This window comes from Lethenteron reissneri, chromosome 7 (genome assembly GCF_015708825.2).
Source record: "Lethenteron reissneri isolate LAM-NWPU_2019-01 chromosome 7, ASM1570882v1, whole genome shotgun sequence".
Classification (NCBI taxonomy): Eukaryota; Metazoa; Chordata; class Hyperoartia; order Petromyzontiformes; family Petromyzontidae; genus Lethenteron; species Lethenteron reissneri.
The window spans coordinates 1320399-1593111 of NC_083785.1; the positions used below are offsets into that span (position 1 = coordinate 1320399).

General features: G+C 46.7%; 2 protein-coding genes across 2 annotated transcripts; both read left to right on the plus strand.

Moving 5' to 3' along the window:
- Window positions 1–75838: 75838 nt before the first annotated feature.
- Window positions 75839–227784, plus strand: LOC133358777 (tenascin-X-like). The gene is made up of 88 exons (XM_061577225.1): window positions 75839–75900; window positions 76312–76600; window positions 87107–87235; window positions 89150–89284; window positions 94736–94867; window positions 96773–96919; window positions 100972–101127; window positions 102328–102558; window positions 103520–103696; window positions 104662–104850; window positions 107705–107854; window positions 109321–109449; window positions 115906–116052; window positions 123706–123830; window positions 124914–125088; window positions 125855–126058; window positions 127862–127990; window positions 128893–128982; window positions 131423–131638; window positions 132677–132964; window positions 133942–134214; window positions 135054–135163; window positions 135207–135422; window positions 137391–137559; window positions 138066–138152; window positions 139728–139919; window positions 140746–141018; window positions 142816–142902; window positions 143533–143724; window positions 144499–144792; window positions 145046–145132; window positions 147715–147906; window positions 149453–149746; window positions 150689–150775; window positions 152289–152480; window positions 153591–153884; window positions 154110–154196; window positions 155283–155474; window positions 157994–158287; window positions 158523–158609; window positions 159702–159893; window positions 162415–162708; window positions 164120–164311; window positions 166841–167134; window positions 167370–167456; window positions 169399–169590; window positions 170649–170942; window positions 171177–171263; window positions 172358–172549; window positions 173375–173668; window positions 173924–174010; window positions 176528–176719; window positions 177539–177811; window positions 180099–180185; window positions 181456–181647; window positions 182756–183028; window positions 183241–183327; window positions 184636–184818; window positions 185971–186243; window positions 188297–188383; window positions 189567–189758; window positions 190796–191068; window positions 192417–192503; window positions 194375–194566; window positions 195809–196081; window positions 196616–196702; window positions 197525–197716; window positions 199013–199195; window positions 199972–200061; window positions 201498–201770; window positions 203563–203679; window positions 204873–205037; window positions 206368–206523; window positions 207633–207746; window positions 208250–208522; window positions 210000–210187; window positions 210537–210624; window positions 212510–212686; window positions 213959–214048; window positions 214955–215134; window positions 216832–216921; window positions 217797–218506; window positions 220875–221037; window positions 222283–222450; window positions 223800–223925; window positions 224716–224822; window positions 225339–225476; window positions 226964–227784. The coding sequence occupies exons 2-88, from the start codon at window positions 76435–76437 to the stop codon at window positions 226991–226993; spliced, it is 15588 nt and encodes a 5195-aa protein (XP_061433209.1). The 5' UTR covers window positions 75839–75900; window positions 76312–76434; the 3' UTR covers window positions 226994–227784.
- A 19930-nt stretch (window positions 227785–247714) lies between these two features.
- LOC133355721 (cytochrome c, somatic-like) lies at window positions 247715–255484 on the plus strand. Its single transcript, XM_061573052.1, has 3 exons — window positions 247715–247851; window positions 252645–252817; window positions 253063–255484. Exons 2-3 carry the CDS (start codon window positions 252649–252651, stop codon window positions 253209–253211), a joined length of 318 nt encoding a protein of 105 aa, XP_061429036.1. The 5' UTR covers window positions 247715–247851; window positions 252645–252648; the 3' UTR covers window positions 253212–255484.
- Window positions 255485–272713: the final 17229 nt, after the last annotated feature.

Consider the following 272713-nt stretch of genomic DNA (forward strand, 5'->3'; position numbering starts at 1 on the left):
CATTACACACTCATCCACTCACTCACCACACTGCAGGCCACAGTACACACCCATCCACTCACTCACCACACTGCAGGCCACATTACACACCCATTCACTCACTCACCACACTGCAGATCACATTACACACCCATCCACTCACTCACCACACTGCAAGTCACATTACACACCCATCCACTCACTCACCACACTGCAGACCACATTACACACCCATCCACTCACCACACTGCAGGTCACATTACACAACCATCCACTCACTCACCACACTGCAGATCACATTACACACCCATCCACTCACTCACCACACTGCAAGTCACATTATACACCCGTCCACTCACTCACCACACTGCAGGCCACATTACACACCCATCCACTCACCACACTGCAGGTCACATTACACACCCATCCACTCACTCACCACACTGCAGATCACATTACACACCCATCCACTCACTCACCACACTGCAGGCCACATTACACACCCATCCACTCACCACACTGCAGGTCACATTACACACCCATCCACTCACTCACCACACTGCAGATCACATTACACACCCACCCACTCACTCACCACACTGCAAGTCACATTATACACCCGTCCACTCACTCACCACACTGCAGGCCACATTACACACCCATCCACTCACCACACTGCAGGTCACAGTACACACTCATCCACTCACTCACCACACTGCAGATCACATTACACACCCATTCACTCACTCACCACACTGCAAGTCACATTACACACCCATCCACTCACTCACCACACTACAGGTCACATTACACACCAATCCACTCACTCACCACACTGCAGGCCACATTACACACTCATCCACTCACTCAGCACACTGCAGGCCACAGTACACACCCATCCACTCACCACACTGCAGGCCACATTACACACTCATCCACTCACTCACCACACTGCAGGCCACAGTACACACCCATCCACTCACTCACCACACTGCAGGCCACATTACACACCCATTCACTCACTCACCACACTGCAGATCACATTACACACCCATCCACTCACTCACCACACTGCAAGTCACATTACACACCCATCCACTCACTCACCACACTGCAGACCACATTACACACCCATCCACTCACCACACTGCAGGTCACATTACACAACCATCCACTCACTCACCACACTGCAGATCACATTACACACCCATCCACTCACTCACCACACTGCAAGTCACATTATACACCCGTCCACTCACTCACCACACTGCAGGCCACATTACACACCCATCCACTCACCACACTGCAGGTCACATTACACACCCATCCACTCACTCACCACACTGCAGATCACATTACACACCCATCCACTCACTCACCACACTGCAGGCCACATTACACACCCATCCACTCACCACACTGCAGGTCACATTACACACCCATCCACTCACTCACCACACTGCAGATCACATTACACACCCACCCACTCACTCACCACACTGCAAGTCACATTATACACCCGTCCACTCACTCACCACACTGCAGGCCACATTACACACCCATCCACTCACCACACTGCAGGTCACAGTACACACTCATCCACTCACTCACCACACTGCAGATCACATTACACACCCATCCACTCACTCACCACACTGCAAGTCACATTACACACCCATCCACTCACTCACCACACTGCAGATCACATTACACACCCATCCACTCACTCACCACACTGCAGATCACATTATACACCCGTCCACTCACTCACCACACTGCAAGTCACATTACACACGCATCCACTCACCACACTGCAGGTCACATTACACACCCGTCCACTCACCACACTGCAGTGTAAATCCCTCCCCCCGTCATCTCTCTTCCCAAGTTCTTAGAATAAATTTGCTCAATCCAAGAATCTTGTTCACTCAATTAATTCAGGATTTGTAACGCTCTTGTCTGTTACGTTGCTAGTGCTGTTCGTTCCCGGTCGCTTGACGTTTTGGACGTTTGGCCACTGTGATCAGCAAAGATGAGAATAAAAACATTCAGTGACATCGAATTGTCACGGTCTATCATCAGTTAACGTCACGGATTTCATCGAGGGGTTCATTAAGCCAGTTTGGCAACATCACGGCTGACATCGGTGGCGTTTGGGCCAGGCCCCAGGAGTAATACAAAAATAAACATCTGAAACAGTAGCGTACTTACCTGCTCATTATAAAGACAATACATTGCACACGCTTGTTACCATAGCGCCACTCAATGGATCTGCCACCGAGCAGGTGGGATTTCCCAGGAGCACTTCACCGGTGAGGTCGCTAAGCAGTCGAGCAAGCGGCTCACAGTCGGCAGGTTGAGGGTTCAAAACCTGGTTGCAGGTTGACTCGGCCCATCAGCCCTCCGAGGGCCTTTAAATAGGTACCACTCGGCTCTGCCATAGGGTTTGTAGACAGGGGATGAGCACCGTCTCAACGTTCATTTGAGAAAGGCATCATGGACTTTGATTTATTTAACACGATCATAGTAGCATCCCGAGGCAAGTTAGATCAGTCAATGTCCACTGTGAAAAAGATGGTGCGTATTTGTATTGGTATTACCCACGCGCACTATTAATCAGGGCAGCTGCTGCATTCGAACTGTGAACCTCTGTAACAAGCAGCAGACGCGCTACTACCAGGCCTCGCCTGCGTTTCAACGTGCCAGCGATAATTCTCGTGGTGTGATTACGCTGCGCGTCTGCCGGTCGATGAGAATAGCCGAACATGCCGACACGGGTGCACCGGTCTGTGGTGATGCTCCTCCTCGGGTCGTCCCGCGTTGTCTCACGAGCGTCGGCTGGAGCTGCCGCACGTCATCTGACGTCGCCCCACAATCCTTCTCATCGACGCAATGCCGAGCAACCGAACTCTCAACGTGCGCCCTGGCATTTCAAAGGGCCACGCAGGGAGGTTGAACAATGGGGGGCTCCCACTCGGGTCCACCCTGGCTCCGGCTTTATTTAAACTCAGTGGCATGTTGTTGACAAAGTCTTGCGAATATCAAATTCATGTGTGGACGACATTGTGACCGGAAATCCAAGCCTCTCTACATTCGAGGCAACAGAGAGAACGACTGTGGCACGTGAAGCCCGATGCAGGGAAGGTGTCTGTGGTCCCCTTCTATTCGAACAACGTCGAAAGCTCCGCCACACAAGGTCAAATTCCGTGACCCCCCCCCCCCCCACCTTCCCATGACCAAAAACCCCAATACCTTGGAATCACCCTTGACCAGACTCACACCTATGAAATCCAGGGTTAATGTCACCCAAAAAGTTGGCAGGCACTTCCTGGGGATGCGACACTGGGACCCTTCATACATTAACATAGGCCCGACGGCAGAATATTGTGCTATGCCTTGTCTGGTGCAACAGCTGTAGAAGCGGGTTCGTTGACAATAAAATCAACACTGTGGCTGCATGTGGCAAATGGCTTCCTGTAATCTATGCCACCGCAGTGGCTGCCAACATCCCATCATCGAACATCCGAAGGGATGTTGCAACAATTAGGATGTATACGATCTTGGAAAATCGAAATCTCCCTCTGTATATGAACATCAAATCTCCACCGTCCTCTTGTCCGAAATCGAGACATTCAAGTTGGATACATTCCTGGACTCAGTAAATATCCCCGCCACCCAATGGCAGGAGACGTGAGAAGCAATGCAGTCCCAAACAAGAACCTTGTTGAAGACCCGAGCAAGGGACAGCCCTGGTTTCTGTCTGCCCAAGGAATGGGGGGGGGGGGGGGCGCTCTAAACAGTGTCCCAATAACACGTCGAACAGTGTTGACATTTCCTCCATAAATGCAAGATCAAGGACTCACCAAACAGCGAGCACCAGGCATTTCACCGACGACTGTTCAACACACGCGTATTCCGGCGGGGCAAACGGTCTCTGTTCAGCTACCCTAAATGGCTTAGATAAAAAATACAAATTTAGCCTGTTGCTTTTTTTAAAATGCCATATGTAGAAAAAATAAGAATACACATAAATTATCATGCCATGATGGCAATGGTATAATTGATACTTTTTGACAATAATAAAAAAAAAATTGTATCATTAGGTGAGCTGAGCTCTTAAAATTAGGGGAGACGCATGAAGAACAAAGAGCCGGAACTACCAGACGGCCACCATTTAGAGTCATTCTTGATATCCATGGCTGTGTTTAAGATCTCTTTGATCTTTTTGAAGAAGTCTCAGTCTCTTGAGGCCAAATAGTTCTCACGAGCATGTAATTAAACCGCCTGGAGACTGGTGTTTTGCCAGGTCAAGGGTTAAAACGTTCAACAAAGCTGGTGCCAGCACCGAGCCTTGCTCGAGTCCATCTTTCTGGAATCACCAGGTGCTGGGTTTGTGACTCAGACTCACCTGAAACACCGCTGCCTCAGAGCATCAACTCAGCTATCGTTACAACCCATGTAGGAAGACATGCCGCACGCTGGAATTAGTTCAACTTAATGCTTTTGCCTCTTGCGTCCAGGGTGGTTTGTTTAATGATGGGGCCTAAGGGTGGAGTGGTAAGATGAGATGGCTTGTTTACCCTCCCATGTGGGTGCAATGGGACACTTCCTGGCTCCTTGACTGGTGTACCCCCTTTGAATGAAAGGGAGTGGCCCCTAAGGAGTCCTCTGCCGCTGCTGCTGCTGCTGCTGTTCCACGGGGGATGTGGCACGCGGGGGGCTTGGCCACACGATGTCAAGTTCGTCGCTCCCAACCCCGACGCGCTCCCTCACTTCACCGCGGACAGCAGGAGTTCTAGACGGTGACAAACCAAGGGGTTAAACGCACCGTAAAAGGATGAATGTTATATCCCTGTAGATGATCATGAATGAATAAATGACGCGTGCACATTCTAATGTATTAGAAGAGCTATAAAGCTGGAATTCGAAATGAATAGTCAAATCTATGATTTTAACAAAAACTTTTTAAACCAATATGTTTACATTTCCCCCATAATATCTACACCGTTTTTATGATTAATTTAATTTTGAGTTGGAACTAGTTGTCATCACAGCACTGTTTCCAATTGATTTTGTTAACTTGTAGTTTGCCGTATGTGTAGCATAAAAGGTTGCTACTCTCATAAAATATGGAACTCTTAACCTTTGTGAATGAGATGCTCCATCTTAAGGGATTTTCCAGTTAAATATTTTTTAATCACACTTCCAAAAAGTACCCAAAAATGTCCTCATTGAAAAACTTAAAGGAACTCACTTTCGTTGGCCTTGGTTAAACAATTTAAAGGTTCATAAATATTACCTCTCAAAACTGAAATGTGGCCAAAATGTAAAATTTGGCATGTTTAATCCAATATCATGTTTGGAGATTCAGCACCATCAGAAAGCTCCAGATACAGCTTCAAAACCAACAACCTCAAAAGTTTTAATGTTTAACTGTTTTGAATTGTGCAAAATTATGCCCAATATTAACCATGGCACCAACATTTTTCATGGAACAAACCTTAGAGGTGAAGCTAACATTAAAATATGTGTTAATGATTAGGCACAGCCAAATATTATAAGCAATTTCTATAAACTGTATATATAACAATTGTGTTTAAGGAGTATTCAAGCATTGCCACTTACCTGCTATTTTGTCCCATTGAGATTTTCACCACAAACAAAACGAGGATGATGCACATGCAGCCACAGAAGCTGGCAAGGATGAACTCCGTCATCCCTGTGATTGCACTGGGGGACAAATATCCCCTCTTGCAACCAGCGTCTGCATGCACAGACACGCAACCATCACTGAAATGAGTATCTGCACTGGCCGTTACCGCGACTAATTGTTAAGATCCTTGTGTAGTGGAAGGTTGCGTTACCCGCAGCATGTACCCATTGTTATAACCAGTATATTAATCTTCACCTAGCAGTCTTATTACATCTATGCGTGTGAAGACGGTCTTACTGATATAGTGCTGTATCACACGGCCAACAACTAAATGCGCAGTTGGCAGCGTGTAACTAATGATCATGCATCGTGACAACAAAGTTTGTATCCAAGAGATAGCGAAAACATGATTGCTTCCTGCTTTTGTCCAAACAGTTATACTATATAGGCCAATACATCGTCAATTACATACAAATAAACCAACAATCAAAATACCGTGGGATTTCTCCTATGGGAGAACTACGTGTTCATGCTCTTATCCGTGATAAAAACAGGACAAAAACTCTTCTCGACTAAATATGTATCCACAATATTGTACACAACAGAACTAATTTATCATTCACCTACTCTTCATTTGTAAGTAAAAAATGCAGATAACAGGAAGACCTCCCTGGTTATTCGCGTTTTTTCTCCAAAATTCTCCCTACAGAAAATTTAAAATGCTACGCATACATGTACAGCACATTATCGTGGCATTCGTGGCCATTGCCAAACATTTCATTTTTAAATAACAATTAAATTAGCATTATGTTTGCTTTAACACTACGGTAATATGACACTAAAACTGGACACAAATGTATTGTGTGCACTAAAGTTTACGATTGCTCAATAGTTTTTACCCACAACACTCCTGACAGCTCTACCAAGCACTCCGAGGGCAAGGCCCTGTTCCTGAGATGATCGGGATTTTGCGACTGTGCAGCTCCCAAGCTTTGCAACCCTTTGCCTTTTCTAATAAGACAGTCGTTACATATATTTAAGTGCGGTCCTGAAAACTCCCCTCTGTAAACTGACCTTAACCCCCTAGATCTGGCCGTTTGCCCTGCAGGTTCTGTTAATTTCCTGCTTCCCATACGTGGTGCGTTGGGATCTATGGATAAAATTACCTTTACAAATGTTAATTAATATTATTGTCTTCTCGGTAACCATTGAGCAGGTTGTTCATACGATTAGTGTCATTCACAAGCGTAGCCAATTGTCTACGCCTATTTCACTCAATGAAAACTATTTAAATTAAAACTATTTTTTTTATCTTAGCAGATAGGCCCCCTGAGCTATATAGCTCTTTTTCAGAAGCGACCTGGCCACAAATGATTGCTTAACGAAGTGGCTTATCACATGCAAATTTATAGCAGCTGAATAAATGTGGAAAGAAACACCGCAGGACCTGGAGAAAATTCCACGCGACCATGGGGAGAACATGCAAACTCCCAATATACAGGCGTTGGGGTCGGGATCGAACACACGACCTCCTGTATACCAGGTGAGGGAGTTAACATCTCGACACCATGAGCTAGCCCCACCTGCAAGCAAACTGGACTTGTTCATTGAATCAGTTTGTGTGAAGTCCAGTCAGTGCGTGTGATCGTGGCATTACATAACGCACGGCACATAAACTTCCCAAGATGTGTTCACAAGGACCTGTAACACTCAATGAAAACGCACCTTAATCTGAACACCCGTTATCGTCAGAATCTGGTGAATGAATACGATTCATTACCCGTGGAGAAGCAATAGACAAGAAAGATGTGTTTCATATTTTATTTGAGGGCTCCAATTGGGAACTTACTGTTCGACAGACCACAAACACTTTACCTTCATTGATTGGCGAACCAGAATGGGTTTTATTTCTCATTGCCATTTTCAACATTCCCTTCTGAATTCCTGCAAATGGAAATAAAAATATCCGTGATTGCGTTAACGTCGTTATTGTATTCTTTGAATGGGGGTTTTTTTTTTCTTGGAGTTATAGTGCTTCCAGACACGATGACTTAAATTGTTATAACATTGAATAATATTATGTAAACGGTTGATTGTATGAGTTAAACCATGATTTTACTCAATTCTATATACAGAGCAATCATCCCCCCCCCCTTTCGAAAACTTGACAGGACCGTCCTGAAAAGTCATGATACTTAGTAAGGCATTTCTGGATAAACCAGCACGGTAGTAATAATAAAGGAAATAAATAAAGTTGAGATATATCACCGAGGGGTTTACTTTAGTGAGTTTCCTTGAGCACTCAGAGGAAGAAATCAGTGGATTTCCGCGTGAGTTATACATCCAGTTTTTACTTATTTCTGAGACCAATGTATTCTCTGCGCCCACTGTCACTGCTATAAACTTGTATAGGCCTAGAAGGAGAACTTCTGGAACCCCACGCACGTAGACCTTGCGACTCCTGTAGGTTCAAGGGCTAGTGATGTCGGAGTTCCTGTGGACTCTGTGGGCTCGCTAGACCTCATGCTTCATGTGGACCACATCTGCTACGAACTCAGTAGTTCCTGTGGGCCTCATGGTCCATATGCCGTTTAGCCACTTATCCAGAACATTCTCCTTCCCCTGCACCTTCGATTAGCACGGTTGGCTACGTACGGTGTGAAAGAAGTTCAACATGCATATGTAGAACGCAAACAGTGTTCACTGCCTGTTAATCAAGCTAGGATAAGTTGAAGTAAAAAAAACCTCAATGTTTTCGTACACATTTGCAATAAGACTGAGACCATCAACTGATTACACTTGAGAACTGGTTGTATCATTGGTTTAATACGTAGACTTTCGCGACCAATCAATATATATAAAATCGCAAATCTGTCTGTCTGTGTGTGTGTCTGTGTATCGGACCATACGCAGTTTCATTGGACGAAATGTCAGGGATTTGCGAGACACGATTGGTCCGGCGGTTGCCCCTGGCAACGGGTAGCGACGCATTCGCCGCGGGGTGGACGCCATTTTTAATTCCCGTTAAAAATAGGCGCACGCATTAACACGCGACTCTGAGGTAAATTCATCAAAGTTTCACGTCCTCTTCACTCCCCCCCCCCCCCCACCACAATGTGTGCAATTACTATTATAGGCTCGGTAGATTATACAATTATAGCGATTAGACAGTATTATTGTAGCGCGGGGGGGGGGGGGGGAACGGCACCCGTACCCAGCCTCAGCCGGGTGGGCAATTTAGGCGAGGCCGGAGGCTCTGCACGGTACTAGGCCTCGACACCCACCACGCGACTCTGAGGTAAATTCATCAAAGTTTCACGTCCTCTTCACTCCCCCGCCACCCCAATGTGTGCAATTACTATTATAGGGTCGGTAGATAATAAAATTATAGCGATTACACAGTATTATTGTAGCGCTGCGGGGGGGGGGGGGGGGGGGGAACGGCCCCGGTACCCAGCCTCAGCCGGGGGGGCTATTTAGGCGAGGCCGGAGGCTCTGCACGCTACTAGGCCTCGACACCCCACCACACTATAGGCCGTACATACTACTGCACAGCGGCCGAGGAGATCGTGGCTGGGGGGGGGGGCAGGGGTAGCAGCCCATCTGTGTATATATGTAAGGTTATTAAGAAACATATTTTTCACCCGGGCAACGCCGGGTACTTATGCTAGTATTATTAATAATAATAAAGGTCTTTGGGTTAGATCGCGTAAGTATAAATGTGTCGTAACCCTCCACCACCCGAGACAGCCAGTCAGGTTTGTCACGCGAACAACGCGCCAATTAGATACTGCTTCAGCCCACCGGTGTGTTGGAGAGTAAATCCACAACATTTACAATGTAAGTACGATGTTTCGCTGGTAATTACGTTCAGCATCATCGGGCGATTTGCCAGAATAGTGAAGCCATCCACCTGCTTCCTGTCTTAAACAGAGCAGCAGCAGGACGACGTCATCACTGGACCCATCAGGTGCAGAGATCAGAAGCGGAGTAGGGGGGGTATTGTAATTATATGATAGATTAGTAATCAGTTACTTGGCACGTGTTTCCTCTATAAGGAATGCAGTTGTAAGATGTATTACTTCATAATACGCTTCTCGACACATTTATACTTACGTGATCTAACCCAAAAACCTTATTGTGCATCATTGGTATTGGGAACCTGGACGTGAACCCAACGTCTCAGCATTCATTTTCTCATCGCCGATGAAGTGGCATTACCCCCCTAAGCCATCCAGACACCTTGGTAACAATTAGATCCTTAACGACTCATTTCACAAATATTGTGGTTGATTTCATATATTTTATATAAATTCTATATTACCATCCGAATTAATAATTGTACAGAAATATCGACAAATAAGTTCCAGAGTTAAGAGCTATACTGTTACGTGTGTCATTAACTTCCATCGCATTACATAGACCAGTGCTTTTTTGATTCACTATTTCTCAAAGATTCTAGACTGACAATTAATCTCTTAAGAATATTTTCGCACGGTACGCGCAATTGGCTACGTACCGTGCGAAAATACGTTCAACATACTGTACTTAATCTTGATTTGAAGCTTTCGTGACTGCAGTAATCCATACTCTAGAGTATACTGTACTTACTGTTGTATATGTTGGTTATCAAAATTTGTTATGTTGTATGCGTGCGTGGGTGAAATTATGATGTTGTATATGTGGGTTATGAATATTCAGTGAAAATAATAATAATTAAATGAAATTTGGCCAAATGTGTAATTATCCGGAAATATGTTAATTTATGTAATTATGCACATTTTAATTATGCCAATTCGAGAGGTAATCGTATTAATTATGCGAGTGGGTGTAATTATGATAATGCCAGTCGTTATGATAACCAGACCCCGCCTCGGTGATGAGGGTGGGTTATCGATCGGAATAAGGCAATTAATCGTATGCAGTTATGCAGGTGTGGTGTAAGTATGCAAGATTGACTTAGATTAACTCGGCATCGTTGTCTAGGTTCGTCTCATTCTCGCTTTAACATTCCCAGAGTATGTGTTAGTGTGTTTATTAAGGTCACCAAGTTCAGATCTCAACGCAGAAGCAGATCTTATGCATAGATTTCAGGAAAGAATCACACAACCACTTCTGTATTGATCAATTTATTACTAATTCAACCTTAACTATGATATAGTATGCGAACTCTCAATCCCGGAACGTCAACACGGCATCAATACAGTATCATCAACGATTGTCTGATTTCACTTTGACAACGGCACATGGATCCCGCATAACGAGATGGTTGTTAGTGAGAGAGAGAGTCGTTAAAATATGCAAATACTATGCTAAGAAAACCTTAACGTTAATGAATGATTATACTCAATATTGTTCACGCAGTACCGCACTCCTTATTGATCATACGCAACCCTTATCACGTTGTTAGCACCTTGGGTCACGGGACAGTTGAATATTCTGTAGAGGATGCGAGTACGTGCGGCGATTATGACTGAAAGATACTTGAAAGATTATACGGCGATAAAAAAAACACAATCAAAAACAGTTATTATTCTTAAAGGCACCAATCTCAACAGATACATCGGCAGGTTATCTGACAACAGAACGGCTCGGAGTAAGGGCCTGCGACGGTGCTCCTTTTCCGAAGATCGTTATCTTATACCAAGTTTACTAATTGGGGACCAGATCACCTGATAAGGATCCGGTGGGCCACCACTCCCCACGTGAGCGTGGCTCGGCGGAAGGAGGTGCCAAGAATCAGTTCGTATTGATGGATCTGTTGGGAATTTATGCGATTAAGAGTACAGCCCACTAAATATTAAAGATAAAAATTACGAATACTTTTATAAACGACGGATGGCCATCACTCGGTCTCGTTGTGATGCCTTCCCAGCCACAGATGGCTTATGGGTTCGAGTGTGTTTGAGTGGTAAGAGTTGTCTTGAATAGTCAGTGTTCGGAGTCGATTCTTTAGGTCAAACAGACGCCTGGTGGTCGTGTGGTGAGGGGGCGGTGCGCGTCATACGTATCAGTCGCTCCCCTGTCACCGTGGTGAACTGGTTCGGATGCCCGTTGATACGCTGTCGCAGTTCGGAACCCGGTCGGTAGGTGGCGCCCACAACTCGCTCGCAGCGTGCAGTGTTGTCGTCGACTAGGGTGTGCACGGAGCCTCGTCGCCAAACCGCGACCCTCACCACTCCGGCGGCAGCAGAGACCTCCGACTCGGCAGAGGTTGACCCACGCAGGCCGAGTTGAGCTGTCAAGCGGGTCTTGCCCGCCTGCAGAGGAGATGGGGAGCCGCTTGAGTCGAGCCCCGAGAGCCGGCTTTGGTAAGCCGATCGAACTCGGCTGAGTCCCAGACGAGCTGAAGATGAGTCGAGCCGACCCGCTGGTCGCACTCGCTCCTGAGCCGACCCTCCCGGTCGGGCTCGCTCCTGAGTCGACCCGCTGGTCGCACTCCTGAGTCGACCCGCTGGTCGCACCCCCCCACGTGAGCCGACCCGCTGGTCGCACTAATTTCCAATGCTCAGGATCCTTTCCTTTATGCCGAAAAATCCCCCTGGATCCCGCCCACAAGGCGGGGCTTCTTTCGATTTTTGCTGTGTCAGGATCTGTCCGTAGGCAGGTGTGTCCATGTGTGTGTCCGTACGTCCGTATGTCCTTGTGTGCATCACTCACGGTATATTCCGTTGTCACCCTCCCTCCATAAAACCCACGAGCAAACAATCAGATGTTACAAATTGCCTCGAAGTCGTCTCTCTGTCTGGCCTTCTTCATGAACCCAAAACACAGACGTTACAAATCGTCTCATAGGCATCTTTGTTCGTGTTGCACAACCTGGAGGGAGGGGCAACACTCTCTCCGACCCGGCGCACAAAGAAATGGTTAAGAAGTTTTAAGTTAACATTTGTCCCTTACTATTTCACAGTTATGATTCTGTATGTAACCTAAGGTCTGTCGTTTCCCATCGTGGTGCTTGACTCAAGTGGAGGTGTTTCCCCGAGCGTATACACACTCCTATCCCGCGCTGCGGGGATACAAAGACGGCCGGGATCTCCCTTTCTCTTCGACCCTGGGTTTAACATCGTTTTTTTTATTATGTATTTATATTCGACCTGGTGGTGATTCATCCCGTTATCCTGGCTTTTCCATAAGTTTTACTTTTGTCTTTTCATGCATATGCTTATTACTATTAATTTATTTCCGATATCTTAGGTTAAGGGGTAAGTTTCTTGATCCTAAGAATTCGTATTCCTTGGTGTCTGCATGGTTATATAAGCGAATATAGTTTACGGTGAATAGCGTTAACATTGATGTTATGTACGATATTATGTATTGTGATGTCTTTAACTTAACTTGTTTGTCAGGGCTTTACTGACACGAAGTTGCATTCCATAGCCCCGCAGTCTTTGCCCCACCCTATCTCTGCTCGCCGTGGTTGTTGCTGTCCAGCTGACGCCGTTAACTCAAGGCCTCATTAATTTCCGTCACTCCTTGTGTGTGAGGGCGGTTGAACCTTGGAGTCAGTTCTGGTTTTTGTCTGCCTGCTTCTTCTTGTGTCCCCTGACCCCGGGAGTTATTATTTCTACTTTTATGGCCTGTCGAAGCCCGACTCGCTGTTGCTGGGCTGGTCGTTCCCGGCTTTTTGCTTACGTTTGCAGTTCGCCGTGCTCTTAATTTCCTTCCCTCTTCAACCTTATATCGACTATTCGCTCCTGTCTGGGTGTGATTCAATTTTAACTTAGGAAGGTTCTGATTGTCATATGCTTCGGGTTGAGTTGTATAGAAAGTATTAAAGTATGGAAATAACATTTCATATTGACTTAATGATGGTGATGGTTCAGTAGGCGTAACTTGTGGCCTGGTTTAATTGGAGTGGGTGTGAATATCAATAACTTTAGCCTACCCTGTTGTTAAATTCCGACTTTAACGTTACTTTAATAGCAATACAGAATAATTGAGCTTTTTGTCTTAACTAGGCGAACGCGAACTTCTGGTGACCCCCGCAGCCTTGTTGTTCAGCTGGGTCTGCCTCCTTGAGAGATATACAACACTCTTATTCTCCTCACTGTGGCCATCCAACCTTCTGCTCTGGGAGTGTTATTCTTAATTTCAGGTCAAAGGCCCCCTCACGTTCAGACGTGCAGGGTTGTTTAAATCAGCTCCCTCCCCTGTGCACACAGCCTTGAGCTGACCCACTTATTTTCGTTCCCTCAGCTGCAGGAGGACAAGGCGTACTTCTACCTCCCCCCTGTGTGCACGTGTTCTAACTAGCTCGGAATCCCTAAACACACAATCAGTGATGATTCCTGGCTTTCTGTGGTTGTGATTTAGACAAAGGCGCCTCTGCTTTCTTCCATTGCCTTTGAGTCGACACTGCCCTATTATTTGCCCATGTGCTGAGGTCATAGAATTCGTTTTGACTTCAGTAATATTAACATTCAGTATTGGATTAGCAAATGGCAATGGTTCATTGATGTAGCTCGCAGCCTGGTCTCCAATTTGAGCGAGCGCGAGGATCGATACTTTAGCCTACTCTGTTGTTGAATTTCGAATTTTGACGTTACTTTAAAACCATGCAGGATGGTTGGGCTTTTTGCCTTAACTATGTCTGGCTGACACTCCCACTGTCTCTGCCGCCTGCACGGGTGACATGTGCCCGTTCATCAGGCCTTATCTTTCCTTGAAGCAAGGTTGCAAATTCTGCCATCCTAGCCCTCCTCCAGTTCATTACTTAACAACACCTGGTGTTTTGCAGTTTGCTGCGCTTTGGTGTGTTTAAAAAAAAAACAAGTAAAAAGATAATATATAAAAATCATCAAATATTATTAATCTTAATTTTGGAAGAAGGGTTAGTATACAACATTACATACATACAAATAAATGTATGTAAATTGAGAATGCATGCCACATTAAGATATAATTACTGTACTGGTGCAGTAAATTCATTTTTTTCGTAATGAATCATACTTTCATTATTGAGTTTGATGAGCGCTTCTTGTATGGCCTTCAGTCGCCTGTTCATGACTTCCTCCTCTTTTCCGAGATGTTCCGGTGGTTCTGTATCAACATCAAGAATTGTTAGCTCGTTTTGTATGTATATAATCAGCTTTATTTGTAACATTAACCGGCGTGCATAGGCCCAAGGTCAAGGTGACCAAGGTCACTGTTGTGAGTGGAACTACTCCAGCATTATTTTTCTCGACAAGATGTCATAATTGTTGCCAAGGCTACACCCGACCTTCGTGGTCCACTCATTCTGCATTCCACCTCCTGACTTGCTCAGTGATCTCTGGGGGACTACTTCAATGCCAGCCTCAGCAATCTTCCCTCCTCGAGGGCGGTGGCAAGGTCCGGTCGCAGGAATTTCGCCGCTTGTAGCAGAGCTTCACGGTTCCAATGCAGCGGCCGCCCTGGTTATTATGACGATGGATGTAATGATCGTATAAATTCACAGTGGACGTTAAATATCCCCTCCACGCCATTCACACCAGGAGGTTATTGTGAGCTGGCATCAGGGTATCCAACTTTTAAAGTTACCCGTAAATTACTCAATTGGAATTGTACGCAGCAACCATTCATTGCCCCGTACTGGCAGACGAATTCCCATCGTCAATCCTGCAAATGTGATTATCCTGGTCTCTTGAGTATTCAACTTGTAAAATCAATAAACGTGAAACTCCTCCATCCTGCATGTGTCGTATATCGCCCCTCTTCCGGATGATATCCTCAATACTTAGAACTATACCATTTTGTATTGAACTTAAAAGATGATTACACACTTCTGCCCTGTAATGTACGTATATGTTCTTCTGTATGAGCATTTATTAAAAAAAAAGTATAACATGCCTCGGTAACTGTACTTATTTTTTAAACAGCTACAAGTCGTAATAACAAGACACTCACAAATGAGGCATGTAAAAAATGAACGTAAGCAAACACGGCCGAACCTGATGAGGCGTTGGGCATCTGAAGCAAATAAAAAATATTTCGTCGATCTAAAAAAGCCAGACATATAGCAACTGTCTGCTCACATCAGTGGCCAGCAATACCAACTCGCGCTGATCGAATCGGAGTGAATCGCGGTCAAAAACAGCCACAACAACGGCGGCCAGAGTGCCGGCATGGGTGGGGGGGAGGGTGGATAAGGCATTCACCTGTCGTGTGAATTGGCAACGCGCTGGGTCCCTCACCCTGAGGGAGCGGCAGGGCGAGGGCGCAGGGGGAGAGAACGAGAAGGAGGAGAGCGACGCCCACCAGCAGCAGCAGCAGCTGCGGCGGGGGGGTCATTGTGCCGCGGGGTGGAGCACGGGGCCACAGGGCGGCACGCGGTGCTGCTGCTGCTGCTGTAAGAGAGCGGCGATTACATCGGGCACCCGACAAAATCACCGAGCAGAAATTTGCCCCCCCCCCCCATATATGGTGATCGTGGATCGTTAATCGAGATAAATTGTATCGATTTCGCATCAGTCTATCCATAATAAACAAACTTCAAAACTACAGGGTCTCCTCTACTTACGAACAGTCGACTTACGAACTTTCAGAGATACGAACAAACCTGTCCGTATGTCGAGTTGCCTATTCGGACCGAGCGTCGTAAGCTCAGCCGCCGCGCAATAGATGGCAGTGGTGGCATCTACATCTGCAAAACGTGAAGAACCAGTGGCATCTACAGGAGAATATACAACTTTTAAGGCCATTTTCCGTGTTTAGTGTACATGCCGTACAACGTGTTTGAAATCGACAGGAGTAAAGTTGTACTCACCAACAAATCGACTTACGAACAGATCTTCTGGAACCTAACTCGTTCGTAAGTAGAGGAGTCTCCGTACCGGGTTAATGATAATTTGCGAGTTAATCACTGTGTCGATTCATTGCCAATCGGTGCATGGATCGAGTAATGACGTGACACGCGCCCATTCAATATCAGCACCATATCGGTTATGCCGTCGCAGTCCGCGTTCATTGTTACCGCAGCGCTGTGGCGGTGCCACAGAATGAGTCCGTGAAATGCGGTGGGATTAAGCAGGATCCTGATGAATGTAGCCAATGGGGACGAGTGCCACGCAATTGACAATGGGAAGCGTTGATTGCAGCATGGGGTCGAGCATGGGATGAGTTGTGAGTTTGAGAATGGGAGGACAGGTATGGGTGCCGAGGTTTCTTGGCCGCTTATTTATATTGAAAATTGAGTTGCGTTTACGCTTTGAAACACCACCGCGACCACACGAAACGTCGATCGTAGCGGCCTCTTGCGTCTGCAGGGGATGACGAGCAGTCAATACGACACGACACGCGAATCCCCACACAACGAGGCATGGCGAGTCGTGAGCTTAGTGATTGGTGATTAGGGGAGTGTCGGGATACGGCGGCCAGTGCAGTCCGATCCGCAAAAAATCGTAATATCTTGATGATTATCGTTGTTCATTCTATGTATGTCTTAATGTGAGAATTCCCGAACAATACCTAATAGAGGATGTTGGGTTAGATCGGGTAAACATGAATGTGTCGTTAAACCCGCCACCACCCGACAAAGCCAATTAGTAAGGTTTGTCACGTAAAAAGAACACGCAAATGAGTTACTAGTTCAGCACACCGGTGGTGTGTTGGAGAGTGAACAAATCTCTGGCTGTCACCTGATGATGCTGGGTGTTGTAATTACTGGAGAAACGCCACGGTACAGTACTCGCATTGCGAATGTCGTAGTGGATTTACTCTCCTACACACAAACACTTTGCTCAACTAGTGACGAATTGGCCACGTTCTGTTTGCGTGACAAACCTTACTAATTGGCTGTGTCGGGTGGTGGCGGGTTTAACGACACATTTATATATTTACGCGATCTAACCCGAAAGCCTCTACTATTAATAATATTGATCGCAAAAGCCTCCAACGCGTTAAATTGCCGAGCAATTTTTACGTAGCGTGAAGACCGTCGGTCATGTCGAACTCGATATGAATACGCTTCATGCAATAAATACATAAATGGTGTCAACGAAATTATTATTTTTTGGTACTGGCAAAGGAGGTCCAATGATGATGTTGTGTAAACGAGTCACAAAGTAAAACCTGAAGGTGTGCAACTGAGGCTTCTAATTGCCTCGCAGAATTACTAAGAGATGATTTGATGCTGCTGCTTGGTTGGCAGTGGGACACAAGAATAATGAACAACAGTCATGTGCTACGAAGATGGGCCATAGCCCGAAACGTCGGCGATTATATATATATTTATATTATGGCAGTTTTGTTTACGAGAATGAATACGATTATTTAAGAAATAACTTAAAATTGTATAACATCATTCTTGAATACTGCACACGCTACGAACAGTAATAGTTGAGCACTGTATACTACTTTGTATTGCTCTACAGTCCAGGGATGGCCAACCTGTAACAAACCGAGAGCCTAAAAGTCGCCGTGAGTACAGCGCAGAGCGAGGTGTATATTATGTATAAGTATAGTATATATCGACTGTTGTCGGCACAGCACGGGAGACGCTCATTGCTCTTTGCTACGACACTGATAGTTTGTTCCACGAAATTCCCCCGTATCCACGGATCGTCTGCAAACACAATTGTTAACAAAACTAAGAGGATGATAAAAGCTCAACACGTTCGTCAATAATCACTTAAAGAGAAAAATATGTACGGGTCATTACTTTACAGATAAGTCTCGGCATACAGCAATTGTTAGAAAATACGAATACAATGAAGTCGTCGATCTAAGCCTCGTGAAATATGAATTGGACACCACTTAAAGCGAGGTAAAGATGGGCTGAACAATATTGATTAATACATGATGCAATTGTTGTAGTAGTCTTAGTATACATCGTAATATTCAGCATAATTACAAACGCGACGTGAAATGTAACTCGGAACTCATCAAACCAAAGCTTAACCCGCAGGCCGAACCTGTTGAGCACGCCCGCTCTCAGCTCTGACCAGCTCCTAACTGACCCGTGCCACGTCCGTCACCTGTCAACTGTCACCTGTCAACTGTCACCTGTCAACTGCCACATGTCAACGGTCACATGTCAATTGTCACATGTCAATAGTCACATATCAACGGTCACCTGTCAACTGTCAGATGTCAACTGTCACATGTCAACTGTCATATGTCAACGGTCACATGTCAACTGTCACATGTCAACGGTCACCCGTCTACTGTCACATGTCAACGGTCACATGTCAACTGTCATATGTCAACGGCCACATGTCAACTGTCACATGTCAACAACCACATATCAACGGTCACATGTCAACGGCCACATATCAACGGTCACATGTCAACTGTCACCCGTCAACTGTCACCCGTCAACTGCACCCGTCAAATCTGACATCGCGCGAGCGCGTCACGTGACGCGTCCTCGCGCGTCCCCCCACCCCCTCTCTCCACCCCCCACGTCGCACCCGCGAGCCGTAGGGGCGGGGTCCCCTCCCCCGTCACCGCCCCCGCCCCTCCCCCCTCCATGCGGCTTCTCTCTGCCAGCAGATGGCGACATGCGACCGCGTTGACCGCGCTTGGAGGGGGCTCTGCCGTTCTTTATAAGACACATTGAGCTTTTGGTAATGCTGCGTTGGCGCACAAGAACAAAAAAACAACTACATCATCGACAGCATTTCGGGCAATGACGCCTTAATGACCCATCTTTTTTAAACCAAGGTCGTCCTTGAAAAAGAGAATCCAGGACTCAGTGGGATCTCAGGTGGGTATAAAGGCATATTCATAGGATCTGAAGGTCCATTGCTCGAAACTTCTCCGATTGTTGGTTTTTCTTCAAAGGCAGTTTGATTGACTAAGGTGAGGTTTTTTGCCATTGATTCGGGGCGCCTTGCTGGCGAGATGCGAACTCCCTCCTGATACATAGTCTGGAGACTCAGGGAGGCTTTCTTGTTTGGGCAAACAATAATAATATAAAGCGTTACTGCCGACGACTGTGAGGTGCTGATTCTAATTACGAGCCGAATAATCGGTTCCTATTAAATATACATCAATTCGATTCGTGCAAGTGTGCTGCCATCTGTAGGCTAATGCAGGGGTCGTCACCCGAAATAACAAGAAGAGCCTTTTGTTTCCAAATTCGGTAAATAGAATGCATAAGACGGACGATACAAACGAGGCAGTGCTCATGAGACAAAGTAAACATCAATACGGGATCCTGCTGCGGTGAAGTTGTTATACGCACACCGATCTTGCAACCCAGAGGCCGCGGTTTGATCTCCCGGGGTGGAAGTAGCACGTGTGGATGTTGGACTTCCTTCGCACCGTACCCAGCCAGCCGTGCCAATCGGAGGCTCGGGAAACAATGGGCGAGTTGGAAACAATGGGCGAGTCGGTAAAGTCACGTAGAAGGGAAGTAATAAAATAATAAAAATAAAACATAATAAAATAATTCTCACGACGTTTCGGCCACAACGCAAGCAGCCGTCCTCAGGTGAAAACCAGGTCTGTCGAGGCGACAGCGTCTGAATGAAACAGCACACGAGCTTGGAGCATATATATAAGCTGGGTTGGAAGGGGGGAAAGAGCGCCTTGACAAAAGAATATGCATATCAAGAGTAATTTAGCATATTTATGGGAAATGCAGGTATGTGATTAGTACTACTCATGCCCGTGCATTATGCAGGATTAGCAGCATCAAAGGGAAGGGATATGGGAAATGCAGGTATGTGATTAGTACTACTTATGCCCGTGCATAATGCAGGATTAGCAACATCAAAGGGAGGGGATATGGGAAATGCAGGTATATGAATAGTACTAGTTATGCCCGTGTATTATGCAGGATTAGCAGCATCAAAGGGAGGGGATAGGGGTAGCATTAATAATAGTATGTAGCTGCAGTAACTAAAACCACCACGTAAACAACTAAAGTATAAACTGCATAGTATCATCAGTATACTAAATATACTCTACAATAAGCTGAGTTACTAACAGTAAGTAATACATTACAATTCTACGTCGCAAAATATAATATACTTCCATCTAAACTTTATTCTCTTACATCACACGAGTCTACACCGTACTATATACTGCCATATACAAACTCAACATTAAATTACCTTATACATTGTAATATTACAATATGTATTATTCTACCCACCCTAATGTATATCACACTGCTGTATATTCACTATACAATTACGATATTATATATTACTTTGTAAATGCTTACCCCGAGCTCTCATACTCATATGGTGCATTGTCTTTGAGTTGTGCGCCTTTTGGCGTCATCTGGTCCAACCCATGTGAGATTGGGCTCTAAGGAAAGCTGTCTCGGGTGTGGACCAATCAACTTTAAGGACAGTGCATATATTACCAAAGTTATGTTTTTGTTTGCATTATGACTGCAGGTATTGTGGTCTATGCAAACATGACTCCTTGTAAAAAAGGTGTCAGTTTTGTTGCCAGATAGAAGGGTAAAAAAACAATTATCATCTCACAGGTGGTGATCCAAGTTGCAGTTTATTGGCGATAGCATGCCAGACCCTGGGGGCATTAATAGCAAAGGCCCTTCCTCCAGTATTTGTACGGCAATAAGGAATGTGAAGCTGGTAAATGAGCGAGGACCTTAGGTCACATTTATTCATCGTTCTCCCCCTCCGCTCTCCTGAGTTACTCTTTAGCAATACAGTTTGACTGTTGTACATGTTGTCACCAAGACATTCCACAGTGACTCCATTCCCCGCGATATTTAATCAATTATCTTAACGTTCAATTATGTTTAAGATTTAAATTTAAAATGTTCTTTAAAACGGCTGCCCGCAAGGGGGCAGCCAAAGAGCCGCGTTCTGGCTCTGGATCATTGCTTCTTAACCTTTACTGCAGCCTTGCACCCCCATGGGTCCCAATTGTTAAACAATGTATCATGTTATATTCGTTGGTTCTTTGGGTAAAGTCACGTAGATGTACGTGACCTTACCGAAATAACCAAAGAATATGAATTCCTGCAGTCACGAAAGTTTTCCGTCAAAATTTGAAACGTATAATGTTAACAAATACACAGGGCTTCATTACACAACGTAAGCTGTACTTACGTGCCCGCGCTTAATTTGTGTTGCCGATTGTTTACACTGTGGCCACGTCTCGCACCCTCTGATAGGGTATCTCGCAACCCCTACAGGGGGGTGCGTGCAGGTTAACAACCCACTGATCTCGGGCAATCTCGAGTAAGCCTCCTCTACTGGAGGCCCCGGTGAGTGCTGCACTGACGTTGAAATCCATTGACCCGAGTTTGATTCCAGGCCACGGCCAACATCAGCGGCGAGTGATATTCGAACCGGTCCTGGGTGCCCCATGCTCCCGCACTGACCGGCGTAGTGAAGTATGGTCAACCAGCCGCCAATCACTGAAACGGCGTTTGGGGGGCGACGAGGGGGGTGGGCGGTGGCTTTATCCAGACAGTGGATTGACAAAGACTTTAAACACCAGAGCAGATAAGAAGAGATGTGTTTATTCATTACAGCCTACATACACGGGCTCCGGTCTTGCGTCTTGCAGCTTTTCCATTGCTGGAATTTCCTGTGTTTTTGTACACAGATACATGTCACCACGTGCGCTTCCAAGTTGCCAGACATTACCGATTTGTCGGTCACAATTAGCATTACCCACAAATGAATCAGCACGGTTGGATACGGTGAGAAATCAGTTCAACATACATGCATTACGATGTCAACAAAGGGCCGAGTTCCGTGTAGGAGGCGCACATCGACAATCCGCTGTCCCCCCCCCCCACCCCGTATGCTCCACGAGCTATGTACTCTGTATGTAAAGAGGTGGTCTCGATGTCTTGTGACCCCCCCACCCCCCATTTAATTCATCGAAGCTGAATTTTTTTGTAAGGAAGATTTATTCAAAACATAAATGAATATGCAAAGGTTGAACAAGTGTTAGGGGTCAATTAATTGGGGGGGGGGGGGGTCACAAGACATCTGGACCACCCTGTGTTCTTCACTAATTATCAGAGGGGGGGACACTTTTTTCAGATAATACATCACTAGTGGGAGGGCCGCCACACATTTGAAACCCATTGTGGGTTTGACAGCAGCACGATGATGATGATGATGGGGGGTGTTGTTACGTGTTGTGTGTTTTGTCGGGGGCCGCACTAAAGGCCACCAGGGGACGCCAGTTGCCCGCGGGCCTTGCGATGAAGAACGCCGCTGTCGATTGCAAGGCAGTCGGTGCACGCATGTTCAGCTGTGCATCGTGATGCATGCAGCGTATTACATTGATACTCACAGGTGAAAAGTGACATCGCATTATAATAATAAATAATGAGTATTTTTTATCACAGCATTTATCCAGAAATGTATCTGGATAAATGGTCTCGAACTGTTACAGTCTCACGTCGGTTCTCTGCTGCCCCCCCCACCCCCTCAATGTGGAACTCTCGAATCTCTTTGCACATTCGCAGCATCGAATGCACGGAACATCTAAAGGCCTCTATCTGCTTTGGGTCAGGGCTTTCGAGCAGCCCTGAGCTTGACTCCACGCCTCGGAGTTGTTGACTCGTCTGCAAAATCTGCCACGTTCTAAATGTCATTATTATTATCATCTCAAGTCTCAAGACTCATGAAGGAGGGCCATGCATGGGTATATTAGACAGAATACGTTCCCATAGAAACGTGTTTTTGTGTGGAACACTGCAGGTCGACCACAGGTGGCTGGACACAGCCATTTGTTGTGCTGCCCTCTCCTGAAACCACGTGGTTTTGGAGTCTTACAATTCCACGTTGCCCACCGAAGCGTTGCATCGCGGATGGCACGTGATGTCACGCACGGTTGTAGAATCGGACCGTGCAGGTAGGCAAAGCTGCAATAGCCATTGACATTCCCTGTCAACCCATATGGTTTACCCGTATTCTTGGACAGGGAAATTGAGTTTTTAGGTCCATACGGCGTAAAACCGTTTCAATTACGGGCAAAAAAGTGTCTATATGTTTGTATTTCTCCCTTCTGATGGAGCTTCGTAGGATGAAGGTTGAGATTTATAAGGGCACGGGGTGACCAATCCGGTCTGAATTGGTCTGTAATAAGGTAGGCGCTGATAAGGGGTTGACAGGTATGCATTGACATGCCGACGTTGCCATCATCGAGAGTTGCAGAGTGGTGGCGAGCGCCACCATACGGTACCGTACAGTGGAACAATGCACGGTGCTCTCCGCTATTCACACAAACAAACCTCAACGCGTTCGTCGATGACAACTGACTTCGACGAACAAATTTATAACAGCCGACGTTTAGGGCGATGGCCCTTCTTTATAGTACACGAAGAAGGGCCATTGCCCAAAACGTGAGCTGGTATAAACTTGACTGGCATATTCTTGGTTCTTTCGGTAAAGTCACGTAGATAGAAAAAAAATAACAATAAAATAATACAAATAAAGTGAATAAAAAATAATAAAATATCACGACGTTTCGATCGCAACACAAGCGTTCGTCATCAGGAACAGGGAGGTTAGCCTCTGAGGTCAAGCTGTTTATGAAGGTTTCGAGATGGGCGGGGCAGCTAATGTTAATGTCGGAGAGGGCCCAGACACCGACAGTAGGTCTACACCTATCAACTGGACTGGCAAACACTGGTATATAACAGGACTGGCATAAATTGGTATATAAACCGGACTGGCATAAATTGGTATAAACTGGTATGAACTGGACAGCCAAAACTGGCGACATGTGGCAATGCGACAATGAGGTGACGATGTTCACGTGAACAAAGGGTGGCAAGGGCATTTGAAAGTAGAGTGTGTGATTGTCGGGACCTGGCACTGCATCGTGTATAATGTAGGAACAACCGGCACGTTGGGCTAAACACATTGATGCTACACTGCGATCTGGGAAGATTACAACGGTGGGAGAGTTGGAGTGATGCATTTGGAAGGGGGGGGGGGTGGCTCTCTTGTTACTTGCTTCTCAATATTCCAGCTGAACATGAGCCAGCCAGACTGCAGCCAAATTCCAAAAAGAAGACACATGGAATTTAATTCCCCCAGGCTCAGCCGCTCTGGCTCGATGTTTGCTGTTCCTGGCACAGAAGTGCTGTCGTCATGCTGAACGTAAACCCCTTACACTTTAGGAAATGTGTTTTCGCAATGCACTACAGTTCCACTTACTGTATTGAATAAAGTATTGTACAGTGTGGATGAGAGCAATTTAAGAAATGAAATCATGCAGTCTTTCTTTTGTAAGGCGCTTGATCAATAAATTGTGTTTGTAACCGTGCGTTGAGTCTGGTGGCGCAGTGGTTAGTGTGCTGCGCTACAAACTCGATTCACGCTCACGACCAGTAACAGTGCGAATATTCGAACCGGTCCTGGGCCTCCCCTAGATAGACTCAGCCTCAAATTAGTACCAAGTGCAGTGTGTAAACCACTTTGGATACAAAGTCGTTCGGGCGTGGTGCTGGCCACCTGCCCCCTCGTGTGCCGTGCCGGCTTTCATAGGTGGTGCTCACTAACAAACATTTGCCTCAAATCTGTTAAGGCTACACGGATGTTCTTTGTTTTTGACTTTGGAAATGCCATTTGGCGCTGTCACCTGATAGATAACATTGAACTTCCTGCAATAACATGGATTGGGCAATGATCAGTGGTGTGATTGATTGTACTGCAGTCACAAATACACATTACAGAGACAGAGAACCCCATAGACTTCACAAAGAGACCCACAGATTTATATATAGACATATACCGTATTTTCCCGCATATAACCCGCGGGGTATACCACTTTTTACCAACAAAACAAGACCCTGCGGGGAATATGGAGGTGAGGGCTATCCCACAAATATTCTCGTTTAATTTTTTCATGGTAGGACTATCCACTATGCAACACTTACCTTTGACTAAAGCACTGCTGAATAAACCACTCACACTAAAATTGCTCATGTTATCACGTTTTAAATTAATCCAATTGTTTGTACAATGAAACGACAATGTTTGAAGTGGGCGCACTTTGTTTACCGTAATACTTTCAGTGGCTGTAGGGGGGTGCGAAAGTTTCAGCTGAGGCTATGGATTGCACAATGGGAAGGGCCTTTAACAAGCGTCTACCAGAGGCGGAATCATAATTGCTGAGTCCCTTAGGCCGCTGCTATTGGCTGAGCACTATACAGTCGCGACCATGAGCTTTGTTTCAAACTTCCAATGGCTTTGTTGCCAGGAGGCAATGGCGTTACCGTAGTGCCGCTATTGTCATGCGCAGTGCGCAATCTACCAGCGCTAAAACTGTACAGGGGTAACTACCGGTCCAGTAGCTGTAATATGATGAGGTCGAATGCTGGTAAGCCTAACAGTACGCTTACTTACGGTACTTATTTACCAGTCATGTGCTACTTATTTATTGGATATTTACTTTTGTTACTAATTTACTGTTTGAAGTTCACTCGTTTCCGGTTAGTTTGTTTTCTTTGTGCACGTTATGATTAAAATGTTAACAATTGATAGTGGAATGTATTACAAATGTTAATTTTGTATTAATATGATGGAATTAAGCTGCGGTAATGACGTTAAAGATATGAATGTATGCGGGGTATATGGAGGTGTGGGCTATCTGAAATTTGCTTTACACAAAACGCTATTTTTGTGGGGTATATGCGTCTGCGGGTTATATGCGGGAAAATACGGTACTATACAAAAGTCAATGTGCTGTGAGTGATGGATTAATATTCACTAGTCACAATTAGACGTATGATAGATACTCACATAGAGACCCACAGACTCACATAAAGTCTCACAAAGAGACCCATACTGTACAACACAATGTGCTGTGATGGATTTCTCTTCACCCATCACAATAATTCTTCTTCTAATTGTGACCGGTGAATATCGATCAAGTACACTGATGATAGACATTCGCAGAGAGACCCACGGGCTCTCACGTACAGTCTCACAAAGAGACCCACAGGCTCACACAGAGACGCACACTGTCCAGCACAGCGTGGTGTGTGAGTGATGGACGGCACTTCACAACAGTCACAACTCAGATTTGGACTCCATAAATTCCCGGGCGTGGAGGAGGAGGAGGAGGCGGTGGTCGCACCTCCATGTCTCGATCTTACACCGCGGTTCGCTGCGCGAACTGAAAACAGCGAGAAGTCACGAAGCGCTGTCTATTGGATCTTCACGACATCATTGCAGAGTGACCACACGAAGAAGAAGAAGAAGCGTCACCAACATATGAAGAAGGATAACGATGGAATATTTTCTGATTATCTTGTGGAGAGGGTGCCAAATGCATCTTTTCTCGTTATGTAGTCAATTGTGTTGTTCAGGCACTTTCAAAGACAAAGATCCCCCTCCCCCTGTAGCCTTGAACAGACCTTCGGAGCAAGTGCCGTTAGCGAGTCGCATCTGTGAAGGCCGGGACGGCGCGTGAAGGGAGTGAGTGGACAGCAAATTCCCTCCTCTCGCGGCTCTGCTCTGCCTGAAGCAAGACAGGGGGGGGGGGGACCCGTCAGGCGCCGTCCATTTATTAGTCCGTATGTAACGACAGCACGGAGCGACAGCGGGGCAGTGTGGTCCCCCGGGACCACGGTCACCAGTGGACGTGCTCGCGATGATTGATGGGACAAACGTTGACAGGGCCACGTGAGGGGGAGCACGGGATCCAATGGCGAGGGAAGTGTAATTAGGGGCCTCCATAAATGACGTCACGCACCTGGGGGGGGGGGGGGTTGTCAGACATTTGTGACGATGTATGATGAGGAGGGGGTTGAGAAATGTGACGTCACATCAAAATGCGCAACTTTAAATAAATATAGACAACATTATGGGGACCTCATTTGCCAGTAAAAATATGATAATTGGTTCTTTACCCTTATATCTGGCAACAAAACTGACACCTTTTTGCAAGGAGTCATGTTTGCATAGACCGCAATACCTGCAGTCATAATACAAACAAAAGAACATAACTCTGATAATGTGCACTGTCCCTGAAGTTGATTGGTCCACACCCGCCAAAAGGCGTCATCTGGTCCAACCCATATGAGACTAGGCTCGAAGGAAAGCTGTCTCGGGTGTGGACCAATCAACTTCAGGGACAGTGCACATTATCAGAGTTATGTTCTTTTGTTTGTATTATGACTGCAGGTATTGCGGTCTATGCAAACATGACTCCTTGCAAAAAGGTGTCAGTTTTGTTGCCAGATATAAGGGTAAAGAACCAATTATCATATAGACAACATGTTTTGCTTAATTAAATAGACTTTTTAATACATGTTTTCTCCTACAACATCAATAGTTTAAAGCGATTTGAAGCATGTTTTATATTGGGGGGGGGGGCAGAGCTTTGTGACGTCATATTTGAGGGGGGGGTCTGACTTTTTGTAACGCCGTGTGACGATGGAGGGGGGGGGGGTCAAAAATCGTCTAATCGCGTGACGTCATTTATGGACGGCCCCTTAGGGCGGTGAGTGACAGCGGCAGGTGCGGCGAGGAGGATTCTAGAATCGGGGCGTGGCCGCACCGGGCGAGGCTTCGGAGCCGTCGCGAGCCGGAGCTGGGGGGCTGTTGGTGTGGGGGGGGGCTGTTGGTGTGGCGGGGGGCTGTTGGTGTGGGGGGGGGGCTGTTGGTGTGGGGGGGGCTGTTCGTGTGGGGGGGGGGTCCTGTTGGTGTGGGGGGGGCTGTTGGTGTGGGGGGGGGGGCTGTTGGTGTGGGGGGAGGGCTGTTGTGTGGGGGGGGGCTGTTGTGTGGGGGGCTGTTGGTGTGGGGGGGGGGCTGTTGGTGTGGGGGGGGCTGTTGGTGTGGGGGGAGGGCTGTTGGTGTGGGGGGGGGGATGTTGGTTTGGGGCTGTTGGTGTGGGGCTGTTGGTGTGGGGGGGGGGGATGTGGTGTGGGGGGGGCGGATGTTGGTGTGGGGGGGGGCTGTTGGTGTGGGGGGGGTGTTGATGGGGGGGCTGTTGGTGTGGGGGGAGGTGTTGGTGTGGGGGGGGGCTGTTGGTGGGGGGGGATGTTGGTGTGGGGGGGGGGCTGTTGGTGTGGGGGGGGGCTGTTGGTGTGGGGGGGGGGATGTTGGTGTGGGGGGCGGATGGTGTGGGGGGGGGGGCTGTTGGTGTGGGGGGGCTGTTGGTGTGGGGGGAGGATGTTGGTGTGAGGGGGGGCTGTTGGTGTGGGGGGGGGGTGTGGGTGGGAGGGGGATGTTGGTGTGGGGGGGGGCTGTTGGTGTGGGGGGGGATGTTGGTGTGGGAGGGGGCTGTTGGTGTGGGGGGGGGGCTGTTGGTGTGAGGGGGGGGTGTTGGTGTGGGGGGGGATGTTGGTGTGGGGGGGGGCATGTGGTTTGGATGTTGGTTTTGGAGGATTGTTGGGTGGGGGGGGCTGTTGTTGCTGGGGGGGGAGGCTGTTGGTTGTGGGGAGGGGGATGTTGGTGTGGGGGGGGGCTGTTGGTGTGGGGGGGATGTTGGTGGGGGGGCTGTTTGGTGTGGTGGGGCGGGGATGTTGGTGTGGGGGGGGATGGTTGGTGTGGGGGGGCGGCTGTTGGTGTGGGTGGGGGCTGTTGGTGTGGGAGGATGACTGTTTGGTGTGGGGGGGGCGGATTGCTGGTGTGGGGGGGGGCTGTTTGTGTGGGGGGGGCTGTTGATGTGGGGGGGCTGTCTGTGGTGGGGAGGGCTGTTGGTTGTGGGGGGGCTGTGGTGTGGGGGGGAGTGATGTTGGTGTGGGGGGGGCTGTTGGTGTGGGGGGGGGCTGTTGGTGTGGGGGGGGGGGGCATGTGGTGTGGGGGGGCTGTTGGTGTGGGAGGGGGGGGCTGTTGGTGTGGGGGGCGGCTGTGGTGTGGGGGGGGGGCTGTTGGTGTGGGGGGGGCTGTTGGTGTGGGGGGCGGCTGTTGGTGTGGGGGGGGCTGTTGGTGTGGGGGGGGCTGTTGGTGTGGGAGGGGGCTGTTGGTGTGGGGGGGGGCTGTTGGTGTGGGGGGGGGCTGTTGGTGTGGGAGGGGGGCTGTTGGTGTGGGGGGGGGCTGTTGGTGTGAGGGGGGGGCTGTTGGTGTGGGGGGCGGCTGTTGGTGTGGGGGGGGCTGTTGGTTTGGGGCTGTTGGTGTGGGGCTGTTGGTGTGGGGGGGGGTTGTTGGTGTGGGGGGGGCGGCTGTTGGTGTGGGGGGGGGGCTGTTGGTGTGGGGGGGGGGCTGTTGGTGTGGGGGGGCTGTTGGTGTGGGGGGGGAGGCTGTTGGTGTGGGGGGGGGGCTGTTGGTGTGGGGGGGCTGTTGGTGTGGGGGGGGGCTGTTGGTGTGGGGGGGGGCTGTTGGTGTGGGGGGGCTGTTGGTGTGGGGGGGGGGGCTGTTGGTGTGGGGGGGGGCTGTTGGTGTGGGGGGGGCTGTTGGTGTGGGGGGCGGCTGTTGGTGTGGGGGGGGGCTGTTGGTGTGGGGGGGGGCTGTTGGTGTGGGGGGCGGCTGTTGGTGTGGGGGGGGGCTGTTGGTGTGGGGGCGGCTGTTGGTGTGGGGGGGGGCTGTTGGTGTGGTGGGGGCTGTTGGTGTGGGGGGGGGGCTGTTGGTGTGGGGGCGGCTGTTGGTTTGGGGGCGGCTGTTGGTGTGGGGCTGTTGGTGTGGGGAGGGGCTGTTGGTGTGGGGGGGGGTCACCACCGTCGTCTTGCGTCGACTGCGAGTTGTCTTGAGACCAGAAGCTGTATTACTCGTTGAGTTGTCGGTGGACTTCATAATAAATATGCAGGAGACAAGACGATGTCTCTGAGAGCTACATTACACGCCTGCGTATGGGGAGGGGGGGGCTCTACTGACAATGTACGCATAGGAAACGGGGGTGGGGGTGAAGCCTCGATAATAATTTGTCTACATTGGCCTTCAAATGAGTTAGATAGTCCGGCGGTGGACTGTCTGTTTGCTTAAACACGTTAAAATTATTAATCCTTGATCGTTTCTGCGTGGATTAAATATCGGCCGTTCTATAGGATTGGGGGGGGGGTTGTAAAAAGTCCGCGTGCTACAGGGAGGGGGGGGGAGGGGTCAAACTTTGACAGATTTTTGCGTCCCGACTCAACTGAGTCTAGAGGCTCGGGGCCCTTGCGTGGTTTCGCTGGAAACGGCGTGATCTTCCCGAGGGAGATGTCTTCACGGAAGAGCCGCGCGAGACTCCAAATTAACTTTGACTGTAGGAGGGAAAAAACCCGCATTGGCACTTGCGTATTGTTGTATAACATTTCGCAGTGAAAATAGTGATACTTTTATATATATAAGCTATTGTAAACCTCGTGTTAGGTCTGGCAGAACGAAAGAACAGTTTGATATCCACGCTTTATATACATATTTGTACACGTAATTATTGTTTGCTCATCTTGCCGATCCACGCGACAGCTGCTGCTGCTGCTTCATCATCAGCAGCAGCAGCAAAGTTGGAGGAAGAGCCCTGGACCCCATCGCCAAGTCTGGGTACAGCCAGACTCGGTCAGCGCTGCGCTGCGAACCTGGCCACCCGAGTTCGATTCCCGCTCACGGCCAACATCAGTGACGATTGTCTGAACCTGTTCTGGCCTCCCCTGTGTCACCGTGTGGGTGTAGCCTGTCGCAGTGTGGGTGTGTCACAGGAGGAGTTAGAGATGCTTCTGCTGAAACTGGAATGTGCCACTAAGTGGTGGGGCCTTACCATCAGCCCTACCAAAACTAAGCATCTGCCTGGGGATTTTGTACCATTGGACACTCCACCCCCACAACTCCCAATCAGTGATGGGGCAATTGTGGAGAGAGCATACCTGGGCAGTGTGCTTTTGACTGGCTCCAGTTTAACAGCAGAGGTATCACTCCGAATCAGCTGAGCGGCAATATCTTTTCATCGGTTGCGTAACGCTGTGTGGAAGCTACCTGGACTGTCGCTTCGCACTAAGCTTCAGGTCTTCTCGGCCACAGTCATTCCCTCCCTTTTCTACGCTTGCGAAACGTGAACCCCCCTAATGGAGTATCTTCGCTGGTTGGAAACATTTAGGCTGGCCTGCCTACGATCCATCCTGGGATTAACCAGGCTGGATTGTGTGAGGAGCTCACAAATTCTTGAAAGATCTGGACAAGGTTCCATTGGTGAGTTCCTCCGGCAGTCAAGGCTGCGGTGGCTGGGTCATGTAGCCCGCATGCCCAGCCACCGCATGCCTAAACAGCTTTTGTTCGGCTGGATCGAGGGGGCTAAACGGGCGCGGCACGGGCTCGAGAAGAGATGGAGTGACGTGGTACAGGAGGACGTGGAGCTGAGTGGACTTGCCGATGACTGGTACCAGCGGTGTTAAGATCGGCCTCTTTGGAGGAGGCTCGTGAAGGACGCTACTGGGCAGTTGGAGGCAGTCGCCCTCCAACAACAACGGAGGGCGGAGGAGCGACGCTCACAACAACGATCGGAGCGCCGGGTGGCTAAAGTACAGCAGGTTGGCATAGTAGGGGGCACAGGTGGTGCATCAGCCACTCATCTCAGTCATCTCAGTCAGTCGACCCGTGGCACTTGGGTCTGCCCCGTGACCTGCCAGCGGGCGTTCGACATTTCACGTGGCCTCAAGGTGCACATGTCCTGGCACAAGCATCGTGGTGACGTCACCGCCACTTAGTGACGAATGGCGGTTGTTGCTGTGTAACCTGTCACAGTGTGGGTGTGTCACAGGTCTCACTCCGAATCAGTCGAGCGGCAATATATTTTTATCGGTTGCGTAATGCTGTGTGGAAGCTACCTGGTCTGTCGCTCTGCATGAAGATTCAGATCTTATCGGCTACAGTCATTCCCTCCCTTTACGCTTGTGAAACGTGGACCCCCCCTAATGGAGCATCTGCGCCGGTTAGAAACATTTAGGCTGGCCTGCCTACGATCCATCCTGGGTTTAACCAGGCTGGATTGTGTGAGGAGCTCACAAATCCTTGAAAGATCTGGGCAAAGTCCCATCGGTGAGCTCCTCCTGCAGGCAAGGCTGCGTTGGCTGGGTCATGTAGCTCGCATGCCCAGCCACCGCATGCCTTAACAGCTTTTGTTCGACCGGATCGAGGGGGCTAAACGGGCGCGGCACGGGCTAGAGAAGAGATGGAGTGATGTGGTACAGGAGGACGTGGAGCTGAGTGGACTTGCCGATGACTGGTACCAGCGGTGTCAAGATCGGTCTCTGTGGAGGAGGCTTGTGAAGGACGCTACTGGGCAGTTGGATGCAGTCGCCCTCCAACAACAACGGAGGGCGGAGGAGCGAGGCTCACAACAACGAGCGGAGCGCCGGGTGGCTAAAGCACAAGCTTGGCACAGTAGGGGGCACAGGTGGTGCATCAGCCAGTCATCTCGGTCATCTCGGTCAGTCGACCCGTAGGCACCTGGGTCTGCCCCGTGACCTCCTGCCAGCGGGCGTTCGACACTTCACGTGGCCTCAAGGTGTACATGGCCTGGCACAAGCGTCGTGGTGACGTCACCGCCACTTAGTGGTGAATAGCGGTTGTTGTGTCACGGTGTGGGTGTGTCACGGTGTGGGTGTGTCACACCGACGTGGTGATACCGGGTGGTGTCGAAGTCTGTGAAGTGGGTCAACGTTTACACAGATTGTGACGTCTCAGATATTGTTCACATCGTCACAATCAATTACAGTACATTAACATGGTGCCTTTGTATCAGCCGTTAGCAATATAAAGTGCTCTGCGAAGGCTGACATTTGTTGTTGACACCGTGCGTGTGCCTGCTTGTCGATGTCCCGTGCGTGTGTGTGAATTTGGCCGCGTGTGCACGAGTCACCGACGCATTCACCAACAATGTGCATGACAACATGTACGTAATTTGAACTTCCTTCGCACCGTACGTAGCCAACCGTGCAAATCGGAAGTGACATCGGAAGAAGAAAGAACGAAACACACAACGCTATTCTAAAGAAATGTTTCAATTTTTATTTGAAAGTGCATCGCTCCAGGGACTTCCTAATATGGGAAAGAAGAGCGTTCCAGACGGCCGCAAAAGCGCATCTGAAAGCGCGCGATGCAGTGGCCGTCTTTGTTCGGTGGCCAGCCAGAAGCCGCTGCTGCTGTGATGAGCGGAGTTCACGTGATGGTTTATGCTCCTTGACGAGATCAGCGAGGTGTTGCTGTTCATTTGTGGCGAGCACTTTGTGTGTATTGAGTGCAACCTCACAATGTGATCATTTGTTCGACCACTGGAAGCCAATGCAGCTCAGTGTGCACTGGACGGACATGGGGAGATACCAGAAAAGGAAACGCGAATTATTGACTGTGAATTAACTACTGCTACGTCCCAATCATATTTGATTCATGTCCTTAAGTTCTTTTTCCTTCGTACAAATGTAACACAACAATTGCTCACGTTACCCAGAGCGCACGCTGACTCTCTGTGATCAGCTTATCCACTTGGGCACACTGCTTCGATGAGTAAAATGGAAAGATTTGAGATATTCTTTACATATTTCATCAAAGTAACCTGAAATGTACAAGTACCACTCCTTGGTCAATCCACTGCCGAACGAAGGCCACCCCACGCCATGTGGCTCGTGGGAGCTGTCTGGTCATAACTTCACCACGCTGGTCAGTGCTGGTTGGTGCAGGCAAGGAGCATAGGGTTACAGTACAACAATGGGTGTTTTCTCCACTGCCACTTGCTGCCCACCCCGTAGCCGTGTATAACACAGCCTGTTGTGCATGCAGTGCCGGATGAAGCTAGTGCGGGGCCTGTAGCATAAGTTATAAAGGGGCCCTAAATAAAATAAAAACACGTAAATATTCAAACACAAATGTTTAACTTGCATAGTAAAGTAATTGTATCTTTTCATTTGCTATACAGCCAGATAATATGACAATTCGCTTACCTTAAACACGCAGTCGTTCATAAAAGTTGAAGGCGGTATAGTACTATAGTAATAGAGCAAGTGCAGAATCACTGAACCGGAATTGATAGCTTGAAATAATTTGGCGCAGAGCACTTAAAAGTGCGGGGCCCGTAGCTACTACATATATAACTACTTTTGCTCCTAGGATAATCCGGCACTGCGTGCATGTTGTGCTAACCAATTCGATAACTGTCCAGGATCAACCCTACAAAGCTTCCACGACCTTTGCAGGATCTTGCACACTACTGGGGGTTTGGCTAATAGGCCGTGTAACACATATTCGGATCGATGGACATATTAATATTATAACACCTAAGTAGAGGTCTGCTCATTGAAACACCCAGCAAAGGGCAGGATGCTCAAAAGAATCCCACGATCCGTAGTGTGTGCAGAGGCGTTCATACAGCAGTGGGTTGACAAAAAGGGTCGTACTGTGCACACGTGAAATAATACACAGTGACAATGGCCTTGTACGAAGCTAGGATACTCGCGTACTGAGTCTTTTAAGCTGAGATTGCTCCAATTGCTCCAACAATTCCATTTGCCTTATTTATGGAATCCACCGTGACCTCCAGCAAATCACATCCATTAACATCCGTGACTTCCTGTGGTGGGGCCTGTAATACTAGCTGAAACCATCTGCAGCGTATTAACAGTGAAGCCTAAATGACTGCCTTAAAAGGCAATAACCCTTATTTACGGAAATGGCATACCTCCAGAATTAAAGACCACATGCGTTGAAAAGAATAGGTCTTGTCTCTGGACACAGGGCTTCGGGTATAGTTCAGTGGCTCCCCTGCACAAATGCCTTTGGAATAGTTTTTTTTCTGTTCTTGGCATATTTGGCGCCTCTAAGCCAGTTGCAGAAATTCCGCATGGACTGAGCTGAGTTCACTCGGGAGGTTTTTAAATTCCACTCCATCTGCACACAGTCTTGCCTATTAAAAATGTAACGCTGTCTAGTTCATCTCATTACATCACATTAGCACGGTTGGCTATGTACGGGGCAAAAAATTTACATACATCAAATGTGCTGTGGTAATGACCAGCGGTAACCAGCATCCGAGCTACGAAGCTTCAGCCTCTTACTGTGTTATAAGCTTACGATACAAAATATTGATATCGCTTTATTTAGATGACCCCAAGCCTTCCGTAAATCGCGTGGCCACTCCCACTCTGAATTCCATCTCTCTCCCAGCCCGCTTCAGAAAACAGACGCTGCTCCATGCGGCAGTGTCAAGGCCTTGATGTCCTCAACTTTCCTCGCCCTTTGTTCCTCCTTTTCCATTCCGTTCCCATCCTTTTCTTCGTCTTATTTCCCGTTCTTTATATTCTCTCGAAACTTTTCCATTCCATGTTTTATTCTCCCGTGCAACATATCCTTGCCTCTACTCCCCTTTGCGTGGTGTGTGCCACGGGTACAACGTTGCTCGTCTCATACACATCAATCACGTTAAAATTTTCCAGCCGCTTGGAAATACGATAGCAAACGTTGCCAGGTCAAAATGTGCCACAACTGGAGCCGCCGCGGCTTTGCGAAACCCTCACGCGCCACTCACTTGCTCCGTTCTGCCCCTCGTCAGAGTTTACACGGGTTAGGGTTCTATTAGTTAAAGGTACCAGCTTGGTAAACGTGAGTGAGTGCTACGCTTTTGCGGTGCACGATTTCCGTAGCATTGGTTCTACGTTTAAAAAAAAAAACCCTCTGGAGCGATGTCTTATCAGCACGGCTGTGGGATCGCCGTTCGCAACAAGTCGGGCAGCACCCATGCAATGATGACTCACCCACCCACAACTCGCTTCAACGCTGCTCGCTCTCGTACGCCCTCCCCCAAACCCCTTGGTGGGATGAAACCTTTTAAGGGCATATGGGGCGACTCGACGACTGCGGTGTGGGTAGGTGGGGGAGTTGACAAGCGCGTTGCTCCGCATGATTGCATCGTCAGCGGGCAGGTTGGTGTCGGCTGCAGACAGCGACTGGCTGCTCACGCTGGAGACCACCGCACCACCTGGATCCCCCACGCTGACTCGTGATGAATGGCTCGCTGTATGGTGACTAATCATCGGCCTCTGGAGTCTCGGTTCATGGGGCCGCAGTGTCTGGGGCACCTGTGTGTGCCCAAACTCCGCTGTCTCTACAACTAATACCCGTCAGTCACCACTCACTAACATGCATTATTAATACATACTAAATAGTTTAAACGTTTATGTGTTGTCGATCTTATTTGCACCGTACGTAGGCAACCGTGCGAATACGATTTGATAACGATTATGTATTTAACCAGCTAAGGCCCACTGAACTATATCGCTGTTTCTCAGAAGCGACCTGGCAATCACAAATGATAGCCCAGCGAATAGGGTGATCATATGGAAATGTGGAGGGAATAACCGGAGGACCTGGAGAAAATTCCACGCGACCACGGGGAGAACATGCAAACTCCAAATATACAGCAGGCGTCAGGGTCGGGATCGAACCCACGACCTTCCTGTATACCAGGAGAGGTAGTTAACATCTCGTCACTGTGGCGCTTATTTTTCATAATCAGTTGCCTACGTTAATTGTAAAGCCCTGCACAGTATTAACTCACTCTCGAAGGCAGAGAATGACTCAGAGGCATGAGGAACCGCAGACCAGCGGGAAAGGCAGCCAGGCGGTGAGTCCTCCAAGCTCTGCAGTCCTCTATATATATTAAGATGCTATCAGCTTATGAATGCTCACACTGTGGGCGGGGGGGGGGGGGGGACTGGAGCACATGGGGGATATCCGTGTGTGTGAGGGGGCAACTCTATCTCTGTTCCTCCTTCTCCTTGTGCTCAATCCACGCTTTCTCTCTTCTCGCCCCCTTCACTGGAACAAATTGTCCTTCCACATTAAGCAGTCAACTTCGCTCGCTCGTTTCCGCTCCGCACTCAAAACTCACTTATAGTTCTCTAGCTCACCCCACGACCCCTTAACCCCCCCCCCCTCATAACCAGCACCGTTACTGTTCCCTCTTCATATTCCCATTATATTGTTTCCTCTCATCAATTGTATTCGCTTCATCACCATTATATTCACACGTGGGTGTCAATTTCGTTAAGACGAGATGAGCCTGAACTGGTGTCGTCGACATTCTCTGTACTGCCTTCTCCTGGCAAGCCGGGGGAGGTGGGCACATCGACGCACATGGGAAGGGACCGACACGACATCTCTACGTGATCCACCAATCCTCGCTGCTTCCACAGTGCTCGATCACGGGCGTGCACCGCCACCACTGCCGGATTCGCAATCAGCGCTCAGTTAACGCTCGTCAGTCCTGACCACGAGCACTCACACAGGCTCAAGCAACCAGGATGACAACCGAAGGTGTATCCCTGAGGATAGAAACCAAAAAACAGATCACGAGCCAGGGAATTCCTTTGCGCATCAAATAGCACCCAGCTCACACACAGACTAGCAGGTGTCTAATAGACAGACAATAGACACTGTCTCGTCATCTTGCAAAAGGCGTGAGTCACAGTCGCTCCTCTCCCCCCCCGCTGACTTGCATTGCCCCTTTCACTGTCTTGCTTTCCCCACTCCCTCTGCCCCCCACCCCCCTCTGTCTGCCCGTGTGTAGTGTGACATGAGCCGCTTGCACGAGCAGAGAGCGGTTCCCTGCCCGTGGCTCAGGTCCAGCTCGAGTGGCTGGACACAAGCTGCCCTTGGTGTGCTTAGTTCATGTATCTACCACGTGTTCAGCAGTCCGCTCCGACCGATATAAATAAAAAAACAAGACAAATATATTCGGCTAAATATTTGTTTCAGACGAATATATTTGTACGTACGTTTATTTTTCATGAGCATTACGTAACTAGTAAAAAATGCTGTGCTGTCATTGATTGCCACCTTGGAAGGTTCAATTCTGAGGCCAACTCACCTCCTCTGTACCCAACGACGCTGATGATCAGTTTGTGTTGTGTACTAAGAACTCCCACGTTTCAGATTGAACGCCTTTGAAACTTGGCATGATTGGAATGTATGTTTGAACAGAAGTGTTTTTTTATCAGATCCATTTTAATTGCATTAGAACATAATAGTTATAACTTCATTGTGGGAAATATAAATAACAAACCAGATTAGCAGTCACAACAAGTATTCATTACATATCCGTCTCTGCACATATAAAACAGTAAAGTACTTCTCACACAACTCATCAACACATGGCCCCCTGCGAGTTCATCACTTCAGCAGCATTGATTGAAGACGAGCCAAGCTTGGAGCAGCTTCGACACGCAGTGTCTCATTGGCAGGGTCAGGCTTGCCTCAAGCAATGCTGGTCAACTGCCACAATCTTAGAGGCAAGTGCCCTCTCAACTATATGGAACCTAGAGCTTGACGCAACATAAATTAGGATTCATACTCTTTGGGGTTTTTTCGGTAAAGTGACGTAGGTAAAACATTAAAATAAATTAAACCACGACGTTTCGGGCGCAATACAAGCGTCCTTCTTCAGGTGGAGCGAAAGCACACATACACAACTAAGCGGTTGTGCTTTCGCTAAGTTGTCCCCACCTGTAGAAGGACGCTTGTGTTGCGCCCGAAACGTCGTGGTTTAAATTATTTTAATTGTTTTACCTACGTGACTTTACCGAAAAAAACCCAAAGAGTATGAATCCTTGCAATCACGACAACTTCAAATCTAGAATAAATGAGGATGAGGTAGTCTAACCACTGAGCTACGGGAGCGATGTGTAACAGCTACTGATGAATAGAATCAGACCAATCCCATACTGAACCGATCACATACTCCAATTAAACGCAGGCTACAGATCGCCTCCTTTGTACCATATAAAGAGAACTTCTCTTGTCCACAAGTTCTGCCATTTGCAACGGAACCCTGTTCACACGAACAGCTGCTCCACAAGGGGATTGTAGCCGTCATGAGTCATGCAATCAGTGTACGACCACTCAACCGGACATCGGTGAAAAATAACTTTATAACTCATCAGATTCTGCCGGTATTAATTAATATTCTGATGCAATCGACCACTGTGTGACGGTCCTCAAACTCTGGTGGAAATTCCACATTCCTATGATAGAGATCAGTTTCTCTGGAAGACCACCACTTTGACGTCTCACAGGGTGGTATCTATTTTATCTACCCAAGAAGAGGATCGGCTGCATCAGTCCTTGGCCATGTTAAGATTTTAATGACGTGATTGTAAGTCAAACACTGTGATTTTTCATCGATCATTACAAAGTAGTTGCGGTGAAATTTTCGAAAAATATAGATCCCATTCCAAAAGTCAAAAGATCATCCATATACCCTTCAACCGACTGTTGGTGCAAGTGCTGTTAGCGAGCCCCTGTGAATGCAGGCACGGCACACTCAACCGTAGGTGGCCGGCACCACGCCCAGCTGACTTTGCCTCCGCAGTAGTGATGTTTAAACACCGCTCCAGGTACTCATCTGAGGCTGAGGCGACCTAGAGGATGCCCAGGACCGGTTCATATATTTGCCACAGTTATTTGTTGCTATAAGGGGTCATCCATTTAGTACGTACGCATGGAAGGGGAAGGGGGGGTTAACCCAAATGCGTACGCTTGCATATTGGGGGTCTACTGACAATGTACGCATAGGAAACGGGGTGGGGGAGTGAAGCCTCGATAATAAAACGGGGTGGGGGAGTGAAGCCTCGATAATAATTTGTCTACATTGCCCTTCAAATGAGTTAGATAGTCCGGCGGTGGACTATCTGTTTGCTTAAACACGTTAAAATTATGAATTGTTGATCGTTTCTGCGTGGATTAAATATCGGCCGTTCTATAGGATTCGGGGGTGGGGGTGCGTCAGGCGTACGTACGCAGGTGGGGGGGGGGGGTGTAAAAAGTCCGCGTGCGTACAGGGAGCGGGGAGAGGAGTCAAGTTGACAGATTTTTGCGTACCTACTAAAAACTAAATGGATGGCCCCTAACCACGACACTACCGTTCCCCATTACACACACACACTGCGCCATGGATGGAAACGGCATTCTTAAGCCGGCAGAGCACAGTGTCTCTTCTGCTTCTCCATATATGCCTACTCAGTGTCCACATCTTGAAGTGTTCCACATTTATGTATGGAGAATAAAAATGGACAACAGCAAGCTCTCTTCTTAGGAAATACACATTTCAATTTTTTTTGACTATTTTTACTTTACCAAGTAAAATACTAAACTATACAGTATAGCTCTTTTTTTGAGAAGCGACCTGGCCATCAAAAATGCTAGCTCGACGTCGTGGCTTATTGTGTGAAAATCTATTGCAGCCAAATAGTCTAAACGCATGTTGATTCTAAATGTGGAGGGGGAAAAAACCTGAGGACCCAGAGAAAAATCCACGCCACCACGGGGTGAACATGAAAACTTCAAATATACAGCAGCAGGCATCAGGGTCGGGATCGAACCCACGACCTCCTTGCATGCCAGGCGAGGAAGTTGACATCTCCTAGCCACCGTGGCCACCCTTTGCCCCGACTCCTCAGCGTGGTGCTACTGCGTTGAAACAGGAAGTTCAAGCCTGATAAACTCAAGGAAAAACCCCTGCGTATTTTCCCCTCCAGTTTGCCAAAGTATTTTCGAATTATCGAGGGAAGCAAATATTCCAAGAACGACGACAGCCGTTAGGCTCATCGAGACATATGCCCACGCGATGCTCATCTCCAAGCGAGAGGAGAGTTTTCTGGTGACTCATGAGCATATGCCGTAGCCATTGCAGTTTGCATTCTTCACAAGGGTTTCTACCCATACTGCCGTACACATGCAATTAAGTAAAATAATATAAATCCGTAGGCAATACGCCTACATCCGATATCTGTCCACCCACATTAAAATGTAACTTTTTTGTTACACAGCCCACCAGCCACACAGCCTTCTGGGAGTGCATAGTTTTAGCAGCGTCGATTGAACCACAAGTAAACTGGAACGGCTTCAACATTTAGTGGCTTATGGCATTCAGATGGGATGTGAAAAAAAAACTGCAAGTGTGTGTGTGTGTGGAGGAACAGAAATGGGAAGGTGAATTATCGGTGTATTTATTTTGTTGTGTTCCCCACGTACAATTCGTATTTGTTGTTTCAGCCAGCTACTGGGCCCATGTTTAATCGCTTGTACTGATTGTTGGTGTATCAACTAGGCTCCCTGTTTTCTGTGGTATTTGATTTGGAATTTTTTTTTAGAGTGTGATGTGCTGATGTTCGTGTTATCGTGGTTGCTACAGCAGCTGCTGTTTTGTGGTTTTCAAAAAGAATTGACGACGTGGGATTGTTTTTTGTTGGACTTCTAGCAGAGCCATATTGGGCAAACCGTAGCCTTCAACTGTAGTTCCTTCATTGGGTTTGTCATGTTGAGGGGGCCATCCCTCCCCTGGCCGTCGGGAATTGCGGCTGTGGCATCGGAGGGCCAAACAAGAAGCGGACGAGCGTCAAACTCCGAAAACACTTCGGCCACACATGGACGGCGTGCGGTTACTTTCGGCTTGAGAAGCGACGTTGGCTCCTGCACACATCCCACGAGACTCAACTCCTGGCCCCGTCTCGGTGGGAAAGATTACATCTCGCAGCGGGGTGACTGATGATCAGGCTCGCTCATGGTCGGGCACTCACCAATTGATTCCGGTCACTCGCTCACCGGCGGTCAGTCGCCTTCTTTTCGCACTTCTATCGCTGCTACGAATACCACGGTTACTATTCCCGTGAACTTAACTCATTGATTGCCTCCACCCTCGTTGAGGACTCGGTTGCACCTGACTGGCTGGTTACCATCGTATCCACACTGCATTCACACAACACACTGCGGGTTGCAACAACACACTCACCCACTCGATCACTCAACCACACGCTCAACCACCCACTCACGCACTCCTACTCACTTGCTCACTCACCACATTGCAGGTCACACCACTAAGTCTCTCTCTGTCTGTCTGCTTCTTGCCACGCACTGCTCCACTGTAGAATTCCCTCCCACCGTATATTTTTTAATCTCCCGAGCTCTTACAATAACAACCTTGCTCAATTCAAGAAACGTGTTTCACTCGTGTCTTGTTACAACGCTAACGGTGCTGCTCGTTGCTGGCCCCTTGACGTGTTTGGCCTTAGGCAGGCACCAAGTGCTCAGGCAACTGCGTTATTTTTTTTTCAAACCAGAGTAACGATCTCGTGAATGTCATGTGCCAATGCAGCGCCGTCGACTGGAAGTGGAAACCGTGGTACAAGGACCGTAGAATAGTAATACTACTACTACTGCTGCGTGCGGTGGCAGCACATTTGCGGTGGCGCTGCGCCATTGGCAGTGGTGCACAAGCACAACGAGCAAAACAGACTGATCGCATTCGGCAATAACAAAAAGAACAAAACATTGCAACATAATAGGCGACATTGCAGGCAATGCACACCGTGTCGAACCGTGCGGTTCACCCGTAGTCTTGTACGGGGAGATTTTCACGTCTGTACGGCGTACAGCAAAACAAATCCTAATTTTTGTCTATTTGTATTTTTCCCTTGTGATGGGACTTTGTAGGATGAACGTTGATATTTATAAGGGTCACGGGGTGACCAATAAGATCTGAATTGGTCTAATAAGGTAGGGCACTGATGAGGGGTTGACAGGTATGTAGTGGTGATTGTCCTAGTGGTGAATGTAGTGGTGAGCGTACTCGTGGTGAGTGTACAAGTGGTGACTGTCGTGGTAACTTTACTAGTGGTGAGTGTAGTGGTGGTGATTGTCTATTTGTTTGTGTTTCTCTCTTGTGATGGGACTTTGCAGGATGAACGTTGAGAGTTATAAGGGCACGGGGTGTCCAATACAATCTTAATTAGTCAGTAATAAGGTAGGGCACTGATAAGGGGTTGACAGGTATGGCAATGACCCCTTTTCATACCTATGGACCTTCATGTGCTTTGAAGAATGGCCGCTGTGCAAAACGTCACCTATAAACACACCATCATTGGCTGAAAACATCTTACGATATAGAGGACTGCAGAGCTTGGCCTATTGTTGGCACCAGCTCACCGCCTGGGTGCCTATCAGTTCAAAGCAACACTGTACCACCAGACACAGTAGCCCCGGATCGCGGTACAAATCAGTTCCTGCCACCTGAACACAGGTGCCAATTCCCGCATTGTCTGGGTCAAACTTGTCAAGCCCAGACAGATGTCAACCGTGGAAAATACTATATTGTTTAAGAAAGTAATGTACTATATGACATACGTCTGTGTTGACCCACGTCAACATATTGAATACATGAAACAAGGTCGAATGCATGGTGGAGAAGATCAATTCTAATTTGTGACAACATTAGTTCAAGGATACTATAGGACTGTATATTGATTATTTGTACAGTATTTCGTTTTTATGGAAAACCGACTTGTAACCGAAATGAATTCTGCCACCTACAATATTGTGGATAACATAACGCCTAGAATAAGAACTCCCGAATGAGCCACACCCTATGAATGTGCATTATCTTATTTGAAAAATGTCTCCAGTCGTACCCGAATAACGTTAGAATATCATCATCAAAGCTGCAGACACCTTAAACCTGCTTTAGATGAACCTCAAACGATGTTCCAACACCGCACGTGAATGTAGTAATTGGTCTGAGGCTTGCCGGAGCTTTACTTTGTGGTGGTTTGAGTGAAGGAGAGAGTGTGTGTGTGTGTTTCGTTGGACAGGTCCACCAGATGGTAACGCTTCACTGTAGGAGATATTAAGATGATTAGCTAATCCCACCCCACCCCTGCCCTATTTTTTGGTTATACTTCCCCTCCCCCGTCACCCCCCCTTTCCCCCGTTTAAATCCGCCCCCCACACACATTTTACCTCCACCTTGACATGGTCCAGTTGCATCGGGGAGATGTGACGACACCCGGTTTCGCGGCGAGCTCGCGTTTTTTTGTTACAATAGAAGACGAGGAAGAAAATTGCAGCCAATTTGAAAACAAACATCGCATCATCTAAACCACGAGGACACTGTGTCTCTGCCAGAAAGTCCAAAAGTGACCTTGCAATAGAGCGATAAACAAATGCTGTGGTGATGCTGCGTTGGCAGTGGTGGACACGAAGCATGAACAACGATCGCCCCCGACTCGTCCATCAATCACACTTTGGCCTTTGGTAGGGCAAACAGAGGGGTCTCACCGAAAATGCCAACAAAGTAACGTTGGATAGTTTTGCTGTTATTTGAGATATTGACATACATAAGCTTGTGAATTTTAGTTTGTAAAAAAAAAGTATGGTATTGATTAGATATATCGAAGTATTAATAAACTTCTACGAAAATGCCAACACTATAAGCAATCAAATTTGGCGTTCGGAACTCTGAGAAAACATGTTCCAACACAGCTGTAGGGTGGATGATCACACAGCAGCAGCAGCAGTATCAACAATACGATGTTTAAGTTGTTTAAGGTCCCTTGGTTTGATAGTGTAAGACTTAACTTTTTTTTTAACCAGAGATAAAAACAAATCTAATGGCGTTAAGTCGGGTGAGCGGGCAGACTTGTCATTATATCAGAAAGTGGGGTTTCTCCTGAAATAGAAATAACCAATTCAATCTTCACAACAAACAAAAACTTAAAAGTCCAATGCATATATTCATATCAAATTTATGTCAGTATCTCGAATAGCAATAAAATTATTCAACTTTATTTTTGGTGTATTCATTTTCGGACACACCTTGTACATAATAGACAACGTTTTGGGCAATGTCTTCTTCATAGCATGTGGATGGTTAAACAGAAGTACGTGTTTATCAAGATGAAGAGCTCAGTGTGTGTATAAGCAACCATTTGCTGCTGTCAATAAAAGGCCTTGAAGTCAGTAATATGTGCTGAAAGGTCTGATGCATATAATGCTCAATAAAGTTTCCTGTGGAACCCTGTTTTCACCATCCCCCAAAGGAGCAGGTTTTTTTTATTGTTATTCAGAAACGTTGAGCCTGCCAGTAATAACTAACATATGCCTCACTCGTGCATTCAGAACGTTACCAGCACGGACGCAGTAAAGTGGTAGAGGCCACTTTTAGGAAATCCATCATCTTGCAAACCATCCAGGTGGTGCTGCGATATGAGAAAGTTGGGAACGTCAACTTTTTTGGCCGGAGGTCGAGAAAACTCGTAACTACTGCCTTCACAAGAGTCAGCTGTGACCCTCTTGCGGGCAGACTCGTCCCTGTCCCAGCCGGATCCTCACGGCCGATGTCCCCGCGTTGCTATGGGGGTCAGCTAGCCGGGCCTCCCTCCTCATCCTCCACCCGGCTGTGGACGGCCGCCACCCCCTGGCGTGGTCACCTCAAGCCACTCGCACGTGTCTCCTGGTCGTGTTACCCTTCCATAGCATCTTCAACTTTCCTCTCTCTCTCTCCTTCCTGTAATCTTTGTTTTTTTATTTTGTTTTAAACTCCTCACAGTCTCCCCTTCGAATGTTGGTTATCGCTTCCCTTCTTTGCCCCCCCCCCATATACAAGCCCCCACTCTCTTCCCCACGACGTAAGCAACTCCACTTGGTCGGGGCATCGAGTCCACCTCAGTCTGGTTCTGAAGTCCCGATAGCACCAGCCCGCTCCATCTCCCGCGGGTTTGTTTCTGTTCTCCCCTCCAAGCGAGTGGTCTTCTGGATGTGTTGTTCACTTTTGTCTGTCATCAACTCCTCATCCGTGGGAAGTTGCTCTCTGCCATCTCAAGTAAATGTTCTCCTCCCTCTTCATCCACGTCCTTCTTTCCTCTACGGACCACGAGGAATCCTCGCTCTGTTTTTTTCTCTCCAAAATTCTCATTTAAGTCTGCCCCAAGAATCATTCCGTTATGATCTAGTATCAAAACAGATAAACGGACAACATGACTCCTTCGCGTATCTGTCCCTCTACATTAACAACGAAAAAGTTCGGCATTAATTTACACAACCATCAGCCCGACGGCCTTCTGGGTGTGCATCATTTTGAGCAGCGATGATTCTAAACCAGCATCATCACGCATTTCGAGTGTCTGGCTGCTGTACATTTGCACGTGATGAGCCACTTCGTCGAGCCAACAGTGGTGATGGCCAGGTCGCTTCTGAAAAATATCCACGAAGCTCAGTAGTGGGCCTGAGCTGGTAAAATAAAATACAATGTTTCGTTTATCGCGCCCCCCCCCCCTCACCCACTTACCACAGCCAGCCGGGGGATGTGGCTGCTCCGTCGCGTTATCGGGAATGCCCTCAGCTCGGTCGCGTTCAAGAGAGTCCCGACAAAACGATTTGGAGCGCAAGTTTTACCGCCAGATGCCCTTCCTGATTGCTAACCACCGATGTCCGCGGTGGTGGTGGTGGAACGAGCCTTTGATCCTCCAATGATCTGACTCACAAGGCAGCAGAGGTTTGTCTTTGAAGTTGTCCTTCTCATGGGCTGGCTGCTTGTCAAGAAATGCTGACGAGGACAGCCCACCCGGGTGTGAAATCGTAGTTTTCCTCCTAGACTAAAAAAAATAAACTCTATTTATTTCATCAGGTAAGGCCAACTGAGCTATACAGAATTTTTTTTTAGAAGCGATCTGTCCACGAATGATAGCTCAACGAAATGCATAGCAACCAAACACTCTAAACGTGTAATTCTAAATGTAGAGGTGGAAAAATGAAGGGCCCGGATCAAAATACATGCCACCACGGAGAGAGAGACATGCAAACTCCAAATATACAGGCGTGAGGGTCGGGATCGAACCCACTACATCCTGTATACCAGGCGACGTAGTTCACATCTCGCCACCGTGGGTTTGGAATCAGAGTTATTCCTCTCCTGGGGTCTATTGGTCCATGGCATCATCTTCCCTGTTATCCGGTACAACCTCCCATAATTAGCATCTCCCCCATCTGCTACCCAGGGGACACACTCAGACGCCGTAGATCCTCAACGCGAGATCCCTTGCCACAGTAATGTGTAATCTGAATGAATAGCTCAAAGGTCGTTTCGGTATTGGAGCACTTTTACATCTTTGACTTCGGTCATGTTGACAGACGACAGGAAAATTACGTCGGTCAGAAGGTGCAAGTGATGCAAGGGGAAGCAAAGAGATCAAGAGGGCAGAAGAAGAGGTGGGGCGATGTGGGGCGATGCGGTGCGATCGGACGTGGTGGCCCGAGTAGCGGAAAGAGAGATGGTGCAGGACAGGGCGGCAAGGGCAGCGGACATGAGTGGGACGAACGCGTGGAATAAGAAGACTTTGAAGCGTTTGCGTATTTCTACCGCCCCATCCCCAGCTCAGTTCGGCTCAGTCGTGGATTCGCACTCACGTCGCTGCATTGTCCCGTTGCAGACACACTGACAAGAGCTTCGCTTTCACCGCACGGAACCCTTGCCCAGGGCAGAGCAAAATAAGCCGCCAGTCTCAGTTGATTTAAATCTGCAACTAAGCACCAAACTCGCACGACATTTGCGACTGCTGCGGCTTGAGTAGATTCTATACGAACCCGCGGTTATTTATGCGTTTATTTAATTGACCGGGTGCGATTTTGACTGAATGAATACACACGGTGCACGTTATCGATGTAAAATGTTGGTACACAAGCGTCATCACGTGTTTGCATGTTTGTGTGTGTTAGTTGACACCACAACGAGATGTTCCAGGTGGGATATATTTTAAATTAATAAATTACTCGCATTTATTTTCTCGTGCACTCATCCCATACAACGAGAAAGAGAGAGAGCTGCTCCGGTTTGGAGAGACGCGAACCTCCGGCTCGGGTTTTCCCCACTCGCAGGTGACACGTGCAGATGGTTCACCTCACTCACTGCAATCCAACTGGCAGTGAATTCATCATCACTTCCTTCATCATCATCATTTCATTCATCATCATCATCATTTCATTCATTACTTTCTTCATCATAATTTCCTTCATCATTTTCTTAATCATAATTTCCTTCATCATCATTTCCTTCATCATCACTTCATTCATCATTATTTCCTTCAAATTGGGTCCGTACAGTCGTATGAATCTCTCCAGGTGAACCGGTTTGGTGAATCTCCCCAGGTGAACCGGTTGGGTGAATCTCCCCCAGGTGAACCAGTTGGATTAATCTCCCCAGGTGAACCAGTTGGGTGAATCTCTCCCAGGTGAACCGGTTTGGTGAATCTCCCCAGGTGAACCGGTTGGGTGAATCTCCCCAGGTGAACCAGTTGGATTAATCTCTCCAGGTGAACCGGTTGGGTGAATCTCCCCAGGTGAACCAGTTGGGTGAATCTCTCCCAGGTGAACCGGTTTGGTGAATCTCCCCAGGTGAACCAGTTGGATGAATCTCTTCAGGTGAACCAGTTGGGTGAATCTCCCCCAGGTGAACCGGTTTGGTGAATCTCCCCAGGTGAATCGGCCAGGTGAATCTCCCCAGGTGAATCGATTGGGTGAATCTCCCCCAGGTGAATCGGTCAGGTGAATCTCCCCAGGTGAATCGATTGGCTGAATCTCCCCCAGGTGAACCGGTTGAGTGAATCTCCCCAGGTGAATCAATTGGGTGAATCTCCCCAGATGCACCTGGGTGCATTATTATCGTCTGCTGACTTTACATTCCAACTGTCAATCCCCCCACACTTGCCCACCGGCTCATGAGAAACGCCGCAGAAATAAGTCTTCCCCCTCTCATCCTCCTCTCCTTAGTTGTCGTATACATTTGTAAAGCTCCCACAGGTATCAAAGCACAATACTGTAATGCATGATTAACCGGTCAGAGGTGGTATTCTTGGCAATAAACTCATAGGATTTAACCTTAGTTCTACTTCAGAACGTCTAAGACGTAACTTTATTGTTTAGTGCTTTCAATCAATCTTTATTTTACGTGCCAATATCGTCCTCAGTAAAGTAGTGGCATCATCACAGTGCACATTAAAACAGAACGGTACATGGAGGAGCGGGGGGGGGGGCATAGAGCAAGAGGAATTAAAACAGAAATCTGTCACGACCTCAGCAGCTGAGCAGAGTAAATTGCAACCACACGCAATGAATAGCATATGCACGGCTAGTAGTAATACAAATAAAATATATGAAAAGAAAAGAGACAGTTTTATTTTTAATTTTAGATTTTATGGGAAGGCAAGTAGCTACATCACTGTTATTCACTAATTTTCAGAGGGGTGGGGGGGGGGGGCACTTTCGCCGATAAGACAGCATCAGTGTGAGGGCCGCCACACATTCGAAACCATTGGGGGTTTGACAGCACGATGATGGGGTGGGGGGGGGGGGTCACGTGCTGTGTGTATTGTCGGGGGCCACACATTTAGTTTGACAGCGGCACAATGATGACGATGGGGTGGGGGGGTGTCACGTGCTGTGTGTATTGTCGGGGGCCGCACTACAGACCACCAGGGGCCGCCAGTGGGCTCCGGGCCTCGCAATGTTCATCTAGCCGGGCTAGATGAACTCTATCCATTTTTTGTTTGATTGTATTTATTTTTGTTTCACATATGTGTACTTCACATTCTATTTCTCAGATTTCTCTGCCTTGGGAACATAGGATTGTTAAGTTCCTGTTGTAGAGATGGTGGTAATTTAGTAATACTTTTCGATTTAAAGCTTTCGTGACTGCAGGGATTCATCTTCTTGGTTCTTTCGGTAAAGTCACGTAGAAGGGAAGTAATAAAATAATAAAAATAAAACATAATAAAACAATTCTCACGACGTTTCGGCCACAACGCAAGCAGCCGTCCTCAGGTGAAAACCAGGTCCGTCGAGGCGACAGAGTCTGAATGAAACAGCACACGAGCTTGGAGCATATATATAAGCTAGGCGCATTGACAAAGGAATTTGCATATCAAAAGGAATTTAGCATATTTATGGGAAATGCAGGAATGTGATTAGTACTGCATATGCATGTGCATTATGCAGGATTAACAGCATCAAAGGGAGCTGCAGTTACTGCTGCTGCTGCAGTTGCTGCTGCTGCAGTTTCTACTGCTGCTGCAGTTGCTGCTGCTGCTGCAGCAGCAGCAGCAATTGCAGCAGCAGCAGCAACTGCAGCAGCAGCAATTGCAGCAGCAGCAGCAACTGCAGCAGCAGCAGAAACTGCAGCAGCAGCAACTGCAGCAGCAGCAGTAACTGCAGCTCCCTTTGATGCTGTTAATCCTGCATAATGCACATGCAGGTCCCTGTTGTAAATTGCGATATCCATAAACTCGTGTCTCTCTGTGGCCTCTCATGTATGTGCTACGAAAAAGGATCATTGCCTGAAACGTCACCTATTACATGCATTTTGCTTTTAAGGCCACGGTGTCACTGATGATTGTGTTGAGTTTGTTTTTAAGACAACCTACGGTATTTACCTCTATCGTGGCACTCACTTAATTTCTAAAAGAATTTTTTTTTTTTGGTTTAGATCGCGTAAATATAAATGTGTCGTTAAACCTGCCACCACCCAACACAGCCAATTAGTAAGATTTGTCACGTAAATAAAACGTGCCAGTTAGTTGCTACTTCAGCACACCCGGTGTGTTGGAGAGTAAACACACAACATTTGAAATTCGAGTTTCACATTTTTGCTGGTGATTACAACCAGCTTCACCAGGCGATTAGCCAAATTTATGTCGGGTGGTGGTGGGTTTAACAATACATTTATATTTACGCGATGTACTAAAACAAAACATTTATTATAGATAATATTTGTCGCGTGTTAAACTCACTTCATTCCTGTTGTGATTTCCTTGGTACGTTATGTGCATTTCATGAAGCGAGGAAACCCTTTGTTCAAAACGAATTGAACACCGGCCCAATTTTCCTGAGCTTGGCTAACGTTGCCCAGGCATGCCTTTTTGTTTCCTGTGCGTCCCTGGGATTGTGAGGCGAGTGTTGCCGCAATGGGCATTTGCTTTTTTTGCGAACAGAAAAAGTGGCCATCTCACGTGACTCTCATTTCCAAATGTTTGTGCGCCCTTTTCATGATGTCCCTTCATAAGACACAACTTTTATCAGAATTACACAGTCAAATTTTGTTGACCAAAAATTATATTTTTCAAAGAAGCCCTCATTTATTGATGTCGTAAATGCATTTAAAGTTGTAATCACTGTGCAGAATATAACTGCATATGACCTAATACTTGAAACACATACAAGACCAATTACGTCTAGGACAATAGTACTTTATTATATTGTTGCATTTTCCCTGGTTTTACCGTAGTGTTTAAATGTCTCCCACTTAAAAAATATTTGTACGTATTTAAAATCTCACGGATTACCCTTGAGACGCATTGTTTCACGGCCATGCAATGTATTCTGATGTTGTTGTTCATCTGTCGCAAATAAATCACTCAGCCCTGTTTATTGGTTCAGGCCTCGTGTAGGAGGTCACCTCCAAAGGTGTTGTCTTTACAAACAGCCTTTCTATAGAAACAAACAGTAAACTAAGAACAACTAACCCAGGTTATTAGTATTATTTAGTTTACTATGGGGGTTTTCACTACACGTGGTGTGCATCAGCCTATTGCTGCTACGGAAACTAATTTTATATATGTGAGGTACATATACAGTAGACATACAGTAGACTCTAGATTATCCACACTAATGGAAAAATTTACAAGACCATCGTCCGACCGGTGGTACTCTATGAATCCGAGTGCTGGCCAGCCACAACTGTACACGAACAAGCTCTCCACACCATGGAGATGAGGATGCTCAGATGGAGCCTCGGACTCACTCGATGGGATCGTGTCATGAACGAAGACGTTCGGAAGCGACTTGGTGTGGTCCCCATTGCGGACAAGATGCTTGAGGCAAGGCTTCGGTGGTACGGCCACGTGATGCGAAGTGAAGAGTCATCAGTGGCCAAGACTGCCGTGCGTATTGAGCCAGAGGGCCGCCGTCCACGCGGACGTCCGAAGAAGCGATGGATGGATCAAATAAAGGAAGACATGAAGACGGTCAACGCATCCCCCGAAGATGCCCTGGACCGAGCCAAATGGAGAAGACAATGCCGAAAAGCGGACCCTGCGCCACAGCGGGAACAACGCTAGGAAGAAGAAGATCTTCTGTCAGCTCGCCGTGCAAACATGTTACGTCACTTTAACACGCAGGCTTTCGCGACCAATGTTGTTCATAATCAACGTTTTTGGGTTTAGATCGCGTTATTTATAAATGTGTCGTAACCCTCCACCACCCGACACGGCCAATCAGTGAACTATTTGTCTTTGTCAACGTGACACATTTTTACTGATTGGCCGTGTCGGGTGGTGGAGGGTTACGACACATTTATAAATAACGCGATCTAAACCCAAAAACGTTGATTATGAATGTTACGTCACTATTTGTATGTCGATTAAAAACAAAACTGGTCATCGAAAAAAATTATTGTTATCAGACTTCATGGCATGAAGTGCAGTTTCTAACTCGTATTATCCACTCTGACTCTGGCCTCCCACTATACATGCTATGAAGAAGGGCTATTGCCTGAAACGTCACCTATTTTAGTTTTTTTTCATTTATGGCCACAGTGTTATTATTGAAAAATGTTGGTATCCAAGGCACTGAAACATTACTCACTCCGCGCTGTGGGCAGTGGTGTCTGGACACTAATTACCGGACAATCCTCCCTCTTCCGGGCAGGCAGATAGCTTAAATTGCCGAAAGACAGACAGTGCTTTTCAGTGTTACAAATATGTGACAAGTTTACATGCTCAAAGAAAAGTAAGCATATCATGACCCCCATGGTCCATCACAGTTTCCAACAGAGACGACACATGACTCAACGTGTCTGGTGGTGGTAAAATTGACTTTGTTTTCTATCAAATGTTAGCCAACAATAAATAACCAACGTATTTGTCATTTGGAAACATTCACAAATGAGATCATCATAACAGCATGCTGCATGCCACGAGCCTATATATAAATGTCCATTTCATGTGACCTCCTTTGTCAGTACCAAAATATGAAAATAGGTTTTTCCCCTTTTTTCTGTTAGACTAGAGGACGCCTTTTGGCCTTTTGGCATCCTCTGGTCTAACACCGTTTTGAGACGAGGCTCAAAAGAAAGGTGTCTCTGGTGTGGACCAATCAGTTTCAAGGACAATGCATATATTATCAGAGTACGTGTTTTGTTTGCATTCTGAACACAAGCATTGTGGTTACTGCAGACATGATTCCTTGTAAAAGGTTTCAGTTTGGTGTTTAACATCTTAACACCTGTTTGTTGCCAGAAAAAAGGGGGAAAACCTACGATCATAATTGTCCATTTTCTGTCCACTGCTGGATGAAGGCTTCCTAATACGATGCCACGATCTATCTCACGCCTGCACCACGTAAGATCCATCTCCATTTTCAGGCGCGTCCCCTCCTTTGCCTGGCATCAGCATCCATGCACTCCGATCGTGTTGTTGTATTGTTTGTTGTTCTCACGTGCTCACCCACCCCTCCTGGACATTCTGTGAAAAAGAGCTTCATAGCTCATCGGATTTCTCCAGGATATTCATAATAGAGGTTTTTTGGGGGGCTAGACCGCGTAAGTATAAACGTGTCGTTAGCCCGCCACCACCCGATGTCGCCAATTAGTAAAGTGTGTCACGTAAACAAAACGTACCAATTAGGATATTTATGCCTCAAGGATACATAAATATTCTGATTCTGCTTCTGGTACGTGGGCCATCATCCCTTGTGGCCATAATGCGTTCGGTTGGGCTCACGCACATTGCTTGGCAGTCAATTTGGTGTCTCTTATTGGCGTGTGTTCTCGAATCCACACGTTCCTCTTCCTGTCTCTCAGTCTAATTCCAAGTGTGCATCTCGCCACGCTCCTTTGAGCGCTTTTCAGCATTTGTTCAATGGCCTTTTTTGCTGCCTATGGTTCTTAGCGACGGCGTTTCGTCTACAGCCGTTAAATACCTCGTCTGTTAGTTGTGCAATGTTTCTAAAGGACCCTGGACTATTTGTCTCTGCAATGTTGATGATGTTGTCTTTTGGTTTGTTGTTGCTGCTGCTGTAGCTCGCGCGGCACCACGGACCACACGTGTAAAATAGCCGGGCAACAGCCACAACGGGATCATCATCCGAGTAACAAATACACATGTACTCAATCTCTAATGCGTGCCAACCCAATTTTCAGATGTTAGGTGATTATTTTAACGTGAATGCGTGTGTGAATTCATCACCAGGCATTGCTCAATTCGCCCTCCTTCCACCCCGGTCTCCGTTATCCCCCCCCCCCCCCCACACACAGGCAAACGAACTAATCAGGGGTGGGAATGTAACAGGATGGGCAATGTTGATGTTGCCAGCGAGCACAGATGTGACGCTTACCGATCGCTACTCTGTACCAGCCGCTTGCTACGGACCAGGTTGGCTTGTGTAGCAGCAGCAGCAGCGAACTTGCAGCAGCAACAGTAGCAAACTTGCAGCAGAAGCAGCAGCAGCGAACTTGCAGCAGCGGCGCGCGTTAATTTTGTGGCTGCAGAACACGGGAAGCAGTTGCCACCGGCCTGGAGCATTCTCTCGCACGAGGGTCGCTGTTGGGGTTCCAAACCAGCCAGCCAATGGGCAGCGACAACACACAGGATCTCACAGGCATCTGTGCGAAGAGGCAAAGAGTTGGCCTGGTTTAAAGGCGGCTGCCCAGTAAAAATATGTTTTGTTGGCAATGAGGATAAAGGAAGCGCTCTCAGAAATGACAACCGCGCCAGCTGTCCATATACTGGCGGATCCCCTGAGCCAGCTGAGGTCCAGGCAGGTTTAAATCCTTCCTCTTCTTTGTTCATAACTTTCTCTGCAGTGACTTCTAAACTAAACTATGTTTGTTTTACCAGGTAAGGCCCACTGAGATATGTAGATATTTTTCAGAAGTGACCTGGCTATCGCACATGATAACTCAACGAAGCGACTCATCTTGCGGACACGTAGAGCAGCCAAATACTCTAAACGCGTGTTTATAAACCTGGAGGGGAAACCGGAGCACCCGGAGAAAAATCCGCTCGATCACGTGAAGAGAGACACGCCAACTCCAAATATACAGCAGCAGCAGGCGTCAGAGTCGGGATCGTACCCACGACCTCCTGTGTACCAGGCGAGGTAGTTAACATCTCCTAGTCACCGTGGTGCCCCCCATTAATTCTCACCTATCCTGTACATCAGCCCTCCTAGACCCCCATCCAACACCCTCCATTTCCTACCCTCCACGCCCAGAAACTCCCATTTTACTTTCATCAGAAAATATATCCCCTTATTCTCCAAAAACCTCACCGTTGGCAAGTCTCTTTTCCATGTACAGTCCATTCAGATACAGCTGCATTTGCTCATTACAAAAAATCGTAGTAGTATTTATAAAAGACTAAGATCCTGTATAGTATTTAAAAGACCGCTGGAGAACGTGTTATTAGCGAGCCCCTATTAAGGCCAGCATGGCGCATGACGGGCCTGGGTGCCCCCCCCCCCCCCGCCGCTGTCTTTGTTTACCCAGTGCTGATGTGCGTGCACGTCAGCACTGGGTTCTCATTTAAGGTTGAGTCGACCTAGGAGGGAGACCGGTTCAAATATTCACCACCGTTATTGGTCGTGAGCGGGAATCGAACTCGGTAATCGGGCTTTGTGGCATTACATTGCACTAACCACCGCAGGACACCCCATCCCATACACAGATACGCGCGTGCGCTCTGTGTTTTTGTTATAGTAGATATGAGAAGCCCAATCTTAAGGGAACTACTGGGTTTTCTTTGTCAGAAAGAAAAACAGCGTTCGGAATTGTCTACGCATGCCTAGACCTTGTACACTTGCAGGTTTCTTGAACATCTGCTTCCAATTTGAGTGAAAAAAAAGTAATGCGACGTTTTTCCACCCCCATCAATCGAGCACTTGCTGTAAAATGCGCCCCTGTCTGTAAAATGCGTGGGTTACGAGTGGGCTGACCTCCCACGTGGGGATGGAATCATGACAACTAACTTTGCATTGCACACGCATGTGATGTGGCCCACCTACGGCTACGGTTTCGGGGGGCGGGGGTAAGAAACTCCTCCTTGCAATTACTTTGAAAAGACCACCAGAGGAACAACACATTACAGTGCAGATGAATGTAGCTGAAGCCGATGACTTGCGTTTTGAATACGCGATTGTTGTGTTTTGTCGAACGAGGTACACGCTCGAAAGCCCCCCCCCCCCAAAAAAAAAAACAATTGTACAAACTTATTCTTGCTTCTTTCGGTAAAGTCACGTAGAAGGGAAACAATAAAATAATAAAAATGTAAAACAATACAAATTTTACAAACACTTGGATTAATTGAAATAATATTTTGAAGAGAAAAAAAACGCAATATGCTGACAACTCGATGGGTCCCACGTGGTGCCGTTTGCACACTGGTGGAACGGGCTGATCTCGGAGTGGATGTGCGTCGTGGCGACTAAAGTGGTTTCCCCGAAACGGGCATTGTTGTTGTTTTCTCGGTAGCAGGAGGACTGGGAAATTTAAAAGAAGTTTAGAATGTATCTGAACGTTAGTTGGAATTGGTAATTTCAGCAGTTTTATATACAGAATTGAGTGATATGCATCGACAGGAAATCAAAGCACGGTGTAAGTTTTAAAGTTATTTTTATTAGGTTTTTGTTTTCATTGCTCCATATTGTTGTTAGGAACTTGCTTCACGTGATATTAGCATGAATTGCGTGTCCTGATTAATGGAATGCAGTTATTGAACAAATGTTGCCATTGTGTTTACAATATGCTGGTACAGTAGGACCACATTCTAGTAACACAGGAGCGTGTTTAATGCTCGCGCTATATTTCTTTGGCGACAGAGTTCATCGGACATGGCTGGACCTCATACGCCGGTCAGTGGGTGTCATCGTGAGGCCAAATCAATCTCATTGGAGAAATTTATTGGTGTGCTGATAGACATCGACTCTTTAGTTGTATGCAACCCTTCTGTTAATCGCAACCATATCGGTGCGGTACAAAATTACGAGCGGGATTTTCCGCGTTGCTTCATCGGGTTTCGAAATCGATTCGCCGTCCAGTTATAGAATGTTTTAGAGCAGTGATTCTTCACCTTCACTGCAACCTTGCACCCCCTTGGTTCTCAATCCTTAAACAATGTACAATGTTAACAAATACACAGGGGTTTGATGAAACAAAGTAAGTTGTACTTGTGTTTTCGATGGTTCACCTTCTAAAAAAAGATCTGGCCACGTCTCGCAACCCCAGAAAGGGCATCTCGCACGCCCAGGGGGTGCAGGGTGCACCACAGGTTGAGAAGAAGCACTGGCGTAGAAGATGTCGTTACTAACTCAGGGACCCAATTCGTGTCGATATTTTGAACGTCATTCCACCACTTGTTTGACAGAACGATGGCCAATTTCGAACGAAATCGTAAACAAAAAAACCTTCGCCTCGTTTTGCAATTCATGTGCGGCCAATCGCTGAACGATGAATTGCGCTCCAATCAACGCGCTCCTCAAGGCGCAGTGGTGGCATGGGACCATAACGGGAGAGTTTTACGAACGGAGCCGGCAACAGCAAAAGGTTACGCAAATGTGTGTAACCTTTCGGCATTGTGCCGAATCGTGTCGTATGTACATACTGTATGTGTAGAACTTCTAAATATTTGAACCGGTCCAGGGTCTCCCTCCTAGGTCGACTCAACCATAAATGAATAGTCTTTGGTTCTTTCGGTAAAGTCACGTAGATAGAAAATAGATCAAGACGTTTCGATCGCAACACAAGTAGCCGTCATCAGGTGAGACAAACACAGCAGGAGAACTGCTGACGCAGGAGAAAGAGCTAAAGAGTATCGATTCCTGCAGTCACGAAAGCTTTAACACATACATTAATTAGCAGTGCGACGTTTGCGCACATCAGCACCGGGGAAACAAAAGCAGCGGGGGGGAGGGGGGGGATGTGGTGTTGGCCACCAACCCTCGTCATGCTGCCCTTAATAGGTGCTCGCTAATAACACGTTCCCCGACGGTTTGTTGAAGATGACACGGGGAGGGGGGATGGGGGCGATCTTTGTCCTATATAAAAAACTATTTTTTAAATGTCAAATGGAACCGTACGTAGCCAGCCACGCTAATCGCAGGTGCGGGAGAAGGACACACGAATGAAGCCTCGGCTGGTGTGGCTCGTGGTGTCGGGTGCGGCGACCAAGAGGGAAGAGAAGACCAAGAGCACGGGGCTGGGAGGCTGTCCGGCTGCGAGATGTTGGAGGTCGCCCCGCCGGTCTGCGCTGCAGTGCAGCTGCGGGACGCCGGCGGGTGGCAGAATGCGTTGGCTGGGAGGTGCCCTGGTGGTGGTGGTGGTGGTGGCATCAGTGGCTTTAGCCACGATGACGTCTCGATGTTGTGTAGGGAGCAGCAGCAGGGCAGGATGTGTGTTGGAGCGGGTGGGTGTGGGGGGGACACCGCACACATTCATGTGCGCCGTGTCTGGTGGTGCTCCATTGCGCACCGCCGCTTGAGATTTCCACGTAAAATTGAGAGCGGAATGTCACCTCGCTGTTGACTTTGCTGCGTGAAGGTGGCAGAGGTGGCAACACAAAGGGGATGCCGATGATGATAAAACAGAATTATGATCTTTTCACTAATGCTGATTAATAATGAGGTTATTTTAGGTTACATCGAGTGGGTAGAATGTAACTGTCTTCACTATAACCCTCTACTCCCCGACATAGTCAATCAAATGAAGGGCAAATACTGTGCCAATTGTTTCAGTTCATCAGCAAAACTGGAATGTCCAAAAGGAAAATGTTTCCTATTTTGAACGGCATTTGGCTGGATGTTACATCCAGAATAGTTATAGCAACATTAACTAACCCAAAAGAAACGACTTATTGATCGTATTGGTTGTGAGAACCTATGTATAGAATTATGGCTTATGCTGTAGGTTTGAATGATGATGATGAAGATTGTAATGATGATTATATTGACCATGATGACGCTGCTACTATGATTGTTTTTGCTGCTGTTTTTGATGACTAACGCGATACAGAAGAGGTTGGTGGTGTTCCAACATGGGAGGTGACCAAAGACGCATGTGTAAGCACTGCATTTAGAATATTAGGAACAATATACGGCATATAAACAAGTGTGCGAAAATTCATCGTCGTCATCATCTGTGAATGAACATCCGTGCTCCAAGCTGCTATCTATGACGGTGCTAGTGAATCCGGGTTAATGACTTACACATGTGTGTACAGTAGCCACTAACCACCCCGGATTGTTCAAGATTGGACTTCGCGCACAGCATCAAGCAAAGTGCTCAGTCCATTGGCAAGAATAGGTCACAGAACACGAAGCTCTGTTGTTGTGAAGGGTGGTAGGTCATTAACTTAACTAGCATCGAGACCACATTGCTACGTGAAGTGGAAACTTTTGATCAGCACGTCTTGTTATGCACGAGGCTTTGGCCTGTCTGTAATTCTTCCTGTAATTTGTGAACTGGTTTTCCTGTTAGTGCAAATTAGGAGATGAAGAGTAATTTGCCCACAGATATTTCTCCGATAACAGTCTCACCCCCCTGCAATCCACTCTCACCATACGTAGGCACCCGTGCTTATCGGAGTTTCCGGGGAAAGCCCACAGACTACACACAAAATGCAGTTCTAAAGAAATAATTTGTTCAATCTCGACCTAAAAGTGCGTAGTTCCAGTGGCTTCCTAATATCGGAAGGAAGAGCGTTCCAGACGGCCGCAGAAGCGCATCTGAAAGCGCGCGATGCAGTGGCCGTCTTTGCTCAATGGCCAGCCAGAAGCTGCTGCTGCTGCTGTGATGAGCGGAGTTCACGTGGCGATGGTTTATGCTCCTTGACGAGATCAGCGAGGTGTTGTGGTTCATTTGTGACGAGAACTTTGTGTGTAATGAGCGTGACCTCGTAATGTGTTCGTCTGGCAACCCTGAAGCCAATGCAGCTCGACGAACACCGGACGGACCTGGTCACGACACGTGCCAAATAATTGTGTACTCGCTGCATCACGAGGGAGTGTTGGATGTGCTATTGGCGTCTGATGGGGGGAAATATATATATATCCTCGTGATTGTAACACTGTATTGAGCAAACAATGCAATTTTTCGTACCAATTTCTTTTCCACAATTAGTAACATTGTATGCGGTAGTTACAGTGAGGGATAAAAGTATTTGATCCCCTGTTGATTTTGTACGTTTGCCCACTGACAAAGAAATGATCAGTCTATAATTCTAATGGTAGGTTTATTTGAACAGTGAGAGACAGAATAACAACAAAATCCAGAAAAACGCATGTCAAAAATGTTATAAATTGATTAGCATTTTAATGAGGGAAATAAGTATTTGACCCCCTCTCAATCAGAAAGATGTCTGGCTCCCAGGTGTCTTTTATACAGGTAACGAGCTGAGATTAGGAGCACACTCTTAAAGGGAGTGCTCCTAATCTCAGCTTGTTACTTATTTACCTCATTAAATGCAAATCAATTTATAACATTTTTGACATGCGTTTTTCTGGATTTTGTTGTTATTCTGTCTCTCACTGTTCAAATAAACCTACCATTAAAATTATAGACTGATCATTTCTTTGTCGGTGGGCAAACGTACAAAATCAGCAGGGGATCAAATACTTTTTCCCTCACTGTACGTGATATGGAGCAGTCAGGGTGACCCATCTCCGCACTCACCGATGCACTTCAAGTCACCTGCTCAGCTGCACCCAGTGCCGAGCCCGTGCTGCACCGAACGACGCATCGCTGACTCTGGCCGCCCTCCCCGCCGCTCACTCACCGCCGGTCAGTCACCTCCGTATGCCTCTTCTGTCGCTACTACCGTGGTTGCTGTGGCCGTGAGCTCCACTCGTTGATTCCCTCCACCACGTCGAGGACTCGGTTTGTCTCATCCAAATTGCGTCCAGCCAACACACAGCAGGTCACAGCAACATAAAGACAAAGATCCCCCGTATAGCCTGAAACTGACTGTAGGGGCAAGTGCTGTTAGCGAGCACCTATGAAGGCCGGCACGGCACACGAGGGAGTCGGTGGCCAACACCACGCCCGGCCGCCTTTGTCTCCCTAGTGGCGATGTTTACACACTGCACCAGGTACGCATTTGAGGCTGAGTCGACCTAGGGGAGGCCCAGGACCAGTTCAGACAATCGTCCTTGGTGTTGGTCGTGAGTGGGAATCGAACCTGGGTGGCCGGGTTCGCAGTGCAGCACGCGAACTGGTCACAACAACAACCGCCATTCGCCACTAAGTTGCGGTGACGTCACCACGACGCTTGTGCCAGGCCATGTGCACCTTGAGGCCACGTGAAGTGTCGAACGCCCGCTGGCAGGAGGTCACGGGGCAGACCCAGGTGCCACAGGTCGACTGACTAACTGCTCACTCTCACTCCCTCACCCTCACACTCACCCAGTCACACACTCACCCAGTCACAAACTCACCCAGTCACAAACTCACCCATCCACCCACTCACCCAATCACACACTCACCCATCCACCCACTCTTCCACACACTGCAGGCCACCTCGCTTCTTTTCCGCGTATTTCCTGGCACCACTCAACTTTAGAAAAACCCTCTCGCCGTCTTTATTCCAAAGTGCGTATCCATGAATGACCTTGCTCGATTCAAAAGCAGTATTAACTCTTATCAATGCCAACTTTGATACGTTGTAAATACGGAATCCTCCAGTATAAAAAAAATTCTGCTGATTCTGAAATGCTGTTCGTTTCCAGCCGTTTGGCATTTTTGGGCCTTTTGCAACCTGTCCTCAAGCAATCGTGATTTAAACAAACAAACAAACACAATTGGGAGGTCGCTAGTTCATTTGCCGGTCAGCCCATGACTCAGCCTATCATCCCTCGGGGTCAGTGCAATGAGTGCTGCCTTGTGAGAAGTCAGCAGTTGTCGTTGTTGTGGAATGGCAAGACTGGGCTCACACACACTCGAGTATAATCACCACTGGCTCAGGGCAGCGAATGACTGAGCATCACCACCACCCACACTCACTCGAGCTGGGAGAAGACTTCAGACACAATTCTGTTTGTTGGCAGAAAGGTCGAAACGCATTGCCTTGGTGATTTGATTGCATTTGTTTTTTTTTTGTTCAACGGAGACGTTCGCATATTTTCCGCCACAACGGGATGGAGAAAGAACATTCGCAGATGTGTAAATGTGACTCTTTGACTCCGGAGTCATCAATCAAACACTTGGACAACGCATCTCAAAGCTGGAGTCGAAAATAAAAAATAAAGATACCACTCTCAATGCAATGAAGGCGTAAGGTTTGCAGATGTTCCCCGAAAACATTTGCCCTCTACGTAAATCAAAATTGTTGCTGAAATAAAAGTGGATAATGCCGATTTTAAAGGAAAAAAGTGAAAGTGGTTGGGAAGAACATTCAAACAATTCACCCAAAAAAGAGGGGCAGTCCTTCCTGATGTAACAGCAGCACGGGACACACTGTTCCATTAGTTCCAGAGCACCCAACGAAACAGAGGAGACGAGTGAAATTGTGCAGACCAGTTGGCGTTGCGCATCGCCGCTCGACAAAGTCAAGAATGGCACACGAGTGTGCCGAATCCAGATGTGTGTGTGTTGTTGTTGTTTTTTGGTGCGAGTCTAAAACAAGTGACTGCATCATGTCGGTGTAAAACACTGCAAGTGGTAGTGTTGGTGGTGGGGGCAACGAATCAACGTGTGGATCATCACGTGGGCCCCCACCCTGCCCCCCTCCATGGGGGAAGTTATTGATCCAACGAGCGGCGACCGATTTCTGCGAGCTCCGACTCCACGAGGCCCACGGGGTCCCAGACACAGGCGGTCAACAGTGAGTCGACAGCGGGCGCGCTCGTGACACTCAGAACGAGGGTGACGTTAGGGTCCAGGGACACGTGGTTCAACCTGGTGTTTGAAAACGTTGCAAAAACCAATGTTCGTCAGCGGCAATTGATGGAACGTATGAAAGTAAGTATGCTTTTGTTTTTAAATCAAAAGCAGAGTTATAAATGAACTCGGCTTTCAAGTTTATTTTGTTTAACCGAGCGTGAACTCAAGAGACCAGCATAATTCTACTTTGCAAGAGTGACGTGGGCCACAACAATTGCACCTCCGATTCGCCACGGTTGGCTACGTACGGTGCGAAAGAAGTTCAACACACGTACAATAGTGAGTAGAGCTAATGAAGAAAAGAAATCGGAACAAACGTAAACACTGCAGTGCGCTCCTTACAGTGTATATTTGGAGTTTGCATGTCCCTCTCCCCGTGGTGGCGTGGATTTCTCCGGGTCTTCTCCGTTTCCCCCTCCACATTTAGAATCAACGTGCCCTTAAGAGTATTTAGCCGCTAAACATTTCCACGTGATAATCCACTTTCTTGAGCTCTCATTTGTGATGGGCAGGTCGCTTCTGAAAAAGAGCTACACAGCTCACTGGGCCTTACATCTGGTAAAATAAAAAATAAAAACTAGTTGTTTTAAATATGTATAGGTTGTTAAAGAGCCAACAAGGCACTCACAACCCGTCCACCGTCACGAATAAAGGCCAGAGCTGGCTCAGGAGCCATAACAGAGTTCAGTGAGGTATCACTTCCCTTCACATTCCTCGCCAGGCTGGTGTAGCCCCTGTCCCTCTCCTCCCGTCGCGAATACCTAACGGGGGGGACAGGTCGGCTAAATAGACGACACAACAACAACAATCACAAAGTTCGGAGACGACGAGTAGCTGTACTCCGCGTTGCGTTCTGTCCTCCGGAGAAGTAGGGCGACTCCACAACAGCTGAGCACCAGGGGGGTGTGGAAGGGCGAAACTTCATTTGGAAGTGTTCTTCCGAAGGGCATTTGCGTATCCTCCACGTTACAACATCGCAGTTCAATCTCTCAGCACGAATTCCGCCTAAATCTAAATTGGGGGCGCGTGCCCAGCACTCGACTGTGCACGCGGGGTTCGGAGTTCTATCTATCCCTCGTCGCCAATGCATTCGCTTAAATAATAATTTAAAAAAATATTACAAATGCACCCGGCTACCCGTAGCCATTAGCAGAGCGCACGATTACACGTGTGATTCATCACAGGTTGAGCTCACACCGGCTACGCAATGTCGGCTCATCTTGAGGTCGGGCTCTGGGCTAGGCACGGAATGGAATCGGGCTGCCAGTGGCGGTGGAAGCGTGCCGCATGACTCCACGTTGTGTTGTTCCATTCACAGAGTCGAAGGGAGCTGCCGTGGCGTTGTGCTGAAGCCCGCAGTGTAAACAATAGGAACTTTTTCTATTTGTGTAAAATCTCTCCTGCCTCTGCCCTCACAGCAGCAGAAATGGATACAACTGCAGTCAATCGATCGGCAGTTCGCATATGGTGGGATCAAGTGTGGAGTACTACCACCGCCCCTCTTTAACACGTCTGGCCAGCGTGGAAGAAGAGGCCAAATAACCTAATGGGAGTTCCTGAGCTTTCATTAGGGTAATATTATGTTTGTTTCACCCAGGAAAGTCGGAATATGTGATGTTGCTTCGTGTAATGCCAATTGAGTAATTTGCGGGTAAATTTTCAGCATGTTGATGTTTTGACCAATAGCAGTTACGTTTTATTTTGTTTGTTATAACTTTGAGAAGAAACCCGCGCAGAAGAGGAGACGAAAATAGAAACTCGACACAGAGAGATGCCCAAGTCGGGAATCAAACCCAGGTCTTCTTGCTGTGAGCTACTAGGAAGGGGGTAGTCCTGGAAAACTTCACATGAACATTCATTTGGCGGGGGCCAGAATAGTGATAGGTTTTTACCCTTTCAACTGGTACAAAAACTGACACCTTTATACAAGGCATCATGTTTGCAATAACCACAACACAAGCAGTCAAAATGCAAACAAAAAGAAACAACTCTGATAATGATAATGATATGCCAAGAGGCGTACGCCTTTTGGCGTCATCTGGTCCAACACCAATGGAGACTAGGCTCTAAGAAAAGCTGTCTCGGGTGTGGACCAATCAACTTCAAGGACAGTGCATATCATTATCAGAGTTGTTCCTTTTTGTTTGCATTTTGACTGCTTGTGTTGTGGTTATTGCAAACATGATGCCTTGTAGAAAGGTCTCAGTTTTTGTACCAGTTGAAAGGGTAAAAACCTATCACTATATTTTTACACTGGTAAAGGAGGTCTCATAGTGGGGGCCAGAATGTCTATAGTAGAACCATTTCCATCACAACTATTTTTTATCGAGCCAAAGGGATGATAGGCTGAGTGTAGCCCAGGCCATGATTTTAACTCGGTATCTTTCTGCTTGTGAATCGAATGCTCTGACCACCTTTGACCACCCAGCTCGCCCCTGCTCCATCACACTACGAGACAGCAGAATACCGACAGTTTCCCCGGTCGTGATATTGTCTCGGCCAAGCCTCATTCCGAAAGCATTCCTGGGCTAATTGTGGCAGCGAAGTAGTAACGAGTCTCCACTGCCCCTCTGCCTGGCTGGAGAAGTCTGTCTCGAGCGCGAGCACGTGGGGTCAGTCTCGAGACGACGTGGATGAGATAAGGATCCGATTGACTCGAGAGGACGTAAGCCACGTGGCCCGGTCTTCGCGCTCACACACACCGGGCAAATGGGCACACCTCCTCACCCTCGGTCCAAGTGTTTCTCCATCATTCAAAGTGGATATACTGAATGGGGCAATCTTTCCGTAGAATTTGTAAATTGCAGATGTTTCTTTTGTTTTATGTTGAGTAGTAATGTGACGGAGACTTGGACATTACAAAAGACTGACAGAGATACGATATTGCCACTCGAAATGTATTGCTACAGAAGGAAACTGCGTCTAAGCTGGACCCAAAGAGTGACCAACGTATAAATAAGAAGAAGTTTGCGCATAGAAGGCGACCTGGTGATGATGCAGGCAGTGGTGAGAAGGAAACTGGCACTGTTCGGACACATATGCAGAATGGGCAACAACAGGGAAATTAAAAGTGTGCTGTTCGGAAAAATGGAAGCAACCAAAGAGAGAGAGACCTCACGGAAAATGTCTTGACGCGACACGACTAATGTGGTGACGCTTTGAGTGGGAAATGTGTTCCAGACGCAAACGAAAACAAAATTTACTCGACTTGACCGCGGCACTAAATGAACACGAGTATTTTCTTACGCACAGCGGTAATGGTGCCACCAGCCATCAACGCCATCACCCCAACACACGTGCTTCTTCTTCCTCTTGACGATGGAAATTCGGGAGCTAAATGCCAATGTCGAGGTCTGTCCGCCACAATGAGAGAGCTTCCGGAGAGAGAGAGAGGGGGAGAGTTGTGTGGCTTTTGCACTCCCTGCCCGATGACGACGGAGCAAGTGGCCTTCTAAAACACACGAACGGCGAAGGCGAGAAAGTTCACCCAATGGTTCACCGCATGAACGGCAAAGGTTCACCACATGGACGGCGAAGGCGAGAAAGGTTCACCCAGTCCGACACATCTGGTGTTAATCTGCGTGTCACCGTCGCGGTTGCCAGGCGATTCGCCGTGTGCGGCGGGGTGGGGAACGAAGTCAAACACCGCGGCAGCGTGCTGCGAACGTGCGAGTTCACGTTTCCAATATTTGCGAGGACCCCCCCCCCCCCAAAAAATCCGGCATCCGCCTGAAAATAAAACTTGGCGCACGTCAGCGGAATGTGAGGCTGAAGCCTCAGATGAACGTGTCCCCCGATGGACGGCAGAAGCGACGCACCATCTCCGATGTTCATATTCCGCAGCGAAACGCAAATGCCGCGGCATCGTCGATGTGCGTGAAAGCCGCTCACCGTGGCCCGACCCGGCGCGGTACAAACGTAACGCGCACTCGGCCCTTCGAGTAAGCGTCATCGTCAGGCATGCTCTGTCCACTGCTGGATGAAGGATGCCCCACCTCGTCCTCGCCACCCGCCACCTTGTTTGCCCCTGCGATGCCACCCTCTCAAAACTGCTCCATTCCCTTGCACACCGCTCATCCTCGTGTTCACGTATTCCATCCTTTGGCTGCAATCCCACGACCAGTCTCAGCCCATTGACGTGTCGTGTCCCAGCTCCCGTATGCTCATTGCCGAACAGTCCCTGTGATGTCTCTGAGTTGTGATTGTTCCCTTGTCCACGTGTTTCTCTCTGCCTCTCAGCGTAATTACAAGCGTACAATTTTCAAGGCTTCTACACATCACAAACGCACACGCGCACTATTTAATTATTCTTACATTTACTTTGCACTAACAAATAAGAATCAGAAAATTTATTGATAATGGAGGAATCCGATGAGCTCTAAAGCTTTTTTTTCACATATGTCCAGTAGGGACAGGTTTCAAAACGTTACAACAATAAACAGTACAAAAACACGATGCATGTGCAAAGTATAGGAAAGATAAACAAATCCCTTTTTTATAATACGCGAATAAAGGTAAAAAAAAATGTTATCTCACCAAGTTATTTGAAAAATATGTTGTCAATTAACAATGATGGTGCTCCAGGCGTCTCGCACGCACATTCGTCACCACTGCCCAGCTCTTCCGAGTTATCTATTAAAGAGCCCGTCCCATGGTTTTGCGCTGATAACTCGAGATCTGTGACGTCTCGAATTCGAGACGTGACTTCCGTGGCTTGTCTGCGGTGAGACATACTTATCTGGCCTTTTTTTTCCTTTTCCAGAGACGACACGGGCTAACAATGCACAGGACAGACGTATTCTCCCCATAGGCCATGGATGACAAGCACAACAAAACTCGCCGTGTGCTGAAGACGTTACGTATACTCTGTGGCTTCCTGCGCGTTTCGCAGGTATTCCTTTGTCAGGAGACACGTTGCGTCCTCAACTGGCCCTATGCTTGTGATGGAAATGGTTCCGATCCTCTGCATATTAACATCCTTGCGGCCATATCCGTGCATTCCCGTAACGCGTTTCTGATGCGAGTAGAGAGACACCCGATTTAAGCTGAAAATAACGAGCATTCTTCGATGTTTAACTGTTCTACGGTATCGTATTAATTAGTATAGAAAAAAATCTCACGCACTTCGCGTGGTGATATGGATTACACTAACATTCACTTTAATCTGCCGGTAAATTGAATTGTTTTTCGGACATTTCTGAAATAGTCAATCGGCATTCTAGAGATGTGCAGAAATGACTCATTTGTGTGACAATTGTTAGAGATGGTGGCAGCTCAGAGAAACTGCTGATTTGGAGATGTTCCCCATATCAAAGCCTTAACAGACTGTTGGGGCAAGTGAAAACTCTAAAATCAATGCCCCCCCCCACCCGCTCTCGTATTGGGGGCCACGGTGGCGAGATGTTCACCACCTCGCCTGGTGTGCAGGAGGTCGTGGCTTCGATCCCGACCTGTTGTCTATTTGGAGTTTGCGGTGTCTCTCTCCCCGTGGTCGCGTGGAGTTTTCTCCGACTCCTCCGGGTTTTTCCCCTCCACATTTAGAATCAACATCACGCGTTTAGAGTATTTGGCTGCTATACATTTCCACGTGATAAGCCACTTCGTTAAGGTATCATCTGTGGACAGGTCGCTTCTGAAAAATAACTATATAGTTCAGTGGCCCTTACCTGGTAAAAAATAAAAAATAAATGTGTTTAGTTTAATAGTACTATTGCATTTTACAGACGCGCGTAGCATCCACACGGTGTTATACACAAGATACAGCCTTTGTTCGGATGCAGCCCTCCCCGTGCCGTGTCGGTCTTGGGGATTATTGGGCCATACTTCCCTTGTCAGTGCGGGTTAGTTGGAATCCGGTAAGGGAGGGGAGCGGCCAGGATTATCAATGCTCTCAGTTGATCAATAAGTCAACTTGGACAACCGCCAATTAGGCGATAATTGTAACGGTGCTACGACAACACTGAACAATGAATCCGATCGATTGCATGTACTGTGTGTGTGTTGAACTTCTTTCACAACGCAACCGCGCTCATCGGAGATGCGTGGGAAGGACAACAAAATAAACACAAAAACAGTTCTAAAGAAATCAGTTGATTACATCTTGCCAATAAAGAGCACTTTACAATTTCCGAGTGGCTTAATACAGTAGTTTAATATTCTTTGGGTCTTTCGGCAAAGCCACGTAGATGGAAAAATAATAGATATATTGTAATAACATTTTTTCTTTTGTTCTATCTACGTGGCTTTACCGAAAGACCCAAATATTATGCATTCCTGCAGTCACGAAAGCTTTAAGTCTAGTTTCATATTACACAGTAAACGCGTTAATGGTAAATACGTATGGCAATGTTCAAGGAAGACAGATTCTGTACAAAGAATATCTATCTGATTTAACATAACAAATACCGTCTACAAACTATTTGCTAATGATGCTGCATTGGTATTCGTGCACAAGCACAAAACAACAAAAACACTGAACACATTCGTTAATAACACCATGGCCTTCAAATGTCAAATATATAATGGGCGACGTTTCGGGCAATTATCCGTCTTCATGGCATGTAGATAGAGACCAGAGAGAGAATGGATAATTTGAGTTTGAGACTGCACTTTACACCATGGGGCCTGATAAAATGTTTCCTAATAAACAGTTTTATGAACGAAGACTTCTTCACAAATCTGGCAAATCGCCTGATGAAGGTGGTTGTAATCACCAGCAAAACGTCGTACTTGAATTGTACATGTTGTGGGTTTGCTCTCCAACACACTGGTGGCTCGTGTTATTGTTTACGTGACAAACCTTACTAATTTGTTGCGTCGGGTGGAGGTGGGCGTACGACACATTTACATGTAAGCGATCTAACCCAAAAAAAAACTTTATTATTAATTTGGAAAGTGAACAATTACCTATCATTAGATATTGAGTCACAACCCCATCAATAAGACGAAGAAAACGTATTACTACGTAGACTCATGTGTTTGAAATGTTACAGGCACGTTGAATTGTAGGTAGCGCTGTTGAACCGAGCTCTCATTGTCTCTTGAACACACAATACTCACGAACACGAGCGAATCATTAATCGAGCATGAAAATCACTATACATTGGAATAGACCATTACCTCCCTTGAAACACGCGCACCCCTGCTCTGTACCACCTACATGGTATGCTCCATAGTGTTCATGAGCCTCCCCTTGTGGGGTTGCAGTCCTGTTTGGAGAAGGTGGTGCTGAGTTGCGCTTCAAGTTTTACCGGTGGCTGAACGCGCCCGCTCGTGGCGAGGGTGTAGTTTTTGTAACCTCTCCACATCTCCTGTCGCTGAACACTGCATCATGTTCTGTACGGTGCGGTGGTGAAGATTGCAGTGATATATCTCCGCTACATCTTTCTGGCCTCTGTATGCTATGAAGAAGGGCCATTGCCCGAAACGTCGCCTTTCATATTTATTTTAAGGCCAACAGTGTGTGATGTATGAATGTGTTGAGTTGTTTTGTTGCTGATGGAAACGTTGACCTATTCTACAGGCTTACGCCGTGAGCTTTGTTTTATTTCTACATTACTGGTACCGGAGTATGCAGTTGAACTGTATGCCCGATAATAGCCGGGCTGCATTAACCCATGTTTACGCAGCGCGCCCTTAGGGGCCATCTATTTAGTAGGTTCGCAAAAATCCATCAAAACTTGACCCCCCCCTCTCTGTACAACGCGGACTTTTTACCCCCCCCCCCCCACCTGCGTACGTTCGCCTGACGCACCCCCCCCCCCCCGAATCCTATAGAACGGCCGATATTTAATCCACGCAGAAACGATCAAGGATGAATAATATTAACGTGTTTAAGCAAACAGTCCACCGCCGGACTATCTAAGTTGAAGGTCAATGTAGACGAATTATTATCGAGGCTTCACCCCCCCCCCCCCCCGGTTTCCTATGCGTACGTACATTGGGGCCAAGTGGTGTTAGCGAGCACCTATTAAGGACCGCAACGGCCCACGAGGCATTGGTGTGGACAAGCGCCACGCCCGGCCGCCTTTGTCTCCCCAGTGCTGAGAGTTACACACCGCACCAGGTACTGCTCCGTTAAGGCTGAGTCAACCCTGAGGACGCTCGGCACCGGTTCAGATGTCACTGAGCCGCTGATCGTGCATTGTTCATTGTGCCCATCGACAGCTCTGATCCGAGTTTTCTGTGTGGTAGAAGTTTGCCTGTTGACGTGGATGGGTGGTGGTGACCCCGCGGCCGCCCGGATACGCACAATAATCCCACCCGCTGGGTTAAAGAAAGAAATTAGTTCGAAAACTAATTTCTTTAAAACTGCTTTTTGTGTGCGTTTCGTTTGTTGTCCTTTCCCCCGCATCTCCGATTAGCACGGTTGGCTACGTACGGCGCGAAAGAAGTTCAACACACATGCTCGCATACAAAGGCCACCTACCGGGACGGCGTTGTGTGCGTGTGTCGCCCGGGCATTTAAATCGCACCGCATGTGGCCCCTATTCACGAAGGCCGCGTCGTCAGAGAGCGCGCTTTCCATGACAGAAGGGTCATTAAAGTTGGGGGATGTTGTTGGTGGTCGAAGAGACAACGGGGGGACACCGTGCAGCAGATGCAGTTGTACCTGCCATCTACGCTAATGGAGCCCGTGTTAGATTGTGAAACTGCTTCGGAGAATGATTTCACTTATCGTACAATCTCCGAGCCATCCGTAAGAGTGCCTCCCGTTCAGAGCCGCACCCATTCCCAACGGATCGCCGTGGGCAAGGAAGGGCTTCTTCTTCTTCTTCTCCTAATAAGCAGACGGAACTCGACACGACTGATAGGGGACAATTACGCAGTGACGCATCAGCCTTACCACCACCACCATCTTTCTCACCGGCCCTATAGAGCCTGGTTCTGTGCAGTAATATTACCATCGGCTATGATTAGAGGCCGTTCCCGGCCACCCCTAACATCATTTGCGAGTGATTTAGTGATATCTGAACCGGTTTTGCAACGCCTCCCCCCAACCCCCCCTGCCCTCCCCCCGCTTCACCAACTCGCACAGACCAGCGTGGTGAAGTATGGTCAAACAACCCCCATGATAGACGCATCGTGGGTAGACTTTCATCCAGCAGTCGATTGGCAAGGAGCTGTAACACAATATTCGATTCTAGAAGCTGCCATTCATCAGCCGAAGTTATATATTTTGTTTAACACAACTTAAGCCGCATTTCTATACACAGTACGAGCAGCCCGCGTGTCCTTTTGCACGTGACTGACCGTCCCGCCAGCCAACCAGCCAGCAAAACTTTGTTCGATTATCAGTGTTAATCGTTGTCATTGGCTGCGTTAGGTGATTGGTGCCTTCGTGGGACCTGGAAAAAACATTTGAAAATAGCTGCCTCTGTTTGGGCTTCGCGGAGCTTTTAGTATCGCCACGGCGTGACAACCCCAATGCTTTGATTATATCCGTGGCGTGGATTGTGGCAATAATCAATTAGCCGACAATGGGCAGGAAGCGGCGAGTCGGAACGCACGTGCCATCACAGAAGCACGCCACACATCCGCTCGTCTTTTACAGCTCTCAATCAATCAACTTCTGGATGAAGGTCTCAGTCTTGAGCCTTTCACTCATGGGTGGGGTGTGGGGGGGCTGTTTGACCATACTTCACTTCGCTGGTCACTCCGGGTTTGCGAAAGCGGAGCCCCATGGGGAATGGAGCCGCTGTTGGTGCGCGTTAATTAGCAAATCGTCGTGAACAACCATCAAACATTCAGGTGTGTGTGTATTGGACTTCTTTCGCACCGTACTAAGCCAACCGCGCTATAGCGGAGGTGCAGGGGGGGGGGGGCAACAAACTAAGCTACCAAGAGGCAGTTCTAAATAAATTACTTTTCAATCGAGATGATTTAAACGTGCATAGCTCCCAGTGGCTTCCTAATATCGGATGCAAGAGCGTTCCAGACGGCCGCAGAAGCGCGTCTGAAAGCGCGCCGCGTGTGTGTCCCTTTGGTATTTGTTGCGTCTAAGCAGTGTCTCGACTGCGTCTGAGATCGGCTCCGACGTAGTTTAAGAGGCACGCGTCTCCCCCCCCCTCACCTCGTCCACATCATCCAGCAGCGCGTACGGAGCTCCCAACAGCAGCGAGCCGCGCCGCCGCCTTTGTGTGTTGGGCTCGCGACAGAGACGTGATTTCATCCGGAAACCACCTCGGCATGATTTTTTTTTCTACACAAGTTGCTCTTTCCCCCCCCCACTCCACTCCACCCCCCATATTGCTCACCGCTCGCTAGACGTCGCGTCTGTACGAGGGGGCAGGGAAATTGAGGATGGAACGGGGCCAGGGGAGTGGGGGGGTTGGGGGGGTGGTGGTGGTGGTTGGGGTGGTGGTTGTTTGGGGGGTGGTTGGGGGTGGTGGTGGTGGTTGTTTGGGAGGTGGTGGTGGTTGGGGGGTGGTGGTGGTTTTGGGGGTGGTGGTGGTTTGGGGGGTGGTGGTGATTTGGGGGGTGGTGGTGGTGGTTGGGGTTGGTGGTGGTGGTGGTTGGGGGGTGATGGTGGTGGTTGGGGGGTGGTGGTGGTAGTTGGGGGGTGGTGGTGATTTGGGGGGTGGTGGTGGTGGTTTGGGGGGTGGTGGTGGTGGTTTGGGGGGTGGTGGTGGTGGTGGTTGGGGGGTGGTGGTGGTGGTTGGGGGGTGGTGGTGGTGGTTGGGGGGTGGTGGTGGTGGTTTGGGGGGTAGTGGTGGTGGTTGGGGGGGTGGTGGTGGTGGTTTGGGGGTGGTGGTGGTGGTTGGGGGGTGGTGGTGGTTGGGGGGTGGTGGTGGTGGTTTGGGGGGTGGTGGTGGTTTGGGGGGTGGTGGTGGTTGGGGGGGTGGTGGTGGTGGTTTGGGGGTGGTGGTGGTGGTGGTGGTTGGGGGGTGGTGATGGTTGGGGGGTGGTGGTGGTTTGGGGGGGGGGTGGTGGTGGTTGGTGGTTTGGGGGGGGTGGTGGTGGTGGTGGTTTGGGGGGTGGTGGTGATTTGGGGGGTGGTGGTGGTGGTGGTTGGGGTTGGTGGTGGTGGTGGTTGGGGGGTGGTGGTGGTGGTTGGGGGGTGGTGGTGGTTGGGGGAGCGATTTTTTTTCGCTGAGCTCCGAGTCTGGAGTGGATACGACGCTGTTTGGGGGAAGGGGGCTCTGGAAGCGAAAGGGTAAATTGGGGTATTTGGTGGTGGGGCGGCGGTGAGTAGTGAATGGGGGTGGGTGAGTAGGGGGTGGGTGAGTAGGGGGGGGGTGGGTGAGTAGGGGGGGGTGGGTGAGTAGGGGGTGTGGATGTGTAGGGGGTGGGTGAGTAGCGGGTGGGTGAGTAGCGGGTGGGTGAGTAGGGGGTGGGTGAGTAGCGGGTGGGTGAGTAGAGGGGGTGGGTGAGTAGCGGGTGGGTGAGTAGGGGGTGGGTGAGTAGGGGGTGGGTGAGTAGGGGGTGGGTGAGTAGGGGGGGTGGGTGAGTAGAGGGGGTGGGTGAGTAGGGGGTGGGTGAGTAGGGGGGGTGGATGTGTAGGGGGTGGGTGAGTAGGGGGGGTGGATGTGTAGGGGGTGGGTGAGTAGAGGTGGTGGGTGAGTAGAGGGGGTGGGTGAGTAGGGGTGGGTGAGTAGGGGGGGTGGATGTGTAGGGGGTGGGTGAGTAGGGGGGGTGGGTGAGTAGAGGGGGTGGGTGAGTAGGGGGTGGGTGAGTAGGGGGGGGGGATGTGTAGGGGGTGGGTGAGTAGGGGGGGTGGATGTGTAGGGGGTGGGTGAGTAGAGGTGGTGGGTGAGTAGAGGGGGTGGGTGAGTAGGGGGTGGGTGAGTAGGTGGGGTGGATGTGTAGGGGGTGGTGAGTAGGGGGGGTGGGTGAGTAGGGGGTGGGTGAGTAGGGGGGGTGGGTGAGTAGAGGGGGTGGGTGAGTAGGGGGTGGTGAGTAGGGGGGTGGATGTGTAGGGGGTGGGTGAGTAGGGGGGGTGGGTGAGTAGGGGGTGGTGAGTAGAGGGGGTGGGGTGAGTAGGGGTGGGTGAGTAGGGGGGTGGATGTGTAGGGGGTGGGTGAGTAGGGGGGGTGGATGTGTAGGGGGTGGGTGAGTAGAGGTGGTGGGTGAGTAGAGGGGGTGGGTGAGTAGGGGGTGGGTGAGTAGGGGGGGTGGATGTGTAGGGGGTGGGTGAGTAGGGGGGGTGGGTGAGTAGAGGGGGTGGGTGAGTAGGGGGTGGGTGAGTAGGGGGGGTGGATGTGTAGGGGGTGGGTGAGTAGGGGGGGTGGATGTGTAGGGGGTGGGTGAGTAGAGGTGGTGGGTGAGTAGAGGGGGTGGGTGAGTAGGGGGTGGGTGAGTAGGTGGGGTGGATGTGTAGGGGGTGGGTGAGTAGGGGGGGTGGGTGAGTAGGGGGTGGGTGAGTAGGGGGGGTGGGTGAGTAGAGGGGGTGGGTGAGTAGGGGGTGGGTGAGTAGGGGGGGGGGTGGGAGTTGGTAGGATTGGTGGTTGTGGAGCAGAGAGCGGACGAGCAGGAGGAGGTTGCTGGTGGTTGTGGAGGTGGTTGGTGGTGGCCGTGGTGGAGGAGGAGTAGAAGGTTGTGGAGGAGGAGTAGAAGGTTGTGTAGTAGGAGGAGTAATAAGGTTGTGGAGGAGGAGGCCCCTATATAACCACCGAGGCTCGCAGCCCGCCACCCGAGCGCTCTACGCAGTCACCGGCAGCAGCAGCGACCCCCCCCCCCCCGCGTTCGTCCGCCCCCCCCCCCCCAAGTCTTCCGCTATTACACAGCGGTCGTGGCAAAACGTAAGTGCGAAGAAAGACGGCAACCACCACCACCCCCCTTCTCGCCATCTCTCCCCATGTAATTTACGGCGCATTCTTGCGGCGCTCCGTGGACAAGAGGGGGGGGGGGGGTCCGTCTGTGCGGCGCGCACCACATGGCGCTTGTGGCGGCGGCGTCTTGGTGATGGGAGAGAGAGATAGTGAAGTTTGGTGCGAGTGAGCGACAGATGTTTGTGATGGATTCGCTGTCGAGGACGCCGGCGGTGGCACCGACGTCGCTTCCTTCGTAACTTGCGCTCAGCGCGGTTGGGCTCCGTGCGGGTGCAATAGAAGTACAACGCACATCGACACATTCCACGGTAACGCGGCGGTGTCTGTGACCACCACCCCCGTCCTCCTGCCTCCCTCCCTCCCTCCCTCTCCGCCTTTCAGAGCCGAGAGGCGGCGTGGGGTGGGGATCCCTCGACAAGGACGACTCCCGCGGTGGCTGTCGACTCGCCACGAGGGAGGACGAGCATCTTCTTCTAAGTTCGAGTCACCCACCCACGGAGGGGCATGGCAGCTCGCGGCGCGCCGATGGCGCTGCTCGCTCTGCTGCTGCTGCTGGTGGCCCGCGGGCTCCGGGCAGAGCCCCCCCCTCCACCGCCACATCAGCCGCAGGAGCAGCAACCGGGGGGGGGCTCCTCCACCCCCGTGCATAGCGGACCCTCCCTGGCGCAAGGTGAGAGAGCCTGTCCTGCCCTGTTGCTGCCTTATCATGCCATGCCACAATACCCCGTTCACTGCCCTTACATGCCTTGCCCTGCCTTGCCTTGCCCTGCCTTGTCCTGCTGCTGCTGCCCTGCCTTGCCCTGCCATGCCCTGCCATGCCCTGCTGCCCTGCCTTGCCCTGCCCTGCCTTGCCCTGCCCTGCCATGCCCCTGCACCGTAGCCCGAGTCGGCGCTGTGGCTCCCAGCTCGGCAAAAGTGGTGCCGCTAAGATCTACTTCTTTAGGCGCTACTTCTTTTTTCTGTTTTTGTTTTCCCGGCCGTCAATTTTATTTTGTCAAAATCGACTTTCGGGTGACGGAAGGCATACAAATACGAGACTTGTGATATGTATTTACCAGCGGTACGCTTCGTGTGTGCAGCGCTAAGTATCCCTTGTTTATCTGTTTTACCGTGCGTGGGTCCGTGTGGGGGAGCGGTGGTGCAGCGGTTAGCGCGCTGCGCTACGAACCCGAGTTCCATCCCCGCTCACGGCCAAACAACAGATAACAGTGATTAATATCTGAATCAGTCATGGTCCCCCTCTAGGTCGACTCGGCCTTTGTTCTCTGTGTTTTTGTTTCAAGTTATTTGTTTAACTTTAATTGTTCTGTACTTTGGGCCGCTATTGTGTTTATTGTATTGTAACTTTCTGACCTGCCCTTTGCTGGACATTTGTGAAACGGAGCATGAGAGCTCATCGTATTCCTCCAACAATAAATATTCTGATGTCTAAAATGAGAACCCGGTGTGGTGTGTAATCAACGCCACTAGGGAGACAAAGGCGGCCGGGCGTGGTGCTCCCCCCCCTCCCCTTCTTGTGCCGTCTTTATCGGTGCTGCTAGTCACTACTTTTTGGCAGCTCCCAACAAAGTTTCCATGACCTTATCGACCCCCCAACACCAGTTTCCTCTTATTTGTGTTGCCGGTAATTGTTTCGTTTGCCGTGTTTGGCTTTAAATCGTTTGTTACCACTTTGTTTTATTTGTGTATTTTAATTAATCGGAATTCAGTCGGGTTCCTAAGTTGGTGTCGGCGTTAATGCGTTGTGTTCTTGTTATCCACGAGATAAGTAGGAGTTTTGAGTTGTTACAAATCATCACTCGATCGCGTCCCCCCGGTCACAGACGTTCCGTGCTTGTGGGCCCCCATGAAGGTTCTTGGGGGGCCCCATGAAGGTTCTTGGAGGCACCTTGGGCAACTTCTGTTTCGTTCGGCTTTCGGTGATGACTTTATGCGGTCGGTCACTGCCTGTTGCCCCCCAAATGCGAATGACTAACTTACCGCCGCTGTCGCAAGCTAAAGCTGAGAGAGAAGCACCGACTCCGATCAACCATAGGGCAACAACGCCGCTTTGTCTTCTCTCGAGAATGAGGTTGTGTGTGGGGCGGGAACACCGTTTGAAGATGGAATTTGGTAAATTTGCTATGAAAAACAATATCGGAAAGTTCCTCTCCGGTGTTAATTTCTCTGGCCTTGTGCAAAAAAAAACCGATTGACACTGTCATGTCTGCCTCTTTGTATATCCACCGTGCTTATCCTTGCTATAGAAATATTTTTGTTCCTTTTCATTAAACAAACAAAAAACACATGGGTCAATTTTTTAGTATGCCTATTGGATCATTCGGCCCTCCTGGAGCCGCATGCAGTGGCTCTTTAAGGACTTCTGTGCTTCGTAACGTTATTTATAAAGGACTACCAGCGTCTCGTGTTCACATTGCATTGCAGTACTTGATATCTTGAGGGTTTTTTTTACCGAATTCGAAAAAAATGCCTCTTGTTTTTGGTTGCCGACCCCTGACTCCGATAATAGTAAATAACTTTTCCCACCAACATCTGGTTCACGTTAATTAACTGCTTCTGTGGCCATGGCAACGACTTCTGAACGACTCCTTCATGGACCCAACAATCACCAACGTGGCATCAACGCCACCCTCGTAATTAACGTCGTCATTACTCCTCCATCATCATCACATCATCATAGCCACCATCCGATTGGCGCGGTTGGCTTTGTACGGTGCGAAAGAAGTTCACCATACAGACGTGCCATCATTCAAATGATACTATCCTGGTCACTTGATTTCTTTCACCTTGTTAAACGAAATAAGCGTGCAACCTGAACTGCTACGGGCATAAACTATTTAAAAGATTTAAACTATTTTTTATTTTACCAGATAAGGTCCACTGAACTATAGATCTCTTTTTCAGAAGCGACCTGCCCACATGATAGCTCAACGAAGTGGCTCATGTAGAAATTTATAGCAGCCAAATACTCTAAACGCATGTTGATTCTAAAATGCAAACTCCAAATATACAGCAGCAGGCGTCAGGGTCGGGATCAAACTGACGACCTCCTGCATACCAGGCGAGGTAGCTGACATCTCGCTACCGTGGTATAGTGGGAGACTTTTTTTATACAGACGATTTGCACATTTTACACACGCTATCTGTCCCTCGCCGAGTTGCATGACAGAGATAAATGATGTTGATGCTGCTTCGTTGGCAGTGGTGCACAAGCACAATAAACAAAGCTTAACACATTCGGCATAGCCAAGGGTCTGCAACCAAAATAACAAGAGACATCTGTTTTCGAATTCGGTAAACAAAAAAACTTCTGTTTTAAGAGCTGCAATGCATGTTGATTACATACCTGTCAACCCATTATCAGTGCCTACCTTATTACAGACCAATTCAGACCTTGTTGGTCACCCCGTGCCCTTATAAATCTCAGCGTTCATCCTTCAAAGTCCCATCACAAGGGAGAAACACAAACAAATAGCCAAAACATTTTTTTGCTTGTATTGAGACGGCTTTACGATGTATGGACCTGAACTTATTTCCCTGTAGAAGAATACGGGTAAACCGTATGGGTTGACAGTTATGTGGTGGTCCATATAATAAATAAGCAGTGCTCCGGAGCGGCAGGTTGCTGACCCCTGGTCACAGCACAACATGAAGGCGGTGTTATTGAAGAAGGGCTATTACCCAAAACGTCACATGTTTTATATATATACAGATGTATGGTCTTTATTAATGATTGTGGGCTTTTTATTTTTATATGAATCAGATGTGCTTATTTTTGTGTCTAGACTTGTAAGTTCTATGTACATATTTGTCAATTTTGGATTCGTGAATGTCACTGTTTGTATGTGATTCGTGTATAGTTCTGTAGTGTGCGATACTTTGTAAGAATGGTTTATCGAGTAGTAAAAAAAAATGCACTTTCAAGTACCTTTGAAAGTACTGTTCTACGGCGTACAAGGTAGACATTGTAAGTTGCGATGATGCGGCCAATTGTCACGGAACTTGTGTGCAAGGGTGGGTGCTGCAGTCTGACGCTCTTGTGGAAGAATAATAATGGAGACGGGACGGATTGTGGGCTTGTGTTGCGCATTGACGCAACGCTGAAACGTTACTTTCTTTTTAGACCAGCGAATTTAATGCATGTATTACATTGAACGTTTTTCCCACCGTACGTAGCTAACCGTGCTAATCAGAGGTGCAGGGGAAGGGACAACAAACTAAACTCAAAACGCACTGGGTTGACTGGGAGTTGCTAGCTACCCCAAATTAAGCCTGGTTAGTACTTGGATGGGTGATCGCCAAGGCTTGTCAGAAGTTGTAGGTGTGGAGCGGATGGGGTTGGGGCAGGGGTCGGCGACCTGCGGCTCCGGAGCCGCATGCGGTGGCTCTTTCAGAACTGGCTTCGTGACGTTAGTTATCAAGGACCGCCGTCTCGTATTGACATGCATTAAAACGTGTCTCTTGTTATTTTGGTTTCTGACCCCCTGGGCAGGCTTAGACAGCTGTGTTGAGTGGTAACCCCCTTTGTTTGTGTGTGGGTATCACCCCGGATACACCAGTTTACTGCAACATGCCACACACGCACTCAATTATATTGGTCCAAACATGATGATATGGGACCCTTCTTGAAAGCCTTGAAAATCACCCAAGGCTTATCTTGGGCACATTCTGTTTCGATCGTTAGGTTTTGCGCAATGGTTATGATTTTAGTAGATGGAAACTTTCTTCCACGAATAAAAAAAACTCTTATTAAAGTATGAAAAATAAGAATAGGCTGTATTTACCCTTTATGGTAATAAAACAGGAGGTGTTAAGATGTTCAAACGCCAAATAGACACCTTTTGCAAGGAATCAAGTCAGCATTAACCACACGTACTTGTGGAAAACATGCAAACAACCATGCTCTGATAATATATGCATTCTTTGAAAATGATTGGCCTACACTACAGACAGGGTTATTTATGGCTTAGTCTCACCAGTGGTTAATGCAGACTTGATTCCTTGATAAAGGTATATCTATTTGATGTTTGAACATCCTAACACCTATTCTTAACATAACTCAATTTGCAAAAAACAACTTGATGTAGGCTATTAATACATTGTTTATAATCATTACATGTGAATGTAAAAACAAATAGTACTGCATGGTATCATATTACTATTTTGTACATTAATATAGTGCAGTAAAGTTAGGTTTACTTGTTTAGGTTGCAAATAAATAAATGCCTCTAAATTGGACAGTTTTTGCAGATCTACATTAGTAATCCGTCGGGATATTTTAGGCGCTCTAAATGGCAGAGGTGTAGTAACATACACAAATTATTAACTGGGTCATTCTACATTTAAACGGTCGACGATGTCTATCCAGCAACATTTGATATCAGAGTAAAATAGAGCTCCGATTTTGGCCTTGCCTGAGCTGACCGAGACAACTTAATGTGAACCTTCCAGTTCTGGTAGTGGATGTCAAGGCTCGATTTCTTCCATTTCGTCTCAAGCCTATTTTGCTCAGGCAGTGTGGGAAGTGTGCCTTTGGGCTGGGGAGGGTTAATAAGAGGTACACCGTCCTCGGAGGGGCAAGATATTTCACAATGGTAATTATTAGTCATTGTTATAATAATAGTCCCGAGAATGGGTAGGTAGTAAGTGCTCTCTTGAGGCTGCCCGATTAGTAGCTTGGATCATAAGTGGTGAGAGCCTGGTCCTTAACCTTGGGCAGGTGTCTCCACCCTCATGTTTTTGTAGCCTCCGCACTGCCCCCTCTCTAAGTTAGAGGAGATAATGACAGTACTGGAATGCAGCAGGAGTGTTGGTGAGGAGCTACCGACGAGCCTTTGGAGCTTGGTCGTCTGCGGCGTCAAGGCCTGCAGCCGCCAGCGTGAAACCTCCGCGAACGTGTGAAAACCCACGTAGTGACACGGTTTGGAGTGCAACAGCACCAGCAACGGCACTGGACCACCTCCCCCCCCCCCCCCTCCCAGCTCTCATGCTGTTTGTGGCCTCCGTGAAAGAATTCCACGATTTTATTCCACCACCTATGGCCTAATTCCGTACACGTGAAATTATGGCATCAAAGGTCGCCTTAACGAGCATCGGTGGTGTGTGAAGGATAATCTCGCTTCGTTGAGAAATGAGATCACTCCTGGGGCACCGATGAACGTTTCGCCTCCCCACGGTGTTCGCGCGATGCTGTGGCCGTGTTGACGGTCGCATGGGAAAAGAGGTTCACAAAGCCTGCCGTCCTGACAGGTCACAGCCACTGGCCTGTGGTCACGAGGCGTCAATGTGGTTTCCTGCTCAATCGAGAATATTTACTGTTCGAGCCAGTGGCTTCCCATATAGCTGCTGCTCGTTTTATTGACCCAGGAGAGACGTGAAGGGCCGAGACTACCCTTGGCTAGGATTTGAATCGGCCACCTTTCAATCGCGAGCTGCACACTCAGAATCATAACATTTGTTTATACTGGAAGAATCCGATGAGCTATAAAGCTCTTTCACAGATGGCTACTCGAACCACTACTGGCACTCACCTGGCTGGATTATAAATAGTAAAAAATACACGTCCCTGTTCGCATTTTTGCCCTTACTTTTGTTTAATTAAATCTTATTGACGTGCACGAATTTGTGCACGTGATATCTATTGTTTGTACCAAACTCTGCATATTTCACTGTAAATGTAAATTTTCACTGAAGCGTTACACCTCCTTGCCACAAAGCTGGCTCTAGAACTAGACAGGAATCAGAAAATATCCCCCAAGTTTTAGTTTTATAAAACAACAAAGCTGTTTTCAATAAATTTCTACCCCTTGTTTCAGGACGGCGAGCTGCCATTTTTGCAAGACTTTAGAAATGGCGTTAAACCCGTGTGACCTCGATGACTCGCTCATAACATCTGCAACATGTTCGCATGTATGCTTGATTGCTCTTTTTAGGTAGGGGTGGAACGATGCATAGATACATTTTAATTATTCTGCTCCTGATTAAGGTGCCCTGCAGGATGCATCTGGAAAGCAAAGTTTTGGTGTTCTTCCTCCCTCCCCTCCATTTGTTACTTTTTTGAGTAAAAGTCAACAGCTGGGACTCTCATTCTATTTGGTTCATATTTACAAATTGCTTAGGATCTTGTCCGATTCTTCTCTGCATCTGCCTCAATGACTCTGTATTTACTCTAATGCATTGTTCACCTCTGAGCAACCAGTATATGTTGATTGTCTTTAAACAGGCTGTGTTTCAGCGTAACAGGCAAATGAATAAAGCCAGGAGGCACGACCTGAGGCACGACCTTGAACACGACAAACTTGAGTGGCATCCTACGCCTGATTCGTGCATTAAATTGCGTGTAAGAATCTGTGTGGTTTTCATGATCAAGTTGTATATCATGGGTTTTCAGTACTCCTGCAGCCACTTGGGGGGCACTACAATTCACTGCAGAGAATTACAATGTTTCGCCCTTTGTCAATCCACGTCTGAACTGAAACCGTCTGATACTCGTCGCGGCTTCATCTATCATACTTTTGCAACGGTGGTCTTTTTATGCATGTATGTTGGACTTCTTTCGCCACCGTACACAGCCAACCAAGTTAATCGGAGCTGCTGTGAGAGGACAACAAACTAAAGAAAGTATTTTAAATTTAGTAGAGGTTCGTAGAGGTTGGTGAAGAGATGATGTCCAGAATTGTTTCAGATATCACTAGCCATGTTTGCTGGCTGTATGCGGGAACCGGACTCTGTTCGCCGGGTTTTTTGAGTCCAGTGTGTTAACCAGTGTGTCGCCACTCCATTGTTCTCAATTATACCATGGTATTGTAATTTTTGTTTACATTGGTACAGTGTTATTGTTTGTAATGCTGTAACGAGAGTATAGGTTAGCTGGTAACTTCTTGCAGTTATGAGATTGTTGTATGATATTCCAGCCTGGGTTGATCTCCTGTCTGGCTTATGAAAATTGAGTACCGATTGTTCCACTTTCTCACTGGTTGCCATTCTCGGAGATTGTTCCCCTTCCGCCAGAGTGGAAATGCGACGTTCTTCTAACTACGACGTAAATGCATTGTTAGGTTGTTTATTTTGCGTCGGCTTTATTAAAGTATAACTGTTATTGACAATTTCGGTATTCGGTATTTTCATAATTTCTCCTTTTGCCGAGTTGCTCATGCTCTAGCAAGCGGGTTTGCTGACTCCCCCCTCCACCCCCCCACTGAAATCACTTAAATTGAATTAGAATGGCATTTCCTTGCTTCCTTGCCTTGTATGGCTCGCGCGGGCTGGAAGGCCCTGGGTCTTGTGTCCTCACGCGTGACGGGGGAAAAAAGAGTATGGGGGCTGCATGGCGGTCGTAATGATTGCAGTTGATTGGTGCATTCTATACGAGTGAGTGTTTTAAGTGTTTCTAAAGCATGTACGTGGCCGAGCGGTGGCGCGTTCGCCCGCTTGTTGCAGGGGTTCATGGTTCGAATCTAGTGGTGCGGTTTTTACCGCACGAGTACCGTGAGGTCGTTTGCAAGGGTGGGCTGTTGCGGGCTGTTGTCATGGTCCAAGTTACAAAAAATAAATATTACTGCAAATTCATCGATTGAAATGTACAAAGCAATCACCGAGCCCTTACTGCAAAAAAAATTTTGGCAGGACCCTCCTAAAAGAATCTTGAGAGTCGGTGAGGCTTTTTTGGTTAAACAAACATATTGAATTAAACTATTTAGTCAATTGCTCTTAAGTTCTGTCTCCATGAAATTTGTGTAAAAGAAATAGTGTACATTGATTTATAAGGTCACATGCATTACACCAAACTGCTTGGCACAAATGAAGGGTAGTACCTTGCTGATTTCGTCAAGGAGCATAAACCATCACACGAACTCTGGTCATCCTCGTGGCAGTAGCAGCTTTTGGCTCGCCATCAAACAAAGACGGTCATCGCATTGCGCACTTTTCAAATGTGTCCGGAATGCTCTTTTGTCCGATATTAGGAAGCTATTAACTTTTGAATCATCTAGATTGAAAACTCATTTCTTTAGAACTGCTTTTTGTGTTTGGTTTAGTTTGGTGGCCTCCTCCCTCCCTTACCTTGCTCCAGAGGTGGGACAAAGTCATTGTTATGCAAGTCCAAGTCGAGTCTGAAGTCATCAAATTCATGACTCGAGTCTGACTCGAGTCCAAGTCACATGACTCGAGTCCACACCTCTGCCTTGCTCAGCTCCTCCCGCTCCTCGTTTATTTTCCAGTATCACGGTCAGGGTTTTCAGAGAAGTATATTTAACTTGAGTTTCACTCATTATACCGAATTTCTTGCCAGTCCTAATGTATTTTTCGATTTAAAGCTTTCGTGACTGCAGAGATTCATCTTCTTGGTTCTTTCGGTAAAGTCACGTAGAAGGGAAGTAATAAAATAATAAAAATAAAACATAATAAAATAATTCTCACGACGTTTCGGCCACAACGCAAGCAGCCGTCCTCAGGTGAAGACCAGGTCTGTCGAGGCGACAGCCTCGTGAGAATTATTTTATTATGTTTTATTTTTATTATTTTATTACTTTCCTTCTACGTGAATTTACCGAAAGAACCAAGAAGATGAGTCCTAATGTATGTTTACGTTAGACCTCCGATTTATCATGGTTGGCTACGTACGGTGCAAAAGAAGTTCAACATACATAAAATACTCTAACGGTAGGCGTACGCAGACGGTTGATAGGTGTGGTTGGGTCTGCACGACAAGCAATGAGTTTGGAGCCACTGCCACAAGTGGAAAACTCTCTGCTCGGGCCATTTTCCGGCACGCGACATACGAGGAAAAGTTTACAGTGCCCACGGCCTCGAGTTTCTTCTTTCCACGTCGGGTTCGTGGAAATTTGACGAGGATAGAAATCTGCTTTTTCTAGTGAACATCAAAGTAATGCATTTTGTGGTAAGAATGTTTGCTCCCTGGCTAGAGAGCGCGAGAGGGGTGGAGGGGAGGCTGGAAAATGACGCAGCCAATGCCTGTAACTCGCGTGGTGGGCCCGCAGAGTGGTAAATTGCGCTGGCCACGAGCTCAATAGAGGGGAATGTTCTCTTCTAAAGGGTCCCTGATAATGTCTCTAGCTTGTAATGAGGAATTGTAGCATGCATGTTGAACTTCTTTCGCACCGTACGCATCCAACCTGTGCTGTTAAAGCTGATGTGGGATTTTACGGATTTAGTCAATCAATTTGAACAATTTTAAGTTGAATAATTAATTCGGAGACACAGCTAGCGCCTCCGCATTCTGGCCATCACTGCAGGTGGTGGGCATGTCCCCCCTGGGTGAAGACTGCCCAGGGGGCCAGATGTTCAGGGCAGTGTAGGTGGAGTCAAACGCAATCAGTGGAGGGCTAAATCTTGTCAGAGGAATGCTAACTGTGGGTGAACATTTCAAAGCAGTGTTGGCACTTTTGGTGACAACTCGTTTCACCCATGTGATGGCATGAGGTGCCTTATCAGGGGTTTTGTCATGTGCAATTACGATGCACTGCAATGCGCTGTCTTTCAGATATTGATTAAGATCACCTATTGGATTGCACCTTAACTATTGTGCAACAACAGCTGTTGGTTTATTTACCCAATTTGAGGTCGACAAATATCGATAACTGTATATTAGTTGTGCTCTCACAATGTTAATTCAGTCATGTGCAATTGCCCTTGGTTTACTGGGCCTGCCTGTTGTCATAGATGGTGTGTTCCGTAGTGTAACATTTACATTATACGTTTTTAAATGGTACATAGTGTCATTCATGCAAATAAAATCTCACAATGTTGAGAAACCACATAATCTGTAAGATAGCCAGGCAGTTAGTCAGTGCCAACAATTGCCTAAGCTCTGTGATCCTTATATATTAAGATGTTTTCAGCCACTTAATGAGTGTTTTATATACATGGTGGTGGAGATTGGAGCACCTGGAGATTAGCTACACGTGTGAGGGGATACGTATATTCCATATAGAAGGAACGGATTACATTAACTAAGCCTGATTTTTGCTGTACCACATCCCCTGGCAAGCCAGGGTACGGTTCCTCAACGCCCATGAAAGGGACGTTCACAACATGTGTGTAATCCACCAACCCTCGTTTGTCTCCAGCGCTGGATTACCGATGTACATAGCCACGACCGCCCGCATGCTATGTGTTCTATATATTATACTGTACTCATTGTTGCGCGTGCGTGCAGGTGGATGTAACGTGAATGGGAAGATGTACTCTGTGGCCGAGCGTTGGGAGCGGGTCTACCTGGGCCGCATGCTCACCTGTACCTGCTTTGGCGGTGATCGTGGATGGACCTGTGAAGGCAAACCTGAACGTAATTATTCGCAATGCACCCAGTCGCCAAAGTCCTTTTCGTTGCGGCTGTTTGTCACAATTGAGTTGGCAGCTGAGATATTTGGTCTTCTAAACTTGGTTCCCACCGGTTGTGCAGGTTGTACCGCTTGTTGTTCGGCACGATGTCCGACGGTTTTTTTTTACACCACGTCCTGAATCGGGCACATGACCTCACAGAAAATTAAATGTCATTCCCGAAGAAGCTCTGTTGGCATCCGTCAGGCCTAACTCCGACACGCGGCATCGGATAACTTTTGTTTCCAGCCAACATGGAAAAACCAGGTTGTCATATCTAGCCTGTTCAATGGCCTTAACCACATTACTATTAAGAATACAATGTCACGGAAACTTTAAATTAAATGATTGTCTCACTTGAGCCTGGTTAATATGCACGGAGCAAACATTCTCCCCTCCCCCTTGTGCACAGATGCTGAGTTGCCAGGATAAACCGCAATAATTTATAGTACTATCCAGGTTTAAATCTTGTCAAAATCGGCATTGAACTTTGTGTACTCTGCGAGTAAACTTGCATTGTACGCGTTTCCTATTTTTATTCCTTTGGTTTTTTTCTGCATTACTCCAATGATGGATTTAGTAGGCACAATGAGTGCAACGAGTGAAAAATACATCCCTGCCAAAGCACCTGCCCTTGCGCATAAACCAATCCCACTGTGGACCTTATGCACACAATACTGAGTGCTACCAAGCGTGTTCTTAAGCTCAAGTGTGCCATTGCAGCCTTCGCATAACAGCCTTGACGTTTAATAATCCTTCCGCAGAAGTGTGCTGCCATAAATATCACTTGCAGAGGTGAAGGCTATTTAAAGAAGAACGTCTTATGATTACTCCGAAGGGAATTTTGTTTTGACTAATGTCTAAATTATGATTGTGGTGAATTATTTATATTCCGACACATTTATTTTGGGATGTCTTATTAATGTAATAACCATAAGCTGTACCATTCGCCTTGTTTTATTTTTCCTGGAATGCGTAAACCATGTGAGGACCCAAACCTTAGGAGGTTTAAGTAAAAACTGAGACCATTTCCAAACATGCAAAGACAAAGATCCCCCTTACAGCCTTAACAGACTGTTGGGACAAGTGCTGTTATTGAAAACCTATGAAGGCCAGCACTGCATATGAAAGGGTGGGTGGCCAGCACCACGCCCGGCTGCCTTTTGTCTCTCGAGCTGCGATGTTTACACATCACACAAGGTCCTCATTTAGACTCGGAATCAGAATATTTATTTTTACTGGGGGAATCCGTTGAGCTATGAAGCTCTTTCACAAATGCCCAGTCGGGGCGGGTCAGAACGTTACAACAATAGACAATACACAAACACCATAGGAGTGCAAAATATTAGAAAGGAAAACAAATCACTTGAAAGATGTATACAGATAAAACTGACCCATGGGAGGCCCATTACTGGTTGAGATATTCACCACTGTTACCCGTTATTGGTCGTCGGCGGGAATCGAACTCGGGACGCCAGGTTCGTAGCTCGGCGTGCTAACCGCTGCGCCACCACTCCCCAAACCAAGAAAAAGATCGGCCGTATAGCCTTAACAAACTGTTGGGGCAAGTGCTGTTAGCGAGCACCTAATGAAGGCCGGCAAAGCACACGCAGGGGTGGGTGGCCAGCACCACACCCGTCCGCCTTTGTCTCCCTTGTGGCGATGTTTAAACACCGCACTAGGTACTCATTCTATGGGAGGTGCACGATCGGTTCAGATAATCGTCCCTGAGCAGGAATTGAACTCGGGTCGCCGGGTTCATAGCGCAGCACGCTCACCACTGCACTACCGCTCCCCGCTAACCACTACACTACCGCTCCCCACACGCACGCACGGTTTTTGACACGACGCTTTTGTTGCTCGCTTGTGCCCTGGTTAGCCGAATCGTGCTTCGACCAGTACACGGGGGGACGCTACCGTGCCGGCGAGACGTGGGAGCGCCCCAAGGGGGGCCTCGTGTGGGACTGCACCTGCCTGGGCGCCAGCGTCAGCCGCATCAGCTGCACCACTGCCAGTGAGAGACCCCCCCCCCCCCTCGCCCCCCCACTGCACGGACGCACACGCCAGTCACCCCGCACGCGCTGTCCTGCGGAGCAATCCCAGTGGCACGCGAGCGGAGGGGAATTAGAAGGAGATGGGATGGGGAGAGTCTACAGAATGTTTTTTTTTCATGCTTGCCATGTTATTTTTAAAGTGTATTTACATATTTCCTAATGCATTTATCGTCAAACTCAATATAGGTGTGGAAACGTTGAAATGCCTCCTTCCTGCTTTGAAGCTTTGACCATTTAAATGTGTTGTGTGTTCGTTGTAGGTTTAATGGGGTATTTAATAGGATATTCAATCTGCAGTTGGAAGACTTGTGGTATTATTCGTGTTCACTCTGTTTCAGTCACTCGGCTCTGTGCATTTCACTTCACGGAACTGCGTATTTTGGCGAATGCGCGTAATGTGCACGGTGGGACAGCGATCCGTCAGCGTCTTTCAAAGCTCGCAGCATTTCAGTACAACAGGGCAACTGTGCTCGGCAAACATAGTTTCAAGTCCCTTGGGAAAGATAAGCTTTCAGTGCAAGACCACGCTCGAGAGCAAAAGAAGTTGCCAATGATAACACAGGTTTTATGGATTCAGATCGCCGAGTTGTGTTTCTAGTCGTGACTACAGTGTTTTTATTGTAAATATTTACGTAGTTTAGACATTTATTTAGGTAAAATTACCGCACCTTTACATTGTTCACAGTCTCGAGTGCAAGCTCGCTCGTACAAAGGAGGTCTGTGTCTCGTGTGGAGTTTTGTCTCCTGCCTCTGCGGCGGCCAAGTCTCTCCTCGCTGAGTTGACAATAGTTGAGTGTTTCGTGCCGTGCATGCTACAGCCGCCCAAATAGCCGAACATTGCAACACCTGAGACGGTCCTGACATGGTGAACTGCCGGGTTTTTTAAATCCATCCACAGCTACCCAATCAGACTTGACTTTCCCTCGCGCACAAACATTATATCGCAGGGATGGAAAAATGCGTTTAAAAACACCGACTAAACCCATTACCTCCGTCTTTCATGACAGATCTTTCACAAACTATGGTCTCGCAAATATACATTTATATTTTGCGATTAATGTTTGCGATAAAGCCCATTAGATTCGAGTAGAGGGCTGTGTCTGTAAAACTTCATGATCCTTATTCATATAGGAGGCTTTTTGAAGAGAGCTTTTAAGGATTGTATCATACGATATTCGAAAAAAAGTTTTGCTGGATGGATTCATGACCGCCTGGCCGGATTCCTGGCGTGCGATCACGCAAGGACCTGTGCGCGGTGGTGACGTCACCGCGCACCCCTGTGTGATGACTTCATGCGCATGCCAGTGTCGAGCCAGGTTCATGCGTCGTGCCGACGTCATGCCTCCCCCCCACCCCAACCACCTTCCACCCCGGTCGTGGATCTCGCGCACACGCAAATGTACGAGATAGGCTACCATCCTATCATATTGTACTAGATTAGAAAAAAGTTTGGCTCACTGGAGGGAGGGAGTGATGGTAGAACGGACAGACGGCCGTTCACATCCAAAGGATGTGTGGACTGCTGGTTTTTCCATCCAAATGCCTGGTTCTCAAAGCAAGTCGTGTAATCTGAGATGTATCTTAATCTGAGATGCAACCAATCTCGGACTTTACAAAATGAGGTGGAGCGGAGCAAGATGGAGTGCTGTTGAGAGTATTTAACGGATAACGATCAAGCAATGCGTGAATACTTCCCTGGTAAAGAAAATGAGCAGAATGTGGCTGAAAAGTGTTGAGAGAGGGCACATATTTGCAATTACACGGAGATGGGAAGATTATTATGATCAATTGCGCTTATTTTACTCGTTAAAGCCTCACCAATCCTGACATTTTTTTCAGGAGGCAATGATTGCCCTACATAGATTTAAATTGAGTCATTTCATGGGACAAATGCAATTTGAGGTAATTGGGGTGGACGGAGATGATTATAAATTATTCACTGTTGAGGAACGTAAAGCTGACTTGGATGGGGTATGTCGCTATGATATTAGAAAAAGGTTTTGCTGGATGGGTTCCTGACTGCCTGGCTGGATTCCTGGCGTGTGGCCACGTAAGCGCATGTGTGTGGCGGTGATGTCATGATGTCATCCGCATGCCACAGTGTCGAGCCGGGTTTGTGGGTCGTGATGATATCACGCCCCCCCCCCGGTCCCCAACCACCTACCACCCCGGTCGTGTTTCCCACGCAAATTCACGCGATACGCTACCATGCTATCGTTATACTATGTTATAAACAAGTTTTGCTGGCAGTTGAGGAACGTAAAATGGGCTTGGATGGTGGTACGTCGCTAACAAAGGGACGATAGTCGATGGGGGAGACTGGTGACAAAATGGCAGCATAAGGGAAAAAAAAAAGTCCGGGGGGACGATTGCCACAGAGATGGAGTGGTGAGAAGCTGCGTGCGCAGGGTAGCAGCGAGACGGAGGGTGCCATTGTGGGGCCACGTGGGGTGGCAATGGCGTCGGGGGTGGGAGACCCTTTGTCCAGTGGTGGATAGAACATGGCCGACGATTTTGATGCCTGTGTTGACCGGATGATACATAGGCTGTGCGTGTGTCTGTGTGTTGGGAAGAGGTTAACAAAATAAGCCGAGGGTAGTGTAGATTAGGGAGGCAAGTTGTTGAAAAGGAGTGGGGATGACCTGAGCAAGGAATTATTTGGTGCAGCTTTGGCATTGGTGCAAAAGCTCGTTGAACAAAAACAACTCGACATATTCACCAACAACCCTGCCTTGAAGAAGACTTCTAATAGAGGACAATGCAGGCACTGGCACTTCTTCTTGAGAACAAGGGGAGCGTTCCAATGTATTTTTCACTGGGTCCTCCGGTTTTTCCCTCCACATTTAGAAACATGCGTTTTAGAGTATTTGGCTGCTATACATTTCCAGGCGATGATAAGCCACTTGGTTGAGCTATCATTTGTGGCCAGGTAGCTTCTGAAAGTGCTATATAGCTCTATAAAATACAATAAAAATAAATGTCCAGTAGTGTGCATAGGCGTAGCACTCACGACTGTTAATTCAGCGGAGCCAGTACTGCTTTTTCGGCAAACGATAATTACGTGAATTTTCTACCCAAGGGGAATTGTGGGTAGCTGCAAAGTAATTATGGGTAATGAATTTTTCTGCCGCTGCTCGTTTTGCTTCCCATAGCGTTGGGGCACGTCTCTTGCCCCTAATCGCTGGTTTCCGGTTGGTGTTTGTTGAAGAGGCCACACCCTGCCCGTGAGACAAAATATATACGAAACAGCGATCATACGTTGATTCGGAAGGCCCCTGTGTTGGTTGACGTCATAAATGTGGGGCATGCATTAAGAGTATTTGGCTGTTATAAATGTCCACATGGTAAGCCACTTTGTTGAACTATTATTTGTGATAGCCAAGTAGCTTCTGAAAAAGAGCTATATCGCTTTATGTGCCTTACCTGGCAAAATAAAAAAATAGTTTAGTTTTTTTGGCCTCTTGATCAAAAATATAATCCTGTTACAATACCGAATACATTGAGACATTTACAATCATCCTCCTAACACATAGGCTTTCGCAAACAATATCATCCATTATAGAGGTTTTTGGGTTAGATCGCGTAAGTATATAAATGTGTCGTTAAAACCCGCCACCCCCCGACACAGCCAACTAGCAAGGGTTGTCACGTGGTGGGAGTAATGCACACATAAAACTGACACTGTTGATTAAAAATTGCTGTAAACTTCCAACTTGTGCTTCCATCATTATAATTGTTGCAAGAATATTTTTTAAATCCTAGAGAATATATAAAAAAAACCTCAATACATACTATCTTGGCATTATGTTATTATACAAAAAACAAATTACTTTTAGTGCTTTCGAGTAACAGGATTTTGAGAATAATAACAGCTGTCTATTTTTCTACACACTAATACCATAATATTGTTCGTTATCGTGGTGCTGGGATTGGCCACCGCTATGTTGACCAGTGTGAAGGATGGCCAATTAACCCCGATGACCCACACGGCGTGGGCAGGTCTTAATCCAGAAGGGGATTGCTTAGGAATGTTTGGCAAAATTATTGCGAAGTGGTTTGCGAGCGGATACCGAATGGCCTAGGCGAAAGAAAACCCTAACTCTTTGAGGGGTTTATGCCTTTAAAAGCCAATGCAGAAGCATGCTCCCCTCTCCAGGCCACTTCGGCCCAGTATGTGAAAAGTCTCATGCACACGATGAAATGTGTATTAACTACCAAACGCTGCCTCCAGGGCGTGGGATTACAGGCATGTGCCACCACCTCACTCCATGTGACTGCATTTTAAACATTTGACAAACTCGACTTCAGCACTTGCACTTCATTGAAAATGCAATTTGAGCTGCTGGACATTCCATAATGAACCAAATTTAGAATGATTTGTTAACGTTTCAGGGGTTATGGTACATTTCTATTGATAGGAATTGCCACTTGTGGTTATGTAATTATTCGTGTGAATTCCTGCCCATTGGTGTAAACACGGCCATGGGTGGACTGTGCGAAGGTAAACGGTCGGAAGCCTCAAATCCAGCCACGGTTTCCTCGCATACACACCAGCAGTGAATGGCATGGGACTTCCTCGTCTCGTCTCTATGCCAGGGTATGTCATAGAGACGAGACGAGCCCGAGAAGGGACATTCGCATCGGTGTCTGCATGCTGTAGACTGGTCATGTTTCTTTTTAGTTAGATATGTTCACAATACGGTTGAGGCAAGTTAAAGCATTTAACAAAATATGTGCATATATGTACACGTGAAAACGTGTTTCCTATCGTAACTTTCACTGAATCTGCTTTCACACAATTGGGCGTGACCTGTGTCTTTCATAAAGTGAAATTACATTTTTTAAATCAGTTATATTGATGTTTACGGCTCCTATATATATGCTTTGTATGCTGGGTAGTTGGTGGGGAGTGGCAGTGTGGTGGTTGGCACGCTGCGATGTGGACCCAGTGAAGCCCACATTCGATTCCCGCTCACAACCAATATCTGAACCAGTCCTGGTCCTCCCCTAGGGTGAGTCGGCCTTTAAAATGAGTATCGTGGGATGTTGCATCAACATCAACCCTGCAGGTGGGCGGGGGAGACACAAAGGTGGCTGGGCGGAATGAAAACCACCCCCCACCTCCCTTGTGTGTGCCGCATTAGCCTTCAGAGGCGCTTGCCAACAGCACTGGCACCCAACAGTCTGTTAAGGCCCTGAGGGGAGGGAGAGGTGAGGGTGGGTGGCCTTGGTTGTTGTGTATTTGACAAGTGCTCTACTATGTACGTATGTATGTTGAACATCTTCCGCACCATACGTAGCCAACTATGCTCGTGGTAGGTGCGGGGCGGAAGGCCCAACAAACTAAATGCAAAAAGCAGTTCTACAGAAATGAGCGTGAGAGTGATTGCTGGTGTGCGTGTGCCCCGTAGGTCGCTGCCACGAAGGCGGCAGCTCGTACAAGATCGGAGACAAGTGGCGGCGGGTGCACGAGTCGGGCGGCTACATGATGGATTGTGTGTGTCTGGGGAACGGCAAGGGGGAGTGGATTTGCAACCCAGTGTGTGAGTCTCGCCATCCCACCGCACCACCGGCACCGACACACTCGCCACCGCACTCGTGCCAGACTCGTGTTAAACTCGCGTTACACTCGCCCCCACACTCGCCCCCACACTCGCCCCCACTCTCGCCCCCACTCTCGCCCCCACACTCGCCCCCGCACTCGCCGCCACACTCGCCCCCGCACTCGCGCCACTCGTCACACTTGCCATACTCAACCCTGAGGGGCCACATTCAGGGCTGCCCATTTGTTACCCCAGCAAGCCCCCCCCCCCACCACATCTTGTATTTAACATTGTGTGACGAATTCCAAGTTAACGTGTCGCGCAGTGTGCTTGTTTGTTAAGGTTACGTTGTAGGCTGCCACGATTCTCTGGTGCAGTTGTGTTGCTGCAAAGGGTGGGTCTGGCAAGGAGGTTATATTGGCCCTGACGGCTCACAGTGGGGAGATGTTAACTACCTCACCAGGTATGCAGGAGGTCGTGTGTTCGATCCTGACGCCTGTGCATTTGGAGTTTGCATGTTTTCTCCATGGTCACATGGGATTTTTTCTGGGTCCTCTGGTTTTGTCCCTTCCACATTTAGAAACATGCCTTTAGAGTATTTGGCTACTATAAATTTCCAAATGATAAGCCACTTTTGTTGAGCTATCATTTGTGGCCGAGTCACTTCTGGAAAATAGCTGTACAGCTCAGTGGGGCTTTACCTGGTAAAATAAAAATAGTAGTAAAGTGAGTGGATATTGTCAGTTTTTTAAAGTTTTTTTCGCGATGGACCGTAGGATGTTTCCAAAACACTCCTCTGCCATTCCACCTCCCTCCTCCTCCCCCTTCACGTTTACCTTCCATCTTGTTCGATCTGTCCCCATCCCCCTATGCCTCAAGCTTCTTCCTGCGTGTCACAGCTCTTCCATTGTTAGCCGAGGTTCTTGTAGTTTCCACTGCAGAGAGAAGACATGAGGGCTTTGAAAGAACAATCCCGCTTGATTTGTTGACAACAATTTTAAATGGCGAATGGGGAATTGACAAACAATAGCTCGTCTCCTGAAAAATAACTAGGTTCAGTCCCTGATCCAGCTTTAATAGACAAGATCATGAACAACAATGCTGAAACCCTCACATTATGTACGTATGTTGAACTTCTTTCGCACCGTGCGTAGCCAACCATGCTAATCGGAGGTGTGGGATATAAATCCGGTTTTTTTTAATGCCATATAAATTGTTGTTAATTTATAGACTGCACATTAAATGTATATATATTTTTTGTCTACGCTGGAAAGAACACGGACAACATAACACGTTTTGGCACACTAGGGGGTGGAATGCTACATCAGGGCTTGATGGATAGTTGTGTTGAAGCCCATGAACACTTGCAGATGTGTATCGGTGAGTCATTCTTCGAGATTGAGTGCTAGTACCCCAATGCAGAGAGAATGTTTAAAACGTGCTGTGAAACCGATTCGCTTTCCCCAGGGAAAACAACGTGCGTGTGCATTATTATAATATCACTGTGTGTGATTTGTTTTCCATGTATTCACACGGTTGGTCTATATGGTGTTGTGCAAACGTATACACTCAGGTTGTCCTTTTTTAATGATTATTTTTTATTGTTGTTGAGTGTGCCCCTGACTGGACTTGCCAGTGGTCTCGGAGCTCTCACTCCATGTTGCAGGTGAAGCTGCTGTCTCCTGCCTCTGCAAGATTATCTGACGATAATAATAATATTCTAAACGAGCGGTTTGTGTGTGTGTGTTTATATATATATATATATCTAGCTTGGTGTGTCTTCATTTATTGTGATGGTATATGTTCACAAGGTACAAGATGTCATACAGGATGAGGCGAATGGCATCTTTCCAGTGCCATGTGTTTTGATGCCCGGTTGTAACTGATGATCGATGGGTTGTTTAGCCGGCTCTCAGGAGCGCTGCTACGACAACACGCTGGGCTCGGCGCACTTGGTGGGTGATACCTGGGAGCGGCCGTACCAGGGCTGGATGGTGGTGGACTGCACCTGCCTGGGAGAGGGCCAGGGTCGCATCGCCTGCACGTCCCGCAGTGAGTGTGGGCGCACCCCGCCACCCCCCACCCCCCACCCCCCACCCCCCACCCCCCTGCACTCGCCGATGGGAAGCCCCCATCGGCCGCTTCCATCGGCCCTCCCTCCAGCTCCGAGTTCAAATCGCTCCCAGCTCGGAACGCGGCGACGGCGGTGGACCCGTTTGACGTCGCTTTACCCCATCCCCTATCAACTGGTGAGGGCTGTCTTCGGAGAAAGCATTTTTTGCTGTCCTTCCACCACACCTCCGATTAGCATGGATGTTCATGTACGGTGCGGAGTAAGTTCAACATCCAGCCAGCCATGCTTTTCACCGCGGAGGGTTGCTTGTTCTATTCCTTTGATCGCGTTCCCTTCATCTTGCCTCGTGCTCACCTCCTCTCTGATCGTTCATCACCTCGCCCCCTTGGCTTTGGTGCAAGTGCGCCTGTTGTTTGTTATGTTAGTATTGTACAATTTTGTTCTACAATCACTACTGCTTGCCAGTGCCTCCTTGAAGCGCTCTGTTGCATTGTTGCCTGCCCCTCCTCCGTATGCGTCGCTCTGACGACGTTGTTGTCCTTGTTCTGTGCTGAAGCACCACGGATTTCTCTTGCACCACTGGCTGGGTGACTGACTACACGGGACTTTCCGTGGAACAAATTAACATTAATTTATTGCAATTACGATTACGCTCGTTTAGCCAGGAAAAATAAACCTCGCCCAGTCGGTCGCTCCAATGTGCCGGGAGCATCATTCCTGCCTGAAAATAGCGGTGTACAATCCGAGATCAAATCGACATAGCATAACCATGAATGGCCTCAACAGTAGAATAACATGTCGTGCTCGATGTAGTATGGATACCGTGTTACTGCGAATGCACAATTTTACAAACAAAAATCTCCGCAATAGATGGCTCTCACTCTCTCCTCGTGCACCGCTGGGAGTTTCGCTATGGTGTAGATGACGCTGTGGTGCGTACATTTCGCGTAAATATTTTTTTAAATGCTCGCCCTAGGGAGGAGAGGGATACGCATGGCGCAGTTGCGTAACACGTGTGCCCCGCAGCAAGAAGTTACCTGGGTTTGATCCCCGACTCGGGCGCCTTTCCGCGTGGAACTTTAAATGTTCTTTCCCTCGTTCGGTTTGGGGTTTCCTCCCGTAGCTGAAATTAAAATCTCGCACAAGATGTGACCTGGTTTTGAGCCAAACATCCCATCGCTGGGTAACTACAACTGCTAATCACTCGATTTGGATCGCACCGGGGTAGCAACGTCACCGCCACTCCCCCCCTGCCTACTGAGAACTTTGCAGGGAAGGCCCCTCCTGAAAGAGGTTGTTGAATTGGCGAGACGTTGTTGGTTAAACGAGCGCTCTAGAGCCCCCAGAGTGGTGGTGCGTGTTGAGAGACGCCACAATCTCCTTTCCCGTCGGGATGAGGACCTCGACAACTTTGCTCACCTCGTCGCTTTGTGCATCTTCCTTGCAACCTCAGTGGGCTTTGTCTGGTAGGATGGGGATAGTTTAGTTGTATTTGTATATGTTTGGGTGATTTGTTTACTTTGTACTTTGCACTACTGTCTTGTTTTTTTTTGTTTGCCGTTGTAACGTTCTTCCCCGACCCGATTGGACATCTGTGAAAAAAGCTTTAAAGCTCATCAGATTCCTCCAGTTTAAATATTCCGATTCTGATCTTTCTTGTACCTTCATGCAATGCCAACTTTTCTATTGGTGCTGCGGTTACACATAAAGGGGAGGGAGAATGTCCAACAGAAAGCACCACAGAGGGGTTGTAATTTCTTTTCATGACAATTTTTGTCTCACTTTCACGATTCTTTTTTTGGAAAAGCAATTAACCTGCAGAGGGATTGTGGCCAGTAAATTAATTATTTAAAAATACGTATAATTTGACAAAAAAAAAAGAATGATGTTTCAACCTGTGGGGTTTGGCATGTTCACTAAGAAACGTACTGTTCAGCTCAGGATTATTTGTGAAACGTGTATTTGAGTTTCCTAGCAACATAAAAATGTAGTTTGTGAAGAGGTGCACATTTTACTACTAGGGTTTTTCTCCTTTTTCTGGCATCAAACCTGACACCTTTTTTGCAAGGAATCATGTTAACATTAACCACAATACTTGCAGTCAAATGCAAACAAAAACAATACTCTGATAATATATGCATTCTCCTTGAAACTCATTGGTCCACACCAGACACAGCTTTTCTTAGAGCCTAGTCTCATATGGTGTTCGACCCAGATGACGCCAAAAGGCGCACCGTTCAAAGACAACGCACTATCAGAGTAATGAGAGCTCGGGGTAAGCATTTACACCATGAGGCCTCCTTTGCATACATTATCAGAGTATTGTTTTTTGTTTGCATTTGACTGCAAGTATTGTGGTTAATGTAAGCGTGATTCCTTGCAAAAGGTGTCAGTTTTGTTGCCAGAAAAAAGGGGAAAAACCCTATTAGTATATTTTGGTACTGGCAAAGGAGGCCTCATGAGGTGCACATTTTGCAATCTCCTGGTACTGTTGAAGTTACCGTGGAGGCCTTTACTTGGGAAAGACGACCTTGCTTTTTTTCTGGCCCTGTTTGTTTATTTTTAGTTTAAACTTGTCCACAAGGATGTTTACATTGAAGTTGGCAGTTAAATTTAATGAATTTCTATCGTAATTCTATTTAAAACTTGTGATCGATATCGGTCAAGTCGGTTTGTTTCGGGGAAGACCCATAGGGCTAAGGAGCTCGTTTTCAAAGGTGACCCTGGCCAAAACAGCTGAGCACTCTCCGTGGGAAGGGAGCACTTCTGGTAACAACATAATATTGTGGTGCGGTCATTTCCCATGACCTCAACCTACTTTAGATGGTGCAGAAGGCTCTTTTGTGTATGGGCATAAAAGGAAATGTGCGATGGTAAAGTAAAATCGCACCTACCCAGTATGGTTGGAGATGAAATACACAAATCTGAATAGCACGGACGGCAATGACGATTAAAGGCTCGCGCAGATTCTGTGTTTACAGTAGGGTTTGACTGTTGTTTCAGCAGAAGCCCCCCATATTTTCCACTGCTTTTTGCACGAAAAAAAATCTTCCAGGTCTATGGCAAGTATGGCAACTTGGCCACTTTTGTCAGTTATTTATGGGCAGTCTTTTAAGACATCAATTCGGCCCGGTGCCTTGATCTTTATTGTTTGGAGAATATCTAAACGTATAGATGAAACCGTACCTGCTGGAAGAGTAGGCCAAGTACGTTCCAGAGGGGGGGGGGCGCCATTGAGCTTCATCTAATGGGGGAGGCTCTTCTGCCATCAGTGGTATGAGCAAGCAGATGCGGAGCTGCACCTGTCGAAACGTTTATCTCAAAAGATTGTAGAAAATAAGCAAAGTATGAAAAGCATTGGATCGTGCTTTCCGCTCGTATATTTAATTTTGATTTGTTCACGTGACTTTTACAGCCACTGGAGGGGTGCCACATTCGCAGTGGTGTATGAAAAGAGAATCTTAAATTGAATTGACATCGACTCTTGACAATTCATCGTAATGGGAGGGAAGTAATTTTCAAATGCCCTCTTTTGTAGTTCTAGATTTGAAGTTTTCGTGACTGCAAGGATCCATACTCTTTGGTTCTTTCGTTAAAGTCACGTAGGTGAAAATAAAAATAAAATAAAATAAAAAAGTAAAAACAACTAAATTACCCTGCCAGGTGGCTCAGCGGCAGAGCGAGCGGCTCGCAATCAGAAGGCCGCGAGTTCAACTCCTGGTTGGGGTTGACTCCGCCCATCATCCCGCTGGGGGGGGGGGGGGGTCCATAAAATGAGGACCACTTTCTGGCGAATTCAACAGTGGTTGTCCGATGGATAGACTCGCCCCTCCCATAAGAATGTGGAATGCCCACCACTTGCTCTGGAGATGGGCATTGCCTCAATACTCATTCGAGCATTAAATTACAGTTCTGAGTCTAACTGGTGTGCTTAGCATCATATCAAAATAAATAAATATATAGTACATATAATTACTCTAAAGCTGCCCGATCGAACCGTCTGCCTTTCAACTCTGTTCAAAACCCCCAGACCGCTGCAACGACCAGGAGACGCGACGCTCGTACAAGGTTGGCGAGACGTGGTCCCGAACGGATGCGCGAGGGCAGCCCCTGCGGTGCGTCTGCATTGGCAACGGCAACGGGGAGTGGAAGTGCGACCGCCAGACCTCCAGCGTCACTGCCACGGGTACGCCGCCCTCGCTCCTTCACAAGGCTCCTCCGAGTCACCGCCGCCACTGCCCCCCACGTTTGTCTACGGCTGCCGTGCTCGCCTGGTGGCCTAGTGGCGTCACGGTGGCGAGATGTTAACTACCTCGCCTGGTATACAGGAGGTCATATATTTGGAGTTTGCGTGTCTATCCGTCTCCTCTCTCTCCCCCCATGGTTGTGTGGATTTTTCTCCAGGCTCTTCGGTTTTTCCCTCCACATTTAGAATCGATGTGCGTTGTTTAGAGTATATGGCTGCTATACATTTCCACATGAGAAACCACTTTGTTGAGCTGTCATTTGTGGCCAGGTCGCTTCTAAAAGAGCCATATAGCTCAGTGGGTCTTACCTGGTAAAATAAAAAAAAAATTATTGCGAGCATGTTAACTCCTAACAAAAAACAAAACCCAAGAAGGGCAATTTCCCTGAAACGTCACCTAATATATATGTTTTATATGTGTTTTCCTTTTAAGGTCACACAGTGGCTTTTATCGAGTCCTTGGATGTTACTTGTCCTTGTGCACCACTGCTAATGAAGAAGCATCACCAAATAATGTGTTTTTTAATGTTGACTACTGTGTTATCAAGGTTGCAAAGTTACAGCAAAGCTTTGGGGCTTAACCATGCCACAGTTGTGCCCTCACGCAAACACTACTGATGGTGGTGGCTATACACGTGGCCTGCAATCCAGCCCTGTGGAGGCAGCGAGGGTCGGAGGATCATACAAATGTTGTGGAACTCTCTTGCTGTGGGCATTGAGTAGCGATACCTTGACTTGCCAGGAAACGCAGTACAGCAAATATGTGGGCTTGGCCTCTTCCCTCTGTGTGAGATAGTGTTTGTCCCACATGTAAACACTCATTAATTGGCCGATAACATCTTCATATACAGAGGACCGCAGAGTTTGGGCAATTAATGGTGCCAGCTCGCTGCGCGGGCTGCTTCTTTCCCGCTTGTCTGTGCTGTCTCGTGCCTCTCGAGTCATTCTCTCTTCGAGAGTGAGGAGTGAATGCAGTGCAGCTGCAGCACGTTACAAGTTGCAATTAGTTCCCTCTTCCCGATTGAGTGCCACACATTCGACGAGCACAGTTGGCCACGCACAGCGTGAAAGAAGTTCAACGTGCGAACGATGGTTTGTCGGCGGCGTGCGCCCCCTCCCCCCCCCCCCCTCTATCTGTAGGCACAGGACAGCTGCACCAGGCAGGTGTGCAGGACTCGGCCACACACCAGAGCAGTGTGCAGCAAACGAGCGTGCACACGAGCGTGCACTCGTCGATGTACCGGCCCACGGTGCAGTGCGAGTCGGACGGGGGCGTGCTGTTCAGCACCGGCGAGCGCTGGGTCAAGTCGCAGGAAGGGGGACAGCTGCTGTGCACTTGTCAGCCCAGTGGAGTGAACTGCCAGACCATCAGTAAGCCCCCGTGGATACATTCACCTTGGAAGTTGTTGGGGATGTTTTTTTTGTTTATTGATGATTAGTAATTCTTTGTTTGGCACGGTAGATGCATTCCCGAAAGAAGGCCGCGTTAAGTGAGGAATATCCGTTGCCGAATTGCATTTGCACTGTAAAGTCTTTCCATGGCGGGACAAAAAAACTGAGATGAGGATACGCCACCGTGGTACTGTTCCGCGTACTGTATCGTGTACCGCTCAGGCACGCAGCTCAAGAAAGTGGTTTGTCCCATCGACCGCTCAGAAACTGCGTGTATAATGGTGCGCATTCTGCAGTATAACAGAGTGCACGTTCTGCGTAATAACGGGGTGCGTGTTTCGCATTATAATGGTTGCCGCGTTATAACGCTGCGCATTCCACGTAATAACGGTGTACGTTCCACCTAATAACGGTGTACGTTCCACGTTGTGCCACAAGTGTTCCTTCATAGCAGAACCGCGTTTGAGCAAAAACGCGTGATAGTGTGAACACGTTAAGTGAGGACTTGCGGTACGGCCGGAAAAAGTTAACGATTCATAAGATGTTTTTTATTTTTTGACCAAATGTCTGTTGTAAAACCCTCCGCCACCTGACATTGTCAAAGAAATGAAACTGCCGCGTGCATCGAGTGTTCAACACACCAACTGTTATTGTTTCGGCTTGCCGGCAAAACTAGTGTGTCATACCAACAAAGCCATGTACCCATAGGCAAAAAAAGTAACACAATTAACAAAAGCACATCAGTTTGTCTTTATGAATCTCAGCAAGTACCGTTAATGATAACCGACACTATATACGGTACATTCAAATCATTTATCGGCACTATACGCTACATCCAAATCGGTTATTGATGCTTAATATGGTACATACTAAATTGCCTAACAATGCGGCCACTCTTCTCTCCCCCCCCCCCCCCCCCTTGCTTTGCTCCGCGGCCCAGCCATAAAAACACACGGCGGCAACTCGGATGGGGCTCCGTGCGTGTTCCCCTTCACGCACGAGGGGCGCGTGCACAGCACGTGCACGGCGGAGGGGCGCGACGACGGCAAGCTGTGGTGCAGCACGACCGCCGACTACGCCCACGACAAGAAGTTCTCGCTGTGCAGCCAGGAAGAAGGTGACCCCCCCCCCCACCCACCCACCCCACTCGTTGCAACCACTTCGCTTTCCAAAAACGATAGCTTCATTTTGTTTAGTTTTTTCTGTTCTGAATCGCACGTGGTTTTAATTAAATTGTTATCCGTATATGGTAGCGTAACTAGTTTGGGGGGCAAAGGGAATGCCTTGCCCCCCCCCCTCAATGGTGGCCAAAGCTCCGAGTTGACAGCTACCATGAGATTTGTTTTCAACGACAGTGTAAAAGAACAAAACACTTATTTTACGACGTTGGAGCGCCCCAACAGCATTACGTGTTCGAGACCGTGAGCGTAACGACGATGTGATCAGGCACGAGGAGCCGCGATATATAATAGCCTAGGTGCTGACCGATTGCTGCACCCCTTGAGCTGATAATGTCGTTACTTCGCCATTGTCTGTATTGGAATACTTAGTTGGGCATCGGAAAGACGACTGAATGATTAGATTTTTTCCTCTCCGAAATGTTTCGATCCATTTCACTGTTAACTACGCTTGGCTTTGCCCGTTGGAAGTGGCAGCAGCAGTAGAGATGTGTTTATTAGGTTGTTTTTGTGTGTTCTAAGAGGGTAAGGGTTTCTGTATTTTAACCCTTTCCTGTTCCGAGACATTTGTAAGTTGCCAGGTGGGTCCCTTTCACCGCTGAGTCTTGGAACGTGCAAGCAGTTTAGCGGTGGAGAGGCATAGCACCGCTGTTTTTAAAGACATTGTACTCACCGCAGAGAACCGTAGAGACACAACTGAACTCTATGATAGCTGTCGCCAAACTGTGCCACACGTCCTCCTGCATGGCCTTGTAGGCGCCCCGGTACCGATAAAGTTATTTTATATTCCTTTTTATTCCAGTTGGTACGCGTGTACGTCATTGTAATGAAACCAGAAGTAAAAGTGATTACGTGTGCGTGTACGTCATCCGTTTTTATTCCGGTTACGGTCGTCATTGTACAGGAACAACGGTGACGCTGGTGACCACGAGGGGTGGGAACTCCAATGGAGCGCTGTGCCACTTCCCGTTCGTGTTCGGTGGCCGAGAGCACGTCGCCTGCACTTCGGAGGGTCGCGCCGACGGCATGAAGTGGTGCAGTACCACGGCCAACTTTGACACCGACCAACGCTACGGCTTCTGCCCCATGGCAGGTGTGTGTACGGCCGTGAGCCCCAAGGATGCTGGAGGTCTAGGTTGTTAAAAATAAAATAGAGTGAAAGTAGTTTTATTCTCACCGTATGTAGCCATACGTGCTAATCGCTATAATGTAACTCGGAGCAATGAAGCGTTGAGCTGATCTGCAACGAGTATTTCAGGTAATGGCTTATCATTGTCAGTTGCATCCTTGCCACGATGTTACTTGGGTGCAGGAATTAAATTTGCATGAAAAGCTCGGAGTATAAAATATTGAATGCACGTGTGTCTACCCTTCACATTCTGTGTTGTGCCAGGTTCATCGCATGAAAAAAAAAAGACGAAAGGAAAATGTTTCTCTTGTCGAGGGTGCACCCACAAAATTGTCGCCTTTCCCAGTTCAGATTTTACCCCTGAAACATCCAATACAAACCAATGAGAGACGCGTGCCTCATGTCTTATTGGTAGAATTGTCTGGAAGTTGGTTCCCCATCGACTTCTATTTAAACCTTTACGGCATGACGTCATTGTTTGTTAAGCCAAGGCTATGGCTTTGACGTGGTGGTACACTAAAAAGTAAAACAAATAATTCTATACTGTAGTCCAGCGCTTTGGAGGGCAAGGGTTGGTGGACCATGCAAACGTTGTGAAACTCCCTTCCCATGGGCAGTGAGGTTACCATACCCTGGTTTGCCAACAAAAACTGTGGCCTCCACGTGTTCCATTTGTGCAAGGTTAGTGTTGCCTCCCCACGTGTGTGGGATTTCTCCGGGTGTTCTGGTTTCCTCCTACATCACTGGAGTTGGACAAACATCCCAATGTAGGGCTACAGAGCTTGGGCAATTGTTGGTGCCGGTTCTGGCAGCCTTCCCCCGCTTGCTTGGTTTCCCACACTGTTGAATCTCCAGAAACTGTGTGCATTATACATGCAATATTCAGTGTGTGTTTCCTAACATTCTGAAGCCTTTTAAGGCCCGCCAGCCACTACTTTGCCACTGCATTTTTTTTTCTCGCCACAGCCCATTATCCACGTGGACCACCCTTACTAAAATTGCCCACTGGGGGACATGTCTAGCCTAGCAAGTCAGGAAGGAGTTGACCGGATAGCATGGTGCATTGAGGAGTGGTGGGGGAGCGGATGGGTACGCTACACATTGACGGGATTGGCTTATAGCCTGGCATGTTGGAGTGGATCTGTAAAGCAGTACGTTGAAATGGGGGGGCTGCTTGTGTGGTCATGTCAGTGTGCCACGGTGACGAGATGTAAACTACTGCGCCTGGTATACAGGTCGTGGGTTCAATCGCGTGGACAATGTGCTGACCGACACTCGATACAACTCGAACATATCGGGGAGCGAGGCAGACATGTTAACCACCTCGCCTGGTATACAGGAGGTCGTGGGTACTATCCCGACCCTTACTCCTGTATATTTGGAGTGTGCATGTTTTCCCCGCGATGGCATGGATTTTTCTCTGCTTCCTTCGTTTTTTCCCCTCCAAGTTTAGAATCAATGTGCATTTAGAGTATTTGGCTGCTATAAAAAAATACAGGCGGTAATTCACTTCATTGGACTATTATTTGTAGCCCAGGTAGCTTCTGAAAAAGAGAGGGGAGAGGGAGGCATGCAAACTAAACAATTTTTTTTATTTTACTAGGAAAAGGCCGACTGAACTGTATAGTTATTTTCCTGAAGCTACCGAGCCACCAGTAATAGCTGAACAAAGTGGCTTGTGTGGAACTTTATAGCAGGCAAACACTATAAACGCATGACGTTATTTTAAATGTGGAGGGAAAAACTAGAGGAACCCAGAGAAAAATCCACGCGACCACAGGGAGATAGACACGCATACTCCAAATATACAGCAGGCGTCAGGGTCGGGATCGAACGCACGACCTCCTGTATACCAAGCGAGGTAGTTAACATCTCACCACCGGGGCGCCCTGATGATGGGACCGCGGCCCAGAAGCGGAGTCTGAAACACGCCGAGCCGAAACGTTTTCGGGTGTTTCAGGGGCAGCCCCCCCCCCCCCCCCTGTCTTATTTGCGCTATCACTATTTACACACGTGCACTAGTTTAAACATTTCTGTTAATTATAATGATCAGTGTTCATAATGACATTGAAATCACAACACCATTATTAACCTCGAGATAAAATTGATATAAATCACACCCGATGTTTTAGCTTACTGTGGTAATTTTGTCCTGAATGAGGGTTCTTTTCGTAAGGGCAATTTATTTGGAGAAAATAGCATCGGAGATTTCTGCTGATGGCAGGGACTTTGAGGCTCCGTCAACTGCCGCTGAGCAAAGGGCTCCAGTGTCTGTGTACGGCCAACAAAACACATCTGTCGACAAAAAATAAACATTGCAAACGTTTGCAGAGGAACACGCATAATGTTTCTCCAGGGATGTAAACTACATAATAAACACCGTGTTGGTGTTTATTATGTTGTTTTCAGTGAAAATAGTGAACCAGAATTGGACGAGATTTTTTATACTTTCATTCAATTATTTAAATAGAAAATGCATCATGCAGCGAAGGGAATCCTTGTCCATAAATACAAATGGTTGGAGATAAAAATGGATTAATATACTTTTTAATAGGAAATGGTTAATGCTTCACAGATATGTAAGCTGTGATGAGTGTTTTTATCACAAACACATTGGGACTGTTATTGCCATCACTTAACTTCAGTTCCACTTGCTCTTGTAAACTGGTACAATATCCATGCACGCTGAATGATATCGTCACATCATGAGAGGTGTAACGTTAGCAACTCTTTATATTGTGTGTGGTGTGGAGTTTACAGAATTTGTCGAAAATAATTGTGGGTGGATGCTGCCCCCCCCCCCCCCCCCCCCGCTCAGCTCACGAGGACGTGTGCACGGCGGACGGCGTGCAGCACCGCGTGGGCGACCAGTGGGACCGGCCGCACGAGCTTGGCCACGCGATGCGCTGCACATGCATCGGCGGTGGCCGCGGCGACTGGACATGTGTGCCCTACACCAAGATCCTCGGTGGGCGCCCGTGCGCAGTCACGCCGGCGCGCGCTCGCACACCGCTCGCCAGTTTCTCTCCAGCTTGTTCACGCGACGTCGGAGTTATTATTTTTTTATTGCAAGAACAGCACGCCGCGTGACTTGCATGATCTGGTATCGCAATTCGCGGAGGGCGGTCCCGATGCAACTGAAGGAGTTATTATTTTTTTATTGCAAGAACAGCACGCCGCGTGACTTGCATGATCTGGTATCGCAATTCGCGGAGGGCGGTCCCGATGCAACTGAAGGAGTTATTATTTTTTTATTGCAAGAACAGCACGCCGCGTGACTTGCATGATCTGGTATCGCAATTCGCGGAGGGCGGTCCCGATGCAACTGAAGGAGTTATTATTTTTTTATTGCAAGAACAGCACGCCGCGTGACTTGCATGATCTGGTATCGCAATTCGCGGAGGGCGGTCCCGATGCAACTGAAGGAGTTATTATTTTTTTATTGCAAGAACAGCACGCCGCGTGACTTGCATGATCTGGTATCGCAATTCGCGGAGGGCGGTCCCGATGCAACTGAAGGAGTTATTATTTTTTATTGCAAGAACAGCACGCCGCGTGACTTGCATGATCTGGTATCGCAATTCGCGGAGGGCGGTCCCGATGCAACTGAAGGAGTTATTATTTTTTTATTGCAAGAACAGCACGCCGCGTGACTTGCATGATCTGGTATCGCAATTCGCGGAGGGCGGTCCCGATGCAACTGAAGGAGTTATTATTTTTTTATTGCAAGAACAGCACGCCGCGTGACTTGCATGATCTGGTATCGCAATTCGCGGAGGGCGGTCCCGATGCAACTGAAGGAGTTATTATTTTTTTATTGCAAGAACAGCACGCCGCGTGACTTGCATGATCTGGTATCGCAATTCGTGGAGGGCGGTCCCGATGCAACTGAAGGAGGGGAGGGAGCAAGTGAAGTGAGCTTTAATCGCAGAATGCACGGGGTGAAATGCTCATGCCGTTCGCCCGTTACCTGGCACGCCAAGTATTATGAAGTTCAACATGTGGGCTTTGTTTGTGGAGGCACGATGTGGATGACATCACACCACTTGTTTAACGCTCCAGACTGGGGAACATTCACAGTTCTGGCAATTGCCCGGTTGCCAGAACTGTGAAACGTGTTGTACTCTGTTGTTAAATGTGTGTGGATCGCTCTCCACCATTTAACTGGTGCTGCTTGAAGCAGGAAGAAAGTGACACGTTTGTTTCTCGCATGACAACTTTATTTCTTTGGCTGTGTCAGTTGGAGGAGGGTGGTACGACACACATTCGCATTTCACCCACGAGGCGATCTGACCGAAAAAATCAATCCTCAATTGTACTTGAAGTGTTAACGACGGGTAATTTCGCGACTAAACTTATAACAACGTGTGTGTGTGTGTGTGGTGTATGAAGTTTGCAGGCCATACCAATGCTCTTGTGTCGTGTGCATTGCAGACCAGTGCGTGATAGACGGGCGTACGTACAACGTGAACCAGACGTTCCTGAAGAGACACGACGAGGGCCACATGATGAACTGCACCTGCTTGGGACAGGGCCGTGGACGCTGGAAGTGCGATGCGATGGGTGAGTTATTCACATTGTTCAGCAATGTCCTTTGCCATTGTTATCGTCATTATTATCCATTGTCAAGCTTCATCTACTACTACTCTGTCAATCGTCCTCATCAATGCTAAGTTCACACATTTCAAATATAAAATGTCTTAAGCTGTACACCAGGTTCTTGAGGTGACATTTGCCACAGGCTCTCCATTTACCCAATCCGTGATACATGCAGTATAAAGATTTCGTCATATATATATATATATATAAAGCCGAGATATGTGTCTGTGCAAGAAAACTGTTCTGTTAAGTATATAAATCAGAATTGAGGACTCATTTTAAAATGAGAAAATATTATAGTTTGACATTTTTACAATCAAACACGCACTTGCCTCCTGTTTTTAACCCAAATCCAGGAGTGGAGGTTCCATTACGTGGCTGGACAGGCGAGTTAGTCCACACCGCAACCACTGTTGACCTTCAACAACGCGATGGTCATTTTTCATGAGCATTTTGTTTGGGTTAGATCGCGTAATTGTCAACGTATTGTAAACCCACCTTCACACAGCTAATTGGTGGGGGTTGACACGTAAACAATGCCAAATTGTCACGACTTCAGCACACCCACCGGTGTGTTTCAGAGCAAACCCACAACATGTACACTTTGAGTACACAAATTTGAGCGAGGTAGTAACAAATTGGAAGGTTACTAAATTGGCTGTGCCCGTTGGAGGTTGGTTCACTACACATTTACATTCACGCAATCTAAACCAAATGAACTTCATCATGTTTAACATTGGTCGCAAAAGCCGAAAGTGTCTTTTTTTAATTGGTGGTAATATTATTGACCTCTCCAAAGGAATTAAATGCCAAATCGCGGCCCAGCTGGATATTTTGCAGTCGCTTAAAAAAAACATTTGTCGTCCATCCAACTTGCAGGCATTAACTTTGAATGTTTTACTCCGCTTTTGCAAATTATGGCAACTTTGGATCCATTTCAAGTTCACCGAGTCCCAGCAGCTGATGGATACAATGATAAAAAAAAACTCATTCGTTAATAATGCTACCTTAAAAGGAAACGTTTTAAATAGGCTGCATTTCAAACAATGGCCCTTGTTTACAGCACATAGAGGCCTTTTTCTACGGTGACTTTTCGGGCAATGTTATTCACGAATGAGATTAAAAAAAAAGATTTTGTGTTGGTGCACCACTGCCAATGGATTAACATGGCCAAATTATTCGTTTAACACTGATTTGTTAGTCAGGAATAATCTCTGAACGATGTGTGGCTCCACAAATTAGTCTGAGTATATTCTCACAGAGACCTGCTTCGTAGCAGCAAGTTTTATTCTGTGCGATGTACACTTTATGTCATGCACAGTGACACTCGTTGATATTCACCCTGGAGGGACCTTTGGCCGAGTTGATGCCCAGATTAGGATTTAATTTCACAACTTGGCAAGTGTGAGTCGGCAGATCTAGGCACAATGTACCACCCTCTGCTGCCAAATGTATGATTGGGGTAAACAGATTTTAGTTGTTTTTTTGTGTTTGAGTTTTCAGCCAGAGTTCTCTTTTACGCTTTGCAACTGGCATTGAAAGCGTTTATGTATTAGTTCCAGTCCGTTCTTAAAGGGGGCATGATAACTCTTGCAAAAATGATCCAATATAAATTTAAATATATTTTTGTTGCTTTTTAAGGAATTGTCCAACATTAAAACTGGCAAATCAAAGCCCCGTTGTCTAGTCATGAGCTACTTGTCGTTTCCTGTACATATAGCACGAGCACTATCGTTGCCCCTTATTAAATACTTATGAGGACAAAGCATAATCCATGCATATGCATGGTTTTATTCCATATTCAATATATAGTTTGGTTTTCGATGTAAACCCAATTTTTTTTTTATATATATTGTTGTATTTTTATTTGGGCATTTTTGTTTTCAAAAATGTTGCTAATTTAGTACAAACTTACATTTTCAAGAACATTTTGTTGCTAACATTGGCTGCTGTAGGCTGAAAATGAAACGAAGCACCTACAAACCTGAGGTTTATTTTTGTTTGCTAAAATGAAAGCAGATATGGGATCGGTTGTTTATGGTGGCACAGCAAGGTTCCTGTTATTTATGTAACTACTCACACCGGCTCCCAGATATCCTCCACGCAGTTTATCATGAAAATCTCGAGCGATTCTTCTCAACATTTTCAGACGCATTTCCCCAAAACTCAATTTAGATCGTTAAGGCAAATGCTTGGCAAGTAATGACCTTTTATGGACATGCGTTTGCCAAATACTCCACTGGAAATAAAACATTAGACGTGTGCTGTAGATTACGTCCACCCTTTGGCTGCACTGGGGTAGCTTTCACCGCCACTTGTTAGTTACGCCAGAAGATAATTGTTCGCAAATGTGGAGTCTCCGGAGTTTGGCAAGTCCTTTCCTAAAAACAAACAATGAGTGCACGAATAATATAATGAAATAAAACCACTAAAACCCTGTGAACTTTCAAATAAACGCAATTCGATATCGAAATGCTCGATTGAGTATTTTGTTATTAACACGGTTTACTTGAAAAGCCCTTGCACTTGAGATTTTCAAATATATTTTTTTGGTCTTGTTAAACTTCATGAAGGTGTCCTCGTGTCATCGAACTCCAAAAGGCCTGGAGCGTGCTGAATTGTGCGAGTATTCGTCTCTCGTCCATGCGTAGAGTATACACAACATTTGGGCGGAATCGGCAAGCGTCGAGCTTGAGAAAGCACATTGGCTGCGACCGTTACAAAATATATTAAAAAAACCCCAACCATTAGGTGGAATATGCGCAGCCAGTACATATAATGGCAAAAAAGAACTTGTAATTCTTGTCCGGAAAAGTTTGGTATTTTTATGAATTGTTCACGTTGGTATTTATTTACAAAAGTTTGGTAGCAATCATTTTAATGGCCATATAGCTGCAGGGTAGAAACGTTGCCTCTTGTTAAACTGTGGCTTTGCAGAAGTCACAGCGTGGGCTGTTGCTGCTTGGCAGGTAATATTTAATCACCCTGACAACAAGAGTGCTTTGTTTTCTTGACCGGCCTAAGCGTGGACGTAACATTTAGCATTTAGTTTTTGCATTCTAAAGGCATATGCATCTCCAAGATGCGATTGTACAGTAAGTTGGGTATAGAAATGAATGGAATTTTACCAAATGGAGAGAGGGGTTGAGCAGCTTTCAGGAGCTTAAGTACGAGTTGTGAATCTCGCCGAGGCTATTCAGTGACACTGGAACATACTTTTCCGCAAATTAGATCGGATAAATAAAGGCATCAAGATAAATGGGCGAAAGTATAATTCGCCGGCGATAATCCTTACAACAACCACGTTGACGATGAACTCGTGGAACTGATTGAAACTTAGAACCAAGAAGGATGCAAAGTAGGCCTCAACGAGCCATCGGGCCTCTTCTCGATCAAATCATCCACGAATGGCAGCTTGCCATCATTTTTCACTTCCATGGTGAATTTGATGGATGGGTGTATGGAATTGATGTGTTTGAAAAGTTGGTTCAGTGCTGACTAGCCATGTTGCCAGATGACGAAAGTGTCATCTATGTATCTCTTCCACAGGGAAGGACGTTAGGTGGACGTCAGGATGGCATCTGTTTCAAATTTCTCCATGAAAACATTAGCTACCACTGGTTATAAGGGAGAACCCATAGGGGGGGTACCTTTATTTGTTTGTAGAATGTACTATTTCAGATTAAGTAAGTGTTGGTAAGGCAGTGCCTCACCAAAGTTGGTACATCAGGATTTGGTCCCTGTTGGACCAAGTCTTCAATTATTGCTATAGTGTGAGGTACAGGTACCTTGGTGAACAGAGACTACATCGAAGCTGACAAGCAAATCATTTGGAGACAGTGACATGTCCTTCATTAGAGAAACCAAGTGAGCTGAGTTAAGTACTGCTAAGGTGGTCTTGCCCATGAATGGAAGCAGGGTCTCCGGCAGAAATCGGGCCAGTTTGTAGGTAGGTGAGTTGATGTTAGAAACGATAGGATGGAGTGGAGTACCTCCTTTATGGATTTTTGGAAGGTCATAAAATCTGGGTGGTTTAGCAGCCAAAGGTTTCAGAGAGCTGCTTGGTCGGTTCGATAATTAGAGAAGTCGAATTGGTGATGATATTGTTGGTTTTTGTAGCCAGGCGGTTGGTAGGATCTTTGTTGATTTTGGTATAACTTAAGGTCCTGGATTTTGTTGTTGTATGTGGTTTTATCCATGATGACCGTGGCATTGCCCTTGTCGGCTGAAAGGATGACAATGTTATCTCTCTTTTTCAATTGAGCGAGTTCAGAGCGCACGTCCCTGCTGCTGTTACTAATGGGTTACTTCGAGTTTTTGAGAATGGCGGCGATTTCAGATCTTGCCACATCTGCTGGGATGTGACCCAAACCTTTGAGGGCTACGTCAGCCTGGGCAATGATATCATCCACTGGGATGTGTTTGGGGGGTGACTGCAAAGTACAGCCCTTTAACTAGTACCGATTTTAGGCTATCGGAAATTGGACTGTTAATCTGATTGACGACAATCTTGTTAACATCTAACTTTTTAAGGTGTGGATCTGGCTTCTTTTTTTTTGACAGGATGTTGAATTTAGCAATCAAGATAACTTTACATTTGCTTGACATTGTGGCAGCAGAAGAAACAGTCCTGTTATCTACAAGGTCCCAGTCAGATGTGGACATTTTATCAGTTCAGCAGTGCCACTGCTGGATTCCTTTTTCCGTCTGAGGACGACCACTTGTGTTGCGATCGAAACGTGATATATTTTTTCATGTTTTTTTTTTCTACCTACGTGACTTTACCAAAAGAACCGAAGAGTCTAAATTCTCCTGAACAAAAGGAAATAGCTGTTGGAGAAACAAAGCTGGAAAACACAACACAGTGCATTTTTGTATCTGGGCTAAGTATTAAAAGGGGGTGATTAATAATTGGTTTTATTTTACGTTCGATCGTGTAGGTTCACTGTCCAGTTTCTTTCAACAATATAACCCTCCACCACCTGACAGAGCCAATCAAATCGAGTTTCCACGTGCCACTAGAATCAATGTGGTGGAGGGTTATATAAAAATGAAATAACATTGTGCATACACAATGATCTAAACCCCAAAAAACTTAATCAGAATATTGTTTTATCAGCTAAAGCCCACTGAGCTAACAGCTTTTTCAGAAGTGACCTGGCCACAAATGAAAGCTCAACGAAATGGCTTATCGTGTGGAAACTTATAGCAGCCAAATACTCTAAATAATCTATGGTCCTAAATGAGTTTCCACCGGATGCATCTCCACCCACCTTGACAATTGGCGTTCAAACTTTGAAGACTCCGTGAAGATTTTGCTGTACTACAAAAATGTCCGGTGTCTTCATTCGAACGTGGCCAAAGCTGCCTATGCCTCGTCCCCTCCTTCTTGTCTAACGTGATTTGAAATTAACAAAACCACACAGCCATTATGAACGTTTACAAACATTCCCAGTGCCCCACCCATCCTTTCCAGGCAAATGCATTTATAACCTTCCCACGCTACCTCCACCCCCCCCATAGTATTCGCTAAGAGCGTCCCGTCGACCAACAATAGCCTTTTTTTTACCGAACCTGTTGGTGATTTCGCACGGCTGCAAAGTGCTAACATCACGCGGGCAAACTACACGGTCGCCTCGCGTTTTACGCGCGTTTACGTAACACGATTTTGAAATAGGTGGGTTAGATTAACTTACACTTGTTATGTGCGAACTTTTGTTGAAATAACGCACTCCAGCGTATTGGCCTTGGTGTACAGAACACGCTGCGAGCTCATCGTTAGTCGGGCAGCAAAGTTCAGCGGCGATGCTATCTGAGGTGAAGCACAACAACCACAAGCAAGGGCAGAAGCATCAACATCTCCTTTATCGCTCACCATATTGAAGATCTTGTCTGCGTGAACTTTGTGCACATTTGTATACCAATATGTCTGGTAAACGTCCGGCTACATCCAAGGATGCCTCCAAATCCTTCTTTAAATAGGCTGCTACTATCTTTAATACATGTATGGCAGTATTGTAAATATAATATGTACTGTAACCAATAAAATATTTGGTCATAAGAATGAGGTTCGATAGTGTGCTCTCCCTAACCCCAACCTTTCCGTTTATTTGTAAGCGATTTTTGAATTACGTGTCGTTTTGTCAAGAACACCCCTCCCCCCCCCCCCCCCCCCCCCGTAAAACGAGAAGTAGCCAAATTGCTCAATTATTTTGCATCAAAATTACGTGTATAATGTCACTGGGCTGAAGCGATACAACTTCCCACGTAACGTTATTTTACTCCAAAGGTGTGGCGAAGCTATAACAGCACGTGGCGTGGGGGACTCTACACCATTGACCCCCCCCCCCCCCATCACCGTTGACCACACCGTTTCTCAAATCCTGCTTTTGCGGTCGTATTGTTGTGTGTGGTCCACAGACCAGTGCCAGGACACGGACTCGAGGCAGTTCTACCAGATCGGAGAGACGTGGGTGCGGCTTGTGGAGGGCTCGCCGTACATGTGCATCTGCCTCGGCAAAGGCATTGGCGAATGGAGCTGCAATCCTCAGACGAATTTGAACGAAGGTACGAAGGGTTGTGCATTTCAAACGCATTTTTATCCTTGTGTTAAATAACGTTGGATTTATTGTAATAAATATATTCATATTGCCGGGTGGCTCCGTGGCAGAGCTGGCGGCTCGTAATGGGAAGGTCGCAAGTTCCAATCCTCGTTGGGGGATTGACTCTGCCCATAATTCCTCCTGGAAAAGTCAGCCACAGTTGTTGTGTCAAATGGTTAGACACTTCCCCTGCCATATGAATGAGGAATTTCCACCACTGGCTCAGCAGCGGTGAAAACAGACGAGCTCCAGCTGAAAGCTGATGTTGATCAGAGAGTCTCTTGAGTAGTGTGATTAACAATCAATCGCCCAGTGGTTTACTCTCTTCCACTATCTTAACCATCTTGATCATGGGGTGCTGCAGTTTCGAGGAGATGGCATCTCCATCACCTGGTACGCAGGAGGTCGTGGGTTCCATCCCAGATCCTGGGATGCCTGTCGTACATTTGGAGTTCGCGTAATTTCTCTCCCCTCGGTGATTGTCGATTTTTCTGTGGGTTTCTATGGGTTTTCCCTCCACATTTTAGAAACGTGCCTTTAGATTATATGGCTGCTACTATGAATTCCCACGTGATGATATAAGCCACTTCGATGGACTTGCATCATGTGTGGCCAGGTTGCCTCTGATAAGGAGCTAATTGCTGAATGGGCTTCATCTGGTAAATAAGTAAATAAATAAGGAAAACAGTAAATTGGGGTTAAATCAATATTATTTTTCTCCTGTCTGTGAAAGAGGCATTTTGTATATTTAATCTGTAATTTCGTGTTCATGTCACTGTATTAATATTCGCTGGAGCATTGTTCATATTTAATTAATTAATGCCTTTTTGGGTGGTGGGAAATATATTAAAGGCTCAGGAAAATAAACCGACACGAGTTTTCCAGTCGCCCCTAAATTCCACGTAATTTAGGGCCCATTAAACGAACGGCCAGTGGCACATGGCAGTAATCAGCATTCGGTTTTGAGGTATGCTCGTATTAGGCTTAATGTTGCACATGTGGCAGTGGTTTAGTCCTCTTTCTGATAAATGTGTCGTCGGTTACGTTTACCTCTCAAACTGTTATTTCTAGACCGCGTTTAATGCTTTTTGTTTTTGTAAAGGATGGAGAGAAAGGTCCATCGTGTCCTGTGTAGGTACAGTCGACTGGGCACTTTTCTTCAGCTCAATTTGTTGTCCTCTCCCTCCTTCGTAACTAAGTTACAATCGCTGCCGGTGAGAGGACAGCGATGATCGGATGTTCTGGCATGCTCGTGATTTGAACATCTTCGCCGGTTAGAAAAATTTAGGCTGGCCTGCCTATGATCCATCTTGGGTTTAACCAGGCTGGATTGTGTGAGGAGCTCACAAATCCTTAAGATGTGGACAAAGTCCCATCGGTGAGCTCCATCGGGAAGGCAAGGCTGTGTTGGCTGGGTCATGCAGCCCGCATGCCCAGCCACCGCATGCCTCAAACAGCTTTTGTTCAGCCGGCTAGAGGGGGCTAAACAGGCGCAGCACGGGCCAGAGAAGAGATGGAGTGATGTGGTACAGGAGGACGTGGAGCTGAGTGGACTTGCCGATGACTGGTACCAGTAGTGTCAAGATCGGCCTCTGTGGAGGAGGCTCGTGAAGGATGCTGCTGGGCAGTTGGAGGCAGTAGCCCTCCAACAACAACGGAGGGCAGAGGAGAGCGACGCTCACAACAACGAGCGACGCACCGGGTGGCTAAAGCGCAGCAATTTGGCACAGTAGGGGGCACAGTCATCTCAGTCAGTCGACCTGTGGCAACTGGGTCTGCTCCGTGACCTCCTGCCAGCGGGCGTTCGTCACTTCACGTGGCCTCAACGTCCACATAGCCTTGCACAAGCGCCGTGGTGATGTCACTGCCACTTAGTGGTGAATGGCTGTGGTTGCTGTTGTGATTGAGGAGTCTGGTAGCACTATCGTAGTCGTAGTGAGGGCCGGAGACTTTGCGATAACTCTTGGTGGAAGCCTGGAGGATTTATTAAACATTTCTAAATACGGTAGTTTACAACCGTGCTATTATTAAAAGCATGTGTGCAGCTTGACGTGATGAAGCTTTAATGGTGAGGGACCATTCCTACAATGTTGCCAGAGTCGAGTGATATACAACTGTATTCGTGACAGCATTGTGCTGTAATATAAATTCCTTCGTATATACACCGAAGATCCCCCTCATCGCCTCAACAGACTGTTGGGGCAAGTGCTGTCAGAGGGCACCTGAAGGCCAGCATGGCACCACATCCGGCTGCCTTTGTCTCCCTAGTGACGATGTTTACACACTGTACCAGTCGACCTCGGGGCAGCCTAGGACAGGTTCAGATGATCGTCACTGGTGTTGCCCATGAGCGGGAATCGACCTCGGGCCACCGGGTTCATAGCACAGTAGGCTAACCGCTAGAGAGAAAGATCCCCCGTTTAGCCTTGACAAACTGTTGGCACAAGTGTTGTTAGCGAGCACCTCTCTCGCACGCACAGCGGCATACTGTAAATGAGAACCAAAGTATCCACGTGGTCAAGTGAACCACGGGACTCTGTTTCCAACTTCCAAGGCACCCCTGCGCCGGTGGTGAGAACAGCCGCTGTTGACTTTTCGCACAGCGGGGTTCACATTGTCAACACCAGAAACCCGATGGGTCCGAGTCGACCACCAGCCAAGATTTGAGCCTACGAGACCACCTCCTCGTTCAGTCGAGTGGCTCTATCCCCACAGCACCAGATGGCCTGACGACACTTAAGTAGAACATTGTTCATGGCCAATGCTGTTGGTGCCACTGCACCTCGCTATTGCTTCTTTTCCACCACATCCCACAGTTTTCATTTTTATTCATTAGGTATAGCCCTGTGAGCCATGCGGCACTTGATTCGGGTGCAACCGCAACAAACAAAAACATGAACAAAGAACATCTTAAAGTGACGACGCGCAACAGAAACATACAGGAAAAAACAGCAAAGTCTTCCTTCCAGAAAAAACAGTGGGATGCAAGTCAAACAATAACAACCATAAGACAATTTAGATTAAAGTTATCAGGCTAACTCTGTACTTCAACAAACAAACATGGCTAAACCAAACGTTTTCTAAATCACCAAAATAAAGCTATAAAAACAATGTAACAGTGATCATAGGAACTGTGATTCAAATTTAACAAAAAACGATATACATAACATGTACGACAAAACTTTGCAGCCATAGCTGGCAGCATGAGTCACTCCATAACAGCAGGAGTATCAGTAGGAGTATGTATGAATGTTGAACTGTTTGACCATACTTCACTAGGCTGGTCACTGCGGGTTTGTGAAAGGGCAGCCAAGTTTACAGCGCAGTGCGCCAATCACCACTCGTCACTGCTGTTCGTGCGCGTTAATTAGCAAAGTGTGACGAACAGCATTCAACATTCGTATCCATGTATGGTGAACTTCTGTCGCACCGTACGTAGCCAACTGTGATAATCGGAGGTGCGGGGGAAGGTCAACAAACTAAACAAAAAAACAGTTCTAAGGGAATGAGTTTTCAATCTCGATGATTTAAAAGTGCATAGCTCCCAGCGGCTTCCTAATATTGGAAAGAAGAGCGTTCCAGACGGCTGCAGAAGCACGTCTGAAAGCGAAACGCAATGCGGTGACCAATATGGTGACCGTCTTTGCAGTGACAGCCACGGCACAGTCGAGGTTCGACTTTCAAACTCTGCGATTGAGGAGTTTATTCCTCCGATTAGCACGGTTGGCCACGTACGGTGCGAAGGAAGTTCAATGTACACACACAGAATACAGTAAAACCTCGTTATTTCGGTATTTGTTAATTCGCAATTGGGGATAATTCAGCACAGCTGCGCTTTCGGCATATATACGGTATATTACTAATTCGCCATGAGCCGAACTGCCGTACCGAATGGTCCAATTCCAGCATACACATGGAGCGACGCCACGACCAAAACAACGACTCAGTCTGGTGACGGCAAGCGTGGTGAGCGTCAGTGCAGACCCGTCGCTTTGGACTTTACCTTGTTTGTGCACTCTGTGTAAGCCAACCCTCTCATAAATGTCGTCTACACCCACATCAAGGAGTAATAGAAAGGGACTGAAGTATAAATCCCTTAGTCTGCGAGATAAATCTAATGTGTTGGATGTAATTGATGCATGTGTGTCAATGTGTATGGTGTGTGAAGAATTTTGAAAACAAATTTGGAAAAACAATTTTATTGGGGCAGGAGGCATTGTGGAGAGTACCACTGTACAAAATTCGGAATATTGGATAATTGGGCAAGGCCAGAGAGCCCCATGTGTCGAATTAACAATGGTTTACCGTTTCAGTTTAAAATCCTATTAACTTACAAAGTAGTGGATCCTCTTGCCCCAGCCTACATCATTGACCCATATGCCGCCCTCGAGGCCCCTAAGATGTGGAGATGCAGATCTTCTCTGCATTCCCAGGTCGAGGCTTGGGTCTACGGGTGAGCGAGGTTTTGTCCCCGTGTAGCCCCAAGGCTATGGAACGCTCTTCCACGAGATATCGGGGAACTCTCCGAGTCTGTGGACATTTAAATGCGTCTTAAAACCTATTTATATGCTTCCGCTTATTCATCTTTTAGTTCATTTCGTAAATGGATTCTTAGAATGTATTTCGAATATAATTATTTTTATGCTGAGTGCCTGCTGCTGCTGCTATGTCCTGTACAGCACTTTGAGGTCCTTGATGAAAAGCATGAAATAAATGGAATTGGAGTCGAACCCTCCTCTTAACGACGGTAATTGGTTCCATGAAACCGGTCGTGAAGTGATTTGGTCATGGAGTATAGGAAATGTGCTTTAAAGGCTTAATGCGTTCTGATAGCATCGAAAGTTACCCTTTTTTCACCCAAAAAACGTACTTTCTAATATTTAAACAATGGATATTAATGCATTAAAATACTAACACCAGTATAAACACATAACATTAAAAGGAACATGGTTAATCAATGCATTAATTCATTTACTGTACCGACAACAGCCTGTCGTTAAAAGGGGAATGGTCGGTAAGTGAACACATTGGGCTCTGTGGAGGCTCTTCACCGCTACACACTACACTATACACTACACTAGTCTACACTATACACTACACATTGGGCTCTATGGAGGCCCGTCGTTAAGCGATTATTCGTTAACAGGATTGGTCGTTAAGAGGGGTTATACTGAGAATGAAACAATCGTATTCATTTTTTTCAAAATGCAGCAAGTCCAACTGGTACCGTTGCTGATGCTGCAAGCCGTTGGGGGGGGGGGGGGGTTGCCTCGCCTCGCGCTCTTTTGGCACGCGGCTTAGTGGTGGGGCGGCAACTCTTCTGCTGCGCGAGGAGGGGGAGATCTTGCCCCTACATGGCGAAAAATGTCCGAACCGCTTCCCTTGAATTGTGCGAGCGGCTGCAGCCCAGAAGTGGAACGCCATACGATGACTGTGTGGTGTTTTTTTACTTTGAGGTGAACACGCGACGTGAAATGTGCCTCTGGGGGAGCGAGATTTGAACCTTTTCAGATTAAACAAATGAGGCATTAAACGGTACTCATGGGGCTTTAAAATGCATGCCGCTTGCTGCAGAAGTTGAGGCCTGCTTTGGATACCTGTTTGCCAATGTAATGCAAAGGTATTTTGCAAACATACTACGGTGATATTGTTACCATGTAGTAGTGAACGTTGAATATATAAATTAATATTTTATTACGTATTTTTTTAGATGCTCCCTTATACACATCTTGATTTGGTGTAAATATTTAACCACATGAATCCACTGCTGAACAATTGTGGCAGTTATATTCCATACTTTACCGCACTGATCACGACGGGATGATGGAAACGTGAAGTATAGATGTAGGGAGCATACCAGAACAGTACATTGCATTAAAGGGTCGTGCGCACTGCCCACCATGTACCTTTGCAGCCTATAACACTTCTTCTTGTTCCCTTCTACGTGACTTTACCGAAAGAAACAAGAAGATGAATCCCTGCAGTCACGAAAGCTTTAAATCGAAACCTATAACACTTGTTATGCATTGTGGTCATCCATACACGCAATGTCCAGGCTCAAACTTTCAAGATGCTAATGAGGTCCGTTGCATTCAGGGTGATTAAGTCCTGGGCCTGATTTTCCATATTATTAATAAAGCACATTAATATTTATACAATTGTTGTACGCTGCTGGGCATGTCTCAGTTGTGCGGTGGCCACAAAGCGATGCGCCGTGTGGGTTACTACACACACGCACATTCATCTACGTCTGCTCGTTTAGAGATGTGCGGGAAAAAAACGAAATGACAAACGACTCGGGCAGGCGTAGATTGAGGACTGGATTCACTCGCACGAAAGCAGCTGCGGTGTTTAGTAAACGTTTTGTGCAGATGTGGGGAGAGGAGGTCCTGGTCCGAAAGTGTATTTGTCATCAACTGGCACCATCTGTACTAACGTCTCGCTGTTTCGACTGGACCTCTGATGTGATGAGGCGGCCCGCATTGGCCGTAGGTTTTCCAGCCACAACAGGATGTGGCTGAGTGATTCTCGCGTGTGGCACGCTTGCTTTGACAGAGCAGCAGTGCGGTCACGCACCCAGAGGGGCCTGCGCCTCCCCCAGCTGAATATCAGTTTTTGTTTCTACTCTGTATTTGTCCTTAGGGTTGGGCCACTTTGGTAGTTTTCTGCCAACATTTTATTCACGAGCCCTCCACCACCTGACAAGATTGTCAGTCACGTCTACAAATTAATTAATTAATACGTGCCGATGTACTGATCGAGTTATAAACAACGTTCCTCCTCACCGGTGGCGGAAGGCTTTTGAATTTAACATCAACGCCTGTTGGCGTTTTTGTTCCAATCTCTTTGAGCTTCATCAGTTGGCAGTGAGCTCTATTTTGCTGAATTTTGTTTTTTTACGCCTTCCTGGGTAAAGAAAATCCTATTACCTCACTAACACCCAGGACACTGCCACTAACCGTAGATCAGCATGTGATATTATTGTCACCCAAAGTAAAAAAAAATCGGCAACTACAATGTGAAAAGTTTATATAATTGTCTATACATAACTGAAACCTTTTCTGTCTTTTAAGGCTGAAGGAAATAAACCGCGAGGTTCCAAGGCGGAATTTGGCATCCAGAGTCCTATTGTTTGACAGTTTCATAAATAAACAAGACCCATATCAGAATATGACTGCATAATGCTTCCCAGCGTGTGATCGTACACAACTACGCACTTCCGTAGCTTGATATAACTGCATCGAGCAACGGAGTTGTTTGATGGTCCGTACAACTGATGAATTGCCAATCTTTATGTTCATGCAACAACCCGGGGTGCAGTCGAGACCTTGGTGCGTAATGTTTGTATTCCTAGTATTTATAGTACGTTGCATTGTCTGTTTATATTTAAAGTAAATTGCTTTGTGTGTGTGTGTGTGTTTTATATTTATTTTTATAATATGAGTATATTGCTTCGTGCGAGGTTTGTATTAATGCTTTACTTGGTCTGTGTGTATAGTACATTTGCTTTGTCTGTGCGTGTTTGTATTTATTATACGTTTCCTCGTCCGTGTGTTCGTATTCAGAGAGTACGTTGCCCCCCCCCCCCCCCCCCCCCCCTGGTCTGTGTGTTGCGCAGTAAAAACCCCCATCCAAGTTTTCATCTCGGACGCGTCGAACCAGGCCACCAGCTCTCACCCGCGCATCGAGTGGGCCAACACCCAGCTGCCTCACGTCACGGGCTACTTGCTCCGCTGGAGACAGGTACCGCCCCCCCCCCCCAAGCATGAGCCCGGCGGCGTCTAAAACATTTTCACTAGCGGCATTTTCCTTTCGCTCATTAGCGTGCCTTTTGCTAACTATGTTTTAATGATCAGAATCAGAATATTTATTTATACTGGAGGAATCCGATGAGCTAGAAAGCTCTCTTTCACCCATGTTCCAATTGACTGCGAGCGCTTTTGGAATTATTTAGTGTTTGTAAGCAATTGGTGCAATAACAACAACCCAAAGTCTTCCACCCCTAAGAATATTTAACGATGCCAAGCAATTCTTGGTGCTCTTTGCACTCCTATCGTATTTTTTGTATTTGTTGTTGTAACGTTTTGATGCCGTGCCCCTACTGCACATTTGTTAAAAGAGCTTCATAGCTCATCAGATTCCTCCATTATAAATATTATGAATTCACGGTCTTCTCCGAGGCAATAGTTCTCACCTCCTTAGGTCTTGGCACAAACCTACCCCAATAAAAAAACACGTAAATATTGCCCAACCTATTTCCCTGTTTTCTCTTTGAGAAGTTTGTCAATGCAGGTTACCATTGACGCCTCATTGCAAACACTCGGAGTATCTTGAAAATAATTGAAACGCTTGTTTATCCAGTAGAGGCTAAATCATTTTCCCACCATCATTCGCACTCACTTGTGAAGCTATAAATGAAACGGCAGCTGGCATTCTGGGTAATGGCACCTAGCCAGAGCTAATAAAACAGACGGTAAGATTTTGAGTTTTTTGGGGGATGGCCAATCACAGCAAGGTGTCGTAAACACAAAAATATGGTTGGTAACAATTTTGTTATTTTTTTGTTGAGTATAGTGAAGTAAAAGTAATGCAAATGAAATGGGAATTAAATTCGGAAGAGAAGAAAAATCGCCGTAAAATCTGCAGGGCATTAATATCAGAGGCGTATTGCCAACTTTGCCCGCCGGGAGAACATGTGTGCAGTTTGTGCCTCTGCCACCGAAACCTCCTCAAGAATGCGTCGAGCGTGCCGTTGCGAATTCTGAAAGCACGCCCCGTTCTTCGACTTCCCATGTCACATGCTCCTTCAATGACTTCTGTTGGCAGAAAAACAGCCGTCTGTCCTGGCGGGAGGTGTCCGTGCCGGCACGCCTGAACTCGTACACCATCACTGGGCTGAAGCCGGGCCTGACGTACGAGGGGCAGCTCATCACTCTGCTGGTGTCCGGCCTGCGCGAAGTGACGCGCTTCGAGTTCACCACCTCGCTTGTCACGCACCACTGTAAGAGCTGCACGCCTGTTGGTGTGTGTGTGTGTCTGACCTGGCGCAGGTGCCATGGTGAAGTTACTGTCACTTAGTGGTGAATGGCTGGTGTTGTTGTTTTGTCGATGTCTTGAGCTCGGCAACCCGAGTTCGATTCCCGCTCACGGCCAACACAAGTGACGATTATCTGGACCGATCCTGGGCCTCCCCTAGGTCGACTCGGCCACAATTGCGTACCCACTGTGACACAAACGGCATTTTTCGATTAAAACGCCCGCAGTATTTGGGCAGCCTCTGGAATCGAACCGTGAACTACGACAGCAGGTGGCAGACGAGCTAGCACGAGGCCACGGAACCGCCTGATGTGGCTGGTTGTGATTACCGGAGAAATATCGTACGTGGATGGTAAATGTTGTGAGTTTATTCTCCAACACACTGGTGCGCTGAACTAATAACGAATTGCCATGTTTTGTTTACATGAACAACCTTACTAATTGGCTGTGTCCGGGTGACACATTTATGTTTTTGCGACCAACATTCACGACACATTTATACTTACGTGATCTAACCCAAAAACCTTCATTATGGACATTTATATTTATGCAATCTAACTAAAAAAACTCTTATGGATGTTGCAGAAGAGAGAGCACGCTTGGGATATTTGCGTTGTGACGTTCGTAACCTGCAGTATCGATTTAACATGAAAGAACACAGTCGTGAGCAAGATGTCAGCAAACGCTGACTTTACACTCGCTCCACTATCGCTCCCCCCCCCCCCCCCCAGTCACCCGAGGAAACGAGGGTGAGACGCGACAGAGCTCGTTCGTCGGGGGCACCGTGCCGCCCGTGCTCTCGGGCGCCTCCGAGACGATGACCGAGATCACCTCGAGCAGCTTCCTCGTCTCCTGGGTGTCCACCTCGTCGTCGGTGTCCGGCTTCCGCGTGGAGTATGAGCTGAGCGAGGACGGCGCCGTCACGCACCGACTAGGTGAGCCCCTGCGGCCGCCCGTTCCCTTGTTGCCGCCAGGCATACCGTGGGCACGCACGGTGCCACGGCGTTTGTGCGCGTGCCACAGGGGCGGCACGGTGGGTAGTGGGACCTGGGCGAGTGGCGCCAGCAGTTTTGTCAGAAAGTCCACTGCGCCTCGATCTATCCCCCTTGGAAATTGCAGCCCGTTGCAATTTAATTCAAAGTAATCCGAACCTCCGTTGGGAGGTTTTTGAAATATGGATTTGGTGGAGAGTTGTGAAAATATGCTGGGCGGAAAGAAAACAACGCAGATGGAGAGAGGGAGAGAGAGAGGTTCTCGTGTCAGGTGAGAGAAGAACGTGGATTCCTCCGATTAATCGGGGGGAAAGGAAGATGACCTGAATTATTGTGGGAGGTGGTAGTGAGAGGGAATGGCGTTGCTGGAGGAAGTGATTGAGCAAGTCGTAGTGGGATGGAAGAAGCTCATCAAAGGAAGGTTCTTTGGGAAAAGTCCAAATGGAAAGAGAAAGGTTGATCACTCTAGATCAGTGTTTTTCACTCATTTTCAGAGGGGGGCCGCTTTCATCGATAAGACATCAATATGAGGGCCTCCACACATTTGAACATTGGGTTTGACAGCACGGTAATGATGGAGTGTTTTCACATTTATGTTTTGTCGGCGGCCTCACTAAAGGCCACTAGGGGCCACCAGTAGCCCACAGTCCTTGCAATGAAGAACACTGCTCTGGATGTTTAACAAGGAAGGACATGCAAACAGATGAAGAGATCAGTGGAAGATGGAGTGACACTGAGGGGAGAATTGTGCCTCTGACGGTGCACGGAATTAATTAATTAAAGTGTCATATGCAGCCCAATATGAATCAGATTTAAACGTGCAGCCCGACGAGCGGTCAGTGCAAAACCTCCACCACCGTTCCCGGGAAACCTCACGTGAGGTGCAGGCATCACCTAGTGGCAGTGCAATGCCCCTGCCCCTCAATATTTCTCCATCCGCTGGCACCTGAGCGCGCGCACTTTGGCCAACTGTTTTACAGTGTTTATATAAAATCTACAGGCGAAAAAATATGCTAAAGTATATATCTGACAACATTTTAAATCTGAGATTACCCTTCCCTCACTTAAATTCGGTTTAGTCGAAAAGGTGTTTTATTCGGGATTTATTTCATCTGCTTCCCAACCGCTACAAAATTCCTGACTTCGCCTCGATTCCCGCACAATGAAGATCTGATGGATAGGAGGACAGAAAAAAGAGGTGTGGTGTGTGTGCAGAGAGAGACAAAGTCTTGGGTGGGGATGGAGGAGACGCGACGATAGATAACATCGGGCGGGATGAGTGTTGACATGGGTTGTAGGGGCAGTTTGGTCGTGGGGGTTTTTGCCACCAAGCTGGTTAGTGTAGGTTGGTTAAGGGCAGAGTGGGGGTGGGCCCAATCTAGATATGAGTAGCCACTGATGTTAGCCGTGACTGAGAATGAAACTCGGGATTCATACCGCAGTGTGGTAGCCACTGTGCCCGCTGGACTTTACCCTCTTGATACTATGTTGTTAAGAGGAAAAAACTAAAATGAAAAACTTTGAGGAGGGTAAGGTGTTATGCTTCCATATCCATAATTTTTCTTGAATTAATTTGAGCTGGGAACCAACGAGTCATTGTACTTGAAGTTCTTGAACTTAATGACCGACCACAATTATTTGAGGGTTTCATCAACGTCTTAAGAAAAGCGCTTTTTTACATACCGCAATCCTGCTGCTTCGTCCTGAACACGCCGGTGCGCTGCCTTTTCTCATATCGCCGATCAGACCTGCCGAACACGGCCAACTCCGTGTCACTGGAGAACCTGCTCCCCGGGAGGCGCTACCACGTGAAGGTGTACGAGGTGACGGAGGGACAGGACGACTCTCTCATCCTCATCACTACGCAGACCACCGGTAATGCCGCACGGCCCTCCGCACCGTCAATGCTCACTGAGTGTTACCTGAAGGCGATTGCCGGCCATTGAACGATTCGTCGTTAAAAATCTGTTTTGGCAGCAAGAAGCAGTGGGGGCGGGGGGGGGGGGGGTGGGGATGGTTTGATTTCTGGCTCGGGCATCTGTGTGTTCTTCTTCCCCTGTTGGTTTTGCCACGGGTTTTCTCCTGGTTCTCTGGTGTCCTCTCGTAGCTGGTATTGGTCAAACTTCCCGGTGCTGAAAAATTGCCTTGCAAACAATTGGGATTACACGCAGCAGCAGCAGCAGCAGCACCCCCTACTGCGAACACTTGGTGGGTGTCCTCCTGAAAAAATCTTGAGACAAAGTGAGGCTATCTTGCGTAGACAAGCTAAATAATAATTAAAAATTAGCATTCTCAGGGTGCGTGCATCGAATTGTCCGTCCAAGAATAATTTACTGTGTATGCATTCTTTGGGTCTTTTGGTAAAGCCACGTAAATAGAAAAAATATGTGGCTTACAGAAAGACTCAAAGAATATGAATTCCTGCAGTCAGGAAAGCTTTAAGTCAAGATGTATGTATGTATGTTGAACTTCTTTCACACTGTATGAAGCCAACCGTGCTAATAGGATTTATGCCGGTTATTTGCTGAAATACTGTTTGGCCAAAGGTGCTCGCTTAACAGCACTTGCTCCAACAGTCCATTAATGCTACACGAGGGATCTTTGTATTGGATATTGAGTATCGTAATAAACACAAGTAGCATATTAGTTTCTGGTGTCTTTTATTTGTAGGGATTAACAGGCATCTACATATCTCGATATAGTGGTGGTTTAAAATTATCTTTCAACTCATAAACATTTTGAGCAGCCATTTCAATGTGCTTGTGTTTTGTATGCAGCTCCGGATGCCCCTCAACAATATGAAGTGACAGAGGCTACGGACACATCCCTTGTAATCCGCTGGATCGCCCCAAAGGCTCCCATAAGAGGTAAGGTTGTACTGCATCATCGCTTGATATAATTGGAGTTGTAAAAAAGTCACGTGATTTCCTGCTCAAATGAGCATTGAGGTAGAAATTCCACATTTCTATGACGGGGGTGAGTTGTCCATTCATACGGCAACCACCGGTGACTTGCCCGCAAAGTTGTTCTCACTTTATCGTCTCCGAATGATTGGCAGTTAACTTCCCACCCGACAACCAGGATTTGAATTCACAATCTCAGAATCGGAATATTTATTTACACTTTGAGGAATCCAATGAGCTATAAAGCTCTTTTTCACAGATGTCCAGTAGGGAGCAGGTCAGAACGTTACAAACAACAAACAATACAAAATTACGATAGTATCGCAAAGTATAGGAAAGGTAAACAAATGACTGGGAAAAAATTTTATACAAATAAAACTCAACTATTTTTTATCTTACCAAGTTAACCTTCCCATTGTGTACCGCTCCCTCTACCGCTGAGCCTCCTGCCTTTATAAACAGGCTGCCGCAGCAGATTTCTCCCTCTTTTTAAATCCTTTATATTAAGTTCGCTTGCTTGCCTGCGCACTTACGACTGTGCAAATTTTTCGGTCGTTTTTTAACCCACCTCCCGTGATCCAATCGAGCTGACATTTTGCACACAGACTCGTGCATGACAATTTATTTTCGTGAAAATTTTTTTCCAAAATTTTCCACATTTTAGGGAAAAAAATGTTCATATTTAATTTTAAATACCAATGTGATAAAAATGAAACTCTTACTCAAGAAAAACAGAAATGAATAATAAAATAAAACCGATGCCACGCATATAAAGGATTTATAGTGAAAAACTTTGTTTTTACGGGTAAATTTTTTCACCTGAGGATGATTGCTTGTTGCGATCGAATCGTCGTGATATTGTTATTTTAAAAATTATGCATGTTATATTTGTTATTGTACATAGCAAGGCTAAGTTTTGTTTAACATGTAGGCTTTCGCGACCAATATTGTCCAAACAGGAAGACTTCTTCACATTCTGGCTGATTGCCTGATGAAGCTGGCTGTAATCACCAGCGAAACGTCATACTCGAATTTTAAATATGGGTTTCGTTCACTCTCCAACACACTGTGCTGAAATAGTAACTAATTAGCACGTTTTATTAATGTGACAACCTTACTGATCGGGTGGTGGCAGGTTTAACAACAGATTTATATTTTCAGGATCTAAACCAAAACAACAATTGTGGAACGCTAAGTATTATTGAATGAAAACTTAAACTAAAAAATATTATATTAAAACTATATATTCAAGTAAACTAAACTGCTTTTAAGCTAAAAGTAACTAAACATTGTGATAGAAATTTTGTTCAAATGAACCATTCATTTAAACGTGTCACTTTTTACAGCTTAAAATGTCACATTTAAACGTGTGTATTCCCCTCTTCATATGCACTTGATTATAGTTTTTACGCAACGAGTCCTGGAATATTTAACGATGATTTTATGATTCGTAGTTTTCACTCGCTCTCAGAGTGATTTAGATTCAACATGTGTGTGTAGGGAGGGAGGTGCAGTGGTTTGCGCGCTGCTTGACAAACGAGACAACCCGAGTTGGATTCGTGCTCATGACCAACACCAGTAACGATTTTCTGAACTGGTCCTGGGCTTCCTCTAGGTTGACTCTGCCTCAAATGAGTACCTGGTGTGGTATGTAAACATTGCCACTGGGGAGACAAAGGCGGTCGGGCATGGTGCTGGCCACTCACTCCCTTGTGTACCATTCTGGCCTTCATAGGTGCTTGGTAAAGCACTTGCCCTCAGTCTGTTAAGGGCTACATCGGGGATCGTTGTGATCCACGAACCCTTGTTGGCTTCCATAGTACTGCCTTACAGGCAGAGGTTGCAATCGGGTACCCGATACCCGTACTATTCCCAATACCCGGCCGGGTACGGGTAGCCGTTTGCGACCCTGGTGCGGACGGGTACGGGTAGGCTGTGAGTCACTGGTGAGTAACCGTTTGTCACTCATTTCCCAACATCTTGTCTCTTCTCACAATTCAAGTTCCTTGAATCAACCCACCCGCGCCTGCAACATGGCTTCATCCCAGAGGTCGCAATCGGGTACCCGATACCCGTACCCTACCCGATACCCGGCCGGGTACGGGTACCCGTTTGCGACCCTGGTGAGGCCGGGTACGGGTAAGGAATCAAAACCCGTTTGCGACCTCTGCTTACAGGCCATCTAATTGAAAACTAATTTCTTTAGAACTGCTTTTTGTCTTTAGTTTGTCCTTCCCCCGTGCCTCCCTCCGATTAGCACGGTGTTCTATGTACGGTGGTGCGTTGACAAGTTCAACATACACACACGCACGTACACGTGCCCCCCCATCCCTCCCACTACTGGTGGTTAGGCTACCCTGGCCCGTAGTGACAAGTGTGTGCTCGCGCGCTGCTTTCTGCACAGGCTACCGCATCGTGTTCACGCCCGTGGAGGAGGGCTCCCGGCCGGAGCTCGCCAGCACGGAGCTCACGCTGCCCAGCGAGTCCACCTCGGTGACACTCAGCGGCCTCGCCCCGGGAATCACGTACAACATCACGCTGACGGCCGTGGGGGAGACGCAGGACAGTGAACCCATTTTCATCCAGCAGTCCACGCTGCCTGGCACGGGCCAACACCGAGGTATAATGACATTTGCGGCCCCGCTTGCATTATCCGCCCAGTAAATACGTCTGTTTTTTTATTAATTCTTAGTTTTAGTATGCACTTTTGTATGTTTTGTTTGCATTTGATGTCCAAAATTCCTGCTTGGCATCATTCTTTTTATTTGCCCCCTTTTATTCACCTGGGAATGGTGATTACATAAACTTAGAAAGTTGTTTTTTGCTGTAAATAATATGATTCGGAATTAATCTTTGTGTTTGGCCACATAATGATCTGGCCAAGTTTCTTCAACTCACCGGTAAGTTCAAACAACAATAATAATGGGTTTGTTAAAAGCTTGTACACCACGTGACAATTGCATTTCAATGGCGATATCTGGTGGTGGCAAGTGTCACGACACACATTTGGCCAGATAACTACGAGGCAAAACCCAAGCGTATCAATTCTGAATCATGATTGTATAATTTAACCCTCAATTGGGATTTGAACTCGACCTGAACTCGACCTTCCAAATGACGGGCACTTTGCCACCATAGCACTACCCAAGGGAGAGTGCAGATGATCTGTGTAATGAATGGTTGGGGAGATGATGGTGCACTAATGTGGTAAAGGAATGCCCACCACTGGGGTAGAATTGTCTGGCGTCATGTGACGAAGGCATGTAATTCGGTGTAGTCGATGCTATTCAGTGATGGATATCATCGATTGCCAGGTGGCAAGGACTTCAAACCTCTAAATCTGCCAGTTCTATCCCGTCACCTCGTCGCAATATACCTTCTGCCATATCGCACATCCTTGTGTGTGCTACGTAGCCATGGAGTCTGATCATTTATTATCAACCTGTGTGATATGAATGAATTATCAGCAGATTATTATTTTTCAGGACAAATATCTAAGTGATGAACATTCATACTACTTTGTTTTTATCATTGGGTTACATTTAAAGCAAATAAACTGTTATCGGTGCTTTCGAAATCCTGCTGATTTATATTTGTGTGAGTGGGTAGTGTCCGTCTTGCGTCTGAAGCTCACGGTTTTGTTTTTTGTTCTTCGCAGAATTGATCCTGGCATCTCCGACGGACCTCCAGTTCGTCGCCGTGACCGAGACGAAGATCGTCCTCATGTGGAACCGGCCCGTTGCCCCCGACGATGCCGTGATGGGCTTCCGCATCGTCGTCACGCCGCTGGGGCGGGCGCAGGAGCCGTTCCGCGTGCCGTTCACGGAGCACACCTTCGCCGACATGGATGGCCTGCAGCCAGGCGTCACGTACCGCTTCGAGGTCTTCGCCGTGTACCACCAGGACGGCCAGGAGAGCCAGCCGCTCGTCGGCGAGCAAACAACACGTGCGTCCGCCCCCCTATCGCCCCCCCCCCCCTTCACTGCCCTGTGTGCGCTATACCCGCTCGGCGGAATTGGGTCCGCACGGAACCCAGGAAACAAATTTTCTCGTTTCGGTCCCTTTTTGACTGGCAAAGCCACAAATGCCACGTGGTAACGTCGTCACGCGTGGTGGTTTTTTTGTTACGCCATTTAAGGGTTAGTTGTATTTGTTGTTGTCTATTGTGTTTTTTTCCCCCCTTTCCTTCGGCAGCTCCCTAATCGAGAAGTTTAAAGGGATTGCGCTCAGGATGGTCTTGTAATGATAAAATAAATAACCATTTATAGCCTTTATTAAACAATGTAAGTCTTTAAATCTTGACTGAAAGCTTTCTTGACTGCAGGAATTAATATTCTTGGGTCTTTTGGTAAAGTCACGTAGATAGGTTCAAAGAAAATAATAAAAAATAACAAGCTAAACCACCCTTTTCCTGAAGACGACCACTTGCATTACGATCGAAACGTCATAGTTTTCTGTTATTTTTTATTATTTTCTTTGAACCTATCTACGCGACTTTACCGTAAGACCCAAGAATATGAAAAAGTCTTTGTTTACTACTTAGTGAGTAACAACAAGCACTACCTTTCAGTAACCATAACCATCTCTCTCTGTACCGTATCTCAACTGTCTAACTACCATGTGGTGGTTAAGCGCCACCCCCTGTTGACGTCACGCACAAGGTCATGTTTTCTACACTTGTAACACATTGTAGGCAATTTAGCATCTGAATTATTCTGAGGCAGATCATCGTGTGTAAGTTTATCTCTGCATGTAACTCGCCCCAATCTGACCAACTTATAGAGTGTAGTTTCTACTGTGCACAGTAAAATCTGTGCCTAGGCCATTGCCGTGCAGTTTATCCATGTGGCTGCCGACCCAAATCAAAATCTCATGTTATCCACGGGGCGACGTTGAATCCTCCTCCTTTCTGCCGGGCCGTAGTGGTCGACGCTCCGTCGGACATGCGCTTCGTGGAGATCACCGAGATGAGCGTCACCATCAACTGGACGGCACCACAGGCCGCACTCGACAGCTACCACCTGAGCTACGGCCCCACGCGCGCCGGCGCCGGGCGGCCAAAGTCGCTGGCCTTGTCGCCCGAGGCGCGGCACCACACGGAGCGCGGCCTGCGGCCCGCCACCGAGTACACCATCACGCTGCGCTCCGTCAAGAACGGGCAGCGCAGCGTGCCGCTCAGCGCCATTTTCACGACACGTACGTCTCCCTCCCTCCCCCCTGCCCCATGGCTCGCGTTTCCGTCGGGCGCAGGAGCATCATCATCGTTGCCGCTTTATCTTGTCTTAGCATAGTGTTTTTGCCTGTGTGTGTGGAACAAAAATCTTTGAAGAGCCACTTTTCTTTCTTCCAGTGGGGCTACATTTACATTGTCAAACATTTGAGCTTTGAGTACAGTGGTACCTCGGTATACGTCGTTAAATCGTTCTAGAAGGTAGGACTTATACCGAAAATAATGTATACCAAACTAATTTTTCCCATAAGAAATAAATGGAAAGGAAATGATCCGTTCCAGAGTATAAGAAATTATATTTTATATGGCATATTATGCATTACTAAAATGCATACATAAATTAAAATAAATGCATAAATAAATTAAGGGTTGTGCACGGGTTGTGCACTGAACGAGATCAACAGGCAGATTGAGGAGCGGTGCTTTGTTTTAGTCGTGAACGGGGTCTACATGGGTACGCGGCGACTCATCCCGACCCATACAAGTTCTAGCAAGCGCGTCGTATCCCAAGCAAGACGTCGTATCCCAAGACATTTTTTTCTCGTCAAAACACGACGTATACCAAATTCTACGTATTCCAAAGCGGTCGTATACCGAGGTACCACTGTATTTTGGTTTGTTGAATGTTTTACCTTGCTGCTGTTATGGCCTTTCTAGACTGATTGCAACGTCCCTTTTTTGCAGTGAAAGGAGGGACACTTAGATGCAGTGTGCACTGTTGAGCTGCTTGCGTACTCGTGACGGGCGTGTCTGTGTGTGTGTCTGTGTTGGTGTGTGTGCGCGTTCTCTTTGTTGCCTTTCCCAGTGGAAGCGGGCTCCCAAGTGGGCGTTCAGGCTTATCCTCATCCAGATACCCAGCCTGGCACTCCTTCTGACTTGCACCCACATCGGCAGCCAGGCGCTCATCCGCGTCAGGCCAGATACCCATCCACGTCAGCCAGATACCCATCCACGTCAGCCAGATACCCATCCACGTCAGCCAGATACCCATCCGCGCCAGCCAGACAGCCGTCCGCACCAGCCAGATACCCATCCGCGCCAGCCAGTTGTCGGCCCTTTTGACACGTCAGAACGGACAGGGCCTTTGCCCGGATCTCTGCCCGAGATCATCACGGAAATCACGGAAACGTCGCTGACTTTCAGGTGGAAACCCACGGCCAGCGTCTCGGTCCTGGTGAGTAAAAATTCCCTTTCCCGTGTTTTTTTAAAGTAAAAGTTGTGGTAGTAGTGACATTAGGAAAGGTATTTGGAGATCTATAGCCGCTGGACACTTCATGTGCCAGTGTGTGGGGTGATACTCAATTATATTGGTGGCCCTGAGCCAGCCTTGGAAAGTCCACATTCCTATGGCAGGGAGAAAATATCAATTTATTAAAGACAGTCACTGCATTGTGCGCTTTCGGATGTGCTTCTGCGGCCGTCTGGAATGCTCTTCCTTCCGATATTCGGAAGCCACTGCAGCTCTGCACTTTAAAATCATCTAGAGTCACAAACTAATTTCTTTAAAACTGCTTTTTGTATTTAGTTTGTTGTCCTTCCCCCCCCCCCCCCCCGCATATCCGATTAGCGCGGTTGGCTAAGTATGGTGCGAAAGAAGTTCAACATACATACAAACTAATTCATGTACCTTAACCCATTGATATCTCGTATTCATTTGACATGATGTATATATCCTGTTATGGTTTGCGAAGCTCTTGACATATGTACATTTACAAGTTTAAACTTTTTCTCCCATCTTTGTCAAGCATGGTCCCAAGGGAAGTGAAAAGGATTCATATTTACGCTTAAAGTATATAAATAACACATGTATTTAGGTGGGGCTCTTATGAGAAATTAATCGTGCCAAACTGGCAGTAGTGTTTTTAGTATACTCCAGGAGTGCAAAAAACGAATAATGTGTGGCGCACATGGTTGTGTGTTTTAGTAAACGTTAACTCTTAATTATGACTTGCGCTGTAGTTACCAGTTGTCAGTGTTAGTTCCTATCAAAAAAATAAAAGGGAAGTGTTCAAGCTGTCTCGGTTTACCGTCTGCCCAGCGGTGTTGGAGTGGGGCGGCTCGCACCGCGGAAGGTTGCGAGTCCCAATCCTGATTGGGGGTTTACGCAACCCATCGGCCCTCTGGAGTTGATACAATAACTACCACTTTGTGGCGGAAGTCGAGTGCTTGTCCTATGGATAGACTCACCCCATCATAGGAATGGGGAATTTCCATCACTGGCTCAAGGCTATAAACAGGCGATGAGCATGAATGCTTCTTCAATGCTCAATTGAGGAAGAATTCGCTTTGACTTCAAATAATGTCTTTTTTGTAAGGAAATTGAAAAGCAACTGATGAAACGTAATAACTTTGTCTCGTCTGGTATCAGGAGTTGCTTGATGTTAAGTGTTCATTTACCTCGCGCGTAAGAATATATAACAGGCAGCGGTGGGTTCTGCGTGCAACAGATTGCGCTTCACATTCTAAACTAAAACTCAACAATTTTTATTTTACCAGGAAAAGACCGACTGAACTATATATATTTTCTGAAGCCACCTGGCCACAAATAATAGCTCAACGAAGTAGCTTATCATGTGGAACTTTATATCAGGAAAATACTCTAAATGCACGTTAATTCTAAATGTGGAGGGAAAAACCAGAGGAAGCTGGAAAAAATCCACGTGACCACGGGGAGAGAGACATGCAAACTCCAAATATATAACTGGCGTCAGGGTCAGGAACCTCTGACCTCCTGTATACCAGGGGAGGGAGTTCCCATCACGCCACAATAGGGGAGTGACTCCGTCATTCTCCTTTGTGGAGGAGGTTGCCGCTCCCCCCCCCCAACCCCCCCACGCCCCCAGCCGTGTGCGTCGTTCCTAAACGCTATTTACGCGCAGCGCATTGCCCTCCTATGCGTAGCAAAAAGCAAGCCCCCACCACACCCCCCGTTGCCCGGGGCTGTCTCTTTATTAGCTTTTTTGTTGTTGTAACCGATTGAACAGCTGTAACGAGTAGAGCGCGCGTGTTACCGATTGAACGGCTGTAACGAGTAGAGCGCGCGTGTAACCGATTGAACGGCTGTAACGAGTAGAGCGCGCGTGTAACCGATTGAACGGCTGTAACGAGTAGAGCGCGCGTGTCCGCGCGTTACCACCCACAGGCATCGGTGCAGCTCCCCGAGCACGAGGCTCCCTTCAGGACGGAGACGTCGGAGTCGGGCAGCATCCTGATCGACGGCTTGACCCCCGGAGAGCAGTACATCGTGACCGTCTCCATCCTGTGGGATGGGCGGCAGATTGCTCGGCCCGCCACGAAAACCATCACCACACGTGCGCCACCGTTTCTCACCCCGTTGGTTTTTTGGGAATTTTTTAAATAATTGTTGTTGTCGTTATCGCCAACGGTGTAATTACTAGCTTAAGTTTAAGCCATTACCTCAATAGAATGTTACGTGGAACATAATATGCAGACTCTGGGCCAACTCGTCTGCTGCATGCGAGTCCATTTTCTGCCAACTATGTGACTGTGAGACACGTCGGCGTAACGTGCGAGGTCTCCTTTCTTTGTAAGTTTTAATAAGCATATTTATAGCAGCGTCATTATTGCAAACTGCATCTCACTCGCAAGGCTGCAAAATCCACAAACATGGGAGGCCCGTATATATTCTAAGATGTTTTCGGCCAATTCACGAGTGGTTATACATGTTGGAGGAAACTGGAGCACTCGGAGAAGACCCATTTCGTGCGATGGGGAAACGCAGCTCTCTAACGTTGGAGTATAATTTTAATTGCATAAATGCGTGTCAATTTTTTTACACTTTTCTGTGCATTTGCAGCCGTCGCTCAAATCCGGAACGTCAAGGTGGATGTGAACCCCATCACAAAGAAACTGACGCTGTCGTGGGAGAGATCCAGCATCCCGGGTATGGCCTCTTTACTACCTCGGTGTTGTTGTTCATCGTGACGATCGTTCACCCAGAAAAAGCCTCACGGAGTCACAAGTCTTTTTTTTTCAGGAGGGTCCTTCCAGATTTTCGCAGGAGGGGGGTGTCATCTTTAAAATGTATAATCAAAATCGAGTAACTTTCTGGTAACTTTTCAGCGCTGAGATGTTTGGTCAATACCTGTTACATTATTTTTGTATTTGTAGGTTTTTTTTTGCGCTCTTTTGTGTTTGTTTGTAAATTTCTTGAGGCTTTTTTTGCAGGGGATGCACGAATATATTTTCTGTAGTTATTTGTGTGATTCCTGTATAATTTAAATGTTATGTGTCCGGTGTGTTACATGTATCGTATCCAACCCCTTAATGATACACTCATTGATCATAGAAACCATAAAAAATATATATTATCTGATATTGTACATTAGCCCGAGCAGCAATTTTTGGCAAACCTTTCAAATCTTCTTCTCCGAGTGTTATAGCAAGTATGTGTAACTTGTACGTCCAGGCTTAAGTTTGTGGGCCTCGTGATAGTTTCGAAGAATAATGCAACCAACACTGTCCAGTTCGCCAGAAAGCGAGCATAATAGAATGCTTTTGTTTGCAATAAGGCCCAATGTTTATTAGATTTCATGTATGTGTAAACCCACCCAAACGATGAAACCTGACAATTTGTTGGTGTTACCTTTAAAGTGCCCCAGAGTCAGAGCTTACCATATTTCTCCTTGTGGTAGTTTTTTTTCCGGTTCCGTTCCGACGATGACATGCGTGTACGTTTACATAATCGGAATGGGAAAGGGTTAGTGGTGTGCATTGTAATAAAATGTATAAAATAACACGGTTATGTTAGATGATGATAATTTGTGTTCGATTTATGTCTTGTTGATAAGAAGGGGCTTTTCCTGGTGGAGCCTGAAGTATTTATATAGAAGGGAAACGTATTTAAACGAGTATTATAACCAGAATATGCTGTTTTCATAGTTGCTGAATTGAAAAAAAATAGTTTTTGGTTGCTTGGTAGAAATTGAAAATGTATTAAACATTCAATGTCAGTGGGAAACTTAAGAACATCTGTCTCTGTTAAGAGTTAAGAGAACATCAATTGCAAAGTGGCAATGATGGTCAATTTGTATTATTTAGCAGTGAAACTTATTATTTTGAGGCACGCGTATGCGTGTGTAAATAAGTTGGTTGTCAGCAGTTCAGTAGACTGTGTCATGTTCCCGTATAAAACGCGAACTCCAGTCATCCTCTCAACGGCTTTTGACAAGTCATCGAACAAAGATGGTCACTGCATTGCATGCTTTCAGGGTGCGCTTCTGCGGCCGTCTGGAACGTTCTTCTGATATTAGCAAGCCACTGGAGCTATGCACTTTTAAATCTAGATTTTAAACGAGTTTTTTAGGAACTGCTTTTTGTGTTTAGTTTGTTCCTACCCCCCGCACCTCCAATTAGCACGGTTGCCTACATACGGTGCCAAAGAAGTTCAACATACTTGCATACAAATCCTCATTGAACAACCTTTCACTGTCCATTTTCTAATGCCCACCCCCTCCAGGCCTGACCGGGTACCGCGTGCGTGGGGTGCCCCTCCACGGGCAGCGAGGCCACCTCCTGGATCAGCTGGTGAGACCCGAGGAGACGTCGCTGACTCTGGAGAGCCTCACTCCCGGAGTGAGGTACAACATCACCATCACGGCTCTCAAGGATGGCGTGGAGAGTGCCCCATTCTCCTCCAGTGCAACCGGTGGTAAGTGCCCGATGTTGTCGTGGTTCCTCACTTGTGTAGGTACATTCTACAGCAATGCCTCCATATACCAAGTCGGTACGTTCCTGGAGCTTTATTCGTATTTTGAAACTTCTTATGCTGAATAACTTATAACACGAGTTCTATGATGATGCATTTCCAGCCTTTGGAGCTTACCATGTCATACTATCAACAATACATAACTTAGTTCATATTGTAAGCAAAGACCATTTACATTGAAAATAATATATTTTATACTGTACAGTATTAAAAACTGATATAACTCAAGGAACATAGTGAAGAAACATTTGTTTGTATTTATAAAAAAACAGATCGATAAATATAGTATTTATTTAGTGATTTAAAGGTGTATGTTACTTTATTTTCACTGTAAAATAATGGTAATAAATCCAAAGTTTTTTTCTACCGAAATGTCATATTTCGAATATTCGCATGTCGTCATTTAACCGTACATAAATGGTACAGGTCTTATCCGAGCGGCAGTTGAAGGTCGGGCTGTGGCCTACCCTGCCGTCTATCGGTGCTTAATAAGAATCCTATTGTTGCAAGAAATAAGCAGCAACGTTGATAAAGAGTGTAATAGTTGGGCATTGAAACGTGTACTCTTGTTGAGACTGCAACCATACTGCATGTGGCACATTTGTGTTAATTACCCCTTGTTGTTCACTGCTCTGGCCTTTCACAAGATAAGCCACCAGTTAGAAATAGGATGTCTGCGACATGGCGTTTTACGTTTGCCGTGTAATCGCCGCGGTTCTCCTCGATGCCCCTCACTCTGTGCTTCCCCCTCCTCCTGGGTTCGCCACAGAAATCCCCCGACCCACGAACCTGGCGTTCACCAACGTGAGCGACACGTCGCTGGTGCTGCGCTGGACGCCTCTGCCTTTGCCCGGCGTGACGGGCTACCGCGTGACCGTGTCCTTGCCCGGAGATGCCTCGCTGCTCCTGGACGACACTGTAGGGCCCAGCATTGGGGCGTTCTCCATCGACGGGCTGGAGCCCGGCATCCTGTACGATTTCAGCGTGTCCACGCTCGTGGAGAATGGGGAGTCTGAAGCCGTACGTGGGACGCACAGCACTGGTGAGTGCAGATCTGTTGTTTTATAAGTTCAGAAAATGCGTACACGGTTTTTCTTGGGAAGCGTTGTCGATGTTGGCTAGGTTACGGTGCGAAAGAAGAAGTTCAACACGCTTGTCTTCAGCCATCCTCGATCCGAGGATTGGCCGCACTTTGGGCAATCCTTCGCCACAGACTTCTGTCTTATGCTATCCTCTGTCAAAAAAAAAGAGATTGTCCTTTTTAAAGTGAGACTTTTGCTGGAGCTAATATTTAAATGTAGAAAAATTGTCTTTGAAATATTTTATTCTGGCATAGGTACAACCTAATGGGTAGTAAATGTTTCTTTTTTATGGGGATCTGGTTACAGAAACCCAGTTTCAACAACAACAAAAATGGGTCTAAAACAACCCAACATAACTGTACACAGTCAAGTTTTGAATGTCAAGGCCATCATGCATCAACGTCGTGGTAGAATCGCCGCAAAGAATACAACAGGGCTGGGAGAACACATCGCATTAAATAAAAATTATATTCTTACTTTAGTCTGCAAAGCTTGCGCGATCAATCACACGTACATGTGATAGGAAATCTGAGGTCTAAAAGTGATTTTAAAGTGGGGGACAAGGATGGTGAGGTTTTTATCCCAAACATTTTTGCTCTGTTCCAGACATCAGGGGGCTGCCACATGCATGCAGTTTAAACCGTGTTTGGTTCTCCCATAGTGGGAGTGGTGTGGGAATTAGCAGGGAATTGTCTCTGTAAACTCGTGTTATATCTTACCTCCGATTTAGCAGGGTTGGCTATGTACTGTGCGAAAGAAGTTCAACATACATGCTATATAGACCCTAATTGCATTATAACTGTCACATGCTAGATTTGAAGCTTTCGTGACTGCAAGGATTCATACTCTTTGGTTTTTTCGGTAACGTCACCTAGGTAAAAAAAAAATGAAAACAACTAAATTAAATCACAACGTTTCGGGCGCAAAACAATCCATAATGCCCACTATGAAGAAGGACGCTTGTGTTGCGCCCGAAACGTCGTGATTTAATTTAGTTTTCATTTATTTTATTTTACCTACGTGACTTTACCGAAAAAAAACAAAGTCCCACATGCTTTCGTGACTGCAGGGATTCATCTTCTCGGTTTTTTCGCAGCCGAAACGTCGTGAGAATTATTTTATTATGTTTTATTTTTATTATTTTATTACTTCCCTTCTACGTGACTTTACCGAAAAAACCAAGAAGATGCCACATGCTGTTAACATTTGCATGTGGAATGCCTTTCACGGGCGTTTTGTGCAGCGCCTGGTTTTCCCACTTTGAAAAGGATTCCAATAGATGCTAATGCATGGCTCTTGAGCTGCAAGTGGCTTTTTAAGGACGCATTCGTGACGTTATTTATTTAGGACACATTCTCATATTCTCACATGCATTGCGGCTCTTCAATTATTGAGTTTTTTAGCACATTCGAAAAAAAATTGCTCTTTTGTTTTATGGTTGCCGACTCCTGCGCTAGAGATTCGGTCACAAGCGTGGTTTTTCACGGCTCCGTGGTGAGAGCTGTGCGCATTACAAATCACGTTGTGAGATGCATTTTGCAAAACCGACGCAAAATAGAAGAAAACATAATTTAAAGCTGAGAAAATTGCTGAGCATTGCATCATGGCACTGTTCGTGTTTTTATGAGTTCTAATAGATGTGTTGCATTTATCAATTTGGCTATGCTTTCGTGTGTCATTGTGTCATGGTGGATGAATATTAGAAAGAAATAGAAGCTTAATTATTACGCTTTAACCGCTTTCGTATCTCTTAACAGAAGTGGGACCGCCCAGGAACGTGCAGGTAGACGTCAACCCCGACAACGGAGAGCTGACCATCACCTGGCAGAGAATGACGGTTCCAGGTGTGTGTTGGAGATATGCACCGCTTGCCACAAATGAACCACAATACCGTGCTGATCTCGTCAAGGAGCATAAACCAGGATGCGAACTCCGATCGTTCTCGCAGCGGCTTTTGGCTGGCCATTGAACAAAGAAAGTTACCGCATCGCACGCTTTCAGATGCGCTTCTGCGGCCGTTTGAAATGATCTTCCGTTATTAGGAAGCCACTGGAGCTATGCACTTTTTAAATCAAATTTATGAACACTAATTACTTTAGAACTGCTTTTTGTATTTAGTTTGTCCTTCCCCCCCCCCCCCCCCCAACTCTGATTAGCACGGTTAGCTACATACGGTGCGAAATAAGTTTTACATACATACCACACAATGGCCCCATGTTTTTTGATTGGCATCACACGATCCATAATGCCCACTATGAAGCAGACGGCGCGTAGTATTTCACGGCGAACACAGGCGCGGTATTAGCCAGGGGCACACCCTCCCGGGTGCAAATCTCGAACCTCTGCAATGAGCGGCGCACGCGCTACCGCCGAGCCACGCGTCACCACACCAGAAAACACCGTGACCGCTCTTCTTACGATGATGTCGTTCAAACTGTGGTGCGCCCGAGTTCAACATTAAAATCACCGCGCAGGTCTGACGGGGTACCGCGTGCGCGGCACGCCCCTCCACGGGCAGCGGGGACAGCCTCTGGATGAGCTCGTGGGGCCGGACCGGACGTCCTTCACCTTGGTCCGGCTGACGCCCAACGTGGAGTACAACGTCACGATCACGGCCATCAAGGACGAAATGGAGAGCAAGCCCTTCTCAACCGTCATCTCAAACGGTGAGATATCCACACTGCCGTTGTCACTGCATAACAAATTAGACGTTTTGTAAGTGCAATTCTTTTTTTAGATGAAACTCAAATTTTGGTGAAGGAAATTTGGACATTGTAAATGTGTTTTTTTCTTTTCTGGTAAGCCTTTGTAAAAATAAACTCCTTTATGGATACCTAATGCCCCTGAATGTGACAGATGAACAAGTAAAAAAAATCGAATGACTGGAAAACTACATTTATCCGTTCCCTTCATCTTCATCAATTCCATAAATCACAGGGTCTACAGGATCTGGACATGAATGTTATTATAAATCTCCGTTCACAGTTCATTGGTTCAGGCTGCCGATACTGCGGTTAGGTCCATGAGAAGTACATTACTCGACTAGGGCAGTAGAGAGGGACCGCAGAACATGCAAAACCCGACTTGCTTCAGTTTGATAATGGATGGGAAAAGAAAACGTTTCACTGCAGCTCGACACGTTTTTATTTCAGTCGCCTCCTCCCGTAAGCAGATTTTCAATTGCGGTGTGGTTGTGAAAGAGAATTACAAACCCCTACATCGGCCCCAGAAATACAAACGTGGTGTTGATATTCTACTGCTATTCACCCTAATCTAAGATCTAATGCTTCCACACCCTAACATGCTTAGCTTAATGTGGAAGAAAGGCTGATGAGTGTGCTTTTATTTATTTAAGGAATGCTTGAACAATGCAATCTCAACCTTCAACTGCATCTGATTAAACCTTGCTCGCTAACCTCACTCTGCGCTTGGCATTGAAGCTGCCGACCGGCAGGTCGTAGTCACCCCTGAGCCGTCCGATCTCCGCTTCACCGACGTGAGCGACACCTCTCTGGTGCTGCGCTGGACCCCGCTGTCCCTGCCTGGCATCACGGGCTATCGCGTGACGGTGTCTCCGCCGGGCGACTCCTCGCCCCTCCTGGAGGCCGTCGTGGGGCCTCGCACGGGGGTCTATACCGTCGAAGGCCTCCGGCCCGGCGTGGTTTATGATATCGGGGTCTCCACGCTGGCGAAGGACGGGGAGAGTGAACCTGCACGGCGCTCGCAGACCACTGGTGAATTCCACAGCCATTTGTCTCGTCTGTCGTTGAGTTTAATATCACATTGGCCAGTTTATCTTCGTCTCGCACGACTGGGAGCCTCACTTTGCACCACCATTGCTCAACTTGAAGTCTGCGTTCAGAAGCGTTGGGAGGGTTATCTTTGAAACGTAACCAGCCTTGCTGTTATTCGCGTTACAAGTGTTAAGTTATTGTCACGCGAGTTCACAGATTTAAAGTCGTCTTCTCTCTCCTGTCTCCACTGCAGCACCGGGCTCCCCGCAAGACGTGCAAGTGAGCCTGAACTCGGATACCGGAGCGTTGACCATCACCTGGCAGAAGGTTCCCACTCCAGGTGCAGTGATATTTGATATCAATGTGGGGAGTACCTAACGTTTACAATGCATTCTTTGAGAGCTCCCTAATACTACACACGAGACACAAATATTAGTGACGTCTATTAAATGTAACTTGTAGGTTTTGTAGAAAATATGATTCATGTGGTAGAGGGTTCCTAATGACACGGATTTATTTGGATCAAGACATGGCCTAACCCAAACGTTGATCATAAATCACATGTGTTCTGTTTACCTTTTACTCGCTGAAGTATCAAATATACAGCAGGCAAGGCCTGCTGTATATTTGATATACAGCAGGCAAGGCCTGCTGTATATCAGTAGGAAGCCTTTTGGCACGTGGTGGTTTTTGCTTCCCAACTCTGGCAACGCCACCGTCCATCACCCACCAAGCTTTGTGAAGTCCACCATCGCCAATGTGTACCAGCCTCTGCCCCCCCCCCCCCCGTTCTGTGTACAAACTGCTCATTTGCTAGGCCCCAACCGGACCAGACCATACATTCATTGGGTTCCACGTTACGGATTTCAGAAGCCACCCACACACCATTGTAGGGTTATATGAAAACCCGACCAAAAATGGGGTTGATTTGCTGGGCATCCGGCATTGTCTGAAGACCGACACCCACTCTACGATGCCAGACAACGTGGTATGTTCCTTTTTTTTTTGCCCATGATAGGAATGGCTTTTCAATCGCCGTCAGAATGGACCCACTTCGGTCTACTTTTCCCACCAACCAGCACAGGGCCTGCGTGGTGCTCGCACATCAGTCTCCAATTCCTGCTAATCGGTGTCCTAGCCAAAAGTGCACTAGAACCTCCTGGAGGCCTATTTTGACAGCTCGTTTAAAGATCGGGTGAATTTGTGTCTTTTCCGTCACATAAAGTCAGAAAAAAACAACATGAATCAAAATTAACATGTATTTATACTAAAGTAATACAAACAGGACTACAAAATATTTAGAAGTGAGTAGTTTTTCGAGATTTACGATTATACTGTAAATCACTTTCACGAATCGGCCCCAAATGTAGTCTTCCATCATGTTCTCGTTATACTGTCCTTGGTAGCGGCGTTCAAAGTCCAGTATATCCTGGTGGAAGCGCTCGCCTTGCTCCTCCGAGTACGCTCCCATGTTCTCCTTGAATTGATCAAGGATATGGACTTTGAGGGACATCCTACAGCCCATTGTGCCATAGTTCTTTGCCAGAATCTCAACCAGCTCCACGTAGTTTTCGACCTCGTGATTGCCCAGGAAGCCACGAACCACTGCGACAAAGCTGTCCCAAGCCACTTTCTCCTTACTAGGGAGCTTCCTGGGGAATTAATTGCACTCCAGGATCTTTATCTGTGGTTCGACAAAGACACACCGGCTTTGACTTTTGCCTCGGACAGTTTAGGGAGGACGTCTTGAAGGTACTTGAAGGCTGCCGACTCCTTATTTACAGCTCTGACAAATTGTTTCATAAGGCCAAATTTGGTGTGCAGTGGTGGAATTGGCACCTTCCGGGGATCCACCAGTGGCTCCCACTTGACGTTGTTCCTCCCCACAGAACTCGGTCCGCTGTGGCCAGTCCCGCCTGTGGTAGTGCGCCTTGGTGTCTAAATCTTTACTAGTCATTTTTGTATTACTTTAGTATAAATACATGTAAATTTTGATTCGTATATTCTTTTTCCTGACTTTAAGTGAACGAAAAGACACACATTCACCCGTTTTCTCATTGAAAATAGGTAATTTCTCAATATCACTGTCCTGGTCACAAAAGCAAAGGTTTGTGGGGAATAATAGCCATTTTCTGTACTTTTGAGACAGCAATTAGGAAATAACACTTACTAACCAGGAACATTTTTTTTTGTTACACAGTGTAATTGTACCCGTGGTTAAATCATGAGCCTGTGTGCTAAAATTAGGTTTTAGAATTGCGTTAGTTACTTACTTACTTGCTTTCAGCTCTGTGCAGCGCCTTGCGACCTCTGGGTGAAACTTTCTTTATAAGTGTACATTTTTATTAATAAAGACGCACCTGGCTCTCTGTAGCATATGGGAACTTAAGAAACCATTTGGCACAGCTACACAGTGCACAATTATACACGTGGTTAATCACAGGTGAGCTCACACTGCCTACACATGGTATGCGCTGTGCCTGTAGACTACAATATTACATCGCAAAATAGTAAATATTTCACCGCGTACATTCCTGGTTAAAAAAAAAAATTCTCTAAATAATTTAAGAGGAAATATGTTACTGAATTCATCAATAACGTCTATGCGAAACAACGCAAAATATGACAACTTAACAGCGGGGGATTCCTGCAATGCAATTTGATATTTGAAAGGTTATTTTTTTTTTACATAGGTACATAGGAAGTACTCTTGACAACCATCACCGTAATATTTTCTGATAAAAAGGAACACTTTCAACAGTATACATAATTCTACTCAATTCCCCTGCCTAGTATTAGATTAATTAGAGTTAGCGCAGTTTAATAGTTGACGGGTTCTTTAGAGCTTTAAGCCGTGGGCCTAACGGGAGACTTGGCATATGGAGTATGTGTAATATCCACGTTGTGTTTGACACGGTGTAGGGGTGACGGGCTACCGAGTGCGTGGAACGCCGCTGCACGGCCAGCGCGGCCACTCGGTGGACGAGCTGGTGAGGCCTGATCAGACGTCGGTCACCGTGGAGGGGCTCACGCCCGGTGTTGAGTACAACATCACCGTCACGGCCGTCAAGAACGGTCAGGAGGGCAAACCTTCGTCCACCATCGTTTCAAATGGTGAGGCTCCTTGGCTTGGTAACGCACCTGAATGGTCTATCTGATGTTTCGCAATGAAAACAACAGACTAGCACAGCTTATGCGAGCCTTGTAAGGTACTTTGTATTTGACCAACCTGGTCTGTTTAAGTATGTGTAATATGGCTAATTTGGACTTTGACTGTTTTCTGAAAACACGCTATTTCGGTATTTGATCATTCGTAATTGGGGATAATTCGGCACGGCTGCGCTTTCTGCATATATAGGGTATATTAGTAAGGTACATTAGTAATTCACCGTGAGCCGAATTGCCATACCGAATGGTCCAATATTGGCATACACGTGGGGCGACGCCACGCGCCACGACCAAAACAACGACTCGGTCTGGTGGCGGCGTGCGTGGTGAGCGTCAGTGCAGACCCGTCGCTTTGGACTTGACTTTGTTTATGCACTCTGTGCAAGCCAACCCTCTCAGAAATGTTGTCTACACCCACATCAAGAATAGAAAGGGACTGAAGTAAAAATCGCTTGGTCTAAAGTTTTGGATATGATTGATGCAGGTGTGTTCATGCATATGGTGTGTGAAGGGTTTGGAAAATACATTTGGAAAAACAATTTTATTGGGGCAGGAGGCACTGGGGCAGTACCATTGTACATAATTCAGAATATTGGATAATTTGGCAAGGCCAGAGACCCATATGTGTTGAATTAACAAGGGTTTACTGTCTTGATCTTTAATCTTGCTGAAAACGTATTTTTGTTCTACTTCCAGCTGTTCAAATGATTAACGTTGTGGCAAATCACATTTTGCTATTGCCATCTACCGTAGTGGATTTATGATTTAATCTGTTCTGAAGCTTCAGTTGCTAATACACCACCAATGCAAATGTGTTACAATATGTGAACTGAAAGATACCGTTTTATGATTATTTTTTAAATAATGCTTGCTTGAATATTTTTAATATTAAAATGGCATTATACTCTTGTAGCTCGCAGTTAAAATGCCACACTGTTATATTCTTTAAGGTGAGCAAACGAGAGATGTTCACCATCAACAGATTTCCCAGGAAAGATATCTGAACTTCTTTATCAAACTCTCATTTTGATCAATGCTGACACTTTTAATCTGCCAATAAAATGTGTGGCTGCAGCGGCGCGTACGTGTGTATTTAATTCGCCTCTAAAATAAATCGGGAGTATAAATGTTTTGTGTTTGTGTGTGCGAGAGATGTGCGGTCACACACAGGCTATGGAATTACAACTGTGGTGTTGATATTCTAATACTATTCACCCTGATCCGATATTGAATGCTTATATGCCATGTATATATGTTGAACATCTTTCGCACCGTACGTAGCCAACCGTGCTAATCGGAGGTGCGGGGGAAGGACAACGAACTAAACACAAAGCAGTTCTAAAGAAAATAAAAAACGTAACATGCTATAAGTTAATGTGGCAAAAGCTGAATATGTGCATTGTATCATTTAATGGTGAAACAATACAATCAGGCTTGAAGTGCATCTGATTTAACCGTGCCCGCGAGCCTCACTCTCTGTTTCGTTTTGAAGCTGCCGGCCGGCTGGTCATAGTCACCCCTCGGCCGTCTGATCTCCACTTCACCGACGTGAGCGACACCTCTCTGGTGCTGCGCTGGACCCCGCTTTCCCTGCCTGGCATCACGGGCTATCGCGTGACGGTGTCTCTGCCGGGCGACTCCTCGCCCGTCCAGGAGGCCGTCGTGGGGCCTCGCACGGGGGTCTATACCGTTGAACGCCTCCGGCCCGGCGTGGTTTATGATTTTGGGGTCTCCACGCTGACGAAGGACGGGGAGAGTGAACCTGCACGGCGCTCGCAGACAACTGGTGAAATCCACAACCATTTGTCTCATCTGTCGTTCAGTTTAATGTAATTTTGGCCAGTTTAGCTTTATTTAACACGTAGGCTTTTGCAACCAATATTATTCATTATAAAGGTTTCTTTGGGTTAAATTACGTAAATATGAATGTGTCATGGGACCATTTTTGGCAGTATCAAAGTAAGAAAAATAAGACTAGGTTTTATTCTTTCTGGCAATATATAGCTGCTCACCCCAAGCTATAAATGCTCTAATACGTGCCTTGTCTTTGTACTGTTCACCTTTTGGCATTCTCTGGTCTGACACTGGTGAGATGAGACCCATGAAGAAGGCTGTCTCAAGTGTCGGCCAATCGGTTTCGAAGACAATGCTATTATTAATAGAGCATGTTTAGTTTGCATGTTCTCCACAAATATGTGGTGGTTAATGCAGACCTGATTCCTTGCAAAAGGTATCTATTTGGTGTTTAAGCATCTTAACACCTCCTGTTTTTTTTGCCAGAAAGGGTAAATACAGCCTATTCTTACTTTTCATAAATGTGTCGTATACCCACCACCATCCGACGCAGCCAATTAGCAAGGCTTGTCACGTGAACCTAACGTGCCAATTAATTTTTACGACATTGCCAGCAATAGCTAATTGGCATATTCTGTTCACGTGGAAAACCTTACTTATTGGCTGTGTCGGGTGGTGGTGGGTTAGAGAAACGTGTATTTATGCGAGCTAACCCACAAAATCTTTATTATGAAGAGTTTATCTTTACCTCGCACCACTCCTAGCCTCGCATTGCACCATCAGTGCTCAACTTTTTTTCTGCATTCATAAACGTTGGGGAGGGTTGGCCTTGAAACATAACCAGTGGTACTGTTATTCACATTACAAGTGTCAAGTCATCATCATGCGAGTTCACAGATTTAAAGTCGTCTTCTCTCCCCTCTCTCCGCTCCAGCACCGGGCTCCCCGCAGGACGTGCACGTGACCCTCAACTCTGACACCGGCGTTTTGACCATCAGCTGGCAGAAGGTTGCCACTCCAGGTGCAGTGATGTTTCATAACAGTGTTTGTGCGGGGGTACCCAATGTTCTAAACGCATCGTTTGTCAGCCGCCTAGTATTTATCGCATACACACATAGCAAAAGAGTGTAGCTGTGTATTACCAGCTCAATTAAAGGGGGAGGGTGTGGCTGGTGGCACCAAGCATTGTTAGCAATCGCATGCATATATATAAGCACACTTGAGAAAATACGTTGCGTAAATCTGTCTTGCGTGAAGCAAAGTTTACTCATCGGCAGTCCTGCTTGGAGCTTTCCTTGATGCTCCGTTTTAATTCGCAAGCGACGTGTGCTCGGTAGCTCGACAGGCTGGATTACACGAGCGGAGCACTCGGGGCTTGCCTGATGCAAAAGCTGTGTTGTGCATTCTGGGAAAACATCTTTGAGGGTTTCTCTACTTCGGACACTGCAAAATCTTGAGTTGGATAGTCATCCTTCGATCTGCCCTGGTCCTGAAACGAGGCCTTTCTGGTCATTTGCTGAATGAAAAAAGCACTCGGAAACTGAGCTAGAGGTGAACCCGCTGCACACGAAGTCGCCACATAATTACACTATTTTTTTTTTACCAGGTAAGGCCCACTGAGCTGCATATAGCTCTTTTTCAGATGCGATCTGACCATCACAAATGATCGCTCAACAAAGTAGCTTATCGTCATGTGGAAATGTATCGTGGCTATATACTCTAAACACACGTTGATTCTAAATGTGGAGGGAAAGCAAGAGAGGACCCGGAGAAAAATCCACGCAACCACGGGGAGAACTTGCAAACTCTAAATCTACAGGCATCAAGGTTGAGATCGAACCCACGACCCCCTGTATACACCCGGCAAGGTAGTTAACATCTCGCCACCGTGGCGCCCCATTTGGTTTTAAAGAGCAGATGCCACCAGACCTAATGGTCAATCGATTCCACAATAAACAAATGTGTGGTTACTTGGAGTTGACCTTCCATATGTCCCATCGTAACATAGGTATATTGCCAATACATTTGACAACTATCACAATATTATTTTCTGAAAAAAGCACATGTTCAACAGTCTACATTTTTTTCTCAAATGACCTGCCTTGTATTAGAGGAATTAAAGTTAGTGCATTTAGACAGTATATGGAGTGTTTAACACAGGCTTTCGCGACCAATATTATGTATAAGAGGTTTTTTTGGGTTTAATTGCGTAAATATTAATGTGTCGTTAAATCCACCACCCACAACATTTACAATTCGAATACGATGTTTTGCCGGTAATTACAACCAGCGTCATCAGAAGATTTGTGGTGAAACGTTGTACTCTAATTGTAAATGTTGTGGGTTTACTCTCCAACAAACCGGTATGCTGAACTAGTAACTATTTTGCATGTTTTGTTTTTGCGACAAACCTTACAAATTGACTGTCGGGTGGTGGCGGTTTTTAATGACACATTTACGCGATCTAACCCAAAAAATATCTTTGGAGCATATGGAGTATGTGTAATATCCATGTTGTGTTTCACACTGTGTAGAGTTGACGGGCTACCGAGTGCGTGGAACGCCCCTGCATGGCCAGCGCGGCCACTTGGTGGACGAGCTGGTGAGGCCTGATCAGACGTCGGTTAACGTGCAGAGACTCACGCCCGGTGTTGAGTACAACATCACCGTCACGGCCGTCAAGAACGGTCAGGAGGGCAAACCTTCGTCCACCATCATTTCCACTGGTGAGATTCCTTGGCTTGGTAACGCACATAAATGGTGCATCCGATGTTTAGCAATGAAGATGGCCTGGCACAACTTATGTGAGCCTTGTAAGATATTTAGAAATTGGCCGACCTGCTCCAGCCAAGGAAAATTTTGTAATAAAAAAATTTGCTTGGGTCTGGCTAGCTGGGCTTTGACTGGACATTGAAAACTAATTTTTGAACTTTACTCTGGCTGGAAACTTTTCTCTTATTTTTTGCTTTGGGTTGCTTTTGCCAATTTAAGTGACTTGGGTTTGTGGCAATCAGGATTTCACTATTTAGTAAATCCTGTACATCAAGACACACCAAAAAAAAAGCATGGAACTTAAAAGTATTATTACACATGACTTAAAAAAGACATTTCTGCCAACTGTCGTAGGAAATTTATAATTAAAATTTCCATAACATCAAATCTGTTACTACAAAGCTTAAGCTCGTTGACCGTAAACCAAAAGTGTAATTGTGCAATAGTATCTCCCCCAAAGCCTGCCCTCCCCATGTAACGAGCTCGATACTGTCTTATCAGCTGTGCTGTGCAGCCCCTGCAAAACCCTCCCATCCTATGTAATGTGCTCGTTGGTTTTGGCCTGGTCACCTTTGAAAAGAAGTTTCTTAGCTCAATGGGCCTGACATGTAGACAAACTGACTGGCTGATATGTAAAACAATACTTGAAAAAAAAATACGTTTTCAAAGAATACGTTGTTGAACAACTTGGAGTACTTAAATATTATAATGGAATATTAGTGAGTTGCATTTATTGTAGTGAGCAGTTAACATGCCGCAGTGTTGTATGAAAATTTCAGGCGAGCAAACTTGACAACCTTTCACATTATGTTCAATCTGAAGGGATTAGTTAACTTGGCAAACGTGTGTATTTCAGTTCCCTCAAAAAAATGTATAGTTCAAATATATTCTACTGCCATTCAACATGATCCAAGATCTAATGCTTAATGTCCTAACATGCGGAAGTTAATGTGGCAATGACTGAATATGTGCATTTATTAATTCATGTTGAACACTGCAACCAAGCTTGAACTGTATCTGATTTAACTGTGCTCACTAACCTCACTCTGCATTTGGCTTTGAAGCTGGTGACCGGGTGGTCGTAGTCACCCCACGGCCGTCTGATCTCAGCGTCACCGACGTGAGCGACACCTCTCTGGTGCTGCGCTGGACCCTGCTGTCTGTGCCTGGCATCGCGGGCTATCGCGTGACGGTGTCTCTGCCGGGCGACTCCGTGCCCCTCCTGGACGACACCGTGGGGCCTCAAACGGAGGTCTATGCCGTCGAAGGCCTCCGGCCCGGCGTGGTTTATGATATTGGGGTCTCCACGCTGACAGAGGACGGGGAGAGTGAACCTGCACGGCGCTCGCAGACCACTGGTGAATTCCACAACTATTTGTCTCATCTGTCGTTCAATTTAACATCATGTTGGCCAGTTCAGCTTCATCTCTCATTACTGGGAGCACCATCTCTGCTCAACTTGAGGTCTGAGTTCAGAAGTATTGGGAGAGTTAACCTGGAAATGTAACCCCGTCAAGTGTCAAGTTATTGTAATGCGAGTTCACAGATGTTAAGTCGTCTTCTCTCTCCTGTCTCCACCGCAGCACCGGGCTCCCCGCGTGACGTGCAAGTGAGCCTGAACTCGGATACCGGAGAGTTGACCATCACCTGGCAGAAGGTTCCTACTCCAGGTGCAGTGTTTCATAACATTGTGAAGAGTTACCTCGTGTTCAAGTTTTTCAGCTGCCTAATATTTCACGTGACAAAGTTGGAAAGTCGATTTAAGATTAACACGTGTATGATTCATGTGCATGGTGGTGGAAGGTTCAGACAGACTTTTAGTTTTATTAAATGATTACATGGCCTAACCCAAATAACAATCAAGTTTACCTTTTTAGTTACTGTGTCAGCTCAAGTAGTTGGAATGAGGCATTGGCTCATACTTGGTAGTAAAATTAAACCATGGTAAACAACACCCGCTGAGATTGGCAACATTTAACATAGAAATTTTGAGTAATATAATATAGATTCAAATTACAAATGAACCTTGTTTTGCCTAGTTTAGATGCAAATTACCAATTGCTTTGAGATGTGTTCTTTCGATACAGTTGAGCATTTATTGAGATCACGTATTTATATGGAATGTAAGTTAGACAATTCACAGTAAAGCTTTTTGGGTTGGATCGTGTAAATAATAAATGTGCCGTTAACCAAGAACCACCCGACACAGCCAATTAGTAAGGTTTGTCACGTGAACAAAATGTACTCATCAGTTACTACTTCAGCACACCGGTTTGTTGGAGAGTAAAACCCACACATTGTAAATATGTGCTGAAGTAGTAACTAATTGTCTACGTTTTGTTCACGTGACAAACCTTACTAATTGGCCATGTCGGGAGGTGGTGGCGGTGGGTTAACGACACATTTATATTTACGCGATCTATCCCAAAAACCTTTTATTGTGACTAACATTCTTCGTGTAAGCCCTACCACTACTGAGTGTTAAATCAAATTAGACAATGCCCACCTCGTTCTCACAAGGCACGGCCAGATGTGCGTGGGTGCTCAACATGCACTTGTGAATGTGTCTAAGTACTTGTGTGCAAGTACGTGTGCATGTCTACATCTTCATGCTTCAGTGATCTGCATAGTATTAGAGGATTTAAGTTCGGTTTAGTAGCTATTTGACGTGTACTTTTTAGTTAAGCCATAAGACTAATGGCAGACTTAGCATATGGATTATGTGTAAAATCCATGTTGTGTTTGACCCTGTGTAGGGGTGACGGGCTACCGAGTGCGTGGAACGCCCCTGCACGGCCAGCGCGGCCACTCGGTGGACGAGCTGGTGAGGCCTGATCAGACGTCGGTCACCGTGCAGAGACTCACGCCCGGTGTTGAGTACAACATCACCGTCACGGCCGTCAAGAACGGTCAGGAGGGCAAACCTTCGTCCACCATCATTTCAACTGGTGAGGGCTCCTTGGCTTGCCCATGAATGGTGCATCTGATGTTTCACAATTAAGATGGCCTGGCACAGCTTATAAGAGATTTTGAAATTGGCCGACCTAGTCCAGCCAAGTGAAATTTTGTAATACAAAAATTATCTGGGGTCTGGCTTTACTCTTGCGGCAAGCTTCTCTATTTGTATTGCTTCTGATTGCTTTTGTCAGTTAAAATTATTTGGGTTTGTGACGATTGGCATTTCACTATTTAGTAAAAACCTGTACATCGAGACACACTTAAAGTAAAGCGTGGAGCTTAAAAGTATTTTTTCACGTTACTGAAAATATAGATTTCTGCCAATGTTGTAGGAAATCTAAAATACATGAGCGGGAAGTACCGGGCATTGCCTTGGGGAAAAAATATTTAAAAACTTATACACAAGTACTAAGTTATTGTGAAAGCCCGGCGTTCCGTTTGTCTGTCCATTTGTCCATCAACACAATTATTCGAGGTTTGCAGAAGTCATAAAAGTTATAGCAAGTGGGGTGTAAATAGTTGATCTAAAATGTTTTCCGAAAATTGTCGATCCCCCCCCCCCTCAATTCTTTTTTTACTCCCACGTCAGCTATATACCTACACATCCTGCATACAATAGAGTGAGTAGTATCTACCGCCTCAATAGTAGTATCTGCCGCCTCCTATAGTAGTATCAACCAATTCTATAGTAGAAATACTGACTCTACAGTAGTATCTAATGGCTATAGTAGTATCTACATAATCTACAGTATCTATTGACTATATAGTAGTATCCACTGACTATAGTAGTAACTACTAACTCTATAGTAGTATCTGCAGTATCTACTGACTGCAGCAGTATATACTGACTATAGTGGTAGCTCCTGACTGTCGTATTATCTACTGACTCTATAGTAGTAACTACTGACTTGATAGTAGTATCCACTGACTTGATAGTAGTAACTAACTCTTTAGTAGTAACTTCTAACTATAGCAGTATCTGCAGACTCTTTAGTAGTATCTGCAGTATCTACTGACTTTACAGTAGCATCTACCGACTCTGCAGTAGTAGCTCCCGACTCTACAGTAGTATCTACCTACTCTATAGCCGTATATATACCGACTCTATAATAGTATTTATCGACACTATAGTACTAACTACTAACTTAACAGTGCCGTGGTGAGGCCTATTCCCGTGCAGAATCCCCGGCCTCGCCTAGTTTGCTCAGCTGGCCGAGGTGGCACCTTGGCAGGCTGGGGCTGGGCCGCTAACCCCACTCCCACCATCCCCCCCCGCCCACACTACAGTAGTATCTATGGACTATAGTCGTAGTATCTACCGACTCTATAGTAGTAACTGCACACATTGGGGTGGTGGGGGGAGAAGAGGACATTGGTGGGAAAACTTTTGCTCAGTCCTGTGTATTTTGTTGCATTTTGAACACGAATAAAAAAATTCCCCCCTCTCCCCACCGATCGTGTGTGTGTGTTGCTAGGGCAACCACGGGTCAACTTTCTCGCGCATGCGCAGACGCGTGCTTTGGCATGCGCTTAGCGTAGTAATATAATAATAAATAGTACTACATTGTTATTTTAGCTACTTTACAGTTGACGGATGGGAAATACGAATAGCGCTGGCTCACCTTATCATGCGGTATCTGGGTACTTTTTTAAAACCTAAACCCCACCGTTTGTGAGTTCAAACCGTTGCAAGTTGCATCCACAGACAGAGACAGACAGACAAAAAATACTTATTTAGGTAAGATTTTTCCGTAATATAAAATCTGTGATTTCAAAGCTTAAGCTAGTTGGCATTAAACCAACAGTGTAATCGTGTAACAGTATTCCTCCAAAGCCCACCCTTCACATGTAACACACTTACTACCGTTGCATTAGCCGTACTGTGCAGCCCCTCTAAACCCTCCCTTCCCATGGAACGTGCTTGCTATCTTCGTTACCAGCCATTCTCTGCAGCCCCTGTGAACCCTCCCATCCTATGTAATGTGCTCGGCTGTTTTGGCCTGGTCGCCTTTGAAAAGAAGCTTCTTAGCTTAATGGGCTTGACCCGGTACAAACTGGCTGATATGTCAAGGGAAAACAATATTTTTAAAACAGAAATAACATTTCCAAAGAATATGTTTTTGAACAACTTGGAGTACTTAAATATTACAATGGCATATTAGTGAGTTGCATTGGTTGTAGCAAGCAGTTAACATGCCGCAGTGTTGTATTAAAATTGCAGGTGAGCATACTTGACAACCTTTCAAACTATGTTCAATCTCAAGGAATAAGTCAGCTTGGCACATGTGTGTATTTCACTTGCCTTACATAAATGTGGAGTTCAAATATATTCTACTGTCATTCACCATGATCCAATATTTAATGCTTCCTGTCCTAACATGCGGATGTTGATGTGGCAACGACTGAATGTGTATTTATGAATTTAATGGGTTTTGAACACTGCAATCAAGCTTGAACTGCATCTGATTTAACTGTGCTCGCTAACCTTACTTTGCATTTTCCTTTGAAGCTGGTGACCGGGTGGTCGTAGTCACCCCACGGCCGTCTGATCTCAGCTTCACCGACGTGAGCGACACCTCTCTGGTGCTGCGCTGGACCCCGCTGACCGTGCCTGGCATCACGGGCTATCGCGTGACGGTGTCTCTGCCGGGCGACTCCGTGCCCCTCCTGGACGACACCGTGGGGCCTCAAACGGGGGTCTATGCCGTCGAAGGCCTCCGGTCCGGCGTGGTTTATGATATTGGGGTCTCCACGCTGACAGAGGACGGGGAGAGTGAACCTGCACGGCGCTCGCATACCACTGGTGAATTCCACAACCATTTGTCTCAGTTGTCGTTCAATTTAACATCATCTTGACCAGTTCAGCTTCATTTCGCATTACTGGAAGCCTCACTTTGCACCATATCTTCTCAACTTGAGATCTGAGTTCAGAAGTATGGGGAGAGTTAACCTTGAAATGTAACTACGTCAAGTGTCAAGTTATTGTAATGCGAGTTCACAGATGTTAAGTCGTCTTCTCTCTCCTGTCTCCACCGCAGCACCGGGCTCCCCGCGTGACGTGCAAGTGAGCCTGAACTCGGATACCGGAGAGCTGACCATCACCTGGCAGAAGGTTCCTACTCCAGGTGCAGTGTTTTATAACATTGTGGAGAGTTACCTCGTGTTCAAATGTCTAGTTTTTCAGCTGCCTAATATTTCACGTGACAAAGTTGGAAAGTCGATTTAAGATTAACACAGTATGATTCATGTGCATGGTGGTGGAAGGTTCAGACAGACTTTTAGTTTTATTAAATGATTACATGGCCTAACCCAAATAACAATCAAGTTTACCTTTTTAGTTACTGTGTCAGCTCAAGTAGTTGGAATGAGGCATTGGCTCATACTTGGTAGTAAAATGAAACCATGGTAAACAACACCCGCTGAGATTGGCAACATTTAACATAGAAATTTTGAGTAATATAATATAGATTCAAATTACAAATGAACCTTGTTTTGCCTAGTTTAGATGCAAATTACCAATTGCTTTGAGATGTGTTCTTTCGATACAGTTGAGCATTTATTGAGATCACGTATTTATATGGAATGTAAGTTAGACAATTCACAGTAAAGCTTTTTGGGTTGGATCGTGTAAATAATAAATGTGCCGTTAACCAAGAACCACCCGACACAGCCAATTAGTAAGGTTTGTCACGTGAACAAAATGTACTCATCAGTTACTACTTCAGCACACCGGTTTGTTGGAGAGTAAAACCCACACATTGTAAATATGTGCTGAAGTAGTAACTAATTGTCTACGTTTTGTTCACTTGACAAACCTTACTAATTGGCCATGTCGGGAGGTGGTGGCGGTGGGTTAACGACACATTTATATTTACGCGATCTATCCCAAAAACCTTTTATTGTGACTAACATTCTTCGTGTAAGCCCTACCACTACTGAGTGTTAAATCAAATTAGACAATGCCCACCTCGTTCTCACAAGGCACGGCCAGATGTGCGTGGGTGCTCAACATGCACTTGTGAATGTGTCTAAGTACTTGTGTGCAAGTACGTGTGCATGTCTACATCTTCATGCTTCAGTGATCTGCATAGTATTAGAGGATTTAAGTTCGGTTTAGTAGCTATTTGACGTGTACTTTTTAGTTAAGCCATAAGACTAATGGCAGACTTAGCATATGGATTATGTGTAAAATCCATGTTGTGTTTGACCCTGTGTAGGGGTGACGGGCTACCGAGTGCGTGGAACGCCCCTGCACGGCCAGCGCGGCCACTCGGTGGACGAGCTGGTGAGGCCTGATCAGACGTCGGTCACCGTGCAGAGACTCACGCCCGGTGTTGAGTACAACATCACCGTCACGGCCGTCAAGAACGGTCAGGAGGGCAAACCTTCGTCCACCATCATTTCAACTGGTGAGGGCTCCTTGGCTTGCCCATGAATGGTGCATCTGATGTTTCACAATTAAGATGGCCTGGCACAGCTTATAAGAGATTTTGAAATTGGCCGACCTAGTCCAGCCAAGTGAAATTTTGTAATACAAAAATTATCTGGGGTCTGGCTTTACTCTTGCGGCAAGCTTCTCTATTTGTATTGCTTCTGATTGCTTTTGTCAGTTAAAATTATTTGGGTTTGTGACGATTGGCATTTCACTATTTAGTAAAAACCTGTACATCGAGACACACTTAAAGTAAAGCGTGGAGCTTAAAAGTATTTTTTCACGTTACTGAAAATAGAGATTTCTGCCAATTGTTGTAGGAAATCTAAAATACATGAGCGGGAAGTACCGGGCATTGCCTTGGGGAAAAAATATTTAAAAACTTATACACAAGTACTAAGTTATTGTGAAAGCCCGGCGTTCCGTTTGTCTGTCCATTTGTCCATCAACACAATTATTCGAGGTTTGCAGAAGTCCTAAAAGTTATAGCAAGTGGGGTGTAAATAGTTGATCTAAAATGTTTTCCGAAAATTGTCGATCCCCCCCCCCCTCAATTCTTTTTTTACTCCCACGTCAGCTATATACCTACACATCCTGCATACAATAGAGTGAGTAGTATCTACCGCCTCAATAGTAGTATCTGCCGCCTCCTATAGTAGTATCAACCAATTCTATAGTAGAAATACTGACTCTACAGTAGTATCTAATGGCTATAGTAGTATCTACAGAATCTACAGTATCTATTGACTATATAGTAGTATCCACTGACTATAGTAGTAACTACTAACTCTATAGTAGTATCTGCAGTATCTACTGACTGCAGCAGTATATACTGACTATAGTGGTAGCTCCTGACTGTCGTATTATCTACTGACTCTATAGTAGTAACTACTGACTTGATAGTAGTATCCACTGACTTGATAGTAGTAACTAACTCTTTAGTAGTAACTTCTAATTATAGCAGTATCTGCAGACTCTTTAGTAGTATCTGCAGTATCTACTGACTTTACAGTAGCATCTACCGACTCTGCAGTAGTAGCTCCCGACTCTACAGTAGTATCTACCTACTCTATAGCCGTATATATACCGACTCTATAATAGTATTTATCGACACTATAGTACTAACTACTAACTTAACAGTGCCGTGGTGAGGCCTATTCCCGTGCAGAATCCCCGGCCTCGCCTAGTTTGCTCAGCTGGCCGAGGTGGCACCTTGGCAGGCTAAGGCTGGGCCGCTAACCCCACTCCCACCATCCCCCCCCGCCCACACTACAGTAGTATCTATGGACTATAGTCGTAGTATCTACCGACTCTATAGTAGTAACTGCACACATTGGGGTGGTGGGGGGAGAAGAGGACATTGGTGGGAAAACTTTTGCTCAGTCCTGTGTATTTTGTTGCATTTTGAACACGAATAAAAAATTCCCCCCTCCCCCCACCGATCGTGTGTGTGTGTGTTGCTAGGGCAACCACGGGTCAACTTTCTCGCGCATGCGCAGACGCGTGCTTTGGCATGCGCTTAGCGTAGTAATATAATAATAAATAGTACTAAATTGTTATTTTAGCTACTTTACAGTTGACGGATGGGAAATACGAATAGCGCTGGCTCACCTTATCATGCGGTATCTGGGTACTTTTTTAAAACCTAAACCCCACCGTTTGTGAGTTCAAACCGTTGCAAGTTGCATCCACAGACAGAGACAGACAGACAAAAAATACTTATTTAGGTAAGATTTTTCCGTAATATAAAATCTGTGATTTCAAAGCTTAAGCTAGTTGGCATTAAACCAACAGTGTAATCGTGTAACAGTATTCCTCCAAAGCCCACCCTTCACATGTAACACACTTACTACCGTTGCATTAGCCGTACTGTGCAGCCCCTCTAAACCCTCCCTTCCCATGGAACGTGCTTGCTATCTTCGTTACCAGCCATTCTCTGCAGCCCCTGTGAACCCTCCCATCCTATGTAATGTGCTCGGCTGTTTTGGCCTGGTCGCCTTTGAAAAGAAGCTTCTTAGCTTAATGGGCTTGACCCGGTACAAACTGGCTGATATGTCAAGGGAAAACAATATTTTTAAAACAGAAATAACATTTCCAAAGAATATGTTTTTGAACAACTTGGAGTACTTAAATATTACAATGGCATATTAGTGAGTTGCATTGGTTGTAGCAAGCAGTTAACATGCCGCAGTGTTGTATTAAAATTGCAGGTGAGCATACTTGACAACCTTTCAAACTATGTTCAATCTCAAGGAATAAGTCAGCTTGGCACATGTGTGTATTTCACTTGCCTTACATAAATGTGGAGTTCAAATATATTCTACTGTCATTCACCATGATCCAATATTTAATGCTTCCTGTCCTAACATGCGGATGTTGATGTGGCAACGACTGAATGTGTATTTATGAATTTAATGGGTTTTGAACACTGCAATCAAGCTTGAACTGCATCTGATTTAACTGTGCTCGCTAACCTTACTTTGCATTTTCCTTTGAAGCTGGTGACCGGGTGGTCGTAGTCACCCCACGGCCGTCTGATCTCAGCTTCACCGACGTGAGCGACACCTCTCTGGTGCTGCGCTGGACCCCGCTGACCGTGCCTGGCATCACGGGCTATCGCGTGACGGTGTCTCTGCCGGGCGACTCCGTGCCCCTCCTGGACGACACCGTGGGGCCTCAAACGGGGGTCTATGCCGTCGAAGGCCTCCGGTCCGGCGTGGTTTATGATATTGGGGTCTCCACGCTGACAGAGGACGGGGAGAGTGAACCTGCACGGCGCTCGCATACCACTGGTGAATTCCACAACCATTTGTCTCAGTTGTCGTTCAATTTAACATCATCTTGACCAGTTCAGCTTCATTTCGCATTACTGGAAGCCTCACTTTGCACCATATCTTCTCAACTTGAGATCTGAGTTCAGAAGTATGGGGAGAGTTAACCTTGAAATGTAACTACGTCAAGTGTCAAGTTATTGTAATGCGAGTTCACAGATGTTAAGTCGTCTTCTCTCTCCTGTCTCCACCGCAGCACCGGGCTCCCCGCGTGACGTGCAAGTGAGCCTGACTCGGATACCGGAGAGCTGACCATCACCTGGCAGAAGGTTCCTACTCCAGGTGCAGTGTTGTATAACATTGTGGAGAGTTACCTCGTGTTCAAATGTCTAGTTTTTCAGCTGCCTAATATTTCACGTGACAAAGTTGGAAAGTCGATTTAAGATTAACACATATGATTCATGTGCATGATGGTGGAGGGTTCAGAAAGACTTTTAGTTTTATTAAATGATTACATGGCCTAACCCAAACAACAATCAAGTTTACCTTTTTAGTTACTGTGTCAGCTCAAGTAGGTGGAATGAGGCATTGGCTCTTACTTGGTAGTAACATGAAACCATGGTAAACAACACCCGCTGAGATGGGCAACATTTAACATATAAATTTTGAGTAATTTCATATAGATACAAATTACAAATGAACCTTGTTTTGCCTAGTTTAGATGCAAATTACCAATTACTTTGAGATGTGTTCTTTCGATACAGTTGAGAATTTATTGAGATCACGTATTTATATGGGATGTAAGTTAGACAATTCACAGTAAAGGTTTTTGGGTTGGATCGTGTAAATAATAAATGTCCCATTAACCAACAACCACCCGACACAGCCAATTAGTAAGGTTTGTCACGTGAACAAAATGTGCTCATCAGTTACTACTTCAGCACACCGGTTTGTTGGAGAGTAAAACCCACACATTGTAAATATGTGCTGAAGTAGTAACTAATTGTCTACGTTTTGTTCACGTGACAAACCTTACTAATTGGCCATGTCGGGAGGTGGTGGCGGTGGGTTAACGACACATTTATATTTACGCGCTCTATCCCAAAAACGTTTTATTGTGACTAATATTCTTCGTGTAAGCCCTACCACTACTGAGTGTTAAATCAAATTCGACAATGCCCACCTCTTTCTCACAAGGCACGGCCAGATGTGCGTGGGTGCTAACATGCACTTGTGAATGTGTCTAAGTACTTGTGCGCAAGTACGTGTGCGCGTCTACAACTTCATGCTTCAGTGATCTGCATAGTATTAGAGGATTTAAGTTCGGATTAGTAGCTATTTGACAAGTACTTTTAAGTTAAGCCATTAGCCTAAAGGCAGACTTGGAATATGGAGTATGTGTAACATCCATGTTGTGTTTGATCCTGTGTAGGGGTGACGGGCTACCGAGTGCGTGGAACGCCCCTGCACGGCCAGCGCGGCCACTCGGTAGACGAGCTGGTGAGGCCTGATCAGACGTCGGTCACCGTGCAGAGACTCACGCCCGGTGTTGAGTACAACATCACCGTCACGGCCGTCAAGAACGGTCAGGAGGGCAAACCTTCGTCCACCATCATTTCAACTGGTGAGGGCTCCTTGGCTTGCACATGAATGGTGCATCTGATGTTTCACAATTAAGATGGCCTGGCACAGCTTGTAAGAGATTTTGAAATGGCTGACCTAATCCAGCCAAGTTAAATTTTGTAATACAAAAATTATCTGGGGTCTGGCTAGCTGCGCTTTGACTGAACACTGAAAACGATTTTATTTTTAGCTTTACTCTTGCGGCAAGCTTCTCTATTTTTAAATCCTTTATATTATGTTCGCTTGCTTGCTTGCTTGCTTACGACCGTGCACATTTTTCGGTCGTTTTTTAACCCACTTCCCGTGATCCAATCGAGCTGACATTTTGCATACAGACTCGTTGTGCGTGACAATGTATTTTCGTGAACATTTTTTTCCCAAAATGTTACACTTTTTAGGAAAAAATAAATTCTATTTAATTACCAATTGCTTAATGGTGGCAGCCATTCATCTGACCCATAGGTGGCAGCCATCTCAAGCCAGAGGACGAGAGGACTCTAGCCGCCACGCATATAAATAATATATAGTGAAAAACTTTGTTTTTACGGGTAAATTTTTTATTGCTTCGGGTTGCTTTTGTCAATTAAAATTATTTGGGTTTGTGGAAATTGGCATTTCACTATTTAGTAAAACCTGTACATCGAGACACACTAAAGTAAAGCGTGGAACTTAAAAGTGTTATTTCACGTTACTAAAATAGACATTTCTGTCCAACTGTTGTAGGAAATTTACAATACACGGGCGGGAAGTACCCGGCATTGCCTTGGGGGGAAAAAAATATTTAAAAACTTATACACAAGTACTAAGCTATTGTGAAAGCCTGGCATTCCGTTTGTCTGTCCATTTGTCCATCACAATTATTCGAGGTTTGCAGAAGTCCAAAAAGTTATATAGCAAGTGGTGGGTAAAATGGTTGATCTAAAATGTTTTCCGAAAATTGTCGACCCCCCCCCCCCCCTCAATATTTTTTTTACTCCCACGTCAGCTATATACCTACACACCCTGCATACAATAGAGCGAGTAGTATCTACCGATTCAATAGTAGTATCTGCCGCCTCCTATAGTAGTATCAACCAACTCTATAGTAGAAATACTGACTCTACAGTAGTTTCTAATGACTATAGTAGTATCTACAGAATCTACAGTCATATCTATTGACTATATAGTAGTATCCACTGACAATAGTAGTAACTACTAACTCTATAGTAGTAACTGACTCTTTAGTAGTAACTTCTAACTATAGCAGTATCTGCAGACTCTTTAGTAGTATCTGCAGATTGTATAGCAGTATCTACTGACTTTACAGTAGCATCTGCCGACTCTACAGTAGTATCTACCTACTCTATAGCCGTATATGCCGACTCTATAATAGTATCTATCGACACTATAGTACTAACTACTAACTTAACAGTGCCGTGGTGAGGCCTATTCCCGTGCAGAATCGCCGGCCTTGCCTAGTTTGCTCAGCTGGCCGAGGTGGCACCTTGGCAGGCTGGGGCTGGGCCGCTAACCCCACTCTCATCCATCCCCCCTGCCCGCACTACAGTAGTATCTACGGACTATAGTCGTAGTATCTACCGACTCTATAATTTTGCTACTTTACAGTTGACGGATGTTAAATACGAATCGCGCTGGCTCACCCCGGGGCTTATGTGGTATCTGGGTACTTGTTAAAATATCTAAACGCTACAGTTTGTGAGTTCAAACCGTTGCAAGTTGCATCCACAGACAGAGACAGACAGACAAAATTTGACTTATTTAGATTTTTCCATAATATAAAATCTGTTATTTCAAAGCTTAAGCTAGTTTGCATTAAACCAACAGTGTAATCGTGCAACAGTATTCCTCCAAAGCCCACCCTTCACATGTAACACGCTTGCTACCGTTGCATTAGCCGTACTGTGCAGCCCCCCTAAACCCACCCTTCCCACGTAACATGTTTCCTATCTTCGTACCAGCCATTCTCTGCAGCCCCTGTGAACCCTCCCATCCTATGTAACATGCTCAGCTGTTTTGGCCTGGTCACCATTGAAAAGAAGCTTCTTAGCTTAATGGGCTTGACCCTGGTACAAACTGGCTGATATGTCAAGGGAAAACAATATTTTTAAAACAGAAATTAAAATTTCAAAGAATACGTTTTTGAACAACTTTGAGTACTTAAATATTACAATGGCATATTAGTGAGTTGCATTGGTTGTAGCGAGCAGTTAACATGCCGCAGTGTTGTATTAAAATTGCAGGTGAGCAAACTTGACAACCTTTCAAACTATGTTCAATCTCAAGGAATAAGTCAACTTGGCACACGTGTATATTTCACTTGCCTTACATAAATGTGGAGTTCAAATATATTCTTACTGCCATTCACCATGATCCAAGAGCTAATGCTTTCATGTTCTAACATGCGGACGTTGATGTGGCAACGACTAAATATGTGCATTTATGAATTTAATGGGTTTTGAACACTGTAACCAAGCTTGAACTGCATCTGATTTAACTGTGCTCGCTAACCTAAATGCATTTGCCTTTGAAGCTGGTGACCGGGTGGTCGTAGTCACTCCACGGCCGTCTGATCTCCGCTTCACCGACGTGAGCGACACCTCTCTGGTGCTGCGCTGGACCCCGCTGACCGTGCCTGGCATCACGGGCTATCGCGTGACGGTGTCTCTGCCGGGCGACTCCTCGAACCTCCTGGAGGACACCGTGGGGCCTCGCACGGGGGTCTATGCCGTCGAAGGCCTCCGGCCCGGCGTGGTTTATGATATTGGGGTCTCCACGCTGACAGAGGACGGGGAGAGTGAACCTGCACGGCGCTCGCAGACCACTGGTGAATTCCACAGCCATTTGTCTCATCTGTCGTTCAATTTAACATCATGTTGGCCAGTTCAGCTTCATCTCGCATTACTGGGAGCCTCACTTTGCACCATCTCTGCTCAACTCGAGGTCTGAGTTCAGAAGTATGGGGAGAGTTAACCTTGAAATGTAACTACGTCAAGTGTCAAGTTATTGTAATGCGAGTTCACAGATGTTAAGTCGTCTTCTCTCTCCTGTCTCCACCGCAGCACCGGGCTCCCCGCGTGACGTGCAAGTGAGCCTGAACTCGGATACCGGAGAGTTGACCATCACCTGGCAGAAGGTTCCCACTCCAGGTGCAGTGTTTTATAACATTGTGGAGAGTTATCTCGTGTTCAAATGTCTAGTTTTTCAGCTGCCTAATATTTCACGTGACAAAGTTGGAAAGTCGATTTAAGATTAACACATATGATTCATGTGCATGATGGTGGAGGGTTCAGAAAGACTTTTAGTTTTATTAAATGATTACATGGCCTAACCCAAACAACAATCAAGTTTACCTTTTTAGTTACTGTCAGCTCAAGTAGGTGGAATGAGGCATTGGCTCTTACTTGGTAGTAACATGAAACCATGGTAAACAACACCCGCTGAGATGGGCAACATTTAACATAGAAATTTTTAGTAATTTAATATAGATACAAAGTAACCTTTTTTCGCCTTGTTTAGATGCAAATTACGAATTATATTTCTTTTACTTTTTGGTTCTTTCGGTAAATTCACGTAAAAAGAAAATAAATTAAATAATAGAATCCGTTTCGAGTGCAACACAAGCAATCATCATCAGGTACGAATTAATGAGAAAACAAACGTAGTAAACTTAGAGCTTTTCGATTTAAAGCTTTCGTGACTGCAGGGATTCATCTTCTTGGTTCTTTCGGTAAAGTCACCACGTAGAAGGGAAGTAATAAAATAATACAAATAAAACATAATAAAATAATTCTCACGACGTTTCGGCCACAACGCAAGCAGCCGTCCTCAGGTGAAACCAGGTCTGTCGAGGCGACAGCGTCTGAATGAAACAGCACACGTGCTTGGAGCATATATATAAGCTGGGTTGGAAGGGGGGGGGGGAAAGGGCGTCTTGACAAAATAATTTGCATATCAAGAGGAATTTAGCATATTTATGGGATGCTGCTAATCCTGCATAATGCACGGACATAAGTAGTACTAATCACATACCTGCATTTCCCATAAATATGCTAAATTCCTCTTGATATGCAAATTATTTTGTCAAGACGCCCTTCCCCCCCCCCCCTTCCAACCCAGCTTATATACATGCTCCAAGCGCGTGTGCTGTTACATTCAGACGCTGTCGCCTCGACAGACCTGGTTTCACCTGAGAACGGCTGCTTGCGTTGTGGCCGAAACGTCGTGAGAATTATTTTATTATGTTTTATTTTTATTATTGTATTACTTCCCTTCTACGTGACTTTACCGAAAGAACCAAGAAGATAAACTTAGAGCTATAACGCAATACAACACAGAGTGTCGGCTAACACAACAGAGTCAACACCCTACCTGGTTGATAACGTTCTTAGAAAACAAACCTAAATTTGAGAGAGAGACAAGACACAGACACGGAGACACAAAGACAAACACACAGAGAGACAACACAGAGACACACACATAGAGAGAAAACAAACTTAAATCTTCCCCGTAGAGGTGGTTCATTCATTTTTACCTGATGACGATTGTTTGTGTTGAAATCTAAATGTTGTATTCTATTCTTTAATTTATTTTCTTTCTATGTGACTTTACTGAAAGAACCAAAAAGTAATTCCTGTAGTCACGAAAGCTCCAAATCAAGTTTTTACCAATTATATTCTTTGGGTCTTTTGGTAATTGGCCGTGTCAGGAGGTGGTGGTGGGGGGTTAACGACACATTTATATTTACGCGATCTATCACAAAAACCTTTTATTGTGACTAATATTTGTCGTGTAAGCTCTACTACGACTGAGTGTTAAATCAAATTAGACAATGCCCACCTCTTTCTCACAAGACGTGGCCAGATGTGCGTGGGTGCTCAACATGCACTTGTGAATGTGTCTGTAAGTACTTGTGTGCAAGTACGTGTGCATGTCTACATCTTCATGCTTCAGTGATCTGCATAGTATTAGAGGATTTAAGTTTGGTTTAGTAGCTATTTGACGGGTACTTTTTAGTTAAGCCATAAGCCTAATGGCAGACTTAGCATATGGATTATGTGTAAAATCCATGTTGTGTTTGACCCTGTGTAGGGGTGACGGGCTACCGAGTGCGTGGAACGCCCCTGCACGGCCAGCGCGGCCACTCGGTGGACGAGCTGGTGAGGCCTGATCAGACGTCGGTCACCGTGCAGAGACTCGCGCCCGGTGTTGAGTACAACATCACCGTCACGGCCGTCAAGAACGGTCAGGAGGGCAAACCTTCGTCCACCATCATTTCAACTGGTGAGGGCTCCTTGGCTTGCCCATGAATGGTGCATCTGATGTTTCACAATTAAGATGGCCTGGCACAGCTTATAAGAGATTTTGAAATTGGCCGACCTAGTCCAGCCAAGTGAAATTTTGTAATACAAAAATTATCTGGGGTCTGGCTTTACTCTTGCGGCAAGCTTCTCTATTTTTATTGCTTCGGGTTTGTTTTGGTCAATAAAAATTATTTAGATTTGTGGTAATTGGCATTTCACTATTTAGTAAAACCTGTACATCGAGACACACTTAAAGTAAAGCGTGGAACTTAAAAATATTATTACACGTTACTAAAAATAGACATTTCTATCAACTGTTGGAGGAAATTATCAATACAAAAAATCCATAATATAAAATCTTATTTCAAATTTTAAGCTAGTTGGCATAAAACCTACAGTGTAATCGTGCAATAGTATTCCTCCAAAGCCCACCCTTCCCATGGAACGTGCTTGCTATCTTCGTACCAGCCATTCTCTGCAGCCCCTGTGAACCCTCCCATCCTATGAAACGTGCTCAGCTGTTTTGGCCTGGTCGCCTTTGAAAAGAAACTTCTTAGCTCAATGGGCTTGACCCGATACAAACTGACTGGCTGATATGTCAAGGTAAAACAATGTTTTTAAAACGGAAAAAAAATTTCAAAGCGTACTTTCTTGAACAACTTGGAGTACTTAAATATTACAATGGCATATTAGTGAGTTGCATTTATTGTAGCGAGCAGTTAACATGCCGCAGTGTTGTATTAAAATTTCAGGCGAGCAAACTTGACAACCTTTCACACTATGTTCAATCTGAAGGGATAAGTCAGCTTGGCACACGTGTGTATTTCAGTTCCCTCAAATAAATGTGGAGTTCAAATATATTCTAATGCCATTCACCGTAACCCAAGATCTAATGCTTTCATGTCCTAACATGCAGAAGTTAATGTGGCAATGACTGAATATGTGCATTTATTCATTAATGTTGAACACTGCAACCAAGCTTGAACTGTATCTGATTTAACTGTGCTCGCTAACCTCACTCTGCATTTGGCTTTGAAGCTGGTGACCGGGTGGTCGTAGTCACCCCACGGCCGTCTGATCTCAGCTTCACCGACGTGAGCGACACCTCTCTGGTGCTGCGCTGGACCCCGCTGACCGTGCCTGGCATCACGGGCTATCGCGTGACGGTGTCTCTGCCGGGCGACTCCGTGCCCCTCCTGGAGGACAGCGTGGGGCCTCAAACGGGGGTCTATGCCGTCGAAGGCCTCCGGCCCGGCGTGGTTTATGATATTGGGGTCTCAACGCTGACGGAGGACGGGGAGAGTGAACCTGCACGGCGCTCGCATACCACTGGTGAATTCCACAGTCATTTGTCTCATCTGTCGTTCAATTTAACATCATGTTGGCCAGTTCAGCTTCATCCCGCATTACTGGGAGCCTCACTTTGCACCATCTCTGCTCAACTTGAGGTCTGAGTTCAGAAGTATGGGGAGAGTTAACCTTGAAATGTAACTACGTTAAGTGTCAAGTTATTGTAATGCGAGTTCACAGATTTAAAGTCGTCTTTCTCTCCTGTCTCCACCACAGCACCGGGTTCCCCGCATGACGTGCAAGTGAGCCTGAACTCGGATACCGGAGCACTGACCATCACCTGGCAGAAGGTTCCCACTCCAGGTGCAGTGATGTTCTCTAGGCACAAATTACAAATGTATCGTTTGTCAGCTGCCTAGTATTTCACGTGACAAAGTAATTTTCAAAGAAGATCAACACGGATGATACATGTGCAGGGAGGTGAAAGGTTGAGTGACACTTTATTTTTCAAATGATTGTGGCCTAACCCAAACAACAATCAAGTTTACCTTTTTTGTTACTGTGTCAGCTCAAGTAGGTGGAATGAGGCATTCTCTTACTTGGTAGTAAAATGAAACCATGGTAAATAACACCTACAGAGATGGACAACATTTTACATATAAATTTTGAGTAATCTAATATAGACGAGTTACAAATTAACCTCGTTTCGCCTAGTTTAGATGCACATTACCAATTACTTTGAGGTGTGTTCTTTAGATGCAGTTTACAAAATAATTGAGATTATGTATTTCTATTGGATGTAAGTTAGATGACACTGGTCAACACACTTTTTCTGGCATAAGGTTTTAAGGGTGCTGATTTCAAATCTGGCATCAGTTTTTGCCTATCACATCAAGTTTTTGAGATATCAAATATTGCATTTTCAATAAAAACTGCAGAAGAAAAATATTAAATAAATGTGGATATCTACATAAAATGATATTTTAAACACACTATCCTAGAAATACAGCACCATATGTTTACACTAAAGCAGTCACTGACTTGCAACAACTTGCAATCATAAGTGACAGAGTTAATTTCGGGTAAAATCAATGAAAATAGGGTATGCCGATAGCATAAAATGAGATGTGATAGAGCAATTCTGAGATCAGATTTGGAATCGGCACCCTGAAATTAGTCTAAAACAGCTGCAAAAGTCCAGGCCAGAAAAAAGGTTTTTTTTGTTGACCTGTGTAATTCACAATTAAGGTTTTTGGGTTAGATTGTGTAAATAATAAATGTGCCAAGTTCGTGTGCGCATCTATAACTTCATGTTCCAGTGATCCACATTGTATTAGAGCATTCAAGTTCGAATTTGTAGCTATTTGAAGGGTACATTTTAGTTCAGCCATGGGCCTAATGGGAGATTTGGCATATGGAGTATGTGTAATATCCAAGTTGTGTTTGACCCTGTGTAGGGGTGACGGGCTACCGAGTGCGTGGAACGCCCCTGCACGGCCAGCGCGGCCACTCGGTCGACGAGCTGGTGAGGCCTGATCAGACGTCGGTCACCGTGGAGGGGCTCACGCCCGGTGTTGAGTACAACATCACCGTCACGGCCGTCAAGAACGGTCAGGAGGGCAAACCTTCGTCCACCATTGTTTCAACTGGTGAGGTTCCTTGGCTTAGCTGGATTTTGATTGTTTTCTGAAAACAATATTTTTTTTGCGTCCAATGTTGTTTTTCCTTCCAGCTGTTTTGCCAGTTTAAACTATTGTCTGGGGCATTGTGCATTGTGTGCGATTTCCAAATGTTATTACACATTGCAATTCGACTAAAAATAAATGTCTGCCATCTGCATTTGTAGATTTATTTGTATATTCTGACATTGAAAATACTCTTCATAAAACCAAAAATAGCAAAGCTTAAGTGGCTGGCGGTAAACCAACACTCTTCACGTGACAATGAATAAAAACACTATTAACATATATTTTTTATTATAATTGCTTTTATTAAAATGGGGTGATGTTAGTGAGTTGCACAGTTTATAACCAATTGTTTACATGCCCCAATGTCATATATTGAAAGTGAGCAAACTGGACACACTTACAAATGAGATATTCCTTGTCAAGAGATTATCATGAATTATATTTAAATTAATAAATAAGTCTGACTTTAATCTGGCAAGACAATTATTGACTGCAGCTGAGCATGCAAGTGTGTTTCAGTCACTTCTCAGTTAAAGGTTAATACCAATGTAATGTGAGAGAATTGCAATCCTGCATATATGCTACAGATATACAAACGTATTTATATTCTATGGTTATTCACCATAATCCAAAATCCTAATGCCTTTGTCCTAGCATGTGGAGGTTCATGTGGCTAAGGCTGAATGTGTTTTATTTTCTTTAAAGAATGTTGAACAATGCAATCAAGCTTAAAGTGCATCTGATTTAACCATGCTCGCTAACCTCACTCTTCGTTTGGATTTTAAGCTGCCGACCGGGTGGTCGTAGTCACCCCTCAGCCATCCGATCTCAGCTTCACCAACGTGAGCGACACCTCTCTGGTGCTGCGCTGGACCCCGCTCTCTCTGCCTGGCATCACGGGCTATCGCGTGACGGTGTCTCTGCCGGGCGACTCCTCGCCCCTCCTGGAGGACGTCGTGGGGCCTCGCACGGGGGTCTATGCCGTCGAAGGCCTCCGGCCCGGCGTGATTTATGATATCGGGGTCTCCACGCTGGCGAAGGACGGGGAGAGTGAACCTGCACGGCGCTCGCAGACCACCGGTGAATGCCACAACCATTTGCTTCATCTTTCGTTCAATTTGATATCACATTGTGCCAGTTTATCTTTGTCTTGCACCATTCCTAGCCTCGCATTGCACCATCATTGCTCAACTTTATTTCTGCATTAAGAACCGTTGGGAGTTGTTAACCTCGAAACGTAACCAGCCTTACTTTTATACGCGTTACAAGTGTCAAGTTATTGTCACGCGAGTTCACAGATTTAAAGTCGTCTTCTCTCTCCTGTCTCCACTGCAGCACCGGGCTCCCCGCAGGACGTGCACGTGAACCTGAACTCGGATACCGGAGCGTTGACCATCACCTGGCAGAAGGTTCCTACTCCAGGTGCAGTTTATATTTGACGTCGATGTGGAGAGTTGCCTTCTATTTAATTTCAGCGTTTGTCAGTTGCTGACTATTTCACGTGCCCGTATCAAGTATGTCCTTCTTTTATGTGTATTGGCAAAGTTGCTCAATTGGGATTGCATGCTGCAGTCATTGGCCCCCTACTGGCTGACTATGTTCTTGCAGACCAGCTGCTTGAGTCACCTTGTGCCGCATGGCGACTAGTTATGCACGTGTTATCATGAGGGCCTGCCAAGTGTTTTTCGAGTGCGGGGCGATAATTGCTTCATAGATTCAAAAAGAGTATTTTTTTGGGAGTAAATTTTAAAAATTCGGACCGTGATGCTGGGACCCAGAGGACATCTGTGAAAAAGATCTTCATAGCTCATTGGATTCCTCCGGCATAAATACAAATTCTCATTCTGCACTGTTTTCCGGATGGCCTCGCGTGAGCTTTAAAACGCCCACTGTGAAGCAGATGGAACGTTGTATTTTACGGTTAATACACCCGCAGTATTTATCGGAACGGCCGCTCAATTTGAAAATCTGATCCTATGACAAGTGGCGTACGCATAACTGCTCGGCCATGTCACTACCCCAGGTCGTTCCAGAGGGAGGTGACCTTTCAAATGTTCTAGATGAGATGTACGTTGCTTGTCGTGTGTAAAGCGAGATGCCCTGGCGTAAAAGAGGCACTCTTATCAAAAACAAATTGGTCATTCTATTCTTGATTGTGATATATCCGGAAGCTAAATGCCAACGTTGGGGGGTCTGCTGGCCACAATTAGAGGGCTTCAGGCGAGAGTTTTGTGTAGTGTTGTTGTTGTTGTTCCTCCTCCATTGAGGCAGCACAGATCGCCGTGGCTTCCTATACGGCCCATAGTTTGGGTTGCATGGCCACCACAACCGCACTGCTGTGGCTTTTCTTTAAATTTCCATTCATGACGGAAATGAGCACATAGTCGTGTTGTTGTTCTGATGCAGTTATTGGTTACACCGGTGTCTGCGAGGAGGAATGTCAGAGGCAGGAGGTGCGATGTTTTGTGGTCTCGATTGAGATGTAATTTTTTAAGTTACATTTTGGTACCCGTAAAGTCTGTGAAAGGAAGGAGGCTTGATGTGTCTCTTGATTTTAAGCGAGTTTCAGCGATGGTAAATAACATCCTTCACGAAGCCTGGCTACGGGTGTGGATATAGACACGGGCTTGTGTGCATGTGAGCATGTGTGTGTGTGTGTGCGTGTACATTTTGGGGAGCGGTGGCACAGTGGTTAGCACGCTGCGCTCTGAAACCGGTGACCCGGGTCCAATTTACGTTATGGCCAACACCAGTGGCTGATCTGAACCAGTCCTGGGTCTCCCCATAGGTCGACTTTGCCTTAAGTACCTGGTGCGGTGTGTAAACATCACGATTTGGGTAACAAAGGTAGCTGGGCATGGTGCTGGCCACCCTCCCCCTCGTCTGCCATGCTGGGCTTCATAGGGGCTCTCTTAACAACACTTGCCCCAACAGTCTGTTAAGGGGGTCTTTGTGCATCTGCATTTGCACATGTATGTCCGTTTGTGTGTGATGATGGGGCAGTGTCCCCATTGTTCTTTGTGTCTCTGAAACGTAGTTGAATTCATCCTTAAGAATGTAAGGAGAGTAATTTTACTTCAAATCAAAACCGTGGTCTCCCTGTGCCATGCTCGCCTCCTTCAGCAGTGGAGCAAACTCGTCATTGCTCTGGCAGGGGCCAGTCTCTTCAAATGATAACCTCTCCTTCCACAGTGATGCTCATTTTAACAAATCCTGAAGGATTGCAGAATTGATTCATGACACTTATTAGAATATTTAAACTTAAGATTGAGAGTTCAAGTGCACTGTCCAGCCAGATTAAAATATGTATATCTATGTGTCAAATATTTAATGTTACCGTAAAGTGCATTGTTTATATTTTTGGTTTTATTTTTCCATTTAATGCAATTATACCTTCACAATTTGTATTCATATCGCACTTTTATAAAAACCGCTTTCCCAAAACGTTCACGAATAACAACAACAATCGGGGAAATGAAAGAGAACCGTTTCAGTCCCTCACTAGAAATCGATTTCTACCTCCTTAATGTTATAAAACAGGTCCCCTTAACGATTTGTCTCTTTCGCATTTTCAGTTGTGCGGGAGACGAATTACCAACTTGGCTTATTTCGTAACTTTATATTCTCCGCAACGATGCAATTGATCATTGTCTTTGTGATTTCAATATCGAAGTGGGATCCATGTCCAACAGAGGGAGGGGGGGGGGGTCCTTGCCCATAGACATTGTGCAGTTCACGAGCATTGGTAGAGGCAACCCTAACTGCTGATGAGACGCTGAATGTTGAAACCCGTCCAGAGGTTTTTCTTGCGTTGAAGTGATGCTGCCGAAATGTTAGTGCAGTTTGATATTGGATATTTGACAGGTTATTTTTAGTTTTAAGCTGGGAGACGGCATATGGAGTATGTGTAATATCCACGTTGTGTTTGACCCTGTGTAGGGGTGACGGGCTACCGAGTGCGTGGAACGCCCCTGCACGGCCAGCGCGGCCACTTGGTGGACGAGCTGGTGAGGCCTGATCAGACGTCGGTCACCGTGGAGGGGCTCACGCCCGGTGTTGAGTACAACATCACCGTCACGGCCGTCAAGAACGGTCAGGAGGGCAAACCTTCGTCCACCATACATTCAACTGGTGAGGGCTCCTTGGCTTGGTAACGCACCTCAATGGTCTATCTGATGTTTTGCAATGAAAATTGCTTGGCACGGCTTATGCGAGCCTAGTAAGGCACTTTGAAATTGCTGACTGGTTTGCTGCGCGCTCTCTGACCCTGGCATCTTCTTATTCATGCAATGATGCACCCTCTTTGCCATGTGATGAATGTTCACAATTTGGCTCATGATTGGGTTAAGTGATTTAATCTTTTTCTCAATATTGCATACCTGCCAACCCATACGGTTTACCCGTATTCTTTCCATTGAAATTGAGTTTTCAGGTTCATACGGTGTACGGCCGTTTCAATAGGGCAAAAAATATATATTTGTTTGTGTTTCTCCCTTGTGATGGGACTTTGTAGGATGAATGTTCAGATTTATAAGGGCACGGGGTGACCATTAAGGTCTGAATTGGTCTGTAATAAGGTAGGCACTTATAAGGGGTTGACAGGTATGACATTGTGTTTAAATTTACTGCCTCTGGCAGCTGCAGGGTGTCGTATGCACTTGTTGTATAGAACATTGAGAAACAGTTGCATTTTGACCTGCAGATTATTTAAATATATTTTAAACTTTACAAGTAAGAACATGATCCAAAACGCTTATTTGAGCATGCTAGCCCGCAGCTCATTGTAAACTGCTGTGCTCTTGCAGCAGTAATCCATTATCATTAATGCTACGCTTATCTAATCGGCAAAACGTTGCTTGAAAGCTTTCTCAGCTGACTGCACTGAAGCCTACGCTTGCTGACAACTCTGTCCACTGTGCTTTCACGCTGCTGCCGGCCGGCTGGCCATAGCCGTCCCCCAGCCGTCCGATCTCAGCTTCGCCAACGTGAGCGACACCTCTCTGGTGCTGCGCTGGACCCCGCTGTCCCTGCCTGGCATCACGGGCTATCGCGTGACGGTGTCTCTGCCGGGCGACTCCTCGCCCCTCCTGGAGGCCGTCGTGGGGCCTCGCACGGGGGTCTATGCCGTCGAAGGCCTCCGGCCCGGCGTGGTTTATGATATTGGGGTCTCCACCCTCGTGGAGGACGGGGAGAGTGAACCTGCACGGAGCTCGCAGAGTACTGGTGAATGTCACAGCCATTTGTCCATACCTCCCGATTAGCACGGTTGGCTACGTACGGTGCGAAAGAAGTTCAACATACAGACATAATTATTCTTTGTTTTTTTCGGTAAAGTCACGTATAAAGATAAAATAATAAATTAAATAATAGCATACGACGTTTCGATTGCAACACAAGCAATCATCATCTGTCTATTTAAGGCCACCCCACAGAGACGATCACCCCTCTCTGTACCTGGGTTGCTCTCTCTATGTATCTTGGTGATATCTGTCTGCTTATATGTCTGTCAATAGTTTTCTGGTTAGATTCTATGTCGCTATTTCATTATACCTGATGATGATTGCTTGTGTTGCAATCGAAACGTCGTATGCTATTATTTAATTTATTATTTTATCTTTATACGTGACTTTACCGAAAAAACCAAAGAATAATTCCTGCAGTCACGAAAGCTCCAAAATTAAGATACAGACATAAGTTTAATCTTTTTTTTATGACTACTCTCGTTTACCAAGAAAACATTGCTGGATCTATTTCATGAGGGTGCTTCCAAGGTTGCATGTGGGAGTATTTTGTGCAAGTGAGCCTTTTTCATTGTGCATACGTTGGGGATCATTTGTCCCATAGATATAAATATATCTGCTCACCCGAGCTCTAAATTCCTCAATGTTTGCATTGCCTTCGTATTGTTTGCATTTTGGCATTCTCTGGTCTAACGCCGGTGAGACAGATCCATAAAGAAGGCTGTCCCTGGTGTCGGCCAATCAGTTTCAAAGACAATGCATACATTTTTCTTTGAGTCTTTCGGTAAAGCCACGTAGATAGAACAAACATGGGTGGCTTTCCTGTAGAGAGTGTCCCATTGAGCCATCGGGTTTCTTTTCGATTACAATATTACGACGTTTCGATCGCAACACAAGCAATCGTCATCAGGTGAAAAATATAGCAGGGAGAGCTGCTGAGAATATATGGTGGGAGCGCTGCTAAGGCGGGAAGTTTTAAAGGTTTGAGATGGGTGTAGCCCAAGGGTCAGTGGGCGGTGCTAGAGATGAAATTTGCATGTTAATGTAAGATCGGAGAAATGTTGACAAACGAAGCTGTGGGATGGTCATTGAATTGTTAGAGATTAACATGTCAATGTAAGAAATTTGCTTGTAAATGTAAGCTCGGAAAGAGCCATTGCAACATGTAACTCAGAGAGTCGAAAATAACTGCTCTGTTGCTCTGATTGATGACAATCTTGTCACCATCTAACTTTTTAATGTATGGATCCGGCTTCTTCTTTCCATCTCCGTGTTGCGATGGCTCTTTCCGAGCTCTCTCCGAGCTTACATTTACAAGCAAATGCCTTGACATGCTAATCTCTCACAATGCAATGGCCACCCCCAAAGCTTCGTTTGTCAAGACTTCTCTGATCTTACATTTACATGCAAAATTCATCTCTAGCCCTGCCCACTGACCCTTGGGCTACACCCATCTCAAACCTTTATAACTCCCTGCCTTAGCAGAGCTCCCACCATGATGTATTCTCAGCAGCTCTCCCGCTGTATTTTTCACCTGATGACGATTGCTTGTGTTGTGATCGAAACATCGTGATATTGTAATCGAAAAGAGACCTGATGGCTCAATGGGACACTGTCTACAGGAAAGCCACCCATATTTGTTCCATCTACGTGGCTTTACTGAAAGACCCAAAGAATATGAATTCCTGCAGTCACGAAAGATTTAAGTAAAGATTTAATGTATACATTACATCACATTTGTTTGCATGTTTAATGCAGACTTGATGACGCCTTGCAATGGGTGTCTATTTGGTGTTTGAACATCTTACCACTTTCTGTGTTATTGCCAGAAAGAGTAAAGCCTATTATTTTTCATCACCTACCCCGTGATCCAGTTATTTTGCAAAAGATTGCAAATAACAGAAATAATAGCACAACTTATCTGTTTTAAATGTGAATAATAGGAATAAAAGTAAAGTTTGTATTGCCTTTGCGCACTGTTTATACAGTGTTATAGTTATACGTGAATTTGCGCATGAGTGAGACCTGGTGTCTCAAGTTGAATCCTAGAACAGCTCGATCTCACGGCTAAGACAGGGCAAGCAACATTCACCAGTGGTGTTACCCGTCGCCCCTGTGGACTTCTCAATTATCTTGTGAACATGCTTGTACCGTACGTGTGCATATTTATAAAAATGGCATGCGAGTTTTTACGTCATGAACATGTTAGTACTTTACGTGTGTACGTTTTAAGAAATCGTAAAATGTGCGCACGGGTGTTTGCGTCACAGTTGTTGGACCGCCGAAGGATGTGCACGTGGACTTGAGCCCGGACTCCGGGGCGCTGACGATCACGTGGCAGCGAGTGACGGCTCCAGGTACTGCCTCGGGAGGAGAAGTCGGTTGTTGTGTTATCGAGTTCCTTTCCCAGATACCCACGTCTCCAATTAGCATAGTTTTGGCAACATAAGGTGCGAAAGAAGTTCAGCAGATACACTCGGGAGGGTGGAAAGCACAGATGACCAAATATACGATGAACAGTGGGGGGGGGGGGGGGGTATAAGTTTCGGAGGGCGTTGGGCACAGGCGCTGAAAGAGAGGCCTGCCAATAATTGCCCGGAATGAGCGTTTGCTCGCGGAGGAGGCCGCATTCATCCGAGCGGAGTCTGTGACACTGAGAGAGAAACGTTATATTAGCCATGTGAATGTGAATTACAATACCAGGGCAAGGCCTACTTAGCTCCATATCACTTTTAGATAGCTCAACGAAGTGGTCTATGTGGAAATTTCTAGCAACCAGACTGTCTAAATGCATGCAATGGCATCGTGTAAACTGATTCAAATGTCAACTGTCACCCCCTCCCTCTTTGTTTAATTATAATGTTTCACGATTCCCCCCTTGTCATCACACAAAAATAAAAACATACTCAAAACATACATGGTAAATAAATAGAAATTGGGACGTAACTAAAATCTTTTACACTTTTTTTAAATTGTATTTATCAATGAATAATGATGATGAAGAAGGTGAAGATGTTGGTGTGGTTGTTGGAAGGGGCTTCCGTGGTGTAGGACTGTGTACGAGATGCTGGTCACTCGTGGGGCTAGAGAGCACCGCGTGAGTGTTGGGGAGGGGAGATGGTGACGAGACATTCATCTACTGTACTGTACAGTAGAGTGGCCCATCCCCTACTTGTCGATGCGGAGTTGAGAATCTTAGCAACGTTCTTAAAAATAAGTAAACCGTTTGTAGCCGATAATAAAGGGGGAGGGTGGGTTTTTGTTAAAGTGCGTAAATATAAATGGGTCGTTAAACCCGCCACTACCTGACACAGCCAATTGGTAAGGTTTGTCACTTAAACAGGACGTGCCAGTTAGTTACTACTTCAGCACACCGGTGTGTGGGAGAGTAAACCCACGACATTTACAATTCGAGCGACGTTTTGCTGGTGATTACAACCAGCTTGGCAGAATTGTGATTAATTATAGATAATATTGGTCGCAAAATCCAACGTGTTTAAATGTGTATAGCCGAAAGACTCGTTCGATAAAACAGCGTTGGGCGAGGTGCGACCGACCGTCTTGCGAAATGCGCGGCATGGGGTGCGTGGATCGTTGGCCGTGTGTTATATTTTTTTCCGTCGCTAGGCCTGACCGGGTACCGCGTGCGCGGGACGCCACTCCACGGGCAGCGAGGCAACTCGGTGGATGAGCTCGTGGCGCCGGACCAGACTTCGTTTTCCCTGGACGCCCTCACGCCTGGCGTTTCGTACAACATCACCATCACCGCCGTCAGCAATGGCCGCGAGAGTACACCCTACTCCACCACAATCTCCACCGGTATTTTGCCCTCTTTTAACCCCCGTTCCCGTTCCATGACGTCTGAAGATGTGGGGTGGAACGGTGTCTTTCTACCGCTGAATCTCAGAACGAGCGAGCGGCTCGGCATGAATTTTGTTCAGAGAGGCACGTAGTGGCACCATTGTTTTTGAAAACCTTGTACTCGTCCGCAGAGAATCGTAGCGACACTGACCGCACTCTACAATAGTTGGTGCTACACTGTGCCACACGCCCTCCCGCATGGCCTTGTGGGAGCCTCGGTACCGATCAAGTTATTTTATTTTAGTTTTTCTTCCGGTTTAATTTTGATCTACACTTCCGTCATAACGGAATCGAAAGTAAAACTGATGATGTGCACATACCGTCATCCCGAATGGAAAAGGGTTAAAGTGCCCTCTCAGGCGCACAAATAATGTACATGACATGACGAGTTAACGTGGTGTGAAGGCAGCCATTACATGTACACAAATGTAATTACAAACACGTATCAGTTATTTGAATAATAATAAACGTAATTTAAATCGCGCACATCTTTTGCGAATCGGTTGCATTGTTCTAAATGGGTTAATGGTTACACTCAAGTTAATGTAGTGTTGTGCGCGAAGCTATAATTTCCCAAAATATTTCAAATTACCAACTTGCTACCTGGCCTCTTATGTTTTTTTCTCTCTGGATACTGTGGTGTGCTAGCACATGCAAAGTTGTTGAGGAATTGTTCTAAAGGTTTCATGCAGAACCCTTCTGAAAATGACATGGTGGGGATTTCCTAAATACATTTTCTGAAATGTTGATTTGAAGCCATGCGAGGTAGGTGAGAGATTAAATTCACTGTAGATTAAAATGTATGCACGTTGAACTTCTTTCGCACCGTACGTAGCCAACCATGTTAATCGGAGGTGCGGGGGAAGGACAACAAACTAAACACAAAAACACGTATAAAACACTTACATTTACAAAACATTGCTTGATTCTACGGATCTACAAATACTCAGCCTTTAATACTTTACATTAGTTCCTGAAATATTTATTATTTTATTTTGGAGATTGAATTCAAGTGGTCCTCTCAAGAATGTGACATATCCCCCGTTTTTCTTCTGTTTGGCTGTAGACATTCCCCAGCCGTCTGATCTCGGCTTCACCAACGTGAGCGACACCTCTCTGGTGCTGCGCTGGACCCCGCTCGCCCTGCCTGGCATCACGGGCTATCGCGTGACGGTGTCTCTGCCGGGCGACTCCTCGCCCCTCCTGGAGGACGTCGTGGGGCCTCGCACGGCGATCTACGCCATCGAAGGCCTCCAGCCTGGCGTGGTTTATGATATCAGCGTCTCCACTCTTGTGGAGGATGGGGAGAGTGAACCTGCACGGCGCTCGCAGACAACAAGTAAAGAATATAAATCCTTTCTCTCAATTCTTCTTCCTCGTGCCAATTTAATTTTTTCTAAAACTCACAAAGACATTGACGATCGGCGTACGATATTAGTGCGCACCTCCGATTTAGCACGGTTGGCTATGTACGGTGCGAAAGAAGTTCAACATTTTTTTAAATCAACAATATCAATGGATTTCTAACGAGCTGTCCGCATGTACTTGCAGTTCTCATGCCACCACAGGACGCGCAAGTGGATTTCAACTCTCCCAGTGGAGTTCTCACCATCTCCTGGCAGAGAGTCGCCGTGCCCGGTGAGCCTTTGAAACATCAACGTGTTTTATCGTTAAGGAAGCCAATCGGCCACGTCATCGTGCACCTAACCAGATCTCTTCCCCAGCCCTCCGCCGTGCTCCTCAATCAGCCCAACTATCCGGCCACCAGACCTCTTTCCCTACCATCCTTCACCTACCCTCATCCATGCCCAGCAACAGCGCCTATCTATCTTATCACTTCACGCATGTGCCCCGCTGTCTCATCCATTTTGCACCCATCTGTCACCCTCCTTCACCATCACACTCCACCTTATTCCTCCTTCCCTACCCTTACAAAATCAGGTCCATTCCCAGCCCCTGTCCCTCCGTCCGTTCCATCACCTCCCTCATTGACAGCCATTCCACCCCACGCGTTCATCCTCTTCTGCCCCGTTGTGTATCGCTGTTGGTTTGCTTTGTAAAGCGCCCTGGAAAGGGCGCTATATTAGTTCTAAATAGAATAGAATTGTTATTTACAGGAAATATGATGTCCATCTGTCTAAACACTTCACATGTTATCGCTGTGTGAGGCTATAGACCATGGCTTGCCAATTCATACCAATGCCTACATCCAGGTCCTATTTTTGGCGAGATGGACAATTGAAAATATGAATTCCCGCTGTTAAACCTATAGACACGAGAGCAAAGCAAGGAAACTCGCAACCCTGAAAGATAAAATGGTACAAAAGCTGAAAAGTACGCGAATAAATGTGGAGCTGTGCACGTTTAGAACAACAGAGAGAGCAACTCGTGCATTAAGAAGCTAATATAGAATGTAATTTTATATTTACACGGAGCCTTCCATCATGGGCTTAACATAGTTAAAAAAAAACCATGGCAGAATAGAATGATTTAGATGGCAGGGTTCATGCTACAAGGAATGAGGAATGAGTGACCGCTATGGAGGATACTTGGGGATCACGAAAGAGTTCGGGGAGGCACGGGAAAGTGGAGGGGCGAGGGAAGAGGACTAGAATGCACATTAGAGAAGATGTCATCTTCATACTAACTGAACAAACCTCATGCTATTTGTAAAAACAAAAAACCCATTGGTTAATGGGCTTGGACAAGACTGGAAGGGATGGATGAGAATGGTAGCCACGGGAGAGAGTGCACCTGAGATGAGCCATTCACCACGGAGAACGGAAGCCATTGGGCCATGTCGATACGCTTCAACTAAGAAAGTGGTGGTTTCACCGGTTCTCGTGCCGGCTGTACGTTCTGCGGCTCTGGGCGCGCGCCGTGCGCTATCCGCTGACCCTTTTGCCGGTTTCCCACCCCCCTCCCGCCGCTTGCAGGGCTGACGGGGATACCGGGTGCGCGGGGTCCCCCTGCGTGGGCAGCGTGGAAACTCACTCGACGAGCTACTGAGGCCCGACCAGACGTCCTTCGCGTTGGACGGCCTCACGCCCGGCGTGGAGTACAACATCACGGTCGCCACAGTCAAGGGCGTCCTGGAAAGCAAACCCTTCTCCACCACGCTCACCACCGGTAAAGTCCGCTCGCGAGCCAGCGTTCTGTTCAATTGTTTGTTTTCATCCGAGACGCTCGCGCTGAATTTTTTGCTGCCGCTGGAAGAGAGACACCAGGAAAAACGACCGTTCGCATTTTAAACACTTCACCGGGCGCCCAGATGAAGGGCGCAGCGTCACTGCTGTCCAGGGGTGCGCTCTGCGTGACGCTGCAGCGTAAAGCGTGAGCGAGCGACGGTTTGCTGCTTCGTTGCTGCCCTGCTTTTTCGGCGGCTTCAGCAGGCTGCTGGCGCTGCCGTTGCACCTAGCTGGCTCTGACGCAGCATTAACGACTCTGCGAATGGTGCTGCTCAACGCTGCTCTTGCAAATTCGTTTTTTGTTTAAACGCTTTTCTCTTCCATTGCTTCGTCTGTTGCCGGTTTTGTACGTTCATAATTTGAAAGTGTTGCGAATTCAAAGCTTTTGGAGCTTACGATATTTATCCTTGTATTCTGTACCAAAAAGATACTTGACCATGGGTACAGGTACTGTTAGCATCTAACAACCACCGCCAGAAGTGCGGAGGTGCAGTGAACTATAGGTCCATGCTGCACCCTAACTCCATGGGGGATGGGGTGCAGTGAAAAAAATCATTTAGCTCGATAAAGAACCCGGATAACTGGAAGAGCGATCTGTGATCTGCCAACCCCAGGTTAACCACACCACGGATAAACCATCCCCAGGATAACCAGACCACGGATAACTGGAGTTCTACTGTATATATGAATACGTATTTACATTTGTGCATAAAATCCACTACATTAGTGATCATTTGATAAAAATTAGTTTTGCATCCATTTAATTCCAAAAGCTTTGCATTACATTTTTTGGAGTCTCATTGAAAGCCCAAACGTCCTCCCCATTTAACATCACTATCGCAAGGCCTGTATTTACGTGTGGTGGTTAAAACAACCGTTGTTCTCAGTGAGTTTTATACTAAACCATTACCAACAAAACCACGTGTTGCTTCGAAATGCTTGACCAAATGATGCACGTTTGTTAATTGTCACCATCGGCTTTGCGCTTGGAAATAATGTTGCTGTCCTTCGCTCGTCTAACTCGGCTGCATTTAATCTGCGCTTGCTGATCCTTAATTTCGCTTTGCTGCTGCGGCCGGCTGGCTGGCCGTAGACCTGCCTGAGCCGTTCGATCTCAGCTTCGCCAACGTGAGCGACACCTCTCTGGTGCTGCGCTGGACCCCGCTCGCCCTGCCTGGCATCACGGGCTATCGCGTGACGGTGTCTCTGCCGGGCGACTCCTCGCCCCTCCTGGAGGCCGTCGTGGGGCCTCGCACGGGGGTCTACGCCGTCGAAGGCCTCCGGCCCGGCGTGGTTTATGATATTGGAGTCTCCACCCTGGTGGAGGACGGGGAGAGTGATCCTGCACGGCGCTCGCACACCACTGGTGATTGTGGACACTCTCAGATGGGGAAAACGCACCAATGGGGATTTTTTTCTATACAATCGCAGTGTTCTTGTAATGGTTCTGTAATGCACGTACAACAACCGCGGGGGTTACGTTCCTGAAAACCGCCGTGGTTGGTTCTACGAAGGCCTTGTGGGAAATGGGGGGTTAGGGGCAACCGCGTCCGTGGTGGTCACACTAGTAATGTTGCACGTTACGTCACTAAACACAAATAAAATAGACACCAACGTAATACAAAACAATAAATGTTCAAATAAAATGATTAAAAACAATACAATCATGTTATTTAACTTTTAAGACTAAGGGTTGAAGTCCATGTTGATGAATGTGATGAGGTAATGGGGTTGTTAGAAGGAAGAGGAGGAGGGGCTTTGCCCACCCTGCACCTGGTGGTGGTGGGAAGAGAGCTGTGGTGGGAGCTGGGAGATAGACGATGCACGGAGAGAACGTCAATGCGGGGTCATTTAAGATTGCAAGTGCCGGTTGCCGTGCTAAACCGCGGAGACGCAAAACTCCATACCGCGGTGAGAACATTGGTATGCCGAAGGAAAACCGTTGATGCGAAACTAAACAATTGAACTAAACTAAACAATTTTTATTTTACCAGATAAAGCTCACTGAGCTATGTAGCTCTTTTATAGAAGCAACCTGGCCACAAGCGATAACTCAACAAAGTGGCTTATGTGGAAATGTATAGCAGACAAATACTCTAAATGCATGTTAATAAATGCAGATGGTAAAACCGGAGGACCTATAGAAAAATCCACTCGACCACGGGGAGAACACGCACACTCCAAATATACAGCAGGCGTCGGGGTCGGGATCGAACCCGCGACCTCCTGTATGCCGGGCGAGGTAGTTAATATCTCGCCACCTCAGCTGTTGGTCAGGGATTGCTGTATTACATAGTACATATACAGGACCTCCTTTACCCATGTTTCCAACAAGAGGACTCTTCACCCTTCCGAGTCTGGCCCGTTGTGCGTGTGCCGAGGTCGCGTCTCTGGACGACGACGATGATGGGTGACCACCTGGCCTCTCCTCACCTGGCCCCGGGTTGTGGAATTCACTGTCACTGGACGCTCGATCTGCTGACCCCCCCCCCCCCTCCACATGTTTTTGGGGTTAGATTTTATTCGTGTAAGCCTGCACGTGTGTGTGTGCATGTTTTGTGCAGGGGAGCGGTAGTGTAGTGGTTAGCTCGCTGCGTTAGGAACCCACCAGTGACAGTTATCTGAACCGGTCCTGGGCCTCCCCTAGGTCGACTCGCCCTCAAATGATTTCCTGGCGTGGTGTGTAAATATCACCACTGGGGAGACGAAGGCGACTGGGCGTGGCGTTGGCCACCCACCCCCTCGTGTGCCGTTCCGGCCCTCGTAGGTGCTCGCTAACAGCACTTGCCCCAACAGTCTGTTCAGGCTTCACGGGGAAATCTTTGCCTTTGTGTGTACAGTGCCTTGTGACCTCCAGGTGAAAGGTGCTCGAGGAGTGTAAATTATTATTATTATTACTTTATTGGTTTAATATCAATCTTTCGGTAAAGTCACGTATTAATATATTGTAGACATAATTGTTCACACATTATTGTGGATGTTAAGGGATTCTGGCGCGGTGGTGTAACTGGAAATGCAATCCCCAGAGATCACCGCTTTGATTCGATCTCCCGGTGTGGCTATCAAAACAATGGACCCATCTCCTTAAATCCCGCCCTCTCATCTCTTGACTACCCAGTGGTGTAAATGGAGGTGGGGGGGATATCACGTGAGGTGGGGTAAAGTGTGAGTACCCCCACCTCTTGAAAGGCGTCTGGCTAGCGTGGAAGGGTAGACCCAAAAACCACCCTCCTTGAGCTCACGCGAGATGAGGTCATACGGTCATCGGGATCGTCGGCAAGCATTTCCAGGGCTCCACCCTTACCGCTCATTGTAAAGAAGCCAAAACGCTGCTGTGCTTTTATCGGGGCGCATGCCGCGGAGCACACGGGCAAAATGCTCTCGCGCCTTCATCCACGAACGTGTGCGTCTGTCAACAGAGCTGGGCCCTCCCAGGGATGTGAAGGTGGAATCGAACGATGAAACCGGCGAACTCACCATTACGTGGCAGAGAGTTTCATCGCCAGGTGAGAGTTTTAATAAAAAAAAGACTTATCTGCCATTTACATCCGGGCGCCTTTTTGAGTGCTGTGCATGCGATTAAACGGCTCGCGTCTCGTCTGAGACGTTTGAAATGAGGCTCCGCCAGCGGCAGCTGTTCCCGTGCGGCAAAACGTTGCTTAGTACAGAACCTGACCTGCAAGCGGGTGTTAGTCTGCCGGTAATGGACGGTGGGTGCCATTGGTTTCCTGATGGAGGAATTTGCAGGTAATTTTTCGAATTTGACAAATTTGGACCATGATGCAGCACACACCATATGCCTATTCTATTTGAACAACGCCACGTGATCTTTAACTGCAAAGCAGGTGGCGCATAGGTCCTTGGTTAATGCATCCACAGTATTAACAAACGGTGATCCTCTGCAACAAGTACCGAACGTGCTACTGCTAGGCCATGTCATGTGTGCACATCCTTTGGAATACGTAGCTCTCAATTGATTATCCAAATGGTCATGTCTTTGATGAATTCCCCAACTTTTGTAACTTATTTACATCTGAAATTGATGGAACTATATTAAAATGTAAACCAACATAAGGCTGTGCTTTTATTTAAATCAAACTTTCTTATCGATCTAATGAAGCACGTCTTCGCAAGTACATTCTGTCATCAAAGTGGGATATACTGATAGTAGTACCCTTAGCGAGAGACCGCTTGTGTCTCCCGAGTTGCGTGTCGTACAACCAGTGCACATCTTTCCAATCGATGAAACGATAACGATAGGTTTTACCATTTTCTGGATAGGAAAGCAGGTATTAAAATGTTCAAGCACCCGATACGTTTTGCAAGGAATAAAGTCTGCATTAACCACACATACTTGTGGTATGCAACACAAACGTGCTCTGATATCTGCATCGTCTTTGAAACTGTTTGGCCTACGCCAGAGAGACAGCCTTCTTTATGGGTCTTCTCTCGCCACCAGTGTCGGACCAGAGAACGCCAAAAGGTGAACAGTACATAGACAATGCACTATCAGAGCATTTACAACTCGGGATGAGCAGTTTATATCTATGGTGACATTTTTTTGCCAGTGTTTCACCTGTTTTATTGCCAGAAAGGGGGTAAAACCTATTCTTGCCGTGTGTCATCAATTTTATACTAGCAAAGAAAATATCCCACACGCGCCTTCCCTAATCATTTTTGTCTTTCCAGGCCTCACGGGGTACCGCGTACGCGGAGTGCCGCTCCACGGGCAGCAGGGCAACTGGCTGGACGAGCTGGTGAGGTACGACCAGACGTCGCTCGTGCTGGACAGCCTCACGCCCGGAGTACAGTACAACATCACCATCGCCTCCGTCAAGGACGACTTGGAGAGCAATCCCTTCTCAACAACTCTTACCGCAGGTATTTGCTATGGTGTTGTTGTTGTTTCATTATTATTATTGAGCAATGTAGTGGACGAACATGCCCTTGATCACTGTTTTTTGTGTCATAGCTTGCGGGAATGTTAGTTTATAAATTAAATGCGTATAATATATTACGATAGAATATAAATGTGTTGGCGACGCTGTGGTGGCAGTGGTGCACAAGCACTATTAAAACTAAAACTATAAAACTCAACTATTTTTTATATTACCAGGTAAGGCCCACCGAGCTGTATAGCTCTTTTTCAAAAGCGATCTGGCCACAAAATGATATCTCAACGAAGTGGCTTATCGCGTGCAAATTTATAGCAGCGAAATACTCAAAACGCATGTTCTGAACGTGGAGGGATAAACCGGAGGAACCAGATCAAAATCGATATGACCACGGGGTAAACATGCAAACTCCAAATATACAGGTGTCAGGGTTGGGATCAAACCCACGACCTTCTGTATACAAGGCGAGATAGTTAACATCTCGCCACCATGATGCCCATTTGCTAAAAATGTGATATGCTGTGAAGAACGGCCATTGCCCGAATGTCAACAGTTTTATATACATATTTTTTATTTTAAGGCAGTGTTGTTGATGAATGCGATTTTGATTTTAGTATTGCATGACAATGCAAACCTCGAGGCACATCAGTAAATGTTGAGATACATTAAGTAACCCAATCTGTACTAATGTTTTGTTATCATCATCACGATCCATGGGCGGATAGCCCGTAGATGTCCACTGCACATTTTGTCACTGGTTTCCACTTCCCTCTGTCTTGTGCAAATATGCTCAAGTAGTGCCACATCTTTCTGGCACCAATCTCTGATGATGTCATTGTTAAGCCATTCTCTGCGAGGTCTTCCTCTATTTTCGGTTCCTTGCATTTTTCCAAACAACACACTTTTACATTTTCCTGTTGCTCTCCATCCTACGCGTGTGTCCACGCATTGCCAGTTTTTGTACGCCGCATAAACGATGGTCACTCGGGATTCACGAGCGCTGCCACCCCTTGCTCTCCGCAGACGTCCCCAAGCCCCAGGACGTGCAGACCGAGGACACGAGCGAAACGTCCATCGTGCTGCGCTGGACCCCGCTGCACCGCGACGGCATCACGGGCTATCGCGTGTCCATCTCGCTGCCCGGCGAGTCCCAGGCCCTCTCCGAGGAAACCGTGGGGCCCCACACGGGCGTCTACACCTTCTCGGGGCTGCAGCCCGGCGTGAGGTACAACGTGGGAGTCACCACGCTGGCGGGAGACGGAGAGAGCCAGCCCACCCACCACACGCAGAGCACCGGTGAGGATGGCCTGACACGAGTGACAGTCTGACACTTGGGCTCACAGTGCAGTTGTAATTGCCTCTGGCCATGGTTCTCCGTTCAGTTTTGCAGTTAAATTTTTTATGAGAACCACTCTCTCCATCAGTGTGACCTCAGAAATCTGCCTGGGGGCTAGCTTCCCGTTGTGAATAGAGGTCTGTGCACTGGTATAAATGTATCTTTAAGACACTTATGAAGTCTTTCTGGTTTATCAATTCCACATGCAATTTTCAGACGGGTCTCGGTGTTTTTGTGGTAAATTTCCAGAGTCTGCGCTGTTTTTAGAAATGTTCCTCTTTGCCCTGACATGTCTTGCACATGGAATAACTTCACTTTCTTTATGCCTAACAACTGTTCTTTAATTCACTCACGGACGATGTGGATTCATTACTTTGTCGTTGTGTTTTTGAACTATACCTTGTACTATAATTAAAACTTTCCTTAATGAAAATTAAGTTGTATCTTTAAACTTTACAATGTTGTTTTGGTCATGGCTCTTGCCTCTTTGGTTTTGAGCTTGAGTTATATCATCTATACGACAGATCTTTTTCCATGTTTGCTGTTGCTCTGTCACCCACTTTCTTGAACAAGTTAATTGTGTTTTCATTGGGCTTTGACTTGGTTTACATGATGATGATGACGATTCCAACTTCATGTTTGAGCAGGTACTCACATTTGGTTCCATACTTAAAATGGTCTTGGGCTACGTGTTGGACCTGTAGAGTTTTGTGTCTTAGTAAATCCTCTTCATCCCCCACAAGGCCGCAATGTTCCCTCCACCTCTTCCTGTCCTTGGCAACATGTTGAGCCTTGCCCCGAGAGAGGTTCATCGCTGCTGCCAGCTCATCCTTCACGGTCTTGCGCCAGGTGGTCTTGGGTCTCCCAGGTTTCCTTTTTCCCGGTGATATCCATCTTTTGCCAATTTTTGGTATACGGTCCTGATCAATTCTGAGTACATGTCTGAGTCGCCATCTCTTGATGTCTCGTGTGGTAGGACAACCGGTCTTCTTGTACAGTTCGGTGTTGTGGATTTTGTTTGGCCAGAAGATGCAGCAGATGCTCAGCAGGCATCTTTTATGGACGGACTCCATCCTCTTCGTGTTGTTCTTGGCAACGGAGTTTTGTCACCCAATGTCACCTGGATCCGTTCCATGACCTCCTGCCAGCAACATGCCTTCGACATGCCACGTTCCCTCAGAGTACACGTGGCCTGCACAAGCGCCGTGGTGACATCTTCACTACCGAGTGGCGAATGGCATCTGTTGTTGTTGGTGGTGGTGTGTGATTCTTAAACACGTCTTGTCTTGCTTTGTTTTTCACGTTAAGCTATAAATCCACCAAAGGATTTTGAAGTGGACACTGGATCGGGGACTGGAGAAGTGACTGTCACATGGAACAGAGTGACGATACCAGGTAAAGCCTTTTGAAATATTTCCGTCTGTGTATCCATTTGCAAATAAGAGTAGTTCAATGCTGTTATATGTTGGCGAGCCTTTGTTATTGGTAGGAATTACTCATTCCTCTGGCAGGGAGTGGTCTCTCCATGCGAGAGCCACTTTTTATTTTGCACAAAATAGTACAGTAGTCCTTCGGTTAACAGTGACATCAGTTCACGGTTTTTTGGTTAATGTTTCGCCTCCCATAGTGACCCCATGGTTTAAATTACGTTAACATTCTGACTAACGATTTGTTTATATTATGCACGCGGGCGCCAATTTTGGCCAATCAGAGCGCTTGTAAGTGGGGCCAAGCCATGCCCTCGGCCAATCAGCGACACCCATTCATGAGTGTTAAGACCTCGACTGGCTTTGTTTACATTACGTTCTCTCTTGCAGACTCAAGTGATTTTTACTTTTTTAACTTATAAGCGAATTCGATCAACAGTTATTTCGGTTTACAGTAGTTTTCATGGAACGGATTAATAGCATTAACAGAGGGACTAATGTATGCATGATGATTGGCTAAGAGAGTCCTCAAATGATTTGGGGCATCCATCCTTCCAACCAAGATCGTACTGTATCGCCACAGCATCACTCAGCCGCTGCATTATTACAACATCTCTGTTATTTTACGTGGTCGTTTAAAAACATAGCTGTGCTGGCATATGCCAAGCGCTATCAATGGATGGGTTAAAACACATTCTTGAGTCTAGGCTACATATGTTAAAATCTTAAATGAGAATAATTTTTTTACAAAATAGCAAAAATCGGTTATGACTTACCAAGATGAAATGGGGAAAGGTTCTAAGGCGAGATGTGACAATACTCTGAGAATTTTTTGCTTTTTGGTTTTTATCCAGTCATAAGCAGCACTAGCTACCAATGTATTAGAATAGATTCCCTCTGAAGTCTAAACAATCCTTTTTTTTAAAACAGCAATAATAAATAATCCCTAAGCAGTGTACTTATGGATTATTAATTTCTTACACAACCCATCGGCCGCACTGCCTTCTGGGAGTACGTAATTTCAGCAGCATTGATTGACGGCAAGCAAACTCTGGACCGGTTTCGACATTAAGTGTCTCATCAGCAAAGTCGGCCTCGCTTGAATCAATACTGCTGAACTGCCGATCATACCGGCAGGAGGGGGGGAATGCCCTCTTTTCCGATAAGGGAGATCCTGCATCAACACTAAATTAAATAGCGATATGTAACTCAAAATAATCGCTCGCGTTGTTGTGGAGAATGTAAATAGCAATATAATAAAGCAGAAATATGTAAAGGATGATCTGATTGTTTATTTTGACATCTATATTCCACAGCAATGGCGCTCGATATTTTGAATTAATGTTTGTAACAAATACACATTTTAACTTTTTAGAGTAACCCTTTTTCATTGCTAATTTTAAGTTGAATTGTATTTTATGGTCCGGTAAGGTATTACTGATGTTCATTTGTCACCTTTTAAACGATGTTTCACATCACTTTCACGTGGGATAATTTCACAGGTATCTTGTCTCATATTATTTTCACAATTTTGCTAACTGATGGTTTATATACGTTGAAAAGTCCAGTTTCAAGCTCACAGTAAATATACTTCACCAGCAATTACAAACTTTAATTGTACCTATCTCAAAGAGAAAGTAGAACAATGTTGTAGTGCAAGATCCTCTAATAATTGTGACTTTATTTACCTGTTTTTGCTGATATTGTCGCCACCCAGTTATACGCAGTACAACCGCCGCTAACACCTCCCAAAAGCTGGTTTCTGAACAAAGCGAAACGTCTTTAAAAAAAAAAAGAGTAAAACTCACTGATACCGTGAATGTTTGTTTACTTCTCCAGGCCTGACCGGGTACCGAGTGCGTGGGTCGCCCCTCCACGGGCAGCGAGGCCACCACCTGGACGAGCTCGTGAGGCCCGACCAGACGTCCTTCACCTCCGAGAGCCTCACTCCCGGCGTGGAGTACAACATCACCATCACGGCCGTCGTAGATGACCAGGAGAGTCCTCCGGTGTCAACAACGATCACCACAGGTTCGGGAGCTTTGCGCGTTAACAAAACTTGACACCATATCATGGGACTTTTTTTCCAGTATCAAAATTTGATGAAAAATAAGAATAGGTTGTATACTTTCTGGCAATAAAAAAGGTGTTAAGATATCTTGACTTAGATGTTCGAATGCCAAATAGATACCTGTTTAAAGGAATCAAGTCTGCATTAACCACACGTACTTGGTGGTGGAACATCTTAAACACCTGTTTTATTGCCATAAAGGGTAAAACCTATTCTTCAAACTTTGCACCGCTTGCAACTTCGTTCATTTAGCCAAGAGAGACCGGGGAAACGTAGACTCATCATTGTTCCTCTGCTAGACTCGCTTTTTTCCCCCAATGGTGAAGCTACGATTTTGTAAACAAAAAGGGGCATTTATATCTACGGGGCCTTTTTGGCGGTATTAAAATGATGAAACGTAAGAATAGATTTTACCCTTTCTTGGAATAAAGCAGGTGGTTAAGATGTTCAAACACCAAATCGATACTTTTTTTGCAAGGCATCGTCAGAGCATTGTGCGATAACTCTCTCTCTCTAGCGTATGGCAAGTATGTGGAAATCACACGTACAAGTTTTAAGTCTGTGAGCTATGCGATAGCTTCGGGAGTTGCGCGACTAATACTGCTCAGTCCGCCGGAGAGCTGGCGTAGGATGCCGTTATTCGAGATACGGGTCCCATTGCCTGGTTCGGGTGGTTGTTCGCAGTCACACCGTAGGTTGTCTTTAATTCTCCACTTGTGGAGGAGGTGTTTGGCTCAGCGACCATTTGCTCTTCTGAAGCGGTTGATGGAGCTCCGTAATTTTCTTGGCAGATCAATGTCGTGTGGCGCAATGATGGGGTCGTCGATGTGTGATAACTGTAGAACATGTTTAGCCCCATAGTCAACCCACTGCTGGATGAGGCTCTCCCCGTGCCATACAGGTGATGGGGATTGTTGAACCATGGTTCACCCATCCTGGCCCGTGTGGGTTTGTGAAGGTGGATTCCCCTCATTTCCCCTCCCCCTTTCGTGTGGTTCCGTCGCGACCTCAACATGGGTGGAGGAATCGGTTGAGCGAAGTTCACGGCAACGGCAGCCGAGGCGGCAGCGGTAGACGAGTGACAATACGGAGGCGAGTGGCCCAAGACGAGAGCTATTATTATTATTATTTAGTAACTATGCGTGCACTCTAACGCGCGCGATGGTTTTTTCCCAACCTCCTTTTTTGTTTCGACACGCCAGACATCCCAAAACCCAAGGACGTGCACGCCGACGAAGCAATCGACACGTCCATCGTGCTGCGCTGGACCCCGCTGCGCCGCGACGGCATCACGGGCTACCGCGTGTCCATCTCGCTGCCCGGCGAGTCCCAGGCCCTCTCCGAGGACACGGTGGGGCCCCACACGGGCGTCTACACCTTCTCGGGGCTGCAGCCCGGCGTGCAGTACGACTTTGGCGTCACCACGCTGGCGGGAGACGGAGAGAGCCAGCCGACCCACCACACGCACAGCACCGGTGAGCTCCCTACAGATTATTTTTCATTTATTTCAATTTCGATAGATTATCTAATTGGTCTTAGCTAGTAGTAGCTAGTTTTTCACAGAACTTCAACATTATCAATATCAATTGAGTTTTCTTGTTGGCATGCGTGGTCACCACATCTACGCCTCTATATAAGGAACGAAACAGGTGGACTTCTCCACAAAATTGGCTGTCGCCTGATGAAGCTAGTTGTAATTACTGGCGAAACGTTGTACTCAGTTTGTAAATGATGTGGCTTGGCTCTCCAACACACCGGTGTGCTGTACTAGTGACGAATTGGCACGTTCTGTTTACATGACAACCCTTACGAGTTGGCTGTGTCGGGTGGTGGCGGGTTTTAATGACACATTTATATATTTACGCGATCTAACCCAAAAACCTCTATTATGGATCCAAATGCATGATGCTTTTGAAAGTCCTAACCGTGCTCTTTTCCAGTTGTTTAGCAAGACAAAATATTGAAATAAAGAATGGGTTCTTGACTATCTCTTTTCTTGTCATGCCCAGCTGTGACCCCTCCAAAGGACCTGCAAGTGGACTCGAGCTCCGAGAGCGGAGAAGTGACCATCACATGGGAGAGAGTCTCCATTCCAGGTAGCACCTGCCGCTCTAACCAGTCCACATCAAGCTGAACGTGCATGTGAGCTACATCCTGTGTAGAACTTATGTGTAGATGTATATACGTATATACAGGCAGGCCGTGACTTATGAACGGGTTGCGATTTGTTGGTACCTCGGAATTTATATTTAATTGTACATACGGTGAGTGGTGATAAAATGTGTTATGGTTCAACAAAAAAGGGAAGCATTGTTGAACTCAAAAATAAGAAAACATATTGTACACTTGCATTTAATACTGTAATAAATACTGTATAGTAAATAAAAAATAAAACAAAAGAGAGTAACATGAAAAGGGAAAAAAAATAGTTTTGTTTTCACTTCCGTTGAGTTGAACTGTCGTGTATCACGCGGGATGCTGGGACTGTTTACATCTCGCGGAGGATCGCTCCGCCGAACAAAATAGTTCGGCGGTTCAGGTTCGCAAGTTACAACCAAACGTTCACATTTTGCATGGTTAAAAATAATAACGTCTCGTGGCGGTTTGTTCGCGAGTGCGGATAATCGTAAGTCAGACATTCGTATCTCGGGGACTGGCCGTATACGCTGCTCATTGGGCCAACACATCTTGTTTAAGAGGGTTAACGTTGATGGTTAACTTATCGTGGCTCTAAATATTCAAAGCAATTTTTTTCTGAATTACTCATTGAAAGTGAAATTCAACCGTTGCTGTTCGATAATTGCTTCATGATACAATTCAACTGCATTTTTAAAAGCATTGCCCCCTTGAGCCAATTGTTCACCAATATTATTTCTCTCTCCTTGCCGTGTCTCCCCCCCCCCCCCCCCCCCCACCAGGCCTGACCGGGTACCGCGTGCGTGGGACGCCCCTCCACGGGCAGCGAGGCCACTCCCTGGATGAAGTCGTGAGGCCCGACCAGACGTCCCTCACCTTGGAGAGCCTCACCCCCGGCGTGGAGTACAACATCACAATCACGGCCGTGAAGGGCGTTGCAGAGAGCACTGCTGTTTCCACTACCCTCACAACAGGTAATGACCATTCGCCGCCGTACATCTCTGCCTTTGGCAACGGCAACTGCGACTGAGCGTTAATGCAAAGGAGGCCTCGGGGTTTTTTAAATCTGAAGTGGAAACTGGGTGGAGCGGTGGCACCTGCGTTTAGCGTGCTGTGACGTTAATTCGGCGATCTGAGTTCGACGACACGCCACGATTAACATTCATGGTGAGCGGTATTTAAACAGCCATCCCTTTCAAAATCAACCCCACCACCGACACGGTGTGATGAGGCCTTCATTCGGCAGTGGATTGACAAAGGGCAACATATTAACTTCACTTGTCGATTCCTCCACCAATGCTAAGCACTCAATTTACCAGACGAATTGTTTGGTCTCATTCATATTGTGTACAACCACCACACTGCAGGTCACAACAACTCAGTTCACCCACTCGGTTCACCCACTCAGTCACCACACAGTCATCTTCACTGAAGAATCATCTTCACCAACCTGCTTCTGTTCCTCCATTAAACACCCATCTCTTATCCTGGGCACGTCCTACTGCAACTCCTTGCCCCCACCCACCAGCTACGACTAGGCCTATACGCCAACCCCTATCACTACCCCGACTGCTCCCTAACCACTTCCACCTGTTCTCCTAACTGTTATCATAACTACACCACCACTGTTAATAAGCCCACTCTTTATCTCAACCGCTATCATCTAATGTACACTTTTACATTTGTAAAGCGCCTTGGACTAAGGCGCTATATATTCATCCCATTGTCTCCTTTCCCCCGCTCTTATAACGTTACTCAATTCAATAAATGTGTATTATCTCTTAATCTATTACAACAGCGGTAGTGATGTCTGTTGCTGACCACTCGCCATTCTGAGCCTTTGTGCCCTTGCTTGATAACTATATATTAAAACAATCTACCTCCCTATTGTGTGAATTTGAGCTTTCATGTTCTTCATTTCGTTGTGTGGGGTCCCCCTTCCACGTCATCAAAGCAGCATTGTTAACTTTTTTTGCCACTGATCAAAAATAATTGTAATGTTATCTGAAACTTGCCACTGGTGTATTAATTGTGTTCTTTCCTTGTAACCTTTTTCCTAACTTTTTGTTTTTATTTTGGCAAAACGAGAGCCCGATAACATCGCACTGAAAAATTCCGGTAACGGGGGGCGGGGGGTACAGAAAAATCTGCGGTAATCCATTCCGGCGCGACGGAACCGCACGAAAGGGGGACGAAATGAGGGGAATCGGGGCCCCTGCTTGTTTCATAACTCTTTATAATTTCACCGATCTGTGCATTTGTCTTTGCAGCTGTGCCTCCGCCAACAGACCTGCGTTTCACGCAAGTAGAGCTGGACAGCTTCCGTGTGAGCTGGAGTGCGCCTCCAATCTCCACGACGGAATCTTTTCTCATCCGCTACTCGCCGCTGCGCCACGAAGATTTGCTGTCCGAAGTCAGCACCGCACCCGACGAGTTTGAGGTTATTTTGACAGGTAAAGCTGCAGCGCGTGGGTGGGTGGTCCCGTTCACCGAATCTCAGGACGCACAAGCGGTTCAGCATTCATTTTATTGAGAGGCCGTAGCACCGTTGTTTTTAAAGACATTGTACTCCCCGCAGAGAACTGTAGTGACATGACCACCGCACTCTACGATAGCTGGTGCTAAACTGTGCCACACCCTTCCCGCATGGCCTTGTGGGAGCCTCGGTACCAATAAATTTATCGGAATGGAATCGGAAGAAAACTGATGACGTACACTTACGTCATCGGAACGGGAAAGGGTTAAAGTGCCCTCTCATAGGCGCACAAATAATATACTCGAAATGATGAGTGAACGTGGTGTGAAGACGGCCATTACATGTATACATGCCCTCCCACATGGCCTTGTGGGAGCCTCTGTACATCTTCTGACCTGAAGACGTACCGATAAAGTAATTTTACATGTACGCCATTGGAACGGAATCGAGATGAGTGATTTAGACGTATGTCATCAGAATGGGAAGGGTTAAGAACTCCTTTGTATTCCTTCAAAAAGTAAATTCCTATCCACATCCTGGCCACGAGTGAGTGCCAATTTGAAAAGGACATGGAGGGATTTTTACCATGCCATGACAAAATAAACCTGTGCTGCTCATTGTACCAATTATTACAATTCACCAAAAATGTACAAGGACGTTTTACTGCCACACTTTTTTCCCTCGCCAAAAAAAATTGTGCATTTTCACCTTTGTGCCAATGTGCTCCTGTCATGCTTTTTTTACGGTGTCCAGGTCTCCTGCCAGGCACCGTGTACGGTGTCAGTGTGCACACGGTCATTCGCGGACACGAGAGCGTGGGTCTCTCTGGAACTCAGGGCACAGGTACCGCGGCCCTTGTACCTGCACGGCATCGCCTGGCTAACCATCGATCAAAGAACGAAAGCCATTGGAGCTATGCACTTTTAAATATCGATGAGAAGCTCATTTCTTTGTAACTACTTTTTGGTTTATTTTCTTGTCTTTCCCCTGCACCTCTGGTTAACACAGTTGGCTATGTACGGAGCGAAAAAAGTTGTGTGTACACATGCATACATGTGTACACACCACTTGTACACCACTTTTGATTACGACCAATCTAAGTCCCTAACTGCAACAACTCTGTACTAAAGTGCGAGTCATATCGGATGGTTTTTATGAGGGTTATATAGTTCCCCCCCATTATGGACAATTGGATAGAGCTAACGCCTTAACGCTTTCAACCTTAATATTAAAAATTGATATTTGGGTTAGGCCATATCATCATCTGGACATTTTTATTATAAGGTCCTCCACCACCCGACAAGACACATCATTAAATTGTCAAGTGGTGTGCAATCGTTTAACGCGGCAATTGTTATTCTTCCAGCTCACCTGTAAGTTAAAGAACAATTCTCACAGCCAAGTTTAGAAATTAGAAATCTAGGAACTCAGAATAAAATCCATGAAGTCAACAATAATTGGCTAGTTAACCGCTTGTAACGTGACAACGTAATATGTCTGGCTACGTGGTGTGGTGGAGAGTCTTGTGACTGGAATTTGACCAGATTAATATGTGGCCTTACCCAAATATCTATTATTAATCGTAATTATTGACTTCCAAAATCTACTTGTTCAGCTCTCAATCTGTGTTCAAAGAGTATGTATGTGTGTGTGCATTCCACACGTAGCCATTATGCTGCATGTAATGGGGAGCGGTAGTGTAGCGGTTAGCGCGCTGCGCTCCGAACCCGGCGACCCGAGTTCGATTCCCGCTCATGGCCAACACTAGTGACGATTATCTGAACTGGTCATTGGCTTCCCCAAGGTCGACTCCGCCTCAAATGAGTCCCTGGTGCGGTGTGTAAACATCGCCACTAGGGAGACAAAGATGGCCAGGCATGGTGTTGGCCAACCCACCCCCTCGTGTGCCGTGTTGGCCTTCATAGGTGCTCACTAATAGCACTTGCCCCAACAGTCTGTTAAGGCTATACGGGGGATCTTTGTCTTTGATGTCAGTGGGGAGTGGTAGTGTTTTTCGTTAGTGCTCTGCGCTACAAACCTCCAGTCTTGAGTTCAAATGTCGGCCAAGGCTAACACCATTGCTGGTAAGGTCGACTCCGTCTTTAATGAGTCTCTGGTGGGGTACGTCAACATTGACACTGGGGAGATAGACGGCCGGGTGTGCTGCTGGCCACATCGCCCCTCCTTACGCCACGCTCGCTAACGGCACTCACGCCTCCAGTCTACACGGGGGATCTTTGTCTTCGTTAATTAATTCGTCTCCGTTAAATCCCGTGCAGAAATCGACGCTCCGACAGACATGGAGTTCTTGGATGTGACGGACTCGACCTTCACGGTCTACTGGACGCCGTCGAACGCGCCCGTGTCGGGCTACCGCGTGGCCTACGGCCCGCAGTTGCTGGGCCACGTGGCGGAGGACAGCGTGCCGCCCGAGCGCACCTCCATCGTGCTGGCGAGCCTGCAGGCCGGCACGGAGTACACGGTCAGCGTGTACGCCATCGGGCGCGACGTGCACCGCGAGAGCGGGCCCCTCGTCGGCTCCCAGGCCACCAGTGAGTGTCACCGGCGGCGGCGCATGCGCAGTCTTCACGACACCACGTCACATTGCATGGGGATGGTTGTGGTATGGCTGTTCTGTTTTTTTTTGTCCTAACATGAGCCTGGTACATAACACGAACATCAACATGGGGGAGGGGGCACACAAACTCCACGGACAGAACTCGCGGGCAGAGGAAATTGAGCTCGCTCCCTCGCTCCGGTGGGGGCCGCCAGCGGGAGCATGTACATTGATATGGGGAGGGGAAGACGAGGGAGGAAGAGGGCTAAAGTGAGGGGGTAAAGGGGATGGGAGAAGGAGGGGGGAGGGTGTCAATGGGGTAAAAAGGGTAGGAGAAGGAAGAGAGGAGAGGAGAACTTCAGCAAAGATAACTTAAACGCACCCAGCGAACTCCTCAACCAGTCACTCCCGCAGAGCAGTGGTGCGATGATGTTGTCACGAGTTGCCCCCCGCCTGGTCATGTTCAATGTTTGTTTTTTTCTTATTGAAGCCTGTTCACTCTAGATATTATCATCCTGTCTATTTATACTAGGCCATGCAAGAACTGATAATGTAACCACGGAGTCATAATTAAAACGTGTTAAATATATTTGCATGACAAATGAGAGAGGAATTTTGCCATCGGATTCATATGGTAAAATATATCGATTTTTTTTGGTTTAATGCTCTGGCAGCACCCAGAACTACAAATGCCATGAAGCTGTAGGTGAACAATTCTGCCTGTAGGTGATGTCAATGCCAACACACCCACACACACAATCATCTGTCCAGATGAGTTAAAATATTACATCGTTCACACTTGGTAGCTGGTGGACAGAAGCGGTAGTCTCGCTAGTTGGTGGTCGCTCGCCCCGTCACACGAGGATGGGTTTTCTCATAAAAAAACACAAATTTATTGATGCAGCTGAGTTACTGTGAGCGTCAACTACAGCAGAAACGAAGGCCAAATGGAGCGAGAAATGTCAGTGGCTGGTCTGCCACGCGATCAGGCAAGCACCCGTGCATTTTCTGTTTTATTTATATTTGTTGGGAGCGGTAGTGCAGTTGGTTTGAAGAACTATGCTGCAAAACTAGCGATCCGAGTTCAATTCCCGTTCACAGCCATATGTGAAGCAGTCCTGGACCTCCCCAAGGTCGACTCGGCTAAAAAATAATAATAATAACAAAGACAATTTATGACGAGAAACATATTTTGCGAGTCGGATGCAACGTTCGATCGAGAACTCGGTAGGTGCAGCGCCAGAGCTCAGAGTCCTTCTTAAAACCTGGTGCAGTGTGTCAACCTCAGCACTGGGGAGACAAAGGTGGTGCTGGCCAACAACCCTGTCGTTTGCGATGCCGGCCTTAATAGGTGCTGCTATGCGCTCACAGCACTTGCCCCAACAGCCTGTTTAACCCTTTCCCATTTCGATGACGTACGTGTACGTTTTCAGTTTTTCTTTTGAATTCGTTCCGATGTACATGAATCAGAAGTAACAGGCCATGTGGGAGGGCGTGTGGCACAGTTTGTTGGCGCCAGCTATCGTAGAGTGCGGTGGTGTCTACTTTTCTGTTCGGTGAGTGCAATGTCTTTAAAAACAGTGGCGCTATGCCTCTAAGTGAAATTAATGTTAACCGCTTGCACGTTCTGAGATTTAGCGGTGAACGGGGGACACCCACCCTGCAACTTGCAGTTGTCTCGAACAGGAAAGGGTTAAAGACTTTTATACGTGTGTCAGTGCTGCGTGTCCTCGGGGATTTTGTTTCTGGTGCGTCCTGCTGATGCGATTGGACGTCGTGTGTTGTAGACTCAAACGGCCCCACCGACCTCGTGATCACCCGCACGTCACCCACCACCTTTTCCGTGTCCTGGACGCCGCCTCCAATCAGCGTCCGCTACTATCGCCTGAGCTACGTGGAGACCGGTACAGCGCTCCACACCGTTTTATCCACACACGAGTGGGTGCCGTGCTAGTGTAGATGCCCCAACAAGCTTATTAATAAAAGGATTCATTAAAACATCCTGTAATAATATTCTTTGTGTCTTTCGGTAAAGCCACGTAGATAAAAAAATGCTAAAAATATCACGACGTTTCGATCGCAACACAAGCAATCCATCATCGGGTGAAAATTTTTTTTTTCACCTGATGACTGTTTTCACCTGATGATGATTGCTTGTGTTGCGATCGAAAGGTCGTGATATTTTTTATTATTTTTCTATCTACATGGTTTTACCGAAAGACCCAAAGAATATGAATTCCTGCAGTCAAAAAGCTGTAAGTCAAGATTTATCCTGTTATAAATAACCAGTTATTGTGAGCTTGAGCTGCGAGTTGGCCAGGAGATGGCAGGTACACCATTCGGTTGTTGAATCTGTCCGTGTGGAATGTGGCGTGGTACCCCCTCATACGAGTTAAATGTATTTGATTGCATGCTGTTGGTTATTTGTATAACTTTCAATCGTAATGTTATGCGTGAGCAATTTTGAGCAGGTCAAGCTTGGATGAACTGAAATAGATCTATTTAATGTCCTTGTGTGATCAATCGCCCACGCTACGTCCGGACTTGGTGTAGCGATGTCCCCGTGGTTGCCGTGGGGGGGAGAGAGGAGTCCTCCCGGTGCTTCCACAGTCGGCTCCTCGGTGACGTCGGTGTTTGTGTTGCCACGTCCGTCGCAGCCCACTAGTCTGTCTTTATGGTTGGCGGTGACTTTTTTGCTGTGGACCCTGCCCTGCCTGGCTGTGTAATGTAATGGCGCACGGTGGTTGAAGAACGCCCGTGCGTGTGTGCGTCCGTGCGTGTGTGGGCTTCAGGCAGCAGTGGGGAACAGCAGTGCAACGGTTAGCACGCCGCGCTACGAACCCGTTGACCCAAGTTTGATTCCTGCTCACGGCCACCAAAACCAGTGATGATTATTCTTTACCAATCCTAGGCCCTTCCCTAGGTGGTGCGATGTTTCAATATTGCTACTTATGGAGACAGTCGGCCGGGTGTGGTGCTTGGCCACCTACCCCCTCGTGTGCCGTGCCAGTAGCACCTTCATAGGTGCTACTCGCACTTGCTCCTACAGTCTGTTAAGGCTGTACTGTCGGGGGCGGGATCTTTGTTTATGCTACAGGCAGCAGGCGGCCCCCAGCAGAGCTCACCATCCCGGGCACGAGAAACTCGGCTGTGATCCTGGGCCTACAGCCCGGCACGGAGTACACGGTGTCGCTGTATGCCGTCACGGGCAGAGGAGACAGCCCCGCCACCAGCAAGCCCATCACCAAGACGGAGAGCACTCGTGAGTGGCCTTGCCAGTAGGGGCGGGGGGATGGGTGAGTGGGGGGGGTGCAAGTGCAACCCCCCCCCGCCCCTCCATTAATTTGATAGTTTTTGCCATTGTTGGCAGAAGAGCCTCAACTGCTCTTTTGTGTTTAGTTTGTTGTCCTGCCGCCGCACCTTTGATTTAGCACGGTTGGCTACATACGGTGCAAAAGAAGTTCTATATACATACAATTAGAAAGCCCCCCCTAGAAGGTATGTTGGCCTACTCTTCCTCCAAGCTGGCCCAGGCGGTGGTGATGCATGTCTGTAATCCAGCACGAGGGTTGGTGGATAGGACAATGTTTCCTCCCACACTCACTGTAATCTATACTCACTAATTGGCTGTAAACATCTGATTATATAGAGAACTACAAGCAATTGTTAGCTCTGGCTCGCCGCCTGGCAGTCTTCCAGCTTGTCTGTGGTTCCTCGGCGATTATGAGATGCAATTTGCATGAACGATGACGCTATGTAATATTAATTCTGAGGGTTTTTTTTTTCTGAGAGGTTGGAGCATTCCCACTTTACCGCCCCACCCACCCACCCCCCATGAACCATGAAAAATAAATTGCAGTCTCCTTAACATTTGACGTCAAAGATCCCGTGACGTCTTTCAAAACAAGGAGGCCATCGTGTGCCGACGTCGTGGCCCAATTTTGGCAAGTGAAAATATAACCCACGTGGTCGCTCAATTGGCATCGTACATGGCCCCACTCATCGCCCCCTTACTGGCAGATGAATGCCCGGTTGCAGAGCAGGTGCTCAATCATTTTGTGCCCACGGATAGCTGCCACTGTGGGTGCCCTTGGAAGCAATATATCCTCAGCAGCTCCCCCGTGAAATATTTGAAATAAGATGTTGCTTTGAGAAGCCCCGGTGAAAAGGGCTCTCGATCAAAAACGAATCATTGTTAATAAAAGTCTTGTCTTAATAAGAACGATATTTTATCTCACATGGATAAGCTTAACGCTGAAAGTTATTGAAATGCTTGGAGGTATATGCCACTTGGTGAATGTGTGTGTGTGTGTTCGATTCCTGCACACGGCAAACACCAGGTGACGATTATCTGAACCTGGTCCTGGGCCTCCCCTCGGTCAACTCGGCCTCAATTGAGTACCTGGTGCGGTGTGTAAACATCGCCACTAGGGAGACAAAGGCGGTCGGGTGTGGTGCTGGCCACCCACCCCCTCGTGTGCCATGCCGGCCTTCATAGGTGTTCGTTAACAGCACTTGTCCCAACACTATTAAAGGCTATATGGGGGATATTTGTGTGTGTGTGTGTGGTACGGCACCGGCTCCTGGCACAGAGGTGGACACTCCAAGTGGCCTGGAGGTCATGGAGGTGACCGATCGCACAATCCGCATTCGCTGGGCGCCTTCGAAAGCCCCCATCAATGGCTATCGTGTGACGTCCATCCCCAAGACAGGCCGCGGCACGCAGGACACGCGCGAGCTGCCATCGGGTAAGAGAGACGCAGTCGGACGCTCAAGTTCACTGAACGTGTAACGGATCGCGTATTTATATTGAAAGACATCCTTCCAAGTCAAGTTGGCTCGACTAACTGCCAGGCTCATTTGATATGTGAATGACACAATTTGTTGAACATACAGTTATGGCGAATACAGTTTTATTGTAATTAAGGCAATTTATGTTGAGGAGCTTGGTTGCAAATGGTGATCCGTCGAAAACGGTTCGGCAACCAAAATAACAAGATCATTTTTTTTCTAATTCGATAAAACACTATTGCAAGAGCTGCAATGCAATGTAAATATGATACAGTGGTGGTCCTTAATAAATAAAAGTCACGAAGCAGCAACAGTCCTTCAAGAGCCACTACACGTGGCTCCGGAAACGCAGGTTGCCGACCCCTGATCTAAAATAATCAGTGTGGGTTAAACTCAGTTTTTGCACATGGCCCATCCCTGTCAATCCACTGCTGGATGAGGGCCTTCCCCCATGCCTCGTGTCGGTCTCGCGGGTTACTTCACCAAAAATTCACGCAGTTTGTTGCGAGTTGAAGTTGGCAATTCGTCAATATCACCTGGAATATAAATAGCATTTGCAGGAGAATGCTACTTGCATATGAATAGTAATGTGGACTATCGATAATGCAGATTTTTAGTTTGTTTAATGACAGTTTTTAGGAGTCCTTACTTAAAGAGTACATAAAAGATAAATGGAAACGGAAAATATTTTATTGTCAAACTCGTACATTATGTTTACCCGAGGAAGCCTCACCGAGTCTCAAGACTCTTTTCATGAGAATCCTGCCACGTTTTTGCAGTTGCTGCTGCTGCGGCCGTAAGATACCACATGGAGTGAATGTGCGCTGGAACTTCACAGCATTGCCACGTCATTTGGCCAACAGCAGTTAACCCACAATGCTACTTTAAACAATCGCACAGCACGCCGTTGGTTTGATCTGGTTAACGTGCGCAATGCGAATACATTGCTGTGTCACGAACAGGGCAGCACTGCGAACGCTTGCCGCTCTTGCGCTGCAGTGGAGCGAGCTATGTGAGCGACGGTGGGCCCATGTCCCCCCCCCCCCCCCCCCCCCCCCCCCCCCAGGCCGTACGGACGTCACCATTGACGGGCTGCTGCCCACCCTGGAGTACGCCGTGAACGTGTACGCCTTGAGCGACCACGGGGAGAGCCTGCCCGCCTCGAAGAACGTGGTGACAGGTGAGTTTTGCCCGGGTTTGGTCGCTGTGAGTTTATCGTTAACAGACTTCTGTCTTTAGCCCGTCGAGTTAGGATTGGATATGTTTGTTGCATTCTGCATCTGCTGATTAATGCCATCTGTGGGACCAGATTCTCATACATTGTAAATTAACAGAGACGAGACACGCCTCCTTCCCGTGTTTGTTGCACCACAAAAACTTTTTTGTTTTCTACTTTCCATCAGCCCCACGCCATTTCTGGGAGTGCATAGTACCAGCATAATTATTTGACTACAAGCAAACTCTGTGCCAGTTTTGACATTCGTCGACACATCGGCAGGATCAGGCTTGCTTAAACCGAATGCTGGTGACCTGACAGTTGTTTATCGGAAAGGACCCCTCTGTTAGATACGGATCCTCAACGATATGACACCGTGGCTCAACGCAATAATTAGCGTTGTTGTGGAAAAGCGTGGATAGCAACGATTGTCCTGTTCCTCTTCGTCACTCGTCGATGGTCCCCAGGTATCGATGCCCCCAAGGGCCTGACCTTCACGGACGTGGACGTGGACTCCATGTCCATCTCATGGGACTCTCCGGAGGGCACGGTGACGGGCTACCGTGTGCTCTACGAGTCCTTGGAGGACAGCGTGCCGCAGACACTGTCGCCGGCGCCGGACGGCGACGCTGACACGGCCGTCATTTCCCAGCTGCAGCCCGGCTCGGACTACAAAGTCAGCGTGACGGCGCTCCACCACGGCACGGAGAGCCTCCCGCTCGTGGGCACGCAGGCCACCGGTGAGGCTTCGCGACCACGACTGCGCGCGCACCACAGACCCACGCGTCGGTACGACTACTGGGGCACGGCGGTTTATACGGACTACAGGGGGTGGCAATTTAGTGGTCCGTGGCAAAAGCTTGAGAGAAAAAATGCTCATTTCACGTGTCCCATTGTGGAAATCCATACTTGGACTCATCCAAAAACATTAAAATAATTCGCGTTTAAACGACCAAGTGTTTAGTTTTGCCGTTCGGCTTCACGCTGGGAAGCGAGCCAGTCGATGGCTCTCACCTGTTGCATAGCGTTGTAGCTCCTGTGTGTTTTTTTTGTGTTCCTTTTATTCGCCCAAGTGCAGGGTTGAGTGACCATGACCATTAGCGCGACGCACATGTGAAAATGTACAGGAGCTGCACTGCACCTCACACGTCTCACGTGCAGTGCATAATACTTGCCAGTCCCCGAGTGGTTTCATTTGGCACAGATTATTTTTCATAGATAAATATACTTTGGTCTCAGCGGGCTCTCTAGCTTGGTTATTAAGTTCACGTATGTTACGAGGTGATTGGCCCGCATCTCCGATTTGCACGGTTGGCTACGGTACGGTGTGAAAGAAGTTTAACATACCGTACATACATTGGTGCCACCAAAGTTGTCACCTCAGTTGGGTCTGTGCCGCTCGTCAAGGACATAATTTCGTTTTGTGCTGACGGCGAACACAAATGGAGCTTTAGTGCAAATGACTGTTAGTGGACAGAGTGCCGAAGCTTCCTGTCTCTGTGATGGAGGAACCCAGTGAGCCATGTCCCCCTCTAGCGGCACAGGTGAATCTATCAGAGTTAAATGACTGGAACCTGGAATCACCTTGGGACCAGCTATTTGGAGAGATTGCCTCGGCAGTGGTGCGCAAGCAACACCCAACAACCAACTCGGCGCATGTGTCAATAACACCGTGAGCCTTAAAAGTAAAATAATATTTATTTAGCAACATTGTGGGAAATGACGAAGCAACATTGATTCTTATCTCGCCTGTTAAGAAGGAGCATTGCATGAAACGTCTGGCATTACCTGTCCAGCATTTTCAAAGCATAGACTATGATAACCAAATTAAATGTGTTCCATATTTATATGTACATTTTTGTAATAGGGTTAATAGTTGATTATTAGGTTGGGCGATATAATGTGGCCAGACCCAAAAAAATCTGTAACAAATTATAATATTGGCTGCAAAAGCCAACTCGTCATCCGTTAAGGTCCATATTTATAGATTTCCCTCAAGACGTTTTTGGATTTGTATGTCTGGCACAATAAGTGGGACGATTAACGTTTGCTTCTAGGTTCATAAAAAGTTCCGATTTTATAAAAAGAACGAGACATTCTACCAAGGCAGAGCGTTCCGTACATCCACGCACCCAACACCGCCTCAAATCTCTCTCCAGAGCTCCCTCCCCACACACTGACCCCAGGCATCGCTGTCCGTGTCTCCCCCCCACACAGCCATCCCTCCACCCACGGCACTGAAGCTTGTGCAGGCCACCTCCACCAGCCTGTCCATCCAGTGGCAGCCGCCCTCGGCCGAAGTGAGCGGCTTCCGCGTGGTGGTGACGCCGCGGGAGAAGAGCGGACCGAGCCGGGACCACATGGTGCCTGCCGATGTCAATTCGTTCACGCTGCCCAGCCTCATGGTGAGCCCCTAGCGTGACGGTTGTGTCGTCGTCGTCTTATTCGCACCGTGTTCACGCACGCACACACCGTACTGCAGGTCACAGCGCTTATCTTTCTGCTTCTTCCCTCGCACCGCTCCACTTTAGAATTCCCTTCCTCCCATCGTCTCCTTTACTCAAGCTCTCGTAACCTAGCTCCACACGAGAAGCGAGTTAACTCTGATCTATTACAACTTCGAGACTGTTGCTTGTTGCTGGCCGCTTTGGCGTTTTTGGAGCCTTGGGGGCCTGTGAATGAGAACCGTGAAATCCTACGATTCCGTTTTGCGCTGGCACTGCGTTCAATTAACTATTTGGTGTTTGTTTGCAGGTGGCAACGCAGTACAACGTGTTCGTGTACGCGCTGAAGAATGGTCACACAAGCAAGCCGCTGCAGGATGTCTTCACAACGCTGGAGAGTGAGTTGACAGTTTCTATGCCGATCCCCTCCGTCTTAAACACTTCTACAGGCAGTGCGCATGGATTGTCCTGTCAAGTGATAGTCAACTCTGACATTCTATACAAGCTGCTGTATAGTTGTCAGCAGCTTAGCACGTGTGAGCTCACGCAACACGTTAAAAAAAGACACCCCATGATTCTGTACACATGCATCACCCTCACTGCCTTCCCGTTACAAGGAACGAATTTCCGGGCAGCAACCAACAGTTGGGTGGAATAAAACCTTTGTCTGTGGCACACTTTAGTTTGTTGGCCTTCCCCCACACCTCCGATTGTCTACCTACGGTGCAAAAGAAGTTCAATAGACATACACCGAGTTGATAGGGAGTAGAGAAATGCACTGTGCAAAGTTTCGGATGGCTTTTTCTTGTTTTTCTTCTAAAGGAAAGTTGTGCAAAAGGGGGCAGCAGTTGGGGGGGGGGGGGGGGGGGGAAGATGACCGGGAAAGGGAAGGGATTCCAGGATCCAAGTCCCCACGGCGGAGGGCACGGCTCCAGCAAGATGATCCGTGGAAGAAGGGAGGAGCTTTCGTGACTGCAGGGATTCATCTTCTTGGTTCTTTCGGTACGTGACTTTACCGAAAGAACCAAGAAGAAGGGAGGAGCTATGAGCAGGAAAGAGAAAAAGGGGAGACGGAATGACTGGGTCAAGATGTTGGGTATAAGAGGGGATGAGGATGATGATGAGGGGGGGAGGTAAGAGGTGGGGAGAGAAGGATGGAGTGGGCAGAAGTGAGAGCTGCCCAGAGCGCAGTGTGTTTTCTCAGGGGGTGGGGAGAGATTAAGTGGGAGTGACCACAGAAGTCACGTGATTCACAGGAGTCTTGAGCTGATGTATAGATGGCAAGGCCTTCATCTGACATTGGATAGACAATGGCTGTTGAACCTATAATGAGAAACAAATTCCCAAATGCATTCATTCAGTTTACACGATACATGTATTAATCTTCCCACAGGCGTTCCCAGGCAGATACACCAGTAATCGCATGCCAGTGACTTCCATTCCCTTCAGAGCCATCTCCACACTGACTTCTAATGCCTCATTTGGAGCGCACATCTGTGGTTGGCATCAATTTGAATAATATTTAGAATATTGGTTGTACATGCTGTTCTGTTGCTTTTAGTTCTAAATGCCTACCTTTTGTATTCACCTACCTGAAATAAAATTTCAAGAAATTATTCCGTCATCTTTTTTTCAATCTCACTACTCTCGACAGAGAAAGGTGTAATGCCTTACAATTTAGAAACCTTCCAGACAATTTTATAACTTGTGAACTCGGGGTCATCCTTACAGCTGCTTCTGGCTAGCCATAGAACAAAGACAGTCACTCTCATTTCTTGAAAACTGCTTTTTGTGTTTTAGTTTGTCCTTCCCCCACACCTGTGATTAGCACGGTTAGCTACTTTATGGTTCTCCATATATACAATCAATATTGAATATTTATCTGTGAGGTCATGTTCTTACTTGGAGGGTATATGTCTTCTCTCAAGCAGAATCCAAATCAGAATATTTATACTAGAGGAATCTGATGAGCTATAAAGCTCTTTTTTACAGATGTCCAGTAGGGGCAGGTAAGTGAATTCCTCTGCTGGATTTACCAAGTATCACGATACTTGGCTTTATTTCAGAAATGTATTTGCTTATTAGTTGTAATGTTAATAATTCACATTCCCCAACCCAAGTTAGTCTGGGGTTAGAAGTCCCTAAAGCTCAAACAATATTGAGTCGACTCACTCTTTGGATTATGTAACAGCATGCATTTGAATGTGGAGTTAACATTGGAGGCGAGGTCGCTTGGTTGCGGAGAATGTTTATCCGTTTTGTGTTCATCCTCGACCTGAGCAGACATCAGCCCTCCACGCAAGCCGCGCGTGGTGAACGTGACGGAGACTTCCATCACGGTGAACTGGCGGGCCAAGAGCGACACACTGTCCGGGTTTCTCATCTCCGTCGTGCCGTCCTCCACCGCTCCCAGCCTCGAGAAGACCCTCTCACCAGATGCACGCCAGTTCACCATCGCTGGTGGGGCATGCCTTCTGGGTGTCCGTGTGTGTGTCCATGTATGGGGAAAAAGCTGAGTGGACTTGCCTAAGACTGGTACCAACAGTGTCAAGATCGGCCTCTGTTGGGGAGGCTCGTGAAGGACGCTACTGGGCAGTTGGAGGCAGTCACCCTCTAACAACAGGGCAGAGGAGCGACGCTCACAATAACGTGTGGCGTGTCGGGCAGCTAAACCACAGCAAGTTGGCACAGGCGGGTGTTACAGCTGGTGCATCTGCCAGTCATCTCAGTCAGCCAACCCATGGCACCTGGGTCTGTCCCGTGACCTCCTGTTAGCGAGCCTTCGACACTTCATGTGGCCTCAGTGCACCTGGCCTGGCACAGGAGCTGTGGTGACGTCAACGTCACTTAGTGGAAAATGGTGGGTATTGGTATTGGGGAGTGAGCGATAGTGTTGCGGTTAGCGCGCCGCACTATGAACCCGGCTGTGCCCCGAATCCAATTCCCACTCACAGCCAACACCCATGACGATTATCTGAACCGCTCCTGGGCCTCCCCTAGGTCGAATCAGCTTTACATGAGTACCTGGTGCAGTGTGTAAACATCGCTCCTGCAATTTGGCTGCTGAAATGAAATCTACAACTGTTGACATCGAATGTGTGCCGTGTGTTATGGTTGAGTGTTGATTAACATAATTATATTCAGCTACCTTGTGGAGTTTATTTCAAAAGTAGTGTTTATTTATTTATACTCTCTTCAATGTTTGCATAACTAAATTAACATATTGAGCACGTGTGTGTGTATATATATATAACTCGATTCCCACTCACTGCCAACACCGGTGACGAATATTTGAACTGGTCCTGGTCTTCCCCGAGGTCAGGGGTCGGCGGCAGCTCTTTAAGGAACTTTCTTAATGACGTTATTTATTAAGGACCACCATCTCGTATTCAAATTGCATTGCGGTTCTTGAAATATTGAGTTTTTTTTTACCGAATTCGAAAAAAAATGTCTCTATTTGGTATTTTGCTTACCTACCCCCGGCCTAGGTCGACTCGGCCTCAAATGAGTACCTGGTGCGGTGTGAACATCGCCACGAGAGAGACAACGGCAGCCGGGCGTGGTGCCGGCCACTCACCCCCTCGTGTGCTGTGCAGGCCTTCACGGGTGTTCACTAACAGCACTTGCCCCTACAGTCTGTAAAGGCTATATGGGAGGAACCTTTGTCTTCTTTTATTGTATTTTAAGATGTGTGATATATCCATCTAAAGTGCATTTTTATTTATATTTTAGATCTGCTGCCAGGCATTCACTACACCATAAGCATCTATGCCGTCAGCGGAAACACAAGAAGTCAGCCTGCTACAGTGACCGCTACCACAGGTAATAATTGCATCCCCCAGCTATGCGGCCTTGCGTGTGTGTATATATAATGATTGAAGAGTGGTAGTGTAGCGGTTAGCTTGCTACGCTACGGACCCGTCGGCCCGAGTTTGATTCCCGCTCACGGCCAACACCAGTGATGATTATCTGAACCGGTCCTTTGCCTCCCCTAGGTCCACTCAGCCTCAAATGAGTACCCGGTGCGGTGTGTAAACATCACCACTAGGGAGACAATGGTGGCCGGGCGTAGTGCTGGTCACCCACCCCCTCGTGTGTTGTGCCAGCCTTCATAGGTGCTCGCTAACAGCACTTGCCCCAAAAGTCTCTTCAGGCTATAGGGGGGAGTCTTTGTCTGTTCTCCTATAACGCCGCGTGTTTTCATGAGGCAAATTGGATATAACGCGATGAATGTATAAGGGAACACATTTTTTATAACGCCGATGTGAATTGTATACAATGCGATTGAGTGAACGGAACTGCGTCGCGCGAGTAGGAATAAGGAGTTGTGCGGCTGCCTCGGCGAAGCATCGCACGAGGCATTGGGATGCTGCTGGATGCTTCTAGAGGCTACCCACGCGCCTCAGTCTGTTCACCCTGCGTACGCATCTCATGTGTTTGTCGCGGACTGTGCTTTACCCTATGTTATATACTATTTATTATAATGATAGTTTTCCATAGCGCGGTGTTCTTCCGGAACACAACCACCTCGTTGGCTGCTATAAATTTCCGCATGATGATAAGCCACTTCGCTGAGATAATTATTTACGATCGGCAGGTCGCTTCTGAAAAAAAGAAAGCTTCTACATCTCAGTGGGCTTCATCTGGTAAAATAAAAACAGTGTTGTAGCTTTAGTGATACCAACGGAGCCGTTTCACGGACAAGTACTTTCCTGCCCCCCCCCCCAGCCCTGGACGCACCGAAGGACCTCCGCTTCGACTCGGCCAGCCAGGACAGCATCACGTTCAGCTGGCAGCCGCCGCGCGCGCCCATCATGAGCTACGTCGTCACCTACTCGTCCGAAGTCGGCTCGCTCAACCGGCTCACGCCAGCTCCCGGGCCCAGGGACACCTCGGCCACCATTACAAGTAGAGTGAACAAAACGCTCGACACGTTCCATGATAACAACAACAGCAACACTGTGTGGCCATGAAAGGAATAATATATACAGTCTGTAACGCTACGTCTTATCATAATGCAAGTTGGGTATAACGCCCATAATAGAGGTTTTTAGGGTTGATCGCGTAAATATAAATGTGTCGTTAAACCCGCCACCACCCGACACAGCCAATTAGTCAGGTTTGTCACATAAACAGAACGTGGCCAATTCGTTACTAGTGTTGTGTGGTAGAAAAGGACGCTGAAGCCGGTCGTGTAGGGGCTGACACCAAACTATTTATTTAGGGCTTACGCCTAACTCGGGGGAAGGGGTTAACACAAGGGTTATTAACTAATCTCCCCAGGGGAAGGGTACTGGGAGTTCCCTACACCCCACCAGGCTATCGGGCTCTTCCCACAGCACTGACCGAGGGTTCGGCCAACTCGGCCAGCCGGGTAAAGCAGCCCTTTAGCCTGGCTCTCAATCCCTCTATCCCGGAGCCTCCTACTCCCCTAACACTCACTCTCTCGATTCCCGGCGAAGACCCCGTCCACGTCACGAGTCTCCCCTCAAATACCCCGGGGGGCATGACGTCACTTTACCCTGACGGCATTCCCCCGAGGCGAGTGTGACCGGACGTCAGCACTCCACTCCTCAACACTAGTACAGCACACCGGTGTTTTGGAGAGCAAATCCACAACATTTACACTCTGAGTACTGGATTTTCTTCCCGCGCCTCAGTCTTTGTTCAGCCTGCATTCGTATCTCACGCGGTATCGTGGACTACTTTACCCTATATCATATTTTATAACGCGATTTGTCCACAACGCGCTGTTCTTCAGGAATGCAACTCTTCTACTGCGTTATAGGAGAACAGACTGCAATAGGGGATGTTTCTGGTCATGGTCATACTTCATGGCACATAAATACCGAGGCCAGAGATGTTGTCGATGAGCATTGGAGACTCCACTGCACGCCATTGTGCCCGATGAGAGTTAAAGTTCATGAAAAAAATTCTGACAACAAGTTTTTGAATTGGCATATAAATAGTTACCTTAGGTAGATGTTTGGCAAGAGACAAGATCCAACTTGTCCGTCCAGTGCTCGCTAAGCTGCATTGGCTTCCGGTTGCCGAACGAATACGTTATCAGGTCGCGCTCATTGTACACAAAGCGTGTGCTACAAATGAACCACAATACCTCGCTGATTTTGTCAAGGAGCATAAACCATCACGCGAACTCAGGTCATCCTCGCAGTGACTGCCATACTATATTCAGGTGGATATGTAATGAAGTACTGTACAATATATTTTTATTGGGCCAAAGCACAAAGCCAAATTAATTGTGATGAGGTAAAGTGTGGGTACTACCTCTTCCAAAACATCTACCCAGTGTGGAAGAAGAGGCCAAATTAACCCTTTGAGGGGTTCTAGAACACTCTCTGACAGCAGTGACTTTCACAAGCAATTGCGGGGGCTGCTACACCTTTACCTGTTTTTGCACCACAAGATAATTCAAATGCAAATTGCTTTTGGCATCTATCTGCGTTTCTCGTACCTCCCCCCCCCCCCTTTTTTGTCGTTGGGCGAGAGGAAATGTTATAACTTACGTTTAACTTTGACTTTGGTAGACAAGAGTGAATGCTCGCCCACACACGGCTGATGTCGGCACCCCTCCCATTTCACAGATCTCCAGCCCAGCACGCGCTACACCATCGGCATCTACGCCGTGCAGAACAGCATGCGCAGCGCTCAGCTCACCGGAAAGCACCGCACAGGTACCGACGGCGAGTGGCCGGCGCCGCGACGCCACCGGCTGGCTCCTTGCCGTGTAACGGCGGCGTTTTGAGCCCGCCGGGGGCGAGGTGAAGTAGTGGCGGTGCAATGTGTCTCTGTGCGTATTAACCCGCTCGGTAAACCTTTTATAAACACTGGTAAAAGAAGGGCATAGCTCATGGTAGGCCATGTACTGCACCTTTCTCGGTACATTGCCTACCCGAGCAGAGTCCTTGAGACCTTTTTCCACCCACATCCCCGTTGAACATGTTTTAATATATTGAAATAGTTTGTTTTTTTATGGTTAAATGTCTCCCACTGCCAGTGTTTGTATGTTTATCTGTGGCGTTTTACTTTATCAGCTGGTACAACATCTACATATTAAAGCCCTAGTTTGTAATGTCTATTATCTTCAATTCATTGATGACCACAGGATGCAGGCCTGCACATATGCTGTATATTGAGGCCTGAAAAATACGTACCAGCCTTTTATTACCAGATCTGCTGTGGTCAGATCTACGTGGACTATATTTAACTTTGTCATTCTTGTCATCAATGGACATCGATGCAATTAATATTTCATGTGGAGATGTGTTGAATGAACTCAACATTTCTATATGTTTTCTGTTGCGATACAGCAAATACCTTATTGAAATTATGCCATGTAAATTAACGTGGTTAAAACTATATCATGAATATATACACAAACTTGGGCTTTAATAAAAGCTTAATGGTGCTTTATTAACGCGATCATGTAATCATTGATCACATGGTTATGCGTACACATGTGATCTGCTTGCTTTTTTGTTAACCCTCAAACCACATTCGCCCCTCTTCCCCATTCCCTTCTCCAATCCACATTGGGTTTTTTGTGCAGAACAAGAGCTGCAGCTTCCGCAGTTGGCTACTAGACCGCCAAACTTTCCCGCCCGATACATTCCCCCGTTTTTAGACATCCCTACGTCCTCCCAGCATTCGTCCACTGTCCTGGAGAGAGGCCCGAGCAGCGAATCGCGTAACCCGACATATCACACGCGACAAAGGCCTCTGAACAACAGGCAGAGTGGCAGGCCTCTGTCTGGGCAGAGAACTGTCGGCGATTTCCTCGCCGCGCTGACACCGAGGTTCGTAGACGCGACGGATGAGCACAAGCCTGCGAATGCGCAGTACAAGCCAGCAAACTCGCAGACGACCAGGCGTATCATTCCCGGGAGGTTCGTGAGACCCGACGAGTTGGCGGAGAGCGCAGTCACTCCGTCGTACGAACCGCAGGCACACCAACGGGGTCGGCCGCAGTTGGGGTCGCATCCAGAAGGACAGCAGCCAGTGTTCGGTAACTTCCGTCCTTTCAAAGCCAGAGTCGCTGCGATTGATAGCCACTCACCAGACCGGAGTGCGGCTGGCTTTACGCCATCTGAGGTGGTGTTCATGGACCGTGGCCTGGTACCAATCAAGACTGAGGACAGAATTCTGGGCCCCCAAGAAGCTGCAAAGACTCTGACCACTATCAGCTGGTCTCCGCAGCCACAGGCGTCTGAGTACCTATTGTCCTGCTACCCACTCAGCGGAGAGGGAGAAACAACACAGGTAATATGTTTGCTCTTTTGTGGTTTATATCAAACATAGCGCACTCTGCAAAAAAACAGCATTATCCTGCACTTAAATACACATTACGGCGTGTTGTATTCACATATTTTACACAAGCATAGCGTTGATACAAATGTATTGTGCTTGTATTTTTTTAATTGGTGTTTATTTTATTTTATCTGGCTTGACATGGTCAATGTAAGATTGTTCCTGTTCAACCTGGCCTCTGACGTCTAGTCAACCAAAAATGTATTCACAAAAATGTTTTTGGAAACGTGTGATAGTCTTTTTTCACATCTTATAGCATCGTTTTTTTACTACAGAGCGCGCAGTTCTATTCATTGAGTCATAAACTAGCTTGCGAGGAATCTCGCAAATATCAGCCACATTAGTGCATGTATCTCATGATAACATTCGGCTCTGGGAATCTATGCAATTAATGCACTAGCTTAAGTATCAATATTATTCAATCAATGCATTGTTCCTACCCTGGTATCCTGTATATTAGTTTCCTTCTTGAGATTATTCATCTCCTCGGTCTACTTCCGCCAACAATGAATCAACTATTCCTGCTTTAAACCAGTTGCATGTTATCTCTTTCAACATTTCCCCTTCTCCAATCTCCCCCTTGGTAACCATGCCAAGCATCTTCAACTTCCCTGAGTTTTGAATCTTCGTTTGTGCCTTTGGGGGAGCTTTTAAAATGTCCCTCTCTGTTTTATGATTTCAAATTTGCTACCTCCTGCAAAGGGCTTGCAATGCTTCTCTGAAACTTCAGTTGTACTTTTTTGAGTTTTACCATTTGTCAAAGTGTCGGCATCGGCAAGTTATTGCTAAAATTGCTCCTATCTCGACTTGTCTAAAATACGACATCGCCTCTGACAGCGTTGCTATTCTTAATTGTGATTCTGCGGTAATGAGGTTGTGATCTATTTCTGCAGCTCTCTTGAATTCTACTATTGAAAGCAGGACACCCTTGCACTCGCCCTTTGTAATCGGTGCTGGTGATGACCACGTCATGTTGTCACCATTCTTTTGGAACTGGTTACGACATAATTGCTGCCGGAAAAAAACTTTAGGCAGTCTATTTCCATAACGTTACTCTTCCTTTTTTCTGCTGCCCTCATGTGTCCCCATTATATATATATTGCAGCTGCTCAAAAGAAGGCCAGCAAAATTGTCTTGGCAGCAAATAGGCGTTGTGGTGAGAGGCATTCAGAGAATATGGCATTGGAACCAATTTATGGATAGAGGCGCCGTAGAACATTTAGCTGAAGTAGGATGTTTAGCACAAAATAAATTAATTACTGCATAAAATTTCGTCTTTCCTATATTTTTGGTAATTTTTTGGGCAAAAAAAGGTTTTCAAAGTCACCAATACTGTGAAATATGGGCACCACAGTGTCGAGATGTTAACTACCTCCCGCCTGATATACAGGAGCGCGTGGGTTCGATCCCGAAGCTGACGCCTGTTGTATATTTTAGTTTACGTGTCTCTCTCTCCCCATGGTTGCGTAGATATTTCTCCAGGTCCTCCAGTTTTTCCCTACACATTTAGAATCGACATGCATTTCGAGTATTTGGCTGCTATAAATTTCCACGTGATAAGCCACTTCATTGGACTATCATGTGTGGCCAGGTCGCTTCTGGAAAATAGCTATACAACTCCGTGGCCCTTACCTGGTAAAATTTAAATAGTTTAAATATAATATTTTTATTGATTCAAATATTTCGCTTGGAACATCTATTGTTCAGGGCATCAACTGACACAAATAGCCAATGTGATGACACCTCTACAAACATATTTAACCTATAACTTATAAAGTGTGGATTTATTCAACGAATATCACAGCCAGGCAAAACTTCAACCAATTCATACATAACACTGAACTAATGTTCTGCGTGTGAAGGGTTGACAATGCATGAAAGTTGCATTCGATGGGAGCGGACAATTGGGAATTATCCATTAAAGAGGTTTTGTTTTTGGGTTAGATCGTGTAAATATAAATGTGTCGTTAAACCCGCCAGCACCCTTGACGGCCAATAGTAAGGTTTGTAACTTAAACAAAACATGCCGATTTGTTATTACTTCAGCACACCGGTGTGTTGGAGTGTAAACCCACAACCTTTACCAATTTGAGTACCGTGAATTTCGCCGGTAATTACAACAACCAGCTTCACCAGCGAAATGTCGTTCTCAAATTGTAAATGGGGGTTTACTCTCCAACACCGGTGTGGTGTGACGTAGTAATGGTAACTACAAGCGGTCTCATCAGGCGACAGCCAGAATTGTGGAGAAGCCCTCCTTTTGTTTCGGTCTTAAATAGATGGGCGGGTGGTAAATGTGGTGTCGTCACTTGTGAGCCAGATCCGCGTGCCGGCTGGCACGTCGAGCGCCACGCTGGCGGGGCTGGCTGACGGCACGCAGTACAGCATCGTGGTGGAGGCCCTGCAGGGCACGCAGCGCTACCGCGTGCACGAGGAGGTGGTGACGGCGCGCGCCGTCAGCAGCACCCCTCACGACGGCGTAGGTACGGTACCGCAGCCAGGGACGCCTGTCTGTACGTGTGTACAGAGTCTGTTGTGGGGAGCGGTGGTGTAGTAGTTAGCACGCTGCGCTACAAACCCGGCGACTCGAGTTCAATTGCCGCTCACGGCCAAGACCGGTGACGATTATCTGAGCTCTTCCTGGGCCTCCTCTAGGTCGACTCGGCCTCAAATGAGTACCTGGTGTGGTGTATAAGCATCGCCACTGGGGAGACAAAGGCGACTGGGCATGGTGTTGGCCGCCCACCCCCTTGCTGTGGCAGCCTTCATAGGTGCTCACTATAACAACACTTTCCCCAACAGTCTCTTCAGGCTATAGGGGAGTCTTTGTCCCTTTTACTATAACGCTGCATTTTGTCATTAAGTGAATTGGATATAACGCGATGAATGTATAAGGGAACACATTTTTTATAACGCCGATGCAAAATTGGATATAACGCGATTGAGTGAACGGAACTACGTCGCGCGAGTAGGAATAAGAGGTCGTGCGGCTGCCTCGGCGAAGCATCGCCGAGGCATTGTGGGATGCTGCTGGATGCTTCTAGATGCTACCCACGTGCCTCAGTCTTTGTTCAGCCTGCGTACGCATCTCGCGTGTTATCGCGGACTGTGCCAGTTAGAAGAAGAGGTGCGAGTGGTTATGGAGGGGTTTGGGTAGGAATAGTGATGGGGTTTGGGGTAGTGATGGGGGTTTGGGTAGTGATGGGGGGTAGGCCTGGTTGTAGCTGTGGGGCAGGTTTAGGGAGTAGCAGTAGGATGGGCTCGGGAGAAGAGATGAGTTTTAAGGGGGCAATGGAAGCAGGTTATACAGTTGTCTATTTTTTTCTACTGCTGCTTAAAATAACGTGGCCACAATTTTGAGCAGTGTTCTAAAGCAAGGCTGTGTGCACATTACTTGTGCAGCATGGGCATGTCATGTTACACACATGGCTTGCTGGGAGGACTGAACTTAAGGTCGCAATGTCACCTTTTGTTGTCTACAAAATAACCATCTGTGTGTACAATTACCGACGTTTGTTTCCCGCCTGCACTCATTTTTTCTGTCTGAGACATTTCTCGTGGTTTACAGGAAGAGAGAGCGTTCGAGTCGGTTTAATGCGAGCACCACTTAGGCGTGGAGCCAATCCTCAAATTCCCCCTCTTGCACGATGTGCTGACCGTAGAAAAAAAATCGTCTAACAGTATTTAAAGGACTCCTATTGCCTTTCTGAATTTGACGTGTGGCGCAGGGGGCCAGGGTTCTATGACGGAGAGCGATGAAGACCTGTGCTTGGACACAGCCACAAGTATCTACTACTCGGTGGGCCAAGAGTGGGAGCGTCTTTCCGAGAACGGCTTCATGCTCTACTGCCGCTGCTTGGGCTTCGGCAATGGCCATTACCGCTGTGATTCGTCGCGTGAGTGAGCCCTCCCGCGCGGTGGTTCCCAAATGTGAACGCAGGGTCTGCCAGAACCGCACTGAACCTAATTGGTCAGCGTGTTCAGCTGAAGGTTTAACAAAGCTCTCGGTTATTCGACGTAGAGCCACGGAGGAAACTGGAGGGTACAGCGTGCCGAGTGTGTAGCTATTGTAGGGGCCCATTACTGAGCGTGACGATCGAGCAATACAAAGTTTAAATGACGTATTCGTTTACGACCAGGCCCTGTGGCAGGAAATATGCACGGGTAAAGATTCAGCTGCAATTGGCTCTTCAGTAACCAAGGCCCTCACCGCCTGTCAGCCTCCAGTCAGCCTCTAACAATGGATGCACTAAACCTATAAACGTTGAGTGAACTCTTTCAGCAAGTACCAACATTTGTAGAAATGAGTAACCGTTGCAAGATCAATATTTTACAGTAGCATTCGGCAGGTTGTCATTATTGTCAAGGCTAAACAGTAATATAACTATTTTGAGTACATGTTTTCCATTTGGCACCCATCCTAGCAGATGTCTTCAGGTCGGGAACGGTGACTGTAGACTCGGTCACGGGCGGACACAATAACAATCGAGTAGACCAATGGGGAACCGTGTTTAATGTTATATTGAGAGATTACGCTGCAACAGAATTTGGGAACCACTAACCTCTAACGGTGCTTGTCTAATGGGAGTCCGATCCCAGCTTGCCTGTCCTCACAGTGAACACAATGAGTCACATTGCGGTTCTGCAAAGCTTTGTTGGAGTCATTGCTCGCCCCAATGAGCCCATGTGTATACTTCCATGACCATATGCCTCCTTGAGATTCTTAGAGAGCCATATGGTTATCGCAGATATACATAATGCTCATTACTGATTTGTGGAGTGGAATTATAGTTACCGGGAACGTATCAAGTTTATGAGCACACTTATTTCTCGTTTTACTCATGATAGATTTTTTGTTATGTATTTTAGGTGACTTTTTTATTGTAGTTTTATTTAGGTAAAAGTGTTTGCATTGCTTGACTATGTCGGACATTTTCAGAAATCCTATTACGTAAAAATGTAACAATGTTTGCAATGGTATCCATATATATAGACACGGATACCACTTTGTGGGGAAATCAACAGTGGTTTTCCTACGCACAGACTTAGCCCCCACCATAGGAATGTGAAATTTCCACCACTGTCCCAGGGGGTTGTACACAAGAGATGAGCATGTACGCCTCGAAGCTCGTTACAGCAGGAACTCTCTGCGACATGTACGCACTCTGTAGCCAATAACCTCTGCCGTGTAAACAAGCGGCTCCCTTTGCTGGGCAAATGTGTGCCCCCCCCCGAACGTGTGCAGGTTGGTGCCACGACAGTGGTAAGAACTACAGGGAGGGCGAGACCTGGGACCGCCCGGCCGACAACGGGCAGATGCTGACGTGCACGTGTCTGGGCCGCGGCAAGGGGGAGTACAAGTGCGAGCCGCGTAAGTGCTGTGCCCGCTTCCTGTTTGCGAGCAGCATTTTAAACCCCCTGTCCCCGTTCAGGGTGGTGGGTGTCCCGTTCCACCGCTGAATCTCGGAACACATAAGCGGCTCTGCGTTAATTTTGTTAAGAGAGGCGTCGTGGTAGCGCCGTTATTTTTAAAAAACGTCCTCACCGCAGAGAACTATTGCGACAAGATCGCACTCTGTGATTAGCTGGTGCCAAACTGTGGCCACACACACTTGTGGAAGCCTTGGTACCAATAAAACATTTTATTTTAGTTTTTCTTCCGGGTTTGTTTTTAATAATGTACACATACGTTATCGTAACGGGAAAGGGTTAATTCGACTCCAGCCTTACGGCTGCGTAGGTGTTGCCGGATGCATCGTACCCCGTGCCGCCCAACTGTTTCGCTCCACGTGCTGGGAGCTTTTTAAGTCATGAACAAAATACTGCAGTGTCATTTGAACTTCTGATTTAAGAAACAAGATGCATCTTTAATCTTTTTTTGTTTCCCCCCCCCGCTCCCTTTCCTAAGTAATTTTTTTCCTCGCCTTCCCCCTCCTATATAAAAGTACACACGCCCCACTCGCGGGTCCCCACTCGGTGGGGCAGCAGCTCGCCCAGTCTCTGCCCCCTTCTCTCAACTCAGCAGCACAGCGTTTGGGACTTGTGTCTGCGAAGTTTCTGTAGCCCCCCCCCCTACGCTGCGGTTTGTGCTTTCTACCAGGCTCCTATTTATATGTAATACAAAACATTAAAAAAATCTATATTTTTTGTTGCTAATGCAGATGAGGCGTCGTGTTACGATGAAGGGAAGATGTACCAGGCCGGCGATCAGTGGCGCAAACTCTACCGTGGTGCAATGTGCACCTGCACCTGCCTGGGAGGGCAGCAGGCAAGGCCCCCACCACCAGCCTGCACTCACTGCGCACTGCCCTGCCACTTCTTCACATACAGCGACGTTCGAATCGAGCGCAACGCTTCGTCAATAAGACTGTGGCCTTAAAAGGGAAATATATCATAGGTGAAGTTTCGGGAAATGGCCCCCCGCAACTACGATTAGCATGGATGTTTACGCACGATCCGAAAGACATTCTACATACATAAATTAAACGTTACTATATATATGGTTTGAAGAAGGGAAATTGCCTGAATTTTCACCGGTTACATTTATTTTCCTTTTAAGGCCACTGTTTTTTGACGAACGTTTGACGTCTCTTGTTATTTGTGCTTGTGCACCACTGCCCAACGCGGCATCGCCAAACAATTTAACGTTCAAATGATTGTCAATTTGAGTGGCTTCCTTTTTTAATCGTGGCAAATTTGAATCGTACACTTAACGTGACTGAGAAAGCATGCCCCCCCCCCCCCCCCCCCGATACATTGTCCAACGTGCTTGTTGTTCTGGCAGGGTTGGCGATGTGAGGAGTGCCGTAGTCCCAGCGAGGAGGATGCAGGGAGCAGCCACACTGCTGCTGCAGCCTCCCACTCGTCTTCTGCTTCCCAGGGAGTCTTCTCCCAGTACATCCAGAGTGTGCGACGGAGCGCTGTGAGTCCTTCCCACGTGACTGTAGGACAAACACAAAACGCCATTTTTGTGAATTAGACTGTGGGCCAGTGCTCGTCAATCCTCTTCCGGTCTTTTTGTTTGTTCCTAAAAAGAAATACAACAAAAAATCTCTTAATTAAAATAAAGTCTACGGAGCTACCCCATGGTGTAATGAACTTGCCGTCCAGAGGTCACCGGTTCGATTCTACCTTCCGGCACAGCAGTTGCAATCATGGGGCTAGGTTATCAATCTGCCTCTGCCCCAGCCAGTAATATGAATGGGTCCACTGCAGTTAGTTGAATTGGCAGGTTGCGCATTGTGGGGTAAAGTGGGGGTAGAGTTGACCTAATACCTTTTGAGCGTGCTCCCTCTAGTAGAGGCCCAGATATGTCCCGGGGATGTCCAACACAAGCTTGAAGCTTCATTAAATTAGGAAAAACCTTTTTAGAATCGACAAGCGGTAAAGGTTGCAGCCCTGCAATTGGAAGGAGGCATTACCGTCTGCTAGTTTTTGTTAATAATTCTCCACAATGATGCAAATTATTTGGCTGTGAACCCCCCTTGTTGAATTTTGTTTCAACTGAGTTAATCCCCTTGCCTGGACCCAACATGATTCTGAGAAATTAACGTATGAATAATGAACATCCAATATTTAAACCTGTTGTCCATTTTGTGAGGTATCCAAACGAGCTAGTAACTACAGGCGAAATAACAACAACAAAAATCGACGGATGCTTTGCATGCGTAACATAATGTGTTTGCGCTAGCTGGTTACCCTTGGTAACCACTGTTTACGATCAGTGAGTTTAGAAAGATCTTTTATATCATTCTAGGTTGCCATATTGATTTAAATGTTCTCGTAGTACATTTTTTGGGAGATTCATACATGATTGTCAAAGCATGTTTTTTTTATGCATGTTCACTACAAGTACGTGTGGTTAATGCGGACTTGATTCCTTGCAAAAGGTTTCTCTTTGCACATTTTAACATCTGTTTTATTGCCAGAAAGGGTAAACCCTATTATTATTTTTCATACATGATTATTCACCAATAACTGTCATGTATGATGTAATTTCACACATTTATAAATCGCCTCGCGTAGCCCGTGGGACATTGCCACGTAGCCCTGGTTGAGAACCATTGGTTTAGAGGCCCCCTCTACAAGGTATTGGGGGCTACTTTTCCACGTCTTGGAAGAGGTTTTAAAATCCCGTGTAACTGTACTGCAATTGTTACCACTAGAATGTGTATGACTTGCAAGTCTGTCTCTAATTGCTAAAGATTCAAACTCGTGTTGAACAAACCCAGAGGGGTTAGGTTTTCATCTGGGCTGGCATTACCTTTTTACAATGGCTCGTAATTTGGTTCTTTGTATCATGTCCCTGCTGAAATGTGAATTTGGATGTCATAAAAAAAACTGCTCATGTTTCGTGAAGAAAGCGGTTGGCTTGCGACACTTTTCAGTATTTATTTTGTTTCTTTACAGGGAACCAACTGTGCCTTCAATTGCAGATGAGAAACATTTTGAGCAACAAGCCCCATCCCAAATCCCCTCGCCCATCCTCGCAACCGCGTCGTCCACACGTGGTTAAATAATGAAACCTACTCAAGCAAAAAAATAAATCGGATTAAGCTTCCACTTCCAATGTTTTTAATCGTTAAAAGGCAGGATTCAATGTGTAGGGCAAGTAGCGTTCTTGAAATAAGTCTGCAAGGATCCTTAAATCAGTGGCCATACCGAGGCTGATCTTTACTCGCTATGAAATTTAACAATTTTAAGAGCTGAGCTCTAAACCTGCCCATGGTATTAAGGCAGGGACACCGCAATAAATAATAGCAGTGTTTGAAAGTGCCTTTTTCCATTTTAATTTGTTATCTGCGCTGTGTCGTTTGTTGGAGATTGTTTTTCTATCAAAGAACAACATCCAATGATCATTGTGGTAACCATTGACAAGACAGTGCTGAAGTGATTTTGCAGTGAGTTACTTTTTAAGGATTTTTGCTGTAAGTATTAATCTCACGTGCTAGATATGATTCACTTGCTTATTTAACCAATTTAAGTGATTAGTTTCACCTGCAGTAGGCCTATGCCTTTTTTAGCTTTCGTGTATTTTGAATGTTTCTCTACAGTGAAAGGTAACGAGTACACCACCAACGGTAGATGTTAGAAATCCACGTGGAGCTTGCAAACTAAACACTGTTTACTAAAAACAAGTTTGATGTTTTAAATTACTTTTTTTAATGCCTTACATGTTACCTTTGTCTTTGCTTTTCGTATGGAAAAAAATAAATGTTTTTTCTACTTGTGTTTGAAGTGATATAAATTTTGTATTTTAGAAAAAATGCAGATTTTTACATTGTAAAATGAACGTAGCACGTGAGAATACAGTATGCATTTCCCCCTCACCAGTGTCAATTTGACGTAACGGTGAAGGGGTAAACCCTAGAGACGGGAACAGAAGTAAGCAGAGGAAATTCTGTTTTGAAGCCAATTATGGATCGCCATTGAAAAATAGCTTCTTGGCTGAAATGGGCCTTCCCTCAAATCCATGTATTGACTGCCTGAATTAAAATGGCAACATTTCAATATGTATTTTGTCACACTTTGGAGCTTCTGGTTATTTCCTTTAAACTACTTTTATTGTGTCTGTGTCAGTTCACATGAAAAATGTGTTTACAGACAAATCGATGCCACAATGAGAACGATCAGCATCACGCCTAAGAGTTCTCTCCAATAACCTGCCATAGAACATTAGGCAAGATGCCACTGCACTGCTAAAGTACAATAAGATCATGGCCAACACAACTACCAATACACCAGGACATCAGGATATTTGCCACCAAGCGGGGCAAAAGTCCTGCACACTATTCTGGAGTAATGCTGAGACGCTTGTAAAGAGCAAAAATGACATCCGCGATTGGTGGCGTGAAAGTTGGATGGCCTGCGATGTCCTGGACAAGCAACTTATTGGAGACCCGACACAGGAAGTACACCTAGCTTCAGCGTGCAGAGAGCGCAATGCACTGCTGCTCAATTGCATTCAAATGGCACATGGCAGGTGCGGCTACTTTCTACACATAATAAATGAGTCGCCCTATTCTAACTGTAATGAAGCATGTATGTTGAACTTCTTTTGCACTGTACATAGCCAACCGTGCTAATCAGAGGTGTGGGGAAGGACAACAATCTAAACGCCAAAAGCAGTTCTAAAGAAATGAGTTTTCATACTAGATTTAAAAGTGCATAACTCCAGTGGCTTTTTAATATCGGAAGGAAGAGCATTTTAGACGGCCACAGAAGTGCATATGAAAGCGCGCGATGCGGTGACCATCTTTGTTCATTGCATAGCCAAAAGCCGCTGCGAGGATGACCGGTATTCGCGTGATGGTTTATGCTCCTTGACGAGATCGGTGAAGTATTGTGGTTCATTTGTGGCGAGCACTTCGTGTGTAATGTGCGCGACCTTATAATGATGTATTTGTCCGGCAACCAAAAGCCAATGCAGCTCGCTAAGCACTGGACGGACATAGTCGGATCTTGCAGTACCCCATCACGACACGTGCCAGAGAATTTTGTAAACGCTGCAGCTTGGTAATGTTTTGCCATACGTCCCCTAGAGTAGTGAATTGCAATAATTGAGCCTTGTCGATACATTGCTGCACGCAACTGTGTTGGTTATGTATTTATACAAGTACAACCAACCACTTCCCATTACATGCTTATACAGGAGGTATTAACGCTACATATCAAGCAACTCCCGAAGCCATCAAATGCATTGCCAAACTCAAAACACAGTTGCAATGTTTTGTCAGTTGCTTTTCAAATGCCATACGAACAGACTACTCTTCAAAATTTATTCTACGTGTTTATACTTCAAAATAGGGCTTTAAAGTGAGTAATAAGCACAGCAAAGGAAAAGTTACTTCCTAATTTTATTCTGAAAGCTGAAGCCATGTGTGCAGTAGCAGTTGTCGTGTTGGAATGAGACGCCGGTCATTGCAGTTGATGGCCGTGCATTCCATCCTTTGTGGGCGATTCGCTCACAAACCACATTAACATTCTCAGCATTATAACATGTCACATACCTCTCGCAAAAATGCGTTGTTACCTGGTTTCTAAGCATTGTACACATTTACGGAGTCCACTTTGTGATGATGTGTAATTGGCAATCGACTCATTTGGCATACAACAAAATATTCTTTCAACTATTCAAGAAACGTTAACTTATAAAGGAACTAAATTAGCAATTATGAAGAAAAAACACCGTGCGCAATTATGTGCTAACGTTTAGACATTAATTATATTCGCTGCATTCTCAAAATTGTTCGACAGTTGGGATTAATATGTAAGTCTTTGTTAATTACACATGCTACCTTAATTTTTAAAACATCTGAAAAAAAACACTTTGCTAAGATGTTTAATGTTGCAATTTGCTAATATTTTTGTCAATTTAGGAGGACTATTAGAGAAGCACACTTTTTCTTTAACATTTTAGTTTATTTCTTTAGTGCTGACTGATGCAGCACAGTTGCAGATGTGCACTCCTTCCGTATGGCTGATGTAGACGCAGAGCAACAACTAGAATGTCCACATTCAGGTGGTTAGGCCAGATTAACCGCGTCAGGAACAGCGTAGTGTATCATCGCTGTGATGTCTCCTTCGTAGTTGTGGATCGGGGCATTGCGTCGTATGTTGTATGGGTCTGTTCTGGATGATTAGTCGCACACTGGAGAGTTTTTAATTTTCCATTTGTGCATCAGGTATCCGCATTACTGCCATGGTTTGTGCGATGCAGTTTAGGGTGGAACATGAGCTTCGCGGAAGAGCAAAACCAGGGATCTTCTGCACTCATTTGTATTAATAAATTAACATTGTGCAGATCTAACTCGTAGTATCTGTCAAAACAGTATAGAATATATGGGATAGTGCCATACATAATGGACCTAAGCCTACGGTGGTAGGTGCCATTACATATTAACTTTGTGACAATACAAATTAACCTTGAGTGCAGACCAGAATTTCAACCGGTGCAACAGGAATCCATGTTGCCATGTGGAAAACGTGTTGGGATGCCTCCATGTCTTGTGAAGGTTGCTCCACTCTACTCTCCCATGAGCACACACACACCTTCACTTATCCGACTGCAAGCAGCTACTCGGTATGGTACATCCCAAGCGAATGTACACCAATGCTGTGGCTTGACACACAAGCGTTGTCATGATGATGGTACACTTGCCTTGTCGAGGAGTGAGGCGGCTTTAACCCGACATTTAATATGAATCTCACACTGATGCAAGTGTAAGGGATAACGGAGAGTCTGAACCCTATTCGTAAATAAGTATACAATCGCTGGGTCTAGCGGCTCTCATGGGTTAGAATAGTGAGCTCGATTCTAATTGACTAGGAGTTCTCACAGGAGGGAGACGCCGACGTAGGGCACGCCCAATCGGATTCGAAGGTGGAAAACATTCAAATCGGATTGGTCGTCAGGGAACCTTAAATGGTAATGAGGGGGTCGGGTTGGGGGAGACCGTTGGGAGAAACGAATGGGATCTGTGGAGAGTCGTGGAAAGTTCCAGAAAAGAGGAAGGGAATATCGGCAGGGGTAGAAGGGGTTTCGGGCCGCCTGGACAGAGTGGTCCCCTGATGTTGTGACGTGCTGTGCGGAATGCGTAATAAAGACGAGGTTCAAGGCTCACCCGGGCTGGAACTCCTTTACCCAAGCATGCCATTTGGTTGACCTGTGTTGGGGTGCCTTGATGGCGAGATGTCAACTACCTTGCCTGGTATACAGGTCGTGGTTTCGATCCCAACCCTGACACCTGTATATTTGGAGTTTTCCTGTATCTCTCCCTGTGGTCGCTTGGATTTTTCTACGGGTCCTCTGGTTTTCCCCTCCACATTTAGAATCAACATGCGTTTAGAGTATTTGGCTGCTATACATTTTCCACAAGTTAAGCCACTTCTATGAGCCATCATTTGTGATAGCCAGGTCATGTCTGAAAAAGAGCTGTATAGCTCAGTGGGCCTTACCTGGTAAAATTTTAAATAGTTTAGTTTAGAATGCTGTCAGGAGCTCTAGCTGCATCTTCTCTGCAAAATGAATCTCCATCTTTTGCCCACCCCCCACCTTGCATTTATGGGTTTACTCCGAGTACTCCAGTTTCATCCCGCATGTATCAAAATTCAATCAGAGTTGTTAAAAGATTCCAATTTATTTATATATATTCTTTGGGTTTTTCAAAATAACAAAATAACAGAACTGACGTTTCGATCGCAACACAAGCGGTCATCATCAGGAAAAGGGGGGTTAGCTTCTAAAGACAACTGCTTATAAAGTTTTGATTTGAAGCTTTCGTGACTGCAGGATTCCATACTCTTTGGTTTTTTCGGTAAAGTCACGTAGTTAGAAAAATAAAATAAAATAAAAAATAATATATCACGACGTTTCGATAGCAACACAAGTGCTCGTCCTCGGGCGAAAAAAAAATAATCCAGCAGTGGAACTGCTGACGCAGCGAGGTTTGAAATGGGCGTAGCCCAAAAGTCAGCAGCCAATGCCAATGCAAGAGGTGGGCAGCGACCGCGACGGTGGTGGGCTTTCCACCAATCAAAGGGCTGCCAGGCGAAAATTTGCATGTCAATGCAAGATGGCCGAGCATCATTCACGGTGATTGCACCAAGGTGGCTATTTTAATGTGAGAGATTAGCATGTTAATGGCAGACCGTGAAGCAGCACCAGCCATCAAAATCACCATGGAGGTGGAAAAGGATGGCAAGTTACCATTCTTTAATGTTTTAATCGAAAAGAGACCAGATGGCTCAATGGGACACTGTCTACAGGAAAGCCACCCATACGGATGCCTACCTAAAACCTGACATCCACCAACCTTCCATCCCAGAAGAATTCCCTCATCAAAACTCTACACAATAGAGCTCGATGTATTTCTGACCATCACCACCTAGCCAGTGAACTGGAACACGTACACCAAGCTCTCAAGATGAATGGATATTCAAACTACACAATCTGTAAAGCCATTACCCCAACCAGTGGAAAAGACCCATCTGAGGACCCAATCAAAACCATCACCTTGCCATACATAGCAGGGGGTCACCAAAAAGATTTCCCAAATCATGAACAAACAAGATCCAGGTTCGATTCAATACAGTACATAAAATTTGTGATCTGATCCCATCTGTGAAGGATGTGATCCCTGACATGCAATACCCCGGCGTCTACAAACTAAGCTGTGTCTGCGGCAGTAGTTACATTGGGGAAACTAATCGACATGTCTCGGACCGTGTTCGTCAACATAAGGCAGATCTTAAACACGGTCGGGCCAGTATCTCGGCCGTGGCTGATCATTGTTTTAATGCGGTGGGCTCACGCGAAATTGATTTTTACAAGACGAAGGTACTCTGCAACCCACTGGCTATCAGCAAAGATTCATTCATGAAGCCATCCAGATATACAAACACAGACACAATTTCAACCGAGAAGATGGGTACAAACTGAGCAATCATTGGAAGGACGTTATTAACCAGTTTAAGTCGTAACTGGCTGTGATGTTCCCAGCCTATCGCCTTCCGATGTTAGTTGTTATTTTCGGCTCTGATTTTTTACATTAACAGATTGCATTTCTCACTAACACAGCTACCTCGTGCGCCATCCTCGAGGCTGCTGCTTCACGATCTGCCATTAACATGCTAATCTCTCACATCAACATGCTAATCTCTCACATTAACATGCTGATCTCTCACATTAACATGCTAATCTCTCACATTAACATGGCCACCTTGACATGCTTGCCGTGAAGGATGCTCGGCGATCTTGCATTGACATGCCAATTTTAACCTTGCAGCCCTTTGATTGGTGGAAAGCCCACCACCGCCGCGGTCGCTACCCACCACTTGCATTAGCATTGGCTGCTTACTTTTGGGCTATGCCCATTACAAACCTTTATAAGCAGTTGTCTTTAGAAGCTAACCCCCCTTTTCCTGATGACGAGCGCTTGTGTTGCGATCGAAACGTCGTAGTTTTCTGTTATTGTCTTTGAACCTATCTACGTGACTTTACCGAAAGACCCAAATAATATGAGTTACTGCAGTCACGAAAGCTTTAAGTCAAGATTTGTTTATATTTTATTTAGAAAACGCGTTTGCTTCCACCAAGCTTTTTGTCGAAATATAACAAAGTGTGATAATTGTTTTTTTACCGTTCTATCTGGCAACAAAACTGACACCTTTTTTTACAAGGAGTCATGTTTGCATAGACCACAATACCTGCAGTCATAATGCAAACAAAAACCATAACTCTGATAATGTGCACTGTCCTTGAAGTTGATTGGTCCACACCCGAGACAGCCTTAGAGCCTAGTCTCACATGGGTTGGACCAGATGACGCCAAAAGGCGCACAACTCAAAGACAATGCACCATCAGAGTATGAGAGCTCGGGGTAAGCATTTACACCATTGGAACCTCAGTTGCCAGTAAAACATATGATAATTGGTTCTTTACCCTTCTATCTGGCAACAAAACTTAAACCTTTTTTACAAGGAGTCATGTTTGCATAGACCACAATACCTGCAGTCATAATGCAAACAAAAAACATAACTCTGATAATGTGCACTGTCCTTGAAGTTGATTGGTCCACACCCGAGACAGCTTTCCTTAGAGCCTAGTCTCACATGGGCTGGACCAGATGACGCCAAAAGGCACACAACTCAAAGACAATGCATCATCAGAGTATGAGAGCTCGGGGTAAGCATTTACACCATTGGAACCTCATTTGCCAGTAAGTTTTGTTGCCAGATAGAAGGGTAAAAACCAATTATCATTATTTAAATTCTAGATAATTATTTAAAAAAAAAACACCCAATACGTATTTTTGTATGTTGAACTTGTTTTGCAATACGTAGCCACCCGTGTTAATTGGAGGTGCGGTGGAAGGACAACAAACTAAACACATCGTGCCATTGTATTACATAAAATAGCAGATTACTTTTTGTACTCCGAGTACATGGTTGTGAGAAGGGTGTCAACGTGACACTCGTTTTCTTATTTCCCATGGCAGAGCAATGGGTTCTCTACTCATAATCGTCAAAGTTAATCCCCTCTTGTGTAAGATGTCATGGGGTCGGTGGGCAAAATTTCCTTGTAACTGCACTCGCCCAATCTTGACTTGAAGCTTTCGTGACTGCAGGAATCCAAACTCTTTGGTTCTTTCGGTAAAGTCACGTAGGTAGAAATAAAATAGATCACGACGTTTCGATCGCAACACAAGCAATCGTCGTCAGGTGGGACAACTACAGCAAGAAAAAACTGCTGAAGTAGGCGAGAGAGCTGCCGTGGCACGAGGTTATATCTATATATAAAAAATCGTGCATGTCTGTCTGTGTGTGTGGATTTCGGACCATACGCACTTTCATTGGACGGCGGTTACCCCTGGCAACGGCTAGCGACGCCTTCGCCGCTTTCATTGGACCTGGCAACGGCTAGCGACGCCTTCGCCAAGGGCTGCAGTTTCATTGGACGGCGGTTGCCCCTGCTAACGGCTAGCCACGCCTTCGCCACTTTCATAGGCTCCGTAAATAATTAAATAATAGCCATTACACAGTATTGTTGGAGCGCTGAGGGGGGGGGGGGGGGAAGGCACGCCACCCGTACCCTGCCTTTGCCGGCTGGACAATTTTGGCGAGGCCGCAGGCTCTGCACGCTACTAGGCCTCGACACCCACCACGCCACTCTGAGGTAAATTCATCAAAGTTGTTCCTACTCTTCACTCCACCCCCACCACAATGTGTGCAATTTATATTACTTTTAAACCCAACGCGCCAACAATCGATTACTTAAATGTTCACTGTACAAATAGTCATTAAGCTGGGTCAGCGTACTGCCAGTCTATCATGTAGACTGTAGCCTGCTTATTAAACTTGGTGAGCGTACTGCCACTCTATCATGTACACTCTAGCCTGCTTATGAAGCTGAGTGCGTGTACTGCCAGTCTATAATGTGGACTGTAGCCTGGTTATTATAATCGATTCTTTATATGTTCTTTGTACAAATAGTCATTAAGCTGGTTGAGCGACCCCAGTTCCATTCCAACTCACGCCCACCACCGCTGACGATTATTTGAAACGGACCTGGGCCTCCCCTAGGTCGACTCAGCCTCAAACGCGTAACTGCTGTCGTGTGTGAACATCGTCACTGGGGAGACAAAGGCGGCCGGCCATCGTGGATCCAAGTCCCGGGCGAAGCCGGGTCATGTGTATGTGTGTATGTGTTTATGTGTATGTCTGCGTGTCTGTATGTATGTGTGTATGTACGTCTGTGGATGTGTTTGTGTGTATGTATGTGTGTGTCTATGTATGTGTGTGTATGTGTTTCTGTGTATGTATCTGTGTGTATGTATGTGTGTTATGTGTCTGTCTGTGTGTCTGCATGTATGTGTGTGTGTATTGTCTATGTTTTTGTGTGTATGTATGTGTGTGTTTGTGTGTATGTGTATGTATGTGTGTGTATGTGTGTGTATGTGTTTGTGTGTATGTGTGTGTATGTATGTGTGTGTATGTGTTTGTATGTGTTTGTGTGTTTACGCTCGCATTACACAAATGTGTTGCAGGTCTAAGGCGTTCCTCGCGCAGCATTGCCGCTTTCTTTTTTCAGTCGTTTACTGCCGTACGCACCCTGAAAGTCGTGTGTGTCTGCAGCAAGCGCGTGTATGTGTACCTATGGACGCGCGCGCGTGTGTTGTGTAGGGGGAACGGTAGTGTAGTGCTTAGCGTGCTGTCTGTGTCTGTGTGTGTGTGTCTGTGTGTGTGTGTCTGTGTGTGTGCGTGTGTGGTGTGTGGGGAGCGGTAGTGTAGTGGTTAGCGTGCTGTCTGTGTGTCTGTGTGTGTGTCTGTCTGTGTGTGTCTGCGTGTGTCTGTGTGTGTGTCTGTGTGTGTCTGTGCGTGTGTGGTGTGTGAGGAGCGGTGGGTGTAGTGGTTAACGCTACGCTGCACTACAAACCCGGCGAACCGAGTTCCATTCCCGCTCACGGCCACCACCGGTGACGATTATTTGAACCTCCCCTAGGTCGACTCAGCCTCAAACGAGTAACTGGTGTGGCGTATTAACATCGCCACTGGGGAGACAAAGGCGGCCGTGCGTGAGTGGTGAGGGAGGGAGAGTGGTGAGGGAGGGAGAGTGGTGAGGGAGGGAGAGTGGTGAGGGAGGGAGAGTGGTGAGGGAGGGACAGTGGTGAGGGAGGGAGAGTGGTGAGGGAGGGACTCAGCCGCAAAACGAGTAACTGGTGTGGCGTATTAACATCGCCACTGAGGAGACAAAGGCGGCCGGCCGTGGTGGATACAAGTCCCGGGCGAAGCCGGGTAGTACAGCTAGTAGACTATAAAGGTAGGGTACATGGGTTGGGCTAGAGATGGGGGAGGGGCAGAGTAAGATATGCGGTGGCGACGGGAGAGCTATGGGGAGAGAGAGGTGAAAAATGTTGATTACACGATGCTAGCAAAGTCGGGCGTTTGGAAAGGATGTTTGTTGTTCGCCTCTTTGCACAACTGTGGCACAATTCGAAGCTCGTGTCTGCTTCTGTGAAAAAGAGCTTTATAGCTCATCGGATTACAGCAGTATAAATACATTCTGATTATGACACGGTGCGGTTGGCAATCTAAAATAACCATTTGAGGTCAAACCTTCCCTCGTGGCATTACATCGCGTGTCATACCGACGAAAATGCCAAATACTTCAGCCGTATGAGGTGTGAGATCATCGTCAGTGCATTGGCCGTGGCGGTGCTATTCCAATCACGTTGATAGGTGAGGTGTTGAATTCTGTTCATCATCCGATAGGACTGGAAAAGTCTTGAGAAAAAGAAAAGACAGGCGTCATCTCGGGGAACATTTTTTGTTGCCAGTGTAGAAGAAATTAAATTATCCATCGCATACGTTCACAATATTTCCAAAGGTAATGTTCCCAAAATCCAAACACAGACTTCTAAATGCAGGTGTCATTTTTTTAAAGAAAATGAAAACAGTCCATATCTATGAATGGAAGCAGCTTTGGATCGAATACCGAGGAGCAAGGTCCAAATGTTACAATGTTCCACAAACACCCAAGTGGATGATACATAATAAAGAAATATTCATTTATTAAAACCAGCACAAGTATTCTCTTCCCTGTGCAAAGTAATCATGGTCCCATACTGCAGTAACCTAGCAGGACCTTCCAGCGAGACACCTCCGATTAGCACAGTTGGTTATGTACGGTGCGAAAGAAGTTCAACATACACACATACGAGGCTTTCCTGGGTAAACCAGCGTTATAAGTAAACAATAAAATAGAATACGTCATATTCGCAAAACTACCTCCTAGTACTGCAAAGGGCTCACTGCCACCCCCTCATGCCCCCCCCCCCAAACACACAGGCAGCACCCACGCCTGGGGCAGGGGGGGGGGCTTGGAGAGCCTTTGGGAGGGCGCGGGAGGAGGGGGGGTTGTTGGTTGCACAGCGGGGCCGTGGAGCGGTCACCTCTTGGTAGTTTGCAGTAAAATTTGCGGTACTTTGCGGTAATTTTGGGACCCAATTCCCTTAATTTCAGTGAGTCACCTTGATATGCGGCCTCTCCCTGGGTATTCCCCAATATGGGGGCAACTCGTACAAACAATCGATGTCTGTAATAATATCTGAAATACGTCCAGCGACAACTTTGCAGGACATTATTGTTTGAGCAAATTAAATAAAAAATATAAAAAAGTATAAACCGATTAGCACGGTTGGCGCGTAAGGTGCGAAAGAAGTTCAACATACAGTACATACGGAAGCCAATGAAACTGCATTGACGAAACACCTCTGTTAACTCGGACTCAAGACCACTCATGTTCAGACAGCAGGGAAACAAGTATAACCCGTAAAAACAAAGTTTTTCACTATAAATCCTTTATATGCGTGGCGGCTAGAGTCCTCTCGTCCTCTGGCTTGAGATGGCTGCCACCTATGGGTCAGATGATTGCATTGCACCATTAAGCAATTGGTAATTAAATATAATATTTTGTCCTAAAAAGTGTAAAATTTTGGGGAAAAAAATTCACGAACATTAATTGTCACGCACAACGAGTCTGTGTGGAAAATGTCAGCTCGATTGGATCACGAGAAGTGGGTTAAAAAACGACCGAAAGATTTGCACGGTCGTAAGCAAGCAAGCGAACTTAATATAAAGGATTTTTAAAAAAAAAAAAACCTGTGCGGAGTCTAATCCTGAAACATGGAGAAACGCCTCAATGTATGTATGTTGAACTTCTTTCACACCATACGTAGCCAGCCGTGCTATTCAGAGGTGCGGATGTCTCGGCAGAGATCCATGCAGCAGACGATCACCAGGCACATCACCTACACACTCTTGAAACAGGTCTGCAAATAAAAACATGTCACGAATGACCAATCATTGCAATATTTTTTACGTAAAAACTCAACATTTTATGCTGTCATTGTGCAATTCCACCCTTGCTGGATGCATCCTCAAACACACATGCTCTAGAGGAAGAGCACAATAGCCTGCTGTAGAATACGTCCCCTAATTGTGAGTTGTGTAATGTCACCGGCTCTGCTAATTGTCGAACCTTCATAATGCAGAAGACCTGGAATTCTGGATTGATGCTTTCGCTTCGTAAAATATTTCATTCCAATTAACGAGGCACTGAACAATCACAGGGCATACAATCTACAGGAGATTAACATTCCGTGGATTATGTTCACCTTCCACGCATGTCTGACCGACGTCACGCTTGCCCCAGGTATTTTTGTCCCCGGCTCATGATTTTGACTTTAAAAGGAACGTCCGCAGCGTTGCGTTTCCGAATCGCATTTACAGCCGTGTTCGAGTCTTGACCTCGAGTCCTCGACATCCCACTCCGCTCGGGAATCAAGACTCTGCGAGCCAGGAAGATGTTGGCTGGTTTCCTGCTGCTGCATTGCCTGCATTTCGCATTCGTTGCGCCCTATCCCGAGAGCGCTCGCGGAAGCCCTCTCGGAAGCCAAGCCCTGCAGTATCTGACCGAGGACGATGCTCTTCTCATACGCAAGCTGCAGTCTCGCGTGAGTATATTCCGCGCGCTTACCCACACGCATCCGCCGATGCAGTCGATTCAGGTTGACTTAGTTTAACCCAAGCGAGAACTCAAGAGACCAGGATAGAGTCTTGTTTGCGAGAGTAATGTGGGCTCACCAAAATGGTAAAAGAAATAAAATGAAAGAAAGGTTCAAGAATTTTAGCGAGTAAAAATCATCGTATTAACAGCCGCATTACGGGAGGAATTGAAAACGGTGAACACAAATAATATAATCCAATGTTAATCTCAATAAATTTCCTGTCTCAAAAGTTGACTCGAACAAATGTTCATTGAGTCCACCACGGATATGGGGGGGCTGCCTTGGTGTTGTGCGGTATAGTTCACATTTAATATCTGAGACAACGTCGATATGTAGCCCACATGTTATCAATACGTACAAATCCAATATACATTTATTAATATATGAATCGACAAGTATATGTACAACCAAATGGGTTATGGGGAGATATACGAGTTTATCAGACCAGTGGACAGCTGAGAAGAAGAGCTCTGTTTATTTTAGAATCAGAAGAGAGATCGACAACTGTGAATCGTAACATCCCATGACCACTTAAGTGGATTCGATGAACTTAATCTCAAACTCGTCAGAACCATGTCTGCAAAACGAACCTTTGCCACAGTATTCCACAAAGATCACCCAGTTCTAACGTTGTCTGTTTCCTTTGCTCCCCACAATAGTTTACCTTTTGTTCGTACCCCTGAATATAGTTAGGAATCACACACACACATTTTAAAAGCTTTGAAAAGCAGGATAAATAAAAATGTAGGTTCAAAAAACAAAGCTTTGGTTGCTTTGTTATGTGTAAGCGATCAATGCTGCAAAAGCGAAATCTTAATCGTAACGGTGCATCCCTTGGTGCATCACACAGATTTGTGTGATGCTCGAACCTTCTGGGTGGGCGACGTGGCCAAAAGAGGGCAGTGCAGCAAGTGGGTTCGTGATCTTTGTGAACATTCCCCTCGTACGTGTGGCATTTCTCCAGGTTCTGTTATTTTTACTTCAACGCAAAATACACCTTTAAAAAGGTCAACGGCAAAGCTTTCAAATGCAGGACCCCGATTTAAAAAAATGTCTTTAGATTAATTAAGACTTTCCCGGATGAGCACAATCGGTAACGTTGCACCTTGCCGACAGGCAAACGTGAAAGCACCAGATGGTGGACAGGACACGCGCGCGTGCGTGCGTGTGTGTTGGATTAACGAATGGCGCTTCAACAACCTGCTGGTGTTGCAGATGAATACGGCGTTGGAAGGAGCCATGGTCGAGGAGGTGGAGGACTGCGGCGTTGCCGCCACAGACGAGGTCCAAGGCAGCCGTGAGAACCGTGCCGCCCTGCGCTCCGGAGCTGGGCAGGGTCGCTCATCCAAAACCCTTTTCCAGCCTCAGCGGTACGCGACTGCACACGGAAACTTTCTCGAACACCTCCTAACCCTCGCGCACACGGGTTTTTCCCCACTTTACGTTGATCGCTAAATTTTTCTTTGAGAAATGCTTTTGTCATGTGTTTAGTTTGTTGTCGGTCTTGCAGCGTCCCAGAAAATATCGAGTGAGGGATTAAGCCATTATCAGCCACCATCACTACTGCTACTACCATCATCATCATCGTCGTCAAATTACCTGGCCCATCTCCTCGCAGACCTCGCTCACCTGTGCACACAGTCGCCCCACCTTTAAAACTGCTTTTTGTGTCTAAGTGTTTGTTGTCCTTCCCCGCACCTCCGATTAGCACGGTTAGCTACATATGGTGCAAAATAATTTCAACGTACATACGTAGAGCAATGTTCATCATCGGCCACTGTCTATCGCCCGCTGGACGGGGGTCTCGCCACACCGTCACCCACAGCCCATTCTCACATTCACACCTGAATTCAACTTAAAGGGACATGCTCTCAGGTTGCGTTCTCTGCTTTGGCTGCTATTTTGTCACCAGTCTTGTCCACCGGACACCACGTGTGTGCCTGCCAAAAGGCCGCTTACTTTACTTAACGGTCAATACGTTGTCTCTGATTTGCATTTGATCTGTGTGTTCCTCTTTCTATTCATCTGATGGAATTCACATTACTGTCAAGCTATCACAATATATGCGCTTACAGTAATAGTTACACGGCGACTGTGTCTTCTATTCACATATTCGAGAAATGTTGGGGTCTCCGTTAGATGGTTTGTTTACTTAGGTGATGCTAAAAGTTCAACTAAAATGGCAGGAATAAAAGCGCCTCTGTATGATGCGGAAGTAATATTTTTAAAATGTTGTCCCACTGATCAAACCATAAAACATTTGATTAACAAAAAAATGGGAAGAAATCTCGAGCAATGTGAGCAAATATTAGTGACTCGAATGGAGAGATGGATCATTTGTATAGTGACAGAGTGTGTAGAGTTTGAATGGAGATAACCAATGAAATCGTATGACAATGGTGTAAATATATATTAATGATCCTAAAAGGCCCGTAACTTATAATTATAAAGAACAATGCTAATGCTTATACGCTCCGAAATAATTGTGGGTTTCTGCCAAAGTTAAGCTTTCCTCACATTGGTATCCATGCTCAAGAAGCAATAACTGAATGTGGCTCCTCTGAAAATGAGTGAAGAACCACTGCTTGAGCGTCGAGACGCAATTGCATTGCTCTCTCCCTCTCTGTTCCTCCTCCTTGCGCTCAATGCACGCTTGCGCTATCTCTCTCTCTCTCTTCTCGCCCCCCTTCACTGGAACAAATTGCCCTTCCACATTAAGCAGTCACCTTCGCTCCATCGTTTCTGCTCCACATTCAGAACTCACTTATAGTTCCAGAGCTCACCCCACGGAGCCGTTAATCACCCCCTCTTAACTGCCACCGTTATTTTTACCTCTTCATATTCTCATGATATGGCTTTCATTCATTCTTCATTCCATTCATCATCGTTTACTGCCATCAATTTCGCTTTCACCGAATTCACGCATCACATATGTGCCCCCCATTGCTCCCTCTCATCTATTACATTCACCTCATGTCTATCATTACATCCATATGTACCATTGTTAAGTCTGTGTAAAGCGCCTTAGTTAAGGCGCTATATAAATTCCTTAAAGACAAGATTGAGAATGTGACTATCGTGCAGGCCATTTGACGCTCTTTTATTTGTTGCGTAAACCACTGCGCCACCGCTCCCCCACCCCCTGGCACCTTGGTTTGGTTTGACACAGCACGGGTGCTTTGCTTGTTGCACTGGGGACGATGCAGGTTTGGTCGCGGCGTGCCTCCTCCGGCTGCCGACTGCCCCGAGAGTGCAGCGTCTTGGGCCGGGCTCCAGGACGGCAACGCGGACCGCGCCAGCCGCTCCGAGCCCTTCTGGCACCGCACGCGGCCACAGCGCTTCGGCAAGAGGGGTGGGGACCCCGCCAGCCCAATGTGATCTCCCACCCAGAGCCCCATTCACGTGACGCTATTTGGCTTGCCACCTGCCCGTTGTTATGGACCCGTACGGTCCGGGAATTGGCGTCTGTGTTCGGTTGGTTGGTCGGATGATTTATTTGTCAATGAGATCTGGAGGTTATTGTGTTTAAATGTATTGCAGTATATGCTGTACTGTAAGGTTCTGATAGACCTAGGCTGAGTGAGAATTAATCCTGGTTTTGTCTCTGGAAAAAGGTGGCAATCTTACATCGAGCACCTGCAATGGAAACAACATATACTCGTGTGGTTCGTTGTGTAGACATATGTACTTGTATATATGCAGTGATATGACCCAATTATATGACCCAATTATATGTCTATGGTGCATATACATATAGCATATAAATGTTAGTGCTAAGATGTAATGTGTATAATAAATACTCCATTGAATTACATTATCAATTCCAATGTCTTTTCATTGAGATATATTGTTCAGTTCTCACTGCTGGTGCACAGTATTCCAGTATTCAATCTACTGTATGCTGGTCAAGATCGAGTTGTCATCAATCATATCACTCCATCTCTGCACCAGTCATCTTCTTGAGTGTGGTCACTGATATTACTGCTATTCTGTCAACACTCGTGCCTATCGGCCATCATGTGTCTTGACTAATCCATAATAAAGCTTTTATGGGATAGATCGCATACATATAAACGTGCCGTTAAACCTGCCACCACCCGACACAGACAATTCGCAAGGTTTGTCACGTAAACAAAACGTGCCAATTAGTCACTAGTTCAGAACACCGCTTGTGTGTTGGAGAGTAAACCCACAACATTTACAATTTGAGTAAGACGTTTTGCTGGCAATTACAACAATCCGCTTCACCAGGGAAACGTCCTCATGCCGTCAATATGCAATTAACACGCGCAAATTAATGCAAAGTAGTGCGCACTTAGCATGGTGCGATATGGTGCAACTCTCAACTTTTATTCAAGTCACCAATTTTTGCTCTAATTGTACTAATAGACAGTACATGTAGCATAGTTAGGTGAGAATAATCACTGTTCCTGGGTGAATAAAAGCACTACATTTTGCTTGAGTCTTTCGGGTCCTTGCATAAAAAATGTAGGTTAGAAGCCCCACTGAATTGTGCCTGATCTGACACTGATATCCAAGATGGCTGACAATGGAGGGAAAAAAATAGGTACATCACTCAATTGCTCTTTAAATAGTAACCGAGACAGTCAGACCAAATGATGCATGCAGCAAAATTATAATTTTCGTCTCAGAGCAACCTCAAGCAAGATTGTGGTTTAATTCATCCTGGAAGCATTCCGGTAAGATGTGAACCAGAGCCACAAAACATAGTACACTTGAAAGAAGCTCGGCATACGTGGGCTAGGTCTCGAGAGGGTGTTTATGAGATGCGCACCCCATGTAGGGAGATAAACCAAGAGCTCCGGAGTAACTATGGTTGCGCCCCTTATTTGCCGTGGCCCCTTGTCACAAGCTCTTTCAGGGCCTGTCCGTTGCACAATCAGGCCATTGAGATCCAATGGATACTCCACGATTCTAATAAGACTAGTAACCGTTATTGTTGCTACTTGAACTGCTCTGTATTGGTTTAAATAATATCTGTCTGACAGAAAATAGGCAAATTGGAAACTGCTCATCTACAACAAATACGGTTTCATTTGGCATCAGTTCTGGGGTATAGTCTGTTCCGCATTAATACAGTATACTCCATAATAAAGTTTTTTTGGGTTAGATCACGTAAATGTGTCGTTAAAACCCGCCACCACCTGACACAGCCAACTAGTAAGGGTTGTCACATAAACATAACATGCCAATTCGTCACTAGTACACCACACCGGTGCGTTAGAGAGCCAAACCACATTTACAATCTGAGTATGATGTTTCGCCAGTAATTACAACTAGCTTCATCAGGCGACAGCCAGATTTGTGGAGAAGTCTAACTGTTTCGTTCCTTATTTTGAGGCGTAGATGTGGTGACCACGCTTCTGCGCTCTTGCCAAGTCATCAATCCCCACGGAAGAGCAATACCTGATCAAACCAAGGGCATCAAAACCACCAAGACTTCAGGGGCTACCAAAAATTCACAAACCTCATGTCTGATTAAGACCCATAGTACAATAGGCTGTGCCATGTACAAATTAGCACAATACGTAACGAAACAAATACAGCCCTACATCGGTAGGACCTCTTCGTTCATCAAAAACTCTCAACATCTCGTAAATATAATTAAAGATATTAAGCTTAACCCTAATGATATTTTCATAAGTGAGGATATGTCCTCCCGTGTCTTACTAAGGCGCAATTCTTATCCCAAATATTTCTAACCAGTGATCAATCGATTTACTTTGAGAATCGGACATCCCCACCTATCCAATACAACGCGAACAGAAAACGTGTTCTGTATAACGTGCCAAGTGTTTCACAACGGGGCCTTATTAAACACACGAGCCACGCAACAACGTGAACACAGAACACTCCTTATATAATAACTGAGCCGCGGGGTGTTTTTCTTCTTCGTCTTCTTCTCAAAGGGACACAGTCGTAATGCGTCACCTCGTCGGAAATGCATACAGTAGTACAGTATAGGTAATGTTTTACAGTGATTGCATATCCACTTAAAAATATCAGCCATGGTCAATCCACTACTGGATGGTCTCTCAATCTTGCATTTTGATAATCCACCTTGTAATGCTATGTAATAGTGATCCACGTGATAATGAGTTTAAACATGAGTGTTTATAATGGATAAAGATACGCTCTGCCACCGACTTCATACGTCCCAATTGGTCCAGGGTTTTCTAGAAAACATCCGCTCCACAAAACCCTTTGGAGAATGAAGCTAAATATAACGATATTTAACAAACTAAAACTCAACACATTCTTCGATAACACTTTGCGGCCTTAAAATCAACATATCTAAAAGGCGACGTTTTGAGCGAAGACCTCTCTGCATAGCACTCTATGGAGTGACAGAGTGGATAGTAAGATAATAAAGGTTTTATGGGTTAGATCGCATACATGTGTCGTTTAGGTTTGTCATGTAAACAAAAACGTGCCAAATAGTTACAAGTTCAGTGTGTTAGAGAGTAAACCCATAACATTTACGTATATTTACGCGATCTAACCCATAAAACCTTTGTTATGAATAATATTGGTCGCAAAAAGCCTACGTATTAAACAGGATAGAGTTGGAGACTGCACTATACACCATGGGGCCTGGTGATATATGAATAGTTACCTAATAGTAGCTGTTGGGTAACAGACAAATCATTCCATAATCAAAAAGTATTGCTCACTAACTTGATTTACTTTACTTTCATGAATGTCTACATTGTTGTATTTCTCAGATTTATCCGCCTCAGGAACTTAGGGCAGTTAAAACTACTGTCATTGAAATGGTGATTGGGCCCAGCAATGCATTGATAAGTGGATTGTGCCTTGTGCTCACCAGAACAAAGCTTCCAAAAATGCAGTGTGCCAGTGTTAAAATTTTACTTTTAATATAAATGTATTTAGATTTTTTGGTAACGTTGAAGGGTTTGTATGTTACACTATGTACTACGAGGGGACTGAGGTGACTTAATATGCCAATATCATAGTAATCAGAAAACATTTAAACAAATGTAATTCTCAGCAAGGCCCAATGGTGTTAAGTGCAACCTGCATCTCTCACTCTCCACTGTATATTTGACCTCTATTCATGTGCTGTGAAGATTGACTTTGTCCTAAAACGTCGATTGTTATACATTTTTCATTTTAAGGCCGTAGTACTCTTGACGAATGTGAGTTTTTTTAACAGTAACGATGAATGGCATCACAAATTGGGACCTTTTTGCCAGTATCAACAAGTAAGAATATGTTTGCCTGAACGGGTAAAACTTATTCTTAGTTTTTAGAATGACATCACTTCTACATTTCAATGAGTCGGTTCACAAACGTTACTACTAAAATGAAAAAATACATATTGGGCGACGTTTCGGCCAATGACCCTCCTTCGTAACACAGACAATATATCGGAGGTGAAATTTATGGCAATGGCCCTTCTTTATAGGGCATAACTTATTTTGTTGTGAGATATTTTTGTTGTTTCAAATTGACACGTGTTGAATGTTGATGTTGTTATTTGTGTAGCATTGACGACGCAAAAACATCACCTGACACCATTGGAACCACCTTTGTCAGTAGCAAAATATGATCATTGGTTTTTTACCCTTTTATTTGGCAACAAAACTGAAATTGATATCAATTTCAAGGACAGTGCATACATTATCAGAGTTGTGTTTTTTTGCATTTTGACCGCAGGTATTGTGGTCTATGCAAACATGACTCCTTGTAAAAAGGTGTCAGTTTTGTTGCCAGATAAAAGGGTAAAAAACCAATAATCATCACCGGGCAGTTGAAGGGTGACTCCGTGTGACGTCACCGCCACTGACATCACCCCCACATGCCGCGAGACCGATCCATTCAAAGAGGGGAGCGCATTTTTTTTACATTACACAACATCACACAATATTCATAGAAAGTTACTATTTAACAACGTTTGACAATTTTCAAAATAAAAAAATGTATTTCCGGCTTAATTAATGGGCTAAAAAATGTTATATGGATTGCAGTATTTAAAAGATAGTGATTAAAGATGTATATCCTCACCCCGTGCAGTGCACTTGGTATCTCTCACTTACACAACGCGACACTCATAAGAACGCCGGTGCGGGCTTTGGCCACACGGTGATTGCAGTGAGAGTGGAGCAAGTGGTTGTGTTTATTTGCTTTGCGAGTTACTTGGGAGAGCTGCAACCCGGTTCGCAGTGTTTACCGCTGACTCACGAGGTAAGTGAAGGCGCCATTCGCGACATGCCTCGATAGCGTGGACGGGAAGTCCGTATACCCCTGCCCGAGAGGCTATCACAGCGCGTGAATGTTAATGCGGTATAGGGACTTTCCGCCCACCCCCCCCCCCCCCTTTAAGTCCAGACTAAACCTATACAAAATCTATTTGATAAAATATTGTTAAATATATATTTAAATTGGAGCACATGCTGTGTGTGTTGTGAGGGTCCCATCGTTTAGACAGCACGCTAAGTCCTCTAATGCCTGGTGAAAACCACTTTTTTATAGCAATCTTGACCCTTCTGATAGCTACACGGTTGATATCTATTGCTGTTGGTTAACGTCAGACTGGAACACCAATTTAACTTAATGTGGAAAAATCAATGGTGATTGATTTGTTTTCCTCTGACATTTCTGTCTGCAGAACACATTTTTACACTGCCACCTTTACCTGCACTGAATAAGGGTCATTGCCCGAGACGTTTGTCAATTGGCGTTTTGTGATTTGTCCTTCGTCAGCAATATCGGGTTATCGCTGCCTCCACCATGGTGCTTGGATATTAAGCTTGAGCCCTGTGTCGAGCTATTTATCAGAGCACGATACTTACAATTTTGTTCCTGCATTTTTTTGCTCGTATGTATTAGGAAAAGTCTGCGTCTCAGTGCGTACTGGCACACGGGCCTTTAAAATCGTACACAGCAGGAGTCTTAAAGTTATAGACCCAAAATGATGGGATTTCCATCTTCCTATGACAGGGACAAGTGTATTCTGTGCCACAGTCTTCATTAAGTGGTGGTGCACACTCGCACGACGTCATGATGCACGTTTTGCCAACCCCTCAAAGACACTGCGGCTGGGTTGACCTTGGCCACGTGTACAGTTCTACAATTTGTAACCTGCTGTTACTCAACCGAGATAGCATCCAGCATAGTCCACTCGTGTTAATTAGGTTACATTTACATAAATTATCAATGATTGTCACGATCACTTTGGCAGGGTTGTTACCCAACAAGGAGTGGACTAAAATGTTATCTCACAAGGAAAACCAGCCATCAAATGTTGATGGCAACATCGATAACATTCTGATGATGGGATTTGTTTGGCCAAAATTAAGCCAAATGATGGGCCGGCTCTTCCCAATGCCACAAAGCCCTCCTCCCGTGCTGGTGACGAGTCACTGGATGTTGAATGTTGGGCCCATGGCACTCGTTTCGAAGGAAGCACACAGCATGCGGTCTGGGGCCCAAGAACCGAACAGCTTACATAATTCTAGAAATTGTGTAACCTGAGATTTGTTCTAACTCCTAATTCCATAAGGTATTTACGCGAAATAAATATCATACCTTCTGTGATAACTAAGGGCTGCTCGAGACACCCCTTAGTTCATCATTAGGTCCACACATGCGTACTCTTAAACAATACGGACACGCAAACAGACTATCACAAATACACAACACCAAATACACAACAACCACCACCGTGACATTACGGCTCTTGTGCCAGGATAGGTGCACGAGACAGACCCAGGTGTTGGTGTTGGCTGACTTGGCAAGACTGGCAGATACACACGCAGAGACACGCACCCAAACCTGCAAATACATGCGTGCACAATCACAAATAATGTCATAATTAGACACATTTTCCACATACTGTATAGGCATTTAACAAACTCTGAGCTAGTACACGTGAAGGCCGACACGGCGTACGATAGTTACATACATCGATATACACAAACACTCAGGCACGAACATAAATCAGAATCTGATGAGCTATGCAACTCTTTTTCACGGATTTCCAGTAGGGGCACAGTCAACATTCCCATGCAAAGTAACACACATGAGTGGCCGCACGCGCTCACAAATTCGCACAAATAAGTGCACACAAAATCACACATTGTTAACACATTCCTGCGGAGGGAGCTGGTAGGAACGTTGGGTTGCTCGGTCAATGGCCTGCAGGGTCAACGGCGGCGTGGTGTATTCCGCAAATCTGCCCGACTGTGAGGGCGGGCACAAGCCGGCGTGAGTAGGTGAAACGTTGAGTTTTATAAGGGCACCACGGGGTGACCAGCCCCTCCCCACCCAGCCCCACCCACCCTCCCTTCTCCACTCAGCCCCACCCCTCCCATTTTTGGATGCACGACGGACGGACACAATAATCCCCTGTGGGCTGGTGGAACCACGAGGTTCCTACCAGTAATAACATGGATATATTTGCAACACTCAGAACAATGGTGTCACAGCGGCCATATTGCACAGGGACTTCACGGTGGCCATGTTGCAAGGGGACTTTCACGGTGGCCATGTTGCATGGGGTCTGCACGGTGGCCATGTTGCAAGGGGACTTTCACAGTGGCCATGTTGCATGGGGTCTGCACGGTGGCCATGTTGCAAGGGGACTTTCACGGTGGCCATGTTGCAAGGGGACTTTCACGGTGGCCATGTTGCAAGGGGACTTTCACGGTGGCCATGTTGCACAGGGTCTGCACGGTGGCCATGTTGCATGGGGACTTTTACGGCGGCCATGTTGCATAGGGACTGGGGTGAGTTCAATGCCCATTGCGTTTACGAGAGAAGTTGGCTATTATTGAACAAGTTGGCTCTTATTTCTTTAGGACGCCAAAAGCCTCATAACGGCGAGGAGTTTATGGGAATTGTGCGGTTTCCTCCAATTGACTGGATTTGTACACAAGGCTCAGCGAGACGGTACCCCAGACGTGAGCTCCTTTTATGCGTTGGCAGCTTAATAGGTCGTTCAATAGAAACGCGTTCTCTGGGGCGCCCTGCCTATTGAACGCACCCAGGGGCGCAACCAATGGGGTATGTGGCAGCGTTATGCGATGCATAGGGGCCCAGTAGGCAACACGGGAGGGCCATACTCGACAGATAAACAAGTTACAAAAGAAATTTTTTTTAATTCCGACAATTCACCATGAATGCCAAAACACATTGTTACAAATTAAACAAATATTTCCGAAAAATACCAGGCGTAAAATAGTGTAGCGCTAACTGGTGTTTGTCATTGATCACCAGAATATTTTGCTCACCCACATGCGCAAGAACACTTAATTGGGGGTATTGTACCTTTAAATCGTTATTATACCTTTAAATCGTGATTATTAATACTGTCACTGTGAGACTGTCTTCCTCTCAACCCAATACACGGTTGCAACTAAAATAACAAAGTTGTAGCCTAATATTATTGTATACGTGTTAAAAACATCCGTAGTAGCTATAGGTCGTTCCGCTGTATAAAGAGGATATAATGAATCCGCGACAATGAATGATCAATTATGTTAATGAGGGAAGCCAATCAGCGTCAAGGAGCGGTCGAACGTGTGGCTTTTTCGATCCACAAATCGTCTCTTTTGAGCCAAAAATAACGTCACACAGAATCAATTTACTGTACCGATTTTAAAAAATTGTATTCAAAATGTCAAAGCTCGATCCATGCTCTAACGCTTATCGAAAAAATCGATCTATTCCCGAAAAAATCGATCGATTCCCGTTTAATCGAGCATTGCATCGTTAAAATGCATAGATTCCTGTTCTAGTATTCCTTTAATGGGCATAGCCACGAAACAAATTATTGCATGGGCCTAAAGCATTAACATAATTTATCATTAATTATTTCGCGTATTCATTGTATCCTCTTGCAGCGCCCCTGAAGGCACCCTCAGGTGTAACGAGAGTCACGATGTAATCCCTAGCAACCACTGCCACCACTCGTCAATCTCGCTTGGATGTGCACGCTCTGCGTTTTGACCAACGTCACTGGACTTCTTGGTGACGTCTCTCACGAATTTGCTTGAGTATTTTTGTTGGTATCCCCGGTCCAGTGGAAAACCAGTAACCGTGGGACTATAATTTGACCTTTGACATGGGTGAACTAAAATCCCTGACCACACACTATTCTCAATGATTGGTGCATCGCCTGCTTGATAACGTGCGTCATTTCACATTATCCAGTGATGCTACCAACACAGTACCAGACAAGCACTTGAAGTGTGAAGTGTCATAGGTGCGTGGTGTGTGTTTGGACGGGGTGTTCGGTGGGTGGTGAGTGTCTGGTGACTGATGCAAATAGTGAATGCCTGGTAAGTGGCGCGTAGCGAGTGAGGCGTGGTGTCAGGTATGTATTGAGTGTGTCTGCGGAGGGAGTTGTGTCACGTGAGTAGTGAGTAGTCAATGGTGAGTGAGCGGTGAGAGTCGAGTGAGTGTCTGGTGACTGTAAGAGGCATGGTGAATGTCTGGTGAGTTGTCAGGTATATTTAGTAGGTAGTGAGTGTGCCTGATGAGTTCATGGTGCTGACGAGAGAAAACATGTGCGACATGGAAATTCTGGAAATGAATAATTATATTAATGGGATCTTTTTGCCGGTATCAAAAATTATGAAAAATAAGAATATTTTGTACCCTTTTCGGCAATAAAACAGGTGTTAAGATGTTCAAACACCAAAATAGATACCTTTTCTAAGGCATCAAGTCTGCATTAACCATACATACTTGTGACAAAACGTGAAAATGAACATGCTCTGATAATTGATGCATTGTCCTTGAAACTGATTGGCCTACACCAGAGACAGCCTTCTCAATGGCCTTGTCTCACCAGTGATAGAGCAGAGAACGCCAAAGGCGAACAGGATAAAGACGATGCAAGTATCGAAACTCTTACAGATCGGGTCGAGCAGTTATATCTATGGGACCTTTTTTTCAAGTATCAAAAACGATTAATAATAAGAATATATTGTACCCTTTCCGGCAATACAAATTTCATTCCCTGTTTTATGCAGAGCGATGGCAGATGTGGAGAAGGGCAAGAAAGTGTTTGTGCAGAAATGCTCGCAGTGTCACACCGTTGAGAGTGGCGGCAAGCACAAGACTGGGCCCAATTTGTGGGGCCTCTTTGGTCGCAAGACGGGCCAGGCTCCAGGCTATTCGTACACTGATGCCAACAAGTCGAAGGGTATGTAATTTGCCATTTCATCACATTCCCACTCCCAATTGACCCTTGACCTTGTGGACGAGGAGGAAGACTTAAGCAGTAGCTTGGTGATGAAGTCGCACGCTAAAGTGCGATCCAAGTAAAGTTTAAATGTGAACATAATAAAGGCTGTGGACACCTCAAATCGTATTGTCAAACATCTTGTATTTTTGTATCTCTGTTGGTATAATTTAACGTGTGTATCTGCTTTACACTGATATATCAAGGAATCACCTGGGAGGAAGATACACTCTATGTCTACTTGGAGAACCCAAAGAAGTACATCCCTGGCACGAAGATGATCTTCTCGGGAATAAAGAAAAAAGACGAGCGTAACAACCTGATTGCTTACTTGAAGAAAAGTACATCGGAGTAAGCGATGAAGTCTACCGATGAACATGAACTATTCTTATAAAAGCCTTTATTTAACATATTCACTCTTTCAAGTCTCGCCTAATGGACTTATCGTGGAATTACTGTAAGAGCGAATAATGTCTGACACTATTTAATATATGCACATAGGGCGTTGTATTTCTCTGGCTTAAAACTACAATTTTTTTGTCAGTGGTTTATGGTATGCTTTTAACATTTTCTATTCCTGCAACATGTGTTTTAATTGCTTGAAGCAGATGTAAACAGATTTCATGTACAGTGAAATCTCTCGAAGCCAGAGTAACAATGGAGAGAGTTGCCTGGTTTTGGGGTATGCCTGGCATATTGAAACTAAGCAAATAATACTTAAAGTTTCATTTTATTTAACCGGAACACCCAACACGTCTAATGGACTTGTTATAACGTAATACAACATAGCTACATATTATACAATTTCGTAACACTTATAAAAAATCACGCCGTGTACTGTACAGTGTTATCTGCGTCACCATCACTCTGAGGCAAAGGTGGAAGGCTGAATATATTTTCGAATGAGTTTCATGTAATTAATTTTATTTCTAAAGTGTGAAGTAAATGCTTGAGAGCACTAACAGTAAATGGACCTGCACAAGCGGGCAAGGTCACTGAATTCCATATGACAGATAAGATAAGTACTGTATTGTAGCTTTAGAATTGCTAGTGCGCATGTGCTTACCCAGAACTCTTGCCTTATTCAAGTCTGGTTTTGTGATGTTTTACTATTGTTTTGGCATATTGTGGTTTGAATGTTTGCGTTCGTTTTATAAGTTTTTTTTTATGATTCCCTATGTAAAACTAAGAGTACTCCTTGTGTTGTTTTGTTAGTATTTTGGCTGCCATATAAACACTACTGTTGCACAGTTTCATGCGATGTCTATGGAATGATACTTTCATTAGAACTATTATCAAAGTCCATAAAAAATACAATTCAACCCTTTTTGGGTCATCCACACAGTAAAAATTAGTGTGCGACATTGCGAATTAGTAAACGCATTTGTTGTATAGTAATTGGGAATGAAAGGCCCATTTGTATTTGTGTGATAGTGCACAGGATTCAGCACTTTGAGTTTGTTGGATGGGTTTTTGTGAAAAGCTGAGAGTTGGCAGCAGTAAGATGGTGTTAAATGTTTAAAATTACAGTACATCGAGACACTTAATGTTCGACATTAACCATGTTTAACTTATGAGTCCTTTGTTATTTTTCAAGATAATAAAAAATAAAGGCTTCGAGAAACTGTTCTTATTAATCGGTATATGTTTAGAAACGCATTCTTGATAGTGAATTTACTTGAATGGTTGTTTTTTTTTACCTTGCGAATCACTGAACTCTGCTGAGTGGCATTGACGAATCAAGTCTTAACAGCTGGACAGCATTAATAGTTGATGCATTTGGCACTGCCCCGATGTGTGCAGGGCTGACAGTTGATTTCTACCTCTTGGTTATTTCTGAGAGGAGTTGCTGAAATGGGTTTTTTTGCAGCAAAACATACTGCAAATTTTGATATGAAATCCACTGCTGGATAAAGGCCTCCCTGTACAATGTCAGTTACTGGATTTGTTTCAACTCACGGCGCTGGTCAGTGTGGTCTTGAGGGGTGAGGTCCAGGGCTAGTGCGCAGATATCACTCACCGCCTAATATTAGCTCTGGTGAAGAATCGAACTCAGGTCGCGAGATGAATAGTGCAGGCAATGAACCACCGTGCATGCCACTGCTCCAGTTCACCACCCATATGGAAATTAAGATCAAGCCGTTGTGTGTCACTGCTTATAGCAGAAATTCCAACGTCAATATATGTACTGTATATATAAAAGTATATATTAGTATTATTGGCAATATTTCCCCTGTAAAGGATATCGCTGACAGTGGGTTTGAACCTGAAAATCATAAATATGCATATACTGAGAAAATAATGCGATGGAAAGTTACTGAAAATGACAGGATTCATGTGTTTTTGTAAGGATATATGGAGGGTGAAGACCTTTTGTACAGTCTCGAAGCTGTAGAGCTGCTGTACATGCTTCTCAGATTTGTCTTCCATCTGGACAGTATTTGGAAACCTTTCCTGAAGTTGGTAATTTATTGCTGTAATACACCAGCAGGTATGGCATTTTTTTAAACTCTCAATCACTTCAGGATTCTTTCAGCATCAAGAAATCAACACTTTTAAACATACCCTACTGGCTTACATAATGTAAGCTACATATTATTTGTAATGCCTTTATGGGAACAAATATTTTTTTAAGGGAAAATGTCAAAACTGGGTGGTTTTTAACTTTTGCCGACAAAACTGGATCCCAAATGTCAAAACTGGGTGCACCCTGGGTGGCCAAAAACTTGAGTTTTGGACACTCAGGGTGCACCCAGTTTTGACATTTGTCAAATACACTTGATAATTGTATACTAGCACAGTGTGCCAGCACCCCATTCATCCAAACACTTGGTATTTGTATACTGGCACACTGTGCCAGCACCCCATTCATCTAAACACTTGGTATTAGTATGCTGGCACAGTGTGCCAGCACCATATAACTACACACACTTGATATTTGTACGCTGGCACAGTGTGCCAGCACCCCAACGACCAACATTTCAAGCTACGGCTCGGACTCGGAAGTGAGCTCGGGGCGGGCTTGCGACCAGGCGGGCGCACTGCCACCTTGCGTGATGACCTAGACTAGTGACTCGCGTCAATACCAAACTTTTGGATTGTTGGTTGATGCTATGCGCTACTGTACACCCTTAAATTTGCCATGCATTCGACCATAGCCCGCCAAACGACCAAGCACAGAGACAAAGGCGACGTCCTTGGGAGATGGACCAGCCTGCTTGACGCTCCTGACCATGGTCCCAATGGTGCGGAACAAACCAACGAATGCGCATCTCGTTGATTGGTCAATCCTTTGGCCCACCGTTACGGTGATTGGCGGAAATATTGTGTGAAAAATCAAATTGCTGGCAATGAAAATAGACATATTGTCTCGTGAAAAATTGAAAGTAGACGTAGAAACGTGATTTTTCACAAGCATTTTTCACGAAACAGGTGGAGGAGCGGCTCACATTCGAATGGCAACCCTCCACCCCAAGAAGACTTTTACCACGCGCCGCGAGGCCATCCACGGCATCCAAGACTTTGCTTTGCAACAAGGCAAGCGCGCGGTCCTTGACCTCAAGCGAAGCGGCGGATGGCACGTTGCCATCGTCTGCTCTAGTTCAACACCTTGTTCCTTCAAGGTGAAGCTGACGAAGCTCACGGGGGAACGACGCGGCTTCCGCGTCTCGGCGCTGTGCACGGATCACCACGGCTGCACGGGCACTACCAAGATCACGCAGCGCCAAGTGGAGGCGAACACGACAGCCCGTTCGGCCTTTCGCGCCAACCCCCGTACCTCCGCACCGACTGTCATTGCCCAGGTCGCCGACGTTGCTCGCGTCATTGTCCCGACCCGGATGATGTACCGCGCCAAGGACACGTGCATCGCGGCGAACGAGAGTGCGGCCCATGCAGGCTTCGAGTTCATCAACTCGCTGGTGGAGACGTTCGGCAAGCTCAACGCGACGACCTGCAGTGTGCGAGAAGACGCGGGCATCTTCTGGGGTGCGTTCATCTGCAACCCGATCGCACGCTCGTTGCAGCCAAGTCTTCAACGCGTCGTCGGCATCGACGGGTCGCACATGAAGGCGCGCGCCTACAACGGAACCATGCTCGTTCTCGTTGGGCGCGACGGCAACAACCGCAACGTCCTTCTCGCCGTGGCGCTGGTGCCGTCCGAGACGGCAGCGGCCTACGACTGGTTTCTCAACTGCTGCACGACCAACGACATCGAGCTCGACGGCACGCCGGTCTTCTGCGATCGTGGCACGGGCATCCTAGCCTCCGACTGGAAGGACCTCATGCTCATCCACTGCACGCGGCATTTGATCTGCAACGGCGTGGACAACATCGGCTCCGCGTTCACGCCCGACCTCCAAGGCATCATCTACGATGCCCAAGGGTGCGCCTCCGAGGCCGCGTTCCGCAGCTCCTTGGGCTGCTTGGACGTAGCTCTGCCTGCGGCGGCCACGTACTACAACAAGATCGACCCCCACACGTGGGCGCTCTACCCGCACTTGCACACGACGCCATTGTACGGCTGGCGCACGACGAACTTTGTGGAGTCCACGAACAGCGAGGCCCTGCCGGCTCGCGAGATGGACCCCTTCCACTTCCTCATGCACCACATGGAAGACATGATGACGACGGCCTTTGCCCACCGCAGCGACGCCGAGAAGTGGGCCGCTCAAGGGCGTGTCATTACGCCGTACGCTCAAGGACTCATCGACGCTCAGCAGGCGTTGGCCCCGAGGTACAAGGTCTACGAGAGTACCTCGACGCGTGCATACGTCAAGGATCCAGACGCCTACGCCTCTGCCAAGCGCCGAGTCGATCTCAGCTCTCGGTCGTGCACGTGCGGGTACATGAAGCAGATGGGCTTGCCGTGTCGGCACTACATTCGTGCCCTCATGGCGTTTGGGCGGATGCCCGAGCTCTACGACGCATGTGCGGTGTGTTACCAAGTCTCTGCCATCAACACGACATGGACCTCGGTTGCCGGTATCGAGCTGCCCATTGCCGAGGAGCTGCAACGCGACAACACCATGATGCCACCTCCTCGCCAGAAGAAGGCTGGCCGCCCGAAGAAGCGTCGGATTCGCAACCGTGGCGAAGGTGGCCCATTGGGCCTCACGCGGTGCTCCTTCTGTCGCGCCAAGGGCCACAACAAGCGCTCTTGCCCGTCGAAGTAGTTATATATATGTAACAAACATGTTTTGTTCTAAGTGTGCAGCACCATACTTCTCGACGCAAACACTATCTACCGTTGTTCTACTGTAGTAGGTGTAGCATGTAAGCTGGCACACTGTACCAGTATACAAATGGCAAGTTCGTGTATGTTCGCGAGCTGAAAGTGTTACTGTAGTTGCAAGCTGGCACACTGTGCCAGTATACATATGGCAAGTAAGTGTTACTGTAGTAGCGAGCTGGCACACTGTGCCAGTATACAAACGGCAAGTAAGCGAGCTGGCACACTGTGCCAGTATGCAAACGGGAAGTTTGTGGTGCAAGGTATGGAACATGAGCCACGAGAAACATAATTTGGAACGCTCTAAATCTGTGGCGACATATGGATGAATAACGCAAGGACCTAAACGTGTACAAAATGATACATTAAATCGTACACCTTCTTCACCCAGTTTTGACATTTGTCCACATTGAACATCACCCAGTTGTGTCATATCAAAAAGCACCACCCTGTTTTGCCTGTCGTTTTCCAAGACCACCCAGTTTTGACATTTGGGATCCAGTTTTGTCGGCAAAAGTTAAAAACCACCCAGTTTTGACATTTTCCCATTTTTTTAACAAAGTTCAGAAAGTGTCGTTGAAAATAGTCTTAATATGAATTCCCGTGCCAATGCTGTGGATGAGTCTGATAATGTTTTGGGATAATTCTAATAATCCCTGTAGACTTGTCAGCTTAAGGTGGGCTCAAAGTGTTTTGAAAATACTTCTTCCTTGTCTTCCATCCTTTCTGTAGTTAACGCACGATATTGTTAAGTAGCAATTTCAGTTAATTTATGTAACTATAGCACGCGTGTGGCAACGTTATATGAAGGCATCTCCAGAGTCCCTTCAGGGTTCACAGACAAAACGGTAACTTTAAATAGGCCGTCCAGAATATAAACTATTGCAATATTCATATCATCTCAAACATTATTCCGAATCAAACATTGCTTCATTTCAATATTGTTTTTAGTTATAAATGGTCTTAGTTATTGGTGAGTTTTTGTAATCGCCGGACTCAATAACAAATAAACCAAAAATACCAATATTTGTCTTTGTGGTTCATTCGACAGAGTAAATAAAATAGTTACAAGTGTCAAGTGCTGTTGTGCCTCAATAGCTGCAGCTCCGACACGAATTATTTCCTAAAGGATAATACCGAAATTGGTGGACAATGCGTAGTGTCTCAATCCAATAACTCTTTCGGGTTACTTTAACTCTATGTAGCATGTGCTACTTTCTGAAATTAGGAATAATGCGTTTCTTAGCGATGCCAAATAATTTAATAAGATGGAAAATATCAACAAAAATAGAGGAAATTAAATGACAGTAAGTAAAAGTGTTGACTGCGCGATGGTCCAAGTTTGCCTCTTTATTTGTATTTACTTAATTGGACAACAGCAATCGTCTCCCCCATTACATAGCACGTATCAAGACCTTGCAAACATAGTCTTGAGGTTCGGTAAACAAGAGTAATTGTAATATAAAATGTAAATACCAACTGTATTATGTATGTTAAACCAATCGTGCTAATTGGAGATGCGGGGGAAGGAAGACATTACACAAAAGCAGTTTTTAAGAAAATAGTTTCCAATCTAGATTTAAAAGTCCATAACTCCAGGGGCCTTCTAATATCGGAAGAAAGAGCGTTCCAGATGGCCACAGAAGCGCATCTGAAAGCGCGCGATGCAGTGACCACCAGAGGTGGGACAAAGTCATTGTTATGCAAGTCCAAGTCGAGTCTGAAGTCATCAAATTCATGACTCGAGTCCAAGTCACATGACTCGAGTCCACACCTCAGAGGTGGGACAAAGTCATTGTTATGCAAGTCCAAGTCGAGTCTGAAGTCATCAAATTCATGACTCGAGTCCAAGTCACATGACTCGAGTCCACACCTCAGAGGTGGGACAAAGTCATTGTTATGCAAGTCCAAGTCGAGTCTGAAGTCATCAAATTCATGACTCGAGTCCAAGTCACATGACTCGAGTCCACACCTCAGAGGTGGGACAAAGTCATTGTTATGCAAGTCCAAGTCGAGTCTGAAGTCATCAAATTCATGACTCGAGTCTGACTCGAGTCCAAGTCACATGACTCGAGTCCACACCTCAGAAGTGGGACAAAGTCATTGTTATGCAAGTCCAAGTCGAGTCTGAAGTCATCAAATTCATGACTCGAGTCTGACTCGAGTCCAAGTCACATGACTCGAGTCCACACCTCTGGTGACCACCGTCTGTGTTTGATGGCAGTCAGCCGTGGGGAGGACAAAGTAAAGACATCGTCAGTACAGTATAGACATAATTGTTTACTCGTCTTATTAGGCCCTTGAGGCACAAGACGGCATCATGCAAAGCATGGGAGTGCAGTAAGGCTCTGGTCATGTCACATTTTTCTGTCTCGAAATGACCCTTTTCATGTATTATTCAACGTTTGTTTCCAGCCTGCACTCAGCTTTTCTATCTGATGAGTTTGTGTCATCAAATACTGAAAGTGTTCGATTTGGTTTGTTGCGTACTTTCTTTGTAAGTTGTTGCATCACCGACTGTGCCTACCTTATGTACACTGAGACGATCTCTGAGTGTCATCTGGTCATTTCGGTGACGAGTTTGCTCGGTCATACACCCAGTTTGTTTCCTCAGCCCTGCACACATCATCTCCCCTCTTTCCAAAATACATAAAAGAAAAGTGATGGCACATTTAATAGATTGGCCAGCGCAAAATGTGGTACCGCTTTATAATTACAGTACCAATTTATATGGCCAATACGATAGAATAATTTGATAACCCACTACTTCCAAATGCTCTCTGGTTCTTTCGGTAAAGTCACGTAGATAGAAAAAAGAAAAGAAAACACGACGTTTCGGTCGCAACACAAGCGTCCGTCTTCAGGTGAGAAAAAATCATCTGCTGTTGTGGCTTTATATAGGCACGGGAGGGGGAGGGAAGGGGGGAGAGTTTGGCTGTGGGAGTTCACAGGGGAGAGGGGGAGGGTTTGTGGCGTGCATGGACGGGTGGGGCTGGGGGAATTAGCAAGTAAATGGACTTGTAGTACATGTGTAGAGGTGATACGCGCTGGGATTAAGGATCGTATGCACAGTGCGTGATGATTGGCTGTGTAGGTGGTGACGCGCGCTGACGGTGGAGGATCAGGGGTCAGCGCGGGGTCGTGGGTTACGGGGTACCGATTGGCTGTGGGCGGTGACGCGCTGAGAGGGAGTGATCAGGTGGCAGCGCAGTGTGATTGGTGGAGTAATGTTAACACGCGCTGGGGAAAGCGGATCGTAGAGAGAGTGCGTCGTGATTGGGTCATTAAGGAACGACGCTCACGTCGACGCCGCATCAGCTCCGTCCCTCGTGAGCAGGGGCTATAAAAGGGGATGCACACAGGCGTAAGGGCAGTGTGTAACCAGCGAAGAAGGAAGACGGGGATGAAGACCTAGAGCCCTGCGGTACCTAGCCCCGCTGTCCTAAGGGGACCGGGACTCTGTGTAACCCAGAGGCGAGTGTAGTGGGTGTAGCCATAGGTCTACACGAGCCGAATGTACTATGTGTAGCCAGGGCATAGGGCTTACACGAGTCGAGTGTATTGTGTAGCCAGAGGCATAGGGCTTACACGAGTCGAGTATATTGTGTGTAGCCAGAGGCATAGGGTCTACACGAGTCAAGTGTATCGGGTGTAGCCAGAGGCCTAGAGCTTACACGAGATTAGTGGAGTGTGTCGGAGGAAGAAGAGAGACCACACGTTGTATTGTGATACCTAAAGGATTTAATAAAAGTGTGTTACCCGTCAAGAAGTTCCTGCCGTCAATTCCCATACTTCAACTGGCGTCAGAAGTGAAACGGTCCTCCAAGCATGGATACAAGGAGGAACCGTCGGACCCACGGGATTGACCACGAGGACAACCTCGACGACGCGGGCCAGCGGGCATCAGGGGGTGAGGAAGAGGAGCTGCCCACGGGGCAGGATCCACCGACGGCGCCGGTCGAGCGACGGGGGACTGACACCGTGCTTCGCGAGGCACACTCCCGTCTGGCGGAGCTGCTGCTCGCCGCCGCGTCCATCTTGGCGGAAATCAGCTCGTCGGGAGGAGCGGGGACGGCGGCCGACGTGCTACAGGGTCGCCCTGCAGATTCCCGCCAAAACGATTGGGCGATTCCCGCCATTTCATCCGCTCCAACTTTTGGCGGGAACGGCCATCACCACGTGGCAGCGGTTCTCCATGCGCGGCCGCTGACGTCACCAACGCGCGCGGCGGACCGCCATCACACACCCGCCACTGGGGCCGCCATCTTACACACCGACGGGGGGGCAGAGAGGAAGCACGAGGAGGAGGACGACTTTATCTTTCAGCAGCGCCTTCCCACGTTGTCAGCATTCAAGGCGGAAGGCGGGGATTGGAGCCAATTTCAGCGCAGATTTTTGGCGCATCAAGAGATGTCCGCCTGGTCCGACGCTACGGCACTGCGGGCACTGCCTGCCATGCTGGACGACAACGCGCTCGCGGCCTTCACGTCCGCACGCAGGTCGGACCGCTCCACGCTCAAGGATGCGCTGGCTCTCATGGCCAAAGTCTACGGTCCTCCCTCGGCGTGCCGCCATCATTTCTACGCAAGACGGAAGGCGGACACGGAGACCGTGCTCGCCTACCGCACGGCGTTGCTCGCTCTCGCTGACGCCGCGTTCCCTCGTATGGACGAGGAGGGCCAAGATGCGATGGTTTTGGAGCAGCTGCTCAAGTTGGCGCAGGACCTGGGGGTCCCCATCAACACGGCCGACGACACCGATATTTCTTCATTACGGGTCGCCACGAGCATGCAAGCGCACGAGGTCCTTCAACGAAAGCAGGGGGTCGTCTGCAACGCTGCCGTGGCCTCAACTCCGGGTCCGGTTGACACCGTGCCCCAAGTCGTCAGCCCACGAGAGGACGCGTTCATCGCGGGACGAGCGGGGGACTGGAGGTCGGGGGGTCGTTCGCCTCTGCGAGCGGCCCGCAAGCTGGAGCAACCGAGATCTCCGACTACTGTCATCACCTGCTATAACTGCGGCCTTCGTGGCCACGTGGCCTCCGGTTGCCGCGCCCCACGTCAGCGCGCCATGGGACCTCGGCTGGACGACGACCAAGGCCCCAAGTCATCACTGCAAACCCCGGCAAGTCGCGGCACCTCACATGCTTGGCCCGCATACTCGACACGTATGGGTCGTCGCGTTGCGACGAGGGAGAGCCGAGTAGAGTTCGGGGATTCGGTTCGGAGAGGGGGGTTCGGCCGGGACCGGGGAGACATTGAATGGTCGGAATTGGGGCACAGAATAGTGGCTGCCTCAGCGGGTTCATCCGTCGTTACCGGATCGATTGATGGGGTCGAGGTCAGGGTGTTAGTGGACACGGGGGCATCGGCGACTATTATTTCGGATCTCATTTATAATATTCTCCCGGTACAATGTCGTCCGCTTCTTCCGGTGGATGTGCCATTTTACGCCGCTAACGGGGGATCGTTGGGCATTATCGGTCAGATTAGGGCGTCCATTTGCATTGGTGATATCAAATTGTCGGGACCCGTTTTCGTTTCATCTTCCCTGGCGGTTCCTTGCCTATTGGGCACTGATTTTTTGGCGAAAATGCCCATCAAAATTCTCATTGATCAGCGTTGCATTGAACTACCATCGGGTCGCTGTATTTCATTTTTGACGAGCCCTAATGTAATTCGGACGGCGTGCGCTACCATTCAGGCGTTAGCAACACAGACCGTGCACGTGCCCCCGGGTTCACAAATGTTGATTCCCCTCCGGTTACGGAAGCCATGGGGGAAGGAGGCCTCGGAACAGGCCATGCTTTTGGGTCCTTCTAATAGGGCTGTTGGAGGTCTCGATTTATCGGTGGCTCACACTTTGGTTGGGGCAGACAGGGATCCGTTTGTCATGGTTTTAAACGCTGGGGCGCGGCCGGCCGTCATTCAGCAGGGCACCGTGCTGGCTCACGCGGCACGGGTCCCTGCGGAGGAGAGGCTGGTTGCGCAGGCTGATCCGAGCCCCACGATTAGCGTACCATCAAAGGAGGACCTAGATTGGATTGATATGCTGTGCGCGGACTCTGACGATTTGTCAGCGCTACAGTTGGGTGCGTTGCGCGGGTTGCTGATTGAATTTTCGGATGTCTTCAGTAAACATAAGTATGATATCGGATGCACGGACCTGCTACGCCACCACATTGAAACGGGCGATGCGGCACCGGTCAGGCAAAATCCCTTCCGACTGAGTCCTGCTGAGAAGGAACATGTTCAGTCGGCAGTTAACGATATGCTGGAAGCCGACATTATTTCGCCTTCTTCCAGTCCTTGGGGAGCACCTATTGTGCTCGTTAAAAAGCAGGACGGGTCCCTGCGATTTTGCGTCGATTTCCGCCGCCTGAATAAGATCTCGGTGGCCGACGCGTATCCGCTCCCCAGGATGGACGAGTCTCTCGACGCATTGTCCGGTGCGCGATACTTTTCGACTCTTGATTTATTGTCCGGATTTTGGCAGTTGCCACTCGACGAGGAGTCTAAGCCTAAGACTGCATTCCGGACTCCAGGGGGCCTGTTTCAGTTTAACCGGTTACCCATGGGACTTCACTCCTCTCCTGCGACGTTTCAGCGTCTTATGGAATTGGTTTTGTCGGGCTTGCAGTGGGAGACGTGCCTCATTTACCTTGACGATGTCATTGTTTTCGGTAAAACGTTCGAAGAACACCTCCAGCGATTGAGAGGGGTGTTCTTGCGAATGCGATCGGCTAAATTAAAGTTTAAACCGGCCAAATGCCATCTTTTTCGTAAATCCGTGAGGTACTGGGGTCACATTGTCGACTCTTCGGGGATTTCTACCGATCCTGCGAAGACGGACTGTGTCAGTTCGTGGCCGACGCCCACGTCAGTGTCAGACGTGCGCAGTTTCATCGGTTTTGCTTCGTATTATCGCCGATTCGTTGAGCACTTCGCCACCATTGCAAAGCCCTTGCACGCTTTAACGGCAAAAGGAGTGAAGTTCCGGTGGGGACCGGAGGAGGAGGCTGCATTCTGCTCCCTCCGGGACGCCTTGGTAAGGGCCCCACCCTTGTGCTATCCGGACTTTGAGAGTCCCTTCTTGCTAGACACGGATGCTAGCAACACGGGCATTGGGGGAGTGCTGTCCCAAGTCGTTGGAGGGGTCGAACGGGTGGTCGCCTATGGTAGCAGGGTGTTGTCGCCGGCAGAGCAGCGCTACTGCGTCACCCGTCGTGAACTACTTGCCATTGTTTTTTTTGTACAACAATTCAGGCCATATCTCTATGGTCGTCATTTTACGGTCCGGACGGACCATGCGGCGCTCCAGTATTCATTACGGGTTGCCCAGCCCTCGGGCCAATTGTCGCGGTGGTTGGAAGTCCTCCAGGACTATCAGTTCACGACTACGTACCGTAAAGGGTTGCGACACACGAATGCCGATGCCCTGTCGCGGTTGTTGCCTTGTCACAAATGTGCGTGCTTATCGGGATCGGCGCGCTGTAAACCTCCGGTTACGGAAGGTAGGGAGGCGTTGGTTGCGACCGCGAGCACACCAATTGGGGATGGTCCCGCTACCCCAGGGGGTCAGGACTCGCTGCTCTCACTGTCGTTGATTGAGTGGGGCCGTCTCCAAATGGCGGACAGCTCCCTGCTGGCATTGCGCCGAAAGACGGAGGGTTCCGAAGGTAGCCACGACCGAACTGGCTCCTACGAGCTTAAGCAGGGCCTGTTGATGAGATGGGACAGTTTGTCCCGGCGGCATGCGATTGTGGTGCCTTCTGCTGTGAGGGGGAAGGTTGTCTTGGCCGCACACGAACGCCTCTTGCATTTGGGAGTTAACAAAACGCTTGCCCTGCTTCAGCGTGACTATTATTGGCCGGGAATGGGGGGTGACGTGGTGAATATTCTGAAGGGTTGTGTTGAGTGCGCCAGACGGAAACCACCGCCCGTGGCAGCTAATCCACCGCTGCAATCTATTCAGGTCTCGCGCACTAACGAGCTCGTTGCACTCGATATTCTGGGGCCCTTTCCGGTCACGCCTAGGGGTAATAAGTACCTGTTGGTGGGGGTCGAATATTTTACCCGGTGGCCTATGGCGTGGCCACTCGCCAACCAGTCGGCGGCGGCTGTGACGGACGCCTTTGTCCAGGGCTACGTCCTGGACAAGGGGGCTCCCGAACGCTTGCTGACTGACCAAGGGAAAAATTTTTCGAGTAAATTACTGCAGGAGGTGTGCGACCTGTTGGGTACCAAAAAGGTGCGTACCTCCCCGTACCACCCGCAGACGGACGGGATGGTGGAGAGGCTTAACAGGACATTGACCTCTATGCTGTGCCAGCAGGTGTGTGAGTCGCATGTTGATTGGGACCTGCAGGTCCCTGGGGTCCTTGCCGCGTATAGAATGGCCCCCCATGCAGCTACGGGGTTTTCCCCGTTTTTTCTAATGTACGGTCGGGAAGCCGACCCGCCCATGGAAACGCAGCTGGGTCTGCCCGCACCACGAACTAATTCTAAATTGGCAGAGCATATTAAATTTAATATTCATAAACTGACAGAGGCAAGGGAGGCCGCACGGCTTAATTCGCGGGCTCGCCAAATTGCGAACGAGCGGTTGCGGGCACGGAAGGTGTCCGTGCACAATTGGGAACCAGGTGACAAGGCCTGGCTGCATTGCCCTCAGGCACCTTTGGCCACGTCGCCTAAATTGTTGAAGCCGTGGCGGGGACCCGTGGAGGTCGTGCGGGTGGCACGCCCCCAGTGCGTTCAGATAAAATGGGGGAAACGCCGTTGGTACGTCCACCCCTCCCGACTGAAACCGTTCTCGCCTCCGTATGGCCTCCCCTTGTGTCGTGAGGGCCGAGCATGTGACGTGACCGACGACCCTGAGGGGGAATTGTCCTTGCCTGCTCCTCACATGTCTCCGCCTGATCCGCTCCCAGGTGTCTCGGAACTGACTGCTGCCGACCACCGGCGGCCGGATCTTCACGGCGGGGCCGGTCCTTCCAGGCCCGACCCGTGCCGTCTAGAGCTGCCGGAGACACCGGACGGTCGCCAACGTCCCGTTCCATACGACGGACCGGCCAGACGGACTCGCGCTAGGTCGCGCTACTTTGTGTAACCTACCACGTGCGGAGTCGAGGCAGCCGGAGCGCCTCGGCACTGCGTGGGTCACAGTGACACTTGGCGCGTTCGTTTTACGGTGTTCGCTTTTATTGTGTTGTTCGTCGGGCTGTATATTGCTTCATATTTAAGGTTGTGTTATGTTGTTGTTGTTGTGTTACGGGGCACACTGGGATGTGGAGTTCTTTATTACTGCGTTGCGTTATGTTGTGTTGTAGGTTAACAGCCGGGCCGGCTGCAAGCTATGTGGGAGAGGGTGATGTAGAGGTGATACGCGCTGGGATTAAGGATCGTATGCACAGTGCGTGATGATTGGCTGTGTAGGTGGTGACGCGCGCTGACGGTGGAGGATCAGGGGTCAGCGCGGGGTCGTGGGTTACGGGGTACCGATTGGCTGTGGGCGGTGACGCGCTGAGAGGGAGTGATCAGGTGGCAGCGCAGTGTGATTGGTGGAGTAATGTTAACACGCGCTGGGGAAAGCGGATCGTAGAGAGAGTGCGTCGTGATTGGGTCATTAAGGAACGACGCTCACGTCGACGCCGCATCAGCTCCGTCCCTCGTGAGCAGGGGCTATAAAAGGGGATGCACACAGGCGTAAGGGCAGTGTGTAACCAGCGAAGAAGGAAGACGGGGATGAAGACCTAGAGCCCTGCGGTACCTAGCCCCGCTGTCCTAAGGGGACCGGGACTCTGTGTAACCCAGAGGCGAGTGTAGTGGGTGTAGCCATAGGTCTACACGAGCCGAATGTACTATGTGTAGCCAGGGCATAGGGCTTACACGAGTCGAGTGTATTGTGTAGCCAGAGGCATAGGGCTTACACGAGTCGAGTATATTGTGTGTAGCCAGAGGCATAGGGTCTACACGAGTCAAGTGTATCGGGTGTAGCCAGAGGCCTAGAGCTTACACGAGATTAGTGGAGTGTGTCGGAGGAAGAAGAGAGACCACACGTTGTATTGTGATACCTAAAGGATTTAATAAAAGTGTGTTACCCGTCAAGAAGTTCCTGCCGTCAATTCCCATACTTCACATGTAGTCATCGGACGACGACAACCGGGTGGGTGAGTGAAAATCATAGCAGTTAAAACTTGACGCGGTTGATCACATCCTTCCAATGATTGCTCAATCTGAATCCATCTTCTCGATTAAAGTTTTGTCTGTGTTTGTATATCTGGATGGCTTCATGAACAAATCTCTGACGGTGGCCCGAGGGTTTGCAGAGCACCTTGGTCTTGGAGAAAACAATGTCACCACGTGTGCCCACAGCGTTGAAACAATGATTCGCCACCACCGAGGAGTTGGTTCTGCCGTGTTTCAAATCCGCTTTGTGTTCGCGAACCCGGTCTGAGACACGTCGCTTCGTTTCACCAATGTAACTGTTGCCGCAGACACAACTCAGCTTAGAGACACCAGGACATTGCATGTCCGGAATCGCATCCTTCACCGATGGGATTAAATCACGGATTTTGTGTACTGTATTGAACCGAACTTGGATCTTGAGTTTGTTTAAGATTTTGGAAATCCTTTTGGTGACACCTGCTAAGTATGGTAAGGTGGTGGTTTTGATTGGGTCCTCAGATGGTTCTCTACCCATGGTTGGGGATGCAGCTTTGCGGATTTTGCGGCCAGAATATCCATTCCTCCTGAGAGCCTGGCATTCGTGTTCAAGCTCACTGGCTCGGTGGTGCTGGTCGGAGATGCAACGGGCCCTATGGTGTAGTGTTTTGATGAGGGGATTCTTCTGGGCTGGATGGTGGTGGGAGTCAGGCTTCAGATAGGAATCCGTGTGGGTAGCTTTCCTATAGACAGTGTCCCAACGAGCCATCAGGTCTCTTCTCGATCAAAACATCCAGGAATGGTAGCTTGCCATCATTTTCCAATTCCATGGTGAATTTGATAGATGGGTGTATGGAATTGATGTGGTTGAGAAATTGGTGTTGTGCCATCTGGCCATGTGGCCAGATGACGAACGTGTCATCTACGTATCTCTTCCACAAGTAGGGACGTCGGGTGGATGTCTGGATGGCATCTGTCACAGATTTCTCCATGAAAATGTTCGCTACCACTGGTGATAGGGGAGAGCCCATTGGGGTACCTTCATTCTGTTTGTAGAAAGTACCATTCCAGGTGAAGTAAGTGTTGGTAAGGCAGTGCCTTGCCAACCAAAGTACATCAGCATCCAATCCCTGTTGGACTAGGTCTTCAATGATTGCAATAGTATCAGGTACAGGTACCGTGGTGAAGAGGGAGACGACATCAAAACTGACAAGTAAATTATCCGGGGACAGTGATATGTCCTTGATTAATGAAACCAAGTGGGCCGAATTAAGTACAGCTGAGGCGGTCTTTCTCACCTGAAGATTACTTCCAAATGGTTATATAATTCACTGTTATTGACCACAAATACATTGAAACCACTAAAGTTATGCCAACCCTGATGTCACTGGCAAGTGGAATATCTGATATTGGCTCATGGTCCAATAATAATAATACTACTGTACAGGGACTCATCTACTTACGAACGAGATCGGTTCCAGAGGTCTGTTCGGAAGTCGATTTGTCCGTAAGTCCAACTTTACTCCTGTCGATTCAAAATGTACGGCATGTACACTAAACACAGAGAATGGCTTTAAAAGTTGTATAATCTCCTGTAGATGTCACTTTGCTCTTCATGTTCTGCAGATGTAGATGCCACCACTGCCATCTATTGCGCGGCGGTTGAGCTTTCGACTCTCGGTCCGAACAAGCAACTGGACATACGGACAGGTTTGTTCGGATCTCGGAAAGTTCATAAGTCGAATGTTAGTAAGGAAAGGAGTCCCTGTACTGTAAACCTCTCGAAGCTGACCAGTGTAAAATAAATGCAATTGACGTGCATTCGTGAACTCGCAATTCTGTATGGAAGTTGGTGAACCCATCTATGCCCCTGAATGCCTTGGTTAATGGCATGACCTGCTCGTGCGCTCTATGGTAATTTAACATTTCATTTGTTTAATAGATAACACGAAAATAACTTTTTCACGCCCCATCATAAAATCTGGCTTCCCCACCGAGTGACCCTGACCTTTAAACCTCTCTGCTTCATAGAGTGACGCTTTATCACTCAGATTTAACTGTAGATTAGTGATTTTTCTTTTTACTGTAAATGAATTTGTAAATGATAAAAACAAGTATCAACAGTCAACTTATGGTTCAATCTATATTTGAAGTTTTCGTGACTGCAGGGATCCATGCTCTTTGGTTCTTTCGGTAAGGAACCAAAGAGTATGAACTTATGGTTCATTGAATGTTATTACTGCATTCATTATTACTGCATTATTTGGTCTGGAGTTTAGAGCGTTCACGGTGCAAGTGTGTCCTGGACCAGGTTGGTGTGCGTGTTGAGAGCAGTGGCCACCCGAGTTCGATTCCCGCTCACGGCCAACACCAAGTGACGATTATCCGAACAGGTCCTGAGCCTCCCGTAGGTCGACGCAGCTTCAAATGAGTACCCGGCACGGTATGCAAACATAACCACCGGGGAGACAAAGGCGGCCGGGCGTGGTGTTGGTCACCCACCCCCTTGGTTCATAGTTGCTCGCAAACAGCACTTGCCCCAACAATCTGTTACAGGCTACGCGGGGGATCTTTGTCTTATTATGTTCACCGTTACCAGCAGGTGGCGACAAAGCGGAGCGAGGCCGCACATCCAAGGGAGCCTTTCAACGTGGCTCAAGTTTCCACTCAAACATCAATTCCTCTCTGCCTCCTTTTTGTTGTTGTCTACTGGAAATTGTCGGTATTGTTTGCATCAATTGTCTCATCAATATCGGCTCGTCTGCATTGTTTAATAATGTGCCCCTGTGTTTAATGTTGTCATGTTTAATGATGTCCGATGTTTAATGCTGTCGCCTGAAACGAAATTAACAATGTTTTTATTTTACCAGGTAAGGCCCACTCAGCTATCATTTTTTCAGAAGCGACCTGGCCACAAATGATAGCTCAACGAAGTGGCTTATAATGTGGCAAATTATAGTAGTCAAATACTCCAAACGTATGTTTTGTAAATATGTAGGGAAACACTGGAGCTCCCGGAGAAAAATCCACGTGAACACGGGGAGAACATACAGAATCCAAATATTCAGGGTCAGGATCGAACCCTACGATCTCCTGTATGTCAGGCGAGGTAGTTAACATCTCCCCACCTTGGCACCCCTAAACTGTTTCATGCTGTCTCAGTCAGTTCCACACTATGTCTTGTTTGTGCTATCTCATTCTCTCTTGTACTGTCTCATTCGGATACGAGGCTAAATAAAATTAAATACACTTCGTGAATGGAACAGTAACATGAATCTTATTTGATGCATGTATAACAGGCACAGGAGTGTATGTAATTATTCTTGAGAGCGATATAATGGGATTCCGTAGACTCGAAGGGAATGAACTTAACTAAACGGGAACTCGTAGGGAAAGGGACCCCAGTAAACATGGAACGTTGGGTCGACGCTGTTATGTGGTTGGATCAATGTTGGCTCAACGTATCATGTTTACTAGGACATCACATAGCAACGGATGGGAATAGGATAAATAATTTTGGGATTAGATAGGATGGGAATTTGGCCAGCAGGAAGAGTGAAAAGAATCATACCCATTGAGAATGGAGAAAGTAAGTTATGATGAGAATTTTTCTAATTTCAGACGGCATGGTAAAGTTCGCAACAAAAAATATTAACACTAGCTTATAGCAGAAAATATTTGACAGCGTAGTGTCTCAAGAAATGTCTCTTCAGGGTGGAGAGAGCGAGGGTTGGGACATGGGCTGACGTGAAGGTTGGAGATTGCAGATTACACACCGGACCTGAGAAAAGTGGGAACTTGAAAAAAAAAGTTGGTAAGTGAACAGCTGTCCATTAATAATGAGTGCCTATCAACCCAAACCAATCAAAGGCAAATATGCGAAATTGTATTTGAGTTAAATACCTAATTAAATGTTAAGATAAATATGTTCATATGTCAATTCAATACTGTTAATCAACTGTCGAATATCCCAGTTTTCTCAGGTTCCCCACAGTCTACTATGTGGTCTCCAACTTTAAGTCAGCCCATCTCCCTACTCCTTGAAGAAGGGCCATTGTCTTAAACGTCAGCCTGTCGTATAAATTGTTTTACAAAGGCAGTGTTAATATCAAGTGGTGTGAGGGTTTGAATTGTGCTTGTACATCAATTTTATAGCAGTCCCTTCATTGTTTCATTTGCATCGTAGTAACCGTTTTGCTTAACACGTTAGGTGCTGTGTAAGTTCCCGTATTAAATTATCTTTGCTCTGAGAATCTCATGGGATGGGAGCTGAGCGGGTTCAAAATTGCTGACAAACACCGAGTTGTGAAAGACGCATGGCAGAAGATGCCTGGGTTTGATCTTCCACGAAGCTCATGGCCCACCCTAAACCACATCCACAAACTATGGCAGTAGATGCGGATACCTGATGCTCAAATGGAAAATTAAAAACTCTCCGGTGTGCGAGTGTGGTCATCCAGG

Bases quoted from the DNA above. Each gene is read 5' to 3' on its own strand.
- LOC133358777 (XM_061577225.1), top strand. From the start codon at position 76,435: ATGGCAGCTCGCGGCGCGCCGATGGCGCTGCTCGCTCTGCTGCTGCTG. The intron at 189,759-190,795 runs GTATTTGCTATG...TGCTCTCCGCAG, and splicing joins CTCAACAACTCTTACCGCAG to ACGTCCCCAAGCCCCAGGAC. The intron at 210,625-212,509 runs GTGAGTTGACAG...CGACCTGAGCAG, and splicing joins TGTCTTCACAACGCTGGAGA to ACATCAGCCCTCCACGCAAG.
- LOC133355721 (XM_061573052.1), top strand. From the start codon at position 252,649: ATGGCAGATGTGGAGAAGGGCAAGAAAGTGTTTGTGCAGAAATGCTCG. The intron at 252,818-253,062 runs GTATGTAATTTG...TGATATATCAAG, and splicing joins TGATGCCAACAAGTCGAAGG to GAATCACCTGGGAGGAAGAT.